The 224,701-nt window shown below is 40.9% G+C and overlaps 4 protein-coding genes across 20 annotated transcripts; all 4 read left to right on the top strand.

Annotated features, from left to right (window-relative positions):
• Positions 1 to 42,898: 42,898 nt before the first annotated feature.
• Positions 42,899 to 177,302, top strand: MCF2L (MCF.2 cell line derived transforming sequence like). 17 transcript variants are annotated; one of them, XM_074815251.1, is made up of 34 exons: positions 45,474 to 45,556; positions 46,022 to 46,103; positions 108,276 to 108,359; positions 116,137 to 116,251; positions 136,086 to 136,176; positions 146,729 to 146,848; positions 147,592 to 147,708; positions 148,217 to 148,366; positions 149,037 to 149,161; positions 150,894 to 151,008; positions 151,985 to 152,104; positions 152,966 to 153,157; positions 153,378 to 153,569; positions 154,252 to 154,411; positions 154,560 to 154,630; positions 155,680 to 155,756; positions 156,804 to 156,870; positions 160,336 to 160,451; positions 161,415 to 161,484; positions 162,675 to 162,767; positions 162,924 to 163,016; positions 164,351 to 164,476; positions 165,212 to 165,433; positions 166,008 to 166,100; positions 166,627 to 166,705; positions 166,859 to 166,925; positions 168,226 to 168,341; positions 168,988 to 169,074; positions 169,923 to 169,982; positions 170,336 to 170,410; positions 173,807 to 173,934; positions 174,544 to 174,656; positions 174,787 to 174,890; positions 175,015 to 177,302. In XM_074815251.1, the coding sequence occupies exons 2-34, from the start codon at positions 46,025 to 46,027 to the stop codon at positions 175,107 to 175,109; spliced, it is 3,612 nt and encodes a 1,203-aa protein (XP_074671352.1). In that variant the 5' UTR covers positions 45,474 to 45,556; positions 46,022 to 46,024; the 3' UTR covers positions 175,110 to 177,302. The 17 variants fall into 17 exon arrangements, 16 of the variants coding, with proteins under 16 accessions (XP_074671357.1, XP_074671352.1, XP_074671356.1 ...); XM_074815256.1 differs by lacking the exons at positions 45,474 to 45,556; positions 46,022 to 46,103 and adding an exon at positions 42,899 to 42,907; XM_074815250.1 differs by lacking the exons at positions 45,474 to 45,556; positions 46,022 to 46,103 and adding an exon at positions 73,894 to 74,926.
• A 7,556-nt stretch (positions 177,303 to 184,858) lies between these two features.
• Positions 184,859 to 193,175, top strand: F7 (coagulation factor VII). Its single transcript, XM_074815249.1, has 8 exons — positions 184,859 to 184,948; positions 187,142 to 187,302; positions 187,859 to 187,883; positions 187,977 to 188,090; positions 188,968 to 189,108; positions 191,512 to 191,618; positions 192,129 to 192,249; positions 192,461 to 193,175. Exons 1-8 carry the CDS (start codon positions 184,879 to 184,881, stop codon positions 192,997 to 192,999), a joined length of 1,278 nt encoding a protein of 425 aa, XP_074671350.1. The 5' UTR covers positions 184,859 to 184,878; the 3' UTR covers positions 193,000 to 193,175.
• Positions 193,176 to 195,298: 2,123 nt separating this feature from the next.
• Positions 195,299 to 207,841, top strand: F10 (coagulation factor X). Its single transcript, XM_074815248.1, has 8 exons — positions 195,299 to 195,488; positions 197,833 to 197,993; positions 199,812 to 199,836; positions 202,512 to 202,625; positions 203,575 to 203,715; positions 204,527 to 204,777; positions 205,603 to 205,720; positions 206,508 to 207,841. The coding sequence occupies exons 1-8, from the start codon at positions 195,419 to 195,421 to the stop codon at positions 207,053 to 207,055; spliced, it is 1,428 nt and encodes a 475-aa protein (XP_074671349.1). The 5' UTR covers positions 195,299 to 195,418; the 3' UTR covers positions 207,056 to 207,841.
• A 2,197-nt stretch (positions 207,842 to 210,038) lies between these two features.
• LOC141919516 (coagulation factor X-like) lies at positions 210,039 to 220,380 on the top strand. The gene is made up of 5 exons (XM_074815247.1): positions 210,039 to 211,967; positions 215,281 to 215,412; positions 217,068 to 217,243; positions 217,958 to 218,078; positions 219,131 to 220,380. Exons 1-5 carry the CDS (start codon positions 211,892 to 211,894, stop codon positions 219,676 to 219,678), a joined length of 1,053 nt encoding a protein of 350 aa, XP_074671348.1. The 5' UTR covers positions 210,039 to 211,891; the 3' UTR covers positions 219,679 to 220,380.
• The last annotated feature ends 4,321 nt before the right edge of the window (positions 220,381 to 224,701 follow it).

Here is a 224,701-nt window from a genome sequence, read left to right as displayed (position 1 = left end):
GAAAAAAATAAGGTGGTGATACATCTGGATTTCAGGAGGAACACAGCAAGAGGAAAAAATTACTTCATAAGTAGACAACTTCTTATTGTGCATGTAAAAATATGTTTAGTTTAAAGGAAAAAAGGATAGAAAGTGGTTTCTGAACAGTATTCTAAATTGAAGAAAGACCTTATGTTTTCCTTTAGCTCTTTAAATTATGCTCTGTTAGTAAGTTACATTGTAGAATTAATGGAAAATGTAGTAGTGTAGTAGTCTACAATGAGACTACATTTTTTTCTGCAATATACGCAATACTGCTGGATAAAATCTTTTCCGAAGGTTATTTTGATACGAAGTGAGATAGGTTGGAGACAGACTGAAGTTTCTTGGGTTTTGTTTTCTGCATATTCCCATTTCCTGAGGTGATACTCTACAGGAATTTAAAACCAGTATTTGACCATTCTAATAAAGCTTTGTTGTTGTGTGTTTCCATTACGCATACTTACAGGTCTTTTAATTTAATTCCAATGCTAAAGCAAAAATCATAGCCATTCAAAGGTTTCGTTCTTACTGTGAAGTGATAGGACAGGGAGAGAAACAAATACAGCCATTGATTCATTTCATTATACCGAAGAGTTTATCAGATGCCTAATGTCCCCCATGTAGGTTTAGATGTGTTTATCAAAAAAATTAGTGTGTAGTAAGTGCTTTTTTAACTGGCGACTCTGCAGTAAATTAATAGTGGTGACTCTTAATAAGTTAAGTGTTTATTTTCCATTTAAAGGAGACACATAGGAGTAGTATTCAATTTTAAACCACAAAAAAGTTTGTTGTTTTCTATTATTCATTTCAGTTAAGAAACCTCATGGTGCATTAAGCTTTTAAAAATACATAAGATGCAGTGTCCTGCTAGGTTCAGAGGCTCCCTGTTCAGATTGTATCAGGAAAAACTGTTGATGTCCAGTCTCTTTACTTAATGTGTGAAAAACTGATGTGCTTCTTGTACCTAACAAGGAAAGCGATGTTAATAGTTGTTCAAAAAACACTTATCTTGAGATTTTAAACATATTTTGTAAAGATACTTCACACTGAAATGTTAACCAAATTTGAAAGCTTGATCTTGCAATCTATTAAACACTGACTTTTAGAAAAGAAGGAAAACAAATCCTGGTCCGAGGTGCAAGACCATCAAGTGGTATGGCAACTTTTATTTCAGAAAATACTTCCAAGTAGCTAGCCTAGAAGAGTATTCTTCTAGGAAGTGCTGAGCAGCTTGCTTCTAAGATGATTATAAACTGCATAGCTAGACAAAGTTGTCAATATTAATTAGGTTGAAGTCTTAATTGTTTATTCCCAGCTATGAAGAGGTACTGTGTTCCCTTTTATTCTGATAAAATTATAGCCCAGAAAGACCTCACTTCCTAAGGGATTTCAGGCACAAGACCACAAAGCTTAACACTGATGCATGATACAGCTTAGTAACACTTGGGATTCACTTGGCTTTTAAGTGACTCTTCTTAGAGGGTCCAAATTCTGTATTAGTTTAGCTCAAAAGCAGTGTTGGTGCATCATTGTGCTGAAAAGAACTGGTCCAGATGGAAAAAAGCTGCAGATCCTTCACTGTAGTGGACTCTGCAACACGAGTCAGGCTTCTCTCCATCCTCTTGGATAAGGCCCCCAGCGGAGGGGGGATTTGGAATGATTTGGAATCCACCTTCCTTGGAGGCCCTGGACCTCTGCATGCTTAGAGGAACTGCTCACCTATCCAATACCCTCTAATCTTGCTCGGTGTTTATTAGAGCAGCTGCACAGAAAGTGTACTTCATCCATTGCAGGGCATGTCCACAGCAACATTTCATAGAATCATAGAAGGGTTTGGGTTGGAAGGGACCAGGTTGGAGTCCAGGATGATCTTACTCCTGGATAGTACTGGTCAATGTATAATATAGCAGGTGCTTACTGCAAACACTTAGCTGTTGCAGATAATTCTGGGACTTCATTTAAAATCTACTTTTTCGGGTGGGGTGATGTCTAAGTTTACATATTTGTTCCCAGCCTAGAAATAACAGATGTTATTTTTCTAAACAAGTATTCTCTTCAGTTACTTATGTTTTCCATTCTGAAAACAGCAAAACAAGGAAACAAAAATCTACAGCACTACCACTTTACACTACAGTGAGAGTAAAGCTGATCAGCTTCACCCCCTGCCACATTGCTCATTGTCTTAAAATTATCTTGGTCTTCTAGTTACACATCATATCAAGAACTTTTATTAGCAGCTAAAATGCTCTGAAAAACCATAAGGTAAACCTTTGGAGAACACTTTTCTTAAAATGAGATTTTACTCCTAAAGCTGATTATTTAGTTGAAATCTTTGTAATTGTATACAATTTACAGTCTTTTGCTGCCATCTGCACAGAAAAGCTGAATTCATGGTATTGCAGCAAAGATCTTTTAATATGCAGCAATTAAAAAGATTCTGCAAATCATAGTATCACTGCTGGCTAAATCAGCTGACCTAAATTTAGTAAGTCCCACTACAGCCATTTCAAGAATATTGAGGTCGTCTTTTTTTTTTTTTTGAGGTCTCTGATCTTGTTTCCTTGACATAAAACTAAATAAAAGGTGACTCCCAGTCCTTCTCATGTAAAACATGAGCTACTCATGGAATCATAGAATATCCTGAGTTGGAATGGACCTACAAGAATTACCAAGTCTGACTCCTGACTCCAGCCAGGGTAACTTAAAAGTTAGACCATGTATCTAAGAACATTGTCCAAATTCTCCTTGAATGCCAAGAAGCCTGGAGCCATGACCGCTTCCCTGCGGAGCTTGTTCCAGTGCTTGACCACCCTCTCCATGAAGAACTTTTTCTGATGTCCAATCTGAACTTCCCCTGATGCAGCTTTAAGCTGTTCTGTCACCAGACACCGAGGAGATGAGCTCAGCACCTCCTTCTCCATTGCCCGCAACGAGGTAGTTGTAGACAGCAATGAGGCCACTTCTCAGGCTTCTCTAAGCTGAAGAACCAAGTATCCCCAGATGCTCCTCAGAAGTCCTGTCCTCTAGTCCTCCCACCATCTTTGTTGCCCTCCTTTGGACACATTCTAATGTTTTCACATCTTTCTTACATTGTGAGGCCCAAAACTGCACGCAGTACTTGAGGGGAGGCACACCAGTGCTGCACTGTATGCAGGCTGATGTGCTGACTGAAGGGTAACAAACAGCGAGGAAATTTGGAGCAGAGCAACTGCTTTAATCAGCCATCAGGAAGTGAAAATACACGGTTGAGAGGATAAGTATTTGGGTAAGTAAAAAATGTGCACATGCAAAAAAAAAAGGCTGTATGAAGTTGAGAATTGCCCCTCTAAAGAGTTTGACTAGGGTTTCAAACTTTAATGCTTGCTCAACTCTTTCTCTCCCTATAGGAATTGGGATAAAGATGTTCACATCTCCCCTTTCTTGCCTCTTACCTAGTACCTGACATGCTGGGGTACCTCCCTTTCCCTCAGAAGTCTATTTTAGCACTCCATGCTTCTTTCTGAAAGAAAGAAACCAATCCTTCCACACTTGAGCAAAACATAGTCCCATATGTGGTAACAAGAGAGATCTGTTGCCAGTGCAGGAGCATTCAGCAGGCAAACCAGCAGCTCTGAAGCAATATGGTCACCACCACAATGGTTACTGCTTCGGGGGCTTCTAGACAAGAAGTATTTGAACATGTGCACACAAACACCACAAACTACTTCCCCCCCGCCCCCCCCCTCCACCCAGTGTGGGAGATAATCTCTCTGGTACCTTCCTCCTGCATACAGCTCTCTTGTTTTTCCCAGGTCTCTTTCTAAACAAATGAAGACTCAAAATAAGCTCCTCCATTCTTTTCTCTATTAAATTGTGCATCTTTTGGAAATTAACCCTGTCCTTATTGAGTCCATTTATGTTGGTTGCTCACGGGACTTTTTCAGTTTGGGTGTTGTTTTTTTTTCTTATAAAAGTTGTGATTTGAAGGTGTTGGAAGAAAGGAACTTTTAACCCATTGAGTTTATTGCAAACTACCAGTATCCTACAATTTTGGCTTGAGTGACACATTACCTGACCACTCACATGTTTGAGGGTCTCCAGGGAGAATTTTTTTGAGTGATAGTATTTATTAAACAAAAGAAAAGGTCCATTTTCATATATACCCAAAGATTTGAAAGTAACATAGAAAGGGAATGGCTATTTAAATTCTAACACCCCCTCCCCCCACCAAGGAAATTCTTATCCATATCTGAAAGATACATTTCCCTCATACTGATCTGGTTCTGTATCAATCGTGATTATATCCTTCAACTAACTTTGGGCAATATGCCACTATCCTGAGCCCATGGATCTTTCCATCATAGCTATCTGAATAATACTCATGCACTCAACTTCGGCATCTTCTATTTCCAGATGTAGTTCATGAGAACCATCTGCCAACTCTTTATTTCCACATAAGTATGAACATTGAAATACAGAAAGTTGGGAGGTCATCTTAATTTCACTGGCAACTAATCTGCTCATTTGAGAACTCTCCACCCATACTCATTGTTTAAGAGCTGTTGCTATTTTAGAACAGTAAATAATTGGGTTCTGGAAGTACCTGTGTTTTTCATAAGGTTAATATACAACCACCCTATTAACCTTTTTAACCACTTCAGTTAATGAAGATGTACATCTTTGCAAAATCTAAAGGGAATGTAAACTTACCAATTCTGATTTATCATCATTAATTTTACATGCAGGTATTGAGCCAAGAGGTATGTTTGGAATTCTATTGATTTAGGGAGGGAAGTGCATGTTGTGCAAAAAACCAAGACTGCTGCTGCCAGGCACTATAGATCCCACAATATTCTTGTCACTGATCTGCCTTCTCATCTATATGCAGACACTACAGATGTTATATTACAATATGTTGGCTTAGGAGTTAGGAAAGTATTGGAGTAGCATAAAAATAAATCTCCCTGATCCACAGTAGAGTTCAGGCATCCTCTCACATGGATTGACCTGTCAGTCTGATGAATGTCCATTTTGAACATTTGCCTGCAACTCATCTTTTACATGACTGTTTCATAGACATTTAATCTTGCTGCCACGTTACACCACTCTTCTAATAGGGTTCCTGGGTTGCAAATCCATTTATTCTCTACCACCACACTGGATGTAGTCAAAACTTAACACACTCTTCCTTACTAATATTTTTAAAGAAAGTCCATGTTTTTGTCCAGTCCCAAACAATTTCTTTCTTTAACTATTAGTCTGTCTCATTATGTTTCAGCTGTTTCATGGTGCATGGCCCAAAATTCTGATCTGCAGTTTGTTTTCCTGCAGAACAAGACAGCAGCATGTACGACTTTGAAATCCCTTCCTTACACACTGCAGACCAAAGCACACCGCCATGTTTCTAGTCCCAGGAACTTTTCCACTCTCTTCTCCCTCTCTGCCTCTTCTCTGCATAAGCCAAGGCAGGAATTAAGTAGGAACCGTGTATTTGAACAACTCGACATCAAAATATGATCCAAGAAGCCAAGCATGAGGGTCAGGTTCAGGCACTGACAGCTGTGTGTGTGCAATGCAGGTGTCTGAGCTCCCATTACAGCCAGCAGAAGATTCTCTGTTGGATGGTTCACCGAGAATAAGAACAAATAGTACGTACAACATACTTTTAATCATGACATTCAGCCCAAGTCCTTTAGTATGTATTGTATTTTTTGTCAGACATCAAAAATGTATTTACTGTCTAACAATACAGAATATAAGCACCATGAACTCCCTTAACTAGGAGGGAAAGAAAACATACATGGTGAAGGATGTTTCACATCCACGTCCAAGAAAAAAAAAGGCAAAATATTCTCAGTGCCTTCTGTCACTATGACAACGTAGACAGAGACACACAAAATTTGAAACATGAATAGCGAAGGTAGAATTTGGGGCTCTTGCACAAGCCATTAGCAGGATGGACTTACAGCTTCGTTCTCTCACGTGATTTTTGTTGCTTCTGGCTGTGTCCCCAATACACAGATTAGAACTAATCTTATTTAGCTGGCAAGGTCTGGACCTTGCAGCCTGAAGCTGTGGGGTTTTGTAGGACCCAAGCATCTTTAGAGTTCCAGATCTCTAGCCGGGGAATCTTCCTCTTTCCATTTAGATGTATTACACACTCAGGGTTACAGGCAGATCTCCCAGTCCTCCCAACACCTTTAACGGCTAATGAGAGGCCTGGCCTGACTCTTACAATGCTGAAAGGAAGGAAGGGAGGAGAGGAAAGAGAATCATATGCTCCACACATTGCATATGCTTTACAGGCACCAGAAGTTGGAAGAGTCTGATTTTGTGCCAACCACTGAGGTAAACAACAGGACAGATTTTCCACGGCCACTTCCAGCACAAATTTGCTAGAAATCTCACATATTTGCTAAATCAGCGTACAAGGAGATGCTTGCCCTGTGATTTCCCCGCACCTGTAGCAAAGCGCCTTCTGCCTTGTGACAGGCATTTGAGATTGCGCTGCTCAGGGAGAGCCGTACCCAGCTCTTCCAGGCCCTTTCTGGAAGCTCTGCTATGCAGGGTAGCTATGGCAGGCATCAGCTGCACAAACACTGCCTGCTTTTGCTGCTAGCGCTTTCCACACGGTGGTAGTTCAATTAGAATTAAAAAGTGCAGAAAAACCGGTTCTGGATTTCAGAAGAGTTCACAGTTTTTAATCTGCCTTTTTTAGAGCAATATAAATGAAGAGTCTTCCTCCACATTAGCTACAGTTTCCCTTAGTCCCTGCTCCTGTTGCTACAATTTCCTAGCACCTTCCAACAGGAAGGTCCCACCAAAGGATTCCCCTTTATCAGCTGAATCCATGGACATAATGTTCTTTCTGGTTTATTCATTCCTCTAACAAGACTGGGGTGTATCTTCACTTTTATTCCAGTGAGTAGCTCATGAAATTGCGGCAATAAATGGTAAAGACGTACAATGAGTGACTTCATCTCCAGAACCCTTTGTGACAATGCTGAAGAAGTCTCCCGTTCTACCATCTGGTCTTTAAAGCCCAAGCCTGTACACTGCTTTTTGATCAAAATGAGTTCAGAAAGGGCATCAAAGAGCAGTTGGTGTGCACATTTCTTTTCCCTTGTAGCTAATTATCTTTCTTCCTACTCAATGCGTATACTTGAGTGTCTTGTCCATTTGATTCTTCCCCAAGCCAGTTCCTTTCGACGCAATCCCATTTGTTATGGCAATCGTCCTGTGCTTCATCAAGAACTCTGGTGGGCACAAAAGGATCATCCAGCCACAACGTGCTGAATCTTCAGCGGCACCCTTTTGATAAGATCTAACTTACTATAGGCTAAAAGGACTGCTATGGGCTACGTGATATTTCTAGCACATTTAGCTTGAGTTCTCAGCCATAGAATGACCCTGAAATCAAGAGTCTTTCTATTATTTATGGAGACACTGCTGTTATTTTTAGTGAGTTCTCAGGATTTGTATTAAGGTAAATATTTCATACCAGAGGAGGAAGAATTTCTGGAGATACTTTATACCATCAGAAAGCAGAGTATGATTGCACAGTGTCCCCTGAGCCTATGAGTCACGTTTGTTAATGTTCATGCTGTAATAAGCCAGGCTAGGTTTTCTGGTAACATATTTTGCTCACATCTTGCAAAAACATGGAATTGTGCAGCCTACTAATGGGATTCTCTAAAGTCGGGGCTCTTCCTTTTCCCAGTTTATCACATTTCTGTTCTATTTGCCACTAATAAATCTTTCAGCCCAGTGCTTTATTACACATATCTCAATTGCTCTGTTTTTTTTTTCAGACCGCCTTTGTTTTTATCAATATTGGTTTACATTATTCACTAATTATTGCCATGATTATAAAAAAAGGAATCATTGTCAGTCTATTACAAAAAAAATAATAATTTTGAATTTCCTCTTCCCTGTGGACAATCATTACTATTTTACTCTCAGAATGTTTCAAACATCTTCCTAACATACCCTGGAGAACTTCTCCAAATAACAGCTTTGGGGCTTAATTTTCTGCGTATTTTCTGTTTCTGATTCTGTACAAGACATGGCTTAGATCAGTTGCTCAACAAAGAAAGGTCTCAGATATTTGATTGACGCAATTCATGTAATCTCTGCCTGAAAGCCTACCTGTTGTAATTTTGTAGCCCCTCCAGACTTCATAACTGGCAGAAACAGGTACAGCTCATACTAAGATAACTTCTTCCTATAGCACCGTAGTTAGTTCTGCTCTCGCTTGGAATACTAGCATGTAGAATCACACCAGACTGCAGAGGACACAAAATAATGATTCCCTATTTAGATACCTTTGTACACCTCTTCCTACTCCTTACAATTTTAAGTAAACATGTATTCTAGAGTGTTCTTCTGGAAAATATTTGGCAACAGGCACAGGGCACTAGATCGGGAGAAGTTAACTCCTGAACTAAAGGCCCTTCGCTGAAAATACTGTCGCCTGTCCTCCCAACCTGACTGTCACAGCACAGCTACGCCAGCAAGTCTCAAACACCTTGCAGAGCTTGTTCATTCATAGTCTGCCATGTTGGTGCAATAGATGAGCAGGTCCAGCACCTCAGCATTTGTTAGATCCTTCTGGGCTTTCTCATCCCAGGTTTTGTTTGACCTGAAAAGTTTTTAAAAAACATAAAAATCAGCCAAACTACCCCCATTTTTATTTATAGCACTTTCACACTGACAGGGCACCAGAAATACAACGAACATGCATTTGAAGGGAGGTGCTCCGTAGTACAATTTTTGCCAGAGCCATAATACTTTGTTGGCTTACAACTCCTAGGAATCCCACACTACTCCTCCTATTTAGGATGGGTATCTTAAGATATCTCAACCTCATTCCAACCCCCTTTTACCTTCAGCTGTTTTAATGTAAAAAAGCACTCATTTGCTTTATTGGCTTCCTTACTTTCTTTATTAATTTCTTCAGAACTTCTAAATGCCATCTGTTCTTGATATTTGCTTGAAACTTAACTCCTTCCCTGCTGAAGTTCACCCCAGCTTGTTGGCATACTCAGAACAAAAGAGTACTTTCCATAGAATACAGCATTCTTCTCAAAGCCAATGTTATATTCATGAATATATTTTATCTAATGCAGAAAAAATAACATTTGTGAGGAAACAAAAGGCTGGTTTCTTCCATAAATTCTGATACTACTAGCCAACACAACTGTATCTTCTTTTGAGCAAAGATCTATGCAGAAATCCTGCTCGATCAAAAAATGCTCAGATCTTCTTGTCTGATTTCTCATTGCTTGAAACCAGCCAGTGCCTAAGGTTCTGGTTTGACACAGAACACAGTGGGGATCGCAAAAATCAAAAACCTCATGTTTCTACTAGCAAATAAAGCAGGTCAGGAACTGTCCTTTGCCATGGGAACCAGCTGGCACAACTAAACTCTCCTATCTCCCGAAATAGGTCAGCTGCATGCAGATGATCTGCTGGGAATGGCCCCTGGCCCACACTGACCCACCAGCTGTGCTGGGAATTGCTTCAGAGCCTGCTAGTTTGCTAGGACACAACCATGCTGGGGACACCGCCACCAAGGGAACAGTACGGAGGATGACCACATGCCACAGTTTAAGCCTGAACCCTAGCCCTGTTTAGTTTACTGCTGTAGGGGTAGCTATAGGGATGGAGATCAGTGACTGCAACACAACACAGAACTGACAGCTAAACTGTACGTTTTATCAATGTTTCCCTTGTGCTTCACAGACTCTTCTTTCAAAGCTATTTTTGACAGTATCTCCAAATGAAGGTGTCCTCTGTGCTCTTTCATGTCACCATTAATTGGCCCTTTTCCCTGGACAACCAACCAGATCTCTTCAACCAATGCTGAAAATGTGAGGTAGGGAAAAAGAAAATATTTTAAAAACAGTGATTTATCTGAATCTGCACTTTCTTTCTGCAGAGTTCCCTGTTTTGCAGTGAAGCGTTGCAGGGTCACTCTTTCCCATGGCATCCTGCAGCACGGGTATCTCATGGAGATCAAAGCATGGTTGCTGCTAAGGCCACTTGATTACCTACTTGCATCTTGGGTTCTGTTTGATCCACCTTTTGGGTTAAGCTGCTTTAAGAAGCTGCTAGATACAGAAACCTTGTTTCTGTTAGCCATTTCCTGACACCACCTTGGGTCACCAGGCTTTAAGAGTATTTCAGGTTATTAAGAAGACAAGTGTACACAGCGTATCTCTGACATCTGATACATTTCTAAAAATCAGATACCTCTCACTCAAGAAAGAGAAAGCGCAAGAAATATGTGGTAACCCCACTTTGTCCGCGGTCCTGGAATATTCTTCGTGAAAAATTTAGTTCCTGAAATCTGTGGTTCTGTTATCATGCAACCACTGTTGCAGGAGGTACGTAGAGAGCACTGTGAAACACTGCTGACTGCCTGTGAGGAGAAGGGATTGGAAAAGTCTGTGTGGTTGGAGTTACGCACACATCTTGGGTGCTTCCCCTGAGGCGCACGCCTTCCCTGCAGCACCCATTTTCCATGTGTTTATACATCCAGCACACGAAAGCACACGCTGTGCACTGCTTTGCTTATCGGCAAAGCTTTTACTGTTTGGGGATACCTGAATAAGAAAGCAAGTATGTGTTGTTGGTTGGTTTGTTGCCCTTTTTTTTTTTTTTTTTTTAATAATGGAAAAACGAATCCACTTCCAGCTGTTCAATTGAACGACCAAGTTATAAACACAAAAAGCGCTGTTATCTTCACAGACACATTATGATAAACGCAAAATAAACTGCTGAAAGCCAAACACTGGAATACCAGGAAACACCAGAATCAAGGCTGCAACACTTTGCGCGGCACAGCCAGGTCGCACCTCTGTGCCGTTACCGCAGTTTCCCAAAAGCTGAGGCGATACTCCTACAGGTAGTAACCGCTTTCCTGGAAATCGCCGCTTTCCTAGAAAGAGGCACGCGAAGACCCTAACTCCAACACTTCTTCCCACCTGGGCAACAGCTGCCCTTTGCAACCCGGGCTCGTCGCTGCTCGGCGGCTGTGCCTCACTCGCCTTTTGCCGCCGGGTAGTTGCCACGGGCGCCCTACAGCTCCTCACGGGAAAGCCCGCCCAGCCGCCTCACGTACCTGTCGGTGCCCGTGAAGAACAAGCGCGATTCAGCCCTCAGGTTTACTCCCTCCCTCTAAAAAAAAAGCCGTTAACGGACCGGGGCTGGGTGTGGCGCGAGGCGAGGCGCTGCCCGGCCCCGCCTCAGCGGGGTCCCAACGGCTGCGAAGGCCCCGAGCAGGGGCCCGGTGAGGCGGGAGCCCTCGCGGGTCGCCCCGCTCCTGCCTGGGCAGCCGGGGTTGTGGCGGGAAGGCGTTACAGGTGCTCGAGGGCAGCGCGGCCGGCGGGTCCGGGCCGGGAGGAGCACGCCGCTCCGCTCCGCTGCCCCGCCCCGCCCCGCCACACAAAGGGCCTCTGGCCGCCTCCCCCAGGAGCACGCACGGGGTGGGGTGGGGTGGGGTGGGGTGGGGGGTGAGGGGAGTGCCGGTGCTGGGGAGAGGAGCGGGGCCCTGACAAAAGGCAGCCCCTGTCCCCCGCCCCGGCTGCGGGCGGGGCCCCGCGGCACCTCCCCCGCCGCTGCCAGCCATCCCGCCGGCGCCGGGGGGAGGCGCTGCCCCACTCGCCCGGGCGAGCTGCTGAGCGCCGGCGGCAGCGGCGGCCACCTGGTCCTCCGGGCAGGGCGCCGAGGTGAGTGGAGGCGAGCGCCTCATGGCCCGCGGGCAGCACCGCACCGCCCGCCCGCCCGGCCTCCGCTCGCCCCCCGGGGAGCGCCACCATCTTGCCCGGGGGCAGCGCTCCCCCGCGGGCAGAGGCTGGGGGAGCCCCCGGGACGGGGAGCGGCCGGGCTGGGCTGGGCTGGGCCGTGGGGGTGGGGGCGCGCCCCGCGCCGCCGGCCTCCCCTCACCGTGCACCGGCCGTGGGACTTCAGTGCTGGTCACCGGGACTGCTGGGTGGGGGTTTTGTCGAGGTGTGTGTGTGTGTGTTTCTCTTTCTTTCTCTCTTTTTTGCCCCCCTCAGTTTCGGTGGCGATAGGTCCGGGCTGGGGCAGGAGACGAAACAAAGGCAAGCACGGTAACCTGCCTGAAAACGAACGAATAAAAAACCAAATGCAGTGGGCGCCGCGGGATGCCCCCTTCTCCACGGCGGGGGGGGGGGGGGGGGGGCTAGAGCTGCCCCGCCGCAGCCCGCTGTGGTGGTGTGAGCAGGGCTTGTGCTGGTGGGTATGTAGTAGATTAATTAAGCATCCCGGAATTGCAGAAACAAAGCGGTCCCCGGGTATGAAGAGGATGTGTTAGATGTGGGGTTTTGTTGGCTGGTGTTACCTGCAATAGTTAATCACACGGACCGTAAAATAGGATGTTTCTGCCGCTTGTGGTGTTTATTTACTTTTTGTATTTCACTGGGGCTGGACTATTAAAATAAATTAGCCAGCTGTGTTGTCTGTAGTTTTATTGTGGGGTTTTTTTTACTTCTGTTTCTTTTTGTATCTACAAAAGGAAGGAGACTTAAGTGTTTGCAATCTAAAAGCCAGAAAGCAAGATATTTTTAGCTGAAAACCTTGAAAAAGAATGTAAAACTTTATCTTGATAGACTTGGCAATAGATCCGTTCTTGCAAACCCTTTATTTCATTTTTACAGCCAGTCTGATTTAGTGATCTCAGAATGACTGAGCGTGTGAATAGTAAAGGCTCAGAAAACAAATAAAAAGAAACCCGAATTTCATTTCTAAAAGATCTCCTATGGGTTGCTTTTTTAATGACAATCTTCAAATGCTTTTCAGAGTTTATTAGTACACATACAGTCTTTCTGGCTTGGGGAGTGGAACAGTCAAAATAATGTTCAGTAGCAGGGTCTGTGTTTATTAAATGTACTTACCCAGTGCAAGTTTGGTTAGCATATTGGAAAATAAAGAATACCATTCTAAATAAAAGTACACATCTTGTCGTTTAAGTAGGAGGGGAGAGGAAAAAATTTGATTTGGACCCTAATTCAAGAAGGTGCTAGAGCACATGACTAATAAAGGCACAGTCGTAGGGTAGAGAATTGAACATTGTTTTCATACTTCATGTTGTCTGCCATTTCTTGAGTTTTGGGCCTGGCTGCTACCACACAACCCTCTTTTCTGTCATCCCTTCTGCGGGGAGATTAGGGCTGCATCCACGTGATTTTTTTTCTGTTGAACTTTGAAATTCTTGTGTTTCAGATGGCTTCCAGAAGTGATAATCTTCTCTGATTCGGGACTGCACTATACAAAAGTAATTACACAAGTTGCATGGAAAGGCTTATTTTTAATGACAAAAGATGTCTGTAAAATCAGTCTTGAAGGCAATCACCTGTGTGCACTGTTGAGGCTTTGCAGGAGCTTCAAAATAGATACCAGGTTTAATCATCTTAAAAGGTACATCTACTTGAAACTTCTAATACAGTTCTCATTTCAAGATGAAAGTTGTTGTCAATTGCTATTTCTAACAAAATTACCCTGCTGAGTAAATCTATAATAGCTTCATTAGGAAGTATTCAGCATGGTTACTTAACAGAAAATTAAATCCCGAATAGATCAGAAGAGAACTTGCATCTTCTTTCCTAAAGGATCTCATTTACCTTGTACTTCTGTTCAGCAAATTCTGCAGGCACAGGACATCGGCAGTGCTCTCCATTTCTGTAGACAGGCAGTAGGGAAGGTTTCTTGAGCCTTAGGAAACCTCAGCCATGCCTTTTTTATCCCCCCTCTGTGTGTGTTATGGTAAAAGGCTGAACGCTGAAGCTACAAGTCTTGAGGATTTTTTATGGGTTATTGCAAAATGCTTTTGATCTGCAATAAGCTGGAATCAGGAGGGAGGAGGAGGAGAAGGGACTTGCGGAGTAGATGTTCTGTGAGCCCTTTGAAACTGGACACCTATTATATGTTTGTCAGCAAATTGGTGGGATGAAGTGACCCAAGTGATCTCTGAGAGACCTGTGTCCTCTAAGCTGAGGAAAGCATGTACTCCTGTTATATGGTCACTGAACAAAGACGCTGTCCTAGGAGCTTTCTCCAGAGAAAGGTCTTTGACGTTCCAAGTTCTGATTTCAAGAGAAACTGCTAATATTCTAATGCTTGTTTCTGTGACAAATAAATCAAAGATAAACAGAACATGCCATGTGTTTTCTGATCTTCAGAAAGTAGCATATATTTTTCTTCTTTCAACTGAATTAGTCTAGGAGTTAGGATTTGCATGCTTGGCCACGGGTACCTCTGAGTTAAACAAATGGTATTTGCATAGTGTCTTCACGCTGGTGGCAGTGTCTTGTGTTTGTCACGGCTTTGCGTGTGTGATAGTAACGCGTTGGTGAGAAGGGAGTTTGGGTTTATCATGAGAGCAACTTTAATAAGGGGAGATTTATCAGCCCTTTAAAATAAGGGATCAAGCACATAACCACCTCATTCTCCACAGAATGCTGCATAGCGCTATCAGCTTCTATTGGGTTTCAGGCTTAATTTAAAAATGAAACCTAGCTTGCCATTCTCTGGGGTCTTGAGAAAAATTGCTGAAATGTGATCTGAATGGAAACAGATACAGACTGTGAACAGTTTTAAAGGTATGTAAACTGCTCTCCATGCCATTTTAGAGGACACCGCATTCAAGGCAGTATGATTATTTGATTTCACATGGATAGAAGTAGAAATGAGTGGGAAAGAAAACTTTGGTGTGCGGGGGCAGTATGAGGGGGCAGGAGGAGAAGTTTAGATACCTAATTCCAAAAGCTCAGTTTTTAGGAATGTAGGTGGTTTGGTGGGAGTTTTAAAGACTAAGGAAATTATGCTTTTGCTAATAATGATCTCTAAGGCAACTAGATTTCTATAATATGGTGCTTTTCTCACATTTACATTAACACTCCTCAGACTCTGATGTTCTTTGGTTATATTCACTGAAGATAGGGAAGATCTTTCACCCACCATTAGACGTGAAGTTTGTACAAAATGGACAGCAAGCCTTTTTACAAATCCAGCACCATATTAAAGTTGAGGGCCTCTGTTTCTTCTTGTGGTGCATCCAGAGTAGAAATAGTGTGTGTGTAAGGTCCAGATTTCTGAAGGACTTGAGATGCAGCTCAGGTTAGGATGCTTGCAACTGGTGGGGGAGGAGGAGGAACTTCTGGCTTTGTCCATACTTCATTTCATACCTCCAAGAAGCTGTTCCCTTGCCCTTGTGCTCTGCTACAATGGTCTGTGGGCAGCTCGGTGTGCACTGGGCCTGTGGCTCTGAAAAGGGAGAGAGAATGTGACTGTGTGCTTGAAGCTATTCCTGTGCCATGTAATGCAGACTGGTGTAGGCAGGCAGTAGGGAAGGTTGCTCCAGTCTTGGGAGAACTCGACTGCCCTCTGTGATGTGTGCATGTTTACCTTTTAATTCTTTTTGTTAGATGTTTTAAAATATGGTGCATGATTCAGGGTTAACTAACAAAAGATAAACTTTTCTCGTGTGGCAGAAGGAGGAAGGAACACAGCTGAGGCACTTATTTAAGCTTGTAAGTGTTCCTCAAAATAAAAGTGGCTACCTATAAGATGAAAAGTTGAATAAATGAGAAAGCATTTCTCATATGAAATGCATTTGATTTTTTTTTTTTATTTTTTATTTTGCTTCCTTTGAGGAGGTCTCAGTTTAGCTCTTGCTAAATAGTCTTGCAATTTCTTTGAAATTAGTATTTCCTACATAGGTCTGTTGATGATTTCTAATGCTTTATGAAAGGCTTTTAAATAAAAAATGAGACCATTTATCTAGAAGGACTACTTAGTACTCAGGTTAAATGTTGATCCCAGTAAATCTTCAAATGAGAAAAAACTTGGTCTTCAAATTGATTTTGGTTCAAAACATGTAAGTGTATTCTACATGCCCTAGAGAGATGAGAATGTCTGGGGCTTTGTTGCGGCTTTTTTTCCTCCATCTTTCTGAACAAATTATAGAAGGACTGGGGGAGGGGCAAGAGTAGAAATACAATATCTCCATAGGCAGAACTTGAGTAGTTTAATAGGCTTTACTAAAATCCTAAAATGCTTTATTGTTTTTATTAGATGACTCATTCTTTGTAGCTCTCTGTTGGTAATGTGTACAAAAGTGGGACTTTTCTTCGTACAAACTCAGGTTCATCCACAGTTGCCTTGGGCTCTCTTGAGTCAATGTGAGGGGCCAGTGAGCCTCAGGAGATGTGCATCTCTTCTAGTCCAGTGAATGCTGAAGGCACATGGGTCAAGTAGGTTCTTAACTTAGACCTCTCAGTTTAATGTCTCAGTTTAGGTGGGAGGAACCTGGGCTATAAAGTAACGTATTTTGTACTTTCCTGGTGTACTGTGCAATGGGAAGAATGACGGGCCAGTATTGCAAAGGATAAAAATTGGAAAGAGTGCTGCAGCCCAGATACATGCACTTAAAATGACATTCTCATCAGAACAATATTGATGGGTTTAAATACAATTCAGTGTATTTTAATCCATTCTAAAATAAGGAAATGTTAATTAGTTCTGTACAGACATTGGTGTCCAGTTCAGTCCATTTCTTCTGCAGAGACCTGTGAGGTACACGGAGGAGCTCTTCGGCAGCTGGACTCTGTGTTGATATGGGTGTATTGAGCTTGGTAAATTACTAAATTTAAGCCTGCCTGTTCAGACCAGATTACATGCTAAACAGGTTTTCTTTAAGAACATTGGAATAAAATGTCATTGTGTATATGGAAAATAAGGGTGTGAAATCTTAGGTGCTAAATTAGGACCAGTTTTCCTCACATAAATACATTTTTTTCCTGGTGATTTAAATGGAGCAATGATGAAAGCGTGGTAAAACACTGCAATGATTAAATGCTGAGTGAGGTAAGTCACAGGACAATCTGAAAATATCAGACAAATGGTCTTAGAAGGGAGATACTTTTAAATGTTCATGTTACACTTGACTAGAAATAATGCCCTGCCTAAATAACCAGAGAAACAGCTGAAGAAATTGCACTGTGTGGCAGCAACAGAGATCCAGTAATAGTGTATCAACTCAAAGCAATGGGGACCCTAGAATCAGGCTTAACTGCCACGGCGAAGTGGTTGCAGAATATCGATTTAAGTTTGTGAGATAACCGGATGCCTTATGTAATCTGGTTACACTTGAAGATAATTATTAACTTCTTCCTTTGCAGTGCTACTCTTGACTTAAAGGGGGATTTTGGATGGGAAGTAAATTCAGTCAAGTGTGTGTGCAGAGTGATTGAAATAGAAGGACTCTTGCTTTCAAAACCTGCTCTTTTGTCTGAATTTCATAAACAATGGTTCAGAAAGTCTTTGCACCTTAATTAAGAAGTGGGGTGCTACATAATATTACATATTCTTAATATTGCATATCAAGAAGTGCAGGGCTGCTACTCAAGTAGGGCCGAGGCAGGAGCTGTGGGTGGCCACAGCACAGACTCACCGACCAGGGCGCTGCTCGCAGGGTCTGAACGCCACAACTGGGCACTGGTAACAGGCTCTACCAGCCGTACCCTGACCCAGCGAGTTGTGAACCTGGTCCCTCCAGGGAGTCCAGTCAGGAGTGGAAGGGTACAGAGCCAGGACTTAAAGCAGAGCTGCGATGCAGGCCTGCCCAGGGGACAGGGCTGTAGGTGGGCATGCCAATGGCATAGCTTAAGTAGGGACTGAAGGCCTTGGGCTGACATTGCAGGTCTTGGGCCCATGGGTAGAGGTCCTGGCTGGGGCTGGTCAGGACCACTGAAGTCTATCAGTGCCTTCAGGCCCTGAGAAATGGATCCAATCTGGTTTAAAACAAACTGGGAAAACCCAAACCTACAAGCAATATTGGTTTTAGCATTCAAAACTGAGATTCAGGAGCAGTTGTTTGGACCTGTAAATGTCAAATGGAGGTTTCATTCTTGGGTTTGTTTGTTTGTTTTTTTTTCTTGGTACATCAGCCTAGTTTTTATGCTTGTTGTTTTATGCTTAGTTTATTTTTGGACAATGCTTTGAAATCATAAGAAAAACTACTTGTGTCTGTAGTATCATTGCAGTGATCCAAGTGGACATATGTCTGTCGGGGATTCTGTGACTATTTGGAACATTTTACATTGGCTATTAAGACAGAAGAGTAAGTTGGGGTTTTGTGAGTTTTTCCCCTGCCTTTCTTATGTTTTCCTTTCTTGGTCAAGTCAGTTTTGTGTATATCTCTGCAAGCTGCCTCTCCATGAAAGTATGAAAAACATATGTAATGATTATGTCTCAGCCCTCCCATGTTTTTTTTTACCAACTTCTTTGTCCTCTGAGTCCCTGTGCTGTTGGCTTAAAAACTAAGTTCACGTTACTGCTCTTAAAATCAAAATAAAGATGTTGAGTGGGTCAGAAAACTAATTAAAGTAGGATTAAGGTCATAAATGTGTGTCTCTAACTGCATGTTTGGATATAATTATTTCTGGTTATCTTCAGGAGTTTCCATTCTTAAGGAAAGGCAATAAATTAAAAATTTATTTCTACTTTGCTGACTACTGAAGCATAGATCCAACTGCTTTGCAGTTCACTTTGCATGAGATTGGGGAAAAACTGCTGGAAGTTTCTGGGATTTTTGTCTCGTTCAGAGGGGACTTCTCCATCTCTGCCCCAATTCTTGGCGTGAAAAGGAGAAGTTCTGGACGGAAAATCTTTAAACTTTCCTAAGTGGCTTTAAGAAGTAAAATCTATTTAACATCTCAAGTGTAAGGGTAATTGAAAGAACCCCCCCTACTCCCACAGAAGTAAAAAAACATTGAAATGCTATGAAATGCTTCTTTCATTAAAACCCTCGTGCATGTGCTGCTTGAGTACCTGCACGTGCACTCTTGTGCCTGTCGTTTGCACATGGTGTGTCAGTTGCAGGTGCAGCTTACAAGTACCTACGATGTACTACACATGTTATTTACAAGCAGCATGTGCTTTAGTAAAGCTGTAACTATTTGCCGCTATCCGTGTGACAAGGAGGATGTGTGCACTGAACCCATCAGGTTTGGCAGCTTTAGAAAAAGTTGAGTGATTTGCTTGTAACTGCGTGACCAATCCTCTGGCAGATGTTGCAAAGCCTAAAAGTCTGGAAACAGGCAAAGGGAGAACTGAGGAAACTGGCAGTGTGTTGGCTAAAATAAAACAAAATTGCTGTCTTTAAACTGGGAAGAATATGCACCTTGCAGTAATATTTGAAGAAGTGTGTTTTATCTGGAAATCCTCTCTTCTGTTGAAGTAATGTAGTAAGTGACAGAGAGTACTTTATCCTTCATGGGTGATTCCTGGGAGATCTGGCACTAAATATTGCAGGGATCTTTTTTTTTTTTTTGCCTGTTTCTTTTTAATCAGATAACCCTTTTATATTAAGAAGGCTTTTTAAATGGAGTTTACTTTCTTCAGGTCTGTAAGACTGCCACCTTCAAATATAATGTAGAGAATCCCTACATGTATCATTGTTAATACCTGTCGTCTGGAGTGAAGCTTTTACTCAAGCTAATCACCAGCTAGAAACAGAGGAACACTCAGGTTTAGATGCTTGTAGGACTAATGGAGATCATACACCTCTTCCTTATCCAAAGAGCATTAAATTTACCCTGAGAGATGCACATCTTCCCTGCTTTTGAGGTTTTCCAGATAGACTTGGAAAAGCTTGTTCAGGTCCCTTGTGCTTGAAGGTTTGGGCTTTTTTTTTGTTGCCCACATGCCCTCTGGAGAAGAGTGGGAACAAACCCATCCCTGAATGTGGTGTAATTTCCTGAAGAAATGACACCTTGCTAGCTCTTTGCAGAATTTCCGTATACCTTTTAGCAACTGTAAGTATTTGGAAAGCTCAAGCTGTTTCCTCATGTGGAAGAAGTCTTTTACAGTTAATGATGATTTAGTTGTAATTTCAAGAAAGGGGTGATTTTTGTTCATGTAAAAGAGTAAAAACATTTGTATACGTAAATTGAGAAACCTGCAGGTGTTTAAGTCCATGCTTGCTCTCCTACCTGTAAGCACAAATCAGCCTGGTAATTAGCTCTGTCTAGGCTAATGGAATTGTTGCCCCTTTCTTCCGCGCAGGAAGAGGGCAGCCCCAAAGGACCTGGGCGTTGTGTCACCCTTCTCCTGCCATGTTTCCAATGTAAAGGTTTCCTTCAGTTAATCTGTTTATGAAAATTTTGAACTGTAATTTCAGTCCCCCATATCATGGGATGCATAGTATCGCAATCTTTTTTTTTTTTAATAATTATTATTCTATTCTTATGTTAGTTTACTTTTTGACAGTCCATGTTCTGGGGTGTTCTTTCACCTAGTTAAACTGGATTTCTGAAGGTACTTTTAAGATAAATATTGACTTGTTCTGCTGAAACTTTATACAGTTGTTATTAAGATCATATGTAATTTGATATTTGTATATTGTTTGGGTGTTTTTTTGTGATTAGCTCCTTGGCCTATGTGATACAAGCATTTTGAGAAACTACAAGGGACTCTTGAAATTTTTATTTTGGGTACAATACCATGGATGGTTATTATAAACTGCCAATGATAGCATAAATAAATGGCTATTATAAACTGCAGATTTTTTCTTTAAATCAAAGATATGATAATCTGTATGTAACTGTCAGTCTTAATATTATTTGAGCCTTTTCTTTCAAGTAGCTAGGCTTTTTTCTTACTTCTTGCAGAAAATGATTTTCTCTTTGTTTTTCAATTTCAGAAATTAACTTACAGCATTTTCATGTCTGACTACTGGTATTGGAGGTTGATCCCGTGCAAAGACACTGGAAGCTGCAACTGTTTTGCAACAGCCAGCCAGTCTAATGAAGAGAAAGAAGAAGATACAAACCATCAGGTTGTGGTGTCAGATATCATGCAGCTTGTGCGAGATAAGCAGGAGGTGCCAGAAAGCACAGCAGGTGAGAAAAATATAGTATATCTTGAAAATTGTCCAACTGGCTGCCAAACTGTTAAGGAGAGAACTGATGGCTTTAAGAATTTTAGCAGTGGTGTCTCATCACTAGCAATGAGAGTAGGGCAGAGAGCCCAACTAAAGGAATAGCTGAGTTGGAGGAGGGTGATGTCACCACAAAAACAAATGTTTAGTAGCAGCCAGTGAAGAGTGAAGACCTTTACTCAGGAGGACTGATGCTTGTTATAAGAAATTAATATAATTCCATAAATTAATTGATTAGCAAAAAATAGTCATCCCGGAGAAACCTGACCTACCTTCCTACAGTTTTAAAATCATACTCTAGAGAAACTGCTGAGAAGCAAGTACAAAATACCTCTGCACCTTATCACATTGCTTTTGTTGCTGTGGTCCATATCCAGAAAACTGTAGTAAGTGCTGGTTTATAGTTACAGGAATTAAGAGTGCATTTTTTACCGGTACCATCTGATCTTATATTTACCCGTGCAGGAAGTTGTTGCATTCATATATATGAACTATGTGACCTTTGCCTTGGTTCTAGTGCAGATAGACTATAATTCTATAATTTGATTAGCAGTTGCATCTGATAGCAACTGATCTTTATTATCACATCTTCGTTTCATTTTGCTAAATACATTTTTAAAAAAACCTTCTAGGTAATTAAAAAAATATCTACACATATTCATGCAAACGTCTCTCAGCTGGAAAGACAATCCAAAACTAGAATGGTGAAATTTGCTAAAATGAAGTTTTGCATTTAATGTACAATTACAAGGTAGGATATGATTCCTTTGTCATAAAAGAAAAAAAGCTCATTCTTTCAGCCTGGATGAGCTAAAGATGTTGGTGCTACTACAGAATGATTCATATTCTGCTCTGGCTTAACAGGAAGTAGTTATTAGAAAGTAATCATTTTATTTGTGTACTAGTGAGGTCTCAGCCAGAATATGAGATTTCTTTTGAGGGCAACAACGAAAGATGCAAAAAAACTGTGCAGAAATTCCAGAGGAGGATGTCAGGATTGGTCAGAGGGTTACAAAAAAATTACTTCTGTGGAAATAAGGAGGATGTATCTAGACTACAAGAGAAAACAGAAGGGAGAGCACACATATTCTGACTTTCTAGTGGAGATCTTTCTAAGTTATAGAAGAAGGTGGACATCTGCTTGTTTTATTTTTCTTGTTATCCATATCTAATAAAATAAGAACAAGAAAATGGGACCTTGATTTCCGCAGAGAAGATTTAGACCTAATTATGGGGGTTGTTAGACTAAAGAGTTTGCACAAGTCTCTAGCCTGATCTTAATGAAATCTCTAGTGAAACAAACCACTGCTGGAGGTGAGCTAGGTGTACTTGATTCCATCTCCGTCCTTTAAGCTAGGCTAAGAGATTCCAAGAAGATTTTTTTTTTTTTTAGTACAGTGCTTCTGTGGTGAAAGAAGAATCAAACAAGTCCTGGGAAGGCAGGCCTGGAGTGTGAAGTGAGAGGGAAAAGTGGTTCTGTCTTATGTCATCTGGAGGATTTTAAATGGGAAATCTCTACTCCTCCTCTCCAGAATTTCAGGAGAGAGTTGTGTTAGGTTCAGACTAAGGTGCGTGTGTATTCTTTGTTGGTGTAACAGTGACTCAATGGTTGACTGGTTGACCTACAGAGGAGACTTAGGAAGCTGCACAGATCAGAATGAAAGCAGTGAAGGTGGACCAGGAACGGAGTGTATATACATATTTCATAGACATGGGACTGCCTATATAACCTGCACTTGGCTATGCTAGTTTCACCTTCTAGCTGTGGCTGCTGTCCTTCTATCACTGAAGTGCGTGTGAGAGGAATATGAGGTTTAGTGAAAGAAGTTCTAGACAAAGGTTCCTGGCTGGAGACGTAGCAGAGTTTTCACTGAGGATTATATCCATGCCTGACTCGACAGCTGAATTGCAACCCATTAATCAAAACTGAAAAGCACCTGATCATACTCTTTATGCCTGGAAAAAGTGGGACGTAGTTTTCAAAGAAATGTATGTTTGTTTTCTTTCAACTTGGAGAACAGCATGTAGACTGGGAAAGGAGCTTTCCCAGAGCTAGGCATGAGAAACTTAGTTGCAGATAACTTTCTGGTAAAGTTATTGAACTTTAAGACCAAATTCAATATGAAAATTATTTCCATGTCATAACTAATACTGTTGCTAGTATTGGGGATTGAATGAATCATTGTGTTTGTTGCCGTTTTATTGGGTTTTGATTTTTTTAACAAATTATTGCTCTTAATTGATGCAATCTGCATGTTAATATTTTCTGACTTTATCAAGGGACTGCTAAAAAGAATCTGCTCTTAAAACTACAGCATCATAACATGGTGAATATTTAAAATGGGCAATTTGTATGTTTGGTATGTGGTGGAATGAGCAGTTGTTTCGCTCTAGTTCTAATACTTGTTCAAATACTTATTTAAGGAAAAGAAGCAAGTATTTTTGTGGTTGGTAAGGAAAACCATAGTGCCTTGTTCTGTGAAGCTAAACCTTGTTTTCTGGTGGAAAAAGGCAGCAAGAGAAATGCTGCTGCGGAAAATAAACTCCACAATGTTGTTGGAGTCTTTTTCCTTTCTCTATTTTTGACTTCCGTAAGCAAATGTGAAGGGTCTTAGTCTCTCATGCAGACTAATAGTACTGTAGGATGGAGAGCATCTTGCTGCTCTTCTTAGTTAAACCATATGTTGCTGAAGTTTTAACGCCTCTGTTCCCTCCCCCTCCCCAGGAACTCATCTGCTATGCTATTGATACTATATTAATAGCAGTATTTTTACTGCAGTGTTTTCCTAGAAGTTATAATTAAGATCAGATCATCATTGTGTTTGAGTGTACACACAAAGAGAACATGTTGCATCTTGGAAGGTTTAAAAGTCTAGCTTGAAAGTGACAGATGAAGAAGGAAGCAAAATTCAGCTTGAGGCAGAGCACAACTGAGATGGAAGCATGATAACGTCCTACCAGCGTGTGTGTGTAATACATCCTTCCCCCTCTTGTCTTCAAAAGAGGCTGGAAAATGGATGGATCGTGGAGAAAGGATGGAGGCGTGAAAGACATTCATGAGTCTTTAAAAGCATTTTAAAAATCCAGTATTTCTATAATTTCTCTGTGCCTGTTATGTTGTTCTACCTGTTTGGGGTTGAACTTCAGGATTGCTGTGCTTGAAGGCCTGTCTACAAATGTTTTCTTTTTGAATGGGGCTTTTCTGTGCTGGAGACAGTCCTCTCCAAACGGTTGACACCTTTTCTTTGTTTGATTTTATTTCTTCAGTTCAGATCTGTTTGGAATATGATCTTTTCACACAGGTTTGGTTTTTTAGCTTCCTGACATGATGCTAAAGCGATAGGGAAGCAGAGGTAACCTTTTCTGGTATCAAGGCTTGCTAGTGTGACATCTTGGAAACTGTAATTGCTGGTGATGCAGCAAATAGCCATGAGGGTGCTACAGTTAAAGCTTTTACAAAAGTAGGGGGACTATCATGGCTGCTCAGGTTTTGAGGAATAGAAGGATATAGGTGACTGCTGACTGAAGTCTGAAGTCTCCCTGGTCCAAACTTACCTGAGAAGACATACTTCAGGAATAGAATTTTTTTTTAACCGTTTAAAATTATAAAATGGGTGTCTTTTTACCATTTTAAATGATTGTTAGGGTTTTTGCAAGAGAAATTAAAAGGCAGCTGAGTGACTGTGGTGTGCCAATTCTAACACTTGTAAGTGCTGCAGAACACTCTCATCAGCTGTTGCACTTGCAGGCGCTTGAAATGCTTATCTGTTACATTCACGTGCTCTTGGAGGGAAATGTGCTTGGTATCATCTCAAAATGTTAAATTGCATTGGTTTCCATACATAAACCCTTTTAGGCACTACTCAGTGGCATTACTGAAGCTGACAGCTTTCAATTGTATACCTGCTACAACATTAGTGTCTAGAACAGCGTGGTCAGGTTACATTATCAAGACCACTGATGACTTGTCACCTGCATCAGAGGGAGAAAAAAACCAACAACATGCTATCTCTTAAACACTTGTATGTCCTGGTAACTCCAGTTATACTCTGAACCCAGAGTATAACTTCAGTTATACTCATTAGCCCCTTGCTTCCACCAGTCACAACTGTATAAATACAGATTCCAGTAGTAATGTATGAGGGAAACATTGTAGGCATTCATTGTTATAATAATTATACTGTTTCAAATTAAGTGACTTTTCAGAAAAACGATAGCTAATGCTGTTTGGATCAAGTCCATTCTATTCCTTGATGTCTACAAATATAACCTTTTAAAAATCTTAACTAAAAAATAAGAAACTTAGTGATCCCTTAGAAGCTGCTTTTATTGGTAGCTAAAAGAGTGCCAGTATGTTTCTGGGGAGAAGTCCTCCATGTATGCAATATATTTGGAAAGTTCCTTGATTCTTGGAGCTTTTTTATATTTGAGAAGATTTATCATACTCAATATCTCACTAGAACTTTAATTTTAGTTTACAAAGCTGTGTACATTACAGCATATCTCAAGTAACAACTTGATGAAAAGCTTTTTTTCAAGGGATTACTTATAAACTAGATTAATACAGCTAGCAGATGTATGTAGAAAATGAGGCTATGAATATCATACCAAGTATTTTTGATGAGGTGGTTTGCATACTCAGGAAAAAAAACAATGATTAAAATGTCAAGTTAAGACCAAAATTTGTGATGCAGTTGGAGATTTCTTCTGTGTTAGAATTCCATATGCAGCAAGACCGCTTTTTTCATGGGAGTGACATTGTCACTCAGATGACAGCATGCTGTCATCTGATTAACGTTGGTACATCTTCTGTGGAATGAAAATGGCATTATAGACTTTTCAGCCTGTCCATGCAGATGCTAAATAGCTCATGACCAAAAAAGGCCTTTAAAAAAACCCCACAACTAGGGCAGGAGTCCCTAGGCAATCCACGTAGTGATACCTAGTCCAGCACATAGCTGGGACCTATTGCTGTTCTTGGTGGCATCTGTCATAATGCTCAAGGAGGGGATTAATTTTCTTTTTTATGTACGTAGAACTGGGATCACCATAACTGTTGGCAGAGAAAAGTATTTGTTTTGCTGTACGCTTCTCTTTGTCTGCTTAGTGACAGTGGGTTGTCCCTAAAGGACTGGCTGGATTTTACTGTGGGAGCTTTTAAGTGTATGCTGAACTTTTTGTTTGGTACTAGTAGCTTGATTCATTTGAAGTGCATGTCCAAGATATAGCAGATATTATGGGTGCACAGCTAGCATTTCTTAGTGTTTGAGGCAATTTGCTTACAGTGGAACTCAATTTTATAAATAAATGTCTTTACAGGCCTACTCATTTACTGGCAAGTGTAGGACTGGTATCAGTCTCAGCCCGTGTTTATGAGCCAATGTTTTTATGTGTCAGTTAAAAGAGCTGCTTTTTATTAAAACTGAATTTCTACTGAAGGAATTTGGCAAATTCTTACAAGTTTAACTCATCAAAATGAGACATTTTTAAAGCTAATTGGAATAATCTATCTAACAACAAATAAAGGAGAACCTTTGCATGATAAACCTCATCTGTATTGTGTTGCTCTTTCAAGTAATAGAGCAATGAAATCCAAACCTGATTATAATCAGTAGGAGTCTTGTCAGGATTTTCATCTTAAGACTTTTAAGCTATGAAGGTTAACCAGCCTCTTAAATGAAATTAATATTAAACATCTTACTCTAATTCCTTCTTTCCAGGGAATTACAGCAAATATGGAATATATAAAAATAACTTCTTGTTCAAGAAGTTAGAGCAGAAAAGCTCCATTAATGTAAAAAGGCACTGCCAGCTAAAAATGAGCTATGGAGAGGTATTTCAGCAATGTCAACAGTAAAATTCAGAGTGTGTGTGTGTATGTACGTGTGCATATATATGTCTCTAATTTGGTGCCACACTTGATGAATTTTCAGCTCAACTGCTGTTTGCTTTCCTGCCTGTGTGGGTACTTCATACAGTAACAGAGAGCAACGCAGCTTTAAAAAAAAAAAAAAGAGAGATTTTCAGGAAAAGGTGCTGCCTGAAATTACTCTTAGCCTTTACTAACTGTTAGTCATCTTTTTTTTCTTTTATCTTAGTGGCCTGGCCACTAAGATAAAGTTGAAGCACCTATGGTACCATGTGCAGCTATAGTGAAAGCATGGAAGCATTTTTAGTTTTTCTTCAAAGTTCCCTGAACCCAATTGGGAAAGCACTGTGTGCTGGAATGGCTTATACTGATCCATCGCAACTTTTAATGCTGTATTGAGTGTATTGGAAGCGCAGCAATGCAGCAAAAGTATTTCCTTCTACTTTTTCTCTGTTGTTTTCTGTTGTAGTAGGCAGCCCAGCCACAGCATAGTTACTTTCCCCTTTCTATTCTTCTATTTCCTAGAGAGTCTTTTGCTTTTCAGAAAGAGTTTGGCTGGGGTTTCTTGTTAGCTGTGAGATCACATGAACCTGGGAGGTATAGCTGGAGCTCTGCCAGCCTGTCTGCCTTCATTTTGCTGCCTGTTCTGTGCTTGGAGAGCTCCTTGCCAAGGGAAAGTCAAACACCCATAATCTGTACAAAGAAGCAAGGACTTTTTAAGATTAAGTTAGGGGGAAGGTATACCTGCCTTGTTCTGCGTGGTGTTCAGAACACTTTCATGGTCAGATGTGATGCATGTAAACTGAAATTTGGAGTTTCCTCAAATAGTGGCATTTTTATGTTGTGTTGGGAGGTATGAAATTATTCTCTAGCAACATCAAGCTAGTAAAACTTAACCCAACTTTATTGGGTGTATGTATTTTAATATTATGTAGTTATATATGTCTTTTTGTTTATAATCTACTTGAAATATATAGCCTTTTAATCAGAAGAGAAAGCAATGCCATTTATTATGACAATTGATAGCTTTTGTGATACCTCTGAATATAAAGAATCGTTCTCTTCTGATTTAAATCATGCTTCACTTTTCAGATATTCCCCATGCAGTATGAAACATTAGATACTTGCTGAAACTAAAGTAGGAAAGCTTTGTCAATTCTGTTTAGTTCCTGACATGAGTACCTTTGTGCTTTTGGTCCTCAGGTGGCTCCAAAGAAATTGGAAAAGTGCCTAAGCAGCAGCATAATTGAAATTCAGGAGAGGTTACATGTCTAACCTGTTTAGGCATTCTGTAAATCCCATTCTTCTGCATCTGTAGGCAGTGGATATCTTTGTAAATCTGCTTGATTATAATATCTAAACAGGAAGAAACAAGCTCTATTATAGATACTGGCTTATTCTTCTGACGGGGTAGTGCATGACCTTAGATATCTCATGCCTCCGATGTGCCCCCCCATGTAATGAAGAGCAGTTGCATGGCAAGTTTGGAGTTCCTCCTTGCTTGTTGCTGCCTCTGCTTCTGTAACAGCAGACTGCTTGCTGGATTAGGCACTCGCTCCTAAACCCGTGAACATGGAAAAGTTGGGAATGTGAACACGAGGTCTTGCATAGGTGCAACAGAAACCATCTGAGCTACAATGTTTCTTTCACATGCTGCCTTAGTATCATTTCAGTGTCACATACACGTCTGTAGGGTAGAAAGTGGTGAGTTAGATTGACCCACTGGCTTCCAACTGGACTATTTGTCATGGTAATGAATTGCTTTGCCTCTGTTCTAGCCAATACCCAGATTAGATGTTGTGTTCAGTTGTTGCCTCTGGCACTGAGGAATTACTCAGGGCTGTTTCATGGAAATGCACAGATTTGCTGGAGTTAATCAATGCACTCTCTTTGAGTGTTTAGAAAGTCAAACTTCACTACATAGGAGGAGGGAGTTTTGATAACAAATATTGGAAAATAATAAAATAAATTATTTAAGTGGTTTTTTAAGTCTATTTTTGCATTTTACTGTAGCTACAAGTGTTCATGTCCACAAGGGAAATGCATAGAAATCTTCCTACCACTTAAAATAGACAGCTATCTAGGAACTCCTTTCGTTCATTATTGTCAGATACAAACTGCAGACTTAGATGCATACTGATATGGCTGGGTTTCTTTGCTGTTGAAAATTGTGCTGTTTTAGAGTTGACTAGAATTAGTTAAATGGCCAGCTGTCAAAGGAAAACCTTTTCCTCCAGCTAAATATATTGTGTTTATTTTAATTGCTAGAGGCTAAAGAGAGTTTATTTAATTTGGACATGCAATTTAAGTTACTTAGTGAGCAGTTTTGTTTTCTCAGCTCAGCTTATCAGATCTGCTTAAGCCTATTTGTTGATCATAAGGTACATTAGAAAAATTGTGATTCTTTAAAATTGTGTTGCACATAATTAGATTATTGCTTGTAGTCTTAAAATGTCATCTAATTATTGAACAGATCAATATATTTTCTATTGACCATTACTACACTAGAGGAGAGAAATAAGTGTGATACTGCATCTGGAGTCTGTGTTTAAGCTTTCTGCTGTCAAATTTCTGTGACCTGTTTTGAAAAGGCTTACCTGGGGAAATGTACTTTTGCTAATTACTAAGTGTGTGGATGGAGGGTGGGAAGGTTCTGTGGTATCCCTGTGGCACATGTGACTTCCATCCAAGAATCGTCTTGGGGAAAACCAGCTACACTGAAATGGTGGACTGAGTGGAAAATAAGGTGCCTGGGATTAACTACTGCCAAGAAGACCTGTCCAAAAGGTGAAGGTTCCAGGGAAACCACATCAATGTTGTGAGGTTGGGAGCAGGTCCTTGAAAAACCAAGCAGTTTTGCCAGCAGCTTCTGTTTCTAGTAAGGTGCATGGATACATGCATGAGGTTGTGTATGTGCAGAGAAGGTATTGGGGGCCTCTGTAATGCTGTCAGGACTCGCCAAAAAATCCAGTCGGAACAAGGCTGGTGGGCTGTTGCAGTTTAAACCCAGCTGGCAGCCAAAGACCACGCAGCCACTTGGTCACAGTCCCCCACCCCTGGGGATTGGGGGATGGAGTTGGAGGGATAAGGGTAAGGAGACTTGTAGGTTGAGATAAAAACAATTTAATAATATAAATAAAATTAAAAAATAATGATAATAATAGCAATAATAGAAAATACAAACAGGTAATGCACAATGTGATTGCTCCCTACCCGCAGACTGATGCCCAGTCTAGTGATCCCAGAGAAGAGGCAATCCTGAAACCACCATCCTAAAAACCCAAGTGGAGCCTCCTGATGAACTGTATATGGAGCATGACATTAGATGATATAGAATGTTCCATGGGCCAATTTGGGTCCATTTCTTTGGCTGTGCTATGCCACCCCCACCCCCCTGCCCCCATCCAGCCGCTTCTGTACCTGTGCACTAGGAGGACATGGCAAGTTGAAAAGTCCTTTATTTTCTTAGCAACAACTAAAAACATCAGTACATTATCAACATTCTTCTCATGTCAAATCCCATACTGAATCCAAAACACAACACTCTAACTGCTAAGAAGGAAGGAAAAGAAACAAACAATTAGCTCTGTCCCAGCTGAAACCAGGACATGGGCCTAGAAGAGTCAGTTCTCTTAATGCTGCCAGCAGGCCTCTTCATTAGCACTCTGAGGAGAGGGTTTTTTCAGGAGAAATGCTAGAAGTTTCTTTTTCCACAGAGGCAGGACTTGCAGTCGGGGGGGGCAATACTTCAAAAATGCCCCATTACACATGTTAAGGAAGCTGTTTCACTTTTTTTTCCCCTCCCTATTGCTTATTTTGTGAAACATCTCTCATCTTAGAACATATGCTATATATATATGTTCTAGAACCAAACTGTGTATTGAAGTTTGCTGTTCCATCTGTGTGCTGTAGTGTGCTTTTGTATAACTTCAGTGTAATTTTCAGCAATAGTACGATGTGGTGTATTGCATACCTTGGCATGTTTCATTCCACAGAAATCATCGGTGCCTGCCCTTGTCACTGTTGCAAAACACGTTTACATAGGAGGGCTATAAATGAGATTCTAGAAGGTATCACAGTAGCATACATTTGTGCAGCCAGGACCAGTCCCAAAGGGAGCAACTGGGTTGTTTTCCCATTTTACCAACTAGTGGGGCTGCTGGGCTTGCTTTTGTTCACTGCACTGCAAAGGAAGAGACTCACCAGCAGCATGTGTGCAGGAGAGAACAGTGCCAGTGTTCGTGGGACTTTGGTAGTATTTAGGTGTTTAAGTCCAAGAGGGTGTCCTTTATTCTCGTAATTCCTTCAGTAGTTTTTCTGGTGAGGATTGAGCTACCTGGGGTTGGTGGGTCCCCTTGACTTTGACCAGAGCTGCTGCCTTCTTGAGAAGATTGTCTGCAGTTTGGTGTGTGCCGTGCTCTTGAGCTGCTACGTGTGCCCAGTATACACCTTGCTGAGCTTCTCAAAAGGTAGGATGGTCAGCTTCATGCAGGCTGGATGCAGAAGTGTTGGGATTCCTGACATATGTCATAGCGAAGTGATTGGAGCACTTGCCCAGAAAAAGAGAGCACTCTTCAGTTTCATCCTCAGCCTAGAGGGCTGGGTTGATGCTCAGCTAACTGGCTGCTGGGCTCCTCCTGGGTTAAGAAGCTGTCATGAAGGAGTCAAGATTCACTACACCAGAGCGGGTAGTGGTAAAGGGAAACCTGGTTCTCTGCCAACTGAGTGAGGCTCTAACTTGTAAAATGGGAGTCTTGAGTTTTGCACTTGGTTTCCAGTAGCATTTATACCTCTAATAAGTAATCGTTTGATACATGGTGCATAAGCAGTACTTGGAGTAGGGATCCTGTTCTCATCTGATTGCATTTTAAAAGAAGGAATCGCGTAGATGTTGAAAGCCGGGCAAGGGCTGTGATTGTGACCCCTGATCAAGATGTGTGTCTTTCAGCTGGCAGATGAAACACCAGTTTCTGCAGAAGGGCAGAAAGGGATGAAGCTGAGCTGCCCCTCTGTCTTTTTCTTTGGCTTGCTTAGATTGAGCCTGCAAGAAATGTGGATTGTCCTGTGTCCCTCTCACAAGGCCTCTATTCTTCTTGTGCTCCACTTAGGGAATTTAGACCCCAGTAGGTTCTATCATGGAAGGCAAAAGTCCTTTGGGGTCCTTGTTCTTAGAATTTAATAGGTCCACATGTGATCATCCTGCTCTTCGTGAAGTTTTGAAGAACTTCTGCTAGGTGTGATCTGGCTGGTTATTAGTCAATGCTGTTGGGGCCTGCTTTTGTTTGTTTTTGGGTTTTTAATCTGTATAATTGTTTAACAAAATAAACTTAGCGAGAAAAAAGGTATATAGTAAACCTCTTCATTGCATGAACTTGAAGATTGGTTGAATACTTTTACTGGCAGAATTCCAGTCAACTAGTTCTTTAAGCTCAGTGTTTTAGTTTAGCCCAATATTTCTAAAAGATATAAATATGTTGTCTCCAAATGGCAACCAAAAGTCACTGCTAGTCTTTTATCCATCTTATTGTTGGGTTTGTTTTCCTTTTGGAGGAAGAGTAGAGAGCAAATTCATATTTGAAAGTTTTGTTCCTTTCACTTCTGGCTTTGCAGTGACTGGAATGCAAAAATATCCAGAGATAGATGCTGTAAATATTTTCTGCTACTGTGCTTGGCCCTTTAATCTCTTTTAAGAAATTGAATCTTGCCCTTCCATGCCCAGTAGATGTTGCTGTTGAATCAATAACACTGCAAGAGGACAAGTGAAACAAAGCTTTCAGAGCTCAGAAGGTATGGTAAATGTTCCAGTATCTTATCCAAAGGAAGGAGGTCTAATTAAAAAAAATAAAATATGCAGCGCCCATTTATATATATTGGCTTGAGAATCTGCAGCATAAATGAGAAGTAAGCATTGTGTGTGTAACTTTGAGTTATAGGTTTAATGTCCTGGGGAAGAACTGCAGGGAAGGTGTATTTTCTACCTTGCATCCCCATTATGGTTTTACTAAATATTTATATTTTGTTCTCTCATCCGAAGAAGCATAAATCATGTCGGTCATGGTTATAGCTCTATAGCACAATACAATTTTGCAAAGCTATGCCATATGGTAAGAATAGGCATTCCTGTAGCCTCTCCAAGTCAACATAGTTCCTTGGAAGCTGGGGCCTTGCCAAGTCATTGGAACACCTTTTAGGATGAAAACCCGTGATGCAGGGTGGGTTTTACGTGCTTTTATTAAAGGCTACACAGCAGGTGAGGCAGGTCATTTCGGGAGAGGAGACTGAAAAAGGATAAAGAGGAAGACATTTAAAGGTGGCGGTGCTTCCTTTAGCAGCACCTGTTCAGTAAGGTTATGTGGGGACGAAGCTTTTTCTAGATTATTTTTTAATGCAGTGCGGTCTTCTAACAGAGTTTGAGGAATAGTTCGTTATTGATCAGAAAAACTGTGTGAATTAAATATTGAGTAAACAAGTAATCTCACTGATGAATTTTCTTTCCCTGTTTTATGGGAAAACATCTGCAGTTCTCGGTTTCCTTGGAAACAAATTCACTGCAAAAGCTAAATACACTGCTCTGAGCCTGTCAATTTTACTGTATTTGAGAAGAGTTTAATGTGCACACTTGGACGTTTTTACTACATTTATTTCTCAAATGCTGTGTCATTTATGCTGTTCTCACATAAAACACCTGATCAAAGGAGATGTGCAACATGCATTGGATTTTGGACAGAACAACAAGAAAGGTTGGTATTTGCAAGCCTAAATGTGGACTCAGTGTGTGTGTGTATATATATTTACTTACAGCATCTAGTTTTCTGAACTCTTATTTTTAAAGTCTTGCCTTTTAAAGCTCAGTGCTATTGTTTGCATATTGTTGCAGTCTTAGCTGGTTTTTGGAGTTGGAGATCAGAGAGCTCTGAAAGGAATTGCTGGTACATTTGCCTCATAATAGGATTTTGGCAGGATATTGGTTTTATTTGTAGTTTATTCAAGTAATTCAATATGGGATACATGTATGTGTTCTCATAGATTAGTATTTTTGTTCTGGCTGTGAGAGGAGTATGATTTCATATATTGTGTTAGAAGATTTTAGTGATGCTCGTGATTAGCTTCAGCTGTTCAAGCCAAAACCAAATCTGTGCAACAACGTGGTTGTGTAATTATATCAGCAAGAATTAATTTAGAACTTACTTGCATTATTGTACTTTGAGAAAGAGAAGCTCTGTTAAGCAAGTATTGCATAAGAATTAGATTTTCAGCAGGTATGTTTAACATAGGTTCATGTACGTACCTGGGTCACAAGTACATGAGGTAGAAGACACATTTGTGACTGTCCTGTTAGTAGAACCTTTTCCCATATATGTTGGAAAAATAACATATAGTACTGAGAAGACTATGCTGTATAGAAAAACACTTAACACATGTTGACAAAACACTGACTGTAGCTTGTCAGATATTATAGAGGCATCTGGCAGTGATTCCATGGTGGGATTGCTAAAATGAACTTTAAAATGTTTCATAAACTCCTTTTCCTCTCTAAAAGGAGGCAGCTGTTCACATGAATTTATATATAAGTTTAGTCACTTAGGCCCTTTGCATTTGGGGTTTTATTCATGAGTATTAAACAACCTTTGAATCTAAGACCTTACTGTGTTCCCCCCATGGATAATGTTGCCTGTCATTGCTGAAGTATATCTTTTTAAGAGGTCTCTCTGTAGAAAGGACTTGAAGTTTTCATGGACTTTCTGTTATTACTATTGGGTGCTCTAAGTTACTGCGTTTATTACATTAGAACTACATTAGAATGGTCCATGTGCTCTGTGTGTACAAACTGAGCCTATTTGGGGATTGGGGAGGTGGGGAGAGCAGGCAGATACTGTCTTTTCCATGAGAAACTAGTCTTTAGTTTTAAATTTAAATACTCTTGCAAATATCAGGGGGAGAGGAAGGAAAGGGGTAAAAGTAGTGTGAAAGAATTATTTGTATGTCAGCTGTTACTCATCATCTATCTTCTGAATCCTATCCTACCCCTCCTTGTTGCCTCTACACATTTAAAAACCTAGAAGATTAATACAAAAATATTCATTCTATTGTAAAGCAAACAGTGCAGTTCCTTGAACAGCATGCTGCCTAATCCCATGAAAGCAATAAAATTAAACCATCTAATAACATAACTACTACTAATTTGAGAGCTGTTTGCCTGCAATCTATTACCACACCACTGCTAATTACTCTACAAGGCATCCCATTCGCACATACCTGTGACAGTGAAGAGAAATATGATACTTAGAAAGATGAAGTAGGATTTCAAGGCCAGGTTGGATGAGGCTTTGAGCAACCTGATCTAGTGGAAGGTGTCCCTGCCCATTGCAGGGGGGTTGGAACTAGGTGATCTTTAAGGTCCCTTCCAACCCAAGCCATTCAGTTTTTACAGGTAACACTGTGTTATAGAAAGCTTTTGGATAAAGGCTATCTGACTTCTGTATTTGATAACATATTTTCAAACATTATTTGCTAGGTTGTTTTATTTTGATGCATTTCTTTGCTTTTACCCAGTAGAACCTTCCAGCCAAAGTGACTTAGTGATTTTTGCTTTTGTAGCAGGTGATCCTAGCAGTGGCAGATCCAACTGTACTAATAACCAAAGATGCAAAGCAGACCATTTCCTTAATGCCTGTCTGTTTCTCTAAAGGGTTGGTCCAGATCTTGAAGGAAGTAAATGGATCTTAGCGGGGATGCTAATGCAGATTGGTCTCTAAGGACCAAAGAGACTTTTTCTCTCGTGTGTGTTGGTGTGGTATAGCTAAAGTTTCAAGTCAGGCCTTCCAGTGCATGGTATCTGACATCCTCAAGCCTCCTCTATATGCTGCCCTTTGGAATTGCAGCTTTTATATTATTTTCATCATTCTAGCCTTCCTGTTCTCCCTGCTGTTTTTCTGTGCTCTGCTGATACATTAACAGTATTTGTCTCTGAAAATACTCACATCACAGATGGGAATGCTGAAGAGGATCAAAATGTTCTCCTTCAGAGATCCAGGTGTTGCCATGAAGTATACAGGAACGTGATTGGAGACTGGTCCATTATAGACCTGCTGTCCTGGAAAGGGACAAATGGTATCATAATTCTTTCCTTGAAGTCCTTTCCAGGCCTAACATCCTGACAGTAATCATGCAGAAGCTATGGCAAATATATGATCATATACAATGAAATAGTGTGATATGCTGTGTTTTTTGTCTGACACATTCATGTATTTTTCCTTTATTTTCTTGGAAACTTTTATGTACTTCTGGATTTTGTTATTAAGTCATAATATTTTTTCTATGTAGTCATAAATAACATCTGACTGGAACTGAACCAAAAGTGGCATTGTGGATACGTCCTTTGAATCAGCACATCCGAGCTGTAGAACTGTGTTTCAGGAGGCATTCAGCCACTGAGCTTTTGAGGAAACTGTGCCACCCTTTAGGCTTGATGTGGTAGTTACATCTGATGAGTAAATGCAGATGGGTAAGTGTACAGGATGGCACTGATGTTCTGCTGAGTCCCTGGGGGGAGCTGGCAACTGAAGGAGCGAGTCATTTTCAGCCCGTTGAAACTGTTCTCATAAAGAGAAGAACTCTGAGAGCAAAACTGCAAAAAGAAACTTGAAGAACTTGAGAAATGGCTATAATACAGAACTTGGAATTTTGTGGAAATCTCAGTTCAAACTTTGTTTAGGTGTCATAAAACATGACATGATTCAGTGGACACAGAATACAGTACAAGAACAGCATGATTACAAAGCAACTGTTGAGAATACCAGTGTTGAAGATATTTTGGTGCATCAGTTGGTACATCTGGGAGGTTTATTAGTTACAAATAACTCTGCAACTGACCTGACAGCACTGAATAGGGTTAGAAACAAACATGTCTCGTGAGTTGGAACAAGAAATGGTGTACTATGCTCTGGAGATGAGTATCTCTGTGAGCCTTTAATCTTTGTGGATTTATGGAACCAGCTCTTGGTTGCTGTTGCGATCAGCTCAACTCAAAAGATGTTTTTTAAAGTATCCAGATGTTATAAAGCTTAAAAAATTATTTGAGATTGAAGCCCATGCAACCTCTAATGTGTAAATGGTTTGTCAAAAAGCACTTCTTTTTACTGCATTTTAAAGGCAAAGAAAGTGAAAATAAACAGCATTGCATTAAGCTTGTCACTGACAAAAGAATCCGTGTTATGGATTGGAAATAGCTGTAAGAGTGAAGTAGGGAAAATAAGAAAAAACAACAGCAATACATAATCAAAATAACAAGGAAACGTATAGAAGCATGCTTACATTTTTCTTTCAAAAGCAGTAACTATTCCAGACTGTGGTCCTTCAAGAAAACCAACAACAATACTGTCGGAAGCCTATTAAAGTAAAAATTCAGTCTTTCTGTTTCAAGAAAGCATGAAATGGTGGTTCGGATGTGGCTTACAATGTAAAGAAGCCTAGATGGCATTTTTCTTTGACAGCTTTACTGTAATGAAGGCAGAGAAACTGTAAGCTGAAGTGCAGTCGTTTTCCCTTATATACTGAGGTTTTGTGCAGATCAGCTCCCAGGAAAGATCAATTTATTTTGTCTGGTTTGGGAAGTAGCATCTTCTGTGAAGAATATTAAATGAAAAAATAATTATGGGATCTGAAAATCCACTATTTCATATTCTAATTAAAAAAATCCCAAATCACCATGAACTGTGATTTTTGCTTGTCAAGAAATGAAAAAGTTGTAATTGTCTACAAAAGCCTTTTTTTTCAGAGGCATTTTTTTTTTCCCTACCTGGAACCTTCTGCCACTTTTGATGAGATCTGCCCTGGTCTTTCTCTCCTGTATTAAGCATCCATCAACACAAATAACCAGACTAAGAAAATAATGCTATCTTATTTACTGAGGAGTGTATGCCATAAAATAGATGGGGGAATTGGCCTGTTAAAGAAACATACACAAAGAAGTTTTCAAGCTCTGTTGTGAAAGACACAAAGGCACTATTGAAGGACCTGCGGTGAGGGCAAGTGTTCTGCAGCAAGACTGAGGTCTTGTTCGTGGTTTGGCCTCTTTGGCTGCAGGCTAAATACCCATGTGGTTGCTGGAAATGATTTTCGTATCCCTGGATGTTTCTTAAGACTTCTTAAATTTTCCTGTTCTGCATCAAGATAAAACCAAGTCCTTTAACAGTGCTTGCAGTGCAGTCCAGGAGGGAGGCCAGCACCCAGGGCAGAATAGTAAGTAGCCGGGGGGGGGGGCGGGCCACATCTGCCAGAGGTGGGCAGGTCAGCCAGACCAATCACAAACTGCATTTTCCCATGTCCTCAGCGTGTTCCCTGAGTGTTGCACTCTTTTCTTTTCTGAAAAGGGAAAAAGCTTTTTGTCACTGTAAAGCTCCAGTAAATACTACATTTTAAAAGATGTACAAGTGAAAAAGGACAGAAAAATCCCGTTAAAAAAAAGTTCCGAATTAAAGTTGACATCCTTCTACTCTGTTCTTTGTCTGTGATAAAACTTGTCAGCCTCTTCCTCAGGGGGTAAGCACTTCAGTTTTATTCTGTCCAATCAAACTGAATGGTCCTGATAGTCCCCTACTTTTTTTATTCTGAATACTTTTTATATTGCTGAATGTATGTAAAATTAACAATTACAAGTGACAGTTAAATATCACATTTTGTTACAGACTGCTTTCCTGACAATGTTTTAAATCAGCTCTGACTGTTGAATGGTAGACCTGCTAAACTTCTATGTGTATGGCCACTTCTTTTGAAATAGTGGTTTTTACGAAGTGGGGCATGTAATAAAATTTGGACTTTTAATACTCTAAATCTGAACATACACAAAAAGGAACTGATTTAGTCTTAATACTTTTCAGGAGTCCTCAAATGTTTGAGCTTTAAAAAATGCTGGACAGACTTTTTTGGGGGGGAGAAACTAGTTTTACAACTCCTCACCCTACATTCTTTTGAAAACCACCATGACAAGCGAAGACAAAAGATACATGTTTTCTGGATCAATTTATTTTCTGCCTTTAAATACAGAATACTAACTCTGGGGGAGAATATGACTATGACATCTCTGCATCCAGACTTTACCACCTATTTAATTACCATGGTACTTTTCAATATCTGCTCTTCTAAAACAAGACCTCCCCAATTTCCACCTTTTTCTATGTTTAAAGTACAGTGGTTTCATTTTTTTAGGGATTGGAGTAGTTTCCCTTGTGTGGCCTTTCCTTGAATTATACATACCCATGGAGATGCCTCAAGGAAGAAAATAAGTGATACTCCATTTTTTTCCATATTACTTCTATTTGCAGCAAGTTTTTTTTCCCTGCTCACCTGTATGCTTCCTATCTTTGGTCTTCCTAACTTCCCATAGAAAGTGCTTCCTTCATCTATAAAGAAAGGTATCTCAGTAAACTGGGAAAGGTAGGGTCTTACTTGGCACTGCACTGGCGAAAAGGGAACATTCACTCATTGCCATAGCTGCTTTTAGAGGAGTGCAGCTGCTGGCACATCTGGGTAGTTTAGCTCCTCAGACTGGAGAGGGATACAGGGCTGGAGCAGCTCTTAGCTGAGCACGGACAGTTGGAGGTGTTTCAAGGCTGTTGGCTCTACAGTGTTTACTTAATCCCCTGTGGCAAAAGAGGACAATAAAGAAGAAAACTGAATGAAGCAGTTACTGGGAAACTTGGCACTCTTTAGGAACACAGAAGATCAGTGAAAGAGATTCAGATGATGCTTCATTAATTTACTTCATATAAGCAAGGGAGGTTGGGGGAAAAGACGACCCTGCCTGTTATGCTTGGAAGTACTGAAACCCTTGATCTGGTCAATCATTTTGAGTTCATTCAGGCTGAAGAATCTAACTACAACACTTTACAGAATTATGAGGACTGCTGCTCTAGTATAAAACTGAAATACAGGATATGAAAGAAATAAATTATAGAAGAGTTAGTGGCCAAGCTAAGCTTTAAGAACTAATTTTGAGTTTTAGTTGTTTTTTTTTTTTTTTTTCAAAGGAGAGGCTAAATTGCAATTGATAAGGGGGAAAGAAAGATGTTTAGGGAAGAAGACTGAAAATACTGGGAGCTGGAGTGGAGCAAGATTGGGGTGAACTGGGGAAAAGACCACCAAATAGAAATGAGTATGTTGCATTTCATCCATCTTCTACTACTTCTCATCCATGGGCTTGAGCAATATCGGAAAGAAAGGGGAGCACCTATGTAGAAAGAGGGTGAGTGTGAAGCTTTTCCCCTACTGCTGAGTACTTGGTCCGGGTACCACCTCGGCCTAGTCCCTGTGTGTGGCCAACAGACATCCCAGACAAGGGAGTGTGGAGAGCAGCTACTAGGCCTTTTTTCTGGATGGCACTTAGTTTCTCAAAGGAAAATATTATTGAGGTTGGTCTGACACTGAGGGCTCGATAGAGATTCAGTAAATTAATGGATTAGTAAACAAGGCATAGTTTGGGTGGAGTTCCTCTATTAAATGCTCCTGTACATCTGAAGGCTTCTTTAGTCTGTGTTCCTGCATGAACCTTGCCCATACTCTGGCTTTGTATGAGTGTTTGAGTGTCAAGTTTTTAAGAAGAAAATACTTTTACTGTTTGTTATTTTTTTTCCTTCCTGCATGTATTTGCAGGGTAATGACTTGTACAATGCAAAGTTCTTTGTATTCCTTGAGATTGTGAATCTAGGAACAATTTTCTCCTTGTGAAAGAGTGAGGTGTTGCCAAAAACAGAATACTGCCATCTCTGCTTATGAATCCCAGTTTCAAATCCCAGATGCTTTACATAATAAAGCCTAACTGGGCTGATTACCAAGAGAACTCAGTCATTCAGAAAAATAAAAGGGAAAAATCCCTTTGCTTCATGAAGGAAGAACTGGTGCCAGGAGGAGGTTGAAATGTTAAAAATGCATTTTCTGTTTGGACCTTTCATATCAACTGTCCTGTGTCCCCTTTCTTTCCCCTTTTATTTAAGGCTGGGGATCAGTATTGCTTTTGTGCAGTGGGTGTACTTAGAAGTTTTTTGTAGGACCTGTGAGGACCTAGGTTATTGAAGGTGACTTTCATGAGTCTCTTCCCGCTCTGCAGGAGCACAGTTTAGGTAAGTCTTTCTGGCTACGTCTGCAGTGTCTTAGAGCAATGATGGTGACGTGGATGCCTATAGCTTCATTGTTTACACAGTCTATAGACTTTTGTGGCATGTGATGCTGGGACCATCCAGAAGAGAGTGTGGCTGACTTGCCTGCCTGATGTTGACCACATGATCGCTGGAAAGCAGTATGGGATGTTTGACAGAGGATTCAGCTGCATGGGCATAACTGTCCATATGCTCTGTCCATTCCCTTCTCAGCAAGTGATGTGGTAGGGCCTATGCAAAGTGGTAGGAAAACCTGTATGTGTTTTTATTTCTTGTAGTCCTACTTTATATTCTATAAATTGTATTTCTTCCACTGCAGGTACTCTCAGACTGTTAGAGAAACTAAACTCCTATGGGTTAAAATGGAAGCCCTCTTGTGGATTGTTAAGCAACTCTCAGTTTCGTGGTTTTTAATGAATTTAGGTGGTCAGTTTTCTGTGGGTGGAGGAGAGTTACTGGTGGAGTAAAGAAGGGATTTCTATGGGAGTTTCAGCTATTCAACATAATCCTCTAAATGAGCTGGAAATGGAAAGGAAGCGTGGAAAGACAAAATTTGCAAATATGCGGAATTATTCAAAATAGTAAAATTCAATGCTGAATGCAAACAGTTGAAGGATATATTTATTGGTGATGATAAGTAAACAATCAGTAGAGAAAGTGAAATTAATTGTACAGATTGATACATGAGAAAAGACAGCAGTGTTCCCTAAGCTAGCTGTTACCCTCTGTAAGAGATCTTGACCGATTATGGGTAGTTCCCTGAAAACAGCAGCAGCTCACTCAGCACTCAGTGTTGGTCCGAAAGGCAAACAGAGCATTACAGACTGCTGAGAGGGAAACAGAGAACAACAAAATCCTTATGTCACTGTGTAATCTCTGCTGTGCCTACTTCTTGAGTACCATGTCCAGTTTTGTTTGCTTTGTTTGAGTAGAATTAGGGTACGCAGAGGCATGGCAAAGGCAGTCAGAGGTATGGGGTTGCTTTTGTACAAACAGAAACTAATTAGTATAGGAAATTTTCTGTCTGGAAAAAAGGGAATTGGAAGGGACATAATATCACCTACAGTAGAAGTCTGTATAGTCATGAATGGCTTGGGGAGGTGAATAGAGTGTTTATTTCCTGGTTTGTGGTTTGGTTTTTTTTTTTTTTCCACAGCTTCACAAAAGGCAAACTGGGGCACCCAGAAAAATTTCAGGAAGGTACTTTAAACAAAAGCACTTTTTCATGCAGCACATCATTAAATTTTGGAATTCATTGATGACTGATGTTATGGAGATCAAAGTAAAGTTAACAGAGAAATCTTTGGGTTGCAAGTATCTTTTGCTCGGGCAAAACTCATTACATGATTATATGTTGAAGACTTAACAGTTACTGCTTTGGCTCCTCACATGAGAGGATGGTTGCGTATTACTTCTGGAACTTTTTCAAAATAGCTACAATTTCTTAAAACCTAGGTAGTGCTTTTTGTCTGGAGCTGTTTGAAAATAAGAGAGGTGTGATGTTGCTGTGTTTGAACAGGCTTTGCTGGAGACTACAGCCAAAACCAGAGCAAAGTAGAGTACTGAAGGAAAAAAATAATGTTGTGGCTTTCAAACCCAACAGAAATTTAGAAAAAAATCAATAAAAACTTGCAGAAATCAAGTCAAATACTACATGCATGTAGCCCTGGAAGTTGATTGATTAAATTCTGGAATACTTTTGCTCCTTGCTTATTGTCTTTGCAGTTTCACTGAAAGAAATACTACAGATGACTTGGCAAAAATGTCTTCACTGCATTTTAACATCTAAGATGGCATTGAAAGGCTGTGTGTTCCTCAGTTTTCTTTGTGAAAGTATTTTTACACTGTGCTGTACTTCAGCATGAATTCCTCTGTTGCAGCAGGGTCTTGCCTGGGACTACTGAAGATTTTTTACTAGAGGTAATATTTTACAGCTTGAATTTTTCAGTAAAAACAAAATATACGTTTTAAAAATAATCACATTTTACCTGAAAAATGAAAACATCTCCTATTGTGTTTACAGACTCCGTGCTAGAACTGGACATCAATCCTTTTCCTCTCAAATTTTAATGTAGCAGGAGATGTGTGGGGCTGAAATGGTATGTTTAACTTCCTAATATGATCATTGTGATGACCTGCAGAGGTGTGGGGTGTCAGGTACAAACTTCAAGAGAACAAAAATTGCAAGAGCTCATCCCTGAGTTATACTGACACTGTTATTTCCAGTACCGTTTTGATTCCCTAGGTAGCTCATGGTAAGATACTGGTTAGACTTTTGTTGCAAGAAAACTCAGTTGGCTCCTCTTGTTAAGAGTTGATTTTAATTAGTTTAAGGTCTGTTTCTCTACTCTGACTCAAGGTTATTCATGAAACCATGGGTGATCCAGTTTCAAACCATCAGGGATCCTAACCCCAGTTTCTGGTTAAGTATATTGAAAGTACTGTATCTCTGTTTCCTTCGGTAGAGAAACTACACCTAAGCTTGTTACTGTATCACTGTAGACAAGGCTGCCTGATTTCCATGAATGAACATGATTAAACAAGTACCTGGTTACCAAAACCCCCCACTTTTACGCAAACTGACTTTCAGTCCAGCTAACTGAAACCTTTTGCTTTGATGCTCTGCTTGTGCCTTGCAGGTTTTGAATTTGTTTGAAGGTGTAGAAAGTATATATAAAGTGGTGATGGTGGTATAACTGAGGTTTAACTAGCATATTAGAGTTCTCCATTCATATTGCACAAGTGTAAATAGATACTATGTGTTTGTGATCCTGAAAGTTGGCTGGCTGATGTGATAAAATTCATCAGTACATTTATATCTTGCTTTCATTTGTTATTTCACTGAGAAAATGTCACAGAAAGATGGACCTTATGATATACGGGAGGCTTAAGCAGTTTGCTGGTTTTCCAAGGAAAATGTGAAATTGCTATTGAATTGAAGCAGGACACTCAAGGAAAGCTGGATTGAACTAGCATCTTCTGTTGCAGTAGGTGCTTATGAATCAGTAAGTCTCCTGCACTTCTTGTTGCACCAGGAAATAGTGTAATCTTACAAGTGGTGTTCTGCATACACTGAAATGTCTTAGGCCTTTAACTTGTTGCAGTCAATAAGTCCCATTGACTTCCTGACATCTGGAGTTCTCTCTGGGCTGTCTTCGGACATGGTGCTCTGTCCCCAGCTTTGTTTCAAAAAGAGCCTCAGCCATCCATACACCCCCGCGGATTTGCATGCCTTTTCTAGTTCCTTTGCTCCTGGTTCACCACCTGAATGGCCAGAGTCTGACCTGGTAATCGTGGTCTTGCTGCAGGTCACTTGTTCCTTTGCAAAAATGCAATCTTAAATGGCAGTCAGATAAACAAAATACTTTTTGCAGATAAAGTTCCTATAGATGCTGTATTTCTGTGGTAATCCTTTGTTACGCAAAAGCTTGACTGAAGACAATTTTTTCATTTATAGAAATGAAATTTTAATTTAATATAGAAATGAAAATGTATATGACTCTAGTCATACATAACACATGGAGCTGCTGTAGGCCTGTCATACTTGGAGTGGAAACAATGTGGCACATTTTTTAAAATATGATCTCAATTAATTTTATTGGCAGAGGAAGCCCACATAGATTGATGGGTCCTCTTAAAAAATCTTTTTCAGTTCATGCCCTCCCTAATGTTATTTTGAGAGTTATGAACAAGTCATCATAGGTATCCACATATTTTCCTAGGAAGGACTGCTGCTTTTTGCCTGCTGTATGTAACCTGTAGAAAAAAAATCTTTATGCCAAATAACAAAGTGCAGTCCTTTTTAGTGTATAGGAGAACATCCCCTTTTCTTTTATCCATAGATAACCATTTATTTATTTTAATGGCTAAAATATAAGAAGATATAGCTAAAACCCATAGGAAGATTAGAAGACTGGGGAGAATTCAGCTGACCATCAGCAAAAACATGCTGATAATGAGATTTAGTAGCCATTGAGTTAACCTTGAAAAAGCAAAGTGTTAAAAGCCTCATGGTTTGAAACTTGTAAAACAGTCTGTATAAAAGCACTGAATATCAATTATGAGGAGCAGTTGCACAGAGAGGCATTGTACAGCTTTCAGTCTTGTAGGATTTCCTATATCCCTAAAAGTTTTCCAGTGATGGTGTGGCCTTTATAGGAAATGGAAGTTTACTGGCTACTGGGCTTGCTTTTCCTAGTTACCTTCTACAGCAGTTCTCTTGTATATATTCCATACACCTTGTGGGGTCCACGGATCCTGACTCTAAAAACCCCTTGCCTAAGGTGGTAATACAGATTTCGTGGAAATCTGGATTTCGTGAGTTACAGAGACTGCTGTGGCACAGTATTTAACCAGTCAAGCTCCTCCAAACAGTCAGGAAGACGTCTGTGGTTATTTTGGCGTTTAAAGGAAGTTTGAAGTCCTCAGCCTTCAAACCAAACGTGAAGGCATCGTGTGGGCTGGTGAGAGCAGAATAGCCTTGGCGTTGTCAGCGGGAAGGCATTTTCCTCCACAGCTGCTCACCCTGCAGCAAACTGGCAAGAAGGTAGAAAGGAGCCTAGCGTTCACGTAAGCATGAGGACGGGGCTTTCTGCGAGCTCCGGCTGCTCGCCGTTCCCTTGCCGCGCTGTTGATTCAGCGCAGCCCTTCCCAGCGCTCGCTGCAGGCTGGGAGAGACTGGCGGTACGTTGGCTAATCAACGCTTCGCATTAATTCTGGCATTTGAGGACTCCACTGCGGGCAAACCCATACGCAGAGGAGGGGAGAGAAGTTTTATAAGCGGTCCTGCTGTCATTAACATTCACGACTCTGGCTTCAAGCAGTGCCCGCCTCACCCAGGCGCTGCCAGGAGGGAACGTGCACTCCTGCCTCCCTTTGTGCCGAGGGGGATCCATCCCTGTGGAGTCATTGAAATGCAGGGCTGCGAAGCACTGCCGTAGTGGTCTGGTTTGGGGTTTTTTTCCAACCGCCCCCCTCCCTTCGTTCTTGGAGCAGGGGGAGCATGTTTTTTGTGGACTCTTTTTGTTTTATCAGAGAATGAGATGCTGGCTGAAAACTGAAGAAATGGCCCTAGAAGAATTGATGCAAAGATTAAATGCGGTTTCCCAGTGCGCTGGTAGGAGGAGCTGCTGGTCTTAAATAACGTGTTGTGTGGATGCTGTTAGTGATTTTGTAGGATTTACAGAAAATCCTGATAATCTGACTAGCATTCTTTATGCATGTTTGCATTAATAGGAAAGAAAACGTTATGAGCTTTTGTCACCAGGTTAAACTTTTGTTTATATTAACAATAATTGACATTTTTAGTGCTTAGATATTCATGAAGCAAGCTTTAGAAGGTCCTGAATAGTTTTGAGTAGCTGCTAGCCCGGTCAAACGCTCTAAATGGGTTTTGATTCCTTTTTTATCTCTGACTCAGCTGTAGCTAAGAAGTGGGGGGGATTACAGATTTGTCTAGTGGAACAGGTCTAATATGAAGTGGTGAATAGCTCAGCTAACTGTGAGGCACTGCAAGCCAGTATTTTGGGTGGGTCTAAATTGCACTTTCATGAGAATGAAGAGTTGAATGCGTTAGTTGTGGTAAATGTAGTTTTACATCTGTATGGATTAAAATTGCAGCACATCTGCTACAATGGTTTTAGCACTGCAGAAAGATTCTTACGATTTCTGAGAGATGTTCTTATTTTGTAGAAAATGTAAATGCTTATGTGCTCAAAACTAGAACTAAAAGCAATGTACAGTAAAGTGGTCTGTGATTAGATCTAGGAGTGTTTTCCTGGCGATTTCCTGACAGAGATTTAAACATATTTCAGAATAAAAAGTTACCTGGAAAGAGGACATGTGGTTTTTGCATCCTTTGAAACTGTTCCTTTTGCCCTTTATTCTTAGTCTGTTGACAGATGTCAGAAGTCTTGCATCTTCTTGTCATCTGATGCAAATCGGTGGTTTGCTGATACAGAATATTTAAGGTATTATTCATCAAAACTTGGAATTTTTCTTCCCAGTTCCCTGGTCCTCTGTTTCCTAAGGGTGACTTTTTCAGCTTTTTCAATTTCCATGTGTTACAAAGAGATAATTAGCAAGATGGCTGATGCTGTAGTCTGATGAACAGATAGATTAAATGATAAACGTGGAATGGACGGGTTAGCTGCATCAGTTTTCCTGGATAGGGAGAGTAGGTATTTTACCCTCTTAGTAACATTTTCTTTTGGGGAAAAGCAAGACTTAATCTGATGAGAACAAACATTAAATTACAAGTAAAGGCCACCATACATACTATTTTCTCCTTCCTTGTTTTTCCTATGCACTTTTCTCCTGATTATCTTCCTATTTTCAAAACATGTCTTTATTGAATGTTTGGATATTTGTTTCATTGCCTGTTTTATTTTTCTGAATGTTTAAGAAGAAATCTAACCTGATATTTGCTAGGGCATACTGTCTTTTGCAGTTACCTTATTTAATAATTCATACATTACTTTTTCCACTCCCTTAAAACTGTTAATGTAGTTTTTGTGAGGCAAGATAAATTTTAGTAACATATGGTAGAATTAGTTGGGAATATGGGGGCCTTTTCTTCCTGAATTGAATTAGAAGGAGTCTCTAGACTGGCAGCAGGCTGGCTGGTTTGCCTGCAACACCGCCTGTCTCTCAGCTGTGCAGCTGTAGGTACACTGTGACCTTCATGTAAGCCACCAGCGGCTCTGAGTGCTGTTTGCACACTTGCCGGCAGACTCTGACGGTGTGCTGATATTTAGCTGTTAAACTTGCATAATTTTCAAAAAAAACATCTGTTACTTTACTGCCAATTTCACGTTCATGTGGTTTAGCTGGTCCCTCGCCTCCCCCTTCTTTTTCTTCCTCTCTGTAATCTCTGTGCGGGTATTCTCAAGCCAAGGCTTTTCTACAAGCCAGTGGTTTTATTTATAGGCAACTGTTTCAGTTTTCATTTTTTTTCTTTTTTTTCCCCCCCTTATTCCTTTCAGGTTGCTTAGACCATTTCTCTGTTGCTGTCTCCCATTCTTGGGCTATACTCTGTCCTTGGGTCAAATTATCTACTGTCTGAACTCACAGCTGTCTTTCTGTTGACTCAGAAACCTTTTGTAAGCAGAGATTTCCTTAACAGCTCAAGATCACGTGCAGGATTTTTCCAAGCCTATTTTTCAATAGGTCCCTGCTCAGGAGTAATTGAAATGCAAAGGTTCCTCTGGCTGCCCCATAGTGTAGCTATCCACCTTCAGGTATCAAGGGATTTTCTCCTTTATAGGACCCGAGGAAAAAAACTATTCCTTTGCCTCATTTTCTGAACGATACCACGGGCAGGCTGAGATTCATCCCAGGTAGTTCTAAGCATCTAAGCCAGAAGAGGAATTCCCCTAAAATCCATGTGCACCAAAAGGAGAGAAGGGGGCACATTCAGAAAAGAAGTCCTTCAACCTTCTGAAGTGCACTCATCTTTCCCTTGACCCGGGCCAGGGGTGTGGCAACAAGCCTGGAGTAGCTCAGCTCCTAACCCAGCATCTCCCCAGTGCCTAAAGTTAGGTATGGTAAATCTGGGTATGTCTGTCATCTTTTGCTGTTTTACCACAACAGCCTTTCCACCTCTGGCTGCTGTCCCGCTAGCAAGTCCCTTGTGTCAGTCTGGCACTGACACAGCCTTTCTGGGCTACTTGTCCCTCACCACCACACCAGTACTTTCCTCAGTGGTCCTTCTGCTCCCTCTGCTCTGACTAAATTCTGATTTGCTCATGCTCCCAGCCCCAATGGTACATTACTGACTTCTCACTCCTTACTCCCTCATGAATGTGTGATCCTCTCACAGGATCCCTTGAGTGCCTTCCTCTGCTACATTTTACAAACCTGAACAGCTTTATCTGGCAAAGCTTTGATTATTTCTCATCTTGCTCACCTTCACTTTATCCTCCAGTGCCTCACAGATACGTTATCTTCTGCTTCTGGACATATTTAGCTATTAAGATCATAAAGATCATGCTCTTTAGTTTAACTTTACCATCCTCTTTGTATTCCTTGTCTGACTCCTGCTCCACGGTTCAAAATAACCTTGTACCCTGCCCTCTTCCAACAACTAAAAAAGTTGCTCCCATGCCATCTTCATTTGTTTTTTCCCACATATGCTCCTCAGTCCTCCCAGTCACTTCTCTTCTATCAAATGGCCTCCTGGACTTAGATGACTAGACTATTGCTTTCCCTGTTTTCATATAAATCTTTAAAACAAGGCAGAAGTGATATAAAGAAATTCTCTACTTCTGCCTAAGGGCTTTTTTTCCATTAGAATTGTGGGGTTTTTTTCAGGAAAACTGTGAAATAATTATTCATACTAAAAAAAATAATAATCCTGGTTTTGTCCGTGTTTATTTTTTTGATGGATAATTGCATTATTTCTATTTGTTTGGCCATAGTTTTTACTTCCTCTTTTTCAGTTCTATTGCTGTGTTAAATTAGACCCTCTTCCGCAAATTGCTGTTTATGGGCAGAACTTCCCCTCCCCATGGAACAGTAGCTCAAAGGTTAAAGCCTCAGGTTATAAATAGTTCTGATCTGAGACCTCATATATTGTTCATATTACTGTCTGCTGTGGGTTTTCTGCTTAGGACTCCATTTGCTCTGACAGATACAGAAACAGTCTTAAGGCACCAGCTCTTTCTGTCAGTCACTACTCAGTTGCTACTCACATTTACATCAGCACTGGGCTTGGAAGCCTTGCAGTGACAGTGTTGTCCAGTTCATGCAAACAGGCAGTACAAAATCTGACATGCCCAGCCTTAAGCCTGTGGTAGCCCCACTAATGGTTTCTTTCCACCTCGGAAAGGTGCCACTATTACAGCTACCATCTGTTTCCTCTCCTCAAACAAAACTTTAGCACTCTGCAAAAAGAAGAAATATCTGCAAATCAAAGATGATAAACATGTTCCATATTAAATAACTATGCAAGTATTTTAAATACAGGTAGCATCCCTTAGCCATTGCAGCCTCAGTCAGTTTTCAGTAGCTTCAGTTTTTCTGTCGTATTCACAGTTTGGGTCAAAACTTTACACTTCATTTCCCTGGTTTTGTCTTCTTGACAGGTCATTTTTTGAAGTTTTGAAGGCTGGCTTACCTGTCTTGACAAATTAGGAACAGGTGTAGGAGGAGTGGACTCGGATACCACCTCCAAGTGCCCAACATTACTGGAAAGAGTTGGCTTACAGCAAGAAGCAATGGGGAAACCCTCAGGCATGCTGAAGGGACATTATGAAGTTGTGGGCAGCTGGAAGGACGTGTTTTGTGTGTCCTCCCCATTCCTACTCTTATGAGCTTGCCTACCCTTTCTTACCCTTGTAGCATCTGTCCTCAGTTCACTTGATTTTCCAGTTTGGAAGCCCCCAAAAAGTCTTTCTGTGTGTGGCAGAGCAGTCTGTGTGTGTGTGTTAATTTGGCAGGCAGGCAGGTCTGAGTGTGAAGGGCATTAAATTACTACTTGGCAACTTTGTCAGCTTTCTATGTAACTGGGAGAGTTGAAGAGATACAGTTGAGAGCTCTGAAATCTGCTGGTTGTTAGCACATCCTCTGTGCCCCGGTGTCATTTAATGGTAGCAGGGGATGCCTCTGCCTGATATTAACTTGCTGGCCCTCCACTTCAGCTTTCCTGCCCCAATGTTGAGCTTAACCATGAAAGATGCCTCTGATTTCCCAGATGGAAGGTGTACAGCAGGCGTGCTCTTCCTGCCATGAGGTTTAAAATTTCAAGAGTAAGGGTGGGTGCTACAGTTAAACAGACATAATTAAGCAGTTAGAAGTGGATTGCTCATTTTTTCTGTAAGCATGCACTGTTACGGCTCTGCATGCACCTACGTGGCATCCCGTTTCTTAGTATATTCTGGCCTAAATCAAAATCTTTTATTTTACTACAGAAACAGCTAGATCTAGTGAAACTGGTGGGAGTAAGGTTCAGAGTTGGCAGCAGTCTTGTCCTTATTAGAGAGCTGCCTTTTGGTAATCTGAGAAAAAATATTTTAATCAACATTAAGGTTGATTAAATTTTATTTTTAACCAAACTATTGTTGCTTAAAAATTGCATTCCAAAACATTTCAGCTCAATAGGGTTTCTTTCTTTACATACAATGAAAGAAAACAAAACAAAACAAAATGCCCACTTGACTTTATATCCATGTGCACTTCTTTTTGCAACTGTCAATGACCTCTCTTACCATATCACCTATCCCAGTCTTTCACTGATTTTAATGGCAGTTGCTGAACTACAGTAGGAAAGTTGCAATCTGTGCAGATATCTTTCAACAGATGAACAGGAGATTGGGGCAAAATAGTAATTAAACAATAAACAATGGCACATTTAGAGTGGCTTTTCAGAGGATTAGAGGATGCATAATTGTCAGTCTCTCATTCAGTGTATGGACTTTGGGTATATACACTTAAAGTCTGCAGAGCCAGGAGAGCCCGGCTTGGACTTATGTACTTAGTGATATCAAAAAAGAAAAAAAGCTGTTACTTTGATACATTTTTGTTATAGTGACTCAGAATACTTTCTTGGCAAGACTGACTGACACAGCTGCCTGCCACGCTTACAACTGCAGAGAGCCAAACGACAAGATTACCTCGTGCATATCAAATAACAGGGAACTTCTGCAGAAAAGGATCAGCACGGCGCAGGAGCAGGGGTGTGATATGTAACACAGGCTGCGTTGTCTTCAAGGTGTTTGCTCTAAGTTGACATGCTCCAAAGCTGGGAGCAGGAGACATTTGGGTCACTCACCTTTTCCTTCAGTGAAGTGGATCAAGCGAGCTACTTGTTTCTGAGTCAGCCCAACAACTTCTTAAGGTTTTCAGTATCTGAAACAGTGCACTTCAGCTGGAAGTTTGAGCCTGCTGTTTCACAATATCTGGCAAAGCCACTAATTTTGTTTCATTGTTTCTTTTGTCTTGTCCTATTAAATATCAGCCAGATATGCTTTTATTTCAGACAGAAAGAGTATGATCTTGGATGTTTTTATATGGATTAATCACTTGTAGGTCTCGAGGTAAGCCTGTAATACTACATTAGCTGTTTTGACCTAACTTTAAATTCTCCAGTTATCCTCATAGCTGCATAGCTTGATCATGAGCCACCTGGCTCGCCACATGTAGGAATGTAGGCATTGTGGTTGAGGCAAACTGTCTGGTAGTCCAGCCTTTAACATTGCCGTTAACAGCACTGTGGGTGCAGCCCACTCAAGCCTGTGGAACAGTCAGCGTAAGCACACAGTCCTGGGAGTAGGTAGAGACAGGATCATCATCTTGGAGGCTGACTTACTGCACAGTCTGGGCAGTTTAAGACAATAGATCCTCTTGCTTACAGCAGTGTTGGGTATTAGTTATATACTCAGTTTGTCTCTGCTGGTCTTTTTGTGGCTTTTGAGCTTTTGTACTAATGCTTTGAATTTCTTGATGACTGACGGGAAGCGCTATTTGAGTTGTGGTGTACCAGGGATGTGGAGCTGGCCGTTGGGCATCCCGCATGGTTCCCAGGAGCAGCAGGGAGTCAGGCATGATGAATCCTGTGCTATAATGGAGAGATGTTAAACTTGGTCACACAAAAGGTGGAGCTGGTTGTGAGTTTCAGCATGAGAATAAGCTGAAATGGAGGAGCCTTGTGATACCTATCTCCAAACATTTCTATCTTCACGTGAAGGCTGATGGCGTTTGAGGTTGGGAGGAGCTGCTGTAATGGGGCCTTAGGCAGTTAAATCTCTTTGAGGACCTAGGGGAAGGCAGCTTCCCAGCAGAATGTGATGCTTAATTGTGGCAAGCTGATAAAGCACAGTGCAGCATGGTACTGCCTGGTTTTGAGGACGTAGGTGTGTAATGTTTCTTGGCAGCAGTCTGCCTTCTTAAAATTGATAATCTGGGCAAACAGGTATTTGGCAAGTTGAGAACCACACTGCTGTGTGTTAGGAAGGCTCTTGTTTTCCACCTGTGTTGTTACTTCAGGGATGTAAGCGCTGTCCCCCTTCATGTGCTTGAAGCATTTGCTAAGTGCTGGTCTTAGTAAAAGTCTTTCTGTCTTCAACACTTCATGTACCAGGCAGAAAATTTGCACCAAGAAGGGACTGTCCTAGTTCTTTCATAGTTTCAATTCTTGCTGAGCCAGAAATGTATCTTCCTTTTCTTTCAACTCCTGCCTATAGCCTGAAGAATTTAAAGGGAGGGTAGCTTTGCATGTGAAACAACAGGATAATTGATATAAACAGAAAATAATGAGAATACACATAGCTGATTTTAAAAATGACTCTTCAGGCTATGACCTTTGCTATTAAAAATATCAAACGATAAATTACAGCCTTTCTGTAAACAGCCCTGTGTCTGGCTTCTGGGCTGGACAAAGTGCTTTACTTTGGTCAGTATTTTGTCCTGGGCTGCTGGTCGTTGCTCCATGTTATGCTGTGTTACTCAGCCAGTCAGTCCACTTGCCTCATGGACATGCCTGGGCTTTAACAGTGGCTTTGCAAACCCAGATTTGCATCAGCTTTTGGCTCATGTAATACACTAAACAAATCGGTGTGTTGCATGACTCACTTGTTTCCTCTTTCCGTGTTTACCTTGCATGTGTTACTACAGGCATGACACCTCCCGAAGCAACTGCCATGGAAAGGCCCTGCCAAATTTAATTTTCCCTGCAGCTCTGTATCCTGCTGCCACTGAGTATCTGTAATTGAATTGATTATTCCCTATTTCCATTATCTCAGCATTTTCAATTTTCAGTTTTACTACAGTAAAGAATGAGAGACTCATTTGGTGAATTCATGTGGTGAGATGAAAACTAAAAGCAGGTTTGTCCAATTCCCTGCTTGCCTTTGAGAAGTGCCTGAACTCTCAGGCAGGCGCCTGCTGTGCAGCAGGGCAAAACTTACCTGTCTGGTCCCCTCTCGCTGCCATATACTGTGCACTCCTCTCTCCAAACACCAGGTAATTCTTCTGCTGGGTTTTGTTTTCAGCTTCCAGACGAGTCTGTAACTTGGTTGTTAATACCCAACAGATTTAACAAAGGCAGCTTGATGATTTCTTTATTTAGCAATTCACTTTTTTGACACACTTTACTTAGATGTTCCGCATATTTGTAACGGCAAAGTACATTATATAAAGTGGTCTATTCTTGTAAAAATACTTTAGGACAAAATAAAAGCTTCCACACAAACATTCAGTGAAACAAAGTAGAGAAAAAAACACATTTGTGTTTGAGGGAGGGATTTTCCCAGCTTACTCTGAGGATTTGTGACAGTGGAAAAAGAGAAGGAGAAGGTTGGGGTAAGGAAGCAAAACAGGTGTGTTTGGTTTTGCAGCCTGGATGAGAATAGAAAGCTGGCAGAAACAAAGTGATATAAAATATTTTATGGGTGTTTTGCTCATAGATAGTAGGTGTACAGGACATGAAGCTGGGGCCCTATAATACAGTATCTGAAACACAATAGCTTTATGTTTAATAGTTATGATAGAATATGACCTACATACACAGAATCACAAGAGTGATGAACATTCATCATCATTACCTAATTCATGCTTGAGTAGGTGCCAGGCTCCAGTTATGAGACAGCTCCGGTCTGCTCAGGACCCAGACATTTGCTGTGATTCTGTCACAGCTGGTTTTGTTGAGGACAGCCACAGTCAAAAATTTCCTTTCTGGGTTCTGTGCAAAGGCTGCTGAGGCTGCAAGTGACCAGTGGGATGTACTTTGAAGTTCTGATACTGGCGATTTAAAGGTAAAGAGAGGCAAAGAGCATCTGAGCACATTGGAGAGAGCAAGAGGAAGCCCCTGAAGTTGTGGATGGTGTTTAAAATGGTATCAGCAGCTTACATAAAAAAATGGTCATTTCCACATTAATGAAGCAAAGGTAAGAAAAAAATATAAAACATCACATAACATTCTTAGCTTTATAATTGTATACTTTCTTGATTTCCTTCTGCTGTGTCTCTTCAGTGTTTCTTACCCACAGCTCATGCTTTACTTGCCTTTCAAGGACTTTTCAACCTGCTTGTGACTTCAATGCCATCATTGTTTCACAGTCAGCTCCTTTGAAGAGTATACCTGAATTGATTTGAGAATGCATATCCTGGAGCGGGAGAGGGGTATTAATAGAAACAGCTTCTCTCTGTAGTTGTATGGAGACAGAAGATTAATTATTTCAGTGTGGCAGGTGAAGGTGTTTTTCAAAGCAGTTGTTTAAATTTTTGAAGACCTAACAGGGAATTAAAAAGGTCTGGTAAAAGCTGGATGGCACAGAGGGCTGCCATACATTTCATATCAGGAGAGTGAAGGTATGCATTAAATAGTATGTTTTTAATTTTGCACAGTGTGCTTAGCAGTCATCTAAGTTAAAGTAGTATTAGCAGTTCCCATCCAGCCTTCAGAAAATCCTTTCTGCATCCTACCACCTGCCTTTTAAAACATGGAAACAGAATAATTTACTCTGGGCTTTATTTGACATTATTTCTAAATACCCTCTCACCCCCTGATGGTTCTTTTAGTGTAATGGTCTAGGACTGAATTCAGTAAAGACTTTGCCTGACATTTGTATGATGCTGCAGGGAACCCTTATCGGAGCTGGTGAGAACAGACAGGATTTAAATTTTTATCCCCTAAAGCGGGTGAGAGTTTAGAGAGATCCAAGAGTGGTTTGAAGGGAAATGCAGGTATTTGAGACAGTGCCGATGTGCAGCTGCCAAGGCAGGAAGGGATCTGGGTGTTACCATTTGGCACTTGGATTGCAGAGAAGCCCCTCCTGTTCCCTCATGTTCCCTCAGGAGTTCCTCTCCCATCCTTTCCCATCAAGTAGCTCCTGACCTTTTGCACATGGACATTGCCTGCGATGTAGCGTCGCTGGTGGCTCTCTGGTGTGTGTCCTGCCTGACAAGGAAAGCAGGAGCAGGCGGTGGTACGAGAGAGAGGAGCCTTCCCGCTCACTCAGTATCACCACCGCCCTGGACCAGCAGCCATGCTGGTTTGACAACCAGTCTGAGTTTCCGTGACACCTGAGACATGTGATGCATGGCTGGTAGAGCGAGTTAGCCCTATGACATTAAACAGGAGCAAATGCAGTATGTAGTATTCAGGTTTAAAGATACACATGGAAGAAAAGGAAGCAAGACAACTTGTACACCCACTCTCCACACTTTCCTAACCCTTCTCTCTACTTCCTGCTGACAGCAGATCAGCTGTGGGGTAGTCATGTGGGAGCTATTTTTGTTCATTAGCCTCTCTGGGGCCTCACCAGCCTTGATGTGCAGGGAGCTTGGGCCACGCTGGGTGCTCTGTCTGGGGTTTACAGAGCCTGGCACCCCACAGATCCTGCCCTACCGCCTGTCTGGGGCCACCTGGGCCCTTTGTCCCATGGAACTCAGAGTGCTCCGTAGGCAGCTGCGCTGGCTACAATTTACTGGAGTTGTGAAGTACTCAGGAAAAAGTTATTAAAAGTATCAGATTTAATTTTATAGCATCATTAATACTGGAGATCTCAGGCTTTGAAAATTACCATTGCATTCAGAAAATACTTGGGGGGGGGGGGGGGGAAGCTTAGTTTGAACTATTTATGCCTTTAGAAAGGCATTTTTTGAGGGTCAAAGCCTGATTTTTAAAGTGTGTTGCTAATAACACATTAGGCAATGAATTAGTAAGTTATTAAGCTATGGATAAATGAAGCTGTGTTTGTTTTAAAGGCTGGTCTTCTGCTCTGCTCTATTTTTGTTATTGGGTATGGCACTGCACAGCCTGCCAAGCCCTTTGCAGATGAGCTATACTGCACTCGACAGCTCCCTGCCTCAAGTAACTTGTTATCTGTATTCGACACAGGAAAAAAGGAAACTTCAGACAAGCATGGTGGAATTGATGAGGGAGGAACATTCCTGACAAGAAATAAGGTCAGATGCATCACTGCACAGTACCATCAGTGGGCTTCAAGCAGTTTTTCTAGCTGCGCATGCTCTTATTTGGGAGAATAAGGGCTGTGTGCCCCATGGTATCTCTTGGCAGGTCTGGTCCTCTGCTTGCAGGAGGTGGGAGCCCTGTTGTGGTTCCTGCCCAGCTCAGTCACCTGGGTTTCCTTTCCTAGGGATGGGGTGGGATGGGAGGGAGCAGGGTGGGGGAGAGCTTGGCACTTGTGTGTCTCCTCCCTTGATAAAGTCAGGGCATGGCTAGGGTGGGAGCCAGGGGAAACAGCAATCACCCTCACCTTGTCTCATCCGGAGGCAGCCTGTGTGGCGTCTGTTTGATGATGGCTGTAGGTAAACATGGATATCCGGGGCTGGTACCTGCTCTTGTTCTTCACTTCAGTTGCTTCTGTCAGTAAGCAACTGAAGTTATGTTGTGAACAATAAGATATGAAATAGCATTTTTGCTCCGATGTTTTTGTTTTCATCTTTGTAACTTTTTTTTTTTGAGAAACTGATTTGAAATAGCATAAAATATCACATTTCACAATGATTAATGCAGAATTGTGGTTTTGTATGGTGTAGAGTCAACACTTGGTTAGCTTGTTAGGCTCTGACAGATGTTAGATGGTTAGTCAACAGAACTGCAGTTTCCTCAAACGTTTCTAGTGCCAAGTAATAGTTTGACTGCTAGTAATAAACCACTTTATTGCCACCTAATAAATTAGGCCCATTTAAAAAACAAAACCAAAATCCAACAGCAACCATTTTAAATAAAGTTTTTAACTTTTGAAGCTTTTTGAAAACAGTTGGTCCCAAACCATTTTGCAAGCACATCTTTTGCCCTAGGTTTTTTTTTTTTTCTAATAAGGAAAACATTCTAATCCACATAGAGTAAGATAACGATAAATAAAACTAAATCTTAAAAACGCCTTCCCCCCACCTCTCTATTCTTCCCAGGCTTAAATTCCTTCCCAATTTCTCCACCTCCTCCCCTCCAGCAGCACGGGGGGACAGGGGGTGCAGTCAGTGCATCTCCTGTTGTCTCTGCCACTCCTTCCTCCTCAGGGGGAGGACTCCTCACACTCTTCCACTGCTCCGGGGTGGGGTCCCTCCCACGGGAGAAGTCCTCCACTAAATGCTCCAACATGAGTTCTTCCCACAGGCTATGGTTCCTCACAAACTGCTCTAGTGTGAGTCCTTTCCACAGGGCGCAGTCCCTCAGGAACAAACTGCTCCAGCGCGGGTCCCCCATAGGGTCACAAGTCCTGCCAGCAAACCTGGCCTGGTGTGGGCTCCTCTCTCTACGGGTCCACAGGTCCTGCCAGGAGCCTGCTCCAGCATGGGCTTCCCACGGGGTCACAGCCTCCTTTGGGCTCATCCACCTGCTCTGGCGTGGGGTCTTCCCCAGGCTGCAGGTGTGTATCTGCTCCACTGTTAACCTCCATGGGCTGCAGGGACATAGCCTGCCTCAGCAGGGGCTTCACCACCGGCTGCAGGGGAACCTCTGCTCCAGTGCCTGGAGCACCTCCTCCGCCTCCTTCTTCACTGACCTTGGTGTCTGCAGAGATGTTACTTTCACATAGGCTCACTCCTCTGGCTGAAGATGTTTGGGGTTTTTTCCCCCCTTCTTAAATATGTTATCACAGAGGTGCTACTGCTGTTGCTGATGGGCTCAGCCTTGGCCAGGGTTGGGTCCGTCTTGGAGCCGGCTGGCATTGGCTCTATCGGACATGGGGGAAGCTTCTAGCAGCTTCTCACAGAAGCCATCCCTGTAGCCCCCCAGCTACCAAAACCTTGCCATGCAAACCCAACGCAAACAGAAAACTGGGGTTTTTTGTGGAGAGAAGAAGTGTGCTTACTGTCATATCTGTAGGCTACCCTGCCTCACCCTGTGGTCAGCTGAGCTGATACCAGAGCAGCAATGGGAACACATGGCTGTGACACGGGAGGAACAGGGATGGGGTAGGACTGTCCCTTCACTAGTGCTTTGCAGTTAATCCGGAGGAGAAACAGTGAAACTCCTGGTCTTTGTGACCATCTCCCATAATCTGTGTTTCTTGGGTTACTGAGTCAAGTACAGTCATCTCTTTAGAAGTTTACTTGTCTTGATTAACCTCAAATATGAAACGGGTATTTTGTGATAGAACATTACAGCTGCTGGTTTGTTGGCTGGCAAAGCAGGGAGATTCTTCTTGATCTGTTTGTTACAGTACTGTGGGTACTTGATTTCTGCAGAGATCTGCATGGGTCTGCTGCCCTTTAAATCCAGTTTCTGGACTGAGGCTTTTGACTTCTTGATGCATGCCTCTGTCAGGCTTCAAGTTAATTAATTTTGAGCTCACCAGTTATCTTGGGGTTCATTTCATTGGGTGTAGTATCAGGCTCTTAGACTTCCATCTTGCATGAATTATAAACATTTCTGTTCATTCTCTCCCCTGCCTGTAACTGAAGACTACTGCACTTTAAGATGTGATATCTGTACACAGTTCATTTTTACACAAAAATTAATTTCACTGCTGTAAAAGGTAGCAATAGTTACATTTTATGTGGCACCACTTATCCAAACTCTTTTGCAAAATTCATGCCTCTTAAACAAATATGTGATGTCTCAACCAGTAGTTTCCAGCAGACCTTGAAGATGAAAACTATAGTTAGAAATTACAGGGAAATTCAGATTTCTAGTATTTATAAACTAATACTGGATTTTCTTCAAGTACTGCATTTTTAACTCACTGAGTGAGTAAATAGGATGCAGGTGTAACCAGTGATTGACTTAGATTGTGTTTCGCTTTACATCTTAACCTTGCGCTATGTCTAAAGAAACAAACCTGCAGTGTGCGGAAGGCACAAGGCTGAAAGATGAATGTACAGATTGTGTCTAAAAGTGTTACTTTTAGTCTGATATTTTGTTGTTACTTTAGTGAGCCAGTAACTTTCTCTTCTTTTCTGATTCAGTGAATATTATCAATTGCAATTTACAGTTTTGCCTTAGCTGACTCCAAAATTAAATGGGAGAAAAGAATCTGAAATGTATTATTGCTTAAACTAGAGACAAAGCATACATTATATTAGTAAGAGCCTTTAAGTAGCTGTAAGTGATCAACTGCAATGATAAGAAGACCCAGAAGTATTTTTCTTTTGCTGAGACACCTTTTTTTGATTTTTTTTCCAAGCCATCTGTTGAGAGCTACAAATATTAAGGTTTGCCATTTATCCTGTTCTGACAAAGAAAAGACCAGTTACATGGCAGCTATGTGCTCTTTTGCTAGCCTTAATATGAAACATATTTGTTAGATGTCTCTTTTTTCTAGTTAGAAGTCTATACTCATAATAAACCTTGCAGTGCTAAATTATTTATCTTAAATGTTATCTGAGAATTTTTGTAATTCTGGTCATTTACTGGTTATTAACTTTTATTATTTGTTTATAATATTTGCAAAGTTAACGTGAGACATATTTTTATACTTCCTACTTCGTGGATGCTATCAGTTCCTGTTGTGTTGCAGCTTAATGAGAATATATTTAAACTCTCAAGTTTCTTATTTCAGTTGGAACAGTGCCTTAAGTCATGGATTTGAGCCATAAGACACACTGGAAAGCAAATAAGGTACATCTAGGTTTGTCTGACTGCCAAATGTTTGCTCCTCCAAGACCTTGCGTTTTTTACTCTGTAGGCCACTAATCATCGTCTATAAGATCATGTAAGAGTAGGTAACTCACTAAGGCATTTTGTTTTACCACACTTCATTAAAATTTGTGCCCCTAAACAATTAATACTTGTAAAGTCAAAATAAGCTATAATTAGGTTGTTTCTTATCATGATGTCTTATCATGATGTCTTGCATGTGCACTGCTCTCTCTCTCTCTATCTCTCCCTGCATGGTAAGGAACATTTCTTCATTGATACAATATGAACGGGCTGATCCCAGGACTTGCTTGTCTGTTTTCTTTAAGATGCTACAGCAAAACAGCTACTCCAAGTGAAGTATCAGTCAGCCAGCACTGAACAGCAAGTACGTGCGCATTCAGGCAAAGCCAGAAGCAGCTTCCCTTGCATGATAGAGCTGCTCTCTCCTCTGCTCATATGAGTCCGATGAACTTAACTCTCATCTTGTCCTTCTGTTTCCCCATTACTGCTGTCCTAAGCAGGTCCCTCCTCTGGTCTCCTGCTTGAGGTCCATCTGCTGCATCCAGCCTCACTCCACACCTCCTCTCCCAGTGTCTGCATCTCCTCTGCCCTCGCTCTCCTTCAGCCCCTGCTGCCCCTCCCCAGCCTCCCCTGTACCAAGTCCCTTCCCTTCCACAGGCCACCTCCTCCTTGTACTGTCTCCTTCCACTAAAAGATTGCTTTTTTTGCCCAACATCTTCTGTCACCCAGGTACAGCCTTCTTTCCCCTCGTGCTGCAGTCACACTGACTAGGCTTTTTGAGTGTTTCTGGCAAGCCACGGCAAGCCCCGAGGCTGGAGGTGCTTCTACCCTTTCATCTTGCTGTCATTACACCAGAGCTTATGAGCTTAACACGTTACAGATAGAAAACTACCTTCTGGGTATGGTGGAGCTTGTATTGGGTGTTCAGAGGTGTTTGTGCTGAACTTAAAATCAATGACAAACCATAACAGTTTGTCAAAATTAGAGGGTAGAAGGATGCTAATACAGTGTGGATAAAAGATGTGGCTATTTGTCAGGACATAGAGGAAGTGGATCCTAAATCTTCACTGCCATAAAAGATTGCATCACTCAGTGCCTAACAATAAAGACTACTTTCCGAGGTCCTTTGTTAGAGGGGCCCCCTTCAGAAAAGAAAGGAGATCTTGTTCAGCCAATCCTTTAATGACTATGTATATCTGTGCACATTTGAGGGAAGGGGGAGTCAGATAGCCAGATGAATTGTAACAGAAGGTCTTTGTGTAAAATATATGGACATTAAGAAAGAAATATATTTTAAATCAGTGTTCAAGAAAAATGTGAAGTTTCAGGTCAAAAAACAGTATAGTGATACTTTGTTCTGTATTATTGTTATTTTGTAGTAAATATTCAGAGGATGGTACTTCAAACCTATTTCCATTTTTCAAACCTATTTCTGGTTAAATTTTATTTGAAAGAGGTTGTTCAGCTGCATGTATAAGACAGTAAATACATTCAGAAAGGCTGAATTACGAGGAAATCTGTTCACTGTACTTGTCTTCATCATGTGTAGAGGTTATTTGGAGTTGTATAAAAATTCAGCAGTTTAATATTATTGCTTAGTTCTGTGTTTCTTGAGCACCAAAATAAGAAGACGTAATCCTTCATTTAAGCAAACTGAATAGAGTTGGTAATTGGAGACTTGAGGATTTAGGATCTCTTCATTGTTTTATAGCGCTGTCCAGCCATTACAAATGAATTTATAATTCATTCTTCTAGTCTGTGATAACCTAATCAGCTGCCAGCACTTGAAATTTCTGCACACTTGAGATTTATTTAATTCCATCCTGCTAAAACATGGAGCAGGGCTTTAATTGCCTTTTGTGAAGAATTCTGCCAATAGGGAAATGGAGCCTCATTCCTTCATTTGCAGCCAGAAACTGCTTACTCTAATATCTCTGAAGTTTGTACAGACTTTGGATCTACCTTAAATACATTTGCTTTAGCTCTTTTTAATGTCTAAAAAAGTTAACACAGACTTGACGACTACTTTTCTCTCCTTTGACTAAGGAGTTTGGCTATCATGCTTATCGTTTCTGTGCTTTCTAACAACTGTTAAATATATAATGCTACACCATTTATCTGCCTGCATGTGTGTACAACTTGTAAATAATTTAATGTTCTACTTTACCACTTGGCCCCTTCACATAACTCTAAAATGAGGAAGATAAAATTCTGCTAAATTATTAATTCACTGGGAAATTGAAACAACTGATATAAATTAAGCACTGAAAATGGTTCTTTTTTTCTCTGTGGGAATCAGAACAGTGAACACAACTGGGTAATAGCAAGGGAGCTAAATGGCCAAGGTGATCACAGAATACTTTAGATTGGAAAGGACTTCTGCCATGTCATCTAGCCTAACCACCTGCTCAGAGACAATCTATTTATTATAGACATGCTCAGTTGAGTCTTGAACGACTCCAAGGGTGGAGATGTTCCAGAATGGAAGTGTTCCAGGAGTCTTCTGCATCCTTGGGTACATGGACAAGGCACATGGGATTGTGCCTGGTTTTCTGGTGGAATTTGGTGGCAGCCTGCAATGTTAAAAATTTTCTCACTGGTTAAAACCTTTGCAGCAAAACATACAGGCACTCCAGTGTCATTGTGGCAGAGCAAAAAATTTTGCTCCTCACTCTAAATGGATCTTTAATAGATCAAAACACTGACTTTATGAAGGCTTCTAGGTCTTAGTACTTAAAATAGTCTAGTTTTGTTAATTTTCATAGTAGCCAGTTGTTTCATTTAGTTATTTACTGATTTTTGGTTTGTTTTGCCATATACATGTAGTATATACATTGTAGTAGTTTTCACAGATTGGTTTTAAATGTTTGAAGAGAATTAAATGATTATACATAGGGAAATGTTATAAGATGTAAGTATCCAGGACAGCAGCAAAGTCCAGTCATGTAGCTGCAAAGTAAAGTGCTCTACCAGTGAAGTTTGACACAAGAAAGCTTGCATGGTATAATTCATGGTTTAATATAGAGCTATATAACTTATAGTTTAGCCTGTATTCTGCAAAGTTTCTGCAAAGTTTCTGCACTCAGCAACAGCCTTTTCCCCAATATAACTTTGGTTTGATTTGGATTTGAGAGCAGCGGGGAAATTCTAAAATACTTGATATTGCATATCTTTAACATGAAAACATCTCTGCCTTTTCTGTTTCATTTTCCTACCTGCTTCTCGTGCCTGGGGTATATCTGGGAATCCCATATGTTCTTCTGATGGGGAAGGTCAATATGCATGATGCTTTCCAGATGCGCTGCATGTATTTAAGATTACAAAATAAAAAATATCCCATGCAGACCTGTACATTACTAATAGAAGTGCCTGCTGCTGGTGGCCTCAACACATCACAAATCTGAGCAAATATTGCTCCTGTGACCAAGTCTCTGATTTATGTTTGATTGCACAATGAAAGGTCCGGTTCCTGAGATGAACGTGTCCTTGGGTTTGGAGTTCCACTGCTGACTGTTGAACACCCTGCTGACACCTGACTGTTGTCAGTCACCCAAGTGAACCACCGGAGGTTGTTTGGAGAGCAAGGCAGTTTTTCTGTGGGGAGGATGAGATGTGTGCCGGGACTAAAATACATAGAGTTTAAATGCACAGGGACAGTATATATGGCATAGTGGATGGAGTGGTGAGAACAGGATCAGAATTGTCACCTGGAAGAGATGCCAGCTTTCTGGAGCAGATCACCCTCCTCAAAGATCCCAATTGCTTCATCCCTGAGACCAAGTCCCCAGTATCTGTCTTAGTGGGAGCATTTGTGCCACTCTTCCTGAATAGTTGCACTTTCAGTGTCATCATCGTCTTCCTCAAACAAACTGGGATTGATCAAGTCAGTTGAGGATGAAGAGTGAAGCAATGGGGTAATGTTTTTGATGGCCACACTTCAGAAACACATCTGTCCTGGTTTGAGTGAGTGGCAGGGATTTGTGGTAACAGGGGAGGGGGTTACAGCAGTGGCCCCCTGTGAGAAGCTTCTTGAAGCTCCCCTGGCTCCAAGTCAGACCCGCCTTTGCACCAAGGCCATGCCAATTAGCTGCACCTCTGCGATAACGTATTTAAGAAGAGGAACCTGGGAAGAGGAGTTGAAGTTGTGAGGAGAAGTTGCAAGGAGAACATCTGTGCAAACACCAAGGTCAGTGGAAGAAAGGAGAAGGGGGAGAGGTGTACCGGAGCAGAGACTCTCCTGTATCCTCTGGTGAGATGGCAGGGCCACATCCTGCCCCCCACCATGCGGGTCTACGGTGGAGCAGATAACGATTTGCGGCCATGGGGGGCCCCATGCCAACGTAGGTGACTGTGCCCGGAGAAGGCCAGGACCCCATGGGAAGAAGGCCCTGCTGTTGTAGTTTAGTGCTGGGAGAATTGCAACTCACAGGGGTGACCCACACACCCGTGGGAGTGACTCATGTTGGAGCTGGTTTGTGGAGGACTGTCTCCTGTGAGAGGGGCACCACGCTGGAACAGGGGAGGAATGCCATAAGTTCCCCGCCCTGAGGTGGAAGAAGCGGCAGGAATGACTGTGCCCCCCATTCCCTGCCCTCTGCGCTGCTGGTGGTGGTGAGGTAGAGATATCGTGAGCAAATCTGAGCCCAGGAAGAAGGGACCGGTGGGGGGAAGGTGTTTTCAAGATGTAGTAATGCTTCTCACAGTCCTACTCTGTTAAGTGTTGTTGTTGTTGTTAGTGTTTGTATTAAATTTGTGTTCTTTTTTCTTCCCCTAATGAGTCTGGTTTTTGCCTGTGCCTTAAAAAGGATGGCGTCATCCCTCCCTGTCCTTGTCTCAATTTTCTGGGCCCTTTGCTTTCCTCCTTCCCAGCACTAGAGGGGAAGGGGGGAGTGAGCGGCTACGTGGTGCTCAGTTGCCCTCTGAGCTCAAACCATGACAACATCCTGATGGACATCAGAGCATGGATGTGTAACATTTCTTCTGTATGAAGAAGGCCAAATAAAATCTGCCGCCATGGTGCTGTCTTTAACTGACAAGTGAGAAGCCTCATTTAGATTGGAAAAAAATAATCTGTGAGTCCAAATGTAACAAATGAGACCAAAATTTGGGAGGGAAGAAGGGGCTGTTGGCTGGAACTGGCTTTTGGTTGTACAGCTCTACACCTATGGAGATCCATATTTTGTACCCGTTGCAGGCTTTATTCACATGAGAGAATATGCAGGAAAATATTTTTGCTCAGGTATAAACTATGATTTTTTTGTAATGTCTTGACTTTTTCTTTCTCACTAGATTCCATACTAATGATGTTATTTCCCTCAGTGTTTTCATGCTGTATGACTATGTCAAGAGGAGCCATGATTTCATCACTGCCTACTTCTACTTCATATATTTAATTCCCAAAAATCTTGTGTCTTTCAACACATTTTAATGTAATAATTTATTTGGAGACTGTAACTTCAGTGATACATATACCCATTGTCCTTTATTGGGGTTCTAAGTGTATAGCCATCAATAGCAATCAGTAGTACTATTTTATTAAATCATGTGAAGATGTCTGCTGAAGAATCCAAAAGAGATGAGCACAGCTTGCAGTACTCATTTTAGGAAATAATCATTAAACAATATGCCCAACCTGGAAATCAATAGGTATTTATAATTTCAGCAGGTTTCCACATGCCGCATTGCATGCAACGGTTACTGACTTCTTCAACCAGGGGCCACATCATGTGTCCCTGCTAATCCTAACTGGAACATATCCATGTATAATTCACCATGCGACCGCACAAATGCCCACACAAAGGAAGCAAGAGGAAGAAGTTACTGGGAGCAGGAATCCTCCTTTTGGCAGCAATACAGAGTCAGGTCAAACAAAGTGCCTGTGTGATTGTGGCTGTATTCAGTGTTGGTGCTTGCTGATAAGACACTATAGATGGAATGAGTTTCTCAGTCTTTCTAAGAATTACAGCCATACTATCTGCATATCATACAGCATTTGTTTTACATTTTCAGAAGGAAATTGTCTGTTGATTCTTAGTTGTCAAAGAGCTTTTCATTTTTAAACTTAAACGCAGACTTGTCCCAGTCCTTTGCAGTTCCAGATGGCATAAAGACCCTTGGTTTCTCTCACGGCGTGTTTAAATCTATTTGCTTGAATGTCTTTAATTATGACTGTGTAATTAAAATATGTCTCTTATCAGCTAGTCACTTCTAAGCAGAATGAGGCAAACTAACTCTGAACAGACTGAAGCTTTGACTGTCTAGTAAACTGGTGAATGTCCCACCAGTAAACTCCCTTCATCCCAGTTCAGTGTGCTTATCTGTACACAGGGAAAATCCCATTTTGCTGGAGGCCTACATGAGCAATCATCAAAATCAGCAGTTCATGAATTCTGTGTGTTCATTAATATTATGAAAATCTCATTCCTTCTCCAAACACTGATGTGATTTATCACTCTTGTACCCCTATGGCCATTTCAGAAAGTTGCAGTAGAAAACCTACTGTGCTGCATCCTAACAGCAGCCTGAGAAAAATTGTATTAGGTTCTTATAGCCTAGGGATTTTTACAGGATTTCTGAAAGGTCCCTAAAAGGTGTTACTTACAGCTGCATACCAGCTTTGCAAAGTATTAATAGCACTGTTTCTTTTGTGCTGAGTGGATTATTGCCATTTAAATTTGTAATCGGTGTAACAGTACATGCAGAAGAATTTCAAAGCTGCTACTCAACTGAAAACTCTTTTGCTTTATTAATACCCCATTCATGGAGAGACTAAAGAGGAAGGATTGTGAAATGTGGAAAAGAATTAAAGTCTGACAGAGAAGAGGTGAGAGCCAGAGCACAAGATCCCTTGGGTCCAAAGTGCGTGGCAACAGAGAACATTCTTCAGAGGAAGGAAATTACAGTAGCAGAGTCCGAAGGCTCAAAGGGTGCTTCTGGCCTGTGGTAGCGTGGCAAGACAATGTCATCTATTTGTGTAGATGCACAGCAGTCATTTCTCCCTGTACACATTAGATTGTTGAGAACACCATAAGCTAGGTAGATGCATAGGTCCAGCAGTGGTCTATAGCATATTCTACATTTTGTAGTTGTCAAAGGTATCATCTTCAGGAAAGGACCTTCTGAAAATCACCCATCTAATCATGGGTTTTGCAGTGTCCTGGACCTCAACAAAACGAGCCTTTCTGAACAATTGAGAAACATGTTCTTAAGTGGTACAAGAGGTCACTCAGTCTCCTGTAGAGAAATGAAGGAAGTGCAGGTTTCATTAGTGAGCTGGTCACTAATTTCAGATATGGTAGACCCAGCTGGCGAGAGCAGCAGTATCTGACCAGAGTGTAAATGCATACAAACCTTTTCCTTCTCTGGCTGCTTCTGCCAGAAATCAACCTGATGGGGAAGTACGGTGTACTTGCTGTAGTTGTTAAAATGTTAAATAAAACGTTTGAACTAGAACTCTCTTTTGAGCATAGTTAAAGTATTTCTAAATTCCAGCAAAAGTTCTTTCAACATCAAATTTTGGCTTTCTCTTTGCCAGCTGATTCTGCACAGAGCTGTTTGCTGGAAGGTCAGTCAGTGTTGTTGACTGCATGTATTACTCATTTTTGTATCTTCATATGTGTTTATATAGATATGTATATACACATATATATACACACATATCAGATGCAGATGATTTTTGAACAGAGCTTCCACTACCATAACTTAATGTATAAAGGCAACTACCTACCCTCAGCCCCTTAATTTGGTCATTATTTATATAGATGCAGCTGGCACATGATGGGAGTGACCACTGTGTCCCAGGGTGTACATGCGGGGAGTTACTAATATGCCTGATACTGTAGCATCTTTACAGGACATTGTCAATAAAACTATATTTGAGAAAACATTTTAAGCCTCTTATTTTTGCTGCCAATTGTTTTATTTGGTTTACATCAGCAGCTTCCCCTTACAATGTAGTGTGCGGGCACAGCTGTACAGTGACGTCAAAGGTCTCCCATCACTTACTTTCTACTTCTCTTGATGCAAAATTCCCCTCTCCTGTTGTGGTCATCTCCCTCCCTTGCACTGTGCTCAAAGCAACAGCAGTCAGGTACTGAACACAGAGCTGAGACGGTGTGGTTGAGTGAAAGTGTGGGCCTGTATCAACCATAGGACCGAAATAATTCCCAGGAGCTTCCTAATCTGAACAGATTCCTGTTCTTCACATGCTTTCACTTCTGATCAAAAAGATAGGCCTCATATACCTCTGACAAATCTGCTCAGTCCCAACCTGAATTTGTCATTTGTCAGGTCATTTTACCTAATAGAATTTAAGTAGATGAGTGAACTGGTGGTGGCAGTTGCTTAATTAGCTCCAATATCAATGGCAGCCTTTATCTGCAGTTTTGGATTGGCACCAGATGCTAATCAGGCTTTTCCCATGTCCTGACCTCCTGGTCTTCACCAGCGTAAGTGCAGTTTCCTTAGTCTTTCCCAGAACATCTCATTTTAAAATTGTCAGTTGCCTTCAAAAGTTAAAGGATTTATATTAAAAGACAAACTAAAGTGCTGTCTTGTTAGATGTTAAACCTCACTTTGCTTGTCTGGTCATAAAGAGCCGTTCTCCTCTAATTATTAATCTGATCCACTGTGATTTTCTGAGTATTTTCTATTGCTAATGGTGGAGGAACTTGTTCTTTTGGAGATGGGTCAAATTTATTGTTAATCCTCAGGAAATTCAGACATGCAATATAAGATTACTTAAATTAGAGGAACAGATGTTAGGCTTTAAAAGCTTTTTGTTATCTTGACAATTACATATTAACACTTTGAGAATATTGAAACCCTAATTTTATATCTTGCAAATTATTTGTTTCTTATTGTACATTTAAATTATGAAATGCTCTGTATTGATTTTAGTAATTATCTTAGTTTAATTTTTTTGAGAGATTGCTTTAAAGAAAGACTGGCAGCTGTGGTTCAGCAGCATAATGTGTAAGTATAAATAGAATGCAAGCTGTCCATTTATCTCAGTCCTGATCTACTTATATTCATCTGATGCTTATTACAATCGTGGTTTGTTTCTGAGCAGATACATGCAGTTAGGATTAAGCTTGGACAACTAACCTAATTCACTCTTGTAACTTAATTCAGGGTTTCTGTGTAGATTTCTTGTGAAACCAAATAATTCTTTTAACTCCTACCCTTTAATAAATCAGTATCAAAATATTGAGAATGTTTATTACTGTCTATTTTTTTGGAGAGATAGCGAGTTTGTTTGTAATAGCTTTTAGGTTTGCCAGGATATATCTCCATCCATATCTATTTCTGAGATTTCTCCCCGCTCCAGCTTCTCCTTATATGTCATGGTATTTTATTAAATGTAATTTCAGTTTGCAAATTCTCTAGATTACAGTATGGGAGCCCTTTCTAAACTTTTTGTTAGAGAGAATGTTCTGATAGAGTAGCCTGAAAGTGAAATATAAACACATCTGTCCAATTCTAACAAGCATAAAAATAATACAGGTAAAAGATTGTACCTAAACTTTATATTAATTTCATCCACACTGAAAAAGGAAGATTCATTCTCTTCTTGTGTATCAAGAGTACTAGAATATTCATGGAATAATGATTTATTCCTTGCGTTTTCAGACAGGTTTTCTTTCAGCGTTTTCCCTCCACAAGAGCCCTGTGGAATTTGTGGATGTAAAAATATTAAGTTCTGTGTCCAACGTCTCAGCTATACTTTCTTTTTCATTTAAAATCAGCCTCTAGCAGACTCTTTACTGTTTTAGCCTAGTGATTAGCCTCTGGCATGAATTAATCTTTGTCAACTTGTTTTTCATTTTAAAAATCAACACAACTTGCTTTGATTCAACATTTATGTAGGGTTATAAGAAAGCTCAGGACTAAGCATAATAACAATCAGTGCTACCTTGCTATGGTAGGTGGGTGTTCAACTCCATAAAACAGATTACATTTCAGATTAGAAGTAGCTTGTATGTTATATATTTAATGTGTGCAAAATGATCACTTTCATAGAATCATAGAATGGTTTGGGTTGGAAGGGACCTTAAAGATCATCTAGTTCCAACCAATTTTTTTCAGTAATGTAGCTTGAGTCCAATTTATCTTTCTGTTTGTACTACTGTTCTCAACAAAATAAGTATATGTGCAGAGATAATTGATGAAGCATGCTTTAAACAAAAAAATCTAAACAAAATTTCACTTTTCTTACCCCTCATTTAATTTCCACTGTTAATGTCCTGATGCTGAAAGATACACATGGATGGCACTTGCACCTTTTTGAAAAGACCATAAGATTTAGCTTGTATGTACCCTTATATTTGTTTTTTAGAAACTGTTCCAAGAAACAGTAATTTCTGAGCTCTGCATATGTGTATGTTAGATGCAATTCCCATTACAATTTTCATAGTCTTTTATATTGTTCATGCAAGACCTCTCCTGAAGTCCTCTGGGATTTTTATCAGGGATGTGATGGCACTTCTGATACTGAAGTTTCTCTGCAGAAGCTCCTCCCTGCCGAGTCTCCAGGGAAAAGAGCAGATGAGTGGTAGGTACAGATCTCACAGATGAACTCCTGTGTGGTGTGTGTATGGTGGGACCTTGAAGTGCCAGGCATGAGAGGTGCCATGTTTTCTTGTCCATGAGATGCACTCTTTTCCCTCAAAAATGAGATCGACAATTAAGGAGAAACAGCAACACCAGTGGCAGTGGCATATCAGCAGGTATGAAGAATAACTTGTGTTAAGCAGTGAAAGAAATACAGAAGAAACACTAGAGCAGTGTTGATTATACTACCAGAGCCTCCTGCACTACAGTTAGGAGGGGTACATGGTCCTATGATGTGAACATTCCAGCACTGCATTGATTGTGAGGAGGTAAGGAAGGGCCTGTAAATAATTGTTAGGATTTGGAGGAAAAATCACAGTAGGGCATTTGAGATGTCCCATAAAGATAAGGCTCCTGTACAAACAAAAAGATGAAAGGAACAGTGAGAACACCCGAGCAATGATGAAAGTGACGGCAGCTTAATTTAATGATTCCCAGGAAAACTTGAAGTTATTGTACTAAAATGTTGTGAGAGTCCCCGGGAATGAAAGGAAGAATCAGAGAGAGTATACAGTGTGGATGCTTCTGTTGTCACAGACCCAAAAACAAATCATGAGAAAAGTAAGCCCTGTTTTATTGCCACAATTTTGTTGATTCCATCAGGTTGTCTGCAGTCATTTAAAGATAACCATGGAGGTATTCCCCATTGAATGCTACTGTTTATGTGACGTGAGAGAAGAGATAGGTGCAGTCTCGTTGGTACTGCCAGCTAATACTCAAAGAATATTACTGTCTTTAATCTGCTACGTAATTTGCTGATGCTGTACAGAGCAGAGAAGAAATCCTTCTAATAGGAGCTTTTGTTATAGTAATGCCAATGGCAAGGGAAAATATTCAGATTATTTTCCTGGAGATAGAGGCTGCTGCTGTTTGGAAAACACTGCATTACACCATCTGTTTCCTTCTGATTGCACACCACCATAGCCATTGTTGTGATTAATTTCTTTGCTTCTAGGCACAAATTTGAGTGCTCGAAAGAAGATTAAAAGCTTGTTTTGCAGACAGGGATGTAGCTAATGGCTAGCTTTCAGTAGGACTGTGTGTACTTAAGAACTCAAGTCATCAATCTTCTGCATGCATTTGATATATGAAGAAAACAAGGAGAACGTCCTTTTGCTGCATTGTAATAATCCTCTGCAGGAATTGTTGGTGAGGTTTCCACTGTGTGCCACTAGTGTCACCACACACTCAGAACACCACTGGGGCAGTGTAATTTTTCATATAATCGTTTAGGTTGGAAAAGACCGTAAACCTAGCACTGCCAAGTCCACCACTAAACCATGTCCCTAAGCGCCATGTCTACACAGCTTTCAAATGCCTCCAGGAATGGTGACTCAACCGCTTCCCTGGGCAGCCTGTTCCAATGCTTGACAATCCTTTCAGTGAAGAAGTTTTCCCTAATATCCAATCTAAACCTCCCCTGGTGCAACTTGAGGCCATTTCCTCTCATCCTGTCTACCTCGTTTTCTAGCTGGTGGCTTGGCTGCTGGAAGAAGATGTGTAGTTTTGTCAGCATCCCACTTGATTGTCAGACCGGGTCCTTTGGTCACGAGGGTGGTGTGCCACCAAAGCCCCAGACAAGTAGTAGCCTGCCAGTCAGGAAGGCCCTGGTGGTTGGCAGTCTGCTGCAGGCATCTCCTGGTCACATTTGGTGCCTCCATTGGGAAACTCGGCAGCAAGGAGTAGGTTGCATTGTTGTCTCTGAGGATGCTATTGTTCCCCTGTATCTAACCAGAACCACTGCTTTGTGCCCCCCAGCGATGAGCAGCACAAGAAAATGTGGAATTTTTTTCTAATGTGGACACTGTGCCTTACTTCAGTTCCTCTTCTTTTTGAACCCCGAGTATATAGTACAGTGGCAGTGTGTATCATGGTGGTTTTCCACCACTAAGCTGTTCCCTTCCTTCCTTCCTTCCTTCTTTTTAATTCCTGGATTACTCAAATAAGCTTGGTAGGCCTTTGATCCAGGATGAGTAGCATGGCTGCAGTATGCAGTGGTCCTTCTGCTTTGTATAATGAATTTGGAAAACAAGTGATATTTGCATGAAATGCATCAGTTCTTATTTATTGTGATACTTTTCTTGATCATCACATTTCAAGATTGTCACATTTGCCTGTGATTTCATGTTGGAAGTTGAACATTTTCCAGCTAAAACTGTAATGATTCACCTCTGTTAACACGGTATATTCAAACTAGTATTTTGTAATAAGTTATTTAATACTTACTTTAGTGTGACTTAACTAAAGGTTGTCTGTTTGAATTTGCTTTCAGAGTAATAGTTGGTAGACCATATTTCAAAACACTTCTTCAGTTTGATGTGCGTAATGGTATATATTGGGGCTGTGGCAGATCTGCAGCCATACAGGACATAGTTAAACAGAATTGAGAGGAAAATGTTGACTGCCAAGTAAAGCAGCATTATCAATTTCCTCCCTCCTGCACTGAAAGAGACAGAGGGAACAGACAGTGTAGGGTTTCCTGATATGTTTTAAGAAAGCCTGGGATTCGTTTCCCCTCCCTTCCTTCCTATTAGTTGTTTGTTAACTCCCAGGAAGATTCAGGTTTTTCTTATGAGACCTCTCTGCTCACATATTCTGGAAGTGAACTTTGCCTTTGAGGGTCTTGGTCCTCACTTCTCTGCAAATGTAGGGGGAGGAAGAGGAGGTGGATTGGTCATGCAAGTCTGACTCAGGGCAAATGAAGTGGAGTTTCTAATTGACAACATCGTATTCACAATGGTATTTTTTTTTAATTTGCTGACATGAGCATAGCACTGGCCCCTGAGGAATACAGGGTGCTTCAGACACAGAAGTAAGAAATGCAGCAAGTGTCAGCATGAGACTTCTGCCCTTGGAGGGCTGAGTTGTGAACTTACAAGCAAGACTCTGAAGTTACAGGAAATATCTGCAACTTGCCCTTCAGGAGAAACCTCAGATGTCTCTTTGCAACAACTGAACATCCCTCAAGTTAAGGAGAATGATGTGAAGAAGGAGGCAATAGCACTGGCTACTTGGGACGAGCAGTGGCTTTGTATCGCCGTGTGCGGCTGGAGGGCACTAACAAACTGGATGTTTTGTGGGGGCTTTTCTCCGTCAGAAACAATACAGGGCTGTTAGTTTGGCTACAGTTATTTTGGATGAAACACTGAAAAACGGGCCGTTTCACACTTTTTTTTTTTTTTTTTTTTATTAAATGTCATCTGCTGGTCTGACCTGCTTACGTGAGAAGCTGTGCCTCCTTTATTCATACTAGTCACACTGCAAGCAGGCTGAAAGCTGTGGCAAGATGTCCTGTCTGCTGGGTGCAGCATGCTAGGAACTGAGAGAGTCTTGCAGCTTCATGCAAAAACTTCATTAAAGACAACTGATTTTTCTTTCCAGTAAAACCAGGTGTGGGTTTCTGAAGAAAACCACATACAATACAAATAACCACACTGCACCATTTTCCAGCTCTTTTAAATCTGCATGCTTTTTTTATCTTTTTTGGTAGCATTTCAATTTGACAAAGACATTTTATGTTCCATTGACATCTGAAAACAAAATCAGAGTATATTTCGGAGCATTAGAAGAGTGTAATTCTGAAGAGGTGATTTTTTTATTTCCTTTGGTGAATAACGTGGTGAAGATACAAGCATACACATCCATGTCTCAACGCCGCCTTTTAAGAGAAGGACATGAAAGTCATTTTAGGATCCTACCAAGATTCATCCAAATCCTTCATGGCAGACGGCACTCACGAAATAACCCACGCCAAATATGCTCTGGTGAGGTGAATGTATAGGTTATCCTTTAGTGTGATTTATATCTACATAGAATGTTGCACTTGAATTTGAGTAGCAGGTGAGGTAAATATGAGCAGTAAGTAGCCTAGTATTGGCGTTACTGGTTTTCTCAACTGATGATTCTTGCAGGAATGAGCATTTTTTCTCAAAGCATACTCATGTAGGGATCCCGCAACTGCTATAGTTAAAAAAAAAAAATAAATCATTATCTGTATTAGATATTACTGATGGATAGTGATTACTCTGTCCAGTACTTACTGGAGAAAACCATTATATCTTGTTTTTCCTTGCAGTTCCAGGTGTATGATAGTATCTAACACAGATCTGAATGCTTTACATCAACCTGCCTTTGATACTCTAGAAGAATTTCTCTGAGTGCTCCACTCTTGAAAAATATAACTAATTACACCAAAAAATTGTTTTAACTCTACTCAAAAAATCAGGAAGCTTCCGTTCTTTAAGTGTAATGTATTAAATTTAGGACTTGCTGCCACTTATTCAACCTCAAAGTCTGTTTCATACAGTATGCGGTGTAATAATATGTTAATGTGACTGATAATTATATAACCTTTGTGTTTAGTAAAGCTACATTTTGTTGGGTTTTTCTCTGAAACAGGTTAACTCTTGACTGGCTGAGATAAGCTGAAGAAGATTTTCCAGTAATTATACTAATCCTTTCTTGATTTTATATGCACAGTGACCTATTATGGTTTAAAAGAAAAAGAGGCCCTTTTTTTTCTCTTTTTAAATTAAATTGGAGCATATGAAATTGAAATCAACATAAACTAAGCTACCTTTATAGGAGAATATAAAATTTTCAAGGTCTCTCAACATTCCTTTCTTTAATGTCAACACTTATTCTTTTTAAAAAAATAGGAAGAGAAAAATGCCTCTCCGGTGGATCCTTTTGCTCACACCATCTTTTGTACTGTGCTCACTGAGTCTTCTGTTATCTATTTTGCTCAGCGTGAAAATGCTAAGGTTTTTTGATAACTTTTTTTTTGTAACTTCTGAAATGTAAAAGATTTCACCTTTCCTGACTTACCAGTTCTAGGCATTCATGAGGCCAAGGTTTGGTGCCTTTAGGAGTGCTAACTAATAAATTACCAAGATTTAACAATTAATTCTATTCAGCTCAGACTAGAAGAAGTTTTGATGTTAATTGCTGTTAATCACAGTAAAGAAAAGTCAGAAAAGTGTAGTTGTATTAAACACATGGGATGCGGTCTTACCAAGCAAAGCAAAACAAATTTCAGTCTTAGCTTCGTGTAGGATTCAACCATCACTTGGTAGTAATCACACTGCACTGAAGTTCAAAGTGTAGCTGTAAAAGTTTCCACTTGCACCAATTATTTTATAACATCTATGTACTTAGGAGTTTCAGGTGCCTGCTGACCATTCATAAATGGATTGGAGCTAATTCAAAGTATAGGCAAAGCCTTGAGTGCATAGGAGAAAAACACCAGATTAATATATTGAACACATTCTAACAGTTTTCCTCATTTTAGCCTAATTTCCTTCAGACTCAAATCCTTAATATAAATCTTGTAATGCTATACAGTCATCTCTTACTTACGGGTTCCTTTCACTATATATAGGAGTGAATAGTCAGAAAATTGTATGTTTCTGTAGGAAGCTGTCTGTCTTCTCTTCCACCCATCCTTATTATTATTCCAAAACTCCTTTTGATTGTGTTGCAGCCTTTTCTGTTTGAAGTCTTCATGTATGCAAAAATTCTGTTTCCTTTCCTTCCTGTTACCCATTTTCTGTTGACAGTAGGAAAGCAATTATATGCTTCTAATGTTAACCTTATATATCCAGTAACAATCATTCCATTATTTTGGTCAAAGCTGGTTTATGGCCTTTTGGACCAATAAGAGTTTTCCCACCTTCCTGGTGGCAGACCTCAGTTAGCATTCAGTGGCACTTCCAGACCAAATGTTACACAGAAGGTGGATCAAGGATTTAGATTGTGGAAGGGAAGAGGTACTGCAGCCTGGGAACATTTCTGTCCTGTAGCTACACTGGGTAGAATTACAATTTTGGCAAGCATGTATTTCCAAAGTAAATGTGCTTGTGATTCTGTGAATCCCATACATCTCTCTTTTTGTGACAAAATTAAGCCACTATGTCTTGTTGTCCCAGGTCTCACAGAGCTTTGTTCTCTCCTTATTAGCATCACTGGAAATTGCCAAGAGCAGGTTTGCTCACTGTCACTTCACTCTTTCCCCGTGTTAAAATGTTTAATATGTAATATAGAAATCTTTACATGAACAGTAGATGTCCTAGCTCATATATTGGTTGTGCACTGCCTTATTTACCTTAATGAGGGAAGCTGTGCTGGCTTCCAGAGTCTTCATGCTTCATCAAATCTAGTTCAGTTTTACTTTCATTTTAACAAAGCAGACTTTATTTACTTATTTAGCTCGTGGACAGTTGGATCTGTCCTCCTTGGCCTAACCCTCCTTGCGTTGCTCTCTGTGGGTGTCTTTTACCCAGGGCAAGCTGTGTTGCCTTTATCCCCTCACCCTGCTTGAGCCCTGTCTCTGGTGACACTTGCTCTTTGGAAAGCAGAGGTTTGGGACCAGGTGTCATGTGGTCCCTCCTGTCTGGGCAGACTTGTGTGAGACAGCATCGTGCTTTCTGCATCTGTCCCTGACCATACATCTTCATGCTTCTGCATCTCCGACTGCAGGCAGCTAGGACGGCAGTTGTAGAGTTTGTGGAGGATTTCAGCCCTGGAAAGCCGTGGTTTCAAGGAGTCTTCTGTGGGGATACCTGTCTCCTATCAGCAGGGGAGATTTTCCAGGGACCTGCTGTGGCCCTTTGTGATGGGCTTGCTGGCGTGATGCTCACAGACCATCCTTTGAGATTCTCCCTCTTCTTGCTTTCTCCAAGCAAATGGGAACAGTAGGTCAGCTTGAACCAAGAGCTGTAAAACAAGTCTGGCAAGTGGAGACTCCAGAGACATCTGTCTTCACTCTGTGCTGCACTTAATATGGACAGGGAGTATCTTTGGAGGCATCCTGTAGTCTGCATCTTTTCACACTGGATTCAGGTTGGTTTTCTGATGAAGATAACTGAAACTCTGAGGCAGTTTGCTTTCATGTGTGTATGCTCTAGGTATGTAATGAATGGATGGATGAGGAGACTGTCCATGTCCCAGGGTCCTTCTAGTCCAATCCAAAGAACTGCTGCAATGAGGTACAGTGAGGCAGCACTGTAATGTGGGTGTCTATTACTAATAGACTTTGGTAGTGAAAGAGTCAGATGAGACTAGGTTAATCCACAATCTAGGTAATCCACCACAAATAGTGAAGACAAATCTAGAGGAAGAGCACTCTTACATCTTCTTACATCTTCTGCGTCAGCCAAGGGGATGGGGATATGGTGCATCTTCTCCTGGAGTTGTATTTCTGTTGGATATTGGGCATTCTTATATGAGGAGAGCTTACAGGCAGGATAGCAAAATGCATGGGTGCAGGAGATGTCAGACTGAACATAGGTATACATGAATACAGCAGACATACTTAAGTACCTGAAGGCTTCAACATAGCCAAAGCCTGCCTGGACCCTGCATAAACAGTGAGATTTCTGGTCAGTGTTAAAGTCTGCCACTACAACTTTACTACTGTTAGCCCCCAGGCTAAATAGGTCCAGGTGTGTAAGGTAAGGCTGTTTACGGTTTGCTGCGTTCACACCTTAATTTGTTGGGTGGATAAATGTGTTGAAAAGGGATTTATCTGAGATTTGGAGTTTCCATGCTTGAGACTTCCATTACCTGTCCTGCTGGAAATGCTCTTGTACTTTTTCCAGCAGAAAGCTGGAGAGGAGAGTTGGGTGTGAATCCATAGCAGAGGTGATAAACTGCACTGAAATACAAAACCTGTGAGTAATTCAATACAACTAGTTTCAGACAGTGTTGTGAATATCTGAGTGGAAAACAGTTTTGCTTTCTTGTTAAAGCCTAACATGAGTGAAAATATGCTCAGGGTTTCAGCCTATAGCCTAGATGTACTGTATCAGACACTGGGTATATCGGCAGTCTGTAAATATTCTGGGTGGGGACGTGAGGGGCGAATACTGTAATTAAATAAAGAGATAATTACAAGAACAGTGGCATTACCAGAGGTCAAATATATTTGTAAAGTCATCTTGTGCCACCTGTTGCATTTATGGAACAAAGTTCAATTAATATGAAGCTCTTGCCTTCTTGGGGTAGTTTGGTCTGAGCAGAAGAAGGGAGAAGTGGACATTTTTCTTCTCTGACAATGAATCAGAGAGGAATTTCTGTAGCAGAAATGAAGAGCTATTATTTTTTCTCAGAATGGTGTTCATGGCTGGATTTTGTGGCACAGGGTAAGCTTGCTTAACTTTATAATAACTCCTAGATCTTGTAAACAGACTTGTGCAGTTTGCTAAGTCAGGAGTGTGTAAGGTGTGTGGCTTGGGACTATGTTCTTGGAAGCATTTTGAACTCCATGTTTTATATGTTCCAAAAAAGCATGTATTTCAAGAGTCTTAATATAAATTGTGCTAGCTCATTGATTCTTGAAAGTACATTGTTCACAGAATGCATGTCATTGGAAGAGTCTGAATGGTGGATGGTAGTGTTTAGACTTTATTTCAAATCCCCTTTTCCAAAGGAAGTAAAATATTAGATATTTTAGGATCTAAATTTTCATATAAGGTTTTTATAGAACTTTCTTTCCTCTCAAATGGCACCCCCCCTCAAACTTGTCACCATTTAATATCTGTGATGTTGTCATGGTTTAACCCCATCTGGCAACTAAGCACCACCCAGCTGCTTGCTCACTTCCCCCTGGTGGGACAGGGGAGAGAATCGGAAGAGTAGAAGTGAGAAAACTCATGAATTGAGCAGGTAAAGCAAAAGCCATGCACACAAGCAAAGCAAAACAAGGAATTCATTCACTGCTTCCTACAGGCAGGCAGGTGTTCAGCCATCTCCGGGAAAGCAGGGCTCCATTACACGTAACAGTTACTTGGAAAGGCAAACACCTTCACTCCAAACATTTCCCCCCTTCCTTCTTCTTCCCCCAGCTTTATATGCTGGGCATGATGTCATATGGTCCGGGATGTCCCTTTGGTCAGTTGGGGTCAGCTGTCCCGGCTGTGTCCCCTCCCAGCCTCTTGTGCACCCCCAGCCTGCTCGCTGTGGGGTGGGGTGAGGCAGAAAAGGCCTTGACTCTGTGTGAGCACTGCTCAGGAATAACTAAAACATCCCTGAATTATCAACACTGTTTCCAGCACAAATCCAAAACATAATCCATACCATCTACTGTGAAGAAAATTAACTCCATCCCAGTCAAAACCAGCACAGATGTGCTTAAATGAAATGATTTATTGGGCTCAGCCAAGTTACTCAGTGAAAAATGAGCACATTAGCAAAAAACAGGCACAACTGACATCCTTCCAAAGAGAAAGAAGTTCCCAAGCAGTATGTCCCATCAAGAGTGAGCTGCAGCTTCCCTCAGAAATCAGTTTCAGAGCATCATCATACAATTTTATAGGGCAGTTTCTGCTGCTAGAATGTGTTCAGTATATGTTTTCTGATAAAGAGCTTGTTACTGTTCAGAGATACCATTTCAGCAACACTGGCAAATGTTGTTTTTCTTCCCTCACTTAGGTGTCTGTATTGACTTGTCCTATAAAACTGGGGGACACCATCTTCCTATTTTAACTGCTTTTTAATTAAATTTTTAATTTTAACATCCATATTCTTTGTGTTAAAAAGTGAAGGAAATACATGATTTGAGGGGTGTATTTTACAACCACATTAAGAGGCATGCTGTGATGGATGACATTATCAGCAGATTTCTCAGAGTGGTCGCACTCAAGATCCCTGAAACTGCTTATCATTTCCCATTTCTTGTGTTAAAAAGTGATTTGAATTCCTTTTTAAACAACATAAAATTATAATATTCCAATTTACAGTGTTATAAAAGTCACTACTTTAAAAATTTTGGTGCCTTAATTTGGGGGGGGAAATGTCATTTCTCCAGTTGTGTGCATAATAATGAAGGAATATGTAGGCTCTGGGATACTGATATACAGACCACCACTTTTATTCCCCTGGATGATGTTTCCTCCAGGAAAACAAGGGCTTTTAAGAATCTTTCCAATTAGAGAGCAAGACATGCACACAGAATTAGGGTCAATACAAGATCTTGCCTCTAGGCTGCTGTTCCAATAGAGCCACTGACTCTGAACTCCTTGAGCCTGCTCCCTTGCCCCTTGGACCTCCCCCCATTTTGCCTATGATTTTCTCTTTGTCCCTGTTTGCTAAGATTTAAGCTGCCTATGAGTCTTCTTACAGGGAACAGACCTTTTCTAAGGGTTGTTGTGTGACATTAAGGGTTATGCATGTGAATGGAGAAGAAAGTCAAAATAGTTGTGTTACTTCGGTACGTGTAAAATGAATTCTCAGAAAACAAAATCTGACTTGGTATGTGACTCGAAATGGGGAAAAAATGTCTTCCTGACCATTAGTGCTATTTTAAAGGCCCATTTAATTAGAGGTATTAGCATATATGGCATTAATGCCATAGTATGCAGTGAGTTAGTAGTATCATGGCTGCTGAAGAGTATATGAAATAATAATGCAGTAGTGAAAAAAAGAGCTTAACAGTTTCCCTGATGAATAAGCAGAGATACTTTGCTTCAATAATTTAGAGTAAAAATGACTTGCTGTTCTTATAAAAAAGCTTTTGCTTTTCCATACAGAGAATTGTCAACAAGAAGGTATTTACTCTCTGGGCAGAACCAGTCCTAGAGCCAGGATGTAACTTTATTTACTCCCTTTATCTTCTTCATTGTTCTTTCAAGAAGTTTCCAATTTCATGTGCTGTTGCAATCTGTTTACCTGTACTGAAGTCATGCTTAATAAGATGGCCTGCACTACTTCCTTTTACTATATATGCTTGTCGTGTTTAACAAAATCCCAAATGATCTTCAAATTAACCTCAAAGGTTAAGCTAACCTGAAATGGTGGAACATACATGGCCTTGTGGTAAAGCACAATAATTGAAAGGATCAAAGTTTGTTGTAAGATTTCCAGCACTTCCTGACTGAAGCTAACTCTTATAATTTATTTATTTATTTACTCTTATTTCAGAGCCACTATGTCTTCTTCCAAAGCAGGAAGCGAAAATTAACACAACTTTTTTGTGTTTCATTTCTTGCTCAGTGATTTCAGAAAAACCTCGAAAGAGATTCTATTTTAGCCAGCAGTTAATCCAACCTCACACACAACTTCTGTTTCTTGCACTTTGACTCGAGTATGGCATGAAACCGTCCTCAACCTTGTTGGTCAGTGTTTTTTCTGAAAATAATGGACAAGGGCTGCTGACCGTTTTAGTTTTCACATTTACTTACTCGTCTTTAGTATCTGTCAGCAGTCATTGGTGTCATTGATGGTGAGTTTGTCAGCTTGTACACAATTTGGGGTGAGGAACCAGGCAGTGGAATAGGTTCATTCTTTCCTTTTGGAGTGAAGCCAAAAAACTATCTGGAGGACCCTACAGAAATCTTCTGTAGGGGCTGCTTCTTCTTATCCCTTCTTATCCCCAAGTGGAAAAAATGTGAGATTTTTCCACCTGCCCTGCTGTCAGCATGCAGTGAGTCTCAGCCTCATCTAATTATTTTAATCAGACTTACACTTACTTCTTATTTCAAAGTTTCTAGACAATTTTGGAACTTTTGTAAATAGAGGCTACAAAAAAGTGAGTCCAGGGAGCAAGTTAGAAGAGGACCTCAAAGGGCTCAGTGAGAGCAGCTTGCAGTTGTCTTTTAGTAAGGAATTTTGTCCACTTAACAAACACGTAGCAGTTGGTGAGGCAGTTAGGAGAGAATGATCCTGTACTTTCACATGTGAGTGGTTAGTCAAGAGTATACTTTTAAAAACTGTGACTAGTACAATTCTGGTCATAACTTGTTTTAGAGTTGTCCTGGATTACAATAACTCTTGTGATCTGTGAATTACCTACATTAATCTTAATCTGATGGGGCTGTATTTTGAAAATCATTCAGGTTTCAGATGGACAGTCTTAACATAGTTGCTTAGTTGCATTAGTTATGAGTAATTCTCCAGATGATTCCATCTTTTGATTTACTTCTCTGAGAAATCACTTTAGAAGACTCCACAGTATGTGACATACAGTTTATATGAATATATGTCAAAGCGCTAGTTGAAGAACTTGTTTATATGTGTCCTTTGGCTTTTGGGGAAGGCGCTACTTGCTCTTATTTGAAGGAAAGATGCAGTCTGTATTTTCTTCCTTTTCTTCTTCTGGGTGGAAGTTGTAAGCTTTTATGAAACACAAGCAACTTGTTTCATGCAGTGAGTCTGCAGAGCAGAATTACTCTTCAGCTCCTAAGCCTTCATGTTTAAAAAAATAAGCATTTTATCTGTTTTAGCCAAACACTTACCTAATTCTTACCATCTTTGGTGGATTCCAAAGGTGAATATGAGAAAATGGGTAGGGGTCAGTAGGTCAAGTTTTTTTAAAGACAGCTAGCATGTGAAATGAAGAAGTCAAGATACTGCCTCTATCCTTTTACATTAGAGAAGCTTTACCTTTCCAGCACTGCATGTCATAGCTGGGTTTCTGAAACAGAAACTCAATAACATGTCCTTCTTGGGAGCCCAAAACCACACAGCTCTCCTTCAACTCATTTTCAAACTCTCTAGCTTCTACCGTCTAAACGTCTAGGACTCCAGTAGTATGTTCAGACATTCTAACTGGACTGTGCATGTGGGGCACATATGATGTTTTGCCATCTGTCTCCATATCATCTACTACAACGGTTATCAAAGATTGTTTAAGGACTTCAGGTGCAAGTACAGGTGGTGTCTACTGCCTTCTTCAGTGTAAACTTTTCCCTTTTTGGTTGATAACATTTGACGTTGGTTCCTTCTCTGACTTTTTGCTGACTTCCAGCTATTGAAAATTATGTTCTTTGTCTGCAAGGTAAGTTGTAATCATAATTTTTGCAGATGTTGTCTGTGATTTTATCTAGGTATTTTAGGGATAAATTCCTTGAAGAAAAAAAAAAAAAGCTACGGGGTTTTTTGAATGTTTTCCTGTGTAATTAGAAGTTATTTCAAGGTTGAGAAGCAAAATTCTCTGATGTCAGTAAAATGAAAATATTTTATGCTATGCTTTGCTTACAGAAAGATGTGATTTTTTTAAATTGAATCAGATAAGATGTGACAGTCTCCTGATGCATGTGCTGAATAATGATAAAAAGTGCCAACTTAATATTTCATGAAAAAATACCTCCTTTGACTGAATGAAGTATACACACTCACGGATGAAAGTTTGTAGACACAACAGAATGCCCTGTGGCAGAAAAGGCATCAGAGAAATAAAGTACAGATTTAGTAATCTTGTAACTCAAGCAACAAGACAAAATGTGTATTTAAGATAGTCTGAGGGGAAACTGCTATTTTTTTTTTTTTTTTTAAGTGTGACTGGAACTTTTAAGACTTATATTGTCAAACAAAGGGACTAATATTTTTTGTGGTTTGAGAGAGGAGCTGCTTTGGCTCAGGTGACTGGCTGTACAGTGCTACTTAAGTGTCATGTGAGCCACTGAGGCTCAAAGACACAGAATGATGTAAATGGAAGTCGGGTACATCAGCCAAGAAGTGGGACTCTCAGAGTCCTTTGGGTCCCTAGGTATCACTGCTTTGTGAGAACAATTTTCGCAGTCCCCAAAAACACCCCTCTGGGAATGCCAGCTTTGCCACCCTAAACTGTGATGGCATCCTTAAGTGAGGAGATCCTCTGCTTACATCCCATGAGCCGTCCTGGTCTGGTTAGCATACTCCAAGCATGAGTAATGGGCACCTGCAGTTCACTGAAAGCATTAGAGGAGATTTGATGGTACTGACCTTTAGTATTAGAGCTTAAAAACATAAGAGCTGTCCTAGCAGCCCCAAACAAAGCCTATTTCCTTGCCAAAGGAACGACTTGGGGTTTTGGCCTGGCTCTTGGAATTTCTTTCTATATTAAATTGTCTAAATACAGATCAGACTGTATGCAGAGAACTTCAGTTGTGTTGGAAACATTTCTAAGGAACTTTCAGGTTTTGAGGTGTTAGGAGGTTGTTTTGAGGATCATGCCCTTGGACTTTGGTAACAGCTTTCTCCCTGATGGTGTCTAAGCCACTGTTTGGCAGTGAATCCAGTTTACTGCCTAAATAACTGGAATTTGTCTGGGGGTTTGAGGATAAAGCTCTTAGAGTCACAAGTTATAGATCCTCCACCCAGTATTTTCCATTCTGGCATGCTTCCAGTATGAAAAAAGAGAAAAGGTATTCCCAAGCCCGTTTTATCAGATGGGTTTTCAGCCATTTGCCCAATTTCAGGTCACCTCAGTTTAGCCCCCTTCAGTGTTACAAAGTAACCCAGCATATCTGTGGGGAACAAGGAGTCATAAACAGAGTAATAACAACTGTTTTCCACATTAGATTGCTTCCTTGTCTCAGTTACAAAAACCTGTTACTATTATTGTTTACATTTAAACAATGAGAATGCTCTGTTCCCTTTCTCCCTGTCGCAGCACATGCCAACCTCGAACCCACACAATCCACAGGATTTTTACAGATGCTCTGCAACACAGTTGTGGTAGTGCACTGCTGCCGTTAAGTCTCCTCTCCAGGCAATGGTTTTGTTCACCCTTGAATAGTTGTAATTTTTTTAAAACAATTTCCTCTACATTACTGTTTTATTTTAGAAAGGAAAAAACAGAGGTTGCTGTTGGTACCTGCAAACAGCATCGGTGCTTCAGAGACAGAAGGCATGTTTTAGAGCTCAATATCAACACTTAAGCCAGTGAGGGGAGGAAATACAGTATAAAACAATGATATAAGAACAGAGAAAATGTGACAAAGTAGGCTTTGGGTTACAGCTTGCCAGACTGTGGAGCACACCAGAAATACACTGATTAGCACCTGATCTCTGCTGCGGCACAGGAGGCAGTAACTTCAGTGGAATTGCTGCCACGAATGGGAGTGGGCTCACAATAGGTCTGAGTCCATTTCTCAGTGATTTAGGCTTCAGGAAAAACCTTGGTTGCTGGTTTATAGCGCTGCTCTTGATCTGAAGACCTGCTTGCAAAAGGATTATTTGCACAATCTCTCTGTCAGCTAACTGCCGGTGGCTGCACCTGTGAATCTTTTAAGTGCCTGTGAACCTGCCCTAGGTGAGCTGGCTGAAGCTGAATACATCAGCTGCCAGGAGGTGCCAGACAGATGCAAGCTGCTTTTTTGGGCAAGCTGATGATAGACCTGTGAGTCTTTTCCTTCCACTCAGGTATGGTGAGAGCTTCTTGCCTGAAGAAGGAAACATGAAATAAGCTCAATGAAGTCATGGGGTTTTGTTGTTCGATTGTGGAGACTAATATACTTACATGCTCCTATTTATTTGTAGTTGAGCTGCTGTTTCCTTCACTAGCTAATAAACTAGGGAGGTTAAAAAGATGTGGATTGGTTTTTTTCTCCTCTAAGGAATTATATGCAATTAATAGTAGATGTTTGAATGCATCTTATGTAAGCTGCATCAAATTTGTTCACAGTGTGGGAAAAGAAGTTCTAATGAAGAAAAAAACCCTGAGAACTGCTGGAAAATATTTTCAGAATCTCAGAATGGGAAAAAAAATGAATCTTTGGGAGCCTCTTGCACATTACTTCCTGAAGTGCTCCAAAGAAGACTGTATGAGATATTTGTTAAACAGAAAACCCATTTCTTGCCCTGAAGTTTTCCTCCAAAATGTAGCACAGCAAATAAATCCTTGTTGGGGAATGGGGATACTTTTAATTTACTTTGCTGTAGCACAGCAAATAAATCCTTGTTGGGGAGTGGGGATACTTTTAATTTACTTTGCTGTTGTTTTCTTTGTCTGAGCAGTATCTTTGGTTCTTTGCTGATCCTTCAAATTGGCTGGGTATCCGTATTTGTTATCCTTGGTATTGTGTGTGTCATGTCCTGAGAAGGTGTATATGTGCGTTCAGCATTGGCTAAACTGCCGTAGCATGGGGATCAAACCAGCAGCAGTCAAAGGATGTTCTGTGTTTGAGTAAGGGGAGGTGGAGCCTTTTTGCAAAGGACATAAAATCAGTCCTGTTAAAAAGATACTGTTAAATAGTTCAAAGATTGGCTGCAGGATGAGACCTTCATTGAAGAGGCCTTATTTGCTGCCACCATCACACAGGGAACTACAAAGAGTGCCCTCACCTTTGATCCACTTACCCTGTGCTTTTTCTCTTAGTGCAAATACAAGGGTAAGGGCTAAATTAAAATTACATTAAACTAATCAGGTATGCATTTGGTAAGGTAGAAGCTGGTGGAAACTAAATGCACTTTTTGCAGAGGCAACAAGAGGAAGAGCAGAAAGAATGGCAGGGGGGTTGTGCCTGGGTTGTCTCTTACTCCTGTGAGATTCGCAGGCATTAGTTCAGCTGCTGCATGTGTCAGAACAAGTGGAATTTGCTCTTTGGCCTTCATTTCATCCTTCTTTACATTTTCATTCTTCTTATGGAAAGGAGAAGAAACACAAAACTGTTTCAAAAGCTTTTTGGGGTTGAGGTTAACCCAGAACTGCAAAAGGGGGGAAGTCAGCAAGTTTTGCTGTCTATTAATTGCAGAATCCTAATTGGTGGAGGTTAGGAGGTGGATATGATGGGTTGTCAAGTTTTTGTAGGTCTTTGCTCCTTGTTAGCTAAAGGTTTGCATAATTACATCTCTTGGATGGCTGGTGCATCTATTTTTGTTACTGCTTGTCTCAAAATAGTGTGAAGGTTTTGGAGGCATGCTGAAAAATCTGCCTTCTGAAGTTAGAGGCTAATGCTAATAAACCGCCCTTGGCAGAGGAGTGGTTTTGTTGTTTGAATCCACAACCCTGCCTGAGCTGTCACGCCTAGGCCAAAAGTAAATACAGTAATAGGGCAAGTAGCAATATTTAATGTGGAAAAGGAAGGTAATGCTACTGTTAAAAAGCTTGGTCTCCATAGTGGTATCCTGAACGGACTAGGAAGCATCCCAGGAAACTGGAAAAGAAGGAAAATGTCTGTTGCTTTAGATTGATTAAAATCACAGGGACTGGCTGCTTTTTCAATCAGGTAAGGGTATAGGTTTCCTGTTTGCTTCCCAGAGACTGGAAACAGGACACAGTACAGCTGCTGTGCTGCAGTTGTTTATGGATGTTACAACAGCTCTTTGCAGGATTAGATTTTTTTTTTTTTTCCCAAAGTGTTTTCTTAAAGGTATCACTGCCTTTTTTTAATGATGCATTACTGTTTTCTTAAAAATCCTACATGTACAAAGTAAAAAGGTCAGGTGTGATTGTATGTCGTGTCTTTCCACAGAGAGCAACCAATGTGAGCTTTGTCTTTTCTCCACTGACTAAATTGAACCAAGAATATCAGGCTGCTAAGCACAAGGGATAAGGTATTTTCTTCTCATTGCACTGAGATTTTCTTTCTTGGAATGAAGTGAATTTCTGGCAAGAACCTGAAGCAGTTCTCCAGGTTGGGCCTCCAGAAGAAGCTGGTCTAAGTGTGTATTCTGCTCTCTTTTCTTTTTGATCAGTGGAAAATGAGCTTCGGTTATTCTTTGCTGATGTTAAGCCTCTTCTTTCCTTGAGGAAACTGTGGAGCTTGTTGAAGCCCAGAAGGGTGAAAGTATTGGCAATGGGAGAAATTGAGATACTGTTTTGGGAACCTGTAAGTGGAGGGAATGGTGAGCATTGGGGATTGCTCAACATGTTTGCTTGTATTTTTTCACTTTCCCCACGTGTGGGAAATTGATGGGTTGCATGGCCACAGGCAGTTTGCTGCAGCATGCATGCCTTGGCCAGAAAAATTCCAAATCATGAGTCAAAATCAAAACTGGCCTGAAAAGTAAGAAACTATCAAGGAGATAGTGGCATTTTTATCCTATCTGTTATGTGGGTTTGACCATTTTCAAGTGTAACCTCACAATAATGTGGGTCAGATTTAAGTAAGTGTAAGTAAGCCTGAAGGTTGATGGCCAGCTCTGAAGGATTTTGCCTATACTCACCAATCTAAAATGACAGGTAACTGAGATGATTTAATAGCCAGATATTTTTATTTCATTTGGAGCTATGAATGGTCCTCCAGCACTGAAATATCAGAACTAACTTGTCTAAACCCACCCCAACTGATTACTTAAGAGATGTGATGGAATGAATGTTTTCTGTCTCTTTATTTTATCTCATATCAAAAGCAGGTTTCTCTTCTCTTCCCTCTGTCCTCTTTGCTCTTTCAGGATTTTGGGGAATGATGATTTCTGCAAATGTTCATTTCTTTTCCTTCCTTTATAATAAATAGTTTTGCAGCCTTTATCTGTGTTCATCAGTGTTACAGGAGCACCTGATATTTTTGTTGGAACCGATTCTCCCACAACTTTTGACCTGAAAGTTTTTCTGCTTCCTGAGTATCTAGTTGATCAGGGGAAAAAAATGATTCTGCGTACTTTAAGAGTCATAAAAACGGTTTCCTATTGCTGACAAAGTTTTATTTTATATTTTGCCTATAAATATAGTTGTGATTGTGGCACAACATTTGTTTTAATGGTCTCTGGTTTTCATTGCTTTCTGGAGTAATATTCTTATTGATATATATTTCAGAATACAAAATAAACCTGTTTTTCCTTTCCTGAGTTTAATTCCTGTGCTGCTTTCATCACATGTTTCTGTTCTCATTACTCACTGTTGGGTTCTCCTCTCTGCTGCCACTGAACTCCACATTCATTTCTTATCTCCTCCACTTGTCCCTTTAATCCCACTGCTGCTATAAAGAGATCTCATCTTCCTGCTTTTCCCAAATTTTAGTTCTACCTTCTATCTAATGTCAGTGGTGATTTGGTTTCCACCTTTAATTACAGTTTTTAATTATTATCAGACTGCAATCTCCCATCTCCTGACTTTTGAATGCCACTGCAGACAACTTCAGTGCAGAGCCAGGAGTCTTCTTTTCCCCACCCCAGTGCAGTCTGAGTAGCTACGTCTCACTGCAGGCACTGCTGTATGGACCACTGTTGCTGTTTGTGAAGTTAAAAAGGTCACATCCATTTCTTTGCTGGCTTTTGCAGCTGTGGACAGATGGAACTGTCACCAAGTACTGCAGGATGAAGTGTTTTACTACTAACTCCTGCATGATTAAATTCAACCTGAAGAGAAGTCCAGTTTTTGTGTCTCTCTGAAATGAGAAACCTCAGTAAATCCTGAAGCACTGTGAAGGAGAGGCCTATGATTAAATACTTGTGGGGGAGCTTGTTTAGAAAGGACATGTAAATAGAAAAATATTAACTGATTAAAATTCAGTTTGCAGAACACCAGAAAGATATAATTTTCAAATTAGAAATTGAAACAGATGTGTGATAACTGCATTCAGTGGCCAGGCTTTTGTCACGGTTTTGGGGAGAACCTCTAAGTGTAGCCATGAGGTTGGGGAAGTGCCATCCTTGATAGGTGTTACACTTCCTTAAAAATTACTGAAGTGTTCTTTTGCCCTTTTTTTTTTTTTTTACTTTCTGGATAGCTGGTGTAAGAGACATGTAATCTTTAAAACTTTGAAGTTTATTACTGTCTTACAGTGGAAAGTATATTTTCAAGGTGTTTCTCAGCAGCTTTGCTTATGCTTCTTCCTAGCAATATCTTTTTGAAAGATATTGCAGGGTTCATCCTATTAATTGAACAGCATCCTTTGCTTTTAAGTATGCCAACAGCTATTGGTGTTACCTGCATGTTCATTGCCATGGAAAGAGTGTCTTTCTTCATGGATGGCAGTTTTCACTGCTTTTTTTCTGACCATGAGTCTTGATTGCTTGTGCTTGTTTAAATTTAGGTTTGGGTGTGATACAGGGACCTTTTTTTATGATTTAGCATCTGAGTTGAAAACTGCTGAAGCAGTTTCAAAATGGGTTAGTTCTGTTGCTGTGTGGAGGTTTGACAAGCTGCTTTATATAATGGATTTATACAAACGCGTGTGTTTGTGTATGTGTAATGTCTGTATAAACTAATTTTAATGCTTTACAATCTTTTGATGTAAACCAGATGGAATTGGCAATTTTGAATACTTGATGACTTTAAAAAGAATGAAACCTTTTTTGAATTAATTCTCTGAAAAAAATCAAGAAGGATTAGGAGAAAATTAAGAAGGCTTTTAAATAGTCTACTATGCTAAACTAGATGCCAACAGATGATGTGTCAAATTTCTCGGTGTCTTCAAAACTCCACACAGTTATAAATTCTGCAGTTACAGGTGTGAGTTAGGTGTATTTTGCTAAGTTTTTTTAGAGAGACATTTACACTATGCTAAGATCCTATAAGGATAGCTTTTGTCATGCTGAATCCACAAAGTGCTTTATTGATGTGCTTTTTGCTAAATACTGCACCCCTGAAGGAAAAATACATTTAATAATTATACTTTAAAGTTGAACTTCCTAAACTTTAGTATCCTTTACCACAGACTTTGCTACCCTCATGCTGCATGTTTGCACGTGCTTTATTAAGCAGGTACAGTATCTTGTATATTTAAGCCACAGTCATAGCTTCCTTCTCTGGGCTAAAACTAAGATGACACAGCCTCAATTGACTTTGCATGCATCCTTTAACAGCTTCTCCCACATCATTTTCCTCTGCTCTGTAGGCTGGAGTATGTCACACACAGCCCACGCTGAGGCGGCAGGGAGAGCTTAACCTGAGCACGGAGCATGAGTGGAGTTGAAATGAATTTCGTTGCATTTATAAATATACACACATGTACCCACGCAGATTTACTCAGGAGAGCTGTTGCTCCTGTGTGTTTTAATAAAGCTTAAATTTGCCCTTAAGTCTTGTTGCTAACATTTATTCCCACGTACCACAGTGTTCCTCTCTGGTTGTATTTCAGGCTGGATCATGAAGGCCATGGAAGGGTTTTGTGCTCTGACTTGTTTATTCTTTCTTGCTGCTGTTCTCTGAAGCACACAGCAAGAAGGCTAGAGATTATAACTGTGGAGCAATCATTTCCCCCATGCACACCCTCCAAAATAGAGTGCTAAAATAAAAAGGCATTTGGTTACTGGCTGGAACCCTCTTTTCCCAGGAGACTGTTTCACAGGAGCCTGTAGCATCTCTAGCTCAGTGAAATTTTAAGTTTTCTGTGCAGAATGGAACTGCTAGAAACAAAAAATCACCTCTGCCTGAAATACCGTTTGGACAGATAGATGAGGCCAGTTTCCACAGAGACACTCTGCGGGCTCCCGTCCCTCCAGCATGGCGGGAGCAGGCTCCGAGTCGCCTGTACAGCACAGACTGAGCTCTCTGTACTGTTTCTTCACATGTGTTGTTCAGTCTGAGGGCACTCTGGTCCCTGAAAGTGGGAGGTGAAGGTGTGTCTAGTTGGTTGATATTGAAGGATAGCAGAGTTGAAACAAGCCATGCTATATTTTGGTGCTCTTAGCCATGGTCATTAATAATTCTTGAGTGATCCAGGAATAACATATGTAACTGGGTTTTGGAGATTTGAAGGCTAGGAAGGAGGAAGCTAGGTGGGGGCCTGGAGGATAGATATTACATGTATCTGTCGCGCTAGTCCGAGAAATTAAATTATTTTTAAACTAGTACTTGGTTTTCACCTGAATGACTTGTTCCACTGCTTCCTCTGTTCTGAAATCTGAAAGCCTGTTGAGAGGTCACTGTCCACATGACATACTATGTGAAGGAGCTCTGGAACAGGTGGTGTTGATTAATATGAGGGTTTATACTTCCTCTGTCTTGACAATTAGAACAAGCACATCCAACACGCTGTAGGTGGTTCTTTTTCCTCTTTTACATTCATGGTTTGGAGTTTTTTTTTTTTTCTGAAGGAAGTAGCCAGCTTGCCAAAATACCAGGTTCCTGTATCTTACTGAATGGGTGTAGGTGAGGGTGATACCTTTCTGAGAAGGGTGTAGTTCCTCTTTCACTTGGTTTTAATCTCTGAAGGCAGGCCATAAAACTTCCTCTCCCTCTCTTTGCGTGTTTGGAAAGCACTCCTATGCCTACTTTATCATTGCATAAAGCTTCGGATAACAAGAGTTAGGTTTTTAGCATGCTGTGTTGCAGGTGACAGCAAATCCCTGTTACCACTAACAGTCATATCTAGTCAGCCAAGCATATTGCTGAGGAGTCTGACTAGCAAATGTTTGAGACTGGCTTGGTGCTGCTAACTAAGAAATTAATATCAGTGTGTATACTTGCATATGGTATATCACATGTAGGATTTCTAGCTGCTCTGAGAGTGTTCTTCCTGGAGCCACATTGTAGCACAAGAGCTAGAAAGAAAATGCTATGAGTTGTTATCTTTGTCTGAGGACTGCAAGTCAAGATATAGATCTAGGAGCACGCACCTCCACAGAGCCGGTTAGGTGACAGTCCTGGAAATGAGGAATATGGGCTTAGATCCGAGACGTAGATCCTGTTTCTGACATTGCAACAGATGCTGTTACCTGATCCAAGAGAGGTCACTTACTCCATCTCAACTTTCGCATGTGTGAGGATTTATGTGACTTGTGGGAGTGGTGTGAAGACTCATTCACTAATTTTGAACTCTCTTCAAAATCCAATGTACTAATCATGACCTCATAAAATACAGAACAGTTAAGTAAAACATTTCTAAGGAGTGTTATTTGGATTAAATCTACCTTTAATTAGAAACATCTGATATTTCTTAGGAAACTCTTGTGTTTTGACATAGTACAAAATGTAATGGGCACCAAAATGAAATAGCAGAATTTAAAATAAATGACCTCAATTATATTGTTCAGGTCACATTTTAATGCCATGCACTGAATAGATCTGCTTGTATAGATGGTACATTTATTATAACACATCTGACTGGTTTGGGATCATCAACATTCCCTGCCCCGTGGCAGATGAGTGGTGAGAACACAAATGTGGGGCACTTTGGAAAATAATCTCTGGTGTGGTCTTCAGGTGACCTGGGTGTGTTGGGTGTGTGTTTATGGGATTGGTTGATGGCTGGAAGTGCTGAAGCAGAAACAAAGCTTTTCCCCATCTGCAGTTGGGATTTTGTGAACAGATGTAGCCATCAATCCAAGCTTTTTATCCTCGTTGTCCTCTTTCCTTGACCCCTCTTGTTGGGAAAGGGCTCTTGTAACACCGTGAGGTGAAGAAAAACAATCTGTTTGTTTTCATATAGTTGTTGCTGTCACTCCCACCCATTGGTTTGTTCTTTGTATTAGTGAGTCTGGAGTGCCGGTAACTAATCTTGTGTATTAATTAATAGGTAGTCCGTCACTGGACAATGACTTTAAAGGATCAAGTAAAGCGAGATGGCTGAGCATTCATGTCTGAAAGATCCTATGGAATATTTTGGTCATAATTGATTTTATTATCTGTTGCCTTATTTCCCATTTTCTTACGAACAGGATTTGTGCGTATTCTGCTAATGTGACTTTGTAAGTTGGAATACATGTTCTTTTGGTGGTTCCTGCTGCTTTGGGTAGGCTCCTTCAAAGGGAACAGGTGTTTCATGGGTTTACCACTAAAGAAAGCATCCCGGTTTGGTTCCACCAAAGACACTTGGGTGAGAATTCCCTCACAGATAGGAAACACTGGATGTATTTCTGGGGACCTTTCTAACCAAAGGCTCATTGGAAAATGACATCCGCCCTTTGGGCGGTTAATTTCCCTGTGTGGAGAAAGGGTGGGTGGTAGAAAAAGATGATGATGATGGATTTATTGGATCTCAGTTGTTAAAACTAGGACTCTTAAAGGGAGGTTCTTGACAAAGCACACTTAAGATTAATATTTTTAATGCATTCTTACTCTGATAATGTTTGAACAGTACATGTGTTCGCATTTAAAGTGAACAGCTTGCATCTAATGTGTGCCAGCGCTTTATGCAGGAAGAGAAGAAGTGGTAAGTAACCATCAACCGGCGAGCCCTTCAGAGGACCTCTGAGCCTCCTGACAGGCACAGTTGCTCTGCATGTAATTTGAAGAAGGGTATTGTGTCCCTGGAGGCTTGGCTTTGACTGAAAGATGGAGTTTTGCGCTCTCATTTTGCACTGAAGACGGGCTCACAGATAAATAGGTCACTGTCTGGAACTATTTTGCACTAGATCGATCAGAAGCAACATGACCTTAAGTCTGATCTCCTTGCTCTACAAAGATATTGCTGAATTGTGGCTTCTTCTGAAGAAAAGCACAGGTGTGTCTAGTTTTTCAAATTTTCTTAGTTACTTGATTGCAGGTCGGGCAGGAACTCTGTTGGCTAACATTATCCTACTGAGGAAAATGGGATTTGTTTTAGTACAAAGGCAGAAGTTGTACTCTTTTTGTGTACACTCATATAATTTACTGTTATGGGGGTGTATGTGTGTGTGCTTGTGTACATTTGCAGTGTATCCTTTTATTTGCAGATGTATTTCTCGGTACATCAGACATATCCACTAAATCTATTCCTGTATTTTACACAGAAGGTACTTTGTTCAGGATTCACTCATGCAGTGATTATGGTGATCAGAACTGCTGCTAAAGCTTACAAGGAGAATTTGCTGTTGCAGAGAGCCGTCCTGCTGTTCCTGAATTACAGTGGGTTTTAATTTTCAACTCATTGCATTTTATGTAAATATCAGACACAGAATTTCTCCTGATCCCTATTTGAGGTAGGGAAAAAGCATAGTTTCTTTCACAGGATACAATTTGGCATTCCCTAGTTGTTAGTATATGAGGGTTAATCTAAAATGCATTATTTCTTAAATTCCTTCAGTCAGAGCTTTCTATAGGAATGTTGTTTCTGTTAAGTTACAATGAAATAGTGGCGATATTATTTGCCGTTAATAGTGCAGCCACAGTCCATTGCAAAACTGAAAGCGTGTTTTGTGGAATAGGGACAAGCAAAAATTGCTTCCTTATTCTGGTGCTTGAATTCACATTTCCAGTTCTGTTTTCTGCTTTTGGTACGCGTGACTATTGCAGAGGAGGACAGGAGAAAGAGCACAGAGTGCATGGACTGGTGTTTAACCTTCCAACGCTGTTGCTTTTGAAATGTCAAATTTAAATGGAACAGGTATGTAAAGGGTGGATCTTCTAACTAAAGGGTGGATCTTCTTACTAATCTTTAATTAGTACTGCTAATTAAATTATCAACATGTGAGTCTGAGTGCTCTGCTTCTCAGTAGTGCTCGTGGTACTAGAGGTAGTACTAAAAGGCATGCTGCTTAGAAGGAGTGAATGAAAGATTTAAGAAAGGTGAGGCTAGCCAGATGGAAAGGGTGGAGGGATTAATCAGTCCGAGTGACTTTTGGTCTTTATGTGCATCCTCATCTGTGCTGAGAGGGGAGGGGTGCATTTAGGAAATGGCTGATTATTGTATGAGAGTGAATGTCCATTTTAAACTGCAGAACCAGGGAGTGGTTTGTGTCAAGTCATGGTGGTGCGTATGTAGCCATGCCAGGACTATTTGTGTAAGTTGCCAAGTTTAATTTGTATTTGATTATTGAGAAATAGGTGAGCAGGGCTGCTTTTGTTAGCAACTGCCAAAGCTTGATTTTCATCTGTTGACTGCCACCATTTCTTGTGGACATGTTCAGTGTGCCAGAGATCCCTCCTTCCTAGAGAACTGTTGAAAGACTTTATGTTCGAAGTGGGCAGAAAGGTCTCTTTCCCTGGCACCGTTCTTTCCTCTTCCTCCTGAGCATTGTACAGAGTATTTTCTGTGCCTACAGTCAGCAGAGAAAATGAAAGTGAAGGTCTCAGATACCCATCTTCCCATTCTCAACCCTATGAAAATTTCCAAGGAAAACAATATCTTCTTGGGGAATTCCTTTGTCAGTCCATGTCTGGTAGTGAGAGTAGGGGTATGGCAAAAAGGATGGACAAACTGAAAAGAGAGGATGGATTTGGGATATGGGCGCAGGACTCAACCCTTTGTTCTGCTTAAAGACTCTGCAAATAGTTGTTAGCAGTGCTGGTTCTGGTTTTTAGCATCCAAAGGGGATGAAAGCACCTCCTGTCTCATATATACATTGCAAGACTAAAAAGTTCTTGACACAATTTGAGTGTTGCAATAGCGGGGTGTGGAGCCAGCACTGCCTGTCTGTGGCTGCGCATTCCCAGGAGTTAGCAGGCTCTCTCCAAGGGACAGGATCTTCTGGAGGATCCCTCGGAAAGGTGCTCCAAGTTTTCTTTGTAGATAGGGGAAATGTCGGAAGAGGATGACTGGAGTCCTGGCAGAGGTCTGTGTGTGCTTGTAATTGAGGGGAGTATTCTTAAAATCTGTCTCAGCCTTATTTGCAATGAAGGTAGACTCCCTTCAGCTGCTGGAGCCAGGCACAGCACTTGGGAGTTGCGTGTCAGGCAACAAATGGTTCAGTGAATGAATCGCCATCATTTGCTACATTTCAGTGTTAAGAACGCTCCAAAGCTTTATCTGAAAGGAGGAAAGCAAGGCAAGTCAGTACCATGCTTGTTTGCCTCTGGGACAGGTATGATGTGATCTTCTCAGAGCTATAGCACTGCAGTGGGAGGGGATCTGCTACTAGGTGATAGTTTTGCATCCTGTGAAGCTGTTAGTTGTTGACACTGGAGGGTTGTGAACAGTTCTTACAAAACAACTATTGGCTGGATTTTTTTTGGAAGCAGAGCTGCTTCATCATGACTGGGATATTTCCCCTTTCCTTTGGAAAAGCTATTGCCCTAGATTTATTTTTTGTGTTCTAGAAAATTGATATACCATGTAATGTATGGTTGTAGACAAATTTTATTAGCCTGAGATTCAGCAAGTGTGTCAACATAACTAAATTTTACCCTATTCTGTATTCATTCAATCTACTGAAGTTGGTACACAATTTAGTTTGTATGTGTTTGTTTGTTGGAAGGCCATGATATCTGTGTTGGAAATTTCTGTTTTCTTTCCAGGATTGTGAGGTGGGCTTGGGGACTTCTCACCAAGGAATTCCTTCAGAATTACAGAAAAACTTAGGTTGGAAGGGACCCCTGGATGCCTCCTAGTCCTTCCTCTGGCTCCAAGCAAGGTTAACCTTAAAGTTAAAGCAGGTTTCTCAGAAATTTGTCCGCTGACTTTTGCATATATCCAAGGGTGGAGATCGCTCAGCCTTGCTGGGCAGTATATTCCAGTGCTGGGCTCTTCTCATGGTGAATTTCTTCCCTTGCATTCAGCTGGAATTTCCCATGCTACAGTGTCTGACTGTTGCCTCTCATCCCTTTGCTGTGCAAAGTTTCAGTAAAGACACTAACTCCTTCCTAATAAGTGTTAGTGTCCTTTAAAAACTAAATGCTCCAGATTTCTATAGAGCACCTCAGTGGTGTCATTGAGACCTGGTGCTTAGTGGGACCTAGGGCCAGGTTTTTAAAAGTAAATCCCCATCTTAAAACCACTACTGTGACTCTCTTTGTTCATTTGGTTTCTTGTTTGTTTATTTTAACCTGCCTTCAGTCTCAAAGGAGCAGAATATCCAGTGAGGTCAAATGAGACTTCAGATGAGAATACCAACCACCAGTGAAGTTCAAGGTCAAAGTTTGCTCTTTAGCCTCTTCACCACACACAATATATGAGATATTCTGCTTCTCATCATTACCGTGTTACCTTGAAATGAAGGGAGTTTTATATGTTAGTTTCCTCAAATGCTTTTATAGATGCTGTGTCTCAGGTACTTCTCTAAGCATCAGATATTCAGAACGTTTTTTGTTTACGTGGCTTTACTCTTCAAAATGCAGCCCTGATACATTTCTGTTTTGTGCAGAAGATGCAAAACCTTTGAAAATGGAAGAGCAGCTACTCACGGTGCTTTGAAAGACCCTGGCTTTTACAAACCTTCATTCCACAGAGCCTGTGGAATTTTAGCAAACAAAGTTCAGCTCTGCTGTTCTTAGTCTTGTTTTCTGTTTTTATGCTCAGTTAGGTGAGAGAAATTGTGGATGTCATCTAATTCAGAATAAGTGATGTATCTATTCACTTCTCAGTTTGAACATGGCAGAGTTTTGTTGATTTTAAGGTCTAAGCAGGGATTTTGTGTTTCACTTGAGACGCTTTATGGACCGTGGCTTTTCTTAACGAACAGCAAGTTGTAACTTTTTTAATACGCATCTGCTTTGTGCATGGCACACACAAAATAGAGATTTGTTGTTGTTCCAGGAAGCTTAAATAATTTCCCTGTATGCTCAAAAGGGCAGATTTTTAAGAGAAAGCTGTCACTCTCTGGACTTAAAGTCTAGCAAGACAGCCTCTCAAAATAGAGGTAATATCCAGTTAGACTGTTGCACTTACAGAAACAGAATCAAATTTTTTTTGCAGGTGAGACATTGAAATAAATCCAGTGGATTATATCTTCATTGATTTGTTTTGCACAGTTAGTTTCCATCAAAAATAACTCCTTGCTTACAGGGCCAGAGCTTTATTTAGCAGAACTTGATTAGTCATTACAGCCATATGCCAAATTCTCAGATTGGATAATGAATGGATGCTTAATTTGAAACCTAAAAGATGTGAAAATGAGGGTCTATAAAGCAAAGGAGGGTAGGCTCCTGCCAAACCTCTAGCATGCTGCCTGCAAAATGCTGGATGTGAGCAGCAGACCTGACTGTGTTGCATTAAAAGACTCTTGAGCTGCCTATGAGAGATGCTAAACCATGTCCTGCCTCTGCATTACCTGAAGCAGTTAATAATAGCAGTGCTTTAGAGAGACATATGATGGGTTTCATCTTTTTAATGGTATTGGGCAGTAACCCACAGTACTTCAAGAGCTGCTTTGTTAACAACTCTCATCTCTGTGAGGCAACCAGTTTGGTTATGAACTCAGCAACCTCTTCCTTGTAAGTCGTCTGTAGTCAGTGTCCCAAGAACTGGGAAGTTTACAGCCAGCTTCAAGAAAATGTATCGTAGTGGAAAGCTGGTGCTTCGTTCCATGTAAGCCACTTAGCGAACACTTGGCTCTTCTTTCTCTCTCATACCCATTAAGTGCTTCACATCCTGTTTCTAAACTTTAGTTTACAGTTGTACAGTTCTATGGAAAAGAGTGCTTGTGTCAGAGTACCATAAAATATATTGTTCATTAGAAGTGATTCTAGCCACCCACCATATCGTTGAAATGCTAAAATTCAAGGAAGACTTTTTACTGGGGCCTGCAGTGACAGGACAAGTAGCATTGGGTTTGAAGGGAAATAGGGTAGGTTTAGGTTGGACATGAGGAAGAATTTTTTTTACAATGAGGATAATGAGACACTGGAACAGGTTGCGCAGAGAAGTTGTGGATGTCCCTCCCTGGAAATGTTCAAGGCCAGGTTGGACGGGGCTTTGAGCAACCTGGTCTAGTGAAAGACATCCCTACCTGTGGCAGAGGGGTTGAACTAGATGATCTTTGAAGGTCCCTTTGAACCCAGACCATTCTGTGACAACCTCACAATTGTTAGCACTGTAGCCTAATACTGATTAACATCAAGTGCCATTTCCAGTGTTTCAAGCAGTGCGCTGTGCAGGCTTGTACTGTAGCTGTGTGTATTGGTAAGCTTCCTTGAGCAAAGGAAGTATAATTTCTCTCCAGAATAGATGTGTATAATGAGCAGTTAGATTTTACCACTTTGCTGTTTTGTAAAAGTGATTTTAATTTTCAGATCAAGAGTACAATCACACATTTTTTTAAATCCTATCTTGCTTCCAAAATACCACACAAAAATAACATTCCATTTAGTAGAATTGCCAAGTGCTCGTGCAGCTGGTCCTGTACGTGTTGACTTTTCAGTCAAAGCTTTGGGGCATGCTTTGAGATATACATTTTTCTGCGGAGGGAGGGTTGAAAGCAGGTGGTTTCAGTGGAGAGGAATCTTTGGTTTGGTTGCCTGAAAAGATGTCCACTTTAGCATATGTGTTTAAGCTGTGTGATTGCATCATTAGTTTTTTAAGTCACACTGAAGATGAGTCTATAATTTACATGTAGTTGTTCTATTCAGAGTTGATCTTTCTATTTTCCATATTTGTAAGAATTCCCTTTCTTTGCAAGGCTTTAGCACTTAGAAAATTATGGGAATTCTGCTTTTTCAGAACATTAAATCTTATTAAATGAAGTTGGCAAAATCTAACATTTTTGTTACTCCGTGGAGGCTCACTTTATAAAGTACCAAGTGAGACACATTTGAGTCAATTGCCTTGAGTGCTTGCTAGGGGAACATTCTCTGCTGCTCAGGCTGTATCTAATATTTCTCCATTAAAAGCAAAACAAAACAAAAAAACCCACAAAATCTTTGCTTTTTGCAAAATCTACTTCTTGTTGGTGACTAAGTACATCTAATACATTAGAAATATTTTTATATTACACACTCAGCATGATTTGCAGTATGAAGGAGTTAATGATGCTGCAGTTTTGGTAATATTTGTTAGCCCTATTTTGGGGTCATGGTTCCTAGCAGTTTGAAACTGTCCTGCAAGAACAGAAAAGGGTTTATCAGCAGACAAATAAAATTTCTTTGGCTTTCTTCAGAACTTCCTAGGAAGAGGATGAGAGGAATATTATTGTTGCAATAGTAAGAGCATACCATACACATCAGGTGAATTTTTGCTTTTAGATGGTAAGTCCATGTGATGGTGTTGCTGCACTTTAAGTCCTCTTTGCACGTGACAAAAAGTTATATTATGCTATAATATGGCTGTGTGGCATGATTCAAAGTTTCTCTTCCTTCTCAGTTTGGGACGGGCGTAATTATCATGACTTGAAATAGCATGAGGAACATCTTTCTCACCAAAACAGATTAGGTGTGCTTGAACACTGTATGGAGCAAAAACATGGCAAGACAGTTTAGATGCTCTAACTGCTAACACTTTCACATTTCTTGCAGCAATTGCAACATATCCCCCTCCACCCCCCCCCCCCCTTTTTTTTTTTTTTGCATGGCTCCTAATACTATTTGTCTTGTTTCAGATTCTCTTCAAGTATAAAGAAATATTAGGTCTTGTGTTGATCCCTAGATTGCCTTCCTAATTATTACATAGTGTTCTTCTAGTTACAGATCACCTAGTATTTGATTCCTCCTGTAAGCCATATCCAAATTTAATGCTGATCCCTGAGAAGCTGTAGGACTACAGAGTATGTGTATCAAGAAGATGTGACTAGTGAAGCAGAAGAGGAAGAAGAATCCCTATACAGGGAAGCAAGAGGATTATATTTCCTTTGACGTTTGTGCTTTGAGGTGGTATTATTTAGGCAAACTAAGACTGAGAACAAAGACAAATACATGCTTTGACAAGCATAAAAAGTGGACAAACCCAAAAAATTTAGACAAGAGTTAGAAAGAAGCAAAAATCTTGGTTGGCTGTCAAAGTATGCTTTTGAGCTGCTATTTCATAATTTGAGTCAAGAAAATGGGGACTATTACACCTTTTGTCATCTTACGCCAGCCCAGCAGCACTGCATTTGCTGTGCACCGCAAAATTTTTTTTTAAAAGAAGGATCAGTGATTCATTTCCCTCCCTGAAATCAAACCATCATTCTTGTAGTTTTGTAGATAGTCCTGTGCCAAAGCTCCAAGCCTGTTACCTCAAAGAAGAAACAGATGGACTTTTATTTTTTTCTTTAATTGTGATTACAGGAAGCAGGAATTACATGGGTAAAGCATGTGGTTCAGGAGGCATCTATACAATACAAAGTTTTTTGGTTTTTCTGTTATTTAACACATGATAAGTTCCCGTTCCTTGTAGTTAAGTTCTGGAATTGCAGCATTTCAGGATTAATTTATGTCTCTTCTAAGTAGTTATGGTGTTCTTCAGGTATGATTAAACGAGAAGAGTTACCAAGTTTCACTCCAGTGGTGTAATTTCAATATTACCAAAATTTATGGATAATGAAAAGTGCTGCAGAAATATCATGGACTCTCTGAAAGATCTGGATGGTCAGGGATTCTGATATCATTAAAAACCACTCAAAAAATAAGTGCTTCTGTCCACTGTGCATGGGCTTATAATTGAGGGAACATCACTCCTGAGGTTTTAGATTTTCTTTGGCAGTACCGCTTCCAAGTCTTGACTCAACTAAATCCTTACTTAACATTGAAAGTGTATGGGATTCCAGCCTAGCCCATTGTAGAAATGGACTACATAGACATGCTTTTCTATGTGTTTTGTGGCAATAGGCTATGCAGTTCTAGAAAATGAACTGATGTTAGTAATAGCATAGAAGAGGAACTTATAATTTCTTAAGATATGATTCACTGAAAAGAAAAAGTATCTCAACTTGAGCATCTCTTCTGTGCACAAGGGCTCTTGAAAGGAAACTGTCTTTTCTGACTAGAAGAGGAAATGGGAGATGTAGCTTGACTGTAGGCTCTTAAGCTTTCACAAGTAGAATTCTTACTTACCTGTATCATTTAAAATATTTTTTGGACACCCAGTGTCATATGAAGCTGTTTGGAGTGCTAGGTTGCTTTATTTGTGCTAGCACCTGGGACGCTGGTGGAAGTGAAGAATTCATATTTCCTGCTTGCTTGGGATATTTTAGCTCACAAGAAGAAAAAAAAAAAAGTTGAGAGCACTGTTTTACCCAGGTGATAATTTCCTTCCTAACTACACTTTAGCAGAAAGATGCCTTTTGCATGAAAATTCCAGAGGTTTAATCACTTGTTTTTCCTCGCTCCTTGTTTTGATTGCACTGTAGTCAAATAAAATAGAAATGAACTCTTCCTGAAGGTATTTTGAACTGGTGAGGTTTTAATACTTAGTTCATGAGCAGTTGCATGAACTCCTGTCATTAGCCTGGTGTGGCTACAAATACCACATGGACCCAGGGAGCTTGGTCTGAAGCTGTTGTGGCTGAGCACACCTAGCACAGAGCTTGCAGGCATTGCCACTATTCAGCAGCGACTTTTAAAATTCAGTTTTAAAGCTGAAGAGCTCTCTTGGTGTCTTGATTAGCTCATGAGTTTCATGTGGCTTGGTGCGGAAGAGGGCCGTCTTCACCAGCTCTGCTGCTCTGGCCCTTCCTCCTCTGGGGGCTACACAAAGGAGCTGACTGTTAGTGATGGTGGTCTGGGGGACGAAGATGAAGAGGGAAGAATGAGGAAGTGAAAGGTTTGCCTTGGGGCTGAGAGATGAAGGGACTGCTTTGAAAGTCATTAACTTGCACTTATAATTACCAGAGGGTGCTTTAATGAAGAGATTTTTAAATGAAGACCCCCTTCACAAGAGGCATTCAATTCTGAGCAGGTAGGCTGTTCCAGAGGAGAAGCAAAACAAAACTTGTTGAGAAAAAGACATTATTTCTTCAATTTGAGGCATGAATTTCATAGAGAAGCCATAGACACATTTTCAGGAGAATCTTGCTAACTCAGCAAGAAAGAGGAGGAACAATGATTTGTAGTCTGCTTTGTGGTGTGCTGCTGAGATCTGTGCTGAAAGGCATAATCATGTCTGTATGTGTACAAACAGGTTGGCTTTTAAGTTGGTATAAACTAATGGCCATAGAATTTCATGCAGAACTACTAAAGGGGTGCTGTAATTCCAGCTAGCTCAGTGGGAATTGGATTAAACCCATTACAAGAGGCTCCCGAGTCGTGTCCAGAGACTTCCTTCCATGTAATGTAGGTATGGTCTGTTCAGACTCCCCTCCAGCATTGTCTTCTGTGAAAATGTTTTTTCTTCGGCATGTCAGGTATACTCCAAATGCTGATGAGTTTCAGTTTGATCGGAAAAGAAAGAGGAGCCATTTAACAACAAGTGAAAATCTTGATTTGAGTGACATAGATTGTTTTCGCGGATCCAGGTTTCTTCAGGGCTTACTGGCACCAGGTAATTCAAGCACAAGTTATCTTTATGCCCTTGTGTTTAAATCTGTCGTCCAGCTTCCTTTGAAGTGCAGTCAGGTGCCTTTGATGGGATGGTGTCAGGGCCCTCTAACCTATCTTCCTCCATTATAGAGACAGGACTATCAAAGCAAGATTTAAAATTGAATTAGATGATGATATATCCATAAGACTGTGGTTCACATTTTTAAAGAGAAAGGCTTTTTAAAATAAGAACCACATATTTAACTGATTCCTTTATATTAGTAAGACGACACACTCATTTAAATTATGTCCTCTCTTATACCCATAATTTAAATGCTAGAAAATGTGGTTTTTAAAGAACGTCCTGTTGTTGGCTTAGAAAAAAATCTTTTTGCATTCCCGGATATTATGTGTGTTCAGTTTTTTAAAATAATGATTTAAAAAAGCAGTAATAACTTTACAGAACCTTATTTTACTGTTTATTAGCACCCACAATACCAGATGCATTCTAAATCCCAGGGGCTTTATTTTAAGCGGACTACTCTGGAAACTCTTTAAATGAGCTCTTCAGGAAAGACTGGATATTCTACCATGTTTTGGTGTGAGCACCTCTTTTCAGGCATGCCTTTTAGATACAGTAAAAGAGACAAACTCTTAGGTCTCTGTTTTGAAAATACTATGTAATGCAGACAAGGTAGAACAGGAAAAATCATGGACTGTGTAAATGTTAATCTGTGGAAGTAGCATTTGAGCCTATAAAAATTCCTTTGAAAACAGTGAACAGGTTTTCAGTAATTTTGTATTTAAATGTGCACTTAATTAACTTTACTAAAATAGAAATTGTCCCTAAAGACTGTAGCAGGTGACAGGTTCTCTATTTAAAGAATATTTCCAAGAAATGATTTTCCCCAAAGTCCATGAGTATAAGGAGTGTGCGCCCTCGCAGTCTGTTCAGCATGCATGCCTTTCATTACCTTATCCTGTTAAGGAAATAACATATTTAAGTGGACAAACTTAAAGTGAAATCAGATTAAATCCCAAACAAACTGTGATAAACTCTCTTTTCTAGAGGGGTACCAAATATAAAGGAAATGATGCAGAGTGATGAGTTTTTACAATTGCATCTCCTCTGAAAGGAGACGGGGTATTGGAGAGGGATTTCTGGCTAAATCTGTGAGCACTGGTACTGGGTTCAGGTTTATCCTGTCAAGTAGCTGGATGTGAACGGCTCAGCACTTCCCAGAGTTGCATTTTCTCACTTGGTTTTGCACTGCTATTTTTTATCTCAGTTGTTTCAAATTATTGAAAATCAGCTCTGGTCTTAACACGTTTTCTGCTTCTTGAAGAGTGTCACAAAACCAGATCCACAAGAGCACAGTGAGAAGGGGGCTGTGCCTTGATGGATGCGAGAGCAGCAGGAAGGGCTTCTGGAGGTTTTCCATCTGTGAACAGGCACAGTGTGCTGCTCCTCCAGTTGCAAACACACTGGCTCTTAAATTTGAGTTAAAACTGAGTTTAGAACCAGGGGAAGGAAAATACTGTCTTTTCAGTGAAACAGGATTTGACTGCAAGGTTGTGGGCTGACCTGTTCCGAATGCAAAAACTGCTGTTCCCAGCAGAGAGAACATTGGGGCAATCAAATCTAGACTTGCGTCTTTACCTGTCAGAAGTCAGAACCACAATGGCACTGATCACATGGATACATGAGGTAATGATGATCATTATGTATCTAGGAAACATAAAGAGTTTCCCTGACTTAGGAACATCTTGCCTGCTTGAATGGTGTGTGTCAAGTATTTACTTACGTATGCAAAACTTGCCTACTTTATTATTTGCTTATGGTGCAATAATGAAAATTATTTCTGCCTGTGGCTGTAGGCAGGATGGCATATTACAAAGTGATTACATTCTTTTCCCTTTTCCATCTCTCACCAAAATTAGACATTGATCCTGTAATAGGTTATATTCAGGTAAATGGGTACACCTGCAGTCACTGGTTTGCAAAATCAGGGGTGTTTAGTTTCTTAAATACTGCTGTGGGAGGGTTCCTTATATTAGAAAGCACTGACAGCAAAAATAAAATCTAAAATCCTTTTGCCCTTAGGGGGGGTCTCCTCTTGTGGAAATGACTTGGCCATCTGAGATTGGACTTTTGAAAGATCTGTGTTCAGTTTTCTCTTAAAAAACATTAAGATGATGACATAACTGAAGGTCTGGGTGAAATATGACTTAACAGTTAAACGTATCCGCTTATGGATTTGACAGCGTGGTATGCAGAGGTCTTCTGATCAAGCAGCAGTTCACCGGATGCAGAAAAACAGCTCTCATCAGTGAGTGACCTTGGAAGTGGTCATGGGTCTTCCTCTGCCAGACTGGCTGAAAGAGAACAGAGAAGTTCTGTTCCCCAGTATAAGTTGTTGCTTATCTGGAAGAAGTAACTGAAAGTGGGGTTTTTTAGCTGTTCTCAAGTAATTGCAGTTCTCAGAATTTTACACACATGAAAATCGCTTATAAAAGCAAGTGGCTCACTCCTCAAGATCTAGCATTTAAAGATCTCAGTAACAGCAAGTCCCTTCCTTGATGGCCAGAGCTCTATTTCTGTTTGATCAGCTTGTTCACAGTTCTGAGTGTCAGATTTGAGTCTATCTTAATGGCATTTCAATGTACATTAAAAACAAAACTTTTGTATAATGCCAGATGAAAAGAATTACTCAAAACCTAATAATGAAAATGCTAGGTTATCCCTTCACTTTCAATAAGGCTAAAAATGTGGAATCATTAATTTTTAGAAATTGCAGAAGACTAAAACTTTATTTCCTTGTAAAAAAATGGCATCATAGTTTGCATGATAAGAGTCACCTCATTCATTAGTCTTTATCGTGGTCAGCAAAACTTAGACTTCTGCTTGATCTCTAGAAATATGCTGTGGAAAATACCTCTGCTCAAACACTGTGGCAGAAAATTAAGACTCGGGAAAGCAGTATGTTTGTCATTAAGCTAAAGTGGAAGGGTTGAGATAAAAGATTAAGCAATGCTTTTCACAGTTGGGGTACGAATGTGCATGTTCAATGTGAGGATGTCCTTCCAAGCCTGTTCTACCTATCTTGCTGAATGCAAGGTAGGTATTTGCACACTAGACAACAGGCTAGAAGGATCATAAGTTTCTCTTTTTTTGTGTGTGTGAATTGAGGAGGGTTTAATAAAAATTGAATTTGATACGTAAAAAACCCACTGTTTAACATCATTCCTGAGAAATATTAGCTCTATAGTGTTTGGTTCAGTGACATTCCGTACTATTTCCAAATGTCAGCAAATCCACATTACTTTACTCTTTTATCAGTTTGCTATTCAAAGAAAAGTCTGCCCTTGGCAGACACTTGAAAGACTCCAAATATTTTCACGTATTTTTCAAAACTTGGATAGTTTTCTGGGTGTTTGTGTTCTAGGGATAACTTTCTTTTTGATGTTTGCTGTGAATTCTTACATAAAATGACTTTGCAATGCAAATATTTTTTTTTCCTTCACAGATGAAATCATGCATCAGGATATCATTCCCATCTATGCTGCAGATATTCAGGACCAGTTAAAGAAACAATTTGCTTACCTGTCAGGTAAGGCTATGGCATTCCCTTCTACAGACATTGCTCAGGATGGTTGGGCCTGTCGTGCCTTCATGGTTTTTAAGGTCTCATAATATAGGAGAAATTCATATTTTATGAGCAACTCAAAATACAGACTACCAAGACTTGTTACTTAAGGATTTATGAAAAGAACACTTTTTTTTTTTAAGTATAATAGAAATTTTATAATATAAAAAATTTTCCAGTTTCCATGTAATGGGATGGAATTGAGGGTAGGATAAAAGAGTAAATGGGGGAATAGAAATAAGGAAGTGCTGATGAGCCTGGTACAGGAACATGTAGTTTCCTGTAGTCAGCGCTAAGGGAGCTGTGGGTGCTTACCCTGAGCTCCCAAGTGCTTGGAGCCGAGACAGGGCTCAAACACTGACCTGGAGCTCTCTGAGCTAACTGAGCCCTTGCTGAGGGTTGGAGAGTGCAGTATGGATGTGCTGGTGGTTGCTGTGGTCTTGAAGTCCTTGGCCCACAGGCTACGCTGCTGCTGGCTCTGCTGTCAGATTCAATACTGAAGCCCAAGCTGATACCTTGGACTTGACCAAAGTAGTGTCCGAGCAAGTACCACAATACTATGTTCCCCCACAGCCTCAATGCTGGGGTCAGGCACACGTAGCATCAAGTTCTGGAGAGGGTTTTTGGTTTGGTATCACTGCCTGCCTTCTGCAAAGGAACCTGCTTTTAGGTATAAAGCTGTCTCTAAAAGCACCACAGCCATGTTCATGCAGCACAGAGTGTCTTTGCCCCTGGATAACCTGTGCCAGGTCGGTGAGGGGGGCCCTGTGTGTGTGCCATTGTGGTGGTTTAGCCCCTGCTGGGGTCTGAGACCACGCGGCCGCTGCCCCTCCCCCACAAAGGGAGTGAAATACAAAGCCCCAAGACTGAAATAAGGAAAGGTTTAATACAACAGTGCAATAGCAACACAACAGACAACAACAATAATAATAACAGTAATAGTGATAGCAATGAACAGAGCAAAATAGCTACCAAATACAGCAGTGAGAAGTACGATGTACAAAACCACAAGTGCACCGCGCTCCGCACCAGGAAAAATGTGACCTGCCAGCATGGTATCTGAATAACCCTCACTGCTGGGGAAACTTAACCCTATCCTGGTTAAACCAGGACAGCCATGCAAGTGTTGGTTGCTGAGCTTGGTCCATCTCGATGCTGGGACCACATCTGGCTGATAACAGGTAAAGGGAGATAGTGCCTTAGCTCACTGATCAGGCTGTGTGGCAGGTGTCCGATAAGCTTCTGAGTTTGTTTTCCTGCCTCCAATACATAGAGAGGGAGAGCATCAGTGGCTTTGCAGAGCTGCCCTGCCTCCTTCAGCATAAAGGAGATTTACCTCTCTAGGCTGAAGCTGGGATTTATGACTGTTCCCTCTTCCTTTGAATCTCTCCCTGCATCAGATCAAGAGACACAGGGGATGAAGCAATGTACTGCGTTGCTTGGCAAGAACCCATTGAATCTTGTTGTAGTTATAATTAGCCATTAATTATGATTTATTCCTGCCATACAAGCTAAACTAAGTGTGGGCCTGTGGTAGTGACTGTGTTTTCTGTGGGGTGGTGGTAATAAGATTATTTTATTTGTGAAGCTGGCTGTTCATGCTCAATTTGAGATGATGGTGTTTAAGCTACAATTCTTTTCTGGCAGTTTATTTATTACTTTTTTTTTATTTCCAAGCTCTTCCTTCTTATCCAGGGGCAGAAAATGGCTCATAATAGTGTTATGCAAGAATCAGCCTATCTGGGAAACAGATCTGCCCCTCTGAAGTGAGGGGGAAAACTGGTGACTACAGTAGATGAATAAGATCTCATTGGGTCCAACTGGAGATTGTTCATGTCTTTAAGACTGAGTTCACACAGCTACAAGCATCTTCAGCGCACATTACATCTACCGTGCAGGGGAGCTTAGCAAGAGCAGCCGTTCCTCATTCTGTTTTCTTCTGTTTATTCACCTTCATGTCTATAAGTCTGTTTTGTTTGCCTGAAATAGTAGGACAGCTGCATTATTGTGGATTGTGACTATTCTCTGTTGTATTTTATTTTTCTTGGGTAATTTGACTGTTAGGCATTTTCATTTCACTTTGGACTTCAATTCTTTCATCCTAATATTCTCCTGCAAGACACTGGCAGTTAATTTTCTGTGCTGTACCAAATAGTGGTGTTACAGGTTCTGTGAAGAAAGGAACAGAGCTAATATTTTGATACTCAATTTATGTACAATTTGTTTGTTCTTGCAGTTGTGCTTACGAGTGTCTTTGCTATAATGCCACTTAAGACATTCACAGTGTGTGTGAAGGGGACTTTTTTGCTTATTACTAAGTTGCCTTGGAAATAGAATCTTAGGATATGGCATAAAAATCATTAAAATGAAGGTCCATAGATTACAAATACTTTTGGTAGATAGCATCTTTGCAGGTACGGTGAATTATGTGATGTCTTAGATGCTCTTTAGTTTTTGGCTTTTTAACAGCAGTGCAACATATAGTTGAGAATCACTTTAGTTTCTATAATAGGATGTATCTGGGTCTCGTGGGACGCTTGCTTGAATAGTGAATGAAACCTAGTCTGCTTCTGTGGCTAAAGGCTGTAGCCCTTCCCAACCTACTTTGTGTGGTTTGGTCTAAATCGGGGTCACTTCTTTCTCTTGGTCTCTTTTCCTCTACAGGTAGAAAGTAATTTGTGTCCCTCATTCTGCTAATTATAATGGAAGTGCTACAGGGACATCCAAATTAGGCTTGAAATGAAACAAAAAAGCAAAAGCTTACATTAATGCTTCAGTTTTTCAGTAAATATAACAAAGTGCAATGAGATCAAGGTGCTAGCTACTCCTGCAGATGCTGAAGGCTCTAGCTCTTGCTTAGCAGTGAGTACGCAGTCATGTGCTCAGTTTAAATCTAATGCAGGGACAAGCTGGGATGAGGCTTTTAATCACTCATTCACATAACAAGTTTATAAACCCTGAAGTTAATATTTCACCTTGGGCTCAGCTGTTTACTTTTTCCCTTGGAGTTTTTTTTCTTTCTGTGGAATAAGGTCCTTATCTTTGCAAGATTACCCTTTTTTTGTTCTTCCTAGGCTGTATTACATGTCCTCTCTACATGGTTCACTGTTTCACCTGTCTGCTTTGTTCTTCCTTTAGTTAGTATTTGTGCACCCACTCTTTCTTCTGCACTTATGCATTGCAAAGGGTCTTCTTCCTTTTTTCTTCTTTTTCTTTTTTTTATCCTCATGAAGGACATTGGAAGGTGCATTTAAAAGTCTCTGGAAAATGTATTCCTTGGTCTTTCATTCGTATTTTATATTTTCTTTCACAAGTATTTTGTTTTCTTTTTCCTTGATTGGAAAGTTGCTGTGTGGCTTTCATAACCAACTTTGCAACTATCTGCCATTGCTGTCTGCAGGTATGTTAAAATAAACGTAGATTAGAGACAGGTGTGTATGGTTATATGCATCTTAAATCATACAAGCTATGTGATGTGCAAATGAGACTCTTGGCCACCATAAGTACTTGAACCAATTATTTCAACTCACTTTCCTTTGAATGCTTCTTTATGCATTGAACAACTTCAAAGTATTTCCATTAAAGGAAATACAAATATGAGTTCATGCTATTTGCATTTTTGCCTGTCGATTCATAGTTGTTTTTCCTGCAGTTGAAGAAGTTAGCATTGGTACTAGCTTTCAAAATGCTTACTTCTCTGGCCCTTTAAATTATCATTCTAAATAATAAGCTTCTCTTTTTTTCTCTGTAACTTTGTTTACTTGTCTGTGCTCTTGCTCTCCTCTGTGGAAGTGACCTGAAAATACCTCACTGGTTAAACTGTTCCCTTTGAAGTATCCACTGGTGCTGCATCTTTGTAAAATTGTGTTTGAGAACTTCTGAGTGGATCCTGTACCACGTACATTGCATCAGTTAGTTAAAAACATCAACTTGATTTTTGTTGCCAATATAACATGGTGTCAAAGTGCTATTTCCTAAGCACAGTTAAGTAATTTTGCCACCTAACCTGTGGAGGTAATGCAATTCAACATGTTTTTAAAATGCATGTTTCTCCAAAACACAGGGTTGTCGCTGTTGTAAAAACTGGCCTTAGACCAAGGTGTGTAGATCTATTTAGAAGACCTCCACCAAACTGGAGGTTTACTAGAATTGTAGAGGTTTATCCGTTGAAAAATTTCCATTTTAGAGAAGTAATTTGTGTTTTCTCTGATACTAAATCTGGTAAAGAAGTTTCAGTCGAATAGGTTGCCAAAGTCAGTTATAAATTAATTAATAACAAACTCTTCCTTTAATGAAAGTTCACGGAAGTAGAGTGGAAGCAGATCTACTTAATTTAAAGTGGTGTTATGTTTTGTTTTGGTTTTCTTAATTGCTGATACACTTCAGTGCTTTTCGCTTCTATGGTGTTTCCAATTTTAGACTGAAAAGTAATAATCCTCTCACTTGGAGAATATTCCTTATAGCTGCATGTTATGAGTGAGAAAGTCTCAAGTAATTCTTGGGAATCATTTCGGGTAAAATGTGTGCAGACTGATTGTACCCACTTAAGGGATGCATTCTCTTCTGCTCTTTGCAATAAACAAAAACTAAAGCTGTGGATGGGTAGGGACATCTTTCACTAGATCAGGTTGCTCAAAGCCTCATCCAGCCTGACATTTGCATAGTCACAACAGTGTTTATATATTTTAACAAAAATAAGGGGGTCTAATATCCTTTCAGAAATTTAGATCTAAAAAAACTCCAAAAGATTAAGATTAGACTAAGAAAATGCTCTCAAAGAGATACTTGGTTGTCTTAAGAATGCATAAAACTATTAAATTCCAGTTGTATGGGTCAGTGCATCCCTGCTTAAGCCTAGAAATAGGAGATTGGTCTTATGTGTGCCACCGTGGACAGGACTTGACCAGCAAATACGTTTAGGCTGTTCCACAGCTGTGGCTGAAATTTCAGGACTCTGAGCTAGAAGGAAAAGAGAAAGAGATGACTTTCCAATCAATGGTTATGACTGAGGTAAGTCACTCTACCAACAGACCCGAATTTATTAAAATATTGCAGTTAAATCACTACTTTTTTGGATGGTGATTAAAATTCCAGTTGCTTGTTGTAAAAAGTACTCCGAACAAATTGAATTATTTTCAATTAATATAGCACTCATAAATTGGTTTTAATAAGATGTTTTAATTTTTGCTTTAAACCTGTGTTTCAAGAAGGATGAGAGAAGTAAAATTTGTCATTTTGCCACTCGAATCCTTTCCCTCTCACTAGAAACAAAAAAACCCAACCTAGCTTCCTAAACTTTACCTTTTATCTCCTCTCCCTAAATTCTGTGGCTTGATTTACTTCTGAGAGAGGGAGAAATTCACATTTTACACAGCTAATTTAGGAATAATGTGTAATGCTGCTTTTGCAGAGGTGGAGCAAGAAAAAGTGATTCCAAATAAAGGAAAAAAAAAAAAACATTCCTTGCTGCTTCAAGTTCATTATGAAATAGACACTTTAAAAAGTGAACCCACCTACTGCTTTTACTATTATTTAATACAAGCACAATTTATATGTAGGATTTTTACTTTGTTACATTTCCCATGCCCTTTTTGTAGCTTGCTGTGACAAACACTCATTTGTAAGTAGTGACTGCTTTGCTAGGGTGGCTTGTCTTCCACTGATGGCCATGTATTTAAAGTTGCAGTACAGAACGTGACTTCTATAGGTCAGCTAGTTAAAGCTGAAATTTACGGAATTTATTATGTATAGCACATCAGGTCACTCTGCCCTAAACTCTTTTCAGCAGCGAAGTCCTGATAAGTATAAGCAGTTGAACAGCATTTGAAGGTATATGTGTGCTTATGTGTCCCAGCAGGAAAATACTGGAGAAGAAGATAATCAGCAAACAACGATCTTCTAACAGCATGTGACAGGACAGAGTCACCTCCACCCAAGATAACCACAGATGACTGTACTATAAACTGAAAATTAATAGGCAGTGTCAAGGCAGGAGGCAGGATGGCTCTATTTGCCCTTGACAATCGGTGGTGGTCTGGGAACTTCCTGAAGGTCATAGTCCAGGCTTCTGCTTTTAGGAAGTGTCCTGCAAGCCTATTGTTGTTCTTTTGTTTCATATGACCTATTTATAGAAATTAAGTAGAACACAGCAAGTAACCAATGGGGATAGAGCAAATAATGTATAATTGTACCTAAAAATAGATACTCTAGAGAGATCAGAACACCTCGTGAGCAATGGAAATAATCATTATCATGCTTGAAAAATGTTTTAATGAGAGAAGAAAATGCTTTGGTCTTGAGAAAAAAAATAGAATCAAAACTGGTCTTAACATACATTTGTGTTGTGAACATGTATGTTCACATACATGTATATAGTTAAAATTAACTCAACGTTGCCACCTTTGGATGTGTCATAAAAGTTATGTTTGCAAACGTGATATTTGCATAATAGTTGCATTTTTGTGTTGTTGTTTAAATGCGTCCAGAGCATTTATTTTCTGATGTAGCTTGATTTCAAGAGCTACACAGCAGTAGCACCATAATGCCTGTAAGCTGGTAGATTGAAGTCAGATTCACCACAAATTAACATAAGGATACTATTTGAGCTCTTCTAATTACATGTGGTTTTGGAGGGAAATAGTGGTTTCTTTTATCAAATGAATCTGAGCTCAAATATTTATCTTGTTTTTCTGGTGAGGTTAGATGCAAAGGCACTGGAAGTTGGTAACAGCACATTAATTTTCACAATTCACTGTTGCTCTCATGATCAGTGTTGTTAATACAGTTACAACTGATTTCTGCACAATTGTTAGATTTCAGAGCTGAAAAAAATATCCATGTTATTTTAGCACAGTAATTTTTGGCTGTTTTTCTTCTCTGTTTGAACTGTGAAGCTAAGATAGCTTTTCAGCAATGTGTCCCTGCCGCCTCCCCAACTGTTAACTTCATGCAGTTGCTAGGGCTCAACAAATCCTTTGGACAGCCTGTCTTTATGAAAACTTACTTGCCTAAGAATGAAATATTAACATTACCTTTAAAAAAAAAATTTACATTTTGCATATAAAAATGGTGTGTATCACATTAAAAAGCATCACGTATTTGAATTCTACCCAGCGGTGCAAATGACAGATAATGATAAATACCTAGCTCATCAGCAGCCATACTGCAATGTAGGTGTTTGGCTCCACTTTACCTTTTGTAGGTATTCTGAGAAGTTGAACAGGAAATCTCATCTGTAACACCTTCCCCCATTTCTCTTTATGTTCTGCAACTTCTTTTATACCATCCTGGAAGCAGAGCAGTCAGATGAGTGGGGGCAGGTTGCATGAATGGGTTCAAACTGGTACGAAGATTGAGTTCAGTTCAAGGTGGAGATTTGCCTACTTGATTCTGAATTAACTTTTTTCCCCCCTAAATTAGTTTATTTCTTTCTCTGAATTGGTTATATTTACATAGAGTTGACATTTATCAAAAGAAAGATGCACTGCCATCTGGTGTCAAAACTGTGTTCATGTGAGCAAAGATGTTTGTACAGAGAAAAATCTGATGTGGTGTGACAAATTCTTTCCTATAAAACTTCCTAAACTCTGAAGAAGACTAGACTGTTCAGAATAAACAGTGTCCACGCTGATGAGCCCTGTGCCAAAAAACCAAAGAAACACAGTTGTTTGATTACTGGGAAATTGCAGGCTAGGTAATGGGACTTGGGTGTAAACGCGCCTGCTGTTTGTTTCTTTTGTAGGTGGAAGAGGGGGAGATGGATGTCCTGTTATCACCTTTCCAGACTATCCAGCTTTCAGCGAGATCCCAGAGAAGGAGTTCCAGAACGTCCTGACCTACCTGACAAGCATCCCGAGGTGAGTACCTGTCTAGGAGAAAATACCCTTTTATCTGTTAAGTGATTTTTCACATTCAGTCACCTAGGTGATGGTGTAAATGTCAGGCTTGGTGTTTAATTAAAGAAAAGGAAAATTGAGCTTATGGTGCAGAGTCAGTAAGTGTTGATTAGTGACAGCTGCCCAATGTAGTAGTTAGATTAATTATATAGTGCTATTTATATTTCATCAGAAAATTACTTCTGGATCCAGATTCTGTGAAGCACATTGTCCTCTTGTTTCTCATCTTTGCTGTATCTTAGGATACAATGTTCTGTGTTTTAATTTAAAACATGTATAATTTTGGCAGAACATGCTAATTCCTGGTGCTACTCAAGGTGTTACACAGTGTGAGGGAACACTCCATAGTTACATACAGAGGTTTGTCCTAATCACTTGTGCTTTGTTTCCCTGGCTCAACTGAATGTACACTTCCAGCACTTCCAAAACACTGACTAAGGGTATTAACCAGACCCAGCAATTAATCCTGGCTCTCTTAGAGAGCATGGTAGTGTTATCAGTGGGCTGCTCAGTAAAAATTGTGATTTTTGTTGAAGATCTGCTAGGGGATGAAATAGTGGGGTTCAAGATCCTGATGGAGGTGAGGAAAGCAAGTAGCAGAGTAAAGTACAGGCCATAGACTTAAAGAGAACAGACTTTGGCCTTATTCAGGGAACTGGTAGGTGGGATTCAATAGAAGGCAACTCTGAAGAGTAAATTGGCTGAGGAAGGCTGCCAAGTATTTAAGGACAGCATCCTTCAAGCACAAGAATGGTACATCCTGGAAAAGGAATAGACGTAACAGGAGAGTGACCTGGCTGAACAGGGAACTTGTGACTGAGCTGCAGTACAAAGACAGCATACAAGAGGTGAGAGCAGGAACAGGCTACAAAGGAGGAATGTAGAAACATTGCCTAAACATGTAGAGATGGTTTCAGGAAAGTCAAAGCACACCTGGAGCTGAGGAACAAGAAACAAGGGGTATCAAGGATCACCCAAATAAACTTCTGCTGCTTTAGCAGTACAGGAATAAACAAGGAGAATGTGGACCTGTGCTGAATGTGCTGGGTAAATTAGTAGCAGCCAACACAGATGAGGCTGAGACACTTGAATTCTTCACTTCAGTCTTCTCTGACAGTGTCTCCCAGTGTCTCCACCCCCAGTGAGGGTTCAAGGAGGAGAATGACTAGCAACAAGTGAGGATCAAGTTAAGGATCTCTTGAGAAATATTGACCAAATCTAGACTTTGGGGTAATTTGAGCTACATCGAGAGTGGTGAGGAGGCTGGCCAGTGTCATAGCGAGGCTGCTCTCTATCATCTTTGAAAGGTTTTTGAGATCAGAAATGGACCATGATGACTAGAGAAAGGTAAATATTGCATTCATATTCAGAAAGGGCAAGAATAATGATCTGGAGCTCTACAGGCTGGTCAACCTCAGTTTGGTCTGTGAGAAAATTATGAAGTGAATCCTCTTAAAACACACTTTTGGGTACAAGAAAGAAGGTGGTGATGGGGAGTAACCAGCATGGATTAAACAACAGTAATTGTGCTTGATCAACCTATTTCTGTGATGAAATTACTGGTTGCATGAATGAGGGGAAGCTGTGCATGTCTTTTACCTCACCTAAGCACTTTGAGTTGTTACATTTTGGCAGGTGAGCTGTTGGGTGGGCGAGAAGCTACTTGGATCATCCAGCTCAAAGAGGGGTGGGTAATGGCTCATGCTCTACCTGGAGACAGAGTTCCCCAGGGAACCATACATATCTGTGCTGCCTGACATCCTTGAAAGGGTCTGGAGGAGGAGATGGAATGCACCCTCATCAAGTTTGTCCAGGAGAAACTGGTGGACCAGTCAGTACACTTGACTGCTATTCAGAGGAGCCTAGACAGGCAGGAGGTATGGGCTGACAGGAACCTCATGAAATTTGGCAGTGACAAATGCTAAGTACTGCAATTGGGATGGACTAACTACCTGCAAGAGTAGAGGCTGGGAGCTAATAGGCTGTGAGGCTGCTTTTCTGAAAAGGAGCTAGAGGTCCTAGGGGGCAGTAAGCTAAACATGAGCCAGCAGGATGCCCTGGCAGCAGAGAAGGCTGGCGGTCCCCGGGCTGCACCAGCAGGAGCATGGCCAGGAGGAGGTGACATCAGGGGATCTACTGGCTGGATCTCTTCAGACCCCACCCACAGCATTGGGCCCTGCTCTGAGCTACCATATGGTGGGTGCTCACAAACTGGAGTGAGTCCAGTGGGGCCCCTAGAGCTGATGTGCAAGGAGAGGCTGCAGGCGCTGGGCTTGCGCAGCTGGGGGAAGGAAAGCTGTGGGGGCCCAACAGCCACCATTCCCACCAACCAGGAGGGTGTGGGGAGATGGCAACAGGCTTCTTACAGAGGTGGACAGTGGGGAAAGGCAGGCCTGGAGTGGGAATGGGAACAGAGAGGTTCTGACTTGGATGTAAGGGAAAAAAATTGTTGCTAGGAGAATAATGAAGCACCTAGACAGACTGCCAAGAGAAGCTGTGGGGTCTCTCTCTCCTTGGAGGTTTTCAAGCCCTCAACAACCTGATCTGAATTTGGAGTTGACCATGCTTTGAGCAGGAGGTTGGACCAGAAGCCTCCTGGGATCCCTTCATATCTGAATCATTGTATGAATCCTTTATGTCTTTCTCAATTTGAGCTATATGGCTCTCCCAGATTAGAAACTCTTAGAAATACAGGTTGTGTAACACTGATTGAATGTTTGTCTCTGGCTGTATTTTGCATTCTTTTCACTGATGGATTTCAGTGCAACTCAGCATGGACCATGCAGAATTCACATTTGGAACTAGTCACGGCAGATGTCCTTCACGCATGTGCGTGCTTTTGTTTACTGTACATCCACGAAGAGAACTAGTAATGCTCTTGTAAAGGGCTTTCCTCTTAATTATCTTGTAGGACCTGTTCCCTGTGACGGAATACTGGTTATATGCAGCACAATACTGTGATGTGCCCTCCTGGTTGTACTTGTTAATTCCTAGTTTATCAGGGAATGGAGCTGTGAAACTAACAGCCAATTTTGCATTTTCTTTGTTTATCCTTGTGTTGGTTAAACTGTGTGGTGTTAAGCCTCCCTTGATGGTATCTTTCTTGGATACTGTTATTACAAATAATTATATACTAAATTCACATCTGCTCCTCCTTTTGAAAGTCCTTGTGGTGTGCTTCATGGTGGCCCACTGAACTTATGCACAGAGTGGGGTTTGTGTGAGAAATTCTGATCAGAACAAACAGCATCTGGTGAAGGAGGGAGCACTGAGCACATCCCAGATCATCAGTTTGGCAGGAGCACGTTTTTACTAATTAAAAGTGTGGAAGCAAATTTTCTGGAGGTTTTTCAGTTAATTTCCCCTGCTCAACAACAGTAATTCTATGTGTGTTGAGCCAGAAGTGGCCATTCCTTAAGTCTGGCTGTTCTTGCAGGATTTTCTTATTTCTTTAATTTATAATTCTTTGGAAAGAGATCACTGTTCTGTGTAAATGAAGGAGATAGCCCAGCTGGCCAGATGTGAAGAGTAAGGTATTAACTATTGTGAATATAACAGTACTTTAGGTATTAGGGTGATAACACTCAAATTTCAACCTTGTAAAAATAACACCACTGTTAAGATACTGATAAACCTGAGACCTTTCTGTGCCTGTGAATTGCTATAACCTCAAAGAGCTGAGGACATTCCTGACATCTTTGCTAGCGGTGTTAGGAGCTTACTGTGTAAAATTGGGTTTGTGAGCCTTTGTGCAGGTTTGTAGGAATAAAAAACTGTAGAAATTCCAGTAACCAGATGTCAGCACACATCCCCTTATAAAGTATGATTTGATAAGATAGTGACTGCGTATACCCCAAAGAGGGGCAGTGTTGTCATCTTCCTTGAGTTGTGATATTTCTAGTGCTGTTAAAGGTGTCATAAGGTAGGATTTTTGCTGTTATCTTGGTTTTGAAGGGCTAAAATTTCAAACACTGTTTTGGATGCTTTAGAAACTGCTTTTGATGGAAGTGGAGGCAGTTAATTAATCATTTATTTATTTTGTAAATTTATGAAAGAGACTTAAGAAGTACAGATTTACAGGAAGGATAGAAATGCAGCCCATAGCTTTTATGCATGGACTGCTCTCCAGATTAGTATCATTTATCTTACGAAATACATACTCTGTGTTTCGGCTGTTCTGACTGAGGGGAAATGGACTTTTGTATGAAATGCTCTGTAGAGCACAGACATGTCTGGAGCCACAACAGTTCCTCAGAAAACTACTTGTGCTACTTGGCCCCATACAAGATTCCTGATCACAGCAAGGGGTTGGCAGCAATAACTCAAAACTCATTGTCTGACTGCCTGCAGTCGCACGGTAAGGGAAATGATATTTCATGGAAATGACAGTGAGGATCTACTAAGAGCCTCATAAGAACAGACCTTTCTGTGCTCTGCAATAGAGTTCACCCAATAAAATATTTACTGGTATAATAAATCTTAGCAGTGGCATCACATTTTAAAGGTTTGTTCCCAAGTGAAAGAAGAAGTCTTGGTAATAAGACTAGCTTAAGACTTTGTTGAAAGAGGAACAGTTGAAACCTCATAACCTACCTTTATTTTTCCCTCTAATTTTATAGGTAAGCATGACCTTGTCCCCTCCTAATGCATGCTTGTTATATACTATCTAAACACTGGGTTTCGCGAGCTTTTTCTGTATAAACTTTCACTTGTCTTCTTCATAGTAAACTTCAATCTTGAAGAGTTAAATGTCTCACGGGGCATCTTGACTTTAGGAATGTAACTATTACAAGTTGCATGTTACCAACTTAGAAGACCATGTGGTAGAATAATGCAAATAGTAGAGCTATCAGCATGTGCTCAGAAATGTAAATGCCTGATACATAAGGATGTTAAGAAAGGAGACAGTGGAAAGGGAATACCTCATCTCAATTTAAGATACTCAATCCTGGTGCAGCTGTATATCATTGAGCAGAGAGCTGAACCGCCTTCTTCAGGTGGATGTTGTTAATGTTACAAGGTAAATTCATGTTCTATAGACAGCTGGATAAAATTCCACATCTAATGTATGGTTTGTAAAAAATCTCGAAATATTCAGTACAGGATGTTGACGTAGAGTGTGACAACAGTCGTGTACTGTGTGTACTTAAAGATCACTGCTTTATCAGGAAAAAATGATGGATTAAGGATGAGTACTATAGACAATGGAAGATTACAGCTAATCCTTTTATAACTGCCATTTTGGTAATGAGATGTATGTTGTAAAGCTATATGTGTAGTATTTCTGAAACAGGTTTTTTCTTTTAGCAGCTGGGTTTTTTAATTATTATTGAATTAGAAGATAAAGTTTTATTAAAAAGGTGCAGATTCTCTTAAGTCAAGTGATTTTTGGTTTTGTATATATAGTACCCAAAATGAAAGAAGGAGAATCTATGGCAGTATGTAATGTACTTAAGGCAATCTTCCTAGGAAGATTATTTTAACTTACGTGTTTAATTAGTACAAATACTTTACATATAGGTATTCATCCACCAGAATTAATAGTTCTTATTGATGGAGTTGCTGAATAAGTTCATATCTGTATATAAGTATCTGTAAGAGGTGAGCTCTTTAAATTCAACAGGATTTCAGCAAATGACATTGAGCCAAGTCTTGCATCTATTTGAGATGCTTTGAGGGCATTTTATAATGTCCATGTAGCTGGTCTGATTCTCTTTCTGCAGAGAAGATTGTCTCATATTACTTCACTGGTGAGTCCTTTGGGGATTGTTGCTGAGCTGGGTAGGAAAAGGAGGTCAAGCAGAACAAGGCTGTCTCACCTCTTAGCTGAGTGAAAAACTGATGACCTCTATACACAGTGTCCATCATTCTTACTGCAGAGTGGGAGAGGCACCTGTGGGATGTACCTTTTACATCCCACATATACCAAGGTTGGAGGAAGAATATTCCATTGAGGTTTGCAATAGGCTTCTGAAATAGTTGCCGACTGTACCCTTAAGAAGTCATCTCAGGGCATTCAGTACTGGTTTTTTTGGGTTGGATTTTTTTTCCCCCATATGTTTTGAAAGTATTTTTTCTTCTATTTATCCTAGTAAATAGACTTTTAAGATTTGCAGTGTACCCTGAAGGCAAGTGTTATTCATACTTACTTCTATCCATCACAGCTGTCACTCTAAACATATTTTATTAACTTAAGTGTGTACACGTTCTTGGAATATGAATTTACCAAATGTAGGGTGTAGCGTGAGAACTTGGTCCAAAAGAAATTGATAGATAATTGCAGTGGTTAAAAAAAAAAAAAAGACAGGGTTTTTCAACATATGGATGGTTTTGCTTCTGGTTAATTAGCAGTTTCTACTGCAGTCAGAAAACAATATGCTCTATGAGAGAACAAAAGGATATAGTTTTAATGCTTTTCTTCATTGCTCATATAGGTTCATCTTTGAACACAGAAAGCAAGCTAAAATTCTTGTGGTCACAAGAGATTGGAAAATTAGTATTTTAGAAATGTACAACTGAGTCTTAAATATAAAATTCCTTTCAAGAGAAATAAGAAATAGCGTAGATGAGAAAATTCAGAACTGTTTTGATGGCCAGTTTGAGTCCCACACTGCTGATTAAATACGATACACAGGCCTTTTTCACTTGTATTCAGACAGAGCCTTGTGCAGCCTCTCTTTGTAATGCTTTTCTGTCCTACTTAGGCATATCTCGGGTTAACTTGGCGTGTTCAGCAATTTCCTGTTTGGAAAACTGTCCCTGTTGGTTTCCTGCCTGGGAGAACGTCCCCTTCTTTGAGATCCCAATGGTTTACAAATGCTTGAACACCATGTGGCCTTCTAAGAAATCCTGTTGTTTGTGGTACTGTCTGGTGTTGGAAACTAGGGAGCCATCCTGTCCAAGTAATGAAACAGAACAAGATGACTTGTTCTGTTCCTCAGGGTTTGGTGTTGGGACTCGTGCTGTTTAACAGCTTTGTTGGTGACATGGACAGTGGGACTGAGTGCACCCTCAGCATGTTCGCCAGCGACACCAAGCTGTGTGGTGCAGTCGACACGCTGGAGGGAAGGGATGCCATCCAGAGGGACCTGGACAGGCTTGAGAGGTGGGACCGTGCAAACCTCATGAAGTTAAACAAGGCCAAGTGTAAGGTCCTGCACATGGGTCAGGGAAATCCACAAATACAGGCTCAGCAATGAGCAGTTGAGAGCAGCCCTGCAGAGAAGGACTTGGAGGTAGGAGTGGATGGAAAAATTACTGTGAGCCAGCACTGTGTGCTCGCAGCCATGAAAGCCAACCGTATCTTGGGCTGCATCAAGAGGGGTGTAGCTAGCAGGTCGAGGGAGGTGATTCTGCCCCTTTACTCCACTCTTGTGAGACCCCACCTGGAGTACTGTGTCCAGTTCTGGGGCCCCCAGTATAAGAAGGACATGGACCTGTTCGAGCAGGTCCAGAGGAGGGCCACAAAAAAGATTGAGGGCCTGGATCACCTTCCTTATGAGGACAGGCTGAGAGAGTTGGGGTTGTTCAGCCTGGAGAAGAGGAGACTTCAGGGAGACTTTCTAGTGGCCTTCCAGTGCTTAAAGGGGACCTACAGGAAAGATGGGGAGGGACTCTTTATCAGGGAGTGTAGTGATAGGATGAGGAGTAATGGTTTTAAACTGAAGGAGGGTGGATTTAGATTAGATATAAGGAAGAAATTCTTTACTGTGTGGGTGGTGAGACACTGGCACAGGTTGCCCAGAGAAGCTGTGGCTGTCCCCTCCCTGGCAGTGTTCAAGGCCACGTTGGACAGGGCTTTGAGCAACCTGGTCTAGTGGAAGGTGTCCCTGTCCATGGCAGGGGGGTTGGAACTAGATGATCTTTAAGGTCCCTTCCAACCCAAAGCATTCTATGACTTTCAAAAGTGTCAATGTCTGACAGTTTGAAAGCTCAGTTGTTATGGTTTGCTAAGCTTTGGGTAGACCCTTCCTTGTTAACTACACCAGCTCCCTGTTATTCGGGATAACACTGGAAAACTGAAAATGTCTGTGCTAACCCTTCCAGTGCATTCAGTTCTGAGAAGACTTCACTAACATGGGCACAGCAAAGTGTGACAAGGTAGATCTGGGTAGGGACCAAAAGAATGGCACAGCATGGGTGTTGCTGGAGCTAATAAACCTTCTCAACATGAGGGACACTGGAGAGCAGAGAGCTCACAGAGCTCGGGTCTGGCCAGTCTCTTTGGCATAGATCCACCAGTGCACCCCGGAAGCAGAGGCAGTGGTGTTGGGGTAATGTTTGTATTTTGAGCTGGTAAGTCCATCAGGGTCCAGGCTGACCTTGTGAAGAGCCAGTGTGGGAGGCTAACCACATGTGTTTCCTCATTTATCTATAAACTAAAGAAGCAGCCAACCTAGCTAAGAGTTAACCACTTCTGTTTTATAGAGTGCTAGGGATGGACATCACCACATAATGGGTAAGAAGTGCCAAAACCCCTGACAGTTCACACTGACATGCTGAGCAACAGCTTTGCAGCTTCAGAGTTTATTTCTGTCAGCTGTGCTTCATTTCCATGCTCTCCTCTGTCGGATTACAATCCAGGCTGAAGATGTGGAACCTGTACCCTGCTGTTACCTTGGCAGCCCCTCAAATTTGTAGGAGAGAACATCCCAGGATTTCCAGCAAAATCTCATGCTGTGTGTGCCCTTCCTTTCTCAGAGCACTGCTGCCAAACAGTTGTAAATGCCATATGTTTCTATAAGCAGAAAGGAAATGTAAAGGCTTAGGTTTGAAGTAAGAGCATTGCATCTTAAAGTTAAGCGGTAGTCTGAAGCTTTTGTGTCAGATACATAGTTTGCCAAGATTAGGTCAAAGCTCAACACGTTACTTGAGTCTGAATTTTTACTGGGTTTGGAACAACTTACACTTGTTTTGATGTCCACCTTGTGAATGTCTTAAACTTGTTTTAAAGCTCAGCCCTGTACAGGCAAAGCCTTTCTAGTCTTCAAATCCCACTTCAGGGCTTAGTGGATTTGAATAGTATGCATGACACACACTCTTCAGCAGTAAATTTAATCTGCTAACAAGACAAAGTAAATTAAGCGTTGTAAAATTGTAAAAGTTAATTACTAAAATGCTGGATATCATGCAGGAATTTTCATTAGTCCAGTCTTAAGTTCAGAGAATTTAACACCCTATTTTAAGTGTAAACTCACCTTTCTAAAACAAAACATGCAGTGTGCCTGGTAAAGTTGTGCCAATACTTAGTGCAGTGGCATTAATGGTTGTTGCAGTGTACTGGAAATATGTATAATTCCAATATTAGTTATTGTATTAGTTCTGAATAGGTGTAAAAATGCTTTTATGGAGTCGGACTTAATAATTCTAAAGTGAGAATTGTATAGGCTTTCTGTTGCTCCTATTTACTTAAGCTTAAACCAATGTGGAGCCCTTTTTTGACCTATTTATCCTTAATTGTCCTTCAAGGATAACATGGCCTACTTCAGCCATCTGTAGTTAAGTCTAAATAAGTCCTCAAAGTTGTTGTCTTTCTTCAAACAGTCCCTCCAAAAGCAGCTCTGCATGACCTGAAGAAATTACACCGTTTTCCATTTTGAAAATCAAAACTCTTCCTTAAAAACCCTTATTTTAGTAAATTTCACACACTAAAAGAGCATCTGTTAAGCAGTAACTTTGTCTTTTAATGATTATTTCTTTTACCTGCAGAAACACATCAAAGCCAGTCTGATTTTGGTCTGTGGGGTTCCTTGGCAGGATAAAGCTTGCTAAGTTACCACAAAAAGGAAATCAGTGCATGTGGTATAAGCAGATGTCCAGGCCCAGACAGATGATGATGATGCCTGGACACTTTACTTCTTATTTTTAACACTGGCCACATTCCCTCAGCTTCTATCCAACAGCATAAGCTTTTTGGAGCAGAAAGAATGTCAGCATATATGATGGAATATAGCCAGCCTTACTGTACTCCAATCAGTCGTGTTTATTTTAAGGAGGAATTGGCTTGAAAGTAGGAGAGAGGCTGATCTGAGGACCTAGAGTAGCATAGGAGATAGAGGAGCTATAGGGTCCAGTCAAGGAAGAGACTGATGCTTGTCTCTCTGAAGCTGAGTGGGGAGGGAAAATATAAATTGGTGTAAATACTTTAATCAGGTGTCTATCAGTGCTGCTTATTTGGCTGAGGAACACAAGCAGTGCTTGAGACAGAAGTGCATCAAGTAAACATGTCTGGACTTGTATCTCTCAATTTCAAGGGACCCACTGCTGTGCAGGATAAAGACCTTTGGTTGCCTTTGGGACCAAGGCTTGAGAGCAGCTCTCCTGGTTGTCAGTGAGTTGTCACTCACTTCATCAGCAGTACGTCTCTGATAGTAGCCCATCTTTCTTGCAGGTTCTTGGTCTGCAGGCAGATGCAGTGAGCTCCTGCTGTCACAGTCCTGTGGTGATGGAAGGATTTTTGGATCAGGGCAGTAACCACACTGGCTTTCTGGGCAACAGTCATGAAGTTTGGATGAGACTTCCAAAGTTTTGAATTATTATCAGCCCCTTAAACAAAGCTCTTTGAAGTTGCTTTCATTATTTTGTCTCATCTTTATCTGGTCTTTAAAATCTCTTGTCACTGACACAATATTATGTGTAATTATCTTGACTATGCTTCTAAAGTTTCAAAAGGCATTTTCGTGGTGTTTTTCCAGGCTGTATGATTCTGCTTGTCTCTTCTGCCTCATGAGCAAATGATAACCACTTGCCTATCCTGGTTTTTATTTATGCCACCTCACAACCCAATTTTCATCTAAATTCTTATTTGCCCGCTTGCTGTGAGATCCTAAAATACAATTTTGTGTATCTGATGATTTCCTAATCCTGATAAAATTGAAATGCAGTATGAGTGTTTTCAGACGTACTTAGGGCATGAACTAATAACAGCTGAGACCAGAAGTAAGATTAATAGGAAAGGGAAGAGATAAGGTTTTCATCAGTGGTACACTGGATAAGATTTAGGGAGAATTAACTGGAATGTGGAGAAGGCAGGAAAAAAAAAGTGCATAGTGTAGAGGGAGGGAAATGCATCAGATTTCTTATCTGAACCTTGTCTAATGATGAAACTTTAACAAGTTCAGGTCCAATGCAAAAGCTCAGATTTTCTGCATTTCCTGGGGAGCTTCATCTGTTTCTCTGAAGGGAAGGCTGTAACTATCGACACTAAAGTAAAGAGACGGTCCAGATGCTGTGGTTTGAATGTGCATTTAAAAATCCATCTATTCAGAGTTCTAGTGTAGAATGAAAAAGATGGTAGAATAGTAGGCACGTTGTATTCATAGTGATTTAGTTGGGGTTTTTTTGGGGGGGAGCAGTTTTTATTTTCAAAATCAGATTTTAAACATAAGAAGCAAGAGAAATGGTGCCTCCTTGCTTACAGGTTATGCTTCTGCTGTGGAGTGTCACAACATCAACTGTATTGGGTGAAATGCAGCTGTTACTGCCAGGAGCATTATATATAATTTTTACTTGACATTCATTGATTTTGGACAGGCCACTAGAGGCTGCACTTGTATAGCAGCACTTCTGTCTCATTTTAAATTTATTTTGCTGAAATTCCTTTGCTTTCTTATATTTCTTCATGAACAATGATCAGTCTTAGCTTGAGTTGGATAGGTTTTTCCTTCTGCAGTTAAAGTTCACTGAGCTTACTGTGAGAGGGCCCAATAATCAAATGTAACAAGTTCTTCTAGATCAATAGCCTTTTGTTGAAGCACGGTACAGGCATTCAGTAGTTAAACATAGTAAGGAGTAGGTGGCAAGTTTTGTCCCTGATTCCAGAGATTTGGATGCTGAGAGATGTGTTCAGTGCAGTGACTTTCACACTACCAAGCACCAGCTTTAAATTCAGTACCTCAGAAAACTTGAGATGAGCCCATTCCACAGGTCTGTGCTCTAGGGATAGTTTCCCAAGGAGATCAGAAGCAATGGATGTGTCCTCCCAGCTGCACTTCCTGCGCTAGCTGACTTCAGTGTTTACAGCTGAAGAGATAATAGGTTGCAAAAATTAAAGACAAAACTATATTACTAATTCCATCTGAAATTATGTAGAAGTTGTTAATCATTGTGTTCCCACTTTTGTCCTGTACGCAGTGCCATGTGCTAGAAATAGAGCACGCTCCTAATTTCTGTTTTTTTCTCATAAATGTTGCTGGAAAAAGATCTGATATCTGCTAGACCAGTTACACACCTTAACTGAAAGTGATTCTTGCTGGAATTCAAACTGAGATTTCAGACCCACAGTTTGAATTGGAGCCAAAATGTCATGACAGTTTGCTTTAGGGGCTCAGGAGGTCTGCTGGGTAGCCAGAGAGCTTCATCTGGGTATTTGTAAGTATAATGTTCATAAATGTTACCCTTGTTAGGAACAATTCTGTTCTCAGATATGTGCAATGTTCTTTGACCTCAGTTAGTCATACACATACACGTGTGGCAGAGCTTGGCACCAAAGTGCTATTTTCTGTCTAACCAATTAAATGTCATGACAGCATCATTCAGTTGTCTGTACAGCCATCTTTTGGGAATAGGTTTTCACTCTATTTATTTTCTTGGCAGATAGCTTCTTTGCCACTGATATATCAATACCAATGCAAACCTCAAATTTTCTATCATAAAAATAGAAAATATAGTTTTAAAATTTGCTAATTTCGAACAAGTGTAGTCAGTGGGAAGGTATTGCTGTCCAGCTTTCAGAACACTTCCAATGTGTCTTAGGCATGTAGTCACTTTATGATTTGTACATTTACGTTGCAAATTTGGAATATCATTTGCAACATTGGTGTTAAAAAGGATTATAACTTTTTTTATTTGCCAGGCTATTCTTCAGTTGAATGCTTTTAAGTACTAATTTAAGTGCAGGTTTCTAGAAAACACGTAAGATCTGAAATAGCAGCAGCATTACAAAGCAGTATTTAGCTTAGATACTACATTAAAACCTACAGGATCACTTAGCAATTGAAACTAGAAAGTTCATTGTCCAATGTAGAGCTCAAATAATGTCTGGTTTATAGTTCTTTTTCAGTTCCTGCTATCTCCAAATTGATTTAATCAGATACCTTTTACAGTGAGGTTGGGTATTATGTGCTATAAAAGCCTGCGATATCTTGAAGCTTCCAAACTGGAGCTTCATTGAGTGTGATATATCCTTTTTTTTCCACCATTTGCTCAAGAAAACACAAGACCACTTTCTTCTCTGTAGAGACTGTGGTTTCCAACGTTAAGAAGTCATTAATCTTAGTCTCACTTTGGATAAAGAAGCTATCATAAGATCAAAATACTTAAAGACCAAGTACAAAAATATTTTTAAATTAATAAGTAGAACACTTTTTAAAATGAGGGGAACATGCCAAATATGACAATGTTTTTGTTTCTTTTTAAAAATATTCATCTGGTGGATTTGTTTTGGAATTAAGTGGATAAATTGGCCAGTTTTGAAACGAAGTAGGCTTTATGTTAATGAGCAATGAAGAATTGTAAGAAAATGAGACTGCTGTAGGTCTAATTACTGTTTAGTGCCTGGGTACTAGATTTTGTTTAATGTTACCATTGAACTTCAACTTTTTTTTTCTGTTGTCAAATTCATAAACCATTAAATTCTTCTGCTCTAGGAAAAACTGCATCCTCTAGGACTTACCTAGTGATCAAATAGAAGAAGTCTTGGTTATCCTACATGAGGGACACAAGGAGGGGAGATGTGGGGCAAGGCAATGCCAGGTGAATTGTTCCTGCCCTTTTCCTTGCTGGGAAACCAGTATAAAACTGGTAATGTGAAATTTCTCCGTAGGGCTTAGCTGAATTATTTTCTTTCATAGTTGCTGTACTGGAGATTTCTATCTTGATTTGTTAATACCATGTTCTTCACCATATTATCTGGCTGTCTTATAGAGCGTATAAAGGCCACTAAGGAGATGGCTGTTCTCCGCTTTCATTCATTGCTAGGGCATTAGTGGTTTCACATTTTTAATGTGTGAAACACTTATGATTAAGAGTTCTTGTCTCCCCCTCACCCCCCAAGAAGTCATTCCTAGGAGCAGCAGGAGAGATGGAGAAGTGGTCTTTGAAGTGGCTCAGGTTCAATCAGTTGAAATGCCTCTGAAAATGTAGGATGCAAAGTTTCTCCTGTGATACAATAACCTCACTAATTAGTGTCTGGTTTCTAATAGCCTGTTCCTAAGCAAAGTAACAGAGAATGCTGTTCTTGATTACCCTAACTTGTTTGCTGATGACTGAATATAGGGTGACTTCTGACTTCAAAGAATGATAGCTGCTAGAAGCGTGATGGGAATATTTGGTGTTCAAAGTGTGTTCGCTACCCCTGTGCTCAGGCTACTGGACTGTCTCTGTATATGCTGAACCTGTTTGACCTCCAGCTTGTCTTTCTCTGCACTGGATACAATTCTACATTTGAGATGTAGTTTTTTTAGATTACTTTAGTATTTTAAGAGTTTGTCCACACAACCCTTGTGGCATGCCCAAGCATAAACGAAATTGCTGTATGGACAGGATGGGCAATACCATTCCTAAAATGATCTGTCACCATGTCTTGTATGTTTGCCCTTTTATGGTACAGTAGTATGGCCAATGATGGGTGGATGGGCCAGTCCCACGGTCCTTCCCTCACAGGCCTATGTGTTGCATGCCAAAAAATATCAGGATTTGTGAGCAGCCTGAGACCCCGCATCTTTTCAAGCAGTGTGTGTGTATCACTGATACACACTGATGGTCAGTGATGAGCTACAGAGAGTGAGTAAGCTTTAAGGACAGGTGGTACCAGGGATCTAAAGACAGCTTTAGCTGCTTATAATAAAGATTGCTGCAGACATTGCCTTGGTGCTCTTCTCGATGCAGAATTCTTCACTGAATGCTACTGAAGGCTTACTGTCAAAATAGCTGTTCAGCCATTGAGAGCAAGAATTTCTTGTCAGTTTGTATATATAGACAGAAGTAGTCAAAGTAGGGAACAATCCTGAGTGCAGTGTAAGCCAACTGTTTAATAATAAGGCTTTAAGACTGAAATCCATTTTTATTAAACTGGAATTATTTAACCTAAAACTCTGCACAGCATTTCAGACATGCCAGAGTTTGATATTATTGGGTCTCTGTGGTGAACCTGAATATTTGCTTTGTTTTGTTTGTAGTAGAGAGCAATGTATACAAGCAGTTTTCATACAGCAGTGTAGAAGCATTAGGAACTTATTTGTGTAGCAGTTGTCACCACCCATACCTTGGAGAAATGCAAGGATCTTTCAGATGATGAGTATGTAATTGCTTCCACACACCCCAGGGGGAAGTTTCTTTCTGGAGTCCTATGTACTATAAGCTTTCCCACCCTTTCCCACAGGTGCATGAGCTCATAAGTCTTGCAAACAAGACAAAGAGGGAGATGTCCCCATAATCTAAAGCTGAGGAGTCACTAAGTGAAAAATTCAGTTTCTGCTCTACAGTCTGTGTGGAGAACTCAGTGCTTGTTGGGCAGGTACTTCAACTTCACTCTCACCTTCTCCAAACGGTGTTACACTGGCTCCCCAAGATGGAGGAAGGGGACTGAGCAGAAAGTCTACCCTCTGCTGCATTTCATCCTGTCCTCTGTGGCCCCTGCTCCCCTTCCCATGCTTTCTACCTTTCTGGCCTGGCCTTTGTGGGTTTGCCAGATATATTTCCTGCAGAGCAGGGGTGATTTCTCTGCCTTCCTAAAAATGTTCTGTTCTTTGTACTGGTGAATAAACAGAAGAACAGAGCTTATCCCATTATGGGGGGTGGGTGGGTGTGTGTGTTAGGAGGGAAACAAAGGAAGGAAATACTAAATTTGAATTACAAGCTTATATAAATTATGTTTCAGAAAGTACACCGGATACGAGTTAATGCATTAAAGAAAACAGGTTGTAAGGGAAATGTCAAGAAGCCTTAATAGGCAGGTGCTTCTGCTAAGGTTGTCTGCTGTTTCTCACTGTAAGGGTTGGTTTCCAGTCGTTTACAACTCTGCCAAATTTTCTTGCTATTCACAAGGTTTCACCTGAGTTTTTGGTTTAAAGTTTGGCCAGAATAGCTGAATTGTTCCCAAGAAGCCAGGCGACAAATCCACTGTGCTTTTCAAAAACTGAAACAGCCTTTTGTTTAAGAAGTTCAAGTGTCTCCATCCTTTGGCCAAGGACTCAGACTTGACACTTAGAAGAATGATGGCCTTTGTGTCAAGGAAATACCTTGAGAAAAATCTGCCTAAATCCTGGGTCACAGTTGCTCAGTAGCTATGCAATTCTGTTGTGAAAAATGTCCCACTTCATCCTGGGCCTGAGGAGGGGCTTCTCTGTGCTTGCAGAATGAGCTGTTCTAGAGTCAGATCTACTACCAGGGCTGAGAGCAGGAAGATTGTCTCGAGGGATATGAGTGCCGCCTGTTGACAAGCAGGCAGTGCGGACAAGCTGCCTGACTCAACAGGCAGGACCACAGCCGAGGGAAGTATCCACCCGAGGGAAGATATTGAAAGACTGAGCGGGATGTAGGGTAAGGGAGACTCAGGTTGGAGGATGAGGGGACTGCGATATTCAGAAAGGGATTGGGTAAGAACCAATTTGGTCGTTTGTCCTGACAGTATCAGATAAAAAAAAAAAAAAAAGCTCCAAGAGTTTTTGAGTTGGTTTTGGGACAAGGCAATAAGAAACAAGAGTCGTTGAAGGGATGAATGGGGGAGACAAATGCAGGTAGTGGTGACAAGTTTATGGGAGAGTGATACAGAGGTGTGAGAAGACCTGGGCTAAGCTGATGAGTACAATACAACTGGAGCAAGGCAGGGGGTAAAGCTTGATGAGCAGGACAGGTCATGTCCATCAGAGCATGCTTCTGCTGAGACACAGAGCAGAAGCCAAAATGCTTTACTGTCAAGAAAATGGGGGGGAGGGAGGGGGAAGAAATCAGTGTTAGGATAGAATGTAATAAATGTGGCTGAGGGAAAGAGGGACAGCTGTCACTCACAGTTAAATCAGGAGCCAAAGGAAAATTGTTACCAAAACAGCATTCATCCTATGTCCTAAAAGAGATGAGGGTCTTGCAAACTGTCTTGTAACTACACACAGGTGTGTGTGGCAGCAAAGAGAGGTCAGTAGAGCAAGGGTACACTGGCAAACAGGCCTGTTTCCAATATTTACTTTTCTTGAATAGGTGGCTTTGTTGTTGTCATAATGTTCTCAGCTTTGTTGTACACAACGTCTTAATTTGGTTTGTTGCTTCCTGCCTACAACTTGCTGGAGCTGGATTCCGGACTCCATAGCCAGCCCTTTGCAACGAGACATGGTTGTCAAGATAACAAATATTTTTCTCCACGATGATTGGTTCAGAACAGAGCATTTAATTATTTTTTTTTTTAAGCAATCTATATTAATTGAGTGTTAACGGCTTGAAGTCAGGTGCTCAAGATTTTGCCCTGGGGTCTCTTCTAGCTAGACGTGGGGAATCCTGGCTTTTGTGTCTGAGCCTGAAAGGGGGCCGCATTTGGAATCATGCAACCACCCGACATATTTGATCCACTGGAAGAAGAAGGCTGGCTAAAGGCATCTTTTGGACTATCTTAGAGATGTGCTTTCCTTTGTCAACTCTTCCACTTAAGTAAGCCATGTCTTTTTTCCTCGGAGAATATTAAGCCCTGCTTATTGCCAGGTATTGAGGCACATGATTTACTGTGTGGAGCTGCCATCTAGATCTTCTCCAGGATCCCAGCTGAGCCTGTCTTTCCCTGTGCTCCTGGGGAGAAATCTGATTGATGCACTGTCAGAGGCTTTAATTTTATTCCTGTTACAGAGAAATGGCAATAGTTTCTTGAAATATGATACATTTATTATATTAAATATTATACAAATATTTAGATACTCTGTGGGATCTGAGATTATGCTTCCACTGAGGAAGTATGCAGAAATTTAGGACTCCTGGGAGCTTCTACTGAGCAGGGAAAACAGCTCTTAATTTAAGAGTCTTTAGTACTCTTCAAAATCCTCATGAATGGCTGTGGGAGGAGCTGTGGCACCTTTTTGACTCTATTCATCCATGTTTAGACTGTGTGACCCAAGGAGTTTGTTTTGCTACCAGATTATTGTGGAACATGGTTGCTGTTAGCATTTTGTTTTGCTCTGTCACTAAGGTTAAAATGGTGGGAACTTTAAATGGGGAACAGGAAGATGCTAAAATCAGTCAGGATCTCTCTCCTCTTGCCCTTCAAATAAAGAAAGAGAAGGAAGAGGAAAGTAAGTTATGGAAATTTACTGTAGCAGGAAGCATATTGCTAATATAAAACCCTGTTTGTCTGCAAGTGTTATTCAGGCTTACAAGGCAGGCACTCAGATGTCTTTTATCAGTGTTGTCCTAACCTAGAGGCAAGGGTTAAGTAATGTGTGCTGAATGTGGGCAGTGAAGGGTCATCTCTAATATTCTTGTATGTTAAAATAACTGCTTAGCTTCTTTTGAAAGAAAGTGTTTCTTTGCATTTTTTGTAATTGTTCATGTTTCCCCCTAAATATTCAGTCTGTAAATTTGAGAGAGATTGCAGTTTGTAAAAGAGAGGAGGTAGACTGTGAGTCATGTTTAAATTTGTAATTTTGAAGAATAGCTTAAGATGACACATCTGGGTACCTGTATTCTTCATCCTCCTCAACATCCTCTTATTACTGTGCCACCAACATAATCTTATAAAGCAAAGGTGGTGTTTTCATGATTCAGCAGGCTTGAATAAGGGATCCTGACATTCGGTTTTGTTGATTTTTGTATTGTCTTTTAAGGTATGATGATGACAAATCAGTGCACAGTATTTCTAAATGTCACACAGTGCAGACAGTAGGCCTTGCAGTAAATTATTATCCAGACTAAAAATACAGCACATATATTTAAAATGACCAAATTTATGAGAAAATAACAAATCCAAGCCTGTTTGCCTTGTATTTGCCTGTCATTTCCATTTTGATTGCGATTGGCTAGCAAGGGCTGCTGCTGGCATTGCACAATTGGCTTAGATGGGGAATTACAAAACAAGAGCAGATCTCTTGATTGGGACTCGGTAGCACATGCAGCTGAGCACAAGAAAGGTCACCCGTACGCAAGGATTCAAGCACAATCTCTCTCACAGATGTTTCCATTCCAGAGAAGTGCATCTGATTTCATTTTTCTCATCTATGACTTTGAGTGTTTAAATGCCATAGGGGGGGTTTGTTTCGGTGAATATAAAAATGCACCTGGGAACAAGTTTGCAACCTGGAAGCATATGAGAATTTCAGATGCACAGAGCAATATCATGTAATAATCTGAAGGATCTGCGTTTTTAAGGAGTTTTAAATATCAATGAGGAGGAAGACAATTCAAACAGAGGGCTAAAAGCAGATGTAAAAGGAAAATAACTTTGTTTTCATTCTGAAATTATACTGAAACAGCATGAAGGAGGTATTATATCAGCACCAAAACAATGGAGAATCAAAAGGTTTTCTTTTCCTCTGAAATAATCTCTGTACAAGAAATGTAAAAACTATCTTTCATGAAAAAGAAGAATTCATGATTTGAATATAGTTTGAACCTCTGTGGAACATATTTGGGACTGTGCTGCATCTTTCCAGTGGTGTATGGTATATCTTTAAGATGTTTAGATGAAGAAGGTTCTGCACAAAAAGATCAAGGTACTTTTTAACTAGTTTTTAACTGCTTTTTTAAGTGAGAGAAATAGAGGAGTTTCATTAGTATTTTTAACTAAACTTTCTCTTTTTCTTCTTTTCTCCTCCAAACTTAGTTTACGAGATGCTGGAATTGGATTTATTCTTGTCATAGATCGCAGACAGGACAAATGGACCTCTGTGAAAGCTTCCATACTACGGATAGCAGTGAGTACTGTTTTAAATTAACTCCTTAGAAAGATTTTCTGCGTTGAACCTTCCTTTTTTGAGTAGAAAAACAGCAAATATTTTATTTCTTCAACAAAATGTTAGCTGATAGATGATACACAAAGTATCCAGTAACTCTTTTGTATCCCAGCTGACTGGGACTAAGCATCATGTGTCTCTGATGTGCTTTTAATGCAGTTTGCAGCTCAGGACATCTTCCTGAGAAAGCACTTGGAGAGCGTGTGTACATGTGAATGTGTGTGGCATGCAGCTCTCCCAGGTGGGAACCAATATTTGCATGGACAGCCCATGTGTCCCACAGAACTTTGGGTCCACCTTTCACTATTCGAGTGAGCTTCCCCTTTAGGAAGAGATGAGGATGAGGATCCTGATTTAGTTTACCACCTGTGAAAGGAGTTCAGGTGTAAAAGCTGGTCTTGTGGAGTTCGAATTAAAACAAGGATTGCTTGTAAGCAAGAAAATCCTATGTACCTACTATGATCAATTAACAACATGCTGTTACTTTCAGTTTCCTTTATAATCAATATTTTTTAAATATGAAAACTAAGCTTTAGAGGGTTTGGGGGTTTTTTTACACAAGTAGGAAAAGACAGAATCATGTTTATCATGTGCTTATCCTACTATTGGTTTACTTTTTGGTTTTTTTTCTTGTTAGCCTTGCTTGAATTGTTAGTGTTGATAATCTTTTCAGTAAGTGCTGAACAACAGAACTGTAAATGTAGTTTCTTTAATTTTTAATGGCTGAAAATTTTTGTCTCTAAGATAAAAGTAAAATCAAAACAGTAAATGTCATTTTTGTGTAGCCCCTTTCTGACCAAAGTACTGTTTGTTTATTATAACTTAAAAGGTATTTATTTAAAGGTAATATATTACTCCCACTATATGACTTTTTGTGAATTAATATATAATGATATAACAGTCCCACAATACAACTTTTTCCACAATAAGTATGTTAGGAATGTTAAAATATTTAAAATATACCAAAATATTAGCAAAATCTGCTTTTGCGGCTCACTTTGGAATTTTGAGATGCAGCATTGAGCAGATTCCAGCAGTGGAAACTGAGAGTGGCATAATTTGGCGTGATTTAAAGAAAAAGGACTATATCTCTGGAGTTTTTGGATCTCTTTCAAAATTCAATGCTGTATTTTCTGTTCAAGGACAGATAAGTATTCCACAGATGTTTTTATTTACAAAATTGGGGTGGCAGGGAGTGGGGGGCAACTACAGACATGTTTCTTATAGCCATGCTATTAATGTTTATCGTAATGTTCCTCCAGTGTGTGTTATTTTGCCTAGAAGCACAATATACAGAACCTGAGTATCTATTCCCTGTGATAAAGGATCTATCATTGTAGTGATGGAGTTTGTGCCTAAGGGCTTTGCCTGGAAAAGGTGTTAAGTGCAGGGATGGGTTGCAGTGCTGTTGATGATGGGTTCTTTTCCTTTTTTCTTCTTTTCCCATTCTTCTGGGAGCTTTATTGAAAAGAGGAATTATGCTTCCTAGCTGAAGTCTAATCTGTTTGAGGCATGATCTTTATGTTTGTTTCTTCACTGAACTGGCTCAGCTTTGCCTTTGTATTGCATCTGTGGATGTATGTGACAGTCTTCCTCTTGGGCTTCAGCAATAGTTATAGAATTATAGAATGGTTTGGGTCAGAAGGGACCTTAAAGACCATCTGGTTCGAATCCCCCTGCCATGGGCAGGGACACCTTCCACTAGACCAGGTTGCTCAAAGACCTGTCCAACCTGGCCTAGTCACATCATCCCTGAACACTTGAAAATTTTGTCTTCCTATTTCAAAAAAAGATATAGTTAAAAATCATTGTTTGCTGTTGTCCACCATTTGTTTGCTATAATATTTGCCATAAATGAACTGCAAATACATTTCTGCTGTCTGTTTCTAAAGGATTTCTCTGGGTCCTATTGATGGACAAAGATTATTTTTTTTTAATGGCTCAAGGGTAACTGGAGGCCTAATTTCCATGTGTTTTGTTTTCCTAACAGTCAGAGTTATCTTTTGATGGCGATGAAGCATCTAAGTGTCATTTGGGCTGTCCAGATTGAACCTTATGTCTGAAAGCCTGGTATCCCTAGCAGTTTTGATTGCTAAAGCTTATTGCTGTGTGTGAGGATATGAGTCTCATGTTATTTAAGAAGAGTTTTGGCTGTTGGCTCGTTTGTTGTAGTTTCTGCAGCATCCTCCTTGCTGTCTTTCCTGATTTTTTTCTAATAGTCCTGAAAGGGTTGACCCTCTTGATCTGTGAAATCAGAGATGCCAGTGCAGGGTGCTGTAGCTGGAGCACTGCCCAACAGGAATATCCTGGCTTGAGCATCTGCCCATCACCAATATCCTGATGACTATAGGAAATGTATTTGTAAGCACTGAGCAGCTGCTAACCAGAAATTCATACTAGCACGTAATTTTTTTTATTACTATTTTATGTTATTTTCAAGACTCTCCATACACAAGTGTTTGGTTTGTACTAGTGGGTGTTGGAAATATGTTTTGAAACAAAACTAACAGAAAGAATTTTTGTTTCAGGCTGAAATTTATGTGGAAAATCTTTCTATATTATAAAAAATTTGTAGGCTTGATTTTTTTTTTTTTTTTTTTTTTTTCTTTGCTGTTAGGGATCATTTTTTTTCCTGAAACAGAAAATAAGCAATGATGAGCTGAATCTGTATTTCATGCTGATACTTTAAGGTTGCTATAGACAGTCAAGGCTGTGAAGGCAAGGTAAACTGATTTTTGCAGACATAGTGGAAGGTCAGCGTCTGCACCCTTCACCCAGGATGACTGCTGCTGAAACATGTGCGCGAGGTTGTCCTGAGCCAGTGCAGGAATGCAGACTCTGTGGCTTAAGAGACACTGCAAACAAGATTATTTTTTTATTTTTCCCCTGATTTAGCTAAAGTGAAATTATTAGCCTAGTGCAGTCAAGAATAGCATGTATTTGGAGGGTGCCTCATCCTGTCTGAGATAGGTGGGATGGATAACCTAGAGGTACTGTTGACTATGTAGAAAGCTTAGCTTTTATATGGCTATAAGTTGGACAGAATTCATCCCTACTGTGAGTCTCTAGGAAGAATCTGGCCTACTGGGATAGCCAGGCTGAGAGGTGGTGTTCTGGTAGAGATGCCAAAAGCCAAACTTTATGTTGCTAAGTCTTGGCAGTAAATTGTCACATATCTAGAGAGGCTGTTAAAAACTGAATGTTATTATAAGAAAAATATCAAAGTTAGGCATTGTAAATTGTTCACTCTTATAAGTTTTGTGCCCTGTCAGCTGCTGAGATTCTTCTACATTTGTATTATAATGTCCTGTTTTCAGTTAAACATGGTATACGGAGACATGCAAGACCTTACTGAACTTTTTAGCTCTTGTGGCTGAGCAAGTGGGTAGGCTCATGGAAATAAGGCATGATTCCTGAATCAGAGTGTAAGGAGGAGCAGTCACATAGGTTGGTGAAACTGCTCCGTATTGTCCCAACTGAAGTAGGGTGAATGACAAACACCAGACAAATTGATCCACTTTTCCATGCAGTCAAAAATTACTTTTTTTTCTTTCTTTTTTTTTTTTTTTAACTTTTTTCTCCTAGTGTTATCATACCCAAACAAACACTATTCAATCCACAGTTGTAGGAGCAAGACACATTACTAGTCAATGTGCTCTGGGGTTTCACACTGCTCTGTTCATAGTTCCAGTGTGTTTTCTTAAATAAATGAAGCCTGTATCATTACACTGTCTTTGTCTCAGTTGTCCTGTCATCATTGTCTTCCTCCATCTTGAGGGAAAGGTTGAAGTGTGAACTCAGCCTTTTAGTAAAACAAAACAGTGCACTTGCATCATTAAAAGTTCCACCATAGCCACCCATCAGTCTTATACTGAAAGTCCAGAGAAAATGAACTTCCCTAAACTTGGTGCTTAGGGAGTAACACATGTGCGCAACTGCTCTTGAAGGAGCAGTTGGTAGGAGGTCACTCAGGTGGTAGTGAGAAAACTTTATCCAGTTACAAAACTTTGCAGCCCTTTCTAAAAGTGACAGGAGTTTTATCAAAACTCTGGAAGAAGTTTGTTTTGTGATTTGCAACCTTTGACTAAGGATGTGTTGCATGCAGGTTTCATGCCTTCTGTTTTGGACTGCGTTGTCCAGAGCACTGTTTTTCTTAGCTCTTCATAAATCAAAATGCAGTCTTCGCTGTAACAGAGGCTTAGCCCATGAATTGCTTTGAACATTAGGGTCAAGACCTTTAGCTGACAGGAGGAGACCAAAAGCCGATGGAGAGACTGAAGTGCTAATACCAGCCTAAACCTTGCAGGAGCCAGGCAGTCCCATTTTTGTGCCATCTGGAGTCTTATCATTGGTTTTACATCCAAGGTGAGAAACAGTGAATTACAGTAATCCAACCTTGAGCTCTCTGGCCTCGTTTGTAGAGAGATGTTGAGCTTCGTAGTGAGTTGTTGATGAAGAAAGGATGGATTTAGTAAGTGATGCTGCATGAAAGGCACTATTTTGTTATGGATAGGTATTTCCCACTAGCCCAGGTTCTAGCTAGCTCTTTGTATCATGTCCTGAAAACTGTAAGGCCACTCAACAATTTGTATAGGTTAAGTTTGCAAAACCTGCTCTTCTTTCAGCCTCTAGTCATTTTTCTCATTTTTGCTTGGATTCAAAACAAGAACTTGACAATGTAATGAAGCTAGAACAGTATTTGTATTAATTTTGTGGCTATTGTGATTCCAGTAAATGATAAACTAAAAATGTTATTTTGAGATGCTGTATGGTTTTGTCTTATTGCTTTGGATGTTTTGAGAATATTACATGTGCAGGCACTTCTGCAGTTATCCTTGTATAGTCAGCTATTTTTCCTTTTTATTACATGGATTTTTAATACGTAAAGAGAGAGAGTAAATCACTTAAATTTTGAAAACAGGATCATAACATCACAAGCATTAAACCCAGAGCTAATGCAAAACAAAATGTTTTTAAAACTACAGACAGCTTCTCTGTCATTAATACTCTGTGAAGGAAAGTGATAATTGAGAATGTATGCAACTAACTTAATTTTACATTTTGCCCAAAACCCAGCTGGGTTCAGTCTCTGTAAATTCCTCGTTTCCAGAAACCTGAAGCATGCAGTGGAAAGCTCCTCATCCCCGAGAAGCAGAGCACTGAAAGCAGGCAGCTCAACCTGCTCCTGAGTATTTATTAACTATTTTCCTGGAGGATTTAAGGTAGCTCCTGTTTTGTCCAGCCAGTGAACGTTCTTCCCACATTCCAAGTTTGGGGTATTCATAGGGCAGCAAAGATCTCTGTGTATTGGAAAGTTTTGATTTTTAAGGGCTGTGCTGTGTATAAATATCTGGTTTGGTCAGATTTATTTCAAAGTGGATAACTACATGCACGTCTACAACTTTTTCTGTACTTTTGGAATCGGCACTGGCCTGATTGGATGGGGAAGTGAAGGAGATAAGCAGATAGAATACTAATCCCGTGACTGTCATGAAGTATCAAACAAGTGCCAATGCTGATACAAGTGAGACAAAGGAATATGGATTGGCAGGTGTGGTGGTTTAGGCCCTGCCAGGGTCTGAGACCACGCGGCCGCTGTCCCTTCCCCACAAAGGGAGTGAAATACAAAGGCCCGAGGCTGAGATAAGGAGAGGTTTAATACAACAGTGCAACAGCAACACAACAAACAGCAACAATAACAATAAGAGTAACAGTAATAACAATGAACAGAGCAAGATATGTACTGATACAGCAGTGTGAGAGAGAGATCGCACAACACACCCGTTCCCCGAATCTCCTGCGCTCCCACGCTTGGGCACCAAGAGGTGATGTCAGCATGGTGTTGAATAACCCGGCTAGAGCTTCCCCCCACTGCTGGGGAAACTTAACCCTATCCTAGCTAAACCAGGACAGACTAGAATAGAATAGGGACTACCCTTGTTTTCACAGAGGATACCTAAAACATGACCCCCGGTCTCTTTTGCATATGCATTAAATGAGTTAGTGCAATATTTGAGACAAGATATTGGGGGAGCAGTTAATTAATCTAGTAAAGAAAGACACTTTTGGAAAAAACAGTTTTCAAGTGCGCAAACCCTTCTTCAAGTCTCAGTGATGTTCATTGACTTCACTAAACAGTCCTTGAAAGCACTTTATGTCACTACTAAACATACATGAAAATTTTTTTGTGCTTAACATTTGGCACAGCACTATTGAGAAGTCATTGTTTGCTCTGTCTACTTAGCATACAATAGCTTCAAACAAAAATGCTGCTGGTCTGGAACGGAGATTTTGTTGTTGTTCTCTCGTGTTCAGGATGAAGTTGACTGGTTGATGAAGTTCACACATATCTAAGAACTGTCTCTTGCATCATATCATTGTCTCTGCAAGTCACCAGGGCTTTAGGGGGAAAAAAAAAAGTTAGGAAAATAGTAATATTTGGGCAGTGCAGATATAAGCTCAGATAAACTGGAATAGGTGGCAGAGGTCCAACATTGTTTACTGTAACAATCCTCCTTCTTGTTGTTTCACAAAGATCAATTTGCAGATTTGACTCCTAGCCACAACAAGCAGAGGAGGCATCATTTTTAAGACTTGGGGGTTTTCTGAAAAAAACAAAACCAAACAGGAAACATAGGAGACAGACTAGTGGAGGCAAGAATGGTATTGTAGACAAAGTTAGAGTAATCTAGAATTTGAGCTTTTGTTGAGACAGAGGGGAAACATCTGGCAAGCCTTGAATGGGAGTTAAAGTGATACAAGACTGTAGTGACTTCAACATGTCATTTCAGGTAGACGCACTGACATGGAGAATAATTCTAATGTGTGTTCTCTGTTTTCTTTGAATTGAACACTAATGAGACATCTTAATCTGGTCATGCAATTAAACTGTATTTCATAAGAGCTAATACACAGTTTATAAAAATTTACTATTGCGTTGCATTTGGCTACTACTGTTTGCTTCAGGAACAGCTTAAATATCATAGAATCACAGAATAACATCTTGGGTTGGTGTCACATCTCGCTCAGACGAGGGAGACAAGTGACTCAGATTTGCAAATCCCCAATGTAGCAGACAACAAGTCTCCAAGTCCAAGCATTTATTAACTACCCACAATGTACTAATTGAACACGATAATTGGCTAAGTATATAGCAAGTTGTGGCAAGCAATACAATATGCCTTGCATTTCTTAAGGGGAAAGGGAAAAGAGGGAGATAGAGGGAATGGGGAAATACAGATCACCGGTCTGGGTTTCTGCGCTGATCCTGCCAGCGAGGGTTCCAGGAGGCACAGGAGGCATCTGTCTTTTTCACTTACATCAGTCTTCTTCGCTTCACTGCACTCTCCAGGCTCCCCTTTTCTCCCCCCCCCCCCTGCCCACCCCCCCCTTGATTTATACACACTTTGCTTGGGTCCATCCCCTAGGTCGACCCACATACCTACATATCCCATGTACGGGGAGGGGTAAGGTGTTTCATGGGGTGATGTAATTAGCACAGTCATGTTAGCCTTCATTAGCATATTGAAGGGTGTTAACTTTAATATGCATTTTGTGGATAATGAAGCAAAGTTCATTCACCAGACAGATGGCCCTTGATATTTGTCCAGGTGCACCAGAGCAGAGCTGTCCCATCTCCAAAGGGCTCCCTCCTCCAGCTGCATCTTGTGTTATTCGGGCAGCCTTATCAGCTTCGACCTCCACAGAATGCACCCTGTGACTCATAGTTTTGTCTTGCGAGTGTTTGAGGCACTTCTTCGATCAGCCTCAACTTTTGCTTTCTCAGGCTGTTTTTCTTAGTTTCTCACAGGCCTGGTTTCTTGTCTCTCACAGTTGAGAAGGACCTTGAAAGATCACCTGGCCCAAACTTTCATGGGGAAAGGGAGCCTCAGTGAGATTATCTAGCACCCTGTCCAGTCACATCTTGGAAACCTCCAGTGATGGGGACTGTACCATGTCCCTGGGGAGGTTGTTCCAGTGAATGATTGCTCTCACTGTAAAAAAATTTCTTTCTTATATCAAGATGAAAATTCTCCTTGTGCAACTTGTACCCGTTGCCCCTTGTCCTCTCCACATGGCAACTTGTGAAGAGAGAGCCTCTGCCCTCTTTGTAGCCACCCTTTAGGTGGTGGCTGGAATGCTGTGATGAGCTCCCCACTGAGCCTTCTCCAGGGAGAAGAGACCAAACTCCTTCAGGCAGGTTCTCCAGCCCTTTGATCATCTTTGTGGTCCTCCTTCAGACCCTCTCCAGTCTGTCTGCATCTTTCTTGAATTGTGGGGACCAGAACTGGCCACAGTACTCCAGGTGCAGCCAGACAAGTGTTGAGTAGCATGGGATGATCATGTCTCTGACTCTGCTAGTAACGTCCTTGCGGATGCAGCCGGGATCCAGTTTACCTTTGCTGCAGCAGCGCACTGCTGGCTCGTGTTCAGCGTGTTGTCCGCCAGCACCCCCAGGTCCCTTTCAGGGTATTTTCTCTGAAATTCTGGAGTAAAAATCTAGACTACAGTCACAAAGTGTAAAAGTGAGAATTTAAAGTTAGAATGAAGACATTTATTACTTGTACATGTAACTTAAATTTACTGTTTGGTGTCTTTTATGCTTCATAATTTCAGGAAGTTGTGTGTTCCTAATGTATCTACTCAACTTGAAGCTAACAGGATAGACATTTCCCAGTATTCTGGGTAAGGCTAAATGGCTTGCAAACATGAGCTGCCAAAGGCAGTATGTCTGGATGTCATGTGGTGCGATGGATATCTCACATGAAGACCCCTTATCTTTCTCAAAAATGTGTTATCTAAAAAATACTTCTTGGAGCTTTTTCTTCTGAAATGTTGGCATTGCCATTGAACAAACTTCACATGGTGGAAGTTGAAGGAGAAAATTAACAGCTCAGACTCTGAACACTGCTGTTACAGGCACAAGATAAATTGACACATGTCTATTGAATGTGTGAAATGAGTAGACTACATGACTATCATTCTAAAAAGATTATTCAGGAGATTTAATTAAAAAAAATTGTCCATTCTTGTGCTGTTTCTTAGTATGGGTTAAATAATTTTCTTAAATAAATTTGCAATTGTCCTTTGTACAATAATTCAGAAAAAAAATGGTAAAAAATAATCTTTTCTTAACTTTTTCTTCTGAATACAGTGATGAATTTTCTATAAAAAGTTTTTCCTCTGATAACTGTGGGTTAGTAAGTCCACGGGGTGTACTACTTCTAGTACACAGAGAAAGATTGTTTACAGTGCAAGGATGGAGGAGCTGATGTGGGCACTCAGAATTATCTGAATTCTGTTCCCAGCCCTCAGACAGACTCCTTTGGAACTGGACCACCACGCTTTCTCAAAAATTTGGACATCACTGAAGTGGAGACAGACTGTAAAGCTCAAGCCTTTAAGGTTCCTCAATCAAATTGAGATCTCAGTTTTATACTGAATGTCTGGGAAACCACAATGAATCTGTGAAGTCTTCCACAAAAGTTTTTAACTACTCTTCTCTTTAGAAGTTTGTCATTTCTAGTGCTAAATATCTGAAACCCTTGGAAACCTCAAAATGAGTATTAAAATACTTTCCAACCTTCCAGGTACTAACAGTTTTACTAGGCATGGAAACAGCACAGCATGGAAACGGGTCCTTCAGCCAGTGTTTATTTTTTGGTTGGCTTTTTTTTGGTAGTAATTCAATTTTCTAGAAGTGTGACATAATTTCCAACAGTATAATGAAGAAAATTGCACACTTAATCATTATAATAATAATTTTTTTTAGTGAGCTTCACTGCCTCCCTACAGTGGAAATACTGAATAGGGGAGAAGACTTCATGATTTCAAGAATGGCTAAATGCCAAGTATGCAAACCTCTGCCACAGCAGAGGCTGATTTTTAGTAGTTCAGTGACATTTCTTTGCTTGCGTTCTTTCTTCTATTTTCCTCCTATCACTTGTAGAACTGGGAAAGATACATCAGACTGCTAGTTGGAAGCTGAGAATTATTATGTTTGATTTTTATTTTTGCCAGCAATATTAAAGCTTATGTCTAAGCTACTGCCTAAGAAATTCAGTCTTGGTGGCAACAGTTTGCATAGGCAGCTGGAAAGGCAGTATATGCACAAATTAGAAATGTGCTGTTAAGTGTTCAGACAGTAATGGAGGTTTCTCTTGGCACCCTCTATTAAAGAGAAGATAAGGTAACCGGGAAAGTACTGTTGAAAAAGTACTAAGCTACTGCTGTCTGTTCATTAGCCTCCTTGACTAGGATGCAATCTTAGCTGAAGAGTGGTACAAGCCAGCCCTGAAATACTCAATTCCAGAATAGATTTCTGTTTCCAAAGATGAGTAAATGTGTCGTTGAATGAAGCTCTTTGTGCAGGCCTTGCAAGTTTATAATTGGTCACCCCATTATGAGAGGCCTTTGATACGGTTAGTTTGTGGTTTAAGAGGGTCTTCTCCTTGTTCAAAAATATCTTCTGGAGCCGAGACACAGAAAATAACAGACTAAACTTGTTCTGCAGGCATCTTTCCCAGGAAACCTGCAACTAGTCCTCGTTCTGCGCCCAACAGGGTTTTTTCATCGAGCTCTGTCGGATATTGCTTTCAAATTCAACAAAGATGAGTTTAAAATGAAAGTACCTGTAAGTATCCGCTGTTTTCACTTTACTGTCAGGAATCTGTTAAAGTAATTAATGTAGCCAGTGAGAACCAAAAAAATACCAATAAAAAGCCATGCTTAAAGGCAGTTACAGCAATTTTGGCTAATTCATGATGGTTTATTCTTGAAAGAATATGTGAATTTTGAGGCAAATTATTGATTATACTTTTGCTTGTAAATGTACAGCATTTATATTTTAAAATAAACTTTGAAACTATATGAGCTAAAGATATACAAGTTATTCTACTTATCAGATGTAAATTTCAAGGGTGAAAGATAGTCTTTAAGGCACTCTTCCCCCACCCCTCGTTTATTTTGGAGAATCAGTCCTTACATGCCAAATCCATGGAGATGCTACCGTTCTCTCCCACAGATCCAGGATAACAAGGGCAAATGAACAAGAAATGAATGTTGCTCTTGGAAAATAGCCATGTATGGTTTATCAAGATAAAAAACCCTGGTGGTGTAATTTATGTTGTATAATCCATAAGCTTTTTTTTTTAATATGCCTGATGCTCATGCTCACATGCAGTTACTTACATTTGCATCGTCTTCAAATGAAACAACTGTTCAGTTTGGTTTTCTATACCCAAAGTAAATAGTTGCGTCACTTGCTCCTCTATTAAACTGAATTTTCTCTATCAGAGCCTGAAGGATGGGCCTTAGAATCCTTAACAAGGGACTTTTTGCCACTGATCATGTTCACTTTTTTCTTTGCTGCTGCAGATCATAATGCTGGGCTCAGTATCAGAACTGCAGGGTTACATTGATAAAACACAATTAACAGAAGATCTTGGTGGCACCCTGGATTACTGCCATAACAGATGGCTGTCCCGTCGCACTGTAAGTCTTAGGTTTTGTTTTAACTTTTCAGTTTAATGAACCCTTCTGTCTTATACTCTGTCATTTATAAAACAGATTCCAAGTGATGCAAGTTGACTTCCCTGGAGTGAGAAGATGTTCCCAATGGTACTTAGTCATCTTAGAGAAATAATATGAGTAATAATTTGGGAGTGGTTTTCTGAACACTTGGAGCAAAGGAACTACAGTGTATTATTGTGTTGAGATTTATTGTTTTTGCTACAAGAAAGAAAAAGCACAAGTTGTAAAATAACTCCAGATTATAAAAATATGAGGAAGATACACCTGATACGAGCCTAGGAAAAATAGACAATTACGGAATTAATGGTGACGGTATCTATTGCTTGCAAAATTATACTTTAACTATTTTTTAGTCTTGTAATTCATATGCTCGGGTTTGTTTTGAGAGTTGTAGTTTGTGTGTATGTGTGTGTCTGTACATATGCATGTGATGAGCATGAAACATCTTTAATGGTTTTTATTCCAAAAGGCTATAGAAGGTTTCGCCCAAAAGGTTAAGCAAACAGCTCAGATTCTTCAGTCCTTTGGGACTGAGCTGGCTGAAACAGAACTACCAAATGATGTGCAGTCAACCAGCTCCCTTCTTGCAACACACACAGAAAAGAAGGACAAAATGAAGGTATGTAGTTTTTGTAAAGATGCTGTCTTCTAGTTAAACTGGGTTTTAATTTATAGCTAATAATGTTAATAGAAAATCTGGAGTATGTTAATAGACAGTAATAATGCAAACCATTGAAATCTTATTGAACTTGTTTTGCTTGGTTTGATGTTAAAAAATTCTTTTTGCATTCAAAGATGACATTTCTTGAGACTAAGTTTATGTATGTACAAATGTGTAATGATTTGTATGTGGAAACAAATTCCTTTGTAAGTAGTGGTGTATTTAATTTGTAGTTTTGTTTGCAGCAAGAAATTTGATTGTATTTGCATGCATATGAAAATATATGACCTCTTGAAGAATGGACAAATGTTCTTTCAAATTAGTTTAAATGAAAACTCTTTGTGGATTTCAACACTGTACCTCTAATACTTTTGAGATATTTATAGCCTAAGGAGACACTATAGGTATCATGAAATTCAACTCAGTTACACTGGGGTCTTTTAAGATGGTAAATGTAGAAGCTGACATCTAGCATTTACTGTCTGTTGTCAAACATTGCTTTTAATCAAACTATGCTTGCTCTATTGCTATTAAAGCAAAATTCTTTTTCCAGTTTGGTGCCGTGTGAAGTCTGCTTAAAAAAACAAGACACAACTACAGTGTGGGGGGTTTTTGTTTTGTTTTGTAGGAGGATATCAGGTTAGCAGTAGAACAGGGAGATGATATCCTTGGAAGTATTACAAAACCAGTTACTGAGAATCCTGAATACAAACTGAATCAAGATCAGCTAGACAATCAAACAACAGTAGAAAGGTGAGAGGAGCGAAATACTGAACGTGCTGCTTGTCTGGGTTTCTTGACCCCTCCCTAGCTCTTTTACTTAGTTCCATCTGCATGCTTAGCAAATAAGCAAATGTTACAATGTCAGCGTACTTTCAGAAACAACTCCTCTGTTGTCAGATCTAGTCTTGAGCAAAGTAAACCCCTGATGTCCATTACTGGGTCACCTGGCTGTAAGGAAATAGGGGATGGGGTTTGAGTTCTGCTACCAACAAAGTAACACCATTCTTTTTTCCTTTTTGTCAGATTTGGACTATACAGTTGAGCAGCTTCTCCTTATTTTAAAGAATATCACAGCTTTGTTTAGAGACTAAAGTGCAATCCAAGGAAATTTTGCCGCTGTAGGGAAAGCAGGAGAGGGGAGACAGAAGTGGTATCTTTTTGCTAGATTTATCCACTTTGGTTAAGTTCTTTTGAATTGAAGTGGGAGATTTCTTTTTCTTTAAACCTGCCAAAAAGTGCTTCTAACATTGCTAATATCTTATCAATGGCATTAGTAGCCTTTAAAGGGCTACTAGAGAGTACACTGCTCTTGAAGTATCTATGCACAAACTTCTTATATGCTTCCTTCGGGCATATAAGTAACAGATGTTTTTTCCTTTGCTCCCCACCCACCACCCCCTGTGAAATTACTGCCAGGTTTGAAGACATTATATCACCATAACACAGATGTAAATTTGCACAAAGCTATGAAAGCATAGCTAAATTCCCACAGGCAGTATTCTGCATTCTTTTTTTGTCTGTCATTCTGTGTTTCTGTGACACTCAGGCTGACTTTTCTTTCCAAACAACTGTCCATTCCAATCCACAATGCTTGGCAGAAGTCACTTTTTTTTGGTCGTTGTTGCTATCAACTATCCGAAGGACAATCGGGGTGGGGGTTGCTAATTTATCCAAAATGTTCCCCCTCAATACAATATCTGACGGAAGTTGGAACAAACTCTGTGTGTCCACCTTCTTTCTTATCAGTTTTAACTTGTAAATTCAGGGTTCTTTTCTTGCTGTTGAAGACAAAATTTCATTAAAATGCTGTTGTATGGCCTTCCCTGGATGTAGCTTAGGTACAGCGAAGCACACTGTAAAGAGAAGTCCATAGGATACCATACTGTCAAGTGCAATATTGGAAGATAAGTTGAAAAGTAAAAGTTTTAAGGCATTTGCCAAAGTTATAATAGAAGGCTCTTTTCATTGCAGTACTGCTGTATGCTTGCCTGTGATATTTAAGTAGTAACTCTGCTCAGAAGAGGAGGAGCAATGACCAAAGTTTATTACGAGCCTTGCTCCCAGGAATGAAATGTAAGGGCAGCTGGCTGGTCACAGCAGTACAAGTTTCTGCCTTCATTTTTCCTTATAGCCCAAGGCTTGGGTTCCTCTGGGTCCTAGCCCACACACATTTGCTTATTTTATTTATGTTTGTTAGCCCCAACTACCTGTGTCCCCAGGCCAGAGCTGAGAAGTAGTATGTGCAGCAGCTAGCTTCAAATCAGCACTTGCCAATTTTTCAGAACTTAATGTTTGTGTTGGGTTTCAGTTTTACATCAGTGTTATTCTAGGAAACAATTCTGTGCAATACTCAAAAAATTTCCTGTATCCAGTTTATTTTTTCTGGAAAATATTGCTTTGGGGAGGCTTTTTGTTTACTGTGGAAGATTGTATTGTTCCTTGAAGGTTGCACCCATCATTCTTACAATATTTTTTTTTAAAGGCTTCTGGCTCAATTACATGAAACTGAGACTGCCTTTGATGAGTTTTGGATTAAGCATCAGCAAAAACTTGAGCAGTGTCTGCGCCTTCGGAATTTTGAACAGAATTTCAGAGAGGTGAGAACTTCTTGGTGGAAGTCAATATTTGGTAATATAGAAATGATTCAGAAGAAAATACTTCCCCCTCTTGTTTTTGCAGCTCTTGTGTGTGGTTGAAAGCTTTCTCCAACCTTTTTCTTGTACGTGTCCTTACTTGACATACTGCTGTCTTTACTACCTTGAATACTTGCCTATAGAGACATAATAGCTTTTCTTCTGCAGTCTTATGATTTATTTTTTTTCCATGGGCCCAGCAGCATATAAGCATTCAAAAACTCCTTTGAAACCTGTTCTCCACCACAGAAGCATAATATGCTGGCTCAAATCCTTTCATCTTGCCAATAGGCCCTTTTATGGAACCAAGATTTACCTAAACCTTCTGGCTGAAACTTTGTAAAAGTCTCCAACACTGTGGGTGGGAAGTTGCAACCACACTGTTAGAAGCTGGGTGGAGGCTGAACTACAATTTTTACAGCCAGTTTCTGATCTCATGTTAGTTTAACTCATATGCTTGATGGCACCTACAGTCTCTTTACGCTGGTGTAGCTGATCTCAGACCATGGCCCCTGTGTCTCCATGGAAGCAACACTTGGGAACCCTCTTACAAGTGTGTGTCTGTCTGTATGTCTGTCTCTCAACCAATTGTTAGGGTGAGGACCTCTCTGTCACGTTTTGCTGTTTACGTTAATGTTGCTGTATATTATTGTCATCTGGTAAAAGCAAGATCATAAAGGTTTCCCAAGCATTAATTTTTCTGCAATTTTTTTGTTCAGTACCAGGAAACAGGATTACTTCACTGCCTTTACATTGCATTTGTTTTCATTTTGAATTGAGAGTAAATGTAGGCTGACAAAAAAAGTGATCTGTCTCTGTGCCCCAGTAACCCCATAATGTGAGTCACCTGACTGGAAATAGTGGTTATCACCTATTTAACAGATGGGTCTCCAGAGAAGTGGAATCATCTTCATTGATATATAGCTGTGTCTCATTTCAGGTCAAAGCAGCTTTGGATATTGTGTCTGAGAGACTGTCTGCTTTCACAGATGTGGGAAACAGCTGTTCACATGTGGAGCATATTTTGAAAGATCTTGCCAACTTTGAAGAAAAATCATGTGTAAGAACTCTGCAAGTCTCCTTAATTTCTAGTATGACAATGCATCTTGGGGGGGAAATGGTATTTGGTTATTGAGGATACCTTATGAGCAGAGCTTAAGCTGACAACAGGGCAAAATCAGTGTCTCAAGTAATGTGCAGAAGGAATTTGGAATAAAGTCCTTAACCATTGGAGCCAGCCCAGTTCTCAGGCATCCCTCAATAAAGAGAAGAGTGACCAGTCACAAAGTTGGTGTGACCAGTTCATGGAAGATTACATGAAGTGTCTGCATAGCCAAGTTCTGCACTTAGTGATCAAGGGGCCACTTCCATTCCTACTAAAGCCACTTATTTCATTAAATCTCAAAAATGGGAAAGCTGTGTATTGAATTACAATATGTTAAAAGATCACCAACAGAAACATACACTCTGAACAATGTAGAAAGGAAATCTTATTATGATCTGTGCTTCTCAATAAAATATATAGCTCTATAAGTGAGGTCGTTGCTCTTGAGGCTGAGGTGCCGGAGTTAGGTATTTTTTTTATTTGGGTTCAGATTGCTGCTGTACTCCAAATTGCATGCATACGCACACAAAAATGCTGCTGAATAACTAAGGCATAAAGACAATAGTGGTTCCTTCACAGGGAGGCATATGTGTAAACTCATTAATAATGTTTCTGAAGTACTCTGATACAATAAAGAAGTTCTTGGGCATCTGGGAAGACAGGAAATCACTTTGATTTATTAAGCAAGGCAGCTGTTAACTAAAGAGATTATCAAGGTGTATTTTACTGCATAACAACAAACGGTATAATTTTTCATATTTTTCATGGATGTTAATCCAAGGAAATATATACCTAAATGAATGCTTGCTTTCTTAGGAAACTATAGCAAGAGCCAGAATGCTAGCCTCCGAGGGTGATGCTTTTATTCAAAGCAATCATTATGCTGTAGACTCCATTATTCCAAAGTGCAGTGAACTTCATCATCTCTGTGATGCCTTCACTACTGAGACAGAACGGAGGAGGAATCTTCTTAACAAATCTCTAGAACTGCATGGCTTACTAGAAAAGGTAAATTTTGTGTGGTAAATTTTGTATGTTTCCCATCTTGTTTGCTAAAACCTCAGTCAACCAGATGTCGTAATGGCAAGTAAAAATATCTGGGTGTGCTGCAAGTTTTCTCCTTAAATAGCTGAATACATCACAAGTAGGGGTATGAAATGTTTTAGACCTCTTAATGTTTGATGCTGATACTGGTGCATTCTGAGCTTGTTCTTTTCTCTGTTCCTAGTCTATGAAGTGGTGCGATGAAGGAATTTATCTGCTAGCTTCGCAGCCAGTAGATAAGTGTCAGTCTCAGGATGGTGCCGAATCAGCTTTACAGGAGATCGAGAAGTTCCTGGACACTGGTGCAGGCAATAAAATCAAGGAGTTGAATAAAATTTACAGAGAGTATGCACACATCCTTAATGAGGACCTAAAGGTACCAGAAGACATTTATGTGTATCTATGTGTGATTCGTTAATTTAGAATTGCTCTCTTGCATGGCCATTGATAAAGCTAAATAGTCAGTGCTAAGAGTTATACCTGGGAACTGGAAAGCCAACACATTTCCTTACCTGAGGTGCTAGTTCTGTCATATCTTTGAATAAGCATCAAGGGCTTCAGAGCCTTTTAATGACTACTTCAATTTTTCAGAGAGTAGGATTGCTTTTAAAAAAAATTCTTCCAAGTGAGTATATGAAATAGCTTTTTTTTTATGTAGCAAAAATGTGCCCATCCTTGATAATTTGTATGACTTCTGCTTTGTAACTGCTTTTTTCTCTTAGAACTTGAGAATATGTCCCTTTTCGTCTTGGTTGATCTCTTCATGTAGCAGAACCATTAGACACTGTCAAAAAAACTTCTTTTTTTTTTTTTTTTTTTAAATTGAAACCTGAACCCCATTGGTTTCTCTACAGCAAGCGCACAAAATGTTTTATGAAGTGATGTTCCAATGTACTAAATGACTGTGAATTATGCCTTGTTAGGAGTGAAGAGTAGGGTAATATTTTTATATGTGCTATAAAAACAATCACAATTTCAAATCAATGTGCTGTAAATGGCAGTGTAGCTTGTTGATAGGTCTCTGACAGGGATTTTTTTTATTTCTGTGGCAATGGTAGGAGCATGTACAAAAAGTTTTCCAGAAGCAAGAAAGTATGGAAGAAATGTTTCAAAAGAGACAAGTAAGTCTTAAGAAACTGGCAGCTAAGCAGACACGTCCTGTTCAGCCAGTTGCACCAAGACCTGAAGCCTTTGTAAAATCTCCTTGTACCTCCCCAGGTAAGTAACTGTAGTAGCCTTTAACTAATTTTTTGTGCTATGCTGAGAAACTTAAGTAAACTTTCAGCTGTAATTTGTGGTTACACAGACATCTGTGTCAGATCTGCTCAAGTTCTAACTGCTGTTTGATTCTGGTTTACATGCTTAGGTCTTCAAAGAGAATACGTATCCAACTCAGAAGGCAGTGCGCTTCGGAGGGTAAACTACAGAAAAGGAAAGGTAATTTTTTTCTTTACGCTTTTCGTGCCCGTATTTCTTGAGACAGTCATAATACAATGGAATGTCTAGGAATTTCAAGATGAATGAGGTAGTTCCACTAAAAAAGTGATGATATTGCCCCTATCAAAGTAATTCTGGTGACACAGTCATGTGGTTTAAATAGAGGCTGCTTTGTCGCTGGGCTGGGTATGAGGGAAGGTAAAGTAAATAGTTGCCTATATTAGGAAAAATGTTAGGGACAGCAAAATATAAAATCTATGAACAGGAAATATTTGTTATTTGCCAGTAGTAATTGGCTACTCTCAAAACTGGCGAAAATGAAGAGATAGTTGTCATTGGCTGCAAGACAGTTTCACCTGACCTAATGGGTTGCCATTCCCAAGTGGGGATGGTCTTCCTGCATTGCCTCCAGCAAGGAAAATAACCTGACAGCAGCAACAGAAACAAGTAGTTTCCCACTGGGTTAGAGAGTTGTATCAAGTCAGCGAAGGTTCAGCAAAAGACAATGCAAGAAGGAAGGCAGAACCCACATGACCAGTAGGGACAACAGTTGGGAAAAAAGGGTTGGTTCAAGGAGGGATTGAAAGCAGAACCTCTCATTCTTTTCAACAAGCTGTAATTAGGTCAGTTGTTACAGTAGAAGTTGTAGGAGTGAACTTCTTGTGTCAAGTTAGGAAGTTACCAGAAAGTTAGCACAGTACCTCATTTTAAGCTTGGAAAACAGACTAAGGCCAGTGTTGCCTCCAAGGATGCTCTGATGTTGTCTTCCTGGAAAGGGGCCTCGAACCACGATCTTTTCTAAGCTGGTCTTTCATGGAAAACTCCCTGTGTCTGAATGTTCTTGTGTGCTTCAAGACCTTCAGGCTGATGTGGATTTTTTTTGCAGCATTCTTGCAAATTGCCTTCATTTTTAATGGAGCCACAGTCTTTCCTATGAAAATGCATGCAAGTAAAGCTGAGAGCAAAGCGCTGTATTTTAAAGTGTTTTTTCCCTCTTCTGTAATGCTGTGATAATTTTTTTTTTGTTGTTTGTTTGTTTTCTCCTTTAGAGTGAAATGACTGAACTCCATCAAAGCAGAGGAGGATCTACAATGGATGATGAAGAAAACCTAGCTGTGTTACGGCAGTAAGTATATTTTGATAAACAAAAACTGCTTTTTCCCTGACTTGGTTCCAGCAAACTCTGAGTTTGGCTAAGGCTTTGATAAGACAAGTATGCTTCTCTGAATTAAGCCTCAGTTCTTTTTGAAATGCCATGGCTATGCTCTGTACACACAGAGGAAGATATTTCAGTCTGTCTGCAGTATCATTTACAGTTTATATAGTACCAGACTCTAGCTTTCCTGCAGTGAGTTGATGCTATGGCAGGATAACTACATACTTTCATTCCAAAGAAGAGATAGTTTCAAGTAATAAGCCTCCTGTAAATCTATCAGGTTTTGGTCCCCATGCTTCAGAAGACTTTGTCTTTTTATATGACTCTTTTTTAGTCCCTGTTTTGGTAAGTGTTAAGAAAAATCACTTTCTTATATAAAAACTGAACAGCATCACCTATGTTCAGAAAATGACTTAGTACCACCTGCAATCTGTATAGCAGAGTTTGCATTTCTACCTGTAAACTGGATACTTCCACTGTCTTTTCACTGTTACAACCACATGTTAAATCATACAAAATCACAAGGGGAGGGTGTTGTGGGGGAAGCATGCTTGCTTGACCAAACTTAAAGCAGCGTTGTGATATTTCAAGTATGCACTAAATGCCTCTAAATTTAAAATGACTGGTGTAACTTTAAGTCTGTATTGGATAATCCCATGCAGCTCTAACTCCAGCTCCTGTAATACCTGGAAACACAGCATAACCAGATTTTGTATGTACAACGAGAAAATGCTTCATTGCTTCAATTCAGTTACTACAGCATTTAAAATGCTAGATTTGACTTTTTTCCTGTTTAAACACATTTTCAAAAATTTTAAAATGCTTTTAAAATACGTGCTTCTCAATAAGGATATATAAACTGTTGACAAAAATATCCATGAAACATAACATTTTCCATTACCTGGAAATTGTGCTTTCATTGTCTGAAGTAAAGTAGAAACACAGACAAAGTTAATGTTACCTCATTACTTTGCATAGGTGAATAGGCCTGCCTTAATTGTCATTCTTTGTCTACAGGCATGTGATTAATGAACTTATTGAGACTGAACGAGCGTATGTTGAAGAACTGCTCTGCGTTCTTGAGGTAAAGATTAAATTTCACTGCAGCTGTTAGTGAATCTATTTGTCTTCCATTTTATAGATGCTCTTATGCTTTCCTTATCACTGTAATGTCTCTGCTTGTCCTGTCAAGCAGTGTGGTCATTACATCTCTCCTCTCATTGTATTTTCACAGAGGCAGGAATGTGCAGTTTTTTTCTAGAAATACTCATGCAACTAGGATTTTGTATTAGAAAACACAAATCGGGCAGAAAATAAGAAATGTGTAACTATTTAGGTGGAACATAGTGAGATTTGTAATGATCATTAATTCCTGCAAAAGTTCATTCCAGAGTCTTGGCTCAACTCCAGGAAGGTTGTTTGTCACACAGGAATGTGAATCTGCATCAAGAGAATCTTGTGTTAGAGGAGAAAACTTGTTTCTTGCATCCCTCTTTGCATATCTTTAAGTGATCTTCCAAATATCCTGGGTACAACTGTGGCAACAGAGTCCCTATTTCAAAATTGTAGCAGAAACAAAGGTGTTCTCTTTGCTCCACACCTGTGGAGGCACAATTGCAGTACTGCTGAGTTGCTTGTGGAAATACGCTGCAGTATTCTGTGCTGTTCCTCAAGTTTGTTAAGTCTTCAGACATGGATGTGTCATTTTGTTCTAGTCCAGTTTGACTGTAAGAGATGATGAAGTTGCAGATGGCTGAGGTTGAATTATTTTAACCAGGATTAATTGGACTTGAGCCAAGTGGGTACTCTTGGTGTCTATGCCAATGTTAAGCTCCTAAATAGGAGCTGTCTTAAGTTATGGACTGGGAGTGATAATTTCTGAGTACGTATGTTAGAGTACTGTATGAGGGTTTTTTGCCTAGTTTGTGCTCAGCTTCCCAATAGCATTTATGTCCTGGGTCCAGTCCAACTGCTAGAAAGTGTTGATGACAGTACGATGGTCACATCTGATGTGTGGTAATAAAGCAAGGTAGGTCTGGAGTGGACTTTAGGGATTACTTTATTCTCTGCTTTTGTATGCAATGCTATCTGTACGGTTTTGTTCATAAAATCAAGACTTGAATAGTTGGAGGATTTTGTCCCTTACTGCTGCCACTGGAGGATTGTTGCAGAATCTTTCTATTCCTCTGGTATTACTCTTGTTTCACATGGAGTGTAGGGCAACCATTGTCTTGATAGGCCAAGCTGTCTTGGTTTTCTGTCAATGTGGTAGACTCTCCAGTACTCTGACCATGCCAGGCACGGTTCTCTGTGCCTCCTTGCAGTTTGGGATTCATCTCTTCTGGGCTTGGGTGATTGGGACTGCCAGCAGTAATTCTGGATCAGATCCTTGCTGAGGTACGGTTCAATGGCAGTCTTCCAGCTTTTGAGTAGTTCTAGTTATTAATCCATAGTTCTGGCTATTCTCCCAAATCCTGTGTTTCTCCTATTCTATTAATATTCCCATTTTTCCTGTAAAATAATCTGATACTCCTTTGTATGGACAGTGTCTCCTATTATTATGTCATATTTAATTGCCGTGCATTTTCTCTCTGCCAAGAATTCCAATAGAAAAAAACAAGGTTGATTATTGGGAAGCTGCTATAGCTGCTTTTATCCAAGCTTGATAGTTTTCCTTTCATTAATAACCATGGTCATCCCACTTCAGACTGTGAATCCAGTAATTTTCACTGAGGAAAAATATTGGTCTAGTCTATTTTTAGGTATTGTATTTGACTCGTTTTTCCATTTACTTCAATGCTTTTAGAACAGCTTTCAAATGGAAGACTGAGCAAAGCTTTATATATTCTTAAAGTAAGATTAAAACCTGTGGCTGCATGGAATAGCTTTTCCTCTCCTTTCTTAAAACACAAGTACTGCGTAAGTAGTAAAACATTTCCAAAATTTAATATAAAAAAACCTTCGTAAGTACTATGTCAGCCTGAAGTGAAAAAAAAAATCAAAAGCCTTTTGTCAATGTATAGATTTCATGCTTTTATTCTTACAGAATGCCAAAGTACTGAGCTCTGTCAGGTTTGTTTTCACTGCAGCCGCTTTTCTGCTATGTTCAGCGTGATCTTTACTTCAAGTGGAAATAGATCATTCTTTTCATGTATCTCTTCACTGCATCTGAACTGCATGGTGGCTGCAGTTCATCTTTCCCAGTTAATTTTCTAACTCCGTTTTAGGTAAATTATTTTTATATTTTTTAAGACAGTACCACTTTTTTGTTGGTTTTTTTTCCTCTCTTTCAGACTCTGCATCTTCCTGTTTGGGGAGAGATATGGGAGAGGGACCAATGGCTAGCGATCTATGAGCTCCAACATCTTTGCCTATACCATTAGTTTTCCTTTCTTGTGGTGTTTGAGAAAAAAATACCCAGATTTTTAAAAGAATGTTTCTGATTTAAAAAAAAAAATAATCTAATCACTGTCCTATCCAAATACTTGAATTCTTCAGGCTAGCTGACTTTACCAGCCAGTTCTCCTACTTTTTGTTGTTTGGACATCCCTTTGAAATTGAAAACCTTAGTTGTAGGTACACTTCTGCTTATCCTTTCATTTAATTTGCAGTTTGTTATAATTCACTGCAGTTTATTGTAATCAATGTCACTAATGTAATGATCACCTTGTCTGTGATTATTGTGTTAAAAAAAAAAAAACAAACCACCAAACAAAAACAAAATATGAGAGAGGCAATCTAATCCAAATCTAAAGTAGGTTGCATTGTCTTCCTTCAGGGCCTGTACGCTACAAAATCTACTTACATTAAGAAATGTGCTTATGATACAGGTGCTAGAGCATTCTTGAAGTTTTTCTGGTTGATTTGTTGGAGGTGTTTTGTTCAGGGTTTTGGGGGGCATTGTTTGGTTTTGGTTTTTTTTAGTGTTTTGAGAGACCACGGATAAGCGACCTTAGGACCAGAGAACAGTCCTCGGCTAAAGCCACCTGTGTGCTCTCTTTTCCTTATCTGTACCAGATAAACAGACAAGAATGTGGCCTTATGTGACAAATGTAAGATGTCAGAAACTAAACTTACGACTTCTGGTATCAAATCTAATGAAAATGTCTTAAAGATAGAGTTTGCAGCTTAATGGTTTCTGTTACCTGCACAAATAACTACAGTCAACTTGTTAAGACTAACATGAAGGTTTGCTTGTGTACTGGAATTGTGGCTTTAAACTGAGAGGTGTAAAGTCTTAACAGAAGAAGTACAAACTATAATTTGAAAGCAGTATGGGAATGCATGGCCTTTTCTTGGTGGAAATGACTGCAAACTTTGTTTCAGCCTTGCTTAACTAAAATTGCAGTAATTATTCAAGTGTCTTTCTAAAGACTGTAAGTGTGTCTTACTGGACTGATGGAAAACTAGTATTCGGATACTTTTCTCATGATCAATACTGAGCCCTTTCTTTGCTGTCTGTCAGCCTGCAGGCAGACTGCCTTGTCAGAGAGAAAGAAATACTGCAAGTAAAGGGAGATAATCAGTGTGCCTCTATCCTGTGTTGCAGGGTTATGCTGCAGAGATGGACAACCCCTTAATGGCTCATCTCATTTCACCAGAACTCCAAAATAAGAAGGATATCTTGTTTGGGAATATGGAAGAAATTTATCACTTTCACAATAGGTGAGGATTTTCATTCAGATCTAAAAATAGCATTTGGATGGGATTCTTTACTCTTCTTTTAATCTGATTTAAATTGCTGAAAGACACTTACTGAGTCCCACTTGGCTATCTGGCATGTCAAAATTCATAATGCATAGAAGAGGAAAAGCAAGATATCTATAAAAGATCAGCAGAGCTCTGTGAAACTTTACTCAAATGTTTGCAGTACACAGGTAAAATTCTGCATTGTGGTCCTCTTCCTAAAGCGAGATCCTGGTATCTGGTTACAAGCTAACTAAAGCAAGGTTTGTTTGGGTTTGGGTTTCTTTTCTTTTTTATGATTTTTGCTATGAAAAGTAAATTATTATTCTAAGCCACAAATTCTCAACTTGTACATCTGCTTGAGGCTGGTTAATTTTATACCTTAGTAACCTCTCTGAAATTTGAATCCTTGCTGCTAGAGAGGTGTTTCTTCACAGGATAATATTTAAATTGGTAGAAAAGAGAAGTATTTTCAAGAGAAGTTAAGCACATTAAATAATTGTTTCTTATTCAGGCAAAACTAGACTGGAAATTTTGCCACTGGTTTTTTTTTGTGTGGTGGGTTTTTTTGGCTTGGGGAGGTGGAGTTCGGTTCATTTGTTTGCTTTGTGGTGTTTGGTAGTATTTGGAAGGAAAACCCAAACACTTTAAACTGTACAGATCCTGCTGCTGAATACATAGGTAAGGAAACAAAATCTCCCTTACATCCCCAATCTTATTTGATTTCGGTTGTAGCAACAGTAAGCTAAAAGAAATTGGTCAGAATGTTTGTTTTCTTTTGCTATCCCCTTTTAAGTACATGATGTGGAAGGGTTTTGTTTAGTTTTCTGGTACAGAACTGCAACTCTGTTTCCAGAAGCTTAGAAAACGAGTTGCAAGAATGTGAATGTTTGCTACAACTTTTTAAGTTCTAAAGCTCTAAGAAAATCTTCTTCTTTACAGAATATTTTTGAGAGAACTAGAAAACTACATAGAATATCCAGAACTAGTAGGACGGTGCTTTTTGGATCAGGTATGTGGCATCTTTTGCCGGAATTTTATTCATAAACCATTCTAGGACTGTAACATACAAGAGTGATTTTCATGTAGCAATTGCCACTGCATCCCCTTTGTTTGTCTTGAACAGGTAACAGGTTGAGAATGTAGATGTTAATTGAGAGTTGGGGATATTTTCCACTGTGTGTGGTAATTAATTTTGTTAGAAAGAGCTACTACCTTGTTGAAAGGAAACTGCTTTATTAAAGTGGTAGTTAGGAAAACATGAAGAGGAGTCATGCATCATTTCACATCACTGTAAATGGTTGGTTTGCTTGGTTAGATTTATTTACTGGATTTTCTTGTTGTTGTTGTTCTTTTCTCTTTTCTTTAAAGAGTACACCTCAACAGAGTAAGTCCAAATTATTTTTATTCTGAAAAGAGAAAGCTATGACAGAATTAAACCTTTTTAATCTGGATTTATTAAACAATGAGTGTCACCCGTAGTATACTGAAGGCTAAATAGGAATCTGTTTATGGAAATCAATCTCCTGTTGTTGCTGCCTATTGATGCTCTAAGACTTCTGGGAGGAGCCATCCCTCCCCCTCCTATTTAACAGCTGCACCCATGGAGGTGCTGTTTCCTAAAACTGAGGGACAGAGGTACTCTTGTGCCTGCTGATTTCCTACCTAGTCTTTCCTTTATATCTGTAGCTACTATGACATTTTCAACAGTCTTATTTCCTTTTGCTTTCAATAGTTGCTGAAGTTATGCTATTTAGTTGCTGAAGTGATAAGGGACAGCAAACTGCTTGGTCTACCGCAGTAAACAACACATTCATAAAATAAAAATGTATAAAGAAAAAAGGGCAAAGACTTTTAAAAGAGTTGCACAGAGGGACTCACAGTTGGGCATTCATAGAAGTATTTTTCATATTATAATAGAAATATATTTGTAAATACATGCTTCTTCATAAGGTGCTTAACATTCAACTGAAACAAAAATTAACAGGAACATGTTATTCTGATGTTCCAAGTACAAAATTAGTAGCCATTACAAAATCAATGATTTTGAATAATTTGGTTTTGCTTGGAATGCCTCAAGGAATTGCATTTTTTTATTGTTGGTTTTTTGTAGCCTTATCAATTACAAAAAAAAATTTTATGAACTTGGTCTATTAAAGTTACAAGAATTTATTAAATTTTTGTGTATCTACTGAATTTCAGATGAAAGATTTCCAGATTTATGAAAAATACTGTCAAAATAAACCTCGATCTGAAAGTTTGTGGAGGCAGTTTTCAGATTCTGTATTCTTTCAGGTATGCTTGCTTCAGTCTCTAAAAGAGTTGTGGTTTTGGTTTTGTTGGTGTTTCGTTTTGGTTTTTGTAATATAATATGATTAATAAAAAATCGTATCAAGAACAAATAACAAAAATATTGATTAGTATCCTGATGAAATCCAACACTGATTACAGGAGTGTCAAAGGAAACTTGATCACAAGCTCAGTTTGGACTCATACTTGCTGAAACCCGTTCAAAGAATAACCAAATACCAATTATTGCTAAAGGTATGTGTTACTAAACTATAATGCTAAGTACGTTTTGTGCATTTGGGTTTTTTTAAATGCTACTTCTCTCAGCCTGCCAGAGAGAAACCTAAAAGTTAGTGGACAGATGTATAAATCAAAACAGAGAAAAATCTCAGTCTATCAACTTTCAGGAAGGACCAAGAAACCTATGCAACAAAGAAAAGAGAGTATCTGAAATAGTTGTTACTCTTCAGTTATAGTCGCCTCATACATATTGCAGATATTTGCCTCGCTGGATTCTAGAAAATGCATTCCAGGAAACTTACTTGACTGAGAGCGCTGTGCAGTGTTTTTATGGTGCTGTAGTGATTCACTTAAACATGCTATACTGAGAGAGCAAAATGAAGCTATATTCTCTCATAGATTTTTAAAGTAAAGTATAAGGTTTTGCCATGTTTGAAGTAAGAAATATTTCCCACATAGGCACATGTTTCAATAATTGTATTTAACAGTAGTTTAAAAAAATTGACTCAGACCAAATTTACTCTTGAGTAAAATTGAGCTGAAGTTAACAGCTTTTAAAGAATTAATTACATTAAGCTTGTGTAAAGAGAGTAGTGTTTGATTTAAAGTATCTTTACTGCCTGCAGTCCGTGAGTAAATGCTTATTCTCATACGACATAGCGCTTAGGGATGTGGTGTAGTTGGGAACTGTCAGGGCTAGGTTAACGGTTGGACTAGATGATCTTCAAGGTCCTTTCCAGCCTAGGTGATTCTGTGATACTATGAAGTCTAGGTAGGGGCTTCCACATGAACTTGCAGCTATGTTTATCTGGATCAAATTGGAAGATGCAGCTTCACAAATAAGCCCTTTGGAGAAGGGATCCCTTTTTAGATATGTAGACAGTGCTCAGTGCAGTAAGTTTAAGTCTGTTACTAGCATCACAGGCCTCACCATAATTAAAATAATAAATGAAATTTGGCTGTGTTTTTACATTTGTTCACTTCTAAAATGTAACATATCTAAAAAATCCTTTTGCTTGTTTATTTTTGGGGGTTGTTCTTTGATTAATTTTTTTTATTAGCAATTGTGATGAAAAAATGTTTGCAAATTTAGTTTTGTAAAATTCTTAGATAGAGTTTACAAAACTATTAGATTAATTAAATATATTTGTCTAATTAGCAACCAACATGAGAAGTAAAACTTTAGGGTCTTCTGAGTTCCAACCAGTATTTAATCCACTAGATTATATGGTATAAAACTACTGGGTAACTTTAAAAACTTAGTCCAAATTCAGTTTTAAAATTTGAACTTTCTAGTTACTGCTGTTTCCAAAGCTCAGTAAATATGTTGTCATTCCCTGCCCGCTCAGGAAATGCTGAAATACAGCAAGAACTGTGAAGGTGCTGAAGATCTTCAGGAGGCATTAACTTCTATACTGGGTATTCTCAAAGCAGTTAATGATTCTATGCACCAGATAGCCATTACAGGCTACGATGTGAGTAACAGTATTTTTACTTACTTTTTAATTTATTTTCATTTATTTCTTAGATATATGTACAGTATACCCTATACTGTGTACTAATACTGAGAATGTTTTACAAAAGGTGCCTTTAAACTGAATTGTATAATGAAAATAGTGGAAAATGGATCTCTCTGTACTCTTCTGAAGTTTTCCTGCTATGAATAATGTTTTGCTCCATTTAGCCAAGTTTTTTTTTCTTTGATCTACTTGACACTGAGTTAGAAACTGAAAATCGTCATGAAGAGTCTGGTTTAGGCTACTGCCAAAGGGGAGTCGCTACTAAGTTTTTATATCTATGTGTAAAACTACACCAAAAACTTCGAGTTAAAAAAAGCAAAACAAAACGCAACGTAAGCAGCTTTGGAGCAGAGTCTGGGGGAGAAAAACCCAAACAACCAAATATGTGTATTGTGCCCCCACCTCTCTCTGTGTGTAGATTTCTGTATCTCTGCTATTGGTACTCTTGACTGTAAAATCCTGCCTGAACAGTGCTGAGGAAAGAAAATTGTGTGTAAAAAAAAAAAAAAAAAAAAAAAAAAAAAAAAAAATCCAACACTGACTTTATTTTTATTATGTTTCCAAATCCAACATAAGCACTGATGTGAGAGATTACTTGGAATGACAGAACTTGTAAAGACCTGTTCAGAGTATGCATTTTAGTCTGATGTTATCTTTTTGTAGTTATTAATATCGGGTTTTTTGTTCCAGGGAAACCTGAATGAGCTGGGCAAGCTTTTAATGCAGGGATCCTTCAATGTCTGGACTGATCATAAAAAGGGTCACTCAAAGGTGAAAGATTTGGCACGCTTCAAGCCGATGCAAAGACACCTCTTCCTCCACGAGAAAGCAGTGCTGTTCTGTAAAAAGCGAGAAGAAAATGGAGAGGGATATGAGAAAGCGCCTTCTTATAGCTACAAACATTCCTTAAATGTAAGACACTGAGCAGTCCAGCAAGGTTGAGGTACTGGGGGCATAGCCTGCAGTAATACAACATTGCAGTTTTTTGTCTGTGAAGTTGTGTTAGTTTTGCACTGAGAATTTCGTCCTTCCGGGCAAACCTAACTGGTGCTGCAAGTCTGTGTTACTTTGTGTGGCTGTCTGTTAGAGAGATGGTGGGAGGGAAATTACCCTTTGAGGAAATCCAAACCATACTAGTCTAGCTGAATGGCAGTTGCATTAATCACACAGAAAATGTAGAGCAGGGTAGTACAAAATAGATGTAAGATTTGGTGGTCTGGATTTTAAGAGACATCTTGTGTGTCAGTCCCAATGTAATGTACCTAAACGTTTCTTCCCTCCAAGGTAGCCAAGCTGATACAAAGCACTAAATCTCTATGTCCGACATGCATATCGTATGTTATTAGCTATTCTTTTCCTTGAGCAAGAAGCCATATGTGGTTTTCCTTTTCAGAAATAGGGTACCAAAGAATACCAGTAGCTGCCTGCTTCCATTGTTACCATAATTGCAATGTGGTCGGTCAGCTTCTGTTCTCTTTGCTTCCAGATGGCAGCAGTTGGAATAACAGAAAATGTCAAAGGTGATGCAAAAAAATTTGAAATCTGGTATAATGCAAGGGAAGAAGTTTACATTATACAGGTAAATACCATGCCACTACATAAAAAAAAAAAAAAAAAAGACAGAGAGAGGAAAAAAGGTCGGGATGGAGGGGAGTCTAACTCAAAGAAGATCTGGAGGTTTTTTTCTTCTGTTATATTGCTAATAGACAGTGATGAGGAACTGTAGAAAATGGGGGGAAAAAAAAAATCCAAACCACCACCAGATTAATTTGTAAGGTAGTTTCTTAATATATTTCAACTGCAGAGTCTTCTGGGGGAAAAAATAATCATGTTTTACAATATCCATGGAGGATGTCTTATACACCATTACTATTGCTCTCACTAGAGTAGTGGATGCCTTGGGAGCCAGGGTTTGACTGTAGCACACGCACAGCCTCTCTCAGCATGTTCTAGTTATTACAACTAGTTTCTGTTCACTGAAGGACTAGAAAGGGACCTCTGTCTGTCCCTCTTGAAGGATTCTTCCAAGGCTGTGCTTTGGCGTGCAGATCTTTGTGTAATTAGTATTCCATGCTTGATGGCTGATTGTATTTATTTTTGGGTAGGCACCAACCCCTGAAGTTAAAGCTACTTGGGTAAATGAAATCAGGAAAGTGCTGACGAGTCAACTGCAGGCATGCAGAGGTAAAATATTTTGGATCTATATATATTTTTTAACCTCGTTTCTCTTTGAACTTCAAAACCTGCCCTGCATATCTTCTCTGTGTAGGACTGTAGAAATGAAAAGCTCAAAACACAAATCAGTTTTAATAGTTCTTTTTCTTTCCTCCATTACAGAAGCTAGTCAGCACAGGACACTAGAGCAAACACAGAGTTTACCTCTACCAACATCATCTTGTACAAGGTAAGTGTGTTGCAAATCAGCCTGTCTGTCTTGTAAATATACTAATATTTCTAATTTTCAGTTCTTCATTACTCCTATCCTTTAATACTGGTCCTTATGTTTTGGGGGTTTTTTAGGTCTCTTCCTACTATAAAGCTGTAAAGCTTGGGGTTTATATATCTCCAGAACTGTTAAACTGAGCAGCAGTGGCCTGGGCTTTGCCAGTTGATAGAGAATAACACAGAAAAATCATTTTCTGCATCAGCCAAAATCCTGATGGTGTTATGGATCTGTTTGTTGAACAGCTAATTATATATTTTACACCCCAGATAGGAGTGTTATGTGGAGCAGCATTTTCCTTCTTTCTCTATTCTTTTCCTTCACCTGGATTATTTTTTTCTTCCTTTGCCAATGTAAGGTTATCTTCATTTTTTTGTCTTTTTTGGGGCATTATCTTTTCTCTGTTCCTTGTTCTTTTCCTCCAACATCTTTTTTTTTAAAACTGATGTGTTGATTCCTCCAGTGTCCCAGCTTCTGAGACAAGCTTTTTTTCTTTTCCTATTTTTTATCCTTCACCCTACCAACTTGTATATTCTTCTGCTCCCATCTGCTGTTCTGCCCTTCTCTGACACCTCTTTTTAATCCTCTGCTACTCACTCATTTTTTCATGATATGTGTATATACACATAAGCCCATGTGTTCATATCTTCAGTCATTCACACATGGTGTGTGCTCGAATATGTATCAGCAGCTCTCTGCCCTGTATGTTTTATGCATCTACTTATCACTCAGGGAGAATGTCCCAGATGCATAGTATTTGTGGGATGTCTTTCTCCATTCCATTCCTAATCAGAGGTGTGCTGGGAATCCAACTGCAAGATCCAACCTATGTTCTTTGTTCATCCCTCATCTCTTCCTGTGTTAAGAACTTCTGAGGGGGGCAGAGTTTATTCCTTTCTTTTTCTTTTTTTTCCTTAGTATGTTCAGGAGGCAACTGTCAGCACAGAAAGTGTGCCTGTAGCTGAGAGTGAGTGGAAGTTGTCCTGAGCTGTCTTTTCAGTAGCTCCCCATGCCATAGTACATGCAACTGCAGTCAGTTAGGGGAGCTTTTCTCCTTTGTATGTGCTCATGGTCTTTAAATGCACAATGACTAATGACTTTTTTACTCCTGGAAGCTGTGATCTAGGAAGTAGCTAATAAATGGTTTTTAGCCTGTATGTCTGCACATAAAAGGCATCCCATAACCGAAGGTCATCACCCATGTTCAGACCCAGGTTTGCTGGAGATGGATTGATTGTCTTAATTTTCTTCCAATAAACAGTCCTTCACGGAATCACATCAGAAACACCAAAAAACTGGAGGAGAGAAAAGCTGATCTTGCAAGTCTAGAAGGTTATGGCACCACAGTAGCACCAAAGTGCCCTGAGAAAGGCAAAGGTGAGTTTACACATATGTATTGTTATCTTTAATTGTGAAGAGCATGCCTGCACTGCAGATGCACAGGCAGATCCACCAGCAGAGTAGCCACGGTAGTGCAGGGAAACACAGCATTACACCTGAACGAGCAGGGCTTTGCTGCCTTCAGCCCTAAGGCAGCCCACCCACAAAGTGCTGCCCACGCTGCACCAGCATGCTGGTCCTATCTGCACTTAGCTTGGGGTTTCTGCATTCCACTGTGTGGTATGGACAGGCCCAAAGCCACCTTGAATGAAGGGCAGCCAAAAGGAGGTGGGAAATATGTGTCACGAGGCCTGAGTCTGCAGTAGGTCTTCTCTTAGAGCTGCCCAGCTTCTCAGGGTTCTCTTCCTCTCAGTAGATCTCCTCAGTAAATTACATGTTCTGAAGAATTTTGGTTGGGTTTTTTTTTTTTTTCCTCCTGAATTTTGGTTGTACCAGTGGCAGTACAAGACCCTGCACACTGAGAACAACTGGCCACTTGGGTTCTTCTGTTGTAGCTCAACTTTCAGTTTCCCTTTCTCATTCTAACATGCAGGTTTCCTGGCAGGGCTGCAAACAATTTTTTTGCCTTGATCTTTTCATGGCCTTCTCCCCTTTCTTTCTGTGTCTCTCTCTTCCTTTGTAGATGACACTAGCTCTACCTCAGAATGCTCTGTACTGTCAAAAAAGCGCTTTACTCTGCAGGGTTTTACTAACCTCAAAAGTCAGAAAGGTAATTTTAAAAAAAAGCTAGACTGTTTTCTGTTTAAGGCTGTAATTGAAACATCACTTTGGACGTGTGTGTAGTGTAACAGGTTTACAGTGTACGTGCTAGCTTGTTCTCCTGAGTTCAAGCTAGGTTCCTGAGTCACTGACCCTGACAGGGAGATTTCAACCAGCTCCAGAGTGGGAGGGAGAGATGCAGCTGGCAAAAGTGAAGCTGTTGGAGATGTAAGGGAATGATTGCAGTTTCCAGTGCTTCCAGCCTCGCTATTGAGGCCAAGGAAGGAGTTTATAGTGCCTCATTCCTGTAGGAAAACTAGAGGAAGGAAGTTGTCTTCAGATCAGACACCTGGCCTGCTTCTAGCTTCAGTGGATCTGCCCCAAAGGCACTTGTACTTGGCAAAAAGGAATCAAGGTTTTGATAGAGTATTTCTATATTAGCATCCTTTCAAACAGAATTCCCAAAGCATGACTACAGCAGAATATGTATGACAATGTTGTTTTGCTGAATACAAAAATAAATAATAATTTCCCTATGCTTCCAGAGATGGTTTTGTTTTTTTTTTCTTTTACTAAAACACAATAGGAGTCTGAGACCTTTCTTGCTTCCTCCTGCCAAGAAATCGCACTGGTACATTCACTTGTTGCTTTGAACAGCTGTCTTTGAACAGTCTAAATTGCATTAAGATGATGGCACTTGTTCAAGAGCATGATTTTTTTCAAATTTTTTTTCCCAAGCATCTTTTCAGAATGCCTTTTGAAAACCTGATTACCTTTGAGTTCCTTCTGGAGAGACTCTAGGGTTGTGTATCTAATGCTAATGAGGTGAGCACTAATATCCCATGCTTGCCTTGACAGAAACTCCATCTCCTTCTGCTAAAAGCCAGACATTGCCAATGATCCTTCTTACAGGACCAGGTATTGCTGTAGCACTAGATTTATATAAAAATGGTTGCTTAATTTGGTAGTGTTTGTCTAAAATTGAAACGAATTGTATTCAGTTGATGTCTAGTTCATTTAGAAAAGTTTACACATACTTTCATCTATTACTGTAAAATTAATTTGTCAATTTATCTTCAAATAACTACATGTAAATAATTAATTCCTTCTGCTGTAATTGACCAATCATGGCTAAAATTAGAGTGATTACAGAAACCCACTTGTTTTCCAGTGTAAACTCAAAGGTATTTAGCATGCAATCCACCTATTCTCTTTTTTCCAGTTCTTCAATATCTCTCTTCTGTGTTTTTTGCCTATTCATCCTCCTGCAGCTTCTCCTACCAGTCCTGACAAAAAAGCTAAACGACATGAAGTAGTGAGTGACCCAACTCCTTTTGGTTTAAGAGGTATAGTGATACCACATCTTGTACTCCACAAATATCCACACATCCCTCGTGTAATATGTTACATCAGAGAGCTGGGGATATCTATATGATGCTGTTGCGTGCAGCAGTATTGATATCAACTGAGTTTTTCCAAGTGGGTCTGTCAGCTTCTGTATATACTGTTTTTGATAGTACAACTGGTTGAGGTTTTACCTTGGCATCAAATAAAGTAGCATATGGCTAACTAGTTTTTAGGAGTGGGCAGTGGGAAAGGGATCTTCTGCTGAAGAAATAACCAGAAGCTGGGTGTTTAATGGAACTACAGTGGCGTCCAGTTGCTATGAGACACATGGTTTTCCAGTTAGTGTCCTCCTGTCACTGTGCCCCTTGTTGAAGGGATTTAACTTCTTTAAAACGGAAAAAAAAAATAATCCAAAACTCATGCACTCTAGTCAGAGTGGAGATCATCACTGTCATGTGGAATTTCTATTTTAGATCTGCATTTATTACTGTAGTCACAGTTCTGTTGTGTCTTTCTTTGGGTGATAGTAGGCAATTTTTACCACCCTGTGAACCCCAGATGATTTAACTGAAACCATTGTAGCAGGTTGCCTCCTGTCCTCCCATCCCACAGCTAAGAAAGGAATAGAAAAGCATTTCAGTTAAATGACCCATTTCTAACCAGCAAAGCTGTTGGTGAAGGCTTGAGTGCAAATCCCAAGGGCTAATTAACTAGAAAGTACAAGGAGAGCAGTCCCTCTCTTCCTGACTCTCTTCCCACCACCGTCTCTTTTAGAAAATATTATTCTAAAGATGAAGCTGTTTCAAGCCCTACCATCACCCTCCTCTCCAGCTTTCCACAGCCTTTGTCTTTGTCTCACCTGTGGACATGATGCAGGTTCAGCTGCTGTGTTGGGGAAACTATGCAACACCATTCACCTTGTCTGAGCAGCAGGCAATGTAATCCCAGGCCAGGCACATGCAGAAACTCTACAATATGGGAGTTACAAGGTTAATTTTCTGCAGGTAGCAATCAAACCTCTGAGATCTCCAGGTACCATGGAAATCCTGAGGTTCTGAAAATGCTATCAGAAAGCAAAGGGTGTTTTGTGGCCTTTTCCATGGATGCTGGAATTTTCCAGGGTGGAGTGTCCTTGATCATTGCTGATTTACAGTAAAATTGTTGGGTCCTTGGAACAGACTTGTCTGATTTGCTGTCCTGTCCAGCAGTCTCTCACTTTATGCAACCACTAAACCAAGCAAATGAATTTAAAACATTTAGTAACTCCCCTTTCTGTCTTGCACCTTCCAATCTGTTTTCTGACACTATCTGTTCTCCTTCTGCAACTCAGAGGGATAAGCAGGCAGTTGACCAAGGCATTTCAGGATGAAACTGCACCAGGTGATGGTCACAGCTCCCCAGTGCAGAGTGCATTGCCCACACTCATTTCCTTTCACTGCTATATTGCTCCTACTTGCATCACAATGAGCTCAAGGAAAATGAATTACTGACAGAATCACATCTTGCAGATAGATCTTATCTCTGTGAAGAAACCTGTGGGCCCATTTCTGAAGAGAAGTGGTTAATGAATTCTTGGTTTTCCTGGCACCATCAAATCTGAACTAATTTCTGCATAACCTTGGCTTTTCTGAAGACTGTCTGCCATTTTCTGACCTTTCCTGCCTTTATAGAGAGCTCTGATTTAGTCACACCGTGCAGAATACACAGATTGAATGTGCATGCAGAATTTTGGTGCCTGTAGTTAGCTAATATGAATATGACCATAGTGACTGCTTCCCTTCCCCACCCAGGATCAGACGGGCTTTTATACGGACTTGTTAATAGTAGCTTGTACAAGGAGTAGAAGTGCTGTTGCTGTGGGAGGATCGGGCAGGTCTGCTCTTACCCACATCAGCACAATATATGTAAAGGAAGAGGCTGAGAAACAAGAGCTGTTACTCAAAATGTTCCAGATGAGCAGGCCAGTGAGTATGATGCTATGGGCAGAGCAATTACAGTGATTTCACTTTCTTTTTCTTTTGTACGATGCATTGGTTCTGTTTCTAATGACAGCTTGGAACAATTAGGAGAAACCCAAGTTTTCTTTTGCTGCTTTGTTCTTAACTTGGAAATAATGGAAAGGGTTTCAGCTGTGTTGCACAAGCCAAGCAGAAGATGTGAGCTTCCAAAGAAATTTGCATGGAATACAGCAGGAATTTATTACTCAGTTTCTTCACAGATGGAAGTTCATTCTTAACCCTGGACAGGGCCAAATGGGTCAGTACTTCTAACCTTGTGCAGGTCATCCAACAGCGCAGGCGAGGTAAAAGTTTGGTGTGCTCTGGGGTGTGATTTCTTTCTATGATTCTTAGATTGCTTTGGCTTTACTCTGACGATGCTCAGGCTTTTTCCTAATGCACTGGTATGACCAGCCATGCGACAAATGCCTCAGAAGCAGTGAAGAGCAAAAATGCTGGTGCTTTCTCAACTTAAATCATAGTTACATAAAAGTTGGGAGGTTTGTTCTTCCTTTCATTCTTTTTATTGAGTTTCATTGTTCTTACCCTTTGGCTTGAACCAAAAATCTTACTTACAAATATTTATTTGTCTTCTATCATGACTCTTTTTTTCATTATAAGCTCAACACTTTTATATTAGCAGCTGCTGACCTCAGTGAAAAGCATCTCACTAGTAAAACTTACCGTAGTTTTATTTGGAAAAGGATTTTGTGCACTCTGGATATGATTCAGCTTCGTAAATAAATTAAATGCTTCACCCTGAGAGAGAAAAGGAACATTTGGCAAGAAATGACAGACAGGATATTGTTCTTGTGGTATTTGGTGCAGTGACTTAACACCAAGGTAAATCAGCATGATTAAGTATCCTTGAGTCAGCCTGAATACCCTTAAATAATAAGCTGCCTTGTCATGTGAAGTACAGAGTGCCTGTAGCTTGTGCTGAATTTCTTGACAGCTCTAAATGCTCAACAGTCTGAAGGAGGCAAGGTACATCCATCCCTTGTTCCAGCAGGCTGGTTGCTTTGTTCATCCTCTTCCCATAAAGTGTATGTTCCCATCTTTTACCTCCTCACAAGAAAAATAGTATCTATCCATTGCTCATCTTTGTATAAGAGAGAAATAGTTGCTTTTTAGTTGGGAATTTGCGTTCTTTCCGTCTGTTTCCCTCTCTGTAAATCTAAAGGGCCAAATTCACTGCTGTGCATTGCCACAACTGTGCTTACTCTGATGGAAACGGGCCAACTTTTGCCAGCTGTGAATTTCACCCAGTGGCTGTAATAACTTCCCTGTGTATGGTTTTCCTCCTGTTTATCTTGATCACTTAAGAGCTTTTCAGTGGGAAGAACATTTCTCCCAGTCAGTGGCTTGCTGTTAACTGTCAGCTGTTTGTTCCCCAAGGTTGGGCTAAAACATCTCATTCTCTTGATGTGTCTGAAGAAAATGACGGCTGGTCTAGTGCTGAAGATCCACTGAATTCATCAGATGCAGAGGAAGAAGGAGGAGGAGGGGGAGGCGAGTTGAAGCTGGTAACCAGCAATGCTTTCCTACTGAGCTATGCAAATGATACTAATACATTGTGTGTGGCAGTGTACAGGAATGCTTTTGAAGCTTGCAGGAAAGAAAGTGTCTTCCCTGACATCCTCAACTGAACAAAACTCGTAGGGCAATGGCAAATACCTCCTCTTAAATCAGACCTTGGAAAGGTCCATCTGTGTCTCTGTGTACCTGTAGACCAGCAAGGCTGTGACTGCTTATGCCATAGTACAGCAGTCCAGCGATGATGTGCTCAGCCAGCGTACATCATGTCGCTAGCTTGCCAGCTTGGTTTGAGGTTTTTTTCTCTTGTATGTTTTTTTTTTTTCTTTTGATTTTTTTTCTGTTGAGATTTGAATTAATTGTTGTGATGGAAACATTTCACTGAATGTTTTTCAGGGTGTGAGAATTCATGTACTGAATTTGCATGTAATCAAACAGCAAAGTTTTACTGCCTCTCAGTATGTATATTTACACTATCTTCAGCATGTATGTGCATGAGAAAGAAGGGAAAAGTACTATAATTTCATAACAAAAGCTGCAATGTACCTTAAAGTACTCAATAGAAATAATTTGTTTATGTTTCTTCTCTGTGCGTTTAGACTCCTGGTAAATATACAGTTGTGACTGATTATGAGAAAGGAATTTCTGAAGAATTTACAGTGAAAAGTGGAGATCTAGTCCAGCTGATTCGTGAAGGGGAGGATGGACTCTGGTACGCAGATCTGTGTTTGGAAATTTTTATACGCAGAACTGTGTTTGGAAGACAAAACTTTGAAAGCTTAGGGCAAAACTTTCAAAGGCATCAAACGAAGCAATCTGACTTTTTTTTTTTTTTTTTTTAGGTATGTAAAGAATCTGAGCACTGGTAGAGAAGGTTGGATCCCAGCAAACAATCTGCTGATGCTCATAGGCAATTCAAAATCAGCTCAATCTTTAAGCAGCTCTGGTAAGCTACTTATTTTAAATGAGATGATTGTCTCTCTGAAGATTTCTGTTATCAAAGAAAGTTGTGAAAAACAACCATATCATATTTTCTTGTGGGGTTTTTCTTTCTTTCTTTCCTTTCCCAGAATCAGGCACTGCCTCCAGCACTTTGAGCACATCATCAAGTTGCAGTGATAGCTGCAATGCCAGCAGCACCAGCTTCTCGGACATTAAGGGCTAACATTAAACTTTCACCTCACCTCCATGGAAGGTAAATCCAGAGTTTGTCATTTTGTGCAGAGTTCTGGACACTGGACTCCAACGGAGAACCACCAGTTCTGTGTTGCCAGCTCTTGAGTACTTTCAGTGGTGATTTTTACAGGTTCTCCCAGAAGATCCCAATGAAAAGTGCATGGAATGTGAAGTTGTAAATAAAAGTTAAATGATTTGAAATAGGGTCTTGTAGAGGCTTCTGCTCTGAAGTCTGAAGCTGCAGAGCTGTTAGCATAAAACACATTTTCTCACTGATACGCAATCAGGTTTCTGAAGAACTGCATCATGTTGTAACAGCCAGAATCTGAATGTGAGCAAACAAAATGTGTTCAGTGCTAAATCCTCATTGTAAGCTAATAACATAGCAATCACATAGCAATGTACAGGATAGGTATGAGGAAAATCAATCCAAGTTTACAATTTCTTCTCCCAAAAAACCCCTTTCTCCAAGGACATACCTCAGTCAATGCAGTGAATGGGACTCTTACAGCAGCCAGGAAGGAGGTTTGGTCCAGCCTTTTCTCTTTGGTCTTCAGGATATTCTTCTTCTCCCTAGAGATTGGGATGCAGACATGACCAATTCACTGACCACAACAGCATTTAAAAAAACTATTATTTTCTCTTTTCCAACCTTTTAATGATGTGTGCAATGGAATAGCTGTTTTCTGAGGTATTTGGGCCTCAGAACCAAATTCTTTACCAAGATCACTGTTTACATAGCCTTGACAATTTAGTAGTATCTTTTTCCTTAGACAGATGCACAATGAAACACAAATGTTCTTATTCACTAAATGATTTCTTAATAAACAGTAATTGCATGGTTACCTTCAGCTCTCACAAGTAACATGCAGTTACAGGCAGGGGAAACTATTGTGGCTGCCATATGGGTCAACAGCCTTCCTTCAAACAAACCTATGAGGGCTGGAAATCAGATGTGTTTTTAGTCAATAGTGTTTGTTACAGATTTATTCAAAGAGAGCAAAACAATGACATAATTTTTCTATAAAAGGGGAGCATGGGAGAAAAAATAATTATTAGACAAACGTCAGACTTATGCTACAGACAAGTATTTTAAATTTTTTAAAGGAAGGGTGATGCTAAACTTCCCATTTTTCAAGGTATGATGTAAGCCAATGTTATAAATTTTCACTTTGTCAGACGTTTTTTGCATGTCATCCTTACAAACAGTCCAAAGCTCTGTGCATGTATGGAATATTGTATTCATTCCTGTCCATCTCAAATATTTTTACTTCTATGAAAATAGGTTCTTAACTGATTCATGTACCGTATTACTTAAAAATATTGCGGACATTAAGAGCTCAATTTTTCAGAAGCACTAAGCACAGCAGATTACATCAACAGGAACTGCTGTTAATAATCAGACCCTGAAGTCTATCTTTATGCCAGAATTTTATATTTTGGCAGCTGCAGCTTAGGAAACTTAAATGAGAAATACTCTAAAGAATGATCTTACTGCTGGGTTACAAAAGCAACCCTACCCCAGATGCAATCCAAATGCAGCTGACCATGGTCAGTACAAATTCAAACATATATATATACACACACATATATTTATGCGCATATATATATGTGCATGTATGTGCTTGTGTATATATGTGTGTGTGTAGATGTGTATATGTGTGTAGATATAATGTATCAATGTAAAAGATGTATTTATAGTCTTCATGCTGCTGAATGTGTCACTTTACAATTCATAAATACTTAGGTTTCTTGCAATACTGCAATATAAAGGCTGATCAGGGTTTTACTTCAGGCATCTTTTCCAATGCAAAAATCCTCTGATCTTTTGTTAATTATCCCATATAATACTGTGCTGACCAGGAATATTTAGTCTGATATTTAACAATGGTATGGCAACGTGAGATTCAGCTTATCTTCATCTATGTAAGTTATTTTGTAAATTAGCTGTAACATAATTTTCTTATATATTGCTGTCATTGCTAGGATGAGACTGTCCTTTCATTTCTCACTGCGGGCTCATTTGTGTTATTTCAATGGATTTCTCCACATCATTGCACTTTAATACAACCCACTTCACCATTTCCTTTTTTACTGCTGTTGTGAATTAGAAGTTCAAAGTCAGAGGTCTCTATTGTAATTAATTTGAATAAATTTCAGCGCTTCTCGCTGAATGCCTTTATATAGACATGCTCTGTGTTTTATTTTGTCTCACAGTCTTTAAAGCTTCTTATGGGTTTCATATAAAAACAGAGATAGGCTGAAGGATTTGGAACAGACAACTACGTCTGTCTAGCTGTTGCTTGTCAGGGTCCGTGTCTTTAAATCCTTTCCCTACTCATTCTGGACCATCTCAGAAAAACACCATTTTACCCTTGCGACCCTGTCTCACTTACCTGGCACTGGGGAATTAAAGCGCGTCTACAGGCTGAGGATAAAAAATGAAAGTCAGCACCAGGTAATCAGATTCTTTCCCTCTCTCCCACACACACTTTTTTGAAAGACAGCAATCACTGTTGGGTTTTCCTGAAGAAAGCTGTGTATCCTGTGGTTGTCCTCCTCCTGTACACATGCTCCTCTTGATCCTGTGGTCTTAACAGAACAAGTTGGAGGTCCGTGTCTGGCCACAGCTGGGTCAGAAATGAGAAACCACGTTCACCCTTGCAGCATCTGAAGAGGAACATGTTTGCGCATTCACTGATTAATGGCTTTAAGGACCATCACACCATGGCAGGAGGTGAATTTCTCACTGACTGGAGTGATTTGAGCTGAGTTGGTGGCCATGTGCAATTACACCATCCAGCTAAGGTGTCACTGGGAGTTGATCGCTTTGATTTACTCTTTTTCTTGTTAACATAACAGCTACCTCTGTAGTAGGTAGTCCTACTTTTCTGAGTAAAAGGAGGTCCAACCTTTCTGAGCAGAGCCACATCATACTTGTTAGAGCAAAATTCCAGCCCAGATTTAACTTAGTGGAAAGTAAAGAATTTTCTATATAAAAACCTAATAATAATTGATTTCTTTTTAATTGTAAGCATATTTATTTCCTACTGCAAACACTATGGACTCATCTTGGGTTTCTTATATCCTAGATAACTGGCTCAAAGTTGGAGCACAGTCTCATAGATACAGAAGTGGTTTCCTAGTTGGAATACAAAACCCTCTCTCCGTTCTGCACAGATGTTGTCATTGAGCAAAACCGAGGACTTTGGACCGTAACTCATTTACTTCACATCTCAAAATGCCAGGGACTCCCATTCCCCTTCTGTATCATATGTCAGATGATTATTATGAACTACACTGTAAAGTTCAGAGTGTCCATACAAGTCCCCAGAATTCACAGTCTCTCTAGATTTGTGTGGGTGAGTGCCAGATCTGCCTCATACAGGGGAGCTAACTGAATTCAATTCCCTTAACTTAGGATGTAGGAATAGAAGAGCCAGATTCTGTTATCCCTTAAGATTTGGTGTAAACTGTGTCTGGATACCATATTATCAAAATAAGATGTTTAGATGTTGAAGTAGCTTCTCTGGGCTTTCATTGAAAGGAGATGAATAGTTAACTTGTAAGCTATGATGGCCACATCAGCAATAACTATTCCTTATTTTAACAGTTGTTAAGGATGATAAAGATGAGATCCCTTCAGAGACTCATAAACAGGTGGAAAGAAATGAATGGCTATGTAAAGACTCTCGGAGGGCAAGGTACTTTTCTGACCTGCAATAGCAAAGCACTTGATAAATAGCTGCTTCTGCCCTTACAAACACTCTGACAGGGTGAAGCCAGCTGCAGCAGCAGGACAACCCAAGGCCTTTGGCAAAGGTATTAGACACGCTCCACTTGCTTTTTTGCCAGGCAACTTCCAGAAGCCCTCTTTAAATGCTGTCCAATATACTTATAAAATTTCCCCTTCTTCCCTTAATAAATCCAGGAAAGAAATTTAAGGCTTGTGAAACTGAGCTTGTCACTTGTCTATGTAGGAGCCTCTGCAATATCATGTTCTAACAGCATTGTGGGGACCAAAGTGCCTGTTTGCCTTAGTAGTGAGCTGTTGTAGAAAAGACAGTGGGAGATGCTTCTGAGATCCAGCTCAGGCAGGGGGATGCCAACTTCCTCAACAGCAAGATAGTATCAGATTTTTCCTGGGTTTTTTTATGCCTTTCCACATATTTCCAAGCCACTGCACCTCAAGCTGGTATTTTCAGGGAGCTCTAGAGTAGCTCCGGGTCAGAGTTGAGCCCTGTGTGTGCAGAGGCTTCCCAGCTCCTTTCCCAGAAACCCTTTTCAGCTTCATCCATCACTTAATTACCTAGCTGTCCACTATCACCAGCTGCTCCTGTGGCTCTCTGCAGCTGCCTTTAGCTTTGATAGCCTGCAGACACTGTATCCTCAGGAAATCCAGCCTTTCACTCCAGACTTTCTGCTTTCCTGCCAGGAGGTACCTGCTTCCCTACACCTCACCCTGCTTTGTTGAGCACAAGGGCTGCCTCACAGCCCTCCTTGTCCTCCAGTTAGCCCCTCACCCCCCAAGCAGCGCTTTCACTGGCTGTCAGCCATAGCTGCCTGAGCCCCTCTTACCTGTCTCTTGCTCAAGCATCTTTGTTTCCTTCTCTTTCACCCCGCTTTCTCTGTGGATGATCCCCTCAGAAAGCAGAAGCTCAGCTGCCACCTCTCTATCGATAATCCAGCTGAGTAAATGCATTTTTTAAGAGAAAGTAGCAACACTGAGAAGGATGACCAGTAGTCCTTATTTTCCAAACTGGCTGTCAAATTACTGAATGCCTCTTTCTTTTTCATTTAACTGACACTGGCATTGCTCTGCATCACTGAAAGACAGTTTTTAAGTGTGTTAAGTGATATTTGGCACTCAGCCCACCACAGGCTGGCCCCACCACGGGCTCCTTCGCACCCTGGCCAGGCACCCAAGCAGCCACTCGTTGTGCCAGCCTGGAGCAACGGATGGTGGGGGACTGGCTTGCTGGCAGGGTGTGGTGGTTCGAGGGGCTGTAACACCTCAGCCAGAGATCAAAAGGTAGAGAGGGGAGAGCACAGAGCAGGTGGGTTGTTTTTTGAGGGGAGTGTATGGGGCTGGTGGGTGCAATGGGGTGAGGAGCACAGACAGGGAACAAAGACATTTTAACTTGAAAAAACGCTGTATGTCATATGCTGAAATAGAAGCTGCATGGAGCTGCTGCCAGTTCAGCAGCAAACTCCCCTCCCCACTCCCCTCCTGCTTCATAAATGCTGCACCCTTAGTCCCACTAGCTGCAGGGAGTGACTAAGTTATTCCCCCACCTTTCCCCTGGCAGCTTTTGGCTGGATCAACTCCCAGAACAGGCGCAGCATTCCCCTCCCTGAGCGGTAGCACCCACACTCACTCCTGTGGCCACAGCCTCTTCGATGTCCTCAGCGGGCAGACCCTCCAAAGGCAGCAGGGCAGGGGCAAGGGGTGCCCAAGGGCAGCAAGGCGCTGGAGGGCTCTGTTGGAGCATAGATAAGGCCAGCAGTACAGCTGTTTTGGCATCCATTCCCTCCCTCAGCTGCTCATGCACTGTTCTATGTGGTTAGCTCAAAATATCTTGTCATATGTAAATAAACACACACTCCCCGCCCCCACCCACCCCCCACCCCCCCCGTCAATGGGCTCCAACCGTTTTGCTTAGTCCAAAGGGTGTTCGTTCGCAGTGAAGCGTCCTCACCCAAAGCTCAAGCCTTTTCTTGAAAAATCTGGGGGCAGCACTAGGTCCAGACAAATCCTCGTGAGAAAAAAAACAGCGTGGTGTACACAAAAAGCAGGCTGCAAGACAAAGTGGTAATGTTTCCTCATCCAACCTAACAGCGTAGCAAGCAGATGAGTCCCTCGGCCCTTCGCAAGGAGAGGCCAAGTCGCAGCAGGGGCAAGGGCAAACCAGAAGGAGCTCTGCCAGCTCCTCCGTGGCTCTGACCCTGCGGAGACAGGCCAAAGTCACCCACAAGGTTACGTCCCTATAGCAGTAACACAGGGAGAGACGATGTACTGAAATATGCTCACTAGGCATCTTTGCACCTCTCCCAAGAACTGCTGTGGCTGCCGCTGCCTGTACCAGCAGCAGCCTAAAGATGGTAGTAGAAAATCAAGGATGAAGTTTTGCATTTTTATTCTGAATTTTTATTCATTTATTCAGATTAGCTGGTTTGGTGCTGAAACATTATCTGTGGCAAATCAATTGAAGTGAATTCATTAATCACCTTTCAGATTTTTGTATTTATTCATTCCACATCAATTGACAAGACAGCAAGTTCCCCAGCTACATTTAAAAGACTACAGATTTACCAGTGGTGCTGTTGCAGCTGTGATGGTCTCAGTACACAGTCAAGAGAAGGTCTGTAGTAGAGTTAATATCTCTCATTACCAGCAGATATAGGTGGCATTAAACAGACAAACGTCAGGGTACACTGCCTTTATTGTAAATTTATTTTGCGCTGCCTTTTCTATGTCTTTTGCTTCCTTTATTATCTAGGTAGCTTCAGATATCCTTCTCCTTAGGCAGCAAAAGAAGAGAAAGAACCCACATTAAAATTAAAAAATAAAATCAGATGTTAAGCACTTGTATTCAGAGCTGGTCATACAAAAAATATTAGAAATATCTCCCCATCTTCTACTTCCTCTTTAGGAGAATAATTGCTGTATGGGGGTACAGAACTCAGTCAAGCAGGCAAGTAATTTTCTCCTGGAAAGAAATAGTTCTCTTTTGAGGTCTAAAACCCAAGTAATTTGCTTTAAAACTTAGCAGCATGATATTTGTAGATTTATGGATTAGTACAACAGAAACAGGAAATTATTAACTTGATCACAGGCTTGGCTTGCTTTTAATTGGTCTGATAAATGAATGATGGCAAGTTACTATTGTTGTTGGAGATTTAAATTGAATTTTCCATACATTCATGAGGCAGCTTGTTCCTAAACCTTTCCTGCCCAGACACAGCCTTGTCAGCTTAATCATATGATCTCTTATGTCCTCTTTGAAATAGAAATCATTGATTTATTTTTTTAAATTGTTCCTGAGTGCTGACTAGAAAGCTCATGTTTAAATGACCAGTGACCTGTTGGATCAGATCAAGTTGCACAGTTTCCAATAGCTTCCATACCTGTCTTCAACCCCAAACATGAAACTAAAAATAGCAAAATTGTAAGTTTTTCTTTGAAAAATGTCAGTAGGAAACAAAACAAAAATAAAGAATAGTATGTTCTGAGACATCAGTTCACCATGTCTTCCCAGCAAATGTTTCTGCTTTAGATTTTTATTTCACGTTGTTAACATTTTTCATGTTTAATTATTTTAACATGCGGTTTTTTGGAAATAAAGCAACTTTGACACATCCAAAGCATACACTAAAAAATACCCTAAATCATATTTTCTGAACAGCTGTCCCCAGACTGATTCTAGTAGCACACATGAGCAGCAGGGGTGCATATTTGCATTAATATATATTCACTTTTAATTGAATAGCAGATTATTTTTCTTGGAATTGCTCAGAAAACATAAGCCAAGGCTGAAGCTGCACTGGCAAGGAGATTTATAGAGCAGAATACCAGGGCAATTCTCATGAACTACAGCAAGACCACACAGAAGACGAATTAAGTAAGACTTGGGGATCTTCTGGCGAAGAAAAGCAAATTAACTGGTGTTTGCTCCTCTGGCTGGGGTCTAAGACAGTAAGAAAGGGGAGATCTTTAAAAACACAGCTCTTTAACCAAAGAACTGGCCCAGCTGAAGCTAGTAGGAAACAGCTTTGAGACGAGATCTGTGAATATGAAGTTCTTGAGAGAAGAGCTGTTAAGAAGTCTTGGGGTTGCTGAATCCTCAGCGACCCTCCTTATGGGCACAGCCATCCCTGTCACCCCTGATGAAACCTGATCACATGAATTTTTCTTGGAAGAAGGACTGTCCCCATATGAACTGACTGTTGTTCCCAGCACTTGGGCTTTTCCCTGGTCTCTAAAAAATGATAACTGTTTGGCTGCATTCCCAAGTAATAAAAGCAAAATTTTTCATGTTTAAGGGATGCCAACAGAAGAAGACAAGGAAAATACTGCATCAGTCCTAAAGGATGTGCAGGATCTGCACACGATGAAGGAAGAAGATTAGAAAGCGAAGGGTGCCACGGTGCAGAGGTGCCGTGATGCCGCTGTGGAGTGGCAGCAACCCCACCCTCCCTTGGCAGGGGGATGATACCCACCCCACCTAAGGAAATGCAGCTGCCGGGGGCAATAGGTACAGACCCGGCCTGGCCTCAGGGGTGGGAGGCACAGCCTCATGCTCTGGTCTGCGTGACTCATTCAACTAGATGGGGCTAGATCTTTCCCCAAGAAGGTGAGACAAAGAGAAATTTTCAAGCAGCTCCAACAAGCTTAGCTTTGGTCTTGCTAAGCTGAACGTGCCCTTGCTATTTTCAACTCACTGCCATAGGCAAGCGAACAAGGAATGAGGATCATGTTGTCAGGCTGTGAGGTGTGGAGAGGGTTCCCAAAGAGCAGAGATGGGAACAGCATGGGCCTGCTGTAGCTCCTTTTGTATTCCAGTAAGCAGCCTCCTTCCTCTGCCCCGGGACAGGACCTGCCATCGGTCCCCAACGGTCCCAGGAACTGGGCTGCTGGGAATTAGCCAGGCTGTGATCCAGAGAAGTGCCCGGATGCCCCCTCTTGGGAAAGCCATTTCAAAACAGAACATCCAGCTGTGTGTACCACCACTAAACAGGACAGCATGGGAAGAACAGCCAGGAGCCCAGCCTTCCTAAGCAATCACGACTTCTGCAAGGAGTTACACTGAGCATTGGCAGCAAAGTAAAAATCTAGCTGTCGCTTTTCTTTGCTGGAGCGTTCAGATGCAGAGCTGACCCTCCTTCCTTTCCACACAGGAAGGGGAGAACGGCCTGGAAAATACTCCAGCCTTCAAGCAACGCTTCACTTCTCATAGGCAAACATGCTCTTTACCTTGTTGCTATCTTAAGTAAATATTTCCACAAGAATGTTGTCAGCTCTCTAGTCTGATACCATTAATTGATTTCCATTAAATCAGAGGACTGCTTATGTTCCAGATAAAACATTGTCTGCAGATTAGCCCCTCAAACCCCTGTCATTACTAATGAAATACAACATAGATCAGCTCAATGCCTCTTCCAGCGGGTACAACTTGTGCAGGCCACATGGGTCTTGCAGCAAAGATGGAAAGAAACAGTGTAGGGTGACTCTTGCTGGTTAATTAGTGCCTCCAAATAAATTCAGCCAGAAGTGCAGAGTTTCAACTGGTGATGGAGAACTGGGAAAAGACAGATGTCAGTAGTTCAATCATACTCCAAAGCACTGATTTGACTGCTGATTCAAGATAAATATCATATCACTGCTCTCTGCATGCAGGGTTATTTGGCCAAGTTAGTGCCAGTCATACAGACACAGGGTCCCAGGATTTATTTTTCTCATGAAAAAGCCATGTTAGATGGAAAATGAAGGTCCAGGAGCCTGTGTGATCAGCATAGCCTTTGCACAGGTCAGGAGAGCACACTTCAAAACCAAGCTCCCTGTTTGTGTGAAAAGGACACCTTGCAGGATTTGCAAGTGCCCGTCTGCTCAGCTCACCAGGCTGTCATGGATCTTTTTCTGTTTCCATGACTCGCCAGCCCCTCCTCTGGCTCCGAGCGTTTGAAGCTGAGCTCTTTGGCCAAACAGTCCTCGCTGAAATGTCAATACACTACCAGGACGCTGGCTCGCAGGGTTCATCATGGTTTCCAGGCAGTGCGTGGCTTTGCTTCTCTGCTTTCTGCTACTGATTCCTCTTTCTCTGGATGCAGGTATGTTGTAGGATATGGCTGTAGTAATGTTTACTGGCAATGGACCTCTCTCCTGTTACTCAGACGTAAATTTCATTGCAAGTTTTGAGCACTGTTGCATGTTTGTCCTGCCTCCAGTTGTGACTGTGAGTTACTCTAAGGCTCTTGTTTGCTTTCAGTGATGGCATCCACGCGCTTGTTGTGCCAACTAAGGAAAAGCACCTCTAGACTGCTAAATGAATCTGTTATCTCACTGTACAGACAGCAGGCAAACCATCAATTGCCCACTATGTGAAAAAAGGAGCTTGGATTTATTGTTATTTCATATTGAACTGTGGTATTTTTCAAAGCAGAGAATCAATAGTCTGTCATTCAGCTGATGAAAAATTAAAAAGGTGATGATCCACCCCATTTTGGCAGCAACAGAAGACAGTGAGGTGGTAGATCTTTCGTGTCTCCAGTATGTGTCTGAAAAATAAGCTCCCAGATTAATAAAGCAGACCCAGTGCTTTCAGATTCCCAGTCAGCCATTGACTGTGTCTCCTGCACTGCATGAATAAAGCTGGAAAAATATGTAGCAAAGTCGAAAGTGTTCCAATGTAAATAAGTAGAGAATGCCGAAAGAAAAGCAGGAGGATGCCCCCAACCACATGCTCAGGCATGCTCCTCTGTCAGAGTCTGTGCCTGTGCACTGATACATGTGTCATATATATGCAGTGTAAGGTTAATTAAAAGCCTTTAAAGAAAGCCATATTAAATGCATACAGCCTGACTTTGAAATCATGTCAGAAACACTCAGCTGACATTCCTATAATGAGCAAATGTTTATGAAGCACCCTGGGATAAATTCAATGCACGCCACACAATACTTTATTCCTTCAAGTAACTTTGAAATATAGGGAAAATTACCACTATTTTGCATGTAATTCAGCAAAGGTTCTGATTAGACACAAATGTTTAGAGACACCTCACCAGACTGGAATAAACCCCCTCAGTATTTATGTTTGTGTGTTTGTTGGTGAGGACATACATGAGTCTTACCCTTCAGCAACCACCTCAGGGCCCTTCCAGCAGTTAGAAGGTAACTTCCACTCTTACAGGGGTCATGTAGTGGAGAACGTCCTGGGAGGGGAAAGGCCGGTGATACGCATCAGCCTCAATCACCAAATCTACCCACAATCCCAGGTGAAATAGTTAAAAGCTCCAGAATCCCCCACTGACATGGAGGAGAAAAAAAATGCAAAATTAATTATTTCAAGACTTGTTCTATGTAGTACATGGAGCAAAAGTACACCACAGCACTGGGACTTCTTGTTCCTTATCCTGATTTATACCGGCAGAGCACAGTTGTGTGATGTGCTTGTTTCCTGAAGCTGAGGAGCAGGTCAGCATAGTGACGATGGTATCAGCTCTTTCAGTGCACATTCCTGTCAGCTGCAAGTTGACATAGCTCTAGGAAGCAAGCTCTGGTGATATCTGCTATCAAACCTGTGTGCTCAATGTCTTTCCAAAGCACAGCAGAGACTCACTGGGTGAAAACCCCTGTGGCTGTGGTCTGTGGTGCTGGCAGCAGCCAGGAGCCATCCACAGGCTCTGCTAGGAAACAAACAGCATTGTCCAGCTTTCCTACGTACCTTAACATAGCCTTTTTTACAGAAGAAAACTAAAGATGAATATTAAAGCAGCAGTTTTAAAACTGTGGTCTACTAGTGGTGGGGTAAGTCCCTTCTGCGGGTCCAACGAGTGAAGGGGTGTGAGATAACATATGACTGCGGGTGAAGGTGTGACTGTGGCCCACCCGTCAGCAAGTGACTTTCTGTAGCGAGAACAGAAAAATCAGGTGTTGACATGCACTTCAGTGCTAGATAAAGCAACACCGGCTTCTCAGCTGCTAGAATTGAAAGAAACTGTGCTGTGCATGTTGAGACCTACTATAGGACGTGCGATGGTACCTTAGGAGTTGCTGGCATACAACACTGGTGTAGCATGCCATCTTCTCTTAACCTCTGGGCTCTGTAAAATTCATGTGCTGCCACTTTACCTGGGAGGTGGGCCAGAGAAAGGAGGCTCTTTCACATTTGCCCATCTCTTTTCTAAAGTATCTCAGCAAAAGCTTGGGAAGCAGAAAAGCTTTCACGGGAAATCAACCCCCCACCCCCTTTCTGTCTGGAGAGCGCAGCTGTATGACAAACAGAACATGCTGCTGTTTTGCAGTCTTTCTAAAGCAGGAAGAGGCAAGCAGTGTTTTGCAAAGGCAAAGACGAGCCAACAGCTTCTTTGAAGAGATAAAACTGGGGTCACTAGAGCGAGAATGCATGGAAGAAAAGTGTTCCTTTGAGGAAGCGAGAGAGATTTACCATGATGATGAACGGACAGTAAGTAACACGGGGCTGGGTGAACACTCACTGTCAGATGGACTGTCCCTACTCAAGGGTGTGCTTTGACACTAAACTGCAAGAGCAGAAAAAAGCACGTTGTGTCCTGCTGTTTGCATCTTTCTCTCTATAGGGGGACAGCAGTGAGTTGCGAGAGGGTATACTGCATGGGCTGCCCTAAGCAGTACCGATCTGGGGGTGGTGGGAAAGTGGATGCTCTCTAGGTCATCTCAACTCCCCAGTAATTCCTGGCCTGACAATACTTTCAATTACTGTATTGTGCAACATCCGTTTCAGTCAATCCCACCTCAGCCATACGGAGGTTATTGATGGGTAACCTATTTGGGTGTGTTACATGGTCCCCTTCTCTACTGGTACATGAAAATAATGTAGAATGTAGAAAATAACGTAGACTATTTTATGGATATCGACTGTCATAAACTATAAAGGCAAAAGGGCATCACTGTGGCTGACTGTAACCCCTCCTGTGCAAGGGCTGTAGGACTTAACCTGAGTTAATTTTTCTTTAATTAAATCTCACATCTTTTTCTTCCAGAAAGAGTTCTGGCACATCTATTCTGGTACGATCGTTCAAGATGTTCTAACACCTACAAAAACACTCCCGCTGCTGCAGCTCTTCGTGTGAGCTGGACTGACACTGAATGTTTTTACAGACCCCAACCAGTGTGACTCCAACCCCTGTCAGAACGGAGGGAGTTGTGATGACCAGTTTCAGGATTACGTTTGCCGCTGTCCTGTCGAATATGAGGGCAAAAGCTGTGAAAAAGGTCAGCTATGGCCTAGCTTAACAAAATAAAGCTGTCATTATTAATTCAAATGCAAGACACTGAGATAAACAGCAGCACTCATTATCATTCCGCATCATTCTAGCCATGACAGCTACTGTCCACGCTGCCTGCGGTGCTGCGTGATGGATCTAACCAGCTGGCAGTCAGGCACTGCAAGGCAGCAAGATAATTACTACCCTATGTCGACTCATAAAAAAAATAAAATTGCTTTCTGTGCACCGTCTGAGAGAAAAGGAGGAATTTTTTTTCCTAGCCAAGTGCTGAAGTTACTTTGACTTAGAAGCTTGGTGCAGTATGTGAATGAGAGCTATGCTGCATATGCATCATACAAAGTCCGAGGGGACAGGTCCAGCAGTTAATGAAGTCAATACCCATTTTTCCATTGATTTCAGCAGGCACTGCATATTGAATGTTACACTTAAACCCTCAGAATGCACTGAACCCAAACAAGGACTAGGCACTCATCAAGTCTAACCAGGCAGTCTGAACAATCATCCCAGAGCATCCTTCTGCCAAATGGCAAAATACAAAATTTATAATTTTTCAGTCATATACTACGATGGTTACCACACAATTACAACACCTCCATCCTTTAGACAGCTCAGCTATTGCATAAATGCAGACTGATTTAATTTTAGGTGTATGTTTCTTAAGCCTTTTCTTCCCCAGCCCCTGGACATCCAGGCCTAACTAGCTTTTGCCAAATGGAAGGCCCTTTTGATGCAGTCGTTGTACATAAATCACAGAAATCTGCTTTGCTGCCTTGCTTCCCTGTCAACATTTCAAGTTGCAATTGACTCATGTTAAGCACCAAAGTCCACATTTGGAAACCTAAATGCTCTTTCTCTGACTATAGCGATGGCTGACAAACTGAAGTGCATTTATGACAACGGTGGCTGTGAACAGTACTGTACTGATGAGCAGTCTGGAAAACGAGTGTGCTTCTGTGCGGACGATTACACTTTAGCGAGTGACGGCGTGTCCTGCATTCCCCAAGGTAAGATACTACTAGCCCAATGCTAAATCCAAGCCAGCTCTGGAAGAAAAGTTTTCAAGACATACACATCAGGAGGTGCAAGGTGTAACCCTTAGCCACCAGCTCCTCACCTCTTTTTCAAAGGCAGAGTCCAGAGTGGTACCTTTGGGCTTCTGGTAGAAGTTAGACACCCCAGAAAAGCAGCTGGCAAAGTGTGCACACCGAGCAAGGAGACTTTTGGACCTCTCCTTCCTGGTCCCAGAGGTCCACTTCTTGGGAAATTTTGTTTGAATGTCCCACTGGCTAGGAGCAAGGAGGGAGTTGAACCCCTGTCTTCTCCTTGGGGAGTGCTTGCACCACTGGTCTGGTAGAGAAGAACTGAGCAGTGGAGACAAGCTTATGACCAGGTGGTCTAAATAAAGCAGAGCAGCAGGTAGTCAGGGATTTGGGGTCAGACTGAGGGATTTCTGGTGAGTAGAGGGGCTCTGGGCCTCACAAGTTCTTTTTTGTTTTAGCTTATGCCCATGGTGGGAAAATATTTTTGGGGCATCTCTGTTTTACCATTGGATCTCCAATCTGAAATTGTGATTATGGATTTTATTACCATATGTATTTCAGCACAGGAGTCAAGAGAGGAAGAGGTCTATTAAAACTATAGAAAAACCATTGGGGGGGAGGGGTGTTTCTTCTTTTCTTTTTCTTTTTTCTTCTTTTTTTTTTTTCCTATTTGGTAGGATTAGTACACTTTTAGTATTCCTCTAGACATGGTGGCTAGATATTTCTCTAACTCATCTGACAAGGTAATTTCAGCTGGGACTAGGGTAGTGCAAGTTAATTATTTTTCCAATACTTGAATTACTTTTATTAGAGGGGAAAAAGAGACCCCTGGGGATATGAACATAACGGACAGAGCTACAGGGAGCATGAGAAGTAATTCTGAGGGGTGATGCCCCCCTACAAACACCTCAATGGAGCACTCATGCAGAGAACTGATAATGACAACCTAGCTCTCAACAACAGCAATTTCATTAGGAAAAAAAGTCTACTAATGTGCTTATCCCTTATTAACAGATTCTGCAATATCACGTGATAGGGGAGCTGCTTTTGTTAAAAGCTGAGAACAAAGAATTCAATATTCCCCACAGGCTTTTCAGTGTATCTTCTTTCCCTGTGAGGAAGATGTATTTATTGCTGCTTGCTTCTTGGGGACCAAAATAGCCGTAGCGCTGACCGTGCGTTGCAAGGAGACAAAACTATATAACTGCCAGACTGTCAGTTCCTTCACAGTCCTCCTGTCATCTCTCACAATGGCCCTTTCAAACGCCCAAACTCGCGTTGCCCTGCATACAGCGTTAAGAGGGTATGGGTTTGTGATATGTCTGTTCTGGTCTTTCACCCGCTGCCACCAAAGAGCTACTCCTGTTTCTCCATACCTTGCCTGTACTTGTAAAAGCTTGATGCTGTCTTCATTATCAGCTGAAGTAATTGGCACGTTCAGGCTATTACAGATCCGTGGAGATGTCAGATTCAGCTCAGCAGAGACTATAGGGCCCTGGCTCCCAAAGTGGTAGAAAGCGATCACTCCTCCTCACAGCGTTATCGCGGTGACTGCTGGATGGGACAGTGTGTTCAGTTACAGCACAGCCACTTGGCACACAAAAACCCCCAAAGCAGACCTTTTTCTTGAAAGGAAAACCCTGTTGAGTGAAGGATGTATACTGAAAACACCAAGGCTTCCTCTGCACTGCAGCTCAGTTGCAGGTTCAGTCCTCAAGATTTGATTCTTTTATTGCCAATCTTCACTCTTCCTCAGGCTAAAAACACACCTTAGACTGAGATGGGCAGTCTGGAAGAATCAAGGATGCTCCGGACCCAAGCAAACCAAGCACAGTCTGCTGGGAGGCATACCAGAAGACATAGTGTCAGCTCTTAGGAGATCTTTGGGTCCACCCAAACGAGGCATAGCAGGAAGCTGCATATCCCATGCTTAAGCCTGTGTCTCACCATGCCATGGATGCTGTGTGCTTGATACAACTGAGTTAAAGTCAGCAGGGGCACTGAAAATAAGTAGGCTACAAAGCTTGACAGAGTCGCATCTGCTCTCCAGCCTGCAGCCTACTTCATTGTGTTGACACATCTTAAGCAGGTATATTGTTTGCAAACTCCTGTGGCAGGTGAATATATGTCAGTGACAATGTATTTGTCTGCACTCTATTTGTAGAAACATTTCTGGCTGTTTCCAAACAAAAAGACTACTTACCTGCTGAGCTGCTTTAAATTACTTTTGAGAACCCACGCTCCCAGACTAGAAACCAGTTTTTCAGCTAACATAACTTCACTGAAGACCTTACACATTTTGCTGTGAATTCAGTGCAATAAAATCACACTTACTGCCCTTTGGTTTTTTTTCTTTTTGTTTTTCAGTGAAATACCCATGTGGCAAAATACCAGTGCTGGCAAAAAAAAATGTAACTGCACAAGGGAGAATAGTAGGTGGTTTAATTTGTCCTCCGGGTGAATGTCCATGGCAAGTGAGTCTTCAGAAATCTTTCATTGACTGTTTTTTATTTTTCCTTATGAAACCACTGTCTTAAATTCATTGTTTTAAATCTATTATGTTAAAAATCTATAAAAAGTGCCAGGTCTGGATAACCAAATTCCCTCTTCATCCATAGCCAGCAGATCCACCTGTTCCAGTCATGCATCTTAGCCTTGCTCTGGAGTGCCTGCTTTCATAGGAGTGGAGTGGTAATACAACCTCCTCTATCTCCTGACCCCTCAGTCCTTAACCTTACCGCTAGCACAATCTTAGTTGCAGCTTGCAGGGATACGCTCTTGGCCATAACAGGCAAGGTCCATACTATAAGATGGAAACAATGTCAATGGGAAGACTCCCCCTCCTAAATTCTCCATGCAGTCAGCACGCTATTCTCTAACACAGTTGCATAAAGCGTTAGAAAGAAGTGACATGAAACCTGACACTACTGAGATTCAGGTCAAGCACATCTGGTATAAGACATAAATTTGCTTTGTGTTGGCAGGCCCTTATAATACAGAATCAGAAAGAAACGTGTGGCGGTACCCTGCTTTCCCCAGAGTGGGTGGTCACTGCAGCTCACTGTTTGGAGTATATTCACCCTAAACAGCTTCGGGTGAGACTGGGTATGTATCTTCCCCTCCTCACGTTATCGAGCCGTGGTTGTGGTGGCAGCTTCTCATCCTGACAAACCAGAGTGAAAGACAAAATGCGCAGGCTTTGGTAGTGTAAGGGAATTGTCCTTATGAGGTGTCAGACTAGAAACCCCTTATCTCCTCAAACTTCTGAGGAATCAAGGAGCTGCCTGATATGACCTGCAATTAATAACTTTTCCAGGTGAACATGCAATAAATTACAATGAGAACACTGAGCAAGAAAGTGGCGTTGCCAGGATAATAATTCATGAAGAATATATGCATGGACAAGTCAATAATGATATTGCCCTCCTGAGCCTGGAAACACCCATGAATCTCACCGACTATGTGGTGCCAATATGTTTGCCTGAAAAACGGTTTGCAGTGTATGAACTGTCCTCTATCAAGTACTCCACAGTGAGTGGATGGGGACGCCTACTAGATGGAGGTGCCACCTCTTCTGTTCTGATGAGAGTTGATTTGCCACGTGTGAAGACACAAGAATGTGAAAAGGAGACTGATTTAAATCTTACAGAGAATATGTTCTGTGCAGGAGACCTGACTGGTGTTAAGGACTCCTGCAAGGGAGACAGTGGTGGACCTCATGCTACAAGGTACAAGAACACTTGGTTTCTGACCGGGATTGTCAGCTGGGGAAAGGGCTGTGCTGTTAAAGGTAGCTATGGGGTTTACACAAGGGTATCCAAATACATCGACTGGTTGAAGAAGCACATGGATTAACAATGTTGAACCAGAGCATTCTCAGATCATGTTATTGCCCCCCAGTCCCCATTTTCCTATTGGAGCATTCCTTCATTATCTTAGCTATGTGATACATGTGATACCCACACCGCTATTAATGATTTGGAACAAGTCTGATGTCTACCTGAATATATAAAATAACTTCCCTATCTGTACTGTTTGTAAACTTGCATGTCTTGTCAAGCGGGCACAGAACGAATCGGAGTCAGAGTTCCTCTCGTTCTGCATCCATTTCTGCTAAGGGACAGAGCTAGATGCTGGGAGAAAGACTGTCAGCAACACATCAAGCATATCATGATCCTTCCTCCAGCTACTCTCTCAACTTCTGGTAATCAGTGATGTACAGACTTCCTGAGCCAGAAGTTGCATTACATTGAATAGTCATGAATGAACCTGTTGTCCGCAAATATGTGCAATCTCTTTTAAACACATTTATGCTGCTGGCTTTCACAACTTCCTATGCTGATGATGCAACAGCAGAAGAAATAGAAAAAGCGTTTCTTCTGGGTTACATTAAAGTAGCTTTCTCCAACAGCTGCAGTGGCAACAGGTAGATTTGAGGGGGACGACCTGTAGAGAGTTTGTCCTGGAGACTCTGGTGGTGAAAGGTTAATTCCATATTTACAGGTCTGCTACAAAAACTTGATTTTAGTCTTCTTGCACCAAGCATTATTGCAGTAAGGTTATTAAGTGTAATATTTAACCCTATATTTATGAGTGATGAAGAATACCACTGCTTTAATCTTATTTTTGCCTTGGTATTATTCTCGTCGATACAGAAGAGGGCAAATGAAAGGGAATGTTTGTTTCATTTGTTGTCCAGTATAATCTAAATTATACTCTCTGTCCTGAGATCTAAAATCAGAATAGAATAATTGCCTGACCATCTGCAAAACACTGTCCAAAGACCATTCTCTAAAGCCTTAATGCACAAATGGTAGAACCTGAAGCACTCTGAAAACACCATCAACTATACCATTAAAAAATGTACCTGCTAATCTAAGCATGAAAACAGTGGAAAGGTAAGGGAGATAAAACCGATCAGGAGATTAGAAAACAGGTTAAGTATCTTATGCAAAATTTACACTTTGGACTCATTCAAATCATGCTGAATATCAGCTCAATCACAAAAGTTTATCAGCAAGTAGGACACTTAGAATTCACCATACTCTATTATCAGGGAAAAACATTGACATTATATGGTACATCTACCATGCAATACTAAACATCCTATTACCTGCTCTATTGACATAGAAGAATGGTATAGTGTTCATTTAAGTAGTGAACAGAATTGGGAAAAGCGGCAAATTCCAGAGGCCTGTGAAACAAGAGGTTTTACAGTATGAAAGCACACCCCAGAGGTCCTCAATAACTCCTAAAAGGAAAGCATATATGGCAGCAGAATATGTTCCCGGGGAGGAAGGTGATAGGAGCAGTGATCAGCAAATAATGTCTCATTTTCACTGAGGCACTCAGCATTGCAAAATCATCCCTCCAGACTCCTCAAGCTAGAATAGTTTTGGGTTTTCCATGCTCCAAAGGACAATTTCTTCTCTAACGTTCCAGTGTAAATATTGACATTTATGAACAAATCATCGCCTTGCAGAAATAGGGTAAAATGCTGAAAAAGCCCAACCATACTAATGGCTGCACAGAGTGAGTTTTTAAAACAAAGCAGGGTTTAAGTTATATTTTTAATATAACAGCCTGTTTAAGCAAGCCAAGAAGATGAAGGCGACCCAACCGCAGGCTCTGGAAGCACCAAGAACATGGCCTCCACAGCGCACAGAGACCTCACTGGGCACAACTGAGACAAACCCCCCAAAAAAGGAGAGATGGAGGCCAGCTCCTGGCGAGCACCAGGCTGAGGTCACCGGGCCCTGGGTGTCAGGGGCCGAAGCCAGCAGGTTATGGTGCTGGGGTGCGGGAAACATGGGTGGGAGCTGCCAGGGGTGGTGGGTGTTTTGGGGGTGAGAGCCCAGCTTTGGCCCTTGCTCAGCCTGGCGCCCAGCCCCACACCTGACAGCGACGCCGGCCTCGGCCAGCGCTTGCTTATTAAAGTGACGATTCCCTTCCCCTCCCCCGCCAACAAAATGTACAATTTAAAAAGCCGGCTTCCTTGTTTGTTTTTTTTTTTTTTTAAAAAAAAAAAAAAAAAAAAAAAAGGACAGAAGAAAAGCCTCATCATCAGGCCGTCCCCCCGGCTGAGAAATCCCGCGGCGGCTTTTCCCCCTTCCCCGGCGCTTCCGCTATTTCTGGGCAGGGTGAAGCAACTCCGCTTCAGTCTCTCCCCGCCCGGGGGGTTGAAGGCTGCGGCTCCGTCCCGTCCCGTCCCGTCCCGCCGGGCGGCGGCGCGGCCCCGCAGGGCCGGCAGCAGCGGGGTCCCCGCGCCACCACCATGGCCGGCCGCCGGCTGCTCCTCCTGCTCTGCGCCGTGCTGGCGGGCGAGCTCCGGGCTGAAGGAGGCGGTAAGGCGGCGCCTTTTTTATTTGGGGAGCGTCCCCCTCCTCACAACCTTTGGCGGGGGCTGCGCGGGGAGGGGGCGGGGGTGAGGGGCAGAGGCCCCCCGCCGAGAGAGGGGGCCCTGCCGGCCCCTGCCTGCGCGGGCAGCTGCCGCCGTCAGGAGCAGGCACCCCGGGGGGCTCGTCTTCCCCGGGGGCGCTCGGTTTCCAAAACGGCTGAGGGCTTGTCTGCACCTGTGCCGCCCCCCGCACCCGGCCGAAAGACGGGGAGCCCCGTCTCGGGGGCAGGAAGCTGCCGAGGGGCACCTCGGGGTGCTTGAGCCCTTGGGGTGCTGTGTTCCGCTGCAGTCCCCCGAGGCCTTTCCCAGGCTGCTGTGCCTTCCCGTTTCCCCCCTATAAAATGGGATTGCTGGCCCTCCCCGCCGTTTGCAGCGGGAGGACAGCTGCCCTCGCAGCCTGAGGTGCTCCTGTCGGTGCGGGGAAGCCTGGCCAAGGCTTGGTTGGGTGTGCTTGGCCGTGGAGGGGCTGGGGCACAGAGGGGGGCATGTCCTGGCCACCCTCTGTTTGTGCCGCCAGGGTCAACACCAAAGTCCAGAGCAGCATCAGCAAGTGGCTTTTCAAAAGTTGTTAACTCTTCCTTCAGTGAGTCAGCCCACTTAGGGCAGTAAAATGAGGTCTTCCACATGTTTCTGGAACTTCCTACTTCAGTTGACCAATGCATGCTGCTCCTTGATGTCTCCAAAGAAGGAAGCGTGACAGAAAGCTTGGGAAAGAGAATGGCCAGCCTCAGAAGACTAATCATCTAGTTCAAGTTTATGAAAACATCCGCTTATGCGGGTGATGTGGAGGCAAAGGCATACAGAGGCGATAACCCCACCGGCTGTGTCCTGTTACTTTCCTGTCACCGTAAAGAGGGATTGGAGGGCAAATAAGATAGTGGGTGAATGAACTGACAGTTGCTGACCTACAGGTTACAAGCACTTTCTGTAAGCCTTCCTTGCGAAGAGCCTTTTCAGAATAAGCAGGGCTTCAAATTATGCGTGGGCTCTGTGGGATGGCTTAATATAAATAGCACTAGCAGAATTTGGCTCCCTGTGGCTGATCCACCAATTTCGGTGAAAGCAGAATAAGTCCTCTTTGTGTTTGCTTAGAGGATATTAGGGTATATTATTACTATCAGCAAGTTTGTTTACTGCTGAATTGAGCTGCATGAGGAATGCCCCAGAAGGTACGTGCAAGCTGCCCACTGAGCGTAAGCCATTGGCCTTGAAGTCTCATCTGTAGCACTGTCTTCCACAGTCCAGTCTGGGATTGGAAAGTATTTTTTCTCTTTAATTCCAGGTGTTTAGAACATAATTAAATGCCAGCTTCCAAACTATGCAAACTTTCCTAGAATGTATGCTTTTTACAGGGTAATTGGCAATTTGTTTACTCCAGTGTTGTTTCTGTTTTTCCTCTCTAGTAGTGTGTGTACAAGTCACTGGAGAGTAACGTTATTGTTCACGCAGCCAAGTGGTTGAGCTGAGTTTAATGCCTCTGGTCCTTCAGTTTAAATCAACAGCTACCTGCATCTTAAACTTGAAGGCAGCAGGTCTTACGCTTCTGTGACAGGTCTTACGCTTTTAAAAAATAAAACAGCCCAACAAACTGACCTCAGGCTGTACTTTCCTGCTAAAGCTGACATTAATTTATTTCTGCTCTTTCTTAAGTCTTAGAATGCAGTTGCCTTAGCTCTACCTGCACACATATCTGTAAGGCAGAAACATTTCTACAGGCAATTGGGAGGTATTGTTAAGAGAGAAGGAAGACCCCAGAACATTGCAGTGGGATTTGGGGTGGTGAAGGGCAGCAGAACTCAGGCATGGGTTTTTCCCATCTGTCAGTAGATACATTACTGGGTCTTGAGTTTGTGTGGAATTTAGTTTCTGCACAACAAGCCCCTGGAGCAAGTGGTGGTGTTGCTTTGTGGTCAGCTTTAAAACCAAATCAAGCAATGGCATCTCCCTGGCCTTCAGAGAGAGTCATTCTGTTCACGACTATAGTCTTGAGCAGGAGCAACAGAAATATAAGCCCTCAGCAGCAACCTGCATTATTTTCAAGACTAAAAACAGTAGGAGAGAATTTTGGGGGCCTACAGTTTGTCCTGGATTTGCTGATTCTCAGAGGGAGGCTGCTCTGAGACATCCTGAGATGTACCAGTCCGTGTGAGGACTAACCTCACAGGTAATGTTGTGTACAGGTAGAGTGGTGAAAGGGTCTGTTTTGGTTTTATTTCTACTTCACTTGTTTCTAATGACTCTTCACCACCACCAAATGTTACCTGCCACCGATCATTTCCCTTATTGTCTAGTATTCATCAAGAAAGAAAATGCCGACAAGTTCTTGGAAAGAACAAAACGTGCTAACTCTTTTTGGGAGGAAGTGAAGAAAGGGAATATTGAAAGAGAATGCAATGAGGAGCGCTGCTCAAAAGAAGAAGCAAGAGAAGCCTTTGAAGACCAGGAGAAAACTGTAAGGATGAACTAATATGAAACATAGGTCTATATATTTCATGTTTACAAAATAGCATTAAGGTCTCACAAGTTACTCTCAGTCACTTAACACAAAATAAATAGTGGTTTTGACTGTGGTTGGAACTGCTAAGGCATAAACATACAGTAACAGTCTTAATTTAGTTCTTGCAAGGCCAGCCCGTGTTAAAACTTCCATTCATTTACCTGTTGTGATCCGTTTAATTGCCATTGTGAGGTATTTGACCTTTAAATGCTTTGACACTACCCATGTTGGAAATATGTTCACCTTATCTGGGTGGCATAGCTGAGCGTCATGACTATGGTCAGGAGTTCTTAGGTGGAGAGTCCACAGGAAGGTTGAGAAGGCAAATACTGACACGGAACTTCATGGGAGAGTGTTGCCAAACTTACCTCAAGCAACATTGCAGTGCTTATCATTTTGTGGCTCTCTTTTTCAGTATCTGAGTTGACAGAACCTATACTGTAGACAGTTCTTAATGTTGCCTTAATTGCCCACATGGAAAGAAGTTTGTATGCGTGACTTGTGTCACCTGCCCTACCCTGAAGACTGCTTAACTTCAGACAGAAATGCATTTTGTTCCCAAGCTCAAGAGAGAGTTAAAGAGATGGGACAGCTATGGGGGCTGGAGTCAGTAGAAAAGGTGGGGCTGGAGTCAGTAGAAAAGGTGATATTTGAAAACTTGAAGTGACTTGGTGGTGGAAGGGAATTGGGAACATCATCTGTAGCTATGTGGCTGTTAAGAACAACGCTAAAGCTGGAGTTAAGGCCAGATTCATTTCACGTTAGCATTACTTGATGGCCATTGGAGTGGCCCTGAGATGACCTGCATGGGGAGTCATGGGTGCATCACCAGGGTAATTCAGAGCATAAGGGTTGGCTGATCTCTAGCAGAACCAGCACAGCCTGTTCTGCCTGGTCACCAGATGTCACTGGAAAGGACTGACTTGGACAGACAGCATACCTGGAGTCCTCAGTGCAGAGGGAGAGAAGAACACAAATCAGACAAAATATTTTTAAACCTCAGGATTTCTGAGGTCCTGACTGATGGGACAGGGGGGATGGAGACTGAGAATTTGGCATTACAGGAATGTAAATAAATTCAGTCAAAACTGATGGAAAGATACAGTTATGCAAGAAATCAAGTGCCTTATGCTGAGTGAGTCACACTGGGAAATTTCTAAGGAGTTTTTGAAAATGCATGAGACTTGTTTCTGTAGAGCTGGGCACTATAGATGGATCATATGGTTCTAATTTATTAAATGGTGTGGTGGTTTAGCCCCTGCCGGGGTCTGAGACCACGCGGCCGCTACCCCTCCCCCACAAAGGGAGTGAAATACAAAGCCCCAAGACTGAAATAAGGAAAGGTTTAATACAACAATGCAATAGCAACACAACAAACAACAACAATAACAATAACAGTGATAGCAATGAACAGAGCAAAATAGCTACCAAATACAGCAGTGGGAAGCACGATGTACAAAACCACGAGTGCACCGCGCTCCCGCGCCAGGAAAATGTGACCTGCCAGGATGTGACATCCGCATGGTATCTGAATAACCCGGCTAGAGCTCCCCCCCACTGCTGGGGAAACTTAACCCTATCCTGGTTAAACCAGGACAAATGGTAATAGCAGGCTGCAAGGCACTGTATGTGCCTGTAACTTAAAACATTTAACAATTGTTAGCTGCAAATATTGTCTGTATGAAAGCTCTAATATTTTTCTGAAGAATTCAGTAATTCTCATCTAACTCTTTCTGTCTCCTTTTATCCCCCTTTTCCCACACCTACCTGTAGGAGGAATTCTGGAACATCTATGTAGGTAAGAAACACTCTGTGTTTGTTTAGAGAATTAAGCTTCCTTATTGCAAGGTTGAAAGGGATGCACCTCTGAAGGAACCACTTCCTGCTCCCTTGCTTCCTCTCTTTTCACCATGAAACACCCTCACTTTGTGTTTCCTCTGAAGAAGGAATCTGATTTACTGCCTTGCTGTTGCTTGAGCCCAGTCCCTTCATTTGAAGGCAAGGTTCAGCTGCTTCCAATTGCTGGGATGATCTTTGTCCTCTCAAAAAAAGAATAGTGGCCCTCTGCAGGCAAAGGCCAGTGAGAAGCAGAAACTGGATGTGTGACTCTGCTGGTCAGTTGTCCTCCAGAGGGGCAGCCCCAGATGGGGGAATTCAAGATGCAATGAGGGTGGCATTTAAATGCTGCACCTAAAACAAAGTTATTAAACTGTATTGCAGAGTCGCTTGCCAGTTTCGTGTCACCCTCCGTGCCAGAGTGTTACTGATTCCTGTATTACAGAGCATTTTGTGGGATGTGTTTTCTACAGAACTGTTTGGCGTTCAGTGAAGACATGCCAGTAGATTAGCAGATACTACCTACCAGTCTTTTCTGTTTTTTTCCTAAAGGTTTGAGTTGTATTTATTAGGGTTCTAATGTTTGTAATCACTATGCAGGGACAGACTTTTAATGTATTAATGTCTGGTAATGTGTTCTTCTGAAAGTATCTGTCCGGCTTGCATGTTAGGAGGTGTACCTCAAAAATGTTGGCCAAAGACAGCTCAGCTTTGTCTTTTGGAATCTGCAGAAAATTGAAGACAGTTGCCAGGAAGAAGATGCAGGCTTTCACAATCCTCTGAGCAGGGGATGAATTCTGCAACCTATAGGCTGAAATTTCAAGCAAAGCCTGCGTCAGTGTTGCAGTGAACAGGAGTGGAAAATTTCAAACCATTTTCTCATGAGAATACAAGCAGCAGAACATCAGTGCCAGTGCTCTTAGCGGAAATACCAATTTCGTACATTTTAAACCACAGTCCACGAATGCTTTGTTGGTGTTCAGAAGTACTGAAGACCACAAGCCAAGTTACTAGAACAATTCATTCTCACTTCCTTTTTTAGTAGGGGATTGTCACTGCTTTTGTGCAATATTGATATAAAACTCATTACCGCAGCAGCAACTACAGTGTAGGAAAAAACTAAACAAGTATGGTTTCTAACAGTAGGATGCTGCTTAGCTAAGACCACTACAGAATGGAGCTCTCTGGCACTGCAGAGGAGACAGAAACCAGGAGCTGTGCTGCAGGCCTCGAGTCTGCCTTTCTTTTGGTAAGTGGTGGTCTCACCTTCCCTCTGTTGAGGATGGACATCAGTCTTCAACGCCTCTGTGGTGGACCACACAGACGCAGCATTTGGAGTGCTGTAGGTTTTGGCCGTGTGCAGGTACAGAAGGGTTGTTGAGGTGTGGGGGCAGTACACAAAGACCAGCAGATGTTCCCTGTGGCAGATAAAACTGCAGCAGATGAGGTCACAGGCCAGAGCCACCATGCAGGTGGCAAGCTGGATCCTTAGGATGAGCAGCTTCTTGCATCTTGTCGTCTCTGTGAGCATCGCTGTTCTTCCAGCTGCTCCAAACGGGGGCAGAACAGGTGGTAAAACACAAGAATTTGAAGAGTGTGTTATCTAAAGCAACAAATTATTAAGCAAGTGTCACTTCTCCGGATATCCTGCTTTTCGTATTGAACAGTGCAGAAGAGCCCAGCAAGATCATGTGATGGGAACACATTATTTGTTACAGCAGGTCACTAGATGAGAGAGACCATGGCAGTGAGCATCAGTATGGGAGTGAGATGCCTTTGGGGGATGGGAGAAAAGGCTACTATGTGGAATATGTCTCCAAACACAGTGCAGCCTCACTGTCCTACATGTTACTGCGTTTGTGAGATACGTGTGCCTGGGGCCCTGGAGTCAGGTCAGCCAGTTGTGTCTGGGTCACGGAAAGGAAGGAAGGCTGCAGAACGACCTTTCGAATGTGTGAGATCCCAGCATAGATGTGGAGAGTGTGGGGTAAGAGCTGATTTTTTGAAGCTCAAGCTTATACTTCAACAGATGCAATGGGAAAATTTTGGTACTCTAAGCAGCACAAACCAGAAATTTGGCCTCCATACATGAATTTAGCAGAGCTTTGTAAAGCTTTCGTTTGTTTGTTTTATCTTCTGATTAATATGCTGGTGTCTTTAAATGAACAGCACTGCAGGCAAAAGGCATGAACAAGGGATGAGATGACCTTTAAAGAAATAAAAGTTGAGTTGTCATTATTTTGCAGCAATTGTAGGGAAATGCAGGAGGTTAATACCTTTAGACAGTGGTTGCAATGTAGAAATGTCCTGTCTACTTTTATAGCCTTCACTGTAAATGATGTATACTCTGACCATGATGTATTTATTACTTTATCTTCCTACAAAAAAAGGCTTGTGTACGCACTGTCATATAGTAGCCACCAAAACCAGATTGCAGAACTGAGGATATGTATATGAATCATTGCTGGTTTGGAATGATTGTATTTATACTCTTTGTTCCATCTGGAATGTGGCAACTTGCAGGACATATGTTTTAAAAGGAAGGATGAAAGATTGCTTATTAACCCTAACAGCCCTTCAGAGTTCACTGAAAATGCTTACACTCTTACAATAACTTTTTTTGGTTTGTTTCTGTAGATGGGAACCAGTGCAGTTCAAATCCTTGTCACTATGGTGGACATTGTAAAGATGGAATTGGTTCCTACACTTGCTCATGCTTGGATGGTTACCAAGGCAAGAACTGTGAATTTGGTAGGTTTCTGTTTTATAGAACTGTGACAGTGAATTTCCCAGGGAGCTTAAACATAGAGAGTTAACTCTTTCTTAACCAGCATTATTTGCCTCTTGGAAAAATACATAGAATAGGATGGCAGTCAACAGTGAGCTGGAGGACAGTGCCAGAAACACGAAGCCTTGCTGGCTCTACAGCTGGATAGCGTTAGTGAATGCTCTGAAATTACACTTGCCCCAAAGAGAGCCCTCTTAATTATGATAGTGCCTCTTTACCTGTGGTTGAATCCTCAAAACGTGATGATAAAAAACTAAGCAACATAGGATTCTTCTAACTGACAGAAAAGAGCCTTTATTCCAAGCTCAGGAGTACAGCCTCCCTGCTCAGCTCTTAGCAGTAAGAACCAAAGAAGGCAGATTTCAGTAGACAATGCAGAGACTTTTTCAACTTTGCAAGGAATCATTTTTTGCATATAAATCCTTCCCAAGTTTCACTTCTGTGGCATACAGCTACTACCCTAATGATGTCACTGGGTCATGTATTGGCAGCCCAGAAGTAAGAGTGGAGGGTGTGGAACTGAACTTCAGACACAGGACTGAGGAGAGTCATGAGGAGTTGAGTTTTTTAAGGCAGGAGGGAGGAATCGTGTGAGGGTGTACCAATATCTGGATTTCTCTGTTAGTGGTTTATTCAGTCTTCCACTGTCATTTTGTCCCTGTGTTTTTAAGCTCACCATGACACGGCCACTGGGCCCACTTGGACTTGCCAAGTGTGTTTCATGCAGTGAATGTGACTGCTTTGTAAGACATAAGCTAATGTTAGCCACTCATGTTATTACTAAGATGTGCTTCAGGTGCTTTACAGATGGAGATACGTATCCTGTTTAAAGAGTGTGGTTTAATTTGGTGAGCTTCAAGATCTTCTGTGGAGTCACTGTTTACAGTTTTTCTCCAAACATCTTCTTTATAGTCATACCAAAGTACTGCAAAATAAACAATGGTGACTGTGAGCACTTCTGCAGCATCAAGAAAAGTGTACAGAAGGATGTTTTGTGTTCCTGTGCAAAAGGGTATGTTCTAGCAGAGGATGGCAAACGCTGTGTTTCATCAGGTATGAAGCCATGTAATAAACTTGATTTGTTTCACAGTTAAAGGATGTCTTTTGAACCATCAGTATTCTACATGACATAGATTTAACACTGAGGCTGACTGATTTGTATTTTCAAAGCCTTCCATGTGGGAGGTGATGTAATGGATTTATCAAAATCTAGCTGATTTGGAACCCTCTGCAAGGTGTCTCTCACAGAACTACCTGAATAAACTCTGCTGTTAACAGGAGAAAAGTGATTGCAGTTATATCTCATTTACTTAAAAACTTATATTCTGTATAAAATAGCAGCTTACAAAAACTTTTCTACTTTAGATTTCAGTTAATCTAATCAAATAGTAACTGATGACATTAAACAATTGCAATTAATGCTATTTACATTTGTACATTTTTGTTGTATTTCAACAAACCTGGGGGGAGGGATAAGTCATCCATATACTCATGATGTCAGTTTTTATATCCTTTATAACTAATAATAAGTTGCTGTCATGAGCCGTATTATTCCTAAAATAAAACACTTCATTCAGTTTCCTAATTAAGATGGTTTTAGTAAGAGCAAGTACATGAATATAGCAATGTAAACAGTTGATGTTTTAAATACTTTGAAACTTTGAAACAGTCCAGAGACTGAACCTCTGGACAAGTTTTAGGACTACAAAATGGTTTTTATTTTCCAAACCACCTGGTCTTCCTTTGTTGCATCTCCCAAGATTTTGCTGGTGTTTTCAAAAATTGTGAGATGGTGTTGTCAAGGAGTTTCCTCTTGTGTTGGTGTTTCTGTCCAGCTCTAATTTTAACATTCTTGTCTTTACAGTAAAGTATCCTTGTGGAAAAGTTTATGTGAAAAGAAAAAAAAGGTCAGTTTTTTTACCCACTGATAATAGCAATGTAACTAGTGATCAAGATGGCCCTCCCACAAATGGAACAACTTTGGTGGAGGACATTGTTATTACCACAGAAAGCCCAACCATCCGTCCTGGCAATGGAACAAGTGGCAAGACTCCGTATGTCAATACCCGGATAGTAGGTGGTGATGAGTGTCGTCTTGGTGAATGTCCATGGCAGGTAAATCTGGTGTTTGTGCTCTGCATGTAAGCAGAATATGTTTCTGAGGGGAAGTGTGCAATTGTTCGTTTAACCTGGTTGCCTTCTGAATGTTACCCATGTGGTACGCCGTTTGTAGCTGGAGGTAGCTGAATTGCGTGAACCAAGGCACTTAGATGTGCTGTTCTGCAAACTGCGGCCTTAAAATGTCAAAATGAAAGGCTTTGTGCAATTTTAGATGGTGTTGCTTAACCTGTCACTAGAGAGGGCTTTTGAGTCATGCTGGCCTATCAGTGTCACTTTTGCAGGTTATGTTCCAGTTCTGTCTGATAGCAGTCCATTTAGTTAGTATACCTGAGAGCTTATCAGGTAAAGCATGCATTCACTTCACAAATACGTCTTCATATCTAAGTTTTTCTCTTGAGTTTGGACTAGCCAAAATGAGTTTCTGTATTCAGAACACTAAGGGTGGGGTGAAACAGGAACAGAACTTGGACGGGAATTCTTTGGGGTGGTAAGTCCAAGGGATGAGGTGATTTGGGGGCTGCACTCTCCCTGCTCAGTCAATCAGTGTCTTGTTCCTAAAAGACATTACTAAGCACTGTGAGTGAGGTGACATGGAAGCCAAACATCTACATCAGGTAAAGGCAGTTGAGACTCTGTAGCAGTACATGCCAATCTGCAGCGTATGCATGTGTGTGTGCAATACTAGGAGACACCTGCAGAGTAGTACATGTTGTAGTAATAAGCATATATATAGTATGCAGAGAAATCAATTACCTATTTATAGCTTATTGAAGTTCAACTGCTCTCATTAATTCTGCACTGACCCGTTCTCTTTTGCAGGCTGTTTTGTTAAACGAGGAAGGGGAAGAGTTTTGCGGTGGAACTATTTTGAATGAAATTTTTGTACTTACTGCAGCTCATTGCATGAACCAATCTAAAGAAATCAAAGTAGTTGTTGGTAAGTGGTTACTTTACTGCTGTGATGTTTCAGCATGTGTTGCAGGCTAATCCTCTGCGCTTTAAATCTTGTGTGAGATGTATTCATGTTACTTTGTTATGGTTTGATACTTTTTTGCTGTTGTTTTGCTTCTTATAATTCCTTGTTATTGTGGGAATCCTGCTTTGTAACAACAGGGGCATCTGATGTGGAAGGTGATAATGGTTCTTCTTTGCAGCTAGTTGGAAGTAATTAAGAACAAATGTTCTAGAAGTGTTGGCTAGCATGTGTTCATCAGAGTAGTGCTTCTTCAGAAAACTTATCATTCCTGGCACTTCTGAAGTGTACAGATTTGTTTCTGCAGGAACACTCAGGAAAGCTATTGCACATTGACTAGAGGAAGAAGAAATGAACTCAAATTATAACTGCTTCACTTCTGAGGCGTGATACTAGATCAACACAACTTTATATTTGTACTGTTCTAGTCTTGACCCAGACCAGTTTCTCTTCCCTGATAGAAGCCAGGCTCAAGCTCCTGTAAGAGCTTCCACCCAAAGGTGCATTAGTTTAGCTGAATAAGTTTATGCCTTTATGTAAACAAAAATCTCCGTAGACAGAAGCTCGAAACTGAAACTGATCCAGGTGCTGCTAATAAATATTGCAATACATTTTTTACAGTTTACTTGTATGGTATAAAGGCTTAGGCAAAGTGTTAGGAATGGGTATACTACTCTGCTCCTTTATCGAGGTTGTTCTTAATTTCTTGTACTATTTCTATATTAATGACCCTTTTAATAATCTTGTACAGGTGAAGTGGACAGAGAAAAGAAAGAACAGTCTGAAACGATGCATACAGTGGACAAAATACTTGTTCACTCCAAATACATTGCTGAGACTTATGATAATGACATAGCCTTAATAAAGCTGAAGGAACCGATAACGTTTTCTGAGTATGTTATCGCAGCATGCCTCCCTGAAGCAGACTTTGCTAACGAAGTTCTGATGAACCAAAAATCTGGGATGGTTAGTGGCTTCGGGCGTGAATTTGAAGGTGGACGACTATCCAAAAAACTGAAAGTGCTTGAAGTCCCCTATGTTGATAGGAACACTTGCAAGCAATCCACTAACTTTGCAATAACAGAAAACATGTTCTGTGCTGGTTATGAAACAGAGCAAAAAGATGCTTGTCAAGGAGACAGTGGAGGTCCCCATGTAACCAGATATAAGGATACTTATTTTGTTACTGGAATTGTTAGCTGGGGAGAAGGATGTGCAAAGAAAGGCAAATATGGTGTCTATACCAAACTGTCCAGGTTCTTACGCTGGGTAAGAATGGTCATGAGACAAAATTTGTAGTGGTGTGGCTCTTGATCCTTCAGTTAGCTAACAAGGTGCAGTTTCTGTGATGGAAGCTATTCTTTTATTTTTAGCCACATCTGCTAAACTTGTTTTGAGAGCTGATTCCTTAAAGTTATGGTGCTGCTTCTTTTTGTTTTATTCCTGGCTTTAAGCATGTGTATGTGGACTGTTGGTGTTGTTTTGAATTTGTACAATGAGGGGCTTTCTCCCAACAAAATGGCTGCTCAGTGGGGTCTTGTGTTTGCTTGTTTGGTTATTTTTATATTGCCATTTTGGTTCCCGTCTATTTGCGCTCCTGGACATCATATGAGCCTCCACTAATCGTGATGAAAGTGGGAAGAATGGGACTTCAGTTAATCCTCATATTGCAGCCAGCTGGCTCAGTAGGGACTTTGTTACTACTAGACCTGTTTAGCTTCTACCTGCAGATGTATTTAGAAAATTAAGGAAGCAGGGAAGCTTGCTTGCTAAAAGTTGAGACACAAGTTGAGTATTCAACATGTGTTAACTACATGTTCCACAAAATTGCCTGCTTAGGTCACAGCAGCTAATTAAAATGGGGTTTAGCTTTATGTGGATTGTACTTCACTTTAGTTTAATTTTAACATTTCTGTTCTGCTCATCAAAAAAAAAAAGTGCATGTTCACTGTTTTCTGTATCATGTTCTGGACTGTGTATGGCTGAGGATCAGAAAGCTCCTTGCGTGTGTACTTGTTCTAGGTGTTTCTGTAAGGTGCAATATTGATGTACACCAGCATTTGAAATAAAACATTCTTTCTTTTTTGTTCTTTTTTTTTTTTTATTTATTCCTTCCAGTCAGTTTACAAATATATGAAGACAAAGTCTTATTTGAGAGTGAAAAAACAGTGAATGTCCCTAAACAAATATGTGTGACAAATTTCACCTGCCTTATGTCAAGGCTCATGAAGAGGTAGAGAAGGGAGAGGGGGTTAATTAAAAGACTTTCACTGGCCTAGAGGTTCATAAATGGCAAGTTAGATGCTAAGATACTAATTTTCTTAGAAAGAGACAAACTCGACACATGATTTCCCAAACATAGTCTACTCAGGTACTATGATCTGATCTGTGCTATAAGGTTTCCAGGCACATTCTGGTGTTTTTTTGTATGTGGAGTAGCGTTCCTCTGTATATTCTTCTTTAAAACTTCTTAGCTTCAGTCCTAGTTACAGAAATCATGGGAAAATTTACAATGGAAGGGACAGCTGAAAGTGATCTGGTCAAACCCCATACCCAAAGCAGGGCTAACATCAAAGTTAGAGCAAGTTGTGCAGGGTCTTGTCCAGTCAAGTTTTGAAAAACTTCAGAGGCAGAGATTTTGTTACGCTCTGGGCCACTGTTCCTGTGCTTTAGCACTCTCATGGCTAAAATTTCTCATGTCCAATTGGAGTTTTCCTTGTTGTAACCTCTAACTACTGCCTCATCTTCTTTCTGTGGGCACCTTTGGGAAATGGTTGGCCTTGTCTTTGCTGTAATCCCCATTTAGGCAGTGGAAGACTGCAGTTAGATCCCCCAGCTGTCCCTGGCCGAACAAACCCAGACCCCTCAGCCCGTACATCATGTGCTTTAGGCCCCTAACCACCCTGATGGCCTTTCCAAGGTTCCTCCAATCTGTTTTGTTCCCCTGTTGTCTGAGGAACACCGAACTTCACCAGACACCTCCTACTTATCTCTTGGGGTTTGAGCTGGTACTGGCTAGTTTCGTACAGCAGGTGCTGTGAGCAAACCAGGCTGACAAACTAGAAATGCAGCTCTGCACAGCAGCAAGGTATTGCTGCAGTTGGCAGTAAATGTGGGCAGGAAGGACTGGAGGTCAGTTACCCTAGCTTGATGGTCTCCACCTGCATAAACCCTCAGTGAACTTACTTCAGTGTTAATTCCCTGACTTCTGTCCACTGGATTCCTGTTTGTACCTTCTAATCCCTTGTCCCATGTTCACTGGTGGCATGCCCTGTGCTCCATCAGGGTGAAGCATCCCTCTTCAAAGGGATAACCTCAGGCCTAGGCGCTACCCAAATCCGATTTACTCATACTAAGGGCGTTCTTCTACTTCAGTGAAGCTTGAGGACTGAAGTAAAACTCAGACTGGACTATATAGGTGTTGAGATTACTGAGGGGAGGACCTCCCTCTGGCAATGGTGGTAGTAGCTGGGTTTTACTAGCCAAGTAGCACCTTGAGAGCAGACACAGAGCTGGTTTAACAGATGAGCATGAAAGAGGGTGATGAAAGTCCATGTTTGTGTGTGTGCAACATGACTGGGCTTAGAAAAGAAGTGTCATTATTCTCCAGAGTATGAGAGGCTTTGTCCTTGGGCTTTGCAATCAGAGTTTATTTGTCTTACAAACAAAATTGGTTCCTAGAGAGCCTTTCATCCTGTGCCATGGTGCCTCTGGTGCCTAAGGCTCAAGGGCTTCTTATTCATTCCTCATTCTGTAACAGTGTCTCTGCCATGCTGAGAGGACATAAGTGAAACATCTGCTTGCATCTTGGCTTCTTACCAAAGCCCATAACCAGCTCTAGGACCCACAACAAAAGAAAGAATTAAAGGACACTTTTTTTTAAGTAGACTAATTATTTGGGGGTAATTTCACATAACAAAATTTGAACAGCTTGTAAAATCCAGGAAAGAGGTACAGCACACAGCTGCTGAGTAAACGTGGATTTTAAAATACCAGGACTCCTCATGGCAAGCAAACACTGCTGGTTTTGGCAAGAGCTGACATTTACCATGGGTAGTGGAAGGAGATGCTCTAAGCTATCCTCTAGTGCTCAGGCTTCCTCAGCCTTCAAGGAAAAGCCAGTCCTGGGAAGAAAAGGAAGAAAGGAAGGATGTTAAGTAGAGTACAATCACTTTGCAGCTTTGAAAAGGTAGAATATGAAGAATAAAAAGGTAGGACATTGCTCAGGCCTAGTCCAAGATGATGTATCTGGGCAAGAGACTCTTGTGCATGAAGCCCTGGGCTTTGAAAAAATGAGGCTTCTTCACAGTAAAATAGAGAAAGCCTGAGGAGAAACATAGCAATAGCCTTCATGTGTGCAAAAGCCAGCTGCAGAGAAGTAGAAACTAATCAGATCTTCATGTCTGTGGTGAAGATAAAAAGACATAACACATCTCAGTTGCAGCAAGAAAGTTTCAGGGAGATCCCAGGGAAAACCTGCTAACACTGTGACTAGAAAAGCCCTGTAACAGATTTTGTCTGGAGGGCAGTGAAGTCTCCGGTGTTGGTAGTCTTTCAGAGCAGGAGAGGTAACTAGCTGTAAAGCATGCAGCACGACAGGGGCTGCCCTAGGGAATGAGTGGGGAAAAGCTGGCCTTCATTATGGTATCCTATAGTACGTCAGGAAAACACACTTCTGCAGGCGCAGTGTCCAACTGGAAGCAATTTCTCAGAAGGCTTCTTCGCTGGAGTCTTGTCCAACATGCCAAGAATAATAGAGGTAAACTTGATCCCTTGTTGGCTCAGCAAGCTGGGCTGGGTGATCCTGGAGGTCTTGCCAGTCCCTGTTTTCTGTGTTTCCAGGTGAGCAACACAAGCAAAGGGTCACTGTTACAGTCATGCATTTGTGACCTGTGCTAGCACAGTAATAACAAGCAAGGTTTTCCTTCTTCTTTACTGCTCTCTGACACAGGTGACTCACATGACAATATTGTCTTCCATAGGCGGGGCCCCAGACCACAAGGTCCAGTCAACAGCTGTCCCCATGGAGCGGTGTGAGCCAAAAAAAAAAAAAAAAAAAAATCAATCCAGAATAAGGTGAAAATTGATGCATTTGTGAAAGTATGGTCTGGCCTGGTGCTTGTGACAGAGACTGGATTTTGTGTGTGCCAGAGGTGCCATCTAGCTTGCTGCATCTGTACAGGATATCTGCTTACCAGCTCCACTGGATTCAAAGGCTTCACCCATGAGCACGACAATCAATTTCAGCCTATCTGAAGCACTTCAAACTACAACGGTTTGGAATAAAAGAGATCAAAACTTTGTGCAAAACCTTACTGGCCCTACTCAGAAAAAAGACTGAATTTTCTATCTTGTTTTCTCTTGTTCTGATTAGCTCCATGCTTTACTTGCTTCCTAAGGCATTACCAGAGCTGGGAGGCCACATCTCTGCAATACTCTTATTGAGCTCTGCAAATTTGGTGCCCTGAGCTGCTCCTCACTTCTGAGACGCTTTCCTGCTTCTGCACAGGTTGTGGGAAGCACAAAACTCTGTCTCTGGTTGTTCTGCTTTCTTTGGGGCGTGGGCAACAGCCAGATCAATAACTTTAGCTCCATGCTGCCTGGCTAGTAAAGCTCTTTTGGGGAGGTGTCATCAAGGATTTCCTGAAGATATAGAGCCACCCACAGTGGACAGGGAGAAAGGGAATAGCCATAGACCATGGTCCGGCAGAGGAAATCACCAAGTGGCAGCCTGATATCTGGAATTTGGGTAGCATAACCAAGTTTAACCATGCAGCCACATGTTATTCTACTGAGGCAGAACCTGCCCTGGTTTATGGACTCCCCTCTTCCTGAGGAGTCTGAGATACACAGGTGTCACAGCCTCAGTGGCAAACCCAGTTCCACGCTGCCCATGCAGGAGAGAGGGCCTTTGCCAACACAAGGTGCCTGCAAGCTATCAGGGTGGCATTGGTGCAGCACAGTGGCTTTTTTCTGTTTGAACATTGTCCCGTGCTGACATTGAGCCCAGGCTTTGCTCTTAGAGGTTTTGTTTTCTCGTGAGTTAACGACCTTTGCACTGTAGTGTTTCTCATTTAGCAGCTGTCCCAGAGCCCTGCAGAGAAACCGGTGAGAGACGCCTGGTGAGCTCGGAGGATGGCAATGGCAGGTCATTGCAGGACAATGTGGCTTCTTCCCGTTGTCCTCCTTCTCCTTCAGATGGTGCAGACAGGTACAGCCTTTGCTTTAACTTGGCTTTGTGCTGCTTTGCCTAAACCATGCAGGTAATTTTTTGACATTATTTGTGCTTTGTGGACCAGGGTGACATGAGTGAAAACATGGTAGCTTTGCTTTGTCACCCGCCTTGCTCCCATTTGTCTGCTGCAGTGCAATTATATCCAGGGCTGAGTCACTAGGGGAATACCATTTTGGACTGAAACATTTGTGTCAGTGTAAAATATGGGGTCAATATGCAGGGCTTTCAAACTGACAGCACAATCTGCTATTCTTCACGTCCTCAGGAGATGTGATTATTAAATAATCCTTACTATCCATTCATAAGCTATTGGGTGGCAAAATGAACCCCACAAGGTTTAACAGAGCAGAGGGGAACGAGAACCCTACACCATCACACACTGTGCTTGTCTAAGTCTCAACACAAACATCACATCTCCACTTGAAGAAGCGTCCCACCTGTCTTTGAGGTTGGACCCTGAGATGCTTCTCTACAGAGTAAGTGTGTGAATCATACTGCAGACGTGATGCATGCCTTGTTGTTCAGTTTTGCTGTAAAAGTCATTTGGTGATTACAGAGGGCTGTTTGGAGACAACTGAACAAACACCTGAGTCATCCACATTCCAAGAGCTGAGAGTTAGAGGGAGATTTTGACATCCCAGAGGTGAGGTGGGAAAGGTACTTAGTGGGACATGGGGTGCCCTGAGAGTCTTCAGAATGTTTCAAGAAAAATTTTCTCATACAAACATGTAGAAAGCAATTTTGAGTGCACTCGTCTACATTTGATTTTAATCAACAGACCAGAAGTGCCTGACAATACAAAGACAGTAGATGACTTTAATAAAAGTAACAGTAAAATGACAGAGTTCATGGAGGAAGTAAAGAAAAAGAACAAGAGAATAAGATTAATGTATCTTTTAAAAGAGAAAAAGATCAGGCTACTTCTAAAAAACCCCACAAAAACCCTAATCAGGGGTTCTCAACCTTTCTCTCACCACGGACCCCCTTTAAATACTTTTTGTGGCCATGGACCACCAAGACTTAATTCAAGATTTAAAGCACTAGACTGCATCAAATATTTATTTAAATTTTCTCATGAAGTGTCTTCAGGTTTGGAGAGAAGGGGAAATAAGTTAATCTGTTAATGCAGACACTCCTATTAAAATACCTTTATTGCAGTAATTCCATATGAATTTAAAATAGTGGCATCAACACTCTTCTTGCTCAAATGGCCCATTTTATGGTATTTTAACGTGCTAATTCTGAATTGGATGCTAATTTTTACATTAAAATTTGATGAAAAGTTTTTACAATTCTTCTCACCTCTCCCCTTGTTTGTCTGTGTTCAGTCACCATATATTTTCGTTTACGGGTCCAGGGCCACCACTTGGAGGAGCAGATTTCAGCCCCATTGTGGCCCTAAAGAGAGCTGTTGGATTAAGAAAATGTCCTTAAGAGAAAAACCACCTAGTTAAAGTGGGTCCTACCAACCATACCAGCACCGAATATACCAGCATGTCAGGGCAGGTGGGAGCCGGGGGCGGCTCAAGTATGAGAGAACCATTGAGGGGAAGGGGCTGTGGAAAAAGGAGGTGCAGTGCTTGCCTCAGGCCAGACCAAATGTTTCTGGTCTGGACGTCCCCCACCCCTGCTTTAAGCCTTCGTGGACCCCCTGTGATGACATCACAGCCCCCCAGGGGTCCACGGACCACAAGTTGAGAGCCACTCCCCTAAGTGTTTAAGACATATGTCCAAACTATCCCAAGGTCAGGAAAAGACAGGAGGATTAATTAAAATCATGAGATCCTTCATGACCTGACCTCCAGAAGGAAGTATAGAAAAAACTAGATCCATGTAAAAGAATTGCAAACATCCTAGCATAAAACCATAAAAGCTAAGGAATTAATACAATAAGATAAACATGATGTGAAAATCAAGAGCTGATCTAAGTATATGGATATTGGAAGAGAGACCAAGAAGAATGTTAGTGTGTTTCCAATGGAGAAGAAAGTCTTTATTCCTTAAGGTACCAGGTTACTTGTGTCCAATAAGGAGGAAAGAAACTGCTGAGTTGCACTAGTCAAGAGCAAATCATGTCAGTCTCCTTCAAGGACAGTATTACAGGCTGGGTGGCTGCTAAAGATGCAGTACATATCAGGTCTCTCCATTAAGGGAGGCTTCTAACATCATTTTATATAACGCTTTTATTGTAACAGAAAGAGAAGCATCGGTCTGGATGAAACTACTCTAAATTTGGTGCACACCTGACTGAGAAATGGTGTGAATTGGTTGAAAGATTATATGGAGTGCAGGGCTCCACACAGGTGAGCCTGAGGACCTCTGATACTTGGTATTTTTCACAGTGACATGCAAGATGGAAGAGAGTGTTTACTCACTGCATTTGTAGCTCATTCCAGAGTGGAAGGACTACCATGAGTCAAGATGAGAGTTTAAGGCAATCTTTTGAAACTGGAACAGTGGTCCAACTTAAATAGGAGGCAATTCAGTAAACACAAAAAAATATTTCACCTTTGGTTCCATAACACACAACCAAGGAAATTTGTAAAATATGTAATAAAAGCAAGAATTTTCATGAGGATGAACAGCTAGGACAAGAAGTAATGGGATCCCATCACTCTGAGGGACACTCAGGTTAGATATTAGGAAATACTTTTTTAGACATTATAAGGCTAGTTAAGGCGTGGATTAAGCTGCGTGGGTGAGCTGTGTAATCTCATTGTGAACCTGTAGGAACAGGTTAGACAGCATCTGTTAGGACTGGTTTACCTCTGCTTGCTCTGTTAGTGCCAGGAAAGCTCTCCCATTCTGCCTGTGATCTTGCAATGCCAGGGACGAGCTAAGGTGAGTAGTGTGACCCATGTACAGGTGGCAAAGGAATACTGCAAGGGTCTACCAAGAGTCTAACACTTCATTTATTACTGATACTTTAGTTGTTGGTAATTTTAGCCTCTTACCCACACCCATGTTCATCTTTGCTTTAGTACAATGCTGTTCTGGGAAGTACAGATTATCCCTTGCTTTGCCCTTAAAGAGCTGCCATTATAGCTGGGAAACACAGCATAAGATGTAAAATAATAATGGTCTACCTAATGTTGACAGTTTACCATCTCTTAAATAATGAGAGTTGCAACTCTTGTTATTACTAATGCCTTCGGCAGGACTTGTGCAGAATTTCCCAAAACGGTGAGGTGTTTGACTAGTGTTTGCAAGCAAGGTTTTATGAGCTGCTTGTGCTTTTATGGAATCACCATGAATTTGTAACCTGCCTATACATTTGTCTCCTTTGCAGTCATACCAAATGCATGCAAGGTCAACAACGGGAACTGCGAGCAATTCTGCAAAACTGAAGACAAAGAAGTCATATGTTCCTGTGCAGCTGGCTATGCCCTGGGCAATGACAACAAAACCTGCGTTCCTGTAGGTATGAAGCCACAGTTAAAGTTCATTTTATGGGACACACATCATATCTTCACCATGTTTGGGAAGTGCTGATGTGCCATTGCACCATAAAGAATAATGTCAACTGTTCATGCCTTTCACATGGCTTACTTGAGGTGTTGCCAACAAATTTAATAAAAATCTTAGCTAAAGGTCATAATTTAAGCAACATCAAATTGTGCAACTGTGAGTGATGTGCAGTAGCAAAAACAGCTCACGGAAGTGTTCTGTACAAGTGGGTGCATTCTCGGAGTGGACTGCAAAGCCCATGCCCCAGCAGGTATGTATGAAGCCGTATGAGAAACTGGTGGTTACAACGGAGGTCAGATTCCTCTTCTCTCACAGGCGGAAAGGGGCCTTTCAAGCTTCAGGAGATTTTGTTAGAAAGGAACAGGTTAGATTTATCATTGGCAAAAATTGGTGTCCATTTTCAAGGCCTCCAGGGTGTGCTGAATGCCTACAGATCCAAATGAGTAGGAACCCAAGAAACTTCTTTTACAATCTACAGTTCACAAGGACTCATAATTTTAGTGGTAGTGACATCATGTGATTGCAATTATATCTCACTTGTTTCCCCTCAAATATCACCTGTTCTATTCCCTTCTAAAGGCAGGTTTTCTGCAGTTAACATATAGTAACCAAGATACATGAATAACTACTGACTGAATTTAAATCCATCAGTTTTGCCTGCATTCAAAGTGAACATTAACAATTATTAATCTTAGTCTACTTTTCTGTCTGATGATATTTGTTGTAATGCTGTTTGTAATTTAATACCAAATTGCTGTCGTGAGCTTATAATTCCTAGCATAGAAAACTTAGCCCTGTTTTCCAATTACAAAAGATTTAATAACAGCAGGTACACAAAAATAATGATGCCAATAATGAAAGATGCTTAGCTTTTAAATACTTTGAAAATACTGAACCCATTTGCCCACTTGCTCAAAATGTGCAAGTTTTAGAAGTGGAAAATTATTTTAATTTTTCAAGCATTCTGGTCCTTTTGCATTTGCAAAGATTTTGTTAATGTCTTGAAAAATCTAGCAGAGCCAACCCTGATAAGGACACCTGCATATCTAACTGGATTGCAAAAGGCTGCTGTCAAGGAGTTTTCCTTGTGGTAAGCAAGTTTTCTCTCATTTTCCTGAAGAGTAGATTCCCTGAAAGTGACCTGTTTCCCTACAAATCATTTTCCTCCACTGTAGGTAGCTATCTTCAAAGCTAGATTTACTTTTCTGACCATGAAACTGTCCCTTATACCAAGGGCTCTGACAGACAAGCTCTGTTGAATGGCACTTCGGTGACAAAAATTGTTGTCAACAGCAATTCTCTGTCCTTCTGCTCTGCTGAAGGTTACTATCCCTTGTATGTCTCTTGGCTTGGTGCTTCAGGCACAGCGCAGGCACCATCCCCCACAGAGATGGAAGACTGTGGTCCTCCACATCCTATATATTGGCTTAAATCAGCAAGAAAGGTAGCTCTGAGCTAAAGTGAAGGCTGGTAACAGCAGCTGAGCCTTCACAGCTGTTTACTCAGTGTTATGGACAGGAACACCTTGCTCTCAGCATGTGACACATGCCTCGAAGTCCCACTACCATCCAGACATCAAGTATTAGCATTTTGATTTTGCCTTTGCAGTCAAGTTCCCGTGTGGTAAGCTTCAGAGAAATCATGAAGCCGGTCAAGAGAAAGTCACAGGAACCACAGCAATTCCAGATGCTCATCCTGAAAATGAGGAAACCACCGAGGCCCCAAGCAGCCATCCGGAGGTCACGGGGGAGGCTGGCAGTTTACCCAGAGTGTCCCCATGGCAGGTAAGGTACCGTTGTCCTGGGATGTTTAACACCTGACCCCACTCACGAGGACTGGCAGCCACTTACTCTTCATCGTGCTCATCCCTGCTTGCCAAGGGGACCTAGCTTGATTTGAGACAGACTCCCCTGGCGTCAGCATTCTGGGTGGTCGTTCCACTCCCCTGAGTACTGTGTTTCTACACAGGTCTCCTACCATGAATGATGTTGTGCCTCCTTTTCTGCATCAAGCAAATTCTGGGAGGGGGAGGCTAGGAGAGAAGTTGGGTTGCAGATACGGGACGTAGAGATGGGTGAGCCACAGGGCCCCTTCCCTGCCAGCCACCCCGTTGTTTGGGTTGCAGTGTGGTGGTATCAGAATAGCCTGAATTCCTGTTGTGGCCAAGACTAAAGTGAAACAAAAAAACCCAAGTAGGAACAGTGCTATTACAATATTAGCTACATTTTGTTCAAAAAATAGCAAACAAAAACTGTTGGTAAAATAACTGAATGCACAAACTCTGCTTTGAGCCAGGAAAAAGGTCTGTCTTGACAAGTTTCCTGCTGTGGTGGCTACACCTCAGTGGAACTCTCACCACCTCTGAATGAAGAATGCCTTTGACAGAAAATACATGTGAAAATCTCTACTTTAAGAAAACTACTTGAATCTCAGCTAGCTGTTCAGGATTTCTCTGTACATATGTTTCTGTGCTTTAGCTTTTCTTCTCTCTCTTGCAGGCTGTTCTACTAGCAGATGAGTACAATGAATGGTTTTGTGGGGGGACAATTCTGAATGAGTATTTTATACTTTCTGGAGCTCATTGTGTTCAACAGGTTGAAAACTTACAGGTTATTGTGGGTAAGTGCTTCTCATTTTGCCCTTTACTACAAAAATAAACTATCCCGTGTTCTAGTCTCCACATGCAAGACACTGAACTCTGTCAGAGTTTTTCTTACCCTCATTATTTCTCACTGCCTTATCTTGTCGCAACTGACAGTGAAATACATATTAACTTTGTTGAATGGACAGTTTCGGTAAGCTTGGCTTGGCCTAGTGAAGCTTTGTACATGACAGAAGCCAAGTATAAACTGAGAAGGTATGCAGGCAAGTAAGGTTGAGCTGATGTAGTTAAATTTGTCTAACATTACACCTTTAGACAATTTCCTTTGTTAGCCAAACCTTGAAGAATTCCAGATGCCTCATTCAGATGTTAGCAATAACTGTTTTGACAGCATGTAGATACCAACCTTAGACTGTTTCATACTTGAAACCTCTAATTTATTATTTATTAATGTCACTTATGACAAAGTAGTTTATCACAAGTTCTAGGCACTGAAAAATGGTGTTCTGAGTCGTAAAAATTGTACTCAGCCTACAACAGTAAAGCAAAAATTGTGTTTGCCTAAACTTCAATTGTCTGTCCATTTAATTCCCAAAGAAACTTCATACAAATTGAGAAAGACTAAATGTATATAAACTTGTAAATTTTTGTATGCAGAACGTTAAAGTTTTAAGAGACAATGAATATCTATTTCCTATTTAAATCTGTTTGACTATGTTGCTCTACAAATTATGGGGCAAGACCCTTCTGTGTTGAGGCTTTTGGTGGTATATTGTAAGAGTGCCATTAGGAATATTGTGATGAAGCCCAAAACTTTATATCAAAGCTTTCATTGAGAGCATTATTCTGATAGCAAAGTTCTGATTTTCTACTTGCTTGGCATTTTGGCAGCCCTCTAAAACCCCTCAAAATGGGTATAAAATGCTACAGCATCAGGACTGGTCTATTTTATTTGTACAGTACAATGCCTATAAGAAGTGCAAGGAACTTTGGTCCCTTTATTTAATGAGGTGCAGCTTAGACTTGCTGGTATTGTCTTATTAACAACTGCTTTAATACTCTGGCACAGGGATGGTGGACAAAGAAAAGGAAGAGCCAAGTAGAGCAATGCACAGAGTGGAAAAAATAATTTCACATCCTAAATTTGATAAAAAAACTTTTGATAGCGACATAGCCCTTCTCAAATTAGAAGAACCTATCACATTTTCTGAGGATGTTGTCCCAGCATGCCTTCCAGAAGAAGACTTTATTAAAGACATTCTGATGAAACAGACGTTTGGAATTGTCAGTGGCTTTGGAAACACATTTGAACGTGCAAAGCCAGTCAAAAGAATGAAAGTGCTTCAAATCCCTTATGTGGACAGGGACACGTGCAGGCTCGCCCTTAATAGCCCGGTCACAAAAAACATGTTCTGTGCAGGTTATGATAAAGATGGAAAAGATGTCTGCCAAGGAGATGGAGGAGGCCCCCATGTAACCCAATACAATGGCACTTATTTTGTTACTGGTATCATCAGCTGGGGAGAAGGGTGTGGAAGGCAAGGGAAGTACGGAGTATACACCAACTTGTCAAAGTTCCTACCCTGGGTAAGAAGTGTTTTAACAGAGGACTCTTAATGATTTGACATTTAATCAACCTTACTGTCTAAGCCATCAGATCTGATCCCTAAGTACTATTTTCTTCTTTTTAACATGCTTACTAAAATTCTGATAGTTTGTGCCTCCCTTAAGAAGGACATATTCCTTCATGAGCTAATGCCTGGTTTTCAGAAGGTGGGCTTGGATTTCCAGCAGAGCTTGATGGTTTTGGACAATAATGAGATTTCTTCAAATGGTTTAGGAACTTCCCTGCTCTTGCTGTGATAACCTAAATTTGTCTTTTGGAGGCTTTGCCTGTGCTGATAAACCCCCTCCCATTGCAATGAAGGTTGGAACTAACTCAGAATTTCTGTGGCAGTACATGCTTTACTAGAAACAAACTAGACTAGGATAATATCAAAGTAAGACAGTATCAGAGTAGGACAGCATTTTAAAAGCCTCTGGAAAAACTACTTAATTTTCCAGATTTATATACCTATACACAGAAAAAGTCAGAAAATGTGAAAACCACCCATGTATCCACACAAGTCTAAATAACTGGGCATGTCACTAAATCAAATGAGTTGTTAGATGAAGCTCATTGAATTGGAAAGGCTTGCTCATCATCACCAAAATCACAGGTGTTCTGATATTTTCCTGCTTTCGTTCTGAGATACTTTCTTCACCAGCGTTACTGATGTCATGATTTTGTCTACAATAAAGTGAATGCATTGCATACCCTACAAATTGCAATATTGTTGTTTGTCATCATTTAAATAAAGTGTTATTTAAATTATTCCCAACTAAAGAGTTTTTAAATCTACAAGAATAAATAATCTTTCCAGGCTAAAAAAAGCCTGACTCTCTAATCAGCTGAACCTGACATCCTCTGTCTGCCTTATTTCAATCCAGAGGGAAAAAGACTTGTTTTTCAGCCAGCTCAGTGGTCCATAAAAATGGTGAAGTAGATATTAAGATGTTTGAGTCTCTACAGAAACAGGAAGTACTCTGTGATGTACTTTAAAAAGTGTGTCAGTACATATTTTCGAAGAGAAGGAAAAAAGAAATGTTACAGATTATATTCTGGCATAAAGTGTGCAATATTTTTCTGATTCCCTGGCTTCATAATATCCAGTTTGCAAGTGTGAAAGTCACCATTTTGGGGTAATTTTTAATATGGATTGTGTTGATCAGTTTGAAAGGAATAAGGTGGTTATATTTGTCCTGCAATGACTACTGGCCTGTTCCTCTACGAAAAACTCAGAAAAATCACAGGGGAGTCTCTTTCATTTGTATAATTTCCCCCATTTTTTTCTGACACATCTCCTGAACTTCAAGACCGCTAAATGAACTCAGTCTTGGAGTGACAGCAGATCTCAGGTCATGGTGTTCAAGCCACAGAAAGAAGTTCAGCCCCTGATGGCTACATATGCGACTCCCTGACATCACTGCTCCAAAGGATTTACCCCTGCTTGACTTCCCATAGGATCTCGGTTGAAACTTCTGATTATAGTTCAGCCCTAAACTATATATTGAGAGAGCCAAACCTGATATATGGAACTGTGGGCCATGCTCAGACATGTCCCAGGGACTACGGGGAGGCCATTGCACAGGGCTTGCACTTGCTGACTCACTCCCTCGTTGCCATCCATCTCTCTCCCTACCCAGTCCTGCATTACCGCTTGCCCCGGCTCTGCAGCACTCCAAGTTTATTCATAATCAATTACAAAATGTACAAAACCCTTCAACAGGCTTCAATCACCATCTTTAGCTCAATGTGTATTCAGAGGAATCAGTCATCTAAGTGTTTCCTTCCTCACCTCCCAGTTTGCATTGCCAGGCGTGAAACACCATCATCAACCTACTCAGATGTTCACTACCAGATAAGAACAAATTCTGTCTGCAGGGGCACTTATCCCACTTGCTTAATTGCACAAAGAATTGCAATTCTCACTCGAGACACATACCAAGGCACACATCATGTCATGTACTCTGCTGAAATGCTATTTGAGTCGTCATGAAGAGGATAGAGTTTTAACTCAAGTCATTTTGGAAGATTTACTTTGAAACTTGAATAAGGTTTTTTTGCTATCTTTTTTCAATATGGACAGATTTTTTTTTTTCCACTGTCATAAATGCAGAAGACAACTTCGAAAAGCAATCCAGCAGTGCAGCAGTTGCACAAGTCCACAGAGTCCATGTCTCCCACAGCTTGAGAGCCAGGTTTATGGCAGGAGTCACTTCCACCACCCAGTCACATCTGTCTGGGCTGTGGGTGGACGCTCTCTGGTGCTGGCTTTGCATTGGTGCTGCTTAGGTCAGGTCAGGGCTTTCCTCCTGCTGAATCTGTTGCAGAGGAAGTGACTGACTGGTCACAGGAACACCTTAAATAACAACATCTGGACACTGCTGCCCCACAACCTCAAGGGAGAGAATCAGGCAGAAAGAGAGAGGAACAGGAAACAGCATTAAAAAGTCTGAATTCCAGGTAAACACCAAACACTTTCTTACCTCCTCAGTGCCCACTTCAGACTGTGTCAGCATTTCAGGAGTTTGCCTGAAAAATACTCTGTTTAGGTTTCTCTGTGAGTGATCCTTAACCATTTTTATCCTGAGGTCCAGGTTAGGGCAATGTGGAGACTCTATCAGAGAAAATTGGAGAACAAATAATAAAGTCCTCATCCAGATGGCACAGACTCCAAAGAGATTTTTCTGTATTTTTCACAGGGGATCATGATATTGCTCTTCTCAGGGCAAAATTAACCACCTCACTAAATCCCCTTATCCATTACTGAAACTCTGTCTAGGAGCTTAAGTGATATGGCTTTGTCTGCGCATGTGCTCTGCCATCCTCTGGCTGTTCCATACCCAGTTTTACTGGTTGCAATTTTGGTAGGTAGAAGGATATTAAGATAAAAGTGGGAAAAAAGGTTAAGAAACATGAAGGTGGAAGTAAAGAAAGAATGTATTTTAATAAATGAAATATTAATGAAGATTGCTATTTTAAGCAATATACACACAAAAATACAAAATGTCAGAGCTTGCATCTACAGAGATCATAGAATCATAGAAGAGTTTGTGTTGGAAGGGACCTTGAAAGATCATCTAGTGCAACCCCACCTGCCATGGGCAGGGACATCTTCCACTTGATCAGGATGCTTAAAGTCCCATCCAGCCTGGCCTTGGAACACTTCCAGGGACAAGGCAGATATCAGAGTGGTTCCAAGGTGGCTTTTGTTTTCACTGCCAGGATGTCAGGAGAATTGCACAACCTTGTGGCTAGGCTCAAGTCCTTGTTGTGGGTACAGGATCCACGGGAGTGAATCAGAGTCACATTCCTTCCCCCCTGCTCGCTCCCCCAGGATTTCCTGCAGTCTGCTACCAAACCAGAAGGACGGTGCTGATGTTCCTCTGAAATGGCTTCAAGTTCCTCCAGCTTTTAGAAATGCACTTTGGATTTGGCAAGAAAAACTTTTTTTTCTGCAGGTGTAAACAGAACTGGCTGATGACAGTCCAGGTGTTTAGCTGAATTAAAACCATTTTAATCGCACTAAGCATTAACCCTTTGCAGAGTATGTGCTTCCTCTCTGCTGGTTGGACAAAGTTCAGCCAACATTTTTGCAGCTTCTGTACACACAAAGACCTGTGCTGCTTATAAGCATGCATGCTGATAACCATGTTTTGTATGAGGAGAGAGTATATCGTCATGTAAACGGGATTAGCTTGTGTCACTCATTGCTAGCTCTTGACCAAGACTACACATGACCACAGTCACCTGCTTCGGACCAGATGGTGTCTAGTTGAGGCTGAAGGATGCACTCCCATTTTGTTGTTCCTAAACAGTTGTCTGCAAAGGAGTGTTTCTTCTTTAATTTGAAAAAGCTCTTCCTTGTTCCTGAATCTGCTGCTTCCACTACCATATTCTCTATGCAAAGAATAGCCTAAAGCTCCACGACATATTTGTCCCCCCCAGAAATACATACCTCTGACAGAGGAATTACTGAGTTAAGTCAGAGTAAAACCTGCACTCCTCCCTCTCCATCTCTTTCAAGTTGACAACTATTGCTGTGATTTACCCACAGCTTCTCCAGGGCTCTTCCCTATGGGGAAAGAGAGACCAGCCAGGTAGGCAGTGGCCTGTCCCAATCCCCTCCTCTGCCTCAGGCAAAGGGATGGGGCTTTGGGGACCCCTTGATACTCAGGGCATGGGGCAGTTTTTGTCTTCAGTTTGTTGGGCAGGAGATGAGTGACCTGCGTGGAAAATGATGACACGGAGGACAAGGAAGTGACTTGCTGTAGCCATGGGAAGTTTAGCAAAAGGGGTGATGGGACCTTGGGACTCAGCAGCATTTTGTCTGCTGCTCTGTGCCACATGGAGGTCAACAGGCATTGCCCAGGATGGGCTGCAGCAGGACTGCAAGCACATCAGTTGTTGGTCACGCCTGCTCCTACCTCCTTTCCCTGCCAGACAGGACTCTGGGTAACCTGAAGCAAGAAAAGAGCACAGAGGAAGCCAGTGGGGTTTTGAAGATCAGGCCACAGGCAAAATGGGGCAGGAGAGGAGGCAGAGGCAAGAAACTCACCAGGTCCATCTGCAGCGCAGATGTCTCGGAGCAGAGGGGCTTAGGGGAAGCCCTGCTATCACCTCACTTCCAGTGAGTTGAGCTTTGCCAGATCACTAACCACCAGCTTACAAATCTTTACACATGTCAGAGAAAACACATTTTTCCATTTTCATCTGCCCCCATGCTCCCAGAGGGTCCAGAGGGTCCACAGGACCAGGGTGGGGGGCATAGTACAAGGCAACACCGGAGGGCTCTGCTTCTCATGGGCCCCGTCCCTGTCCCTCCTCGTCCTCCCAGCTCTGCAGCAATAAGCAGCTGTGGGCTTTCCCTTATCCCAGGGCTCCCAGCTCCCCATCAAAGGCTAATGCAAAGAGAAGAGGATGTAGAGAGGTCAGGTGGAGGAGAGGGCAGGATGGAGCTGCTCCTGTTAGCCTGCACCTCCTGCCACGGGGCAGGCGCACCCCAGTCTACTTCACCTTGAACCATCTTCAGTGTCC

The sequence above is a fragment of the Strix aluco genome, chromosome 2 (genome assembly GCF_031877795.1).
Source record: "Strix aluco isolate bStrAlu1 chromosome 2, bStrAlu1.hap1, whole genome shotgun sequence".
NCBI classification, from domain to species: domain Eukaryota; kingdom Metazoa; phylum Chordata; class Aves; order Strigiformes; family Strigidae; genus Strix; species Strix aluco.
This window is presented reverse-complemented; position numbering and strand designations above follow the sequence as displayed.

Bases quoted from the DNA above. Each gene is read 5' to 3' on its own strand.
- MCF2L (XM_074815250.1), top strand. From the start codon at position 74,806: ATGTCTCAACGCCGCCTTTTAAGAGAAGGACATGAAAGTCATTTTAGG. The intron at 164,477-165,211 runs GTGAGTAACAGT...TTTTTGTTCCAG, and splicing joins TAGCCATTACAGGCTACGAT to GGAAACCTGAATGAGCTGGG. The intron at 165,434-166,007 runs GTAAGACACTGA...CTTTGCTTCCAG, and splicing joins GCTACAAACATTCCTTAAAT to ATGGCAGCAGTTGGAATAAC.
- F7 (XM_074815249.1), top strand. From the start codon at position 184,879: ATGGTTTCCAGGCAGTGCGTGGCTTTGCTTCTCTGCTTTCTGCTACTG. The intron at 188,091-188,967 runs GTCAGCTATGGC...CTCTGACTATAG, and splicing joins GGGCAAAAGCTGTGAAAAAG to CGATGGCTGACAAACTGAAG. The intron at 189,109-191,511 runs GTAAGATACTAC...TTTGTTTTTCAG, and splicing joins CGTGTCCTGCATTCCCCAAG to TGAAATACCCATGTGGCAAA.
- F10 (XM_074815248.1), top strand. From the start codon at position 195,419: ATGGCCGGCCGCCGGCTGCTCCTCCTGCTCTGCGCCGTGCTGGCGGGC. The intron at 195,489-197,832 runs GTAAGGCGGCGC...CTTATTGTCTAG, and splicing joins GCTCCGGGCTGAAGGAGGCG to TATTCATCAAGAAAGAAAAT. The intron at 202,626-203,574 runs GTAGGTTTCTGT...TCTTCTTTATAG, and splicing joins AGGCAAGAACTGTGAATTTG to TCATACCAAAGTACTGCAAA.
- LOC141919516 (XM_074815247.1), top strand. From the start codon at position 211,892: ATGGCAATGGCAGGTCATTGCAGGACAATGTGGCTTCTTCCCGTTGTC. The intron at 215,413-217,067 runs GTATGAAGCCAC...TTGCCTTTGCAG, and splicing joins CAAAACCTGCGTTCCTGTAG to TCAAGTTCCCGTGTGGTAAG. The intron at 217,244-217,957 runs GTAAGGTACCGT...TCTCTCTTGCAG, and splicing joins CCAGAGTGTCCCCATGGCAG to GCTGTTCTACTAGCAGATGA.